The sequence below is a fragment of the Sorex fumeus genome, unplaced genomic scaffold (genome assembly GCF_029834395.1).
Source record: "Sorex fumeus unplaced genomic scaffold, SorFum_2.1 ptg000003l, whole genome shotgun sequence".
Lineage (NCBI taxonomy): Eukaryota > Metazoa > Chordata > Mammalia > Eulipotyphla > Soricidae > Sorex > Sorex fumeus.
In genome coordinates this window covers 7432125-7720482 of record NW_026606060.1, presented here as the reverse complement: position 1 = coordinate 7720482, position 288358 = coordinate 7432125, and the positions used below count along the sequence as shown (strand labels likewise).

Genomic DNA, 288358 nt, shown 5'->3' with positions numbered 1-288358 from the left:
ATTGCTTACTAGAAAGAGTTCCATAATTCCCTTCGCAAGACTTAAGAGGCTAGATATATCTGAGTAAACAAAAAAGTAAATAGCATATTTTTCACAGGGTTTCATGCTTTAAGAATAGAATCTAATGTACAAATTGTGGAAGTCTATTATGGTCACTTAAATGTATTTAATGAAGTATAAAATCAAAATAAATTACTCAATGTTGTATAGTTTTATAAAAGAAAAGCTTCTGCAAAATTCATTGTTTTCTATTCTTAGAGCAATTATTTCATTACAAACCTTTACAGAATACCAGGACACATCCTTGTTTAATTTGTGTCTGATGATTCTGTTTCTGGGAAAGCCTTTAGAAGCTATGTGAAATGGCCAAATAGAGGGGCAAGCAAATCAAAATGGGTAGGTGACTTCACTAGCAGAAAAGTAAAGAGATTAAAGACAAGAATGTGAAATCTAGATTATATTAATACATACCTTTAAAAAAAGGTCAAAAATACTTTTTAGAGTAAAATTTCAAGCAATCTACTATGATTGACTCTACTCCCATGCAGTCTTCACCATAATCAACATCAAACACTAGAAAGGCTTACCTATTACTCAGAATGAATTTACATTAATACACTGTTACATATTAGAATTCATTCTCAGTGACATACATTACATATTACATATAAGGTTTCAGTATCAGGGTTGGACAGTTTATGGGCTTTTAAAAATTGTGCAAAGGTACCTCTCCACCAGTTTTGTATCATGCACATCAGTTTCACGGCCCTAAAAGTCTTTGCTGCTCTCTTTACTTACTCCCCACTGCCCTACTCCTAGTAAACACTGATCTTTATAGTCACTATAGCTTTGCATTGCACAGAATGTAATTTAGATTTTTAATTCAGGGGTCCTGCAATATGTAACTTTTTCAGATTAGACTACTTGGTTATAAAGAAAGACAATTATTAAAAAATGAAATCAGTTGTGACAACAGGAAATGGATCAATTTTATATATGCTTTTGTTTGCAAGTATGATATATTTCTTAAAATAAATGTAAAAGAGAAAATCTAATTTTTTGATATTTCTAAGCTTCCATTTTCATTATACGGCATAACGATCTCAACTCATGGTCATTTTAACCTCAAATTTTATCTTAAAGTTCATTTAAAAATAATTCTCTGGGACCTGAGCGATAGCACCGCAAGGAGGACATTTGCCTTGCATGCGCTGACTTGGGTTCAATCCCCGGCATCCCATATGGTCCCCCAAGCACTGCCAGGAATAATTCCTGAGTGCAGAACCAGGAGGAACACCTGAGCATTGCAAGGTGTGGCCCAAAAAGCAATAATAATAATAATAATAATAATAATAATAATAATAAATTTTCAAACAGTTACTGAGAACATGTACTGGTTTCCTAAGGTATTGCTAAGCCTTGGCAATGCATCAACAAAACTTTTATAGCCAAGCTCCTGGACTTAGAATCAACCAACTCTGTTCTTGTGCTGTAGCCACTATTAATTTGTTTGCTTCCTCAAATCTTATTTGAAAAGAGAAAAAATAAATGAAAAGAAAATCCACATGGCACAGTTCCTTCAGCAATAAAGAAACAAAGGCTCTAAGGATCACTGATTCAAGATACATCGCATTCATTCTAATTCCATTTTGATGAAGAAGTGATATTTTTGTCACAATCAATTACTAATGAGCTTTAATTCTCCAAGAAATTAGTTCAGAAATGAACTGTTCACCCTCTTTGTATTCTTCTTCTGCCCCAAACACAAAATCATGAGATTTTAAGAGAATCCTTATGATCCAGGGGAAATATTTCATCAGTGACACAGTCTTCTTTCTCTTGTTCTGCATAGTAATTCAGGATTACATAGATTCGGTCAGAATCATTTTAGAGTACAAAGTTAGATGAAAAGTTTAGTTTTATAAGACTTATCGATAACTATATAAGGAATATATCATATTGTTGGTGAATATGGTCAGGAAAGAGACTACTTTCAGGAGTAAAATGCCACTGAAATCAAGTTTTAAACTATTCTCATGAAGGGATTATTTTGGAAAGACTGTGTAAAATTTAAGAATTAATCAGTTCATGAGTACTTAGGACTAAATAAGATCCCTTCATTGTGTTCTCTTGATCAATCTAAATTCTTTCTTCATTGTTATCAAGATTCATACTTATGAATCGATTTATGGAATCTTCTCTCAAATCACACATTTCCTCTAGCTATCATGAATGAAAATATCATTGGCATATTTCTCAGTATAACGTTTCAGTTTCCTAGCTGGTTAATAACATTGTAGACTCTCAATAAATATTTGTTGAATAAGTAAGAAGATTTTGCAAACAGGAAGATCTGACAATGATTTTATTTTATTCCAACTGGTAGTTATAGGCTGCTGTTTCTCTTGAGTCAAAGAACTTCTGAGATTTATGGTGATGGTGAGGTGGGGGAAATCTTAGCAAAAAGCTTCTCTGGATCTTAACAATCATGGGAAGGACATTTTCAGGAGAAGGAATAACAACATCAGAATCAGAAAGCAGGGATCCAATATATCAAGTATCCTCTATTGGATGAGTACCAATGGCAGATTCTTCAGGTGTTCGGGTCTGACCTTGTTTGGGCCTGGTGCTGTTCACTCCTTTACCGAAGAAATGGCATGCCACATTTCAGAAGGGAGAACATTGGGAACGACATACTCATCCTGCGGAATTTGGTATGTGGGCAGGTGGACGTGGCTATCAAAGAGATCCGAGTAGAAGTCATGAATAATCTTCTCCATTGCCCTTCTGGAAGATGTGATTGAACCATCAGGATGTTGGAGGACAGTAGTTGGCAAAGGATAGGCGGGCGTTGTGAATACTTTTCCGGGCTTCTGCTGCATCTGCCGGTACTGCTGCTCTTCTCTCTTTGAGGTCATCCTTTAATCACTTCTCTGCACTGTTTTGAGAGCTCGGACGTTCGCTTGCGGTTGTCCATGGCTTCTGCCAAGCCATGTTGGCGAATAAGCTCAAGAGTTTTCAAAGACAGACATCTTTTTGTGGCTATTTCTCTCTTGGCCTTCTTCGCACAATCATGGAGGTGCTGAACCAGTCAATCGTATTCCTTGTCAATGTTGTCAATGACGGCCTCTTCCCACTATGTTGCTACAATAGTGCCAAAGAGCTCCCAGTTGGTGGTCGTTCTGGGAGTTCTCTTAAACTTTGTAGCCCTTTCTCCCCACTCCGTGAAATAGAATTTTGCACAAAGGAGACGGTGGTCCTATCTCGTTTGGAATTTTGGGACAACAGCCACATCAGTCAGGCAACATCCTCGGTTGAATATGATGTGGTCAATTTTGTTGTGAAACCGTCCACTGGGAGACTCCCAAGTCCAACGTTTAGATTCAGCCTTCTGGAACTGGAGGGTGTTCAAAATCAATACATCAGATCTTCCATGAGCTGTATTATGGATTCACTACCAGCATCTCACCATTCTATAGGGAAATGATCATTGATGTCAAGAGAGGGGTTCGGCAGGGTGGTATCATTTCACCAAAACTCTTCAGTGCCACCCTCGAGAATGTCATGTGACGACTGGTTTGGGAAGGAGTGGGAGTGAAGATAGATGGTCGGCAACTACACCACCTCCGCTTTGTTGATGACATCGTTTTAATGGCACCAAACATCTAATGACACCAAACATTAGCCAAGTGGCACAAATGCTGGCTGACTTTGACTGTGAGTGGAAAGGTCGGACTACAGCTGAATCTCACGAAGACAATATTTATGAGAGACAGTTTCGTTCCTGATGTTCCATTCGCTCTCAACGGAACAACATCTCTGAATGCAACGGTTATGTGAACCTAGGTCAAGAAGTCAACATGGCACCTGAGTTGTGCAGGAGGAAGAGAGCGGCTTGGAATGTCTTCAAGAGCATTGAAGAAATAGCTAAGAGGATGACGAAGCTCCGGCTCCGGGCACATCTGTTCGTTTCCACTGTTCTTCCTGCATTAACATATGCCTCAGAGACCTGGGCCCTATGAAAACAGGATGAGAATGCTATTTGGGTATCCCAAAGAGGAATTGAAAGAGCTATACTTGGAGTAACACACTTCACTCAAATGAAAGAAAGAATCCAGAGTTTCGACCTCCATTGACGGTCAAGAATCAGGGATGCTGTCTCATTTGCCAAGGCATCGAAAATCAGATGGGTTGGACACGTAATGAGATTTGGAGATGACCTCTGGACTAGAGCCATTATGGACTGGATTCCATGGGATATCAAAAGATCCCATGGCTACCCACCTACGAGATGGTCAGACTTTTTCGTCAAGATCCTGAAGGATCGGTTTGAAGCTCTTCATGTTCCTAGTAAGAGCAGATACCATTGGGCTACACTGGAACGTGACAGGGATGAATGGAGATGTTACTGGTACCCGCTTGAGATAATTGATAAGTAACGGAATGTCAGGTGATCAAGTGACCTCTATTGGAGTCTGTTTTTATACAAGTTTGGAAAATATTTTATCACTTTACCTTCATGTATATTTTTTCTTCCCCTTTGTTATTATCTTTCTGGAATTCAAGTTTTAATTATGCTATTTAAGATATAGGAGTCAGGTTGAGCTTCATGCAAGAATGAAGTCCCATGGAACCCAGATAATGAGGAACTTTGTGACCTTGGACTCTGGACTCAATGGGACCTGAAACAAAGATCCTCTGTCTTCCTCCCCCAGTCTTGGTGACTCAGGGATCACACTCAGAAGCCACACTCTGCTGGCAACAGATAATCTCCTCCTCGGCCACCATCCAGAACTCACGGATGCTCCTCCCAGACTGGAGTATAAAAGGAGGCTCCCAGAACCATGCCACCAGACTCCGCACCAGGCTATGGGGTGGGTGAGAGCCCTCCCTACCCCAAGGGACCCAGCCTCGGCAGCCGACCTCCACTTCCCAACCACCGCCACACTCCAGACCACTTTCTGGACTGCATGGACACTTTGTAGCCTCACAACACATCATTAGTCACTCCCTAGCCATTTATGCCTCTCGAAGAGCCAGGCATGCAATCAAGAGTATCCCACGCACATGGGCAGAGCCTGGAAAGCTCCCTGTGGCGTATTTGATATGCCAAATACAGTAACAACAATATGTATCCTTCCCCTAACCCTGAAAGAGCCTCCAATTCTTGGGGGAAAAAAGAGTAAGAAGAAGCTGCTAAAATATCAGTTCTGGGAGGAATAGAGACATTACTGGCACCCGCTTGAATAATTCGATGACCAGTGGGATGACAGTGATACAGTGACATAGGCTGGAGCGATAGCACAGCAGATAGGGCATTTGCCGTGCACGCAGCTGACCAGGCTGACCCGGGTTCAATTCCTCCACCCCTCTCGGAGAGCCAGGCAAGTTACTGAGAGTATCTCGCCCGCACAGCAAAGCCTGGCAAGCTACCCGTGACATATTCGATATGCCAAACACAGTAACAACAAGTGTCACAGTGGAGATGTTACTGGGCCCACTAGAGCAAATCAGTGAATAAAGGGAGGACAGTGCTACAGTGCTACTATTTTGTTTCAGAATTTTGGTGCTTACATTTATAGATTATCCTTAGCAACAAAAGTCCATGTTCAGTTGTTAAGATTGAATTTTACTTTTGTTATAAAAAAAGAAACATTTTCTGTTTTTAAGACCTAAGTTATTTTTTATTAAAGTACCATGAATTCACAATACTGTTAATAATAGTTTTATGCAACATTGTCTCAACTCCACACCCACCACCACTGTGTCTGCTCCCTTTACTAGTGTCCTCAAAGATGCTCCCATCTTCCCCATCCTGCCAACAGATGAGCCCAATACTCTAGACCAACTCTTGATTTCTATTGCCTATTCTTTTTTTTTTTTGAAGAAGAAGAGGAGTGTAGTGTCATACTTGGCTATGCTCAGGGGTCATTCCTGTTGGTGCTTGGTAACCATATGTGGTACCAGAGATCAAACCAAAGTTTGCCAATTGCAAAGCAAGTGCCTTAATTATCTCTGGCACAGTTTTGTTATCTTCAGCCATTTTATTCCTCCCTTACTATGTATTTCTATATCTCACACACTAAAGAGCATTCTGTGTCTTCCCACTCTTCCTCTGACTGACTTTATTCAACACAATTTTCTTTACTTCCAACCACATGGCCATGGATTATATGAACTCTTCTTTTCTCACAGTTGCATAGTATTCCACTGGGTATATATACCAAACTTCTTGATTCATTCATTCATACTTGAGTATTTGGGTCATTCCCATATCCCAGCTATTGTATTAGAGCTATAATGAACATAGGTGTATATATGTATGTATGTATATATACATATGGGTTGGAGCAATAGCACAACAGGTAGGGAGTTTGCCTTGCATGCGGCTGACCTGGGTTCGGTTCCTCCACCTCTTTTGGAGAGCCTGTCAAGCTACCGAGAGTATCTCTCCCCCATGTCAAAGCCTGGCAAGCTACCTGTGATGTATTCAATATGCCAAAAACAGTAACAACAAGTCTTACAATTTTTTGTGAGGTGTTACTAGTGCCCACTCAAGCAAATCGATGAATAGTGGTAGGACAGTGCTACAGTGCTACATACACTGTATCATTGTCATCACATTGTTCATAGATTTACTAGAGCGGGCACCAGTAACGTCTCCATTCATCCCAGCCCTGAGATTTTAGCAGCCTCTCCTTACTCATCTTTTCCATTGCTGCCGTATTGGAGGCTCTTTCAGGGTCAGGGGAATGAGACCCGGTATTGTAACTGTTTTGGGCATATCGAATAAGCCACGGGTAGCTTGCCAGGCTCTGCTATATATATGTATATGTTTATGTATATGTATATATGTATTTAAATTAATATTTTTGTGTTTTGGAGATAGATGCCAAGAAGTGGTGTTGCTAGATTGTATGGAAACTCTATTCTTGTAATTTTGAGAAATTTCCACATCACTTTCCATAGAGGTTGAGCCAGATCACATTTCAACTAGTAGAAATGTGGTTTTTTCCTCATCACTTCCTGGCAAGAATTACACTGGTTCATACCTGGCTCTCCACAAGGCCCCCATGCGGCTGCCATCTTTCTTTCCAGAGGGGGGAGGGTGGAAGGGAGCAACACCCTTTCCCCTCTGGGCAGACATGATGGCGTGGATTAACGCATAGTCTGTTCACTTTTCTGCTCCAAGCTGCTGGTTCTGCATTAAGTCTTTGTGCTTCTGGGGCCGTGGCCATGCCGGAGAGCCGCTCGTGGGGGGCAACTGTTGGGGTGACTAAAACCTCATGGGAAGGGGGGCGTTCCAGCCTGTCCTTCACGCCCTGCCGAGGTCACCAGTTGCCCCCCACGAGCAGCTCTCTGGCACGACCACGGCCCCAGAAGCACAAGGACTTAATGCAGAACCAGCAGCTTGGAGCAAAAAAGTGAACGGACTATGCATTAATCCACACCATCATGTCTGCCCAGAGGGGAAAGGGTGTTGCTCCCTTCCGCCCTCCCGGCTCTGGAAAGAAAGATGGCAGCTGCATGGGAGCCTTGTGGAGAGCCAGGTATGAGACAGGGGTGTTGGGGCGACTAAAACCTCATGGGAAGAGGGGCGTTCTGGCCTGTCCTTCACACCCTACCAAGGTCACCAATTGCCCCCCACGAGCAGCTCTCCGGCATGGCCATGACTCCAGAGCACAGAAACCAATCTCTTAATTATCTGACTTTCAGTAGAAATACCTCCAGGGTTAATAAGTAAAATAGCAGAAATCCAAAACCGCGCGGCCTCAATAGAGACATCATTTAATTCTTGAACCCAGCTGTAGAAAGCAAATCATTTCACAATGCTTTTTCAGCATGTCTGATTTGGGGGGAGGGGGTAAACTCTAAATAATAATGGTGCATCTTTTATCGAAACAATGAATCTAGTCAAAGTAGATAGAGTGTTAACTAGAATTCATCTGCCTCACAGGCATTGGGAGGGGTGGGGGGGTGGGGGTTTATTGGGGTTCTTCGTGGTGAAAAATAAGTATTGGTAAAGGGAAATGTGTTTGATATTTGCATGACCGAGACCTAAACCTGAAAGCTTTGTAACTTTTCCCACAGTGATTCAATAAAATAAATAAATTATTAAAAAAATACATTTTAAGTCTTCCAAGGAATGTCACTGTGTTCAAAATGGTTCGGCCATGGGGAGGGATTGTACTCCATGAGCCTAGGCACCTGCTCACCTTCACTCCTCTGTCTCCTACTAAACCCCAACACATAGTCTGTTCCATTTATCTTCCCTTAAGTGCTCCCTTACCCTCATAAAATGATACTTTGGTTTTAATTTTTGTTTTCTGAAATTTTCTTTGGTCAGGGATAGTCTAGCCTAACCAACATGGGTTTTTATGTATAAAACTCAAAGAAATTGTGTGGGAAATGTTACATCTAATTCCAAGTTACTTTACTGAGTATGCCCCTAAGCTAAAATATCCTAATACCTAATTCTCAATTTCTAAATGATTTGTCAATTATTAAAAAACTATATCTTCAGAAAACTGAAAAAAAAAAGAATTACACTGGTTGTTTTGTCTTTTCGATACATGCCAATCTTCCTAGTATGAGATGATATTTTGTTGTTTTGATTTTCATTCCCTAATAAGTGACAATGAGGACTTCTTTCATATGCTTATTAGCCATCAATATCTTTTCTTCAAGGTATGTTAAAAAAAAATTCCACACTCTCGAGAAGCTGTGAAATTCTCCATACATAGGGCTGTGTAAGCCCCTCAGGAGCACACGTGCGGGGATTACACGTGAAAGGATGTTCTCGGGCTTTCGGGGGGACTCTCTCTCACCGTCCGCATTCGGTGCTCTCAAGCCGCTTCTCCACCCAGCCAGGACGGCTGTTGCCTTGGACAGAGAAAGGAAGAACGAGGGCCAACCTGGTTGCTGATTAGTTGCCATTTATTCAATCTCTCATCTCTCCCAGCTCTCTCCAACCCCCCCCCCCCCCCCCCCCCCGTCTATTTCTCTCTAACCGTAGGATTCTTTCTTCCCACTGTATCCATCTACTCGATCTCTCTCTCTCTCTCTCTCTCTGCTGTCTCTGTAACCGTCTCTCCTTCAATCCCCCTGCTGGAATCCTTAATCAATTCTTTCCACAATCCAACAGCCAATTCATTTCTCCAATCATCAATCCCCCTCTCCAACCACAGCTGCTTTTTTTATCCTCTCACCATGCCTTTTCAACCACCTCCCCATGGGAAGTGTGATCAAAAATGTTTTTCCAGACTTCCTGACCACCATTAGCCCATGAGGGCAAAACAGCCCTTAGGTGTGTTTTTAGACCTGCAACTTAATTAGCATCTTTAATTATCTTCCTAATATTCACCATTCTGTATGGATGCAGAATGTAGGCTTATCAGGTGACTCTCCTGTGGACATCTGACTACAGACTCAGACTACAGTGCTCAGGCTGGACCAATCATTCCTTATCCAAGCAGGGTCCAAATCTAGTTATTACTTTTGGATCATGACAGAATTTGTCCATGACCAAGTTCTTAACTTATAATTAAGCATTAGGGTCCATTTCGATGCCAGGGTAGCTCATGGCTCACTACTTGCCCTGGGTCCATCCAGTCCCTCATCAGGGATGGTTTTGGGGATCTAGGAAGTAAGGGCAACTGAGGCTTAAGTTGAGGGAGCAGATGTCTAAGAGTTATATTTTCTGGAGTCAATCAACTCCCATGCCACAGGCTTGTCTTTTTAATTGTTTTCCTGAGTCCTTACAAAAAGCAACAGCTCTGAAATAATAGCCCTGCAAAGGACATTAAGGAGAAGAGAAAGACAATATTACAAGTCAGAATATGATCAGGAGACAAAGGTAATTGACAGGTTGGGGGACAATCAACAAACACAACCTTCCAGAGGCCAGGGAAGAAGGGCAAATCAATCATTACCTTACAAGGGTAGAGTCTTGATCACTTCCTCTTCCCATTTTTGGATGGAAGCATTTAATTTTTTTTTTGATGTTGAGTTTTGTAAATGCTTTATAAATCATGGGTGTTTGATCATTGTGTGATTGTAACCCAAACACGAAAGCTTGTAACTATCTCATGTTGATTCAATAAAATTTAAAAATAAATAAAAAAAATAAATCGTGAATATTAGACCTCTATCCTTTATTTTGTGCAAAAAGTTTTCTCCCATTCATTAGGGTATTTTTAAATTTTAGTTTAGTTTCTTACATTAGGAAAAAGTTTTTCTTTTGTTGTATTTCCATTTGTTTGTTTTTTATTCTCTTTCCTCTGGAGTCAGATCATTGAAGCAACTTCTGAGGTCCATTTCCTGGAGAGTTTTATGTTTTTCCTCAATATATTTTATGGATTCTGGTTTAATCTTGAGATAGTTAATCTGTTTTGAGTTAATTTTTGTGAATGGTGTGAGATACAGCTTCAGTTTTATTTTTTCACATATGGCTATCCAGTTTTCCCACCACTTTTTGTTGAAGAGACTTTCCTAGCTCCACTTGTTGAATTTAGCTCCTTTGTTGTAAATTGACCATCAAGTAATCTGAGAGTTTACTTTAGGACTCTCAATTCTGTTCCAAAGGTCTGTAAGTCTATCTTTATTCTAGCACTACAAAACTTGAAATCCATGATCATCATAGATTTATAGTATAACTTTTCAAAGTAAGGAAATACAATACCCCTCAGTATTTTTTTTCCTTTTTCTTAGAATTATTTTAGTTATTCAGGAGGTTTTCTGGTTCCATACAAATTTTAAGAGACTGTAATTTTCTATATGTTCTTAATGATACTTAAAAAGAATGCCTTATCTGATAAATCCAATATCCAGGACATGTTGAAATCATTCCTATTAACTTTTCCCCCCTTAAAGATAGCGAATGTTTATTTGCTTATTTATATACATAGTAAAATTTTTAAGTAACGCATTGGATATTGCAGATAATATATGTAGAAACAAGAGGTTTTGTTATTTTGCTATGATGAGTACTCCTATATTCTAATTTTATCCAATTGATTATAATCTATAGGCATGTTTTTGTACTTTGTTAGGGCAGATCTATAGAATGTCTAAGGTATTTCAATTTCTCTTATTGGACAAGTTAGAAAGGTATGTTCATGCAAAAATATGCTCATTCATAAGTAATTACAAAAATTTGGATTTTTGAAGGTGTCCCATTACTATATCTAACAAAAGTGTCTCACTGTTCTTAACTCTACAGCACAATGTATCTGATTCATACTGATTAATTGTTTTATTTTAAAAACCTGAAATTCTGGTATGTGGTAGTAGAGGCAGCTACAGTTACCAATAAAAACCATGGGTGTTGCTGAGTCTGAGCGCCCCCTGAGCAGACAGTATTTAAAGTGTGTTGTCACAACTTGTTTGGAAGGATTAAGTACATATTGTGTGGTACATATTGTGTGGCTACTGGGAGAGGGTTCTGGAAGCTTCAGCCTTGCACTCATAATATCACTCCACATTATCTCTTGCACTTTCTGATTTTGCATTGAATCCTTATACTGAAATAGATTATAGCCACATCTAAAACCATATACTGAATATAACAGTTTTCTTAGCAAACTGTTAAATTCTCATATAACTGAGGGACTTTTGAGCCAGTTGTGTCTTTTTACTATTTACTATTCTATACTATATAAAAAGGTTTAAAGGATCGGTGATATAATACACAGGCAAAGAAGCTTACCTGCGTATGGTCAGCCCTGGTTTGATCCCCAGCACCATATATGTGATCTCCCTAGTGTCACCAGGAATGATCCCTTAGCACAGAGCCCAGAGTGAGCCCTTAGCACTTCCAGTTGTGGTCCAAAACACCAAAAAATATTGGATTTCATGTTAAGATGCCAAAATGTTTAAAAAAATTAACCTAACTTTAAAATAGTACCAAAAATAAAAACCACTAGAGACCATTGTAAATTAAATGAAGAGTTCAAAAGTAATGAATTTACTATCCTTTACAGAGGATAATTTTTCCTTTCAGTCTTAAACAAAACCAGGAGCAATGGACTATTAACAAGATTGCTGACATTATTACATTTTTACATTACAGAACAATAACTGTTCATGAAAAAAAGTTCTAGAGTACAGGAATAGATAAGAGAGCAAACAAATAATCACTCATAATCTGTCACTTAAAAGTAAGCAATACTATTAAATTTTCATGTCTTATTACTGTTTTTATGCACTCATGAAATTACAGAATATATTATACTTAATAGATTTATACTATTTTTCAACATCCTACAAGACAATTTTCCACATCATTAAAAAGTTCCTATCAATAAAGTCCATTGACTATATAGTATGCAATGGTAGTGATATAGCAAACACAATGGGTAAGATGAGTAGAACCCACTAAATTCAATGAAAAAAAAGAGAGAGAGAAGACTCTACTAGTGTATAATCTCCGGAACAGCCAGGGGAGTCCCCAGTGGCTCTTCCCTAGTCGTCCTGGTTGGGTTGTCTTGGGTGGCTCGCCCAGCTGGGATGTCCCCTGCCATGGGGCCGAAGGAGGAGGAAACAAGGACCAAGCCAGTTGATTGATCAGTTGCCATTTATTGCATTCTCCCTATTGTCTGTTCCAGTCTTTCTGAGCCCCCCATTCTAGTCTCACACTGCTCTTCATTTCCCATCTCCTCCTGTCCCTCCCGCTCATCTCTGCGCTCCATCTTGCAGCCCTTCTCTTTCCTCTCCTCCAACCCTCTCATCTCTCTTTAACTCCCCAACACTGGGGGTAGACTCTACACCCAGTCTGGTAGCAAAATCAACATAAGAAAGCCCTTCCTGACTGCGCATCAGGCCAAAGGGTGGAAACACCACTTAGGGATGTTCCTCTTCTCCCTAGTCTAATAACTTAATTAACATCTTAATTAAAATCTTAATTCTACTTCTTAATATTAGTTATTTTGTATAGACACCAGTAGGAGATACATTGAGCCTTATAGGGCGCCTTTCCTGGAAACAACTTGCCACAGACGTAGACTACAGTGCTCAGGCTGGATTAATCTTTCCTAACCCTACCAGGGTCTGAATCTAGTCATTACTTTTTGTATCATGACAGAATTTGTCTATGACCATGCTCTTAACTTATAGTTAAGCATTATGGCACTTTGGCCAGGCCCATCTTGATGCCAGGGTAGCACATAGCTCACTGCTTGCCCTTGGTTCATACAGTCTCTTGTCGGGACCCTGCTTTGGAGGTGCTAGGAAGTAAGGGCAACCAAAGCTTAAGTCAAGAGAACAGATGTCCAGGAGGTAAATATCATTCAGAGTCAACTAACTCTCACATTACAAAAGCATAGCATTAACTGTCTTCTTGTGTCCATACAAAAAGGACAGTCCTTTGAATTAACTATGCAAAGGACACAAGGAGAAGGGAAAAACAATATTTACAAGTCAACAGAGCACAAAGAAAGAAGTTACAAATAAACACAGAGGAATGGAATCACTGTGATGGGAGTAACCCAATAAACCTAAACTCCCTATGGCAAGAGGGAAAGGACAAACCAATGCTATCTTACATACTGGTACCAACCAATTCTGTAAACTCTTAGAGAATGACTTTGGTGACACCATGTTTAGTATGTTTATGAGATAAAAGAGATGGTACAGCTAGTCAGCAAAGCACTAGAAAGCATGAGAGCAGAAATGAGAAAACTACAATCAAAAAAGAAAAGTCTAGTAGGTTATATTAAAACCACAATGCAAGGCAGGTTTTTACTCAGAAAAACAGTAGTTGAAGAAAAAAAACTAACTTGTTTCTCATCTTCAAGATGAGAAACAAGATACCCGTAAAAAACAATAGACGGTAGAAAAAGTTTGGAAAGAAATGAACAGCATACCAAAGACATAAGTGTAACAATATAAGAATCACACAAATGGGGTCAGAGCAATAGCACAGTGAATAGGGCACCTGCCTTCCATGTGGCCGACCGGGGTTCAATTCCCAGCACCCCATATGGTGCCCCAAGTATCGGCACGTGTGACCCAAAAATTAAAAAAATCCCTAAAGATCTTATAAATAAGGCTCTACGAGTCAGAAGAGAATGGCAATGTATAGTTGGGGTTTGTGTGTGTGTGTTTTTTTTTTAATGTAGGAGTACTGCTATTCATTCAAGAATGGCAATATATAGTTTTGAAAAGCTTAATCAAATGAACTCCTGACCAAGAACACTTTATCTAGTTAGATAATCATTCAGATATGAAGAAAATATGCAAAGCTTCATGGTCAGGCAACTTTCCAGGGCATTCACAGCCTTAAACCAGTTTTGCAAAGAGTGTAAAAGGAGTTTCTTTAAAAGATAAGAAAAATGTCTCTGCACTTTGCCATTAAGTATGGCACTTACTCAGAGCACTTACGGTTGTCCTCTACTAGATTAAGAAAAATGTGGTTAGTCCCAGCTTAATAAAGGATTTATGCATTTTCAGTAATGAATTAATTTTTCATTTATATTGAGTGTTCTATGTCTATTCAGGTGGTTTTTTATATCTATAAAACTTTTATTATAATATTTTGCTTATTAGTATAGATACTTAAGAATTATCTATAATATAATATTTTCTAACATAATCTCAATACTCCCAATTTAGTACAAAACATGCTTTTATACTTATATAAACTATATTTCTCTTAAATTTTTCTTAATTATCCTCTCCTCCTTCACTCTTACTAAATTGTATACTTACAGTTGTGTACTTTAAGGATGCATCTATTTCATGTTAATTTTAAAGTACATTTTATCATATTTTTAAATTCATATTACCAATTTTTTGAATTTATAGACATATAAAAAGGAAAAGATACGTAGGGGTTTGTTTTTCTGCCGTGCCCTGCAGTGCTCAGAGCTGGCAATGTGCTCAGTGATCATTCCTACTGGAATTCGGGGAACCGTACAGAGGCGAGGGTGGCAAGTGACCTGCCTCCTGCACTCTCTCTGGGTCCAAGTCATATGGTTTAAATTTTTTAAAAAATAAACCTATCATTGATTTACCATCTTGTGAAATTTCTGGAGTTTAGCTTCATTCATCTATATGTATATAGTCATCATATCTACAATTTTTTTTTAAAAGGCCTCTCTCACTAGTGGAACATAAAAAAGCAGTAAGGAGCCAACAAATGGTCAAAGTCATCAAAACTGAAGATTTTGTCTATAAAACTTCACTTACTGGGAGGAGGAGGATTGGTAAGAACCCTTGGGACACGGGTAGAGGGAAGAGGCCTCTACAGGGTGGGTGTGGTGTTGGAATGAGATGTGCTTGAAAAGTTTAATTTTTACTGTTTTGTTTTGTTTGGGGAGCCACACCCTGTAGTGATCAGGGTCTACTCTCTGCTCTGCAATCAGGGTTCACTCAGGGCAGACTCAGAGGACCATATGAGTTACCAAGGATCGAATCCCAGTCAGCTGCACGCAAGGTAAGTGCCCTGCTCACTGTACTTCACTGTGGTCTCATGAAAAAAGAAAAACTAACAGCATTATAAATTCTAGTGCTTCAATAAAAATGCTTAAAAATCACTTATATTTTGCAAAATGTAAATTTAAAAATAATAATAGCAATAATATGTTCTTTTTCTAAAATTAATAACAAAATGGGCTAATTTCCAGATAACATAAATCATTACTATGTAAGTGGAAAAAGAAAATATGGAGACAAATTTTAATTTTTCTTTATTTCAAAAGAAAAAACTAGATTTTTATCTATTTTTTAACATTGAAAATAAGTTAAGTTCTGTGATGTTTTTAACTTCAAGGTTTTAATTCATAAAATAATAAGAGATAAATATATTTTAAACTATAAAAAGACAAAAAATCATAAATAAATAAAATATTCTATGTAAAAAAGATCAAGACAGAATAATTTTAAAACATGAAGACAGCAGAGATTGTAGTAATGTTAACCACTAGCTTTATTTATTATATTCAGGAACCAGTCTGAATATATATTAATTCAACATTCAGAATAATTCTTGGAGTTAAGTTCCTTAAGTACATAGGTGGAAATAGTATTAAATACCTTATTTATATAAGTGGCTATAGTAAAGCATAAATGTTACTGATAAATAGTTTAAGTCATCAACTTACTACTAGAATAAACAATGATAATAACTGGCTGGGTAAGGAAGTGAACACTAAACTAAGAAACATGGAGGCATTAATAATATATTTTTGTTTATGGGGAGAGAATGAACAAACAGAATGAACATGTACAAATGCAGCAGTTATGTGTAGCTAGGTCGAGAACACAACATGATGAACGACCTGGCACCTAAGCTGCGCAGGAGGAAGAGAGCAGGGTGGAACGCCTTCAAGAGCATTGAAGAAGTGGTTAAGAGGACGAAGAACCTTCGGCTCTGGGCATATCTTTTCAACTCCACCATTCTTCCTGCGTTAACATAAGCCTCGTAACCTGGGCCCTATGAAAACAGGATGAGAATGCTATCTGGGTCACCCAAAGAGGAGTCGAAAGAGCTATGATTAGAGTATCACGCTTCACTCAAGTGAGAGAAGAAATCCGGAGTTCTGACCTCCATCAACGATCGAGATCAGGGATGCGGCTTCATTTGCCAAGGAGCCAAAAATCAGATGGGCTGGACACGTAATGTAATTTGGAGACGACCACTGAACTATAGCCATTACAGACTAGATTCCATGGGACGTCAAAAGAACACTGGCCGCCCACCTACGAGATAGTTGGACTTCTTCATCAAGACCTGAACAAATGGTTTGATGGTCTTCATGTTCCTGGAGTGAGCAGACACCATTGGGCTACACTAGCATGAGACAGGGATGAATGGAGACATTTTTGGTGCCCACTCGAGCAAATTGATGAACAACAGGATGACAAGTGATTACAAGAGATGGAAAGAGAAGCTCCCCAGATGGTGCTCAGGGACCCTGGGAGTCCCTTTAGTATTATTTGCCTAGGTCCATGGTTCAGTGCAAGAGTTCAAGGATGTGATGCTATTCACCCTACTGTAAGATTAGGGCCTGGACTGGTTCAGCCCTTTTGGAAAACAGTATGGACGATTCTGAAAAAATTAGAAATTGAGCTCCCATTTGACCCAGCAATACCACTCCTAGGAATATATCCCAGAGAGGCAAAAAAGTATAGTCGAAGTGACATCTGCACTTGTTTGTTCATTGCAAAACTCTTTACAATAGCCAGAAACTGGAAAAAACCTGAGTGCCCAAGAACAGATGACTAGTTAAAGAAACTTTGGTACATCTACACAATGGAGTACTATGTAGCTTTTAGAAAAGATGAAGTCATAAAATTTACATACAAGTGATACTACATGGAAAGTATGCTAAGCGAAATGAGTCAGAAAGAGAGGGATTGACAAAAAGATCGCATTCATCTGGGGGGCATAAAGTAACAAAATAGGAGATTAATACCCAAGAATAGCCAAGATCAGTACCAGGAGGATTACTCCATGGCCAGCCGGGCATTCTAGGGGAAAGGGCAGCTCAGATAGAGAAGGGAGTACCAAATAAAGGGTGTTTGGAGAATCCTCCCAGGATGGGAGATGCATGTTGAAAGTAGACTATGGACCGAACATGATTGCCACTTAATGTGTCTTTTGCAAACCACAGCTCCCAAAAGGAGAGAGAGAACAAAAGGGAATGCTCTGCCATAGAGGCAAGGTGGGATGGGGAGGACAGGGGGTGGGAGGGATACTGGGATCCGTGGTGGTGGAAAATGGGTACTGGTGGAGGGATGGGTATTTGATCGTTGTATAATCGAAATCCAAGCACAAAAATTTTTAAGTCTACAACTGTACCTCATGGTGCTTCACTAATAAAAATTTTTTAAAAAAAGAACAAACACTGAGCATCAAGGCAGGAATTTCCTGTGAGCAAATGCCGTGTAGGACTCCAAAAGAAAATAAAAATAAATATACCAAAAAGTGGAAAAAAAAAGATTAGGGCCTGGAGATTCTGGAGGACCTACTGGGTTGATCTAAAGGTGCTTAGAGGAGCACATGGTGGCGGAAGTTCAACCTGATCCTAACCACTCTGCTCTCCCCTTAATAATGTATTTTTAAACTGTCAGAGAATTGGCTCTCTAAATACTACCAAAAAAATAGCCTTTAAAATTTTTTAATTAATTTTTTTTCAAAAGAATTTTGGGGGGCTAGGGAGTTTGCCTTGCACGCAGCTGACCCAGGTTCGATTACCAGCATTCCATATGGTACCTTGAGCACCACCAGGAGTAATTCCTGAATGCAACAGCCAAGAGTAATCCCTGTGCATTGCTGGATGTGAGCCAAAAAGCAAAAAAAAAAAAAACAAAAAAAAAAAAACAATTTTTTTCCCCCAAGGATGAATTTATCTTAGACACTAAAAAGGGTGGTGGTTACTAGATGGGAAGAAGGAGGCAGATAGAGGGGTCATTCTGATAGTGAAAACCCACAGGAAGGCTGACTGTGGGTCAAAGAGGCAGAGGCAGGGAACTATACATTCTCAAATTTTTAAAATATTGTAAATTAATGGCAAGTCAATAAACTTTGAATTTAAAAAGATGAATGCAAAAGTTCAAGAATCAAAAGAAAATAACTGTTGTTAGAAAAACTATTCCAAGAATGTAGAAAAAAATATTGCCAGATTTCCAATTACTTGTACATTTTCCCAAGGACCTTGACATAAAATGATGACTACAAAAAATTGATGTAATTCTGAACATAATTTAAAAATAAAAAAAATATTAAATCAGATTACTTGATCACTTGATCACTTGACATCCCATTACTCATCGATTTGCTTGAGCGGGCACAAGTAACTTCTCCATTTGTCCCTGTCACGCGCTAGTGTAGCCCAATGGCATCTGGTCACTTCAGGAACAAGAAGAGACTCAAACCAATAGTTCAGGGTCTTGATGAGAAGTCTGACCATCTCATAGGTGGGCAGCCACAAGACCTTTTGATATCCCGTGCAATCGGGTTGGTAATGGCTCTAGTCCAGCGGTTGTCTCCAAATCGCATTGTGTGTCCAGTCCATCTGATTTTCTATACATTGGCAAATGAGACAGCATCCCTGATTCTTAATCAACAGAGGTCAGAACTCCAGATTCTTTCTCTTATTTGAGTGAAGCGAGACACTACAAGCATAGCTCTTTCAATTCCTCTTTGGGAGACACAAATAGCGTTCTCATTCTGTTTTTATAGGGCACAGGTCTCTGAGGCATATGTTAAAGCAGGAAGAACAATGGAATCAAAAAGATGTGCCCAGAACCAGAGGTTCTTCATCCTCTTCACTATTTCTTTGATGCTCTTGAAGGTATTCCAAGCCATTCTCTTCCTCCTGTGCAACTCTGGTGCCAGGTCATTCTGGTGCCAGAATAGTGAGATCCTAGTGGTGAATCCATAATAAAGCTCACAGAGGATCCTTGTGTATTGACATGTTGACTTCTCAACTTAGATACACATAACAGTTGTATTTGGAGATGTTCGTTCCATTAAGAGCAAATGGAATAAGACCATTTCTCAAAAACATTGTCTTCGTGAGATTCAGCTGTAGTTCGACCTTTCCACACTCACAGTTGAAATCGGCCAGCATTTCTGCTACTTGGCTAATGTTTGGTGTTATTAGAAGGATGTCATCAGCAAAACGGAGGTGGTATAGTTGCCAACCATCTATCTACACTTCAATTCCTTCCCATGCCAGTCATCGCATGACGTTCTCGAGGGTGGCACTGAAGAGTTTCAGTGAAATGATATCACCCTGCCGAACTCCTGTCTTGACGTCAATGATCACTTCCCTGTAGAATAGTGAGATCCTAGTGGTGAATCCATAATAAAGCTCACAGAGGATCCTTGTGTATTGAGTTTGAATGCCTAGTTTGGCTAGGGCTTTGATGACCGCTTCCATCTCAACAGAATCAAAGGCCTTCTTTAAATCAATGAATGTTAGACAGAGTGGCATCTTGAACTCCCGAGAAACTTCAATGGGTTTGGTTATTGTGTGGATATGACAATGATGCTGAATCCTTTTCAGAAACTGACTTGCTTACATGGTTGTCCTTCATCTAGTGTTCTGCCAATCCTATTCAGGATGACTTGAGTGAACAGCTTGAGGACGACAGAAAACATGCAGATTGGGCAATAGTTGCCAATGTCGTGGATGTCTCCCTTCTTGTACAGTAGTATAGTCCTGCTGATTTTCCATTGGGATGGAAACTTGCATTCAGACAAGTAGAATATGAAGAGTTGAGCCATTGTATTGATGAGTACTGATGGCAGGTTCTTCAGGTGTTCAGGTCTGACCAGGTCTGGGCCGGATGCTGTTTGCTTCTTTACCGACAAAATGGAGTGTCAGATTTTGAAAGCGAGAACATTGGGAAAGACATATCCCTCCTGCGTAATTTGATATGTGGGCAGGTAGACGTAGCTATCGAAGAGATCCAAGTAAGAGTCATGGATAATCTTCTCCATTGCCCTTCTGGAAGATGTGATAGATCCCTAGACGTCAGAGAGCTGTCGTCTTAGTCTGGTAGTTGGCAAACAGCAGGTGGGTATTGCGAAAGCTTTTCCAGGCTTCTTCCACATCTGCTGCTCTTCTCTCTTTGAGGTATTCCTTTATTGCTTCTCTGCACTGCTTTGCAAGCTCGGATGTTCAGTTGTGATTGCCTGAGGCTTGTGCCAAGTCATGTTGGTGAATGAGCTCGAGAGTTTTCGAAGACAGGCATCTTTTTGTGGCTATCTCTCAGCGTTCCTCACACAGTCATGGAGGTGCTGAACCAGTCGATGATATTCTTTGTTGATATTGTCAAGGACAGCATCTTCCCATATTGCTGCAATAATGCCAAAGAACTCCCAGTTGGTGGTCGTTCTGGGAGTTCTCTACTTAAACTTTGGAGCCTTTTCTCCACACTCCGTGAAGTAGAATTTTGCACAAAGGAGATGGTGGTTCAATCCCGTTTGGAATTTTGGGACAACAGCGACAACAATCAGGCAAAACCGTTGATTGAATATGATGTGATCAATTTCATTGTGGAACCTTCCACCAGGAGACTCCCATGTCCAACATTTATAATTGGTCTTCTGAAAATGTGAGTTAGCATGGATGGTCTTAGTCTACATGATGAACTCAGACAGTCTCTCACCCTGTTCATTCCATTCTATGCCATGGGTCTCGATGTGAAGTTCTTCGGCCGATCTTCTTGGTCCTATCTTGTCATTAAAATCACTGACAATGATCTTGTAGAAGGTGTGGTCTTCTTTATAGAACTTCTCCAGCTCCATGTAGAACTTCTCAATTTCTTCTTCATCATAATTGGATGTTGGTGCGTAGACAACAAAGATAGAAACTGCCAGCAGTGAGCCACATCTATTCAAGTGTAATTGTCCGATTCGGATTGTTAGGCATTCTAATGAATCAATGCTCATGGCCAAGTTCGTGTTGACAAGGGCACAGACACCACCGATGCCTCTTTTGTTGCATGTTTCGAGGAACAGTTCTTCCCCAGTGTCGAAAACGGCATGATGTGATTGATGCCTTCTCGTCTCAGTCAGACCAATGATGTCGTACTTGATCTTTCGCACTTGCACCATCAGGTCCTCTATGAATGCATCTGATGCCAGTGTACATGCATTGAAAGTACAGTCATTTTTTTCCTTCTTGTTTTGGCTGCCTGTTCAGCCTTGAGATTGTATCAGCCTCTCCTTCCTCATCCTTCTTAACACTGCAATATTGGTGGCTTTTTCAGGATCAGGGGAATGAGACCCACTGTATTACTGGTTTTGCCATATCAAATACGCCACGGATAGCTTTCCAGGCTCTGCCATGTGGGTGGGATACTCTTGGCAGCTTGCCAGGATCTCCAAGAGGGATAAAGGCTTTTACAGTAAATATAGTACATATTTATATATGAGACCCATTCTAATTACTGGGTCTCAGATATAAATATAAAGAATACCACACCTACAAGATCATTGTTGGTGATTTTAATGCCAAGATAGGACCGAGAAGATCAGCCGAAGAACTTCACATTGGGACCCATGGCCTAGAATGGAACGAACAGGGTGAGAGACTGTCTGAGTTCATCATGTCGACCAAGACCATCCAGGGTAACTCAGTTACGGAGGCTGAATCTAAATATTGGACTTGGGAGTCTTTGGGTGGATGGTTCCACAATGAAATTGACCACATCATATTCAATCAACGGTTTTGCCTGACCAATGTCGCTGTTGTCCCAAAATTTCAAATGGGATCGGACCACTGTCTCCTTCGTGCAAAATTCTACTTCACAGAGCAGGGAGAAAGGACTGCAAAGTTTAAGAAGAGAACTCCCAGAACGATCACCAGTAGGGAGCTTTTCGGCAGTATTGTGGCAAAATGGGAAGATGCCATCTTTGATAACATTGACAATTGTGTAAAGAATGCTAAGAGGGAGAGAGCCACAAAAAGACGCCTGTCTTTGAAAACTCTTGAGCTGATTTGTCAACGTGGTTTGGCCAAGATGACTGCCCTACAATGTCCTGATGGATCTATCACATCTATCACATCTTCCAAAAAGGCAATCTAGAAGATTATCCATGACTTCTACTTGGATCTCTTTGATAGCCACGTCCACCTGCCCACATATCAAATTCTGCAGGATGAATATGTCGTTCCCAACATTCTCGTTTCCAAAATCTGACACTCCATTTCGTCAGAGTGTCAAACAGAAGCAAACAGCACTGGGCCCAGACAAGGTCAGACCCGAACACCTGAAGAACCTGCCGTCAGTACTCATCAATACAATGGCTCAGCTCTTCACATTCTACTTGTCTGAATGCAATGTTCCATCCCAATGGAAAACCAGCAATACTGTACTACTGTACAGAAGGGAGACATCCACGACATTGGCAACTATCACCCGATCTGCCTGTTGTCTGTCGTCCTCAAACTGTTCACTCGAGTCATCCTGAATAGGATTGGCAGAACACTTGATGAAGGACAACCATGCAAGCAAGCCGGGTTCCGCAAAGGATTCAGCACCATCGACCATATTCATACTATAACCAAGTTCATTGAGGTTTCTCGGGAGTTCAAGATGCTGCTCTGTCTAACGTTCATTGATTTAAAAAAGGCCTTTGATTCTGTTGAGATGGAAGCGGTCATCGAAGCCCTAGCCAAACAAGGCATTCAAACTCAATACACAAGGATCCTCTGTGAGCTGTATTATGAATTCACTACCAGGATCTCACTATTCTACAGGGAAGTTATCATTGACATCAAGACAGGGGTTCGGCATGGTGATACCATTTCACGGAAACTTTTCAGTGCCACCCTCGAGAACGTCATGCGATGACTGAAATGGGAAGGAATGGCAGTGAATATAGATGGTCGGCAACTATACTACCTCCACTTTGCTGATGACATCCTTCTAATAACACCAAACATTAGCCAAGCAGCAGAAATGCTGGCCGATTTCGACTGTGAGTGTGGAAATGTCAGACTACAGCTGAATCTCACAAAGACAATGTTTATGAGAAATGGTCTTGTTCCTGACGTTCCATTCACTCTCAATGGGATGAACATCTTCGAATGCAACAGTTTTGTGTACCTAGGTTGAGAGGTCAACATGACGAATGACCTGTCACCTGACTTGCACAGAAGGAAGAGAGCGACTAGGAATGTCGTCAAGAGCGTCAAAAAAATATCAGAAGAGGACAAATAACCTCCGGTTCTTGGCATATCTCTTCGATTGCACTGTTCTTCCTGCATTAACATATGCCTCAGAGATCTGTGCCCTGTGAAAACAGGATGAGAATGCTATTCGGGTCTCCAAAAGAGGAACAGAAAGAGCCATGCTTGGAGTAACCCGCTTCACTCAAATGAGAGAAGGAATCTGGAATTCCGACTTCCATCAATGGTCAAGAATCAGGGACACACTCTCGTTTGCCAAGGTGTCAACAATCAGATGGGCTGGACAAATGAGATTTGGAGACGACCACTGGACTAGAGCCCTTACTGACTGGATTCCACAGGATGTCAAAAGATCACGTGGCTGCCCACTTATGAGATGGTCAGACTTCTTCCTCAAGAACCTGAATGATCGGTTTGAGGCTCTTCATGTTCCTAGAATGAAGAGACGCCATTGGGCTACACTAACATGCAACAGGTACAAATGGAGACGTTCCTGGCACCTGCTCGAGCAAATCGATGAGTAATGGGAAGTCAAGTGATCAAGTGACATTTATATATATACTTTTATATAGTAAATCAGATATAGCAGAAACTTAAGCATATAACCTTTATAATAAAAGTTTACTAAAGCAGGAATCTTTCCCTTAGCATGTTAAACATTCTCTATGTGGAGACTAGAGAGCTAGTACAGAGATTAGCAATTTTGTCTTACACACGAATAACTGGATTTCAATCCCCAGTACTCCATATGTTTCCTTAGTACCTCAGGAGTGATTTGTGAGTTTAAAAGTAGGAATATAGGTTGCCCCCTACAGGCAGCTCCCCGGCACAGCCATGGCTCCAAAAGCACAAGGACTTAATGCAGAGCCCGGCAGCTTGTGGCAGAAAAGTGAATGGACTATGCGTTAATCCACGGCTCCATGTCTGCCCAGGAGGGAAAGGGTGTTGCTCACTTCCACCTTTTTCCCCCTGGACAGCAGGATGGCGGCCACCTCGGAGCTCTTTGGAAATCTAGGTATGAGCCGGTGGTGATGGGGCAACTGAAACCTCATGGGAAGGGGGCATTCCCGGCTCATCCTTCACACCCTACTGAGGTCACGGGTTCCCCCCCACGAGCGGCTCTCCAGCACGGCCATGCATGACTCCAGAGGCACGGCCATGCATGGCTCCAGAGGCACAAGGACTTAATGCAGAGCCCAGCAGTTTACAGCAGAAAAGTGAATGGACTATGCATTAATCCACGGCACCATGCCTCCAGAGCCACAGAAACCAATCTCATAATTATCTTGCTCTCAGCAGAAATACTTCCAGGCTTAATTAGTAAAATATCAGAAATCCAAAAATATCGTGGCTGCGCAACATCAGTTGGTTCTTGTAACCAGCTGTAGAAAACAAATTATTTCGCAATGCCTTTTCAGCAGGTCTGATTTGGGGGTGCAAACTCTAAACAATAATGGTGCATATTTTGTTGAAACAATCTAATCAAAGTAGATAGAGTGCTAATTAGAATTCATCTGCCTCACAGGCATTGAGAGGAGTGGGAGGGAGGTATATTGGGGTTCTTGGTGGTGAAAAATAAGTACTGGTGAAGGGAAATGTGTTTGATCATTGCATGACTGAGACTTAAACCTGAAAGCATTGTAACTTTTCCCACAGTGATTCAATAAAAAAATTTAAAAAACTTAAAAAAAAAAGTAGGGATATAAGCTCTGAGCACTTCTGGGTGTGGGCCCAAAACAAATAAATAAAAATCTACATGAATGTATGATTATTCCTTATTATAAATCTATATTCATAAACTATATGAATATTATAAGTCATAATGTATTAAAACTCTGGAGTGTTTTCTTCCTATCTATATTTGATGAAAGGAAAGCACACCAACTTATTTTTTAGTTTGTAACAAAAACAACCTTGAGTTATTTAAGAGAACTGCAGTGTTTAGATGAATGTACTAATATATGACAGAATTACATGAAATAACTAGGAAGAAACAAAATGTGTCACTATATAGTATATAAATATGTCTAGAAAGCACAAGAACATCAACTGTGAAAAACCCTTAGTGTTTATTAGCATTCAAGAAGTCTTTTATACTCCATAGCAGAGGTCAACAAACTTGTTCTGTAAAAGCTAGGCAGTAAATACCATGAACTTGCCAGTCAAAACATGACTGCTGCCACTTCTAACTCTTACAGTAGCACAAAGTCAGTCGCAGATAATATATAAACAAAAGGTCATGTCTGTGTACCAATACATTTTATTTACCGAAAGTAGTCCCATTTGTCACTAGGCTATACTTTGCCATTCCCTGATTTATGGTACATAATATTAATTTTTCTTAATCATCTAAAACCAGGAGAAAAATGGATAGAAAATGATGTAATTCAAGCAATAACTACATATAAATAATTCTCAGTAGTAACTTCAATAAGCATTGTAGGAGAACAACATGAAGAGAATCATACACCAAAAAAAATGACTAAGATTACATATCAAATAATTTGAACAGAGATTAAGAGAGTAGTTTCAGTCTTCAAGATAAAGAAATATAAAAATATAATTCTTCCCCAATGGGTTCTGTAATGAACATAATTCTATTCAAACCTCCTTAGAGTGAAAGTAGCAACTAACTTCTTAAAAATAAATGTTTGATATGTTGAGTTAAGTAAGCCAGAAGAAAGATAAGCACAGGATGTTCTCACTTATCTCGGTATGTAGAATATTGGATGAGGAAATGTATTTTAGTAAAAGGGGGATGCCTGGATCACCCTTGACCCCAATGTTCAGAGAGGAGAAGGATAGGAAATGAAAGAAATCAAAGGGGGTGGGGAGAACAAAGCCAGAAGTAATGGGTGAACAGGTATCGGAGCTTCAGTTGTACTTGTGATACGGATGGTTATATACTGTGTTATATCCCTATCACAGACTGCAACACTGAAAACATGAAATCTAAGCTACAGCCATTAAAACTTTGAAATAGGCCTGTCAAGTTGATAGGTGGAGATCGAGGGGTTGGGGTGGGGAAGAAATATGGGTATCAGGTGAAGGAGAGTTGGTGGGATTGCTGTTGAGATATTATATGCTCAAACATCAACTATCAATTACTTTGTAAGTCACAGTTCTTTAATTGGAAAAAATAAAACACTATGAGAATCAGAAAAAAAAATCAGAGGTATAACTTGTATCTGCACTATGTTAAAACAGAGTCCAAATATTGTGATAGTTGAATTAGTATACTATTTTGGCAACACTACAAAAAAATTCAGTCGGATCTATGAATTAAGTCAAATTGAAACTGAAAATGCTCACACCCACTGAAACCATGGGAAACAATCCTAACAATGGGGAGAAATTACAATTATTCCACTGGCTTTAAATATTTTTGTCAAAACACTAAGATCTTACTGTCAGTGATAAGTGCATAGGGAATCAGAAAGAAAAGTCACATTTCTATTTATTTAGCATATCAAAATTTAGGAACACTGAGAATGAAAGTGCTTGATGACTCAAAAAGACTTCAGCATTACTTAATACTGCTTGATCTCTTCTGATACTATTATCTTATAATATAATGCAAGTATGTTGACTTATGAACTTTTCATATTCTAAGTTTAATTACCTCTTATTTTATCATTTGCACTACCAGAGTTGTGATTTCTTGGATCAGTTAATTCACAATGTTTGCTGATATCATGTTCTTGGGGTATTTTCACTTTATTTTTGCCACAGTCACTTTCCTTAATGTTGGAAGTTGATCTTCAACTAAAGTCCTCTCATGCACATCTAGAGTCTGTATGATAGCAACATCAACATTCTTGCTATTTTTTTTAGATTTTCATTTATGTTCAATTCAAATTCTATGTTCAATGTTATCACTTTTTATTTTTTTGCTGCATTTAAATTCTGTTAACCCACTTCCAGAGAGTTTTGATATTGGGAGGTTTTGTTGTCTGTTTGCTTGCTTATTTTGGTACCTGCTATCAAACACAGGGACCCACCCATCCAGTTCCTCTTTTAAGGCTCTGGTTTTATAAATTTCAGGAGATAGATATAACTAGACACATATTTATGTGTATGAACTGAATGACATAGATTTTTGAAGGACTATGATTGGTAGTCCTTCATAAATTTTGAAGGACTATGTTTAGTCACTGACATTGATGTACTTCTTTTACTTAGAAGTTGGTCCTTGAATAATGTTTTCTTGTTGAAACGTTAGCAAGGGGGAAAAAAGAACAATCCAGGGCTGGAACAATAATACAGAGGGTAGGGCGTTTGCCTTGCATGAGGTAAACCCGGGTTTGATTCCCAACATCCCATGTGATCCCCCGAGTACCACCAGGAGTAATTCCTGAGTGCAAAGCCAGGAATAAGCCCTGTGCATCACCGGGTGTGACCCACAAATAAAGAAAAAAAGGCAATCCTCACCAATGTTGAATGAAATGGCATTGGAGACCTGCTTCTGCTTTTAATTATACTTCAGTCACCATATGTTGCAGTTTTGAAAAACTATCAATGACTTACTTACTGCAATTTAAAGATTGAAGAATTAGCATAGTATGCTTATCGAATACTCTGACTTACTTTTCAGATATCATGGTGATTGGAATTTGAATTGAGTTGTTAAGGAGACTAATACCACTTAGCCAAACCATAGTATCCCTAAATTCATCTTCAGCTGAACCATGCTAAGTAAAGACTTCCTTGGTGTCTTTGATTATAAATCAAAGTGATAAGACAAAAACTTTTATACTCATGGGGTTATATAAAAATTTCTTGGACAAAAAGGTTATTGTGTGAAAAAGTTTTAAAAGTCATGTAATGAACATTACCTCAATTTTTTTTTTTATTAGTGAAACACCATGAGGTACAGTTGTAGATTTACAAATTTTTGTGCTTAGATCTCGGTCATACCACGATCAAATACCCATCCCTCCACCAGTGTCCACTTTCCACCACCAGGACAACATCCCTCCCCCCCCCCCATCCCCCCATCCCCCCCTGCCACTGTGGCAGGGCACTCCCCCTTGTTCTCTCTCTCCTTTTGGGTGTTGTGATCAGCAAAAGAGGCATTGAGTGGTGAACATGTTCAGTCCAGTCTACTTTCAACCTGCATCTCCCCTCCTGGGAGGATCCTCCAAACACCCTCCACTTGGTGTTGCCCTTTCTATCTGAATTGTCCTTTCCCCTAGAATACCCGGCTGGCCTCTAAGTTATGGAGTAATTCTCCTGGTGCTGATCTCAGCTATTCTTGGGTATTAATCCCATATTTTGTTACTTTATATCCCCCAGATGAATGCAATCTTTCTATGTCTATCCCTCTCTTTCTGACTCATTTCACTTAGCATGATACTTTCCATATTGTACCACTTGTATGTAAAGTTCATGACTTCATCTTTTCTAAGAGCTACATAGTACTCCATTGTGTAGATGTACCAAAGTTTCTTTAACCAGTCATCTGTTCTTGGGCACTCAGGTCTCTTCCAGTTTCTTGCTACTGTAAAGAGTGCTGCAATGAACAAACAAGTGCAGATGTCACTTCGGCTACACATTTTTGCCTCTCTGGGACATTACCTCAATTTTTAAAATTTACTGTTTAATTGAATCACAATGAGATATACAGTTACAAAGTTATTCATGATTGGGTATCAGTCATATATAATATTACCATCACCCTTCACTTCACCAATGTACATTTCCCACCTTTCCCTCCTGACCCCGCCTGCCTCTATGGTGGTCACTTTTCTTCTCTCTCTCTCTCTCTCTCTCTCTCTCTCTCTCTCTCTCTCTCTCTTTCCTTTTGGATCCTATGGCTTGCAGTACAGATACCAAAAGGTTATGAGGTATAGTCTATTTTCAAAACTCAGTTTCTGTCCAAAAAAACATCATTTCCACCTATTATTGTCATACCAGAGTTACCTCAGTATTCAAAAAGGGGAGAAAATTGTATAAGCAATTCAGGGACATGTAATGGCCTATTTTGACTAGTGCAACATGTATGTCAGTAAATAAATAAATAAATAAATAAAATTTCATAATGTTAACAATAAAGCTATTGAGCTATAAGAAAATTATAAGTAAAATTATAAGTGAAATTAAATATAGTTGGAGATAAAGTAATCCTTTATCTGTAAAGAGCTAAAAAGTTCCAAACAATGTGGTTCATGATTATTGAACTACTCACCAATAAACTATTAATTGCTTCATTAAAATAGAAGTTATTTCACTTTATCCCATCAACAAATACAGTTAGTAAAAACAGCATGAGTATGTCTTTGTTTTTATAAAAAAAAAGACAAGTTGAAGTGTGTAGGTATGAAATATCAACATTTTCAGACAACTTTTAAGCATTTAGCAAAAAATCAACACATATATTTGTTAATAGAACTTGAGGGGAGAAGGGATTGGGGAGACACTAAGACAATGGTGGGGAAAAGTTGACACCCTCATGGAGAATGTGGTACTGGAATTTTAATGTATGAAATCATACCAATAACAGTTGGTAAACCGTGGTGCTTAAAATAAAATATAAAAATGTATAAATATATCAAATGATGAAATATTAACATGGAAATACAGCTAAAAAGATGGATATGATATAGCACTTTTTATAAAATAATGACTTCTATACAATCATAAACAATGATACCTCAACCAAAAAAATGTGTGCACTATTCTTTTCATATTTCTATAGGTTTAAGCCTAATTAAAATGTGAAATTCACATTTCACTAAAGTAAAATATCTACAGTGCATTTTCACAATGGATAATTAACCAAAATTTTACTTGTGAATTCTGGGTTTTTATTGTCTCTGTAATGAGTTCCAGGGGGAGGCATATCCATTTGAACAGTTACCTATTTTGTGGTTTTAGCATTAAATATTTATTGTAGTCCAGCTGTCTTTTAAGAGGCACAATACTTTTAGGGTTTATATTGTAGCTCTTTCTCTCAGTGGAAAGTTAATGAAAATAGCTCTGATCATGAGGATGAAGGTGCTGAGTGATACAGTTTTAGTAGCTGGGTGAAAGGTAAAACATCACTTCCATTTATAGTCTCTTACAAACAAGAAAGTTTAATTATATCCCAATTAATTTACAAGATCTTTCCAAACTAGATGTTCAGCTACTTTGTGATAGGCCATCACTGCCAGCTGGATTCCTGTCACCACTTTAGACACGGCATACAGATGTGACAGACGACTGACTGACTCTGCAGAGCCTTCCAGGAGTTGAAAGTGTAGGCCAGTGCAAGTGACACATTTCTAGCAAGACGAGGTAGGAGGCCAAGAACAAATCAACACTATTGCTTTTCAGCAGCAACTCTGTACAGAATTCCCATTCTATCCACTTACCAGAGGAGATTATTGATCTAGCATTTTTTAAGTGTGAAAAATTGCACAGGCCATTGTTGTCCTCCTAAAAATTTTTTTGATGTCTGGAGGTTATTGCTACTTCTCCTGCTAGCCAAGGACCCTGGGAATAACTAATAACTGCATCTATACACGTGGGTAAGGATATGTGAATCTAAGCAGGGCAGACAACCTATAGATACATCGGCCGCTGTGCCATTTGAGGTTCCATCTTAGGCTTGCATCAAAATGACTTGCACAAAAATTCTATTTAGAATATTTAGATCAGTTCTTCTACCACTTCACTATCCTGTTTGATTAATATTTGTTATTCTCTGTAAATTCTCTCTACTTTTTTCTGTCCTGCTCTGTTTGCAAAGTAGGCCAAGAGCTATGTCAATTAGTGTCTTTTGTCAACTGGTATCCTACTGGATTTAGCTGATGGATATGCTTAAAAGATACTAAAGAAGCGGGAAAAGACATCAAGACACTTATTTAATCCTAAATCCTTACTTTAAATTGCATTTTTAGTATATCTGTCACAACTATAGTTCCTTTCAAGGCACCCCTTACTCTACCTCCCTAGTACCAACTTCCACTACATCCTTCCCAATCCTTCATGCCCAGGTGGTGTAATGACAGTGTATATTCCTGGTTTCTGGGTACCTTGACATTTTTTGTTTGTCCGATTAAATCTCCTCATCTTAGAAAGTGTTGTCTTTAATTGAATAATCTGGATCACATTCTGCTTCTGACAGTATTCTGACTGATATGTTGATCATTTCTTTATCTTTCAACTATACCTTCCAACTTTACCTTCCAACTCAGTTTCCCATATCAGATATTTTGCACCATTTATTTCGTTCTTAACACTTTTAACTGTCTACTCTAGAAAACCATAAATTGGTTAACAAATTGTCCTTTATCTTCACAGAATACACCTTCCCACCCCTACCCCTGCCCCTTAACTGAGAATAACATTTCCCCTGATAGTACTTCTTTACCAAGAGCTTCATTATGAGAAGTAGCTCATTGTCCACACATTATAGGTACAAGAACAGGATTTACAATTATCTCTGCTTTCTATATCTATTTATAAACCATATCCTAACACTCTCAGACAAAAATCAGTTCTACTTTGAGACTATGGAATAGTACATAGTAGCCCAGTCTCTCTCTCTCTCCTCTTTCTTTCCCTCTCTCTCTTTCTCTCTCCCATAATTTACCTATCAAATATTTGACACTGTTATCATTTATGTTATCCATTCTCTCCTATCATAACCTTAAATGATTACAAACTTTATTGTTCTAATCAATGTCATTCAAGTTCATCCTCACTGTACGGCAGTCAGTGATGAGTGAAAATATCATTTCAGCAACAGATCAACAGTACCCATCAACAGATAAGTAATTATGTGATTATGTGTTTGCAACAATATAGATGGGCGTACAACCATATTGTATGTGGTAGATAGAAACTAGACTTTTTTGGCTAAGTCTAAAATGTAATTATATAGAGACACTGAATTACAGTTTTGTGCATCTAAAATATAGATAGATAGATAGATAGATAGATAGATAGATAGATAGATAGTTGCAAACCAATGTACTTCACAATAAAATATTTTGGTATGTATTATACACATTAACTTATCCAATTCCTCTCCTCTAGGTAGATTCTATTATGGCATTATGGTCTACTTTTTATAGATAAAATCAGACATTAGGAGTGAAGTGGTTTAATGGCTTGTCTCAGGCTGCAATCTTTTTTTTTTTAAATAATGTAGGAGTACTGCTATTTGTTCAGCCATTGATTAAGCTGATTGAATTCAGCATAGACTCCACATTAAATTTTTATTTTATTTTATCACCATGAGATAGAGTTACAAAGCTTTCGTGTTTGAGATTCAGCCATAAAGTGACGGAACACCCATCCCTCCAGCAGTGCACATTTTCCACCACCGATGTTCCAAGTTTCCCGCCACACACACATCCATTCCTAACCCTGCCTCTATGGCAGACAATTTCCCCAATACTCTCTTTCTAATTTTGGGCATTATGTTTTGCTTAAATTTTCCCACCACCATTCAAGCCTACCTGCCAGGGGCAGACACTTCAAGCTGCAATCTTTTTTTTTTCATAGATTTATTTATTTATTTTTCTTTTTGTGTCACACCCAGCGATACTCAGGAGATACTCCTGGCTCATACACTCAGGAATTACTCCTGGTGGTGCTTGGGGGCGGGGGGGGACCATATTGGATGCCAGGGATCGAACCCAGGTCAGCCGCGTGCAAGGCAAATGCCCTACCTGCTGTACTATCCCTCTGGCCCCTCCAACCTGCCATCTTAATGGAACAGGCTCCCAACTCAGATCATTCAAGGTTCATGCTCTTCACAATGACACTAATGAGACTAGCAAGCATATCCTTAGAAAAGTCCTACTGAATGGCAGGACTTTTCCAGAATTATTCTCAGGCCAAGACTTAGGAGGATTTTTGGAACCATAGCTTTCAGGTGGAGGACAAATGTTCTTGTTCTTGACACATGCTTCGCCCCATACTAGGAACTTCATATATCATCTAGTTCTTTCTCCTCAATTCCTTCAATAAGGACACAATACTGGTGCTGCCATTGGGGGGAAAGAACTCTCATCCATTGCTTCTGGGAATGCCAAATGGTCCAATCTTTTGGGAAAACAATATGGACCCTTCTCAAAAAAACTAGGAATTGAATTTTTATATGACCCAGAAATTCTACTTCTTAGCACGTACACCCAGGGCCAAAAAAACCCTATTCAGAAAAGATATTTGCACTCCTATGTTCATTTCAGCACTATTCAAAATAACCAAACTATGTTAAAAAGAAAGTAACCCAAGAATTCAAGGACAGGTGACAGGATAAAGAAAGTGTGGTAAGGCAATGAAGAGATATTACAATGGTGAAGCACTGGTCTTCCAGTACAGCCAACCTGGATTTAATTCCTAGAATTATATCTAGTCCCTCAAGTCCAGCCAGGAAGCAAGCTCCGAGCACCACTGGATGTGCCCCAAAACAAAACAAATGAAACAACCCCAAACAGAAAATGATACACATAATGAAATACATTTTGCTACAAGAAGAGATAAAATTGCTCAATTTGCTGCAGTATAGATAGATCTGAAGAGTATCATCCTGTGTGAATCAGAGGGACAGATAAAGAGTGACTTCTGAGATATAAAAAATATCACGATCACGATCACGACCACCCTGTTGTTCGCCGATTGCCTCGAGCAGGTGCCAGTAACGTCTTCTTCGTCCTAGCCCTGAGATTTTTTTTTTTAAAGTGCCATATTCAAGGCTTTTTCAGGGTTAGGAGAATGAGACCCATCTTTGTTACTGGAATTTGGCATATTGGGTATACCACGGGGAGTTTGCCAGACTCTGCCGTGTGGGCATGTTACATTTGGTAGCCTGCCAGTTTGACCAAATTAGGAATGAGATGATAAGATGTCATGCTTCCGGGAGCTGAGTGTGATAATCTCTGGATCCTGGCCGTTGTTGGAGTTATATAGTAAGAAAATAAGGAAATAACAAATGTGGAAACACATTGGCTATTAAGATGGTGAATGGAATAAAACTTAACATGTTGACTCTGGAGCTGCAATTTATGTTCATTAAACTACATTCTAGTGTGAACCACTAGAGCACATTCTAGTGCTACTCTGGAGAACCAAGAAGGGAGCTGGTGAGAAATACTCAAAAATGTCATGACATCAATCCTGTCAGTCCTGGTATTTTGTTTAGAAAAGACAATGTAGGAATCTGAACTCATTTGAATTTTTTAAAGGAAAATGTCGTTGTACAGGAAATAAAAGGCAAAAGAGAACGGTTTCATTCAGTCTCAGTTGATCACAGGGTTTGAAAACTCCATATAGTAGGAACGGAATCTGTGGGTTCCTCATCTTAACTTTGCACAAAAATGTTGAATCTAGAAAGCACATTGTGGAGAAGTAACTGTTGGAGAAACAAGATTAAATAATTCATAGTGGATAGGTATGAATGATTACAATGTCAAGGATATGATATGTGGCAAGAACTGCTTGTACTTAGCTTAGTAAACCTTTCTTCGTAGAAATAGAATTTTTAGTTAGATTTATGGGCACTCCTAAGTTAAGGAAAGAGAAAAGTACTTCCAGTTTCCCCTCCAGCTTCATGGGGCTATACAACAAAGTCAAACCTGTCAATGCTTGAGCTTTGTACTGCCTTTTTTTAACCATTAGTGCCAGCTGAAACACAGATATACCAGTGGACCATGAAGGTCCATGCAGACAGGACCAGTGACCTGTGGCAAAGCAATGTGCTAAGAGTCTGAACCCTTAAAGATTTCTCAGGGCATGGCCAGCCACCATTGTGGAAACGTGCATTTTATAAATATGCTTCATGTAAATAAATCCAGCTCTTTTACTTAATACACTGATGCCAGAATGTATTACCACTTAGACTTCGAGGAAAAATGGGTTCAGAGGCATAATACTCAAAAATTCAGTAGTAATATTTTTTTTTCAAACACAGAAATAGGTCAGTTGTATATACATCAAACAGTTAAGAAATATAGAGCAGTGGTGGAGAGAGCTCAAATGACAGAACATATGCTTAGCACTCGGGGTCATGGCTACAGTCCCAGGCAGAACTCCATGCCCCCATGCCCAGTTCCTTCCCAGCATGGCCTGATGCAGCTATGTCATAGGCACAATGTCTGGAACCCAACTGTCAGTTCCACACTACTGGGTGAGTTCTACCCCTAAGATCCACTAAGGTGCCCCCTATTAAATAAATATATAGTCCCACCCCCTATAGCTGCCAGCATGTTGACCCACCCACAGGCCCTGCTCTTCAGATTTTCATGTAAATCTCTAAGGAGATGCAAGTCAAGCAGCTGAAATTCACAGCTGCATATGTCCCCTGGGCTGAAAACTCTGGGGCGCCCTCTGGAGCGGGTTGGGCCATGTTTCCACCCAGCCAAAGCTCTGGCAGCCACACCCACACACCACTGCTGCTGCCCCTGCCAAACAGTCCATGGTCTAATTCCATTGCTTCACGAAAAATCTCTGCAGACTCATCCCAATTCTACAGATCCTGAAGTTCCTGTAGAACTTCATCACTGCATGACACCTCCAAATTTCACAGTACTGAAGTTCCAATAGGAGCACATCAAATTGGATGAGAAGTAACATAGGAGCCACTTTAATTCAACAACAACAAAAAAATAATAACACAGAAGACACAACTAGCAAGGATTAGTTTAGTAAATCCTCAGACAAAAACTTAACAACTCCATGGTGAGATAAAACAATTCCCACAATTTTTCTTTTACTGCCGTATTTTTGATGATTCCCTTAGCCATTTGGTTGTAACAAGTCGTTATTATTGAATTTTGCTAAAAGGGCAAACTTGGGGTGATTGGGAAAATTGGGGCAATGGTGGAGGGTAGGTCACTCAGGTGGTGAGATTGGTGTTGGAACATCAAAAGCCCGTCACTATATCACTGTCATCCCATTGATTGTTGAATTACTCGAGCGGGCACCAGTAACGTCTCTATTCCTCCCAGCCCTGAGATTTTAGCAGCCTATTCTTACTCATCTTTTCCCAACAATTAGAGGCTCTTTCAGCGTCAGGGTAATGAGACCTGTTGTCTTTACTGTATTTGGCATATCAAATACAACATGGAGAACTTGCCAGGCTCTGCCCGTATGGGCGGGATACTCTTGGTAGCTTGCCGGGCACTCTGAGAGGCATATATTTATGTATTTTTCTTTATGATTTGTTGCCTACTGTCTGAGCCCTATCAGATATGGTGTAGTAATTGTGGGAAATGGGTAGGAAGTGTCATAATGTGTCCTGTGGCTGCTTTGCAGCTTAGCCATTTGCACTTTGCAGCCACACGGTTTGGAAAGCAGCCTGGAGAGTGGTGGTCGGATAGTGGAGGTTGGCTGCTGGGGCTGGGTCCTTTAGGGTGGGGCGGGCTCTCACCCACCCCACAGCCTGGCTCGGAGTCCCGTGGCAAGGTTCTGGGAGCCTCATTTTATACTCCCTTCTGGGAGGAGCATCCTGAGTTCTGGAGGGTGGCGGATGAGGAAATTATCTTGTGTTTTAAGAACAACTTTGCAAACCATGGTGTTTAAATACAGTTAAAATAAATAATATACAGAAATTTTGCCAGAGTGTCGGCCTTTTTTACCTGGAGAATATCTTCAGTTTGCTAATGGATGTGGCTGTAGACAGTTGTAGCTTATCAATTATCAATGAGGTTGCAGAAGGGTGAGGTGGAAGCAGAGGAAAGCTGTATTAGCATAGGTGGAAGGATGTTACACCTTTGGTTCACAGGGGTGAACCAAAGCCAGGGGATGTGTGAATGTGTGAATTTTGTGTATCCCTCCACATTGGAGTCCAGCCAGGCGAAATCATCTGCATTCTCATACTTCTCATGGACAAAATCATTCACAACAGAAACAAGTGTAAAGTTTGTGTTATGCTCCTAATGTTCCCTAAAATACCCATTGTGTTGGAATAAATTTTTATTTCTAAAATAAGCGCTATAACAAAAACTGACTATACATTCTGGAAAACTACTTTAGCAGGCAAGTTTAAGCGTACATTATAATTACTGACACGTTTCAGCTTACTTCTAATAGTTTATTTCTATTTAAGTTTATTTCTAACAGCTTGTATCTTCAATAATATATTTTTCCATTTTCCTCCTCCCTGTCACCTGCTAAATGTATTGAATTCCTTTATGTGCCTGCATTTTCTTTCCTGTTTCTGTGATTTTTGGGGTGCCATCCTTAAGTGTTAATATGCATACTTTACTCACAGTTAAGGGCTGGAGCGATAGTACAGCGGTAGGGTGTTTGCCTTGCACGCAGCCAACATGGCCCACCCGAGTTCTATTCCTCCGCCCCTCTCGGAGAGCCCGGCAAGCTACCGAGAGTATCTCGCCCGCACGGCAGAGCCTAGCAAGCTACCCATGATGTATTCGATATGCCAAACACAGTAACAACAAAGTCTCCAATGGAGACATTACTGGGCCCGCTCGAGCAAATCGATGAACAACGGGAGTATAGTGACAGTGACTCACAGTTATTCAATATTGCTATAGCCCACTGGTAAGTTAGAAAATTTCAATACCTCTCAGAAAAGTTATGTCTTCAATATTATCATTAAACATATAATCTTGCCATGTTTTTAAGCATTCAACATTTTGACTACAATTTCTAGTCAATAATAATCAGATTTACCAGTGTATTTTATAAACATATTTGTCCAACTATTACCTCATGGCTCTCACTTTTTTTTTCTGAGTTCAATTTCCTTCAGCCTCAAGTGCCGCTTCCAGCAATTACTTCAGAATGGGTCTGTGGGAAATGAACTTCATTATGAAAATAATTCTATTTAGCCTTTCTTCTGGAGTAAAGCCTTTCACTTGACAGAATTCTGGACCTCATTTTTCCTCTCAGCACTTAAAACACATTATTTATTTGTCTCTGACATCTGTTATTGATGCGAAATTGGATATCAATCTGTCATTTCTTTACAGTCTATGTTCTCTGGTGGCTTTAAAGGTATTCTAAATCTCCATGATGCCTGAAATTTTATTACTCATTGTCTAAGTAAAGATCTCCTAATTTTACTTGTTTGTGAATTGGTGTATTTCTCCCTAAAGGTTCACAATCAGATTTTAATACTATTGTTCGCCACTCTTCCTCAGTACTGTCTCTCCCTCATTCTCACTGGTATCCCCCTTAACTTATCCTTTCAGATATATATGGAAGCTTTTCATTTAATTCTTCACATCTTAACTTCTCTTTCATATTTATCTCATCTTTCTGTGATGCATCTTGTATGTTTGGGTAATTTTTTTCAGACATTTTCATTTAGGTCACATAATTTTGCTGTCTAGTCTTATATTCATACATATGTAGTCTTATATTCATACCTACTTATATACATACATTTTTAATTTCAACAAAGCTTTCTTATCCTCTTTGGGGAATTTTGGGTCACATATGGTGGTTCTCAGGGATTGCTCCTGGCTCTGCCCTCAGGGATTACCCTGGAGGGTTCCAGGTAACATATGAAGTTCTGGGGATTGAATCTGGGTCAATCACATGCAAAGCAAGTTCCTTACCCACTCTACTATTTTTCTGGCGCTCTTTTATTATTCTTAATATTTGTTCCTTATTCATAATGTTCTACCCTGGTCTTAAGCTAGTTTCATCCCTTCATTTTTTAGAATTTCTCGACAAATTTAAAATGTCAGAATGCTTTGTTATCTTTGTCTGTTTTTGTTTCTTCTGCTCTCTGACTAGACTGTTTAACCCTCATATGGCTGCCGCACATGCTGTGATTTTTCAGGATTTTCAGTAAGAACACTTGTCTCAGCCACTGGGGAACCTAGACAGTGCTAGTCTGAGATGCTGACTTCTTGCATTGCATGTGACTGGCCCAGATTCAATCCCCTGAACTTCATATGGTACCATATGGTACTCATTTCCTAGCATGGTTCAAAGGTGAGTGGGCTCCTTTGTACTCATTCAGAGATATGGAAAGCTCTTCCTGAGGTCTATCTTCCTACTGGGGTCTGTTTCACCCTAAAATCTTGATTATAGACCTTATATAAAAAATTGGACTCCAATGATTTCTGATTTCTCTCTTCACCTTTTAGCTTCATTCCTAGGTGAGCACAGTGGTATTTAACTTTTTCTTCATTTCTGATGACTGAAGATTTACTGTTCTTGTTTAAAACTTAATTATATGTTTTAATGAGCTTGTTGCTTGTTACCTAACTACAAATATGTAATATACATTTATATAAAATATAATATATAAAGACAGATTCCTATGTCTGATCTATCTGATAATAGGTAGTATCTCTGAATAGCTCCCAAGTCTCTATTTCCATCCCATCTGATAATCAAGCTCTAGAAAATTAGCCCATTATTTATATATCTTTCCCTGGATATACATAAATTCAGAACCTCCAAAATATTGTTTTTATTTTCTATATCCCAATTCTGCAACTTTACTTTCACCTGTATTAATAAAGGGGGCCACCACTGATCAAGGTGTCAAATCTAAAACCAGATGTCATTCCTGATTTCTCCTACATCTCCTTTTCCCTGATGTAATACTTACATCAAGGATTACCAATAATCTCAGTTTTTCCTGGAATTGAGGTCTTCCAAGAATTTTAGCTTCTCACTGCTAAATATCAACAATGTTCTAAGCAAGCTGGAACATGCAGGTTGCACAATTCTATCCCTAAGTATTTCTCCTCAAAACCCTCTTTATCCAAATCTTTTATAAAACTTATTTTAGTATACACAAAATCCACAACTGTTGATACAATTCTAGAATTAAAATTAGTTACATAACAATGCTTTAATATTAAAATATGTAAGTTAAAAAATAAGTTTTTATGTGAAAATTGTCATATCTGATCACAGAGTCGTTTTGTTAAGTTGTTCTTGTCCAAGAATATATTTGGCTGTTTGTTGCTATGTAGACCTTCTATGTTATTGTTTTTGTTTGTTGAGTTTAGCTGGCTTATATAATACTTTCCCATCAAATTTGGTGTGTTCTCACTGGAATCTAAGTATTGAGGAACTAAAAGGTAACAGAGCCAAGTGTCCCAGAGACTTCAGGATCTATGGTCTGGGGCACTGAGTTGACATGGCAGCAACTGTGGGTAGTGAGTGTGTCTGCGAGGGCTTCCTAAAGTACAAGGATGAAGACTGGGAGAAGGCTGCTCACCCTGACTTTGAGAAGACCCCAGATTTCTAGCCTGGGCACCAGGGTACCTGAAATTGTTCACAGTCTGGTGTCTCTGCAGAGAATATTCCTGAAGCAGTAGAGTTGAGCCCTTGGCATGACTACAGTGATGGGGTGTGGGTACGGTTGTTGGGACTTTGGCAGGTGGGTAGTCAGCCTGCCCAGCCCCTGGAGTTTTCAAGCAGGAAAAGGTGTTTCCATGAATTTTAGTTGCTTGGAATGCATCATCTGGGAGAGTTAGCAGGGAATCAGCAGAGCAGGCCTGGTGGATGAGTCAACACAGAGATGACTTAAAGATCAAATCTTTAAGTTGAGTAACCCATCAGCAATATCAGGATGTAATTAATGACTCCTTTAGTCTTCTTGCCTTCAAGCATGTCTTTTCTACATAATTTCCATATTATTGATGAAGTTGATAATGGATATAAATCTTTTCAGTCTCAAATTAAGTCATTCACTGTCTCCAACTGTCTGTCTCAAAGATAATTTTAAAGAGAATCTACTGCAAATGCCTTCAAAATGTGGTTCCTTCCTGTTACTCCAGTTCCATTTGATTTCCTTCCCTGTTCCTAAGTACGCTCCAGTTGTATTGAATGACTCAAACTTTCTCAGTAGAGCATGGGCTCAGGTGCTCTCAGACCTTCCAAACAAGCTGTATCTACCTAAATGCTCTTCTCCAACCTTTTGTCCAGTAACAACCTCATTTTCATTCAATTTTTCATTCAAGATTTACATCTTCAGTAAAACTTGGATTTCCATTCCTTTCCCTCCTCTACCAGAGTGAATTGCCATTGTTTGCATCATAGATTCCCTGTACTTCCAGCAATCACACTACTTATAATTAGTTTTGTGGGTATAGACTAAATTATAGAATAGCATCAAAGGTAAAAATGCAATTTCTTCTCTGTATTGTTACTGATTAGGATATACCCAGTAGGTGTTCTGTGAACAAACAAGAAACTGGGGGTATGCGGATTTATGTAATATCCCTGACTTTGCCTTAATGTCTCTTGTTCTAGCCCCAGTTTTCTTATCTCAGTTTTCTTGGCTGCTTTTTCTCTCCTACAAGGATCAGTTCTAAGAAACTGCCCCTAAGCCTCTATGGCAAGGTTAGCGGTTGCACTGATTGAATCCAACATTTTCTTATGCTGTCCTCTCGGTGTATAAATCTCATTAGTGGAAGGGTAACTGTTTTGTTCATCTCTGTCTGTATGCTCAGTATTCCGCATACTGTCTGGTGTATAATGAATGATCAATAAATAGCTTTAGGACTGAGAAGCATAAACTCCAAGGAAACAAACAGAATATGATCTCTAAATATATTCAGGATCTAACCTTCTGTTCTGCAAAGATAAAGGTCTACAGTAACTGAGAGACATTAAGTGACAACACTGCCTTTGGAACTGCTCTAAATGTCAGGGCATCAACTTCTACTGAGGTAAATGCACCTCCTGACTGCCTCTGACCCAAAGCGGGGACACTATGGAGCAGAAACATTGCTAAAGAGAAATAAGCTCATGGTGGGGGAAGGGTAAAAGATGTTTTGGCGGAACACTGGGGGAGGGGGAAGTGTTGGAATATCGTATTGTGTATTATAAATCACAGTGCCTAAAATTTAAAAATAAATAAAATAAAAAATGGGATTCTGTGAGTTTGAGAGAGAAAGAAAAAAAGAGAAGCTATTCTAATAATTAAAGCTAGAACAAGGATTCCAGAAGTCAAACTATACCCTACTCATGAATATGGCAAATCCTACTTCTAATGCACAGCACCAAGTGGAAACTTCTAGCCCTTAGGTCTATGGAATCCCAGAATACTCTAGTCTCACATGATTTTATTCATCTACTTTGCCACAAGTGAGAGAGTCCAAGCAAGCCCTCAGTTCTCAGCTTCTGCTCCAGTCTTGCTCAGATAGAACAGGAAACTTCCCCCACTCCTTTTCACCCAAGAAATGTAATTTGGACAAGCACTGCCAGAATTACCTTGGATTCATTGTGTGGTTGACTTTGAATTAATTTTTGGTTTTGCATTTTCAGAAACTTTATACTACTGCTTTTTTTTAAATTCCCTATGTTCAATTACATAACCCCATGTGGGTTATGGCTCAGTTTAAGAAGCTAGGATTGGAGTGGGAGAGACAGTGAAATGCTAAGTGCATGTCTTGCTTGCAGCTGATTGCTTGATCCTCAGCCTCACATTGTCCCTCAAGCACTGTCAAGGGACCCAGCTAATTCCTAGCACTCCAGGGCTGGACCAGTACCACATCCTCGGGTCCTTACCTTTAGCTGCTCGTCTAGTGTGCCAAGAATTGCTGGGAGGGGTCCTAAAGATCCTGAACAGTGCTTGGGGTCAACCCCTCATCAAATCCTCTCCAAAGAAAGACAAAGGAACAATTAAGATCAAGAGAATCAAAACCTTTCATAGCATGGTTGCTCACACTATCAACCCAAACAGAGACTCTTTGAATGTCTAGGTGCAAATCTCATCACTATTTTCTAGAGATCTCTTTATCTTGTGCCTGACTTGTCTCCTTTCCCTCTGACAGCACTTCATTCAATATTGGCATAGAGTGAGAATTCTGGTGTAAATGCTGGCAGGATCATCTTGGGTTTTTTACCTCCCCTATTCCCAATTAAATTTATCTTTCTCCAGAAAGTCACATTTCAGTCTACACATTTTCACCATGGCTACTTTATCCTCCAGAATCTAGCATTTGAGTTAGAGTAATTTTACATCTAAAAAGAATGTGGTTGATAAAGCCTTTGTCAACTCATTTTCTTAAATTATTCATCAAGAATCACTCTCAAGCCAGAACTCAGACTATCAAATGGCCAGACAAGATTAAGCACATTTCTCTGGGGGAGGATTAGTTGGATCCTAGGGATTTATTTCTATGCTTCTTACTGTGATTGCCATAGTTTTTCAATTTTTCTCTGCTTATGAAGAAGCATTTTATGTAGAAAAAATTTAAAGGAAAATATAAGTCTTGTGTCCAGTGACTGATTTTCGAATACCTCGGGGTTCATGAAATTACTTTTGTGAAGATTCAAGCATGAGTCTTAATGAAAGGGTGACCATAAACAAATAGAAAGAACTATTGTCACTGGAGTGCCATGAGAAACTGTGTCCGACAAAAGAGGGTATGGATAAGGTCCTAGTTTCTGCTTAGACTTGTGGTCAGTATGACATGTTGGAGATAGAGGCCGTGGAGACTGGCTGCTCATTGATGGGAAACTGAGCTGGAAGGCAAAGCCTCTGTAAAGAGGATGAAGACTTGGTCCAGTCCAAACCCTGGTCCCTCAAGAACCTCCAGGAGTGTCATCTCCCATCCCAGCCCACCCTCAACCATGCACAGATGTGAGAAGAGAGGCAACACACTAACAGGCACTTCTCCCCAACCCAAGAAAGAAACAATAAGATTTTAAAAGTATATGAAGAATATTTGGAGTCAAATAACAGTACTATCTGGACTCAGATATCTTTCCTGTAAGAACTCAGGCAGGACTCTTCAAAAGTCTTCTTGAAACAATGCCTCTGGTAGTTGCCTGCCGCTGACTCTAAGTTCCAAGTTCTCAGTCACTTGCTTCCCAGTTTAGTAGATATGAGAACAAAGGTAGGTAGATGGGAAGCCTTGGTGTGTGCATACCAAAGCCTGTGTCTTGGTAGCTTAGAATATTGCAACTGAGGGGGTTGGAGCGACAGCACAGAGGGTAGGACATTTCCTTGCATGTGGCCGACTCAGGTTTGATTCTCAGCATCCCAAATATGGTCCCCTGAGTTGTCCTGTGAGCACCACCAGGAGTAATCCACCAGGATCAATTCCTGAGTGCATGAGCCAGGAGTAACCGCTGTGCATCACCAGGTGTGACCCAAAAAGCAAAAAAAAAAAAAAAAAAAAAAAAGAAGAAGAAGAAGAAGAAGATTGCAACTGAAATCTGCTTCATTGAGGTTCCCACAGACATGCTGCCAAGTGCTCTCCCAATTCTGCATCTCTGGTGAGGTTAGTTGGCTACACTTCCATAGTAGGGTTCCTCTTCTTAGGGAGCTATCTGGACTCAGCTATCTTTTCTGTAAGAACTCAGTCAGGACTCTTCAAAAGTCTTCTTGAAACAATGCCTTTTTATGAAATTTGATGCAGAAAATAATCATGAATGTTTTCTCTCAGCCCTGTCATGGTTTTGCACCACACCTATATCTGTATGTAACATCTGTACTGTAGTTCGCATCTTATTCGAATGTTGTTGCTTCCCTTGGACTGAAGCTAACTACTTGAAGATACACTATTTAGGCTTAATATGCTAATGTAGAGTGGGATAATCACAAATTTATATGATGGTTAGGTGGACGAAATATCAAATGAAGAGAGGCCCTAGAAGTTATGTATAAAACAAGCACCGAAATAAACCTATTTTACTAAATTATTTCTCTTGAGTGGGAGGTTCCCAAGCAGTGTTCAGGTGACCTCGCCCAGTGAAACTTAGTTACATTATCATTTGGAGGGGGTTGTGGTGATGAGGATTGAACTCAGATCTCCTGTATAAAAAAATCATGTACTTCAGCTCAATGGCCATATCACCACTGCTAAATCGTTTTTTAAGCATAGCCTTCCCTGGAACTAAAAAAGAAACCTGTGATAACAAATTAGTATTGATTGATCCAAATCCTTGGTCTCCCCTTCATCTCTCTAGGCAGAACCTCTAGGAATGATTCTCTGTGATGGACAAAAGGAGAAAGCAGTAAAACCTTGAGGAGAATTAAACGTGCATCAAATGTGCAGGTATTGGAACTGTAATGCACAATTCATGCCAAAGGTTGCTTTGGAACTGCTGTTACAATAAACTACTGAGATGACACCCTGGTGAGAGGTCCCTAAGGCAGGGAAGAGAAAAAAAATCACAAGCCAGTATTTCTGCACTAGAGATCATATGTAACCTCAAGATTACTGGAGGCTTTCTTGTAACTATTTGAAGGAAATAACAACAACAAAAAAGCATATTGTTATTTAACACTGAACCCAAACAAACAAACAAACAACAACAACAACAAAAAACAACCAAGCAAAACCATCTCCCAATTGAATTGATAGCGAGTGTGTAAAACAGAAAAAAAAATGTGAAGAGCTGATAATGGGTAACTGACCAAAGCAGGCCAGGGACAAAGAGATTATAAACTGTGACTTCGCTGTTGCAGACATTCAGATTGCATTAAAGTCTTGAGGACTCTTTAGATCTTCACTGTCAGAGTTAATCAGGAGGAGCAAATAAACAGGAGAAGCACAGTAACACAGAAACTCTCTTTGATCTTTAGTAGCAGAATTTCAGTGACTATAGGCCAGCAATCTCAAGTCATGTTGTGATCATTAATCCTCTTAGGGAACAAGAATAGCTCCACTTCTGCCAGCAGGGACCCCCCCACCCCAAGGCACACACTCCACCCTGACACCCTACAGCTGGACCAAGAAAGAGCAAGACACGCTTTACAGCTCCAATCATTAATATAGAGCCTCATTTAATCAAAATTGGAGGCACTTTAGCATAAATGTTTCTTTTTAAAGCCTTTTTTACACTGTGGAAGAAAATACAAAAACACTCTAGACATTAATTAATAAAGGCTGGAAAGAGCACAGCAGGTAGAGCACTTGCTTTGTACACAGTCAACCAAGGTTCAATCCCTGGAACCACAGATTATCTCCTGAGCCCTGACAGGAATGATCCCTAATCACAGAGCCAGAAATAAGCCCTGAGTTTAGCGGGATGTGGCCTAATATCCCTCATTCCTCCTCAAAAACCAATAAAAATCAATTAATGACATATTGAACACCTATAAGACTTATATAACCACCATAGATATCAAGGAATAGAGAATTCCTGGCACCCAGAAACCTTTTGCATATTCCTCTATATATCCCTAATTTTTAAAAAACTACAGTCCAGAAGTTTTGGGCCGTTGTTTTCTTTTTATTCTGTTTTTATGACCTTACTTCATTTTTTTGTTTTTTATCCAAAACCTAGTTGTGTTCAGGGCATGTTCCTGGCTCTGGGCTCAAGAATCACTCCTGGCAGAGTTCAGGATATCATATGCAGTGCCAGAATTGAACTGGGTTGGCAGTTAACAAAGCAAGCAAGCGCCTTACCTGCTGTACTGTTGCTCCAGCCCATGGTCTTATTTTAAGTAATTATTCTTAATTTTTTGCTTTTGTTCTTTTATCTCAATAGAATCCATCGTATCTTTTTTTCTTTAGTGATATTCATAGATTCATTCATGTTTTTCTGTGTGTGAATCTAACTCATTCATTCTCTTTGCTGTATATATTATTCTATTACATTATCACAGAACAATCTATCAATATCTATCAATATAGTCTACTGTAGATAATAGTTTGTGTGGTTTTATTTAGGAGTGGCTACAAACTATGCTGTTTTTAATATTCTTGTGCGTATAAGAATGGTACGTATCTGCTCAAATTTCCCTGTGGTATATAGTCAGGGATGTAATCAATACATTGTACAATTAACATTTGTATCAGTCAGGGTCTTCTATAAACTCTAAATAGCATAGATATGTATGTGTGTGATAGTATACAGAGTGGATATGTATATATTATATATACTCAAATACACGTATATAGAGAACACACATGACTATATAAACATATCAGGAGAAAGGGAAGAAAGAAAGGTTGACACTAGAGAATGACTCAGATGAGCATGAACACTGACAAGTCCAAAGTCTTCAGGGTGTGAGAGATGGTGTTGTAGTTATATCCAAGGATCATCACCACAGAATTTCCTCTTGCTTAGGAGATAGATATCAGCCTTTTATTTTATTCAGGATATCAGCTGGTTAGATGAGGCCCACCCATCTAATTATAAAGAGCAATCTGCTTTACCCAATGTTCACTGATTTATGGGACAAGCACAATATCTCAAATGGTAGAGTATATGCCCAACATATGTGAGGGTCCAAGTTTGACTCCTAGTACCATAAAACCACATGAGCACTCTCAGCTGTGGTTTCTATAAAAAAAAACATTAATTATATAGCGGAAGCAGATTCTCATTAAGAAATCTACACTAACCTCAGTCATGGTTTCTCAGTTCAACACCACTGATCTGGTAATTTTTTTTTATTGTGGGAGCTCAGCATACATTGTGAAATGTTTAGCATCATCCCTGTCATTGACCCAACCATATGCCAGCAATATCTCTACCCTAGTTGTGGTGATTGGAAATGTATTTGGATATTACTAAATATCTCAGAGAAATAACATTACTCCCAATTAAACAACACTACCTAAGATGAAGGGAAGCCCATAGATCTTCCCAGCAGAACTTCAGAGTTTCCATAAACATGTGACTGCTGTTTCCTAGTCTCCTGCTTTCCAAAGGCAAATGCTGTCATTAAGGCTTCTCCATCTTATTTTACGATGGGATTTGGGGCATAAGGTGGAAGAAACAGACATTTTCTTTCTATTTTTTGTTTGCATGGATGAGACCGAAGCAATCTCTGCTGTCTGGGATGAGATACTGAATGGAATAGTGAATTAACTCCTTCACGAAGTGTATGGGAGGAAGAATGAAAAGCATCGCTGGTGAACAGAGAGTGAACTTGGCAAACTGTTTTAAAATTTTCTTTCATGTTCTTCCTTTCTGGGCATTTTGTAGTTCCTCACCCCAACTTCTTGTAGCTCAGTGCAACTATATGGCTAGTTTGAATAGAAAACAATGATGAATCTTTTTCTTCTCAGAAATAATTTTTTTTGTTTAGCCACTGAGATATAAGGGGTGCTTGTTTCAGCAGAGGGGCTTACAGAGCTCTGATGTCACTCCATGTGAAGGCTGCTTTCAGCTCCATATTCCATCTCCATAGCCCCATTTCTTTTCTCATTGTTTCCTCTTGTATGTGACCCTTACGCTATATTGTATTTGTCTGTTTCTCTCTCTCTTCTCCTCCTTCTGCTCCTTCTCCTCCTCCTTCTTTTTTATGGTTGTACCAGGGATCAAGGCTGGAGCGATAGCACAGCCTTGCACTCAGCTGACCCAGGTTCAATTCCTCCGTCCCTCTTGGAGAGCCTGGCAAGCTACTGATAGTATCCCATCTGCACGGCAGAGCCTGGCAAGCTCCCCATGGCATATTCGATATGCCAAACACAGTAACAACAAGTCTCAAATGGAGACATTACTGCTGCCCACTTGAGCAAATCAATGAACAATGGGAGGACAATGCTATAGTGCTACCAGGGATCAAACTCAGCTCTCAGCCTTGCAAGGCATTCTCTTTAACTATGTGCCACATACCACATTCTTGATCGTGGGGACCGTATTTATTTGCCATTGGATAGACTGTGGCCCTGAAATGTTTGCTGTATAAACATAGAACTACTAATCCTAAATTGATGAAGCTGAAGTTCATAGAACAGTAACTGTCTATTGGTAGCCCATGGACATAGCAGAAATAACAGGGGAAAAGCTTTCATTAGCTTTTTCAAACACTAGCTCCACTAAATATAGTCACTAAAGGTTGTGGCAGATGACAGATATTACATTATATTCTCCATTAATCACAGTAGGAGACAAAACAGAAAGATAAGTAGAAAATAAAAGAATTCCCAAGCCACTGTCATCCCAAGCATTGTTCTAGAAAATTCTATGCGCTGAGATTTAGACAGTTGTGCCATTGACCTTTCTTCAATTTCTGAGCCATGAAGGAGAAATTGAAACAAAGTGCTTGGGGCTAACACAAGACAATTTTTTCCACAAGAACGTGTTATGGAATGTGTTCAGGTCAACCTGAACACCATAATGCTAAATGAATCAAGAGCATTAAAGGAATGATGTGTTGGCAACTAACAATCTGAGAAATCATTCTAAGGAGCTGATGGTTAATTGGATCATTCCCAAAACCCACAGACCATATGCTGTCCCAATTGTTGCTGTGGAAAGAAATCTGGAAACCTTTGAAAATGTTTAGAGTAACATACTCTTAATTATCTGAGTAATATTGATGATTTTATAACACCCTGAATGCAAGATGTATATTCTGTTATTCGACAGGAAGCAAGCACTTCACTGTGTTACTATTTCAGAACAGATATATTAGATACACATGGCTCTTGACAAGATAAAAAAAAAAGTAGCCTTTATTTGCCCGGAAAGCTTTTATCCATTTAGGAAGATGTCTCAAGATTTCCAGAGGCTCCTTTAATTTAATGCTTAATGTAAAAGCTTTATGCTTAATGAAAAAAAATTACTTGAAGACACTTACACAGAGAAAGCAGAGAAAGACATTAGCAGGTCAAAAGTCCTAAATCACATGGCTGAACCCTCTTCAAAATCATCACGGGCCAATGCCAGTTTCATCTAGACTTCAAAATATGTATTAGGTACACAGTATTCTAGCTGAGATTGGGTCAGAAAAGATTTTGGCATGCCCTCTATTACAACCCTTCTGAGAATTAAAAGCCTCTGTAAAGTTCTATGGGAGAATTAAAGGTTTCTGTAGAAGTTCAAAGCTAAGGACATTAGTAAATCAGTAATTCAATATCACCAATTTCTTTGGAATATGACACAGGAGAATCAGATCCGTGTTGGCTCAATTACTACTAAATGAAGTCAGACATGGTTTGCATCCCTGGGGGTTGGAAGGTAGGAGAATCAGAGAAGGCTTGCAGGTCATTACTAGTCTCCTTGGCTCAAGCTCCAGTGAAAGGACACTAGCTCATCTTCACCAGCCTCTCCTGGGTGTTTCTTACTACTGTCTTTGTTCCTTTTACTAATGCCAATAAAATTATATTAGGAAAATAAAAGATTTTAAATGATTTTCCATCAGATGGCTGTTCATTAGCATGGTACGGTGCTTTGTCTATAGAATAATTTTGTTTCATTCTATAAGGTGTGAAATCAACTTCCTTCATCAAATCCTTTCCTTTGGCTGGAAAAATACCCTTATGCTACGTGCTCTCTGAAATCAATTTGTCACCTCAGAAGGTCAGCTAGAAGCAAAAAGTCATCTGGGTGGGGACAGAACCAGTATCATAAATTTTGAAGTTTCTCTGGGTTCATCTCCTACATGGACCTAGACTAGCTGCTCAGTCCCTCAGTAAGTACGCACTGTTCAGGTTAATAGGCATAAGGAAAACTGGTGGTGGGAGGCAGTATTTAAATACTTTTAGTATGTGGTCTCATCTTTTTTCTATAAATATATAAAGATATAGTCTTTTTAAAAATTCCATTAGTGTATTTTAAAAAATAATAAAGTGATTATTCTGATCTGTTCTAACTAAGCAATACCACTGCCTAATAGCTGCCACTCATTTTGGCCAAGCCCCTTAATTTTTCTCACCTCAAGGCTTTCGCTTTTTATTATGCAGTGGCTAAAAGACAGAAACTCAGCCGAAGTTTCAGTAGTTTTGATGGAGTTGAAAATGGAGTTTGGCATTTGTGGAATATAAAGTAACAAAATGGGAGACTAACACCCAAGGACACTAGAGACAAGGCCAGGAGGATCACTCCACAGCTTGGATGCCAGCCTCATATGCTAGGAGAAAAGGAAGCTGGGATAGAGAAGGGACCACTAAGTGAATGATGCTTGAAGGGCTCACTTGGGATGGGAGATGCATGCTGAAAGTAGACTATAGACCAAACATGATGGCCACTTAGTACCTGTATTGCAAATCATAGCACCCAAAAGGAGAAAGAGAATGGGAATGTGCCTACCACAGAGGTGTATGTGTGTGTGTGTGTGGGGGGGGGGGGGGAGGGACACTGAGAACATTGGTGGTGGAGAATGGGCACTGGTGGAGGGATGGGTATTCGATCATTGTATGTCTGAAACATAATCACAAAAGTTTGTAAGTCAGTAACTATCTCACGGTGATTCATTAAAAATTTTTTTTAATATTAAAATACTGAAAATGGAGTTTGGTGCCCACAAAGTGGAAAGGGTGCTTACAAATGCCCAAGATGTCAAGTGGGACTCCCAGAGCGCATTACTCTAGAAGTCACAGTGAAGCGAAATAGGTGAGACTAAACCACATGCCAGGAGCAGAAATAACTCTTTGCTAGAACTTGATAACACCCAAAGCTTCAGGTTAGCTCTACAATGTTTCAGGCCTTTTATATCAAACAGTGAGAATAATGAAGTATGAAAAGTATTGAATAAAAAAATCAAGAGAGAAATAAATAGTAGAAACCAAGTTATGGGATTTCTGGATAATGAAATTACCAAATATTGGCATTAAAGCAACTAAGTTAATATTCTTAAGAAATTAACAAGATGAAAAACCTCTGTGGAAATTTGAAAACTCACTAAAAAAGCAAATGAGAATTATATGAAATTTACAAAGTATGCAGTCTGAGAAAAGAGTTCAGAGACATGTGCCTTGTGTACACACATAGTCCCCTACTCAGATCTCTAGTACCAACACTGCATGACCCCCAGAGTAATTATGTAAATTATCTGAATTATATCACATTCTTTTGTTCAATGAAACACAAACACAAACTATAATGAGATCCATACCATATAGGTCTTTTCCACCAGAATGCAAGGAAGAATGACAATACCACTCATTAGTAAGGACACAGAGGATCTAGAAAACATGAGCATTATGACTGTTGTTATTGACACTACCAATTACATGTTTGAAAATATCTACTAAGGTGGAGCTTATGCAAACCCTCCTATTCAGTAATTTTATGTTAAAACAAATATCAAATATCAAACAAAAACATATACCACATCCTAATAGGAAAAGCAACTTTATTCTCATCTCCATTATTCTTATTGCCCAAGCAAGTGTTTATTAATGCTTTCAAAACAATAGAATGTTCCAGATTTATGACAATGAATGAAGTATTGTAAAAACATAAATAAATATCACAAATGCAATGTGGGGTGAGAAAAGCTAGAAATACTCCCAGAATGGAAGGTGATGGATGGGAAGGGTCTCTGAGCTTCTGAACCTTTAGTCCCGACACCCATACGTAAACTCACTAAAAAGTACACACACACACACACACACACACACACACACACACACGGAGAGAGAGAGAGAGAGAGAGAGAGAGAGAGAGAGAAGTGTGTGAGAGAGAGAGAGAGAGAGGAAAAGCTACCTAGAAAATTTTTAGAGAAATTCTATTAAAATTCAAAAATATGCAAATTGATTCTATGGTTTTAGAAGTTAAGTTAGTGATTAGATTGGAGATGATGGAGAGAGCACAGGGGTCTCAGGTATTCTGGCAATGCTTTATTTCTTCCCTCTATTGTGTTTACAGATATGTTTATTTTGATTTATTGAGTTTCTTATGGTATGTGATTTTTCTTTACATATAAATGGTATACTTGGTGTTTTGTTTGTGGGCAATGCCAGGTAGTACTCAGGGCTTATTCCTGGCTCTGCACTCAGGAATCACTCCTGGCAGTGCTCAGGGGACCCTATGGGAACTTAGGGGTCTAACCTGATCAGTCACGTGCAAGCAAGGACACTCTACCTGGTGTACTATCTCTCTGGCCCCTAAATGTTATACTTCTGTGAAATTTTTATCTAAAGATAAAATTAAGCACAAGTTTTCACTTCAGACATACCAATTCAAGATGGTATTTGATTTTTCTTCTAAAATATTCTCCAATAATAGAAGAGAAATACTTAAATAATTAGGGGGGCAAAATCTGAAATATTCTCCAGTTTGTTAGAATTTATTTTTGAAGTAACATACAAAAAAGTTTTAGCTAATCTTCTGAGTTGAAGGATCTTAAAAATACAAAACCCATCTTGCTCTTCAAGCCCATTTTCTCCATTGAACACATATCTCGCTTGCCTCTACTTAACTTTGCTTGCCTAGTTCCACTCTGCAAAATCATGTGTTTTCTCTTGAACACACACTTCTCTTCTTCTCTCACCTCATATCTTTCTAAATAAGTTTTAATAAAACTATTTTGCTTCAAACACACACATGCATGCAAATATAAAACTTGACTCATTTTCTAATGAATCTTATAGAGAATTTGTATCTTTAAACTGAAAGATCAACGCAGACCTTCAGCAAAAGAGCTGTTGGTAAATACCCAATATAGCTGATTATAGATGTCAGAAGAAACAATGATGAAGATAAGTGTGAATGAAAAAATATTTAACACATATTCATTCTTCTAAGTAAAACTAACAAGACTTTAAGAATGGGAGACATTCACTAATCATCAGGGAAATGTAAATCAAAAGCAACAATAAGATATCATCCGATAGCACAGCGGTAGGGCATTTGCCTTGCATGCAGCCAACATGGCCGACCCGAGTTCGATTCCTCCGCCCCTCTTGGAGAGCCCGGCAAGCTACCGAGAGTATCTCGCCCGCACAGTAGAGCCTGGCAAGCTCCCCGTGACGTATTCGATATGCCAAACACAGTAACAACAAAAGTCTCCAATGGAGATGTTACTGGGCCCGCTCGAGCAAATCAATGAACAATGAGAGGACAGTGACAGGTGACTTAAACCACATCTTTTTTTTTTTTCCCTTTATTTTATTTTATTTTTTTTAAAGTTGTAGATTTACAATTTTTTGTGCTTTGGTTTCAATTATACAATGATCAGATACCCATCCCTCCACCAGTGCCCATTTTCCACCACCATGGAAAATATCCCTCCCACCCCCATCCCCCCATCCCCCCTGTCTCTGTGGCAGGGCAATCCCCTGTGTTCTCTCTCTCCTTTTGGGTGTTGTGGTCTGCAAAAGAGGCATTGAGTGGCAAACATGTTCAGTCCATAGTCTACTTTCGACATGCATCTCCCCTCCTGGGAGGATCCTCCAAACATCCTTTATTTGGTGCTCCCTTCTCTATCTGAACTGCCCTTTCCTCTAGGATACCCGGCTGGCCTCTAAGTTATGGAGTAATCCTCCTGGTGCTGATCTCAGCTATTCTTGGGTATTAATCTCATACTTTGTTACTTTATATCCACCAGATGAATGCAATCTTTCTATGTCTATCCCTCTCTTTCTGACTCATTTCGCTTAGCATGATACTTTCCATATTGTACCACTTGTATGTAAATTTCATGACTTCATCTTTTCTAAGAGCTACATAGTACTCCATTGTGTAGATGTACCAAAGTTTCTTTAACCAGTCATCTGTTCTTGGGCATTCAGGTTTCTTCCAGTTTCTGGCTGTTGTAAAGAGTGCTGCAATGAACAAACAAGTGCAGATGTCACTTCGACTATACATTTTTGCCTCTCTGGGATATATTCCCAGGAGCGGTATTGCTGGGTCAAATGGGAGCTCAATTTCTAATTTTTTGAGAATCGTCCATACTGTTTTCCAGAAGGGCTGAACCAGTGGACATTCCCACCAACAGTGAAGGAGTGTCCCTTTCTCGCCACATCCACGCCAGCATCGGTTGCTTTTGTTCTTTTGAATGTGGGCCAGTCTCTGAGGTGTGAGATGGTATCTCATTGTGGTTTTGATCTGCATCTCCCTGATGATTAATGATGTAGAGCATTTTCTCATGTACTTTTTTGCCATTCGGATTTCTTCTTTGAGAAAGTTTCTGTTCATTTCATTGCCCCATTTTTGGATGGGGTTGGATGTTTTCTTCTTGTGGAGTTTAACCAGTATTTTGTATATCCTGGATATCAACCCCTTGTCAGATGATTACACCACATCTTACACTAATACACATCACTAAGATCAAGAACAACTAGTACTGGCATGAATGTGGAGAGAAGGGACTCTCATTCATTGTAGGTGGGAATTCTGACTGGTCCAGCCTTTATAGACATTTATCAAAACACTAGAAATTGAGCTTCCATATGACCCAGAAACCCTGAGAGCCCAAAAACACACTGCAGGAAAACCATCTGCACTTCTATGTTCATTGTGGCACTATTCACAATAGCCAGAATCTGTAAACAACCACAGTGACCGAAAACAGACAACTGAATAAAGTATGGTACATCTACACAATGTAATACTACACAGCTGTTAGGAAAAATAGCACTGTAGCACTGTTCTGTCATCCCGTTGTTCATGGATTTTGCTCGAGCAGGCACCAATAACGTTTCCATTGTGAGACTTTTGTTACTGTTTCTGGCATATCGAATACGCCACAGGTAGCTTGCCAGGCTTTGCTGTGTGGGCGGAATACTCTCGATAGGTTGCTGGGCTCTCCATGAGGGATGAAGAAATCGAACCTGGGTCAGCCTCATGCAAGGCAAATGCCCTACCTGCTGTGCTATCACTCCAGCTGTTAGGGAAAAATGAGGTCATGAAATTTGCTTATAAATGGACAGACATGGAGAGTATCGTGCTGAATGAAATTAATCAGAAGAAGAGGGACAGATATAGAATAACTGTACTTATTTGTGTGATATTTTAAAAAAGCATAGTATTAGACTAATATCCAAGGACAGTAGAAACGAGGGCCAGGAGGACTGGTCCATGGTTGGAAGTTTGCTGCATCGGGGAATATGGGGCTAGGGGAGAGCAGTAAGGATAGAGAAGATACCACTATAACAACAATAGTTGTAAATGATCACTCTGGATAAGAACTGAGTGCTAAAAGTAGGTAAAGGAATATACATGATAATCTTTCAGTATCTCTACTGCAAACCATAATGCCCAAAAGGAAAGGGCAGGAGGAGAGAAAGAAGAAAAGTGCCTGCCATTGGAGGCAGGCTGGGGGTGGGTGGTGGTGGCAGGAGGGAAACTGGGGAAATTAGTGGTGTGGTGGGAAATGTGCACTGCTGAAGGGATGGATGTTGGAACATTATATGACTAAAACCTAATCATGGACAACTTTGTAACTGTATATCTCATAGTGATTTGTTTGAAAAAAAAAAAAGGATGGGAGATGTTGGGATCAGGAAGACGGTACAGGGGTTATGGCCTGAATTTGATCCTAGGCACCACACGACCTTCAGAGAACTATTAGAGATACCCGGGAGGAGCTGAGCACGAGGACACAGGTGGTCCCCCAGGCCCTGAGCAGCTCTGAATCTGCAGGTCTGACCCTGAGCAGCCAGCCTCATTGTTAGAAAACAGCCTGGAGTGGCACCAGGCCCCCCTGAGAACCACTAGGAAACTCCAAGAATAATTTTATTATCTAAATATAATGGAGAACAGAGAGAGACTATATGGGATAAAGTGCTTGCCTTGGACGTGGTCATGTGACCAAACCAGGTGAGTTCCTGACACTCCATATGAACCCCCACCACCAGAGGTCACCCTTGAGCACAGAGTCAGGATTAGTCCTTCAGCACAGTCAGTTGTGGCCCCTAAATGCAAATAAATAAATAAACAGTATTTAACAAAATATTTTAACAATGGGAGGAGCCAAGAAAAAAAGGGACAGTATTAGGTCATACCACATGAAATTACAATCATTTTCTTTAAACCTACAAAGGCAACATTTTAGTATGGTTCAATTTAATTAGAAAAGCTCATATCACTATCTGAGAAGTAAGTGAAAGACACAGGGTATTATTTAAAGTTGACAAGTGAACAGAAACATGTGAATAAAGAGAGTCGAAGCATTATAAAAAGTACTAAGACATAAGTAAATACTATAAAATGCGCAAATATTTCAAAATAAATTAATTTTAAAGCAAACAGATCATAAAAGCAACTTGTACATTTGTTCATGGGTGTAAACATTACAGTCAGGAATATCACAGAAAAATAACATTCCAAAAACTAATCACATCAGTAATACCAATAAATATGAAAAGGTTTGACTCACTTTAAAAAATGATTTCACTCAGGGCGATAGCACGGCGGGTAGGGCATTTGCCTTGCACTCGGCCGACCCGGGTTCAACTCCCAGCATCCCATGTGGTCCCCTGAGCACCACCAAGAGTGATTCCTGAGCGCAGAGCCAGGAGTAACCCCTGAGCATCCCAGGTGTGACCCCCCAAAAAAAGAAGTCCTGAGCAACAAATGGGTGTGTTCTCCCCTCAAAAGAGTAAATTAAAAAATAAATATATATAAAAAAAAGATTTCACTCTAGGTCATAAAAAAAACCCACAAATTCAGTACTATTTACCCAAGGTCTGCATGAAACAAAGTATTTAAAAAGCCAAAGGTATAAGCAAATGCAAAGAAAAGAAAAGAAACACAGGAATGAGATATCAAAAAATCATGAAATGAAAGGAAGATGCTTAATAGTGTCAAAGGCCATGATTCACTCTGAGGATATAAAAAGTTATAAATGTCTGTTCCAAAATAATTCAGTCACCATCTCAAAGGCAGCACACACAAGGGGAGATATAAGAATCATTCTAAGGTATTTATACACAACTCTTACTCAAGGCAGGAAAGTGAAAACAAAATAAGATGTAAAATAATAAGGCACATAATCAATTGTTTATATATTTGTACTGAAATACCTATCTCAGTAGTTAAAATCAGTTTTCTTTTTTTTCTTAACTTTAAACAATTTTTATTACACAAAGATTGTCACATAATTGGATAGTTTTCTACTTTGTACGCAATTATTCTTACTCTCCACTGAAAGGCTGCTTCTTAACTTCTCCTCTGGTGATGGCAAGCACTAAAATCCTGAGTTTAACAGAATAGTAGTAAAAATGCCTCATGATTTAAGTTGAAAGCAGTACATTGGTACATGGCTCTTGCACTCAGTCATCAGGAATGTACAAATGTCTTTTTATTCAAAAATACAAAATAAATTATCTGTAGGCATGGACAATGACAGCAGTAAACCATTATATGCTGTCAACTGAAACCAGTAACTGATGATTATAGCAATTTTCTTAAAACATCAGCCAGCCTTTTCTTCAGTTTTTTTTTCCTTCAACTGACTTCCCTGAAGTTATAGATGAGGAGCACCTGTCTTGAGCTTCCTCTCACAGTTCATTAATAATGGTAAAGCACTATTCTATGAATTAGAACAAGCCACCTCCCATACCTCCTCCCATTACACCCATTCTGACCAGCCCAAGGTCCTTTTCTTCTTTAGGAATTTCACTAACTACAACTTCTGCTGTCGTTAACAGAGAGGCTACTCCAGCAGCATCCAGTAAAGCAGTTCTTACAGCCTTTGTTGGATCAATGATTCCTTTTTCCACCATATTCACAAAACCTCCAACCATAGCATCATAATCAACTTCTGAGAAACTCTGTAAAATCTTCTCAATAATCAATGATCCTTCAACACCTGCATTCTTAGCAATGGTCATTGCAGGAATCTTGAGTGTTCTTTTAATCATGTCTATGCCAATTTTCTGATCTTCATTAGCGGATGTTAATGAGTCCAAGGCTGGAATGCACAGAAGCAGAGCACAATCCCCTCCCAGAACAATGCCTTTTCAACAGCAGTTTGTGTAGCCTTGAGGGCATCTGTAACTCTGTCTTTCTTTTCGTTCACTCCAACATCACTTGTGCCACCAACTTTTAGCACAGCCACACCATCTGAAAGTTTTACCAAGCGTTCATTAAGTTTTTCCTTTCCTTATTCACTGGTTGTGATATCCAACTGCTCAATGATTTCTTAAATATGTTTTTCAATTTGAGTCTTGTCACATTTTCCTTTCAATAGCATGGCATCATCTTTGGTTACAATGACCTCTCCAACTTTTCCTAAGTCATGTAGCTGAACGTCCACAAGATTCAGAGTTAATCCTTCTTCTCCAAATACGCATCACCAGTAGCAATAGCCATGCCTTTAAGCTAGTTCTTCCCATTGTCACCAAAACCTGGAGCTTTGACTGCTACAACTTGAAGACCCACTGTCAGCCTATTTAAAACAAGTGTACTCAAAGCTTCTCCATCAACATCTTCAGCAATTATGACCAGGGGCTTCCGGTGAGCATTGGCAATTTCAAGAGCAGGTACAATGGACTGGACACTAGAAATTTTCTTTTCACTCAGCAGAACGTTGGCATCTTGGAATTCACATTTCTGACCTCTTTTTATGTAGGAGTACTGCTGTTCAGCCACTGATTAGCTGATTGAATTGGGCATGAACTCCACCTTACTTTTTTTTCATAATTTTGTTTATTTATTTATTTTTCTTTTTATATTTATTTATTGAATCGCTGTGGGAAAAGTTACAAAGCTTTCAGGTTTGTTTTTTGTATTTATTTCTTTATTAAATCACTGTGGGAAAAGTTACAGAGCTTTCGGATTTAGGTCTCAGTCATGTAAATATCAAACACATTTCCCTTTACCAATACTTATTTTTAACTGGGAACCCCAATAGACCCCCACCTCCCACCCCTCCCAATTCCTGTGAGGCAGATGAGTTCTAGTTAATACTCTATCTACTTTGACTAGATACATTGTTTCGATAAAAGATGCACCATTATTGTTTAGAGTTTACGACCCCCCCTCCCAATCAGACATGCTGAAACAGCGTTGTGAAATGATTTGCTTTCTACAGCTGGGTTTAAGAATAAAATGATGTCGGTTTTGGATTTCTGCTATTTTACTTATTAACCCTGGAAGTATTTCTATTAAAAGTTAGATAGTTAAGAGATTGGTTTCTGTGCTCTGGAGTCGTGGCCGTGCCCCCCTTCCCATGAGGTCCCTGCCGCCCCCACCCCCGGCTCAAACCTGCTGTCCACAAGGCTCTGGTGTAGCCGCCATCTTTCTTTCCAGAGAGGATTGGGCGAATGGGGCAACACCCTTTCCCCTCCGGGCAGGCATGCTGGCGCGGTTTAACACATAGTCCATTTGCTTTTCTTCTCCAAGCGGGTGGCCTTCTGTGCTAAGTCCTTGTGCTTCCGGGGCCATGGCCGTGCCGGAGAGCCGCTCGTGGGGGGCAGCTGGTGACCTTGGTCGGGTGTGAAGGACGGCCCAGAACGCCCCCCTTCCCATGAGGTCCCTGCCGCCCCCACCCCCGGCTCAAACCTGCTGTACACAAGGCTCCCGTGCGACCGCCATCTTTCTTTCCAGAGAGCGCTTTCAGGTTTAAGTCTCAGTCATACAATGATCAAACACCTTTCCCTTCACCAGTACTCATTTTTCACCACCAAGAACCCCAATATACCCCCCCACCCCTCCCAATGCCTGTGAGGCAGATGATTTCTACTTAACTTTTCTCTACATTGATTATTCATTATTTTGACAAAAGATGCACCATTATTGTTTAGAATCCCCCCCACACCCCAACAATCAGAATTTCTGAAAAGGCATTGTGAAATACTTTGTTTTCTATAACTGGTTATGAGAATCATATAATGATTTTGAATTTCTGCAAAGAGCCAGATAATTACGAGATTGGTTTCCGTGCATCTGGTGTTATGGCTGTGCCAGAGAGCCACTTCTGGGGGCAACTCGTGACCTCGGTAGGACATGAAGGATGAGCTGGTACCGCCCCCCTTCCCATGAGACTGCAATTGTCCCGTCACCGCCGGCTCATACCTGGATTTCCTATAAGTTCTGAGGTGGCGGCCACCTTGCTGCCGGGGGGCGGAAAAAGGTGGAAGGGAGCAACACCCTTTCCCTCCTGGGGAGGCATGGCACCGTAGTTTAACGCCTGGTCCATTTACTTTTCAGTCACAAGCTGCTGGGCTCAGGATTAAGTCCTTTTGCCTCTGGAGCCATGGCCGTGCCAGAGAGCCGCTTGTGGGGGGCAACTCATGACCGTGGTAGGATGTAAACGACGAGCTGGTACTGCCCCCTTCCCATGAAGCTGCAGTTGCCCCGTCACCACCGGCTTATACCTGGTTTTCCTATAAGCTCTGAGGTGACAGCCACCTTGTATGTGGTCCAGATGTATTTCTACCAAAAGTCACTGGGTTTTGAGATTTGTTTCTGAGTCTCTGGGAGCATGGCCATTAATCAGCTTGATTAGGAGCCAGAGAAGCTGTTTGAGGTGGCAACTTGGGGTCTCGTTGGAATGGGGAGGAAAGGGCTGGTTCCACCCCCATCTGGTGAGGCCCCGCGTGTCTCCTCACTGCAGGCCCAAACCTGACTGTCCAGTGGCCTCTGGAGGATGGTGACCACCGAGCCACCAAGGGGGAACAGGCCAAGGCACAAAACCTATTCCCACCTAGAGTGGCCCAGTGCCAGTAACCTACTGCAGGAACAGGATGCATTTCTGCCAAAAGCCTTTGGGTTCTGAGATTCGTTTCTGAGTCTCTGGGATCATGGCCATTAAGCAGTTTAATCAGGAACCAGAGAGGCCATGCCTCCAATTATATAGCTGAGCCGGAGGTGGTTTGTGGGTGTGTCTCCCACATACCTAACTTTTGGCCCTTTACTTTCTTGATAAACTTTGCCCCAAGTTTTTGGGGTCTGGCCAAAGGCACAGCAGCAATTTTGGGGTATCTGAAAGTCTGACGGTGCCATCAGGCTGCTGATGCACTCGCCTCACAGGTACAGATTGACCTGCTGGCGGCACCATACCCCCCACATTTCTGACCTTTTGAAATATTAATAAAATATGGAGAAATATAACCTTAATCAAACTTCATCCCTTCAATAATTTCTAATTCATCATTCAGCGTTTTTCCATCCTTTACTGTGATGGCACCCTTCCTTCCAACCTTCTTCATTGCATCAGAAATGATGGTGCCAATTTCTTTGTCTCCATTAGCAGAAATAGTAGCAACCTGAGCAATTTCTTCAGAAGTTGTCACTGGTTTAGACTGCTTTTTAAGTTCAGCAATTACTGCATCTACAGCTAGCATCACACCTCTTCTGATTTCCACTGGATTAGCACCTTTGCTAATCTTTCTGAAGCCCTCCTTGGCAATTGATCGTGCCAATACAGTCGCAGTTAGTGGTACCATCCCCAGTCTCTTCATTTGTGTTATTGGCAACATCTTGAACATATTTGGCGCCAATATTTTTATATTTATCTTTTAAGTCAATGAACTTAGCAACAGTCACACCATCTTTGGTTACTTTGGGACATCCCCAGCTCTGTTCAATAATCACCATTCTTCCCTTTGGCCCCATAGTAACGGCTACAGCATTGGCTGAAAGGGCGATTGAACTGAAGCATTAAGGCCCAGGCATCTGCACCGAATTTGACATCTTTGGTGTAAGCCTGAGTGAGATGAAGTCCTAGTGCCCTGGACACTGGTCTGATCTGGCGAAGGACTGCTGGTTATCGAAGCATTTCTGCGGGGCAGTGGCGAGGCAGGCAGTAGGCAGCGAGTGAGGGACAGAGTGCCAAAATCAGTTTTCTTAAGTACTCATAGAACATTTATTCAAAGGATGATGTACATTAGATGACATAAAATTTTATTAAGATAAAATAATTCAAAAATATAAAATATGAGTAAAATTTAAGAATTCATTCCATATAAAAACTATTGCTAAAACTTTCTTTTGACCACATTCTAGATAAAGGAAAAAAGTAAATCAAGTAAGAAAAAATGTTAAATATAGTGATAAATTAAACACTTATAGTCTACTGAATACAATTTAAGTAGTGATCAGAGGGAATTTAATAATATTAAATACCTAAATCAATTCTTTAAAGATGAACGAATAAAATAAATTACTTCAATTCTCTAGTCAAAAACTGGAAGAAAATAGCATGGACTTTGGCCTCCAAAACTATGACCAAAATTTTATGCTCAAGTTATACAATTGTTTAGTATTTTGTGATAGCAGCCCAATAACTTAGAATAATAGATCTAGGGTGGGGCTGAAGAATTTATGTGAACGGAATCAGACACCAAGTAACAATGCTTCGGTTAACAATGGGTCACAGTATGTGATGGCAATAATTATGTATTACCTGTGTTATAGACTTGGGTAACTCTATTTTATCATGCTGGGGGTGGAGAAATTATAAAGGTGCTTTCCTTGAATGCAACCGACCCTGGTTTGATCCCTGACACACTTCCAGAAGTGATCCCTGAGCACAGAACCAGGAGTAAATCCTGAGCACAGCCAGGTACAACCCCAAAACAAACATTTTATGATGCTTTCACAGTGACCAGATTGCCCAAGGATACATTACTCAGCCCATATCCGTGCAGTTAAACTATGTAAGAAGCATCCATAAGAAGCAGGGTGACCTGTTTATCCCTCAGTTCTTCTTTTCTATGTTTTCTCTACATTTTTTTTCTTTAAATCACTGTGAATGACTCTCATAAGACAGATAAGAATTTTAAGTTTTAAATTAAAGATCATTCCAGGTCATGTTATGAATCCTCCACTGAACCCAGATGACCTAATCGCCATTCTTCCTAATCAAGAAACAGTGCTCACCATGCCAAGGGCTCAACTCCACAGCTTCATGAATATTTTCTGCAGAGATGTTGATCTGCAAATAACTTCAGGTATACGGATGTCCAGGCTGAGAAGTCTGGTGTTTGGTTTCTTTCTCCAGAGTCATGGTGGGTACCTTCCCCTACCACCCTGTACTTTGAATGCCCCAGCAGCCACACCCACCTCCCACAGTGCAACACCATTTCGGCTCATTCACCCAGACCATGAATCCTGAAGTCTCTGGATCACACAGCTGTGTAAGTGGCTATGTGACACCTCCTAAAGCAACAAACATCTTAATAAATTCTTAGATGTGAACTTAATAACCCTGTGATCAGATCGAACAATTTTTCACGTGAATTAATTTTCTTATACCTATTGATTTTAATATTGCAGCTTTGTTATTTAATCAATTTCAATTCTAGAATTGTATCAACAGTTGTGATACAGAAAATAATATCAGAAAATAATAAGTTTTCTTTTTATTTATTTTTAAGAAGTTTTATTGGATCTTTGTGAGATTCAATTACAAATTTGCTTGATTATGTTTCAGTCATACAATTCTCAAGCACCCATCCCTCCACCAGTGCACATTTTTCCACCAGCATTGTTCCCAATGTCCCACTCATCACCCCCACCCCACTTCCTGCCTCTGTGGCAGGTACAATCCTTCTTACTCTCTCTCTAATTTGGGGCATTATGATTTGCAATACAGTTACTAAGAGGCCTCTGTGTTTGGTCCTTGGTCTGCTTTCTCATCTCCCATTTCAGGCAATCCCTCCAACGATCATTTACTTAGTGGTTCCTTCTCCATCCTAACTGCCTATTCCCCCAGCACCTGGGGCCAACTTCCAAACCATGGTATGATTCTCCTGGCCCTTATCTCTACTCTCCTTAGATGTTAGTCTTATATTATGTTACTTTATATTCCAGTTGTGACGTTTTTCTACATTAAAATAAATAAAAATTTAAAAACAAAAGAAGTAGTGCCCAGAACAAGTACACCACTAAGCACAACAGTTTTCACAGCTGTTCCGTAGCAAGAACTAATGCTGCCTCCCCGGAAACCTCTAACAAGCAGATAGGATTGAATTTTACCCTATAAAGAACTACATTAACAAAGCTTGAGGAAGTAGCAAAAGCTTCAAACTACCAGTCCCTCTGAAGAGCCTTTGTAATGCCCAGGACTGAGAAATCATTGTAGCTGAGAAAGGTGGAGAGATGGCTTCATGTGACAGGCTTAACCACTCCCCTGAGTTTCTAGTTGTCTAAGTTAAGTCCCAGAGGAGGAAGGAACCATAATAACCTGGTTGGCATGCCTACAGGTACACCCAGGGGCCAGAACAGATGAATAGGAAGTGATCACTAAACAAATTTTTGACAAAAAGATAGTTGGTTCAAAACTTTGGTGGAGGGATGGGTACTCAATCATTGTATGACTGAAACATAATCATGGAAGTTTGTAAGTCTGTAACTGTATCTCATGGTGATTCATTAAAAATATAATATAGTACAGTGTGAGTTTCCAAAGGAAAAGTGGCGGGCACGTGGGGGACTAGAGCATTCGGTGGCTGAGAGCTGTTCCCCTGGTAGGCCCATAGCGATAGACGGATGCAGGACTGGAGAAATGGGAAATGCAGAACAGGAACAGGGACTGGGCCCCAGGCTGGCTGTAGTCCATTTATTTCTCTCTTCTCATAGTCCTATCTCTCCCCTTACAGCACAATCGTAGTCATAGTTTTGGTCGTAGTCCCAGTCATAGTCCCATCACCCTTGTCCCCTCATAGACCTCCAGTTCCTCTTAGTCCTCATCTAGTCCTTCTCTTTCTCATAGTCCTCTACCCTTCTTACCCCTTACAGCATAGTTACATAAAAATCATGAAGGGTGGGGCACACATAGGTGGCATTGAACATTGTCATAACAACAAACAGAGGTAAAGCCACTCCTTCAGGGGAAATTCTAGGAAATTCACTCAAGGATAAAATATCATCTGATGGTTCAGCACTCCAGATTACTATGAGATCTCCTCAATGGCGTGATTCCATCTAGGGTGTATTGCTTTCTCCTTTCCTCAGCTAGTAATCCATTTAAATCATCATAGTAAATTTACTTCTTACAATATTTCTAGTCATTTTGTATGAACACAGTAAGAGATATATTAAGCTTAAAGGTTGGCTCTTCGTGGGAACATCTCACTATACATTCCAGACTGTAGTCCTCAGGCAGGTTCGACTTTCCTAACCCCAGAAGGGTCCTTATTCAGTTACTTGTTTTTGGGACATGACAGAGTTTGTTCAATGAACATGCTCTTGATTTATTATACTTATGTGCTTGTATCCTTTCGATGTCAGGGTAGCTTACAACTTGCCCTGGGTCCATCCAGTCCCTTCATCAGGACCCTCCTTTTGGGGGTGTTAAGAAGTAAGGGCAACTGAGACTTAAGTCAGGTAAATATGATGGATGTCCAGGAGCAAACATTATTTCAGAGTCAGTTAACTCCCATGTTACAAAAGCATAGCATCAACTCTCTTTCTGTGTCTATACATAAAAGGCCGTTGCTATACCATGCATGTGACATAAAGGAAAGAGAAATGCAGTATAGGATTATTGATGCTTGGTGGAATTGGGTGTGCATCAGGGGCACTGTTGTGGGAGTAGCTTAATAAGCCTAAACTCCCTGCCAGAGGAGCAAGAACAACTCAATGTTATCCAACATTACAGTGGGTGAGGCATTTGTTTGTATTGCACATAGCTGACCCAGGTTCAATCCCCGGCACCCCAGATGGTCCCAGAACCCTGCCAGGAGTGATCCCTGAACACAGCCAGGAGTAACCCCTGAGCACAGCCGGGTGTGGCCCAAAAGCCCAAAACCAAAACATTAGGGTTCCTTGTGTAATTTGAAACTTGTACACAGAGGACAAGGAGATATCAAAGAACAGGGAACTAGTGCAAGACTGATAAGTGACAGTTTTACTAATTGAGCAACAGACATACAAGCTTGTCCTGGATGAGCATCAGTGAGCCTCCACATGAGACAGCAAGAATGGTTAACATTGATAGAAAGCTCCTAATTGGTGTCTGTGGAGTTCACAGCTCAGGTGATGGTTATTCACACATCATTCTCAAAGGACGCATTCTCAAATAAGCTTTTAGTGCAGGATTTAGGGCAGGAAAGGTGGGTAGATGTTACATTGCAATGTTAAAAGAGCCAATAAAATGCTGCCAAGTGGTGCAGAGAGATAGCACAGAGGTTCAGGTACTTGCAAGGGCCTAACCCTACTTTGATTTCTAGGACTGCTTATGCCCTCTTGAGTCCCTCCAGGAGTAATCCCTGACTAGAGTCCATAGGAAGTTCTGGGCACTGCTGGGGGTGGCCCCAAATTCCAAATCAAAATAATAAAAATAAATAAAAGCCTTTCAATTGCATCCTTCTAGCTCCCAGATCCAATGAAGGTCTGTGTCCTATTCTCTCAATGGCCTCTTTCAATAAAGGTTTTCAACATGATAGTTTTATCATTTCCCATAAGAAACTAATATTTTAGCATTGAGAAAGTCACTTAAGCTACAGTGATTTTAGAGTCCAGGTCTTTAGATCGTGTCACTGATTTTTCCAACTTCGAGAATTTTTCTTTTTTTAAAAAATAACTTTTTAGCAATAAAGGAAAATATACTCATTGTAGAAGATTTGGAAATGCTAAAAATGGAGAAAGGAAATATCAGTCTTTATGCATATACTGACGGGTCTCTTTCCAGTTTTCATATGTAATATGTGTAATAATTTTCGCAGAATTAGCATTAAATTACAGACAGTGTTTGGTATCTTGCTGCTTTCAAGAATATATTATAAGCTTTCCCCTGCATCATTAAAGTAAAATACTGTTTTAATGGTTGAATTCATTCAAATATGGAAATGCCATGAATTATTCAACCACAATTCTAACATTGAACATTTAATTTCTATTCCTTATATGGTATTATATGCAAAACTGCAATGTAATCCTAAGAAAAATATTTGTGCACATTTGTGTCGTTTTCTTTACCACAAAAGCTTAAAAGTAAAATCACTGGATCAAGCCAATAGGTATGACTTTAGGACTTTTAAACCTAATTCAAATTGTTCTCTAAGGAGATTACATCAAATTTATGTCTCTTACTCAAAAGAATTTTATATCAAAGTCCTAATAATAATAATATTTAATTGTCTATGGTATTTTACATATTATGTCATACAGTTATGCGGGACTAAATAGAGGACTGCTTCAGGATTTAAGGACCTTGAATTCCAGCCATCAAGTTTTTCATATCAGGAGACCAGATTATAAGGAGGTAAGATCAATGACATAGAGTTTAAAATCTATCTAGAAGATATAGGTTATGAGACAGGATTTTTTTTCTTTACTACATAAATCTATGTATTTTTACTATGTTTATTTTTACTTATTTTTGAAGATATAATCAGAAGTTTCATTTCATGTTTTAATTTTTATTTTTGATTGACTTGGGCTGGAGCAATAGCACAGTGGGTAAGGCGTTTGCCTTGCAAGCGACAACATGGCCTACCCAATGCCCTTCAATGCCCCTCTCGGAGCCCCGGCAAGCTACCCAGAGTATCTCGCCCACACGGCAAAGCCTGGCAAGCTCCCCGTAACATATTCGATATGCCAAACACAGTAACAGTTGTCACACTGGAGACATTTCTGGGCCCGCTCGAGCAAATCAATGAACAATGGGAGGACAGTGACAGTGACAATGATTGACTTATTCTTTATACAATTATGGAACTATAGGTCTATTTCATAAAGTACTAAAGTTTTATTCAGGTAGTTTCATACCTCTATATAAGTTCAACTGCTTATATGATAAATTATATTTTTGAAAGAACCATCTCTGAGGTAACTTTTAAAAATTATATTATTTTAGATGGAAAATTTAATTATTGCGTTAATAAGCAATTCACTTGATCACTTGACTTCCTGTTACTCATGAATTTGCTCGAGCGGGTGCCAGTAATGTCTCCATTCATCCCTGTCATGTGCTAGTGTAGCCCAATGGCGTCTGTTTGTTCTAGAAACACGAAAAGCCTCAAACCGATCATTCAGGGTCTTGAATGGCATGGTCTTGAACCGCACAGCAGAGCCTGGCAAGCTATCTATGGCGTATTCAATATGCCAAAACCAGTAAATACAATAAGCAATTATTTGGAAAATTAATTGAATATATTTTATGCCCTATACTTTAGAAAAAAGCAATAGCATACAAAAATTTTGCTTAAGACAGATCTTTTTATTAAATATAATCAGTGTAAAACATAGATGGCACATTTTAATATATTCTTAGTTCTCATCTGAAGAGAACATCACAGAGAAGCTAAAGCACTGAAAAATAAAAGTTAAAAAAAAAAGAACTGTAATTGACATGTTTGTTAAGTTAGCACCCACCTATATACAATAGCTATTCAAGTGTTTAGGAAGGAATGTCTATTTTTAAAAAAATTCCCTCTTTTATCTGCTTTTTTACAAAGAAATATTCAGACTCTTATGGTCACTATACCTTCTTCAGGTATTTCTTTTCTTTTTTTTTTTCAGATTTTTATTAGTGAAACACCATGAGGTACAGTTGTAGATTTACAAATTTTTGTGCTTGGGTTCAGTTATACAGTGATCGAATAGCCATCCCTCCACCAGTGCCCATTCTCCACTACCAATGATCCCAGTATCCCTCCCATTCCCTGTCCTTCCCATCCCACCCTGCCTCTGTGGCAGGACATTCCCCTTTGTTCTCTCTCTCCTTTTGGGTGCTGTGGTTTGCAAAAGAGTCATTGAGTGGCAGTCATGTTCTGTCTAAAGTAAATTAAAATAAAAAGATCTGTCTACTTTCAGCATGCATCTCCCATCCTGGGAGGATCCTCTCAACATCCTCTATTTGGTCCTTCCTTCTCTATCTGAGTTGCCTTTTCCCCTAGCATGTGCGGCTGGCCTCCAAGCCATGGAGGCAACCTCCTGGTACTTATCTCTGCTATTCTTGGGTGTTAGTCTCCTATTTTGTTACTTTATGTTCCCCAGATGAATGCAATCTTTCTATGTCTGTCCCTCTTTCTGACTCATTTCGCTTAGCATGATACTTTCCATGTAGTACCACTTGTATGTAAATTTCATGACTTCATCTTTTCTAACAGCTGCATAGTGCTCCATTGTATAGATGTACCAAAGTTTCTCGAACTAGTCATCTGTTCTTGGGCATTCAGGTTTTTTCCAGATTCTAGCTATTGTAAACAGTACTGCAATGAACAAACAAGTGCAGATGTCACTTTGACTATACTTTTTTGTTCAGGTCTTTCTTTAAAATGTACTTTTGAAATATTCTAGATGCGCACACTAAAATGGGCAGAGACTGAGAGTGATTATTGTTTTCCATCTGAAACACTTAGAAATTTGTAATAGTTTTTTGTGGGGGAAGGGTACACACCAAGTGATGTCAGATTCAGTCCCGTATACTGCTCAGGGACCAGGATGTACCACGGATCACACCTACACCTCCCACATGCAAAGCATATGCTCCAGCCTGTTGAATTAAAAACCACTGATCTAAATGACAATAGGCTCTGCAATTAATTTCAGGGTGGTTAGTTGTGTGTGTATGTGTGTGTAAGAGAGAAAGAGAGAAAAATAGAGAGAGAAAGACTAACATCTTCCTGTAAAATTATCTCTGACAGTTTCTGTCTCTTACTGCATAAAGATATGCTAATATCTCCCTTTATTTAAATTTTTTTCATTCTTGTTTGGTTTCTGTGCAAAACCCATCTGTGTTCTGGGTTTACTGCTGGCTCTGCACTCAGCGATCACCCATGGTAGGGCTCAGGGACCATATGGGATCCCAGGGATCGAACCCAGGTGGGCCTTATTCAAGGCACATGCCCTACCTGCTACAGAATGGCTCGAGGTTATCCACATCCCTTTAATAGTCTCTGCACCATGGCTCTTTAGGCAGACCTACTCATCTCCACTCTGGCTGAGCAGACCATACTGTCCATTTCTACTGTCTTCACTCAGTTCAACGAATCTCACAGTTTAGTAAATAAACCCCATTAGGAACAAATACCTACATGGAAGGCTTGGAGATCTCGGCCCCGGAACCCGTGTGACTTTGTCCCTCTGCCAGTACCTTCATGTGTGTGGAGAGTGGCCGCAGCATGGTGGTGGCTGGTCCTGGAGGTCTTTGGCTGCCGGAGCCCTGGTCAGGGCGGAGAGGAAAGCTCAACCCGCTACCCTCCAAGGGATCCCAGTGAGGACAGCCAGGCACGGGGGCAGGAGACTGCACTGTTCTCTTCCGGGAGCTGGTTTTTATAGTCTCTGAGTCTTGGCCGCTGATAGGATTACACGACGCCAGGGGGCCAGTTGGTGGGTGTGACCCCCGCCTACTGGAATTTGGAGGATCTGGGTAGAGGATGCTCGGCCCCAATCCAAGTAGGCTTGGAGATCTCGGCCCCGGAACCCGCGTGACTTTGTCCCTCTGCCAGTACCTTCATGTGTGCGGAGAGTGGTCTCAGCATGGTGGTGGCTAGTCCTGGAGGTCTTCGGCTGCCGGAGCTCTGGTCGGGGCGGGGAGGAAAGCTCAACATCTTATTAAGATATTTTATTATCTCATTCCTACTTTGGACAAACTGGCAGGCTACCGAATGTAGCCTGCCCACATGGCAGAGTCTGGCAAACTCCCCGTGGTGTACCCAATATGCCAAATACCAGTAACAATGATGGGTCTCATTCTCCTAAAGAGCCTTGAATATAATCTCAGGGCTAGGATGAAGGAGACGTTACTGGGGCCTGCTCGAGGCAATCGATGAATAACAGGATGATTTGTGATTTTTGTGACCTACATGGAAAAAGCAGTTTGACTAAGAAAAATGCTTGTGTGCCACAAGAAGTGAGAGGAAAAAACAAGCACATGCAGTTATCGTTGTAGTTTTCAAGTTTTCATGAGATAGAAGTGCTGGCAAAAGGTCAAATCAAATGACTCTAAAGCACATAGAACAGTTTCTGGCATATAATAAGCACCGAGTAAGTGTCTCATACCCTCTACATCCCCTCTTTGCTTCTTGTTGTTGTTATTAATATTTATAATTTTGGTTGGAAAGACTTCTAGTTAGATGATTTATGATCTGTTGCTGTTCTACTCAGCTCACACCACCTTTCTAAATTCCAGCATGTTAATGCAGTTCAATTCAATTTAATACAATTATATCGATCGTCTACTCTGGGCAAAACACCACATGGAAAGGAATGCTTGCCAATGAATAGTCAAATCACATGGTTCCAGCACTCATAGAACCAACAATCAATCTGGAGAGAGATTAAGTACACCAGTTATTGCTTTGTTAGAGAAGAGTTGAAGAAGGGCTAGTAGAAACAAACACCAGTAGTTATGGTAACACACCAACGGCATGGGACAGCGACCAAATGCTTCTACATCAGTGGCTTGAAAGAATCAGTTAATGGAGACCTGAATTTAGCTGTCTTCCTTTTTCCAGCTAAGTCCAGTGTTTTCTCCTATTACTCAAGTAATTTCTGGTCTTTACAGCAGTTCCACCTAAAGTGAGTCTTTTTTTTAATTTGTTATTGAGTCACTATGAGATACAGTTACAAAGCATTCATGTTTGACATTCAGCTATACAATGATTGATCACCCATCCCTCCACCAGTGCAAACTTTCCACCATCAATGTTCCTATTACCCCCCGCCCCCACTTCCATCCCAGTATTTACCCTGCCTCTATGGCAGACAATTGCTCAGATTCTCTCTACTTTTGGGCATTATGTTTTGCACGGATTTTCCTACTACCATTAAGTGAGTCTTAAGTCTCTTTAGGGGTGAATCTAATAGAACAGACCGTGACATGCTTCCTCTGGCCAGCAGAGGGCCAAGGCAGAGGCACCTAGGTGCTTAGAGATTGAATTGGATCATACTTGCATACATCTACCCTGGGTTAGAAGAGTATCAGAGGGTTTCTGTAATGTCCCCAAACCCTAGAAGAGACAAAATGCATATGCTAGTTCTCACTGACCCCGACGTGGGAAAGGAGCAAGAGAATGGAAGGTGGAGAGGCTTTTTTGGAGGTATCTTTGCAGAATGCAGAGTGCTAGAGTGAGTCGTGGATAGAGGAGAAAGTGACCCCTACTCCTGATCACGCTTCCTTCATGATCTAGGCAGTCCCTGAAGACCACTGATTAAGATATTCTAACTACTACATATGAACCTTGAGAATCCAATAAACAAAATATCAACCTTGGGAAGAGGTCCTGGTAGCCTGAAAAGATGAAATTGAGCAATCAGAAAACAGGAATAGGTAAAAACCATGAAAAACCATGACGGTAACTGTTGTGTTCAAGTGCAGAAAATGGTCTCAAAAGCTAAACAAAAGCAAAACAATGTTTTGGCTATGCTATTTGGTAGCTAAAGCCGGTGAGGCTTAGGCTCTTGCCTTGCATGCAGCAGCCCTCCGTTTGATCCCTGGCACTTCATGGCCCTTGAATACCACCAGGAACAAATCTAAGCATTGACTTGGGAGTAGCCCCCGAGCACCTCCGGTGTGGCCCAATCCCCCTCCCCAATAATTCAGTAACTAGATTAAAAGAGTCAAAGAAATAATGTAGAAAATCAAGTGCAAGAATATCTCTGAGCACAAAGCACGAATATAAAAGAGATTGAAACCATTAGAAAATGATAAAACTGCTCTCAAGCATTTTTAGTATCAATATAATTAACATGTAATTACACTTTAGTTTTGTTACACTGAGCTTAAGAACTCAGCCTTATATTTATTTATTTTTTTATCATTTTTTTATTAGTGAAACACCATGAAGTACACTTATAAATTTTTGTGCTTGGGTTTCAGTTATACAATGATCAAGTACCCATCCCTCCACCAGTGCCCATCCTCCCCCACCACGGGTCCTAGCATCCCTCCCCCCCATCTCCCCCCGCCCCCCCGTCCCACCCTGGCATTCCCCCCTGTTCTCTCTCTCTTCTTTTGGGTACTGTGTTTTGCCAGAGAGGCATTGAGTGTCAGCCTTATATTTAAATATCAGTATTTACTACACTACGCTGACTGCCAAGATCTGATTTTTATGCAACTGGCGCCTCTATGGGCCATTCCTGTCCCATTCTCCATTGCCACCGGTAACCACCACTTTGTTGTCAGAATCTAAGGGTTTTGTTTTCCTTTTGCTTGTTTGCTCTTTTTTTGTTTCCTTATCCTCCACATATGAGTGAAATCGTATGGTATTTGTTTTTCTCCCATCTTGGTTCATTTACTATAATCTCCTTCAAGGTGCGTTCTCAAACATTCTTTAACAGCAACCTGTGATTTTGAAAATGAACTTTACATGGACGGTCTTTACGAGAGTAGTAAAGGCAATAAAAGCTTCACAAAGCAATATTTACCTTAATGTGTATTATGCAAGCTAGCATTTTATACTGTTTTGTTTTGTTTTTACAGTAGTCACCACCTAGGGAACAGAAATAATTTTGAAAGCATTCAGAGAATGGTTATAAAGGAACTAACATCCCAACAAGGAGCCTCAAAAGAAAGAAAAATAAGATACATATCACTTAATCACTTAATCCCCGTTATTCATCGATTTATTCGAGCGGGTGCCAGTAACATCTCCATTCATCCCGGTTGCGTGCTAGCGTAGCCCAATGGTATCTGTTCGTTCTAGGAACATGCAGAGCTTCAAACCGATCATTTAGGGTCTTGACGAAGAAGTCTGACCATCTTATAGGTGGGCATCCACGTGATCTTTTGATGTCCCGTGGAATCCAATCAGTAATGGCTCTAGTCCAGCGGTTGTCTGTAAACCACATTACATGTCCAGCCCATCTGATTTTTGATGTCTTGGCAAATTGGACAGCGTCCCTGATTCTTGAGCGTTGACGAAGATCAGAACTCTGGATTCTATCTCTCATTTGAGTGAATCGTGATATTCCAAGCATAGTTCTTTCAATTCCTCTTTGGGAGACCTGAATAGCGTTCTCATCCTGTTTTCGTAGGGTCCAGGTCTCTGAGGCATATGTTAATGCAGGAAGAATAGTGGAATCAAAGAGATGTGCTCTAGCTGGAGGTTCTTTGTCCTTTTAGTTATTTCTTCAATGCTCTTGAAGGCATTCCAAGCCGCTCTCTTCCTCCTGCGCAACTCAGGTGCCAGATCATTCATCATGTTGATTTCTCGACCTAGGTATATATAACTGTTGCATTCGGAGATGGTGGTTCCGTTGAGAGCGAATGGAGCGTCAGGAACAAGGCTGTTTCTCATAAACATTGTCTTCATAAGATTCAGCTGTAGTCCGACCTTTCCACATTCACGGTCAAAGTCGTTCAGCATTTGTGCCACTTGGCTGATGTTTGGTGTTATTAGAACGATGTCATCAGCAAAGCGGAGGTGGTGTAGTTGCCGACCATCTATCTTCACTCCCATGTTTTCCCATTCCAGTCGTCGCATGATGTTCTCGAGGGTGGCACTGAAGAGTTTTGGTGAAATATATATATATATATATATATATATATATATATATTGCTTTTTGGGTCACACTCGGCGATGCACAGGGGTTGCTCCTGGCTCTTCACTCAGGAATTACTCCTGGCGGTGCTTGGGGGACCTATGGGATGCTGGGAATCGAACCCGGGTCAGACGCGTGCAAGGCAAATGCCCTACCTATTGTGCTCCAACTCCAAAGAGTGTATATATAATTTTTAATACTAAAAGAAAATTTTCTTAAGATGAAAAGGGGGCTATCTAGTTTCATGCTGGATGTAAAATAAAAGACACACATTTCCAAAACTTAATTTGAAGATATGAAGATATAGCCAAGTTGATTAAAAACACAGATCACTGAGCCCTAATCCAGAATTACCAGGTCAGGATTTGTGGGAGAACATAACGTGTTTATTTAATAAGCAAATCAATAGAGTCTTAGTCATATGAGAAGTTTAGAAAACACTAGTTTTAGAAAGTATTTTAAACCCTTTAAACCTAGGGTGTTATGCTGGCAACACCCTAAGGGTTTAATTAAAATTCAGATTCTAGTTTACTAGTTCTTTATTGGTAAAAGAATTTGCATTTCCAACTAGCTCCTGGATGATGCCAGTGCTTCTGCTTCAGGAACAAAGCCTCACATACATAGCTATAGTTAAAGCTTGGATGCTTCCTTTTTTATTTGTCTATTTATTATTTTCCTTTATTGTATGTTAATGGTTTTCAGGCCACACCCAGCAGAATGAGAAGATTACTTACAGTTCAATGCTCTGTACCGCTCCTGGTAGGATTGGAAACCATGCCATTCCAGGGATGAACTCTGGGCCTCCTGCATGCAAAATATATGCTCCAGCTTTTGGAGTTACTTATCTCCCATTTAAATATTTCTATGAAAAAAATGCTAATACTAAAATTTAGTCAATATAGCAAAAGACTAAAATAAAGGAACGAAATATGTACAGCAGAGGCCAGAGAGATAGATAGTACATGGGTTGTCACTTGCCTTGCAATGTGGTCAACTTCTGACTTGGTTCCCCCAACACAAGGTAGTCCCAAGCACTACCAAGAGAAATCCTTGAGCACAGAGTAAGGAGTAGCACCCGAGTAAAACATTGGTTTGGCCCAAACTTTCACCACAAAAAAAAAAAAGTAACTGTACTTCAATCACACAAAGGAAAGCAGATGCAAAAATGCAAATATTAATAAGGAGTCTGGGAGGGTAATTAAAGATAAATCAAGATTAAGAACACTTGTTTTGGCAACTGTGAGACCCTGGATTTGATCCCTTGCACCAGAAAGGGAAAAATGGTAAATAAAACATTAGCAAATAGCTTAAGCATTATATGAAAGAAACAACAGAACCTCTTACCAAGAAGAATGCATGCCAGGAATGCTAAATTGGTCAATGTTTGGGTCAGTATTGGGAAGTCTACCTGCTTAATCCATTATGTCTACAAATCAGTGAAAAAAATTTCACAATCATATTAAAGGATTTTGAAAATAGACAAAATTACAGGACATTCTTATTCAAACTTCAAAGTAAAATGAAGTAGAAAGACACTAGACCTGGTAGATAGCTAAGCAAAGTTAACAACAAATATTATGCTAAATAGTAAAAATTCAAATATATCTTCATTTAAATTCAGAAACTAAAGGAAGTTAGTTGCTGTTACCGTTTAAAATTTAACACTGTCAGGAAAGGTAAAAGAAATCCATTAAACCAAGAAAATAATAATGGTGTGATTGAAAATTAAGAAAACGCAAGTTTAAAAAAATGAAAAATTAAGAGCAAATTGAGTACAATAGCTAGGATATACAGAGAAAAACATACTCGCACAGAAATATCCAACAGAAACCTTACTGGCGCCCGCTCAAGTAAACTGACGAATAGGATGACAGTGATACAGTGATACATGTATGTTTCTCCAGGAAATACAAGTAGATGTGTAGGGAAAACTGGAGAATATAAATATTAAATCACATATATTTGAACATTTAACCTATCAAAAGAATTATGGTTTAATTCACAGGGGAAATGACTAGAGCTCCCAAAACTAGCCATGCGAAAAAATCAATTATTTTACATAATATAAAAAATTTAATAAAAGTCCAGTGTAAAAACAGAAAACAGGAAATTTCTAGAAAAATCCAAAGTCAGGATTTTGGAGAACTTTTTAAATCCAAGACTAGTAAATATGGCTATGGTATATATAAAGAAACAAAACAAGGGCATAGACAGTATCGAATAATGACAAACCCTTGGCTTTCGAAAATAAAATTGAAATTATCAAAGATATAATATAAAGGAGAAAGGAAGACAGAGGTGAACCAGAAATAACACAGGGTCAGTGGTGGAGGGTCTTAGGCACTCCATGGTGCTGAGATGCAGTAACTATTACAACAAAACCACAAGTGTTAACGCTATTATAATCATGTTACCTAAACTGTAATGCTGTTCTTGAAGCAAGAGAGTTTTTATTGAATGAAACTTACTTATAAAGACATGGGTGGGGGGGGGGGGGGTTGAATGGAAATACATGCTCTAGAGAGGACAGGAGCTTCTCCTGCATGGAAGCAAGTAAAGATACCAGTTCAAGGAGGAACAGAGGTTTAAAGAGAAAGTCTAGACTATAACAATTTTAAATTTTCTTTTATTTTTTGATTTTTGGGTCACGTCCAGCGATGCTCAGGGATTACTCCTGGTTCTGCACTCAAGAATCACTCCTGGCAGTGCTCAGGAGACCATATGGAATGCTGGGATTCGAACCCGGGTTGGCCGAGGGCAAGGCAAACTCCTTACCTGCTGTGCTATCTCTCCAGTCCCAACTATAACAATTTTTAAAAGAAATAGAAAACAAATGCTGTCAAAAGAGAATAGACTATATAAAATATCATGTCATATAAGTAGATTTAAGAGATAATGGTCTTAGAAAAGCATTTGAAACACTCGTGACTAGCAAAATGTTTACACCTAAAATTTACTAAGCGCACTTATAACAAATGGCTGCAAAACATTCCAACAGAAAAGGACACAAGAAGTGTGAATAGACAGTTGATAGTAAGGAAACACCACCTAACCAAAACAATATTTTACAAATTCAAATTCTCTAGCAGTCAGGAAAATAAACTGTAAGTGTTAACGATGTTGTAATATTTTCCATATTCTTAGACTTTGAGTAAACCTTTAACACCTGCTATTGGAGTAGAGTACAGGAAAAGGGGTCATTCAGTTGCTAGTGAAATACAGCAGCATTATCTTCTTTTGGAAGGCAGTCTGGCAACATTGAACAGAAACAGAAATATATAATACATATATAATTCATTGCCTAGCAATTCTATTTGGAATGTATCCCATGAAAATAGAGCATCAGATTATAAAAATAAAACATGGGATGCAAAAAAAATAAAGACTTTATTGTAGCAAAATCTGGAAGCGAAGTGAATTTTCATGAATAGAGAAAAGATTGTATGAATTATGGTACACTCACAGCACATGAATAATTTTGGCCTATAAATAAATCAATGCCTGTTGATTCTAAAGCACTCAGACAATGTTTTAAGTGAGAACATTCAAGCAGTGAAAAGTCCTATATTTGTCTACTCTCACATGTATGCGTATTGTGTTTGTACTTAGAGTCTAGACAAATAAGGAAGGATTTATATGAGATTGTTAACAGGATTTACTTTAAAACTGATGGGCCTGTGTAGCGTGTCAGGGAGAGAATAAGTAAAAGGGGAACCAAGGAAAAGGTATATGGAAAAAACTATCAACCCTGTGAAAACAGGCATATAGAGGATCTTATATCATATTTGTACCAAGTTTTCCCCAAAGGGAATGAAAGTTACTGCATCAGAGGCAGATGGTGGGAGAAGAAGTTTTCAGCTCAGAGTGTAGATGCCAACAATGTCACCTGCTACTGTGTGGCTGAGTTGGTACACATTTGGCTATTGTTGTGATTGTTTGTGTAGGGCGAAAAGATGCACGTTAGTAAGCCAGGCATGCTCCTAGGTTGTATCTACCCACCATGAGGAACCAGGAGCGGGTCAAAGGCCAACCTCATGGGCACAGGGTCTGGGAAGGCAGGCCTGGGAGTGGAAGGGGAGGACATGAGTCCTAGAAACTGTGTGGTCCTTTGGGGACTTGACTTAGAATGACATGGCTCAACATTAAAAATGTTCAGCTGCTTTGTTTCTCCTCTCCTCGATCTCATTGTCTCCTCATCCCTAAGTCTTCAGACTTTTCCATTGATAAGATTCATTTTCTTTTTGTTTGGTTTTTGGACCACACCTGACTGTTCAGAGCTTATTCCTGACTCTGTGCTCAGGGATCATTCCTGGTGGGGCTCAGGAAGTCAGTCATATGCTGTGCTGGAATGGAACTGGATTGACTGCATGCAATCAGGTGACCAGCTGTACCGTCTCGCAGGCCCCATAGATAACGGCTTTCTACTCTCTTTCTTTTCGCTCTCATTTTCAAAGTGAGTCTCCTACCCACACCCCACACCCATTCCAAAATCATTCAGAACCTTCTACATTTTCTTATCAAAATGCTCCTTTTTTTTTTTTACCCCGAGTGGATTTCCTCCTTCTACTTCACTGGACTATATAAGTCCTGCCTAACCTGTACTCTTATCCTAGTCCCAGTTGTCAACTTAGTTTTACTAATGGAGGATAAACGAATAAATACAAACATTGAATAAGCATCCTTTTGTAATATCAATCTGTCTCACTGGACAGGAGTAAAGAAGAGATAAAAGCTTTATACATTTGGGAGGACATTTTAAAGCCTGTGTATGTGTGTGTGTGTGTGTGTGTGTGTGTCTGCCTGTCTGTCTGTCTGTGTCACTCTGTGTGTGTGCCTGTCTGTCTCTCTGTGTGTATGTATCTCTCTGTGTGTCTCTGTGTCTCTTTGACTCTGTCTGTCTCTGTCCCTGTGTCAGTCTGTCTGTCTCTCTGTGTGTCTCTCTGACTCTCTCTATCTCTGTGTCTCTCTGTCTCCCTGTCTTTCTCTCTGTGTGTCTGTCTGTCTGTGTCTCTGTGTCTCTCTCTGTCCCTGTGTGTCTGTCTCTCTGTGCGTCTTTCTGTTTCTCTTTGTCTCTCTATCTCTGTGTGTGCCTGTCTCTCTGTCTCTCTCTGTCTCTGTGTTTGTCTGTCACTCTCTCTTTCAGTTTTGAGGGGTGGTGGAAGGGAGATAACAAGGCTATCCTTATCTGCCACACAGGCAGGGGGCGGGTATACTGGGGTTCTTGGTGGTGGAAAATGTGCACTGGTGAAGGGGCGGGTGTTTGATCTTTTGTATGACCAACCCACACTTGAACTGAAAGGCTTTGTGACTGTTCTCACGGTGACACTACTTCCACTACCCAGCCGTCGCCACACTCCAGGACGCTTTCCGGACCCGCGCGGCAGCTCCGGCCGAGACCCACGCACAACTGAAGACCCACAGAACAAGATAAGCGGAACTCTCTGAGACCTTGGACTCCAGGCTCGGCGGACCCAGGGACAGAGCTTCTCTGCTTGCTCCCACCACCACAGGTGACAAAGGGATTCTAATCAGAAGCCCCACCCTACCCTGCCCTGTCTGCTTCCATCAACCACCCAGGGATCGAATTGTGCACAGGAGACCCACCCTACCCAGATAAATACCCCACTGGCAGACTTCCACTCTCGACACTACTTCCACTACCCAGCCGTCGCCACACTCCAGGACGCTTTCTGGACCCGCGCGGTAGCAAGCGGCCGCACGATACCTCATAAGACACTAAATACCCATCTTCTGGAATTGTCGTACCATATTTGATAGGATTCAAATATGGTAACACCTACAAGGGTGATTAGAGGTCACCCCAAAAGCCTCTATCCCTCTCGGAAAGACTGGCAAGCTACCAAGAGTATTCCGCCCGCACGGAAGAGCCTGGCAAGCTATCCGCTGTGTATTCGATATGCCACGGTGATTCAATAAATAAATAAATAAATAAAAAGAAGGCTATCCTTTGCAACCCCCCTAAATAAAAAGGGAGGTGTGTTCTCCTGGTGGTATATCACTGAAGCAGTCTCTTTAGGAGTTATGCGTGTGAGGAAACTCGGGTATTTAGAGGTGCGGTTCGCAAGGAAGCTGAAATCCTGGCGTGGACAAACCAGAATGAATGAGCAGATTTCCCCGCCCCCGCCAGGGTCAGACTTCAAAGCCCTAAAGCGCTCTGGGCGAATCCTGCCGCCGGGCAGGTGCGTAGAGTGAAGGCTGGGGGTGAAGGCAGCGCGCGCCCGGCCGGGAACCTGAGTGCCCCTCGGCTTCCCACGTGCGGGCGGGTCCTAGGGCTCTGAGTCCCCGCAGTGCAAGGGGTGGGGGGCAGGCCGAGGGGCAGCCTGACCTTGGAAAGACTCTTGGAAAGACTCGGTTCCCCCTGGAATCTCCCTAGCAGCAGTGTGGTTGAAACTGAACCTCAGTCTGTCTTCCCCGAAACATTTCACCCCAACTGCACCCACTGGCAGAACCTTCCCACCTGCTCTCGGGACACCCTCCCCCCCCCAACCCCGCGCGCCAGCCAGACGCTGGGACTTCAGGGAGTGAGAGGGTGTAGGCAGGCAAGGTGGATGTTTCTGCCATCCTGGCCCCAAACAAACCTGAGACAGGAGTCCCCCGATGCCACCCCGGACCCGCTCTGACCCGCAGGTCGAAGGGCCCCGAGACGGATGTGGTCAGGTCCGGGCTAGCGAACCCGCAGTGGGTGCTGGCAGAGAGCCCCGGGCTGGGCAGGTCCAGTCATTGCTCAGAGCGGCTGCGGGGCCCGCCGGGCTTCTCGGGGTCTGGCGCAGTCCCTGACTGCCGCCGTGGATGAGGACGCGGTTGCAGAGTGCATGAGGCGTTTCCTAAAGGGGTGTGCCAAGGCGCTAAGGAGGCTGGGGAGGGGTCCCGAAATCTCCCCAGTGCTCCCCCAGCTCCGAGGGGATTCGGTATTATTGGGGGAGTAGATCCTTAAACGTGACCCCAAGAAAGTTGATGCTCAGGATACCGGGAACCGCAGCTGCTTCTCCGCCGCAGCTCTGGAGAGCACTCAGGCTGGAGCAGGGCCGGGGCGCAGCGCTGGCTCGTCGCCGCCACGCTGCCGAGTCCCCGCGGCCTCGGGGATGCGCCTCTGCAGAACTGTCGCAGCTCTCGGGGCCGCTCTCGGCCGAAAGTTGGGGTGCAGCCCTCTGGCTCTTCGGCCGCTCCTTGCTTGGGCCGGGGTGCCTCCGTGGTCCCATCTGCAGACCCCATCTGGGCGGTTACTCCAAGGACGCCCAGCGCCCCCTCGCGGAATGCCAGGGGGCGCCCGGCTGGCAGACTCGACCCGCAGGTAGCGGGGAAAGGCGTGGTGGCTGCGCGGGTGGCGGAGAGACACTTTCCCACAGCTGGTGCAGCTGCCGAGCCGCGCACGGGGACTGGCGAGAGCGCGGCGCGGGTACTGCCCCTTCCCGGTGACGTCGCGGCCGCCGCTGATAAAAGCTTCCAGCCCAGCCGGCCGAGCTTCTGCCAACTCCCGAGCCCGGCGGGACCCGAGCCCAGGGGCGCCCGCCGAGCTGCAGGCGGCGGCGGCGGCGGCGGCAGGGGCAGAGCAGGGGCGGCGACGGCGAGGGCTCGGCAGAGCTCCCCAACGGGACGCGGGAGCCCGAATCCCGGCCCGAGACTCTGAACTTTCACAGGTGGCGTGGGCGCGAACCCCCCCGGGCGGCGTTTGCCGTTCCCAGCTGCAGGCTGGAAAGAGTTGCACGCTGCAGCAGGTGCCGAGCGCCCCGGGGTCTCCGTTCCCGAAAGCGTCACCCGTGGAATTTTCCTCCTTCCCCGGCCTCGACGCAGAAGACTCGCTGGCTCCGGGTTTCTGAAGTCAGATGCTCCTTAGAAGCTTGGCAGTGGAGGAATTCAGAGGCACGAGGGGGGCACGACAGGGCGTCTGGACGTGTCTGTCCTGAGCGCCGGTTTGAGAGGGAGGACTGGGGTGCAGAAAGAGCCGGCTGCGCTTCGCTCTCCGTTAAGCAGGAAAGCCCCACGCCCCCCCTCACCCCACGCCCCAGGCCCCTGCCTCAGGACCTTGCCGCAAAGGGGGTGCACGAACGCAGAGAAACGCTTCCCCGCCCGGCAGAGAAATGGATGACGTGCTCCCCGTGGACTCGGACCTTTTTCCGAACGTGTCCACCAACACCTCGGAGTCCAACCAGTTTGTCCAGCCAGCCTGGCAAATTGTCCTCTGGGCGGCTGCCTATACGGTCATCGTGGTGACCTCCGTGGTGGGCAACGTGGTGGTGATGTGGATCATCTTGGCCCACAAGAGAATGAGGACAGTGACCAACTATTTCCTGGTCAACCTGGCCTTCGCAGAGGCCTCCATGGCAGCGTTCAACACGGTGGTGAACTTCACCTACGCCGTCCACAACGAGTGGTACTACGGCCTGTTCTACTGCAAGTTCCACAACTTCTTCCCCATCGCCGCTGTCTTCGCGAGCATCTACTCCATGACAGCCGTGGCCTTTGATAGGTAAGCTCACCTGATGCCCAGGGGGCCGTCTCTGGAGGGGCTATAATCGCATTGTCCTTGGGGAATGGCCTGGCAGAGCAGAGTTCATGGTGAAGGCTGATCCTCTTGCCTTGTGGGTTTTACTAACTGTTGGCTGGGGCACTAGACCAACTTTATCCAATCTCACCATTGTCTGTCCCCCACCTCTTTCCTTTGTCCTCCTTTCCATTCATCATCATTTCCCTGGCCTTTTCTTTCTTTGATTCTCTTTTTGTCAATTCTTGCTCTATTCATCCCCCTGTTACTTCCCCTGCAACTCTGGCTTTGCCACATTCTATATCTACCCTTTCTTCAACAGCGTGAAAAAGATACCCAGGACTTGGCTATGAGGATACCCCTTGGCTGGGCTTTGTTAATCCCTGCAGGTATGCTGTTCTTTGGGCATTGCCTCCTGATGCCTTCTGATCTGAATCTGTCTAGACACATTTTCTCATTTTCCACTTTTTTCTGACAACGACTCTAGGACTTTTTGCTTCCACTTCAATCCTCCAATATAATTTAGGCAGAAAGAGCATTTCATTAGAGTTGTAAAATATTTGGGATATGATGTGAGTTCCCTCTATGCTGCTAGAAATCCTCACTCAGGAATGAGAGAGCTACGATGCTCATCAAGAACTCTCCAGACAGGAATCCAGGGAGCTCACCCAGGGGTTTTTCAAATTTCTCTGTAGTATAAGATTGATGTGTTTTAACCCACACAGACCCACATAGACACGTGCATGGCAAAAAGCAGTTTAGAGCTCTTCCTTCCCTGCAATCAACAGGTTAGGATTTGAGAAGCTGATTGAGAGTGAAGGCTGGCATTTTCCAGTATGGGAGCTAGTGTGCTTGGAATGCATGGCTCGTGTGGCACCATGGAAAAGTGATTATTAGAGCATAGTTTTGTTTGTATTTACTATTGTGCAGGTGTCTTAAGTCTCAGAGATACATATCTACAAGTATTAAATATTTATTTGCATCTGAAACTGTGCCAGAGACATCTGTCCTCGTGATTGCAAAAATTATTCTTTTGATGGCCTTATAAAGAGATACAAAAATGAGAAATCCAAAGAAGAGACCAGGGAATGAATTTTTTAAGAGCTGAAATTGCTAGCCTTTTTGCTCAGAAACTCTTTATAATTTGCAATTGAGTTGAGGTTTTTGTCAGTTCACAGGGTCCAAGAGTACTGTTTAATCTGAGGGTGCCATTTTTCATCCTTTGCGGTGATACCTCAATGTTGATTTCCAAGTTCTGTGCCTTTATTCACTTCTCTGAAATTATGATGTGCTCAGTACATTGTGTGTAAAACAAACTACAGGCAGTCTGTGACGTTTAAAGTGTAGAAGCTAAACCAATACTCAAAGTGGAAATGAAACAAATTCTCATTTAAACTCATCTGTTATGCTACTATGGGTATCAGGTGTTTCATTTGCTGAATGTGGTGTGTACCTGTAACTCTTTCTGTGCTGACTTGCTATTTTATTCTCCCACAGCGACCCCCATACCCCTACTCTTAGATAATCCTTGGCAGGGCGTCGAACAGAACAGAAGCTCAATGACCTGGTGCCTGGTAGTCTTCCTCAAGCTGTCTTGATGATCTCAAAATTAGAGGGAAAGTGGGTGTTTTTACTGCACCGGGACCCAGTGAGCTTCGGGGAAACATGCCCATCAGTGTGAGCCCTCACAGACAGTTTGTTTGTTTGGCTACCACAGAAACACCTTCCACAGTCCTGTGTCTTTCTTTTGAAGTCAAGGGTTAGGGGCAGGAGATGGGGCAAAACCTTCACTGGGGATTGGGAAGGAGCCAATTTGGGCTGGCTTGACTCTGGTGCCCTAGGCTCCACAGTTGTTTCTCCCTTGGCAAACCAGAGACAGGATGTGGCCTTTTGGACACCAGCTCAGTGAGATCAGAGGGTCTTCGGTGCCAGGGCCCAGTGAGTGACAGCAGTGGGAAATGTCCCCCAGGGTTCCGAGGTGTGGCTTTCCAGAGAGCTTCACAATGGCAGATTCAATGTTAGTGTTCAGGGGAGAGTTAGGAACGAGGCTTTTACACTATCTCTAAGGGTTCCTTTGATTTTCCTTGCTCAGCCTCAGGAACGAACCCATGGTGAGTGAATCCCTCAGGTTCTCAAGTGATTGCAGTTTCCCTGTTTGCTTGCTCATCCATTCTCTCCTAAGAATGTTCCAGAAAGGAAGGGGGCTGCAAGTTCTCTTGTAGAATATGCATTCTCTTCCCCCTCTTTCCATCCTTCACCGTGGCAATATAGATTTGAAGGAAATGTTTCATTATATTTTTGTATGCTTCTTGAATTTCCAACAGGTAATTTTGGATCAATCTTAAAATAATAAAAGGAACACAATTTTCCTCATCAAATTAAACCTTGTTCATTGTAGAAAGCCTAGGAAATAAAATGAGTATAGACACAAAAATACAAATAAGTCATAATGATTTTAACTCCTGTTAATATTGTAGTTTTTTTTTTTTTTTGGTGACTGTTACAATCCATAACTGTACTGCTAGTGGAAAACAGTATTTTGCTATAGTTAATAAAAGCATTTTTTTGTGTTAGCAAGAAATCTACTGGGCTGGAACAAATGCTTTGATGTGGAACCCCAGGTTTGATCCTGTGCATTACATGGTCCCCCAAGTACCTCCTGAGAGACCCCCCTAGCTCAAAGCCAACAATAATCCCTGAGCACTGCCAGGTGTGGTCCCAAAACAAATACTAATAATTTAAAAAAATTAAATTAAAAAACCTTCACTAGCATAATCTGGCTTCCTATGTGCTGTATATAAATACGCTATTTTACTATAACCATTCCCCAATATTAAGGTTGTATAGGTGATTTCTAGATAGATTTTGTGTTTTTTTAATTAATGTGCTAATAAATACTTCCTACTGATAGTTTTGCTGAGTTTTATTCATCATTTCCTTAGGATTGGTTGACTTGGAATTACTGGATAAAATGAAACAAAAATTTGAAAACCATTTCCTCCTAATTTTCAGGAATTAGGAGTGGGCAGGACAAGGAACACAACAAATCTGCTTGTTTGCTTGATCTCTTCAGCTCAAGGCAGCACATTTGACACTTATGATTACTGCATGCTCGTTGAATAAGTGAATAAATGAATACACATTACTTAATACATATTTCTTGGAAATATGAGCACTTGGAAAACACACAAAGTTGTAAATAAATTAGATTTTATTATCTAAAATTCCACCAATGACAGGTAACCAGTTACAATTCTGAAATTCTAACATACACTCACTTTTCTGTCTATCAATTTTGGATCTTAATTTAAAGATATTTCAATGACTTTTTTAGGGGGGTAGATTTTTAGCATCATTTTGTGGGCATTTTCATGTCTTGAAATAATGTTTATAAATACTACATTGCATAACTATAATTATTTATAATACTATATTTATAATACTATATTGCACAACTATAATTATTTAACCATTCCCCTATTTTAGACATACTTTATTCCTATTTTCAATGGTTACAAGTAATTTTGAAATGAATAGTCTGCACATAAGTGTTTGAGCAGATTCATCTTCTCTCCCTATAATGAACTCTTTGAAGTAGAATTACTGGAAAAAATCTGTCTTGGCTAACTTTGCTAAATTTTATTCTAAAGCCATAATATGTACATCAGAATAAACTTCTGTGGTACTAATTAATTATTTTTGGGTAATCTTTTCATGGACTTGTGAATGAGAGAGAGAGAAATTGAGAAGAAAAGGATTCAAAGGAAAGGAGAGTGGAAGGAACAAAGGAACAGAGGAACAGCAATCTTACGGGGGAGGCAGGGGGAGTGACAGTACCGTGAGTAAGGCAGTTGCCTTGCACACAGCTGACCCAGGTTTGATCCCCAATACCCATATGGTCCATTAAATCTTCCAGGAGTGATCCCTGAGAACAAAGCCAGGAAGAAGCCCTGAGTACAGCCAGGAATGTCACCCCCCAAAAAAAAATAAAAAAGAAAAAGAAAAGAAGAGGGGGGAAGAAAGAGGGAGGAGGGAAGAAAGAGGGAGGGAGGGAAGAAGGAAAGAGAGACTGGAGACAGAGAGACAGCAGACAGACACACACACACAGAAAGAGAGAGAGAGACAGAAAGAGACAGAGACAGACAGACAGACACAGAAAGAGACAGAGAGACTAAGAGAAGAGACAGAAAGTGACAGACACACACACAGAAAGAGAGAGACAGAGAGAGAGAAGAGACAGAGACAGAGAGACAGACAGAAAGAGAGAGACAGAGATACAGAGAGACAGACAGAAAGAGAGAGACAGAGATACAGAGAGACAGACAGACGCATACACAGTGAGAGAAGAGACAGACAGACAGACACACACACACACACACACACACACAGATATCTCATTCAGAAAGACTACTTGTTGAAAGCAATGGTGACCTAGAATAAGAAAAGTTGCAAAGATCAGATCTCTCTCTTATTCAATTCCAAAAAATTTCGGAAGTTTCAATTTTTAGAACTCCTTAGTTTCTTCCTTTTGAAATCACTGTCATTGTCACTGTCCTCCTGTTGTTCATTAATTTGCTCAAGCGGGTCCAGTAACATTGTGAGACTTGTTACTGTGTTTGGCATATCCAATACGTCAGAGGTAGCTTGCCAGGCTTTGCCATGGGGGTGAGACACTCTCGGTAGCTTGCCGGGCTCTCTGAGAGAGGCAGAGGAATCGAACTCAGGTTGGCCATGTTGGCTGCATGGAAGGCAAATGCCCTACCCACTGTGTTTAAATACCTTCCATGCAGGAGGCCTGGGGTTCAGCCCCAGCATTGCAAAGTCATTCACCTGGGAGTGGACCCTGAGGTAGCAGCTGAGAATCTGCTTCTGATTTGCAAGTGCTCCTACTGATGTAATTCCTCTTATATGTGCCAGCATTTCTGCCACTTCCCTCATTTCCCAGTTAATGGTCCCCATTCTTTCATCTTTCCATCCTTATGGTCTACACTGGCTTTCTGCATTTCTGATTCTTGTCATTGAAAGGCTAACTTTGCTTATAACTGGTACCCAGTGTTCACTGCATCAGGCCCTTGATTAGCCTACTTTGTTTAGTGCTGTTTTGTTAAAGCATTGATGAAAGAAAACAACAACAACAACAACAACAAAACCCACATCAGTGCTTGAGGGCAAGGTGGAGGGTGCTGCTAAACATGTGGAGTTTGCACATTTTTCAAATCTATATGGCTTTCCTCTGAGACTGATGCTTTCCTTCCATATCCCAGAAGAGTACATTCTATCCTTGATTCTGAACTTGAAGGTGAGTAGAAACTAAATGAAACTAAATGAACCAGGGAATTTATTGTTTAATATTAGAAGTGTTTTTCCTGCTGGTACCGAAGGGCCCATGCGGGGCCGGGGATCGGAGCCCCCATAGAAGGCCCCGAGTTGGTCACCACAGAAAGGTCACCACCTCGTAGGGAATGAGCAGATCTAGCCCCAAGCGGCTCCTCGGAGCAGGGCTGCGACAAGGAGAAGTGTCCACGTGACCCCCGCCGGCTCCCTGCCTGGGCCATCAGTTTGGCGCCTGCACACAAACCAGCCACAACCATGCTGAGACCACTCTCCACAGGCATGTAGGTACCAGCAGAGGAACAAAGGCATGCGGGTCCCGGGGCTGAGATCTCCAAACCTGCTCGGATTAGGGCTGAGCATCCTCCACCCAGATCCTCCATCCTCCAGTAGGCAGGGGTCACACCCACCAACTGACCCCCTGGCGCCGTGTAATCCCATCAAGGGCCAAGACCCAGAGACTATAAAACCCAGCTCCCGGAAGTGTGCAGCTGCATTTGCAGCTGCGCAACATCTTATTATCTCATTCTTGCTTTGGACAACCTGGCAGGCTACGGAATATAACCTGCCTGCATGGCAGAGTCTGGCAAACTCCCCATGGCATACCCAATATGCCAAATACCAGTAACAATGATGGGTCTCATTCTCCTAACCCTGAAAGAGCCTTGAATGTGGCACTTTTTAAAATCTCAGAGCTAGGACGAAGGAGACATTACTGGGGCCTGCTCGAGGCAATCAACGAACAACAGGATGATCGTGATCATGATCGTGATTAGAAGTGTTTTAGATATTTAGTTAGCAGTTTGGTGATGTTTTATGACATCACCATCATCTATGGTATGTAGAAATAGGCTATAGAAAGTTATTGTTATTATTATTATTGTTTTTATCAGTATGCCAGTGGATAAAGATATATATATATTATATATATACATATATACCTTTACATCTAAAGGTTTCTCCCTTTTGAAATGACTGTCACTGTCACTGTCCTCCTGTTGTTCATCAAGTCACTGTCTTCCTGTGGTTCATCAATTTGCTCAAGCAGGAATATATATATAAATCTTTCATTATCTGTATTACAAACCATAATACCCAAAAGGATAAGGAGAGAGAGAGAGAGAGAGAGAGAGAGAGAGAGAGAGAGAGAGAGAGAGAGAGAAGGAGAAGAGGGGAGGAGAGGGGAAAGGGGAAGGGAGGGGGGAGGGGAAAGGAAGGGAGGTGTGTGTGTCATAGATGCAGGCTGGGGGGGAAACTGGGAATCGTGGAAGGGAAACTGGGGACACTGATGTTAAGAAATACACACTGATATAAGGGATGGGAACATCATATGACTGAAACCCAATCATGGATGGTTTTGTAATACTCTATCTCACAGTGATTCAATCCCTGTTACTGTCTGTCCTCCCATTGTTCATCGATTTGCTCGAGCGGGCACCAGTAACATCTCCATTGTGAGACTTGTTGGTACTGTTTTTGGCACCTCAAATACGCCACAGGGAGCTTGCCAGGCTCTGTCGTGTGGGCGGGATACTCTCCTTAGCTTGCCAGGCTCTCCAAGAGGGGGCAGAGGAATCAAACCTGTGTTGGCCGTGTGCAAGGCAAACGCCCTACCCGCTATGCTATCACTCCAGCCCAGTGATTCAATAAAAGTAAATAAATAAAAAGATAAAGGGAAAAATAAGCATATGGTAACAGCAAATGTTGTTACACTTCATTTTACTTAGAATAAGAATAGAATCTACAGACATATTACATGAGGACTTACTGTATCTATGTCCCATTAGCTGTGCTGGCGTCCTACCTGGTAGCATTGTTGTCCTCTTAGGTTTAGCTCAGGTGGACCTCCATCAGGAAGCCATTCTTAACCTGTGCTCTTTCTAAAATGCGACTCTTGTCAATCCACAGATTACCTACCCTATGAGATTGTAACTGCCAGTAACTGCCCGGTGTCTCCCACCCCCTCCTGCATATTGGCTGTGAGCATCATGAAAATAGGGGTGCTTGATCCAGTTTCCTCTTAGTTGCATCTCTTTAGTTGCCTGACACACAGTAGGAATTCATGAAAATGTGTGTAGGCTTTGAATGGACTGTAAACTCTCCTAAGTGCATCAACCCAAATCTAAAAGACAGATTTCAAAGCACACCAACAATGCTATGGCTTGGGAAAAAGAATGGGCCACATTCACACTTATCCTAGAGTTTTGCTAAAAAAAAATAGCACATTTTTGGTTCTGAATCCCTGGTTATAGAAATACACTATGTCTAATTCACACTTTTGTCTCTTTTATGTGCCACTTGACAGGGACCCACTGTTGCACATCCTATTCCACAGGTACTGAATGCCAGGAGAGCACCTCTAATGGGGAGACTTGTTAGCACTTCTACCCTGCCTTCTGTCCATCTTGACAAATTGAAAACTCTGGGACCCTTCATCTACCTTCTGGCTTTTACCATGTCAACACCTGTTTTTTTTCTCCAGAAACTTGACTGCCATCAAGAAATGTACTCTGCTTTGCCTATTTTTACTTAGGCAAGGCCAGCAGAAGTTTAGTCTCCACCTAGCTCTCCTAGTTTGGCATCCACGGTAGTTGTCTGAACACCTCGTTCATGATATATTAAAATTCCACCAGCACAGAAAGGTAGTTATAATACAGTGGTCTAAGATGGTGAGGAATCCAAGGATGGATTGGGGAACTGCCTTATTTTCCCCCAACTTCCCATTTTGCTGCCTTGCAAAATTGTGGTTCCACCTCCTTGCAAGGTGAAAACGGGAAATTTTATGGGAGAGAAGCCCCAAGGTTTTAAAGGGATACTTAAATGATATCCTTGCGACAGACTTCAGTGACAATATTGATGTACCATTTCAATTAATTGCTCCAAGGAATTTTTTTTCAAACAGTCCTGAGTCTTCTCTTTTGTGATTCTTGATCTGCTTTTCAAATTTGCCATATAATTATGTCTAATATCTGGGACTCTTGGTGGAGAACCTTTCATGTATTTTGCAGAAGTGTGTTTGTTAGGCTGGAGAGACGGCTGCAGAGGGCTGGAGCTTTGTATGCTAGAGCCATAGGTATGATGTCCAGGATCACATCGTCCTCCAATCACCAGGAGAGACCCTAGCATGGAGCTGGGAGTATTCCCTGAGCACCACCAGATGTGCTCCCCCCAAACAAAAGCCATACAAGTAATAAGAGTGTTATTTAATGACCTATATCTAGTCTTTGCTGATGGATTTTAATGCAGGAAAGAGCAGGGGCATTGGGCTCCAACAGAGGATCTTCCACTTACTAGCTGTGTAAAGAGAGAGAATGATTTAACTTCTAAGGGCTTCACTTTCCTTATCTGAGAAAAGGGACAGAATAAAAGTTCACTTGTATTGTTGCAAGAGGAGAAGGAAGAAATATGAAATTTCCTTTGCATTGCCTGACATCCTATATATTCTCAATTAATCATAAAAAATTTTCTAACCCTGGCACACTCATATCTATTATACACACCCCTTTCTGTCTCAGCCTCTTCTTGGATGCCTGATGTGTCATGTATAATGGCAAGAGGGTGAGACATTTATAGCCTACTCCACTAAAATTATTGTTTAAAATCCTCAACTCAGATTTGGCTCAGCAAACATTTTGTCGGATGTTACCCAGCACTCTTCCTACCTGTAGTGATTGACCAGATGGCCACTAGTTGGATGGTATATATCACAGTCCGAGGAATCCAAATCCAATTTCTTTTCTACCATCTCCAAACACATTCACATTCCTAAAGTGAATGTCTCACTGAGAGTATTGCATGTCTGTTTAATGTGTGAGGGGAAACATGGTCATCACAAACATACACAACCCACAACACACACACAACTGCATATGTTTCCATTTATACCTGACTTTTTAAAGTCACATTTCTTTCATCTTTAAACAAATGTTACAGGTCTTGGAATTTTCCGGATAAATATAGTCTATATTTAAGTTTTGAACACTAATTTCCCTTGTCGTTTGACTAATGTTCAATTAGGTCTTAAACATTAGATGAAATTCTTCCATCTTTCCCTCAATATTTTAACACCATCCTTAAACTTAAATCAAAAGAACAGTCCAAATTATATTTAATTAGTCAGAAATTTGTATACACTAAACAAATAAATCTTAAAATTGTAAGCAGAACTAATACTTGAGAATTTTTTCAAACTATAATTAAAAATTTAATATATCTGACTTTCTTGAAACTTTAACTCTACACCAAGATGATGTAAATAAGAGAAACAAAGGACTTTCCCAGGATTTACATAGCTCTCATCACGGTCACGGGGTTCCCGTTGTTCATCGATTTGCTCGAGCGGGCCCAGTAATGTTTCTATCATGAGACTTGTTGTTACTGTGTTTGGCATATCGAATACGTCACGGGTAGCTTGCCAGGCTCTGTCGTGCGGGCGAGATACTCTCGGTAGCTTGCCAGGCTCTCTGAGAGGGGTGGAGGAATTGAACTCGGGTCGGCCATGTTGGCTGCTTGTAAGGCAAACGCCCTACCGCTGTGCTATTGCTCCAGCCCCATAGCTCTCATAAATCTGATAAATAAAAATTTCTAAATTTAACTGTTAAAAATCAATTTTAGTAGCTTTTCACCCTCATATAAATGAAACTTTTAAGTTCAGTAAGTGAGTCTGTGAGTATCTACACATTGACTACAAAGAAAATTAGTCAAGTGCTTCTAGTTCAATTAAAATTACAAATCTATTATGTCAAAATCTCTAATACAGGATTCCTATTTCTAACATCTTAAAAATAAAATAACATGAATTAGCATCTACCAATCATAAAATACTCTATCACACACTTCTTTGCTTTTTTAAAAATGCCTTCCTAGAGTTTCAAAGAGACATAAGCAGATGTGGCAGAATTGCCTTCTGGTAAGGGGCTGCTGAGGTGGTTCTGGAATCAGGTTGGTCCAAGATAGAATCTGGGAGTTCCTTGCAGGAGCCTTGCCCAGAGCTGTTGTCCAGTGACTTTCACCCTCTCATGGCACAGCTCTATCTGATCAGTGTCCACAGGAGCCACCTCTACATTTACACTGGAATCAAGCTTTGTAATCTCAAGGCACTCTGTATCTTCTTTTTTTTTCATTTTCTTAATTTTATTTTTTATAAAATTGTTCACAATAATTTTTTGCATTCAGTATTCCTACACCAATCCCACCACCATTACACCTTCCCACCACCATTATTTCAAATTCTAACACCACCATCCAACCCTGCCCCAAAAGCAGGTTCTAAATAATTTATTTTGTATTGCTCGTTATGAATAATACACTAAAAATGATCCAAAAAAGTATTCTTAGAGGAAAGTCTGTGAAGATTGTTGTTTCTCACCCTGGAGCCATTAAACCCTTGTATAAGAGATTACTAACGTGCTGTTACAGGTTGAGCCTTATGTGCTAGTTTTTTGGTTGTTGTTGAGATAGATTGCCTTCTTCTTTGCATCCCATCAAATGTGGTGTGCTACTCTTGGTACATCAGTGGGTAGAGTTTGAGATGTTGCATGGCTGCAAATGCAGCCACTCACTTTGGGAATTCTAAAATTTTAAATAGGATGATACAGCTAGAGTTAGATTTTTAACTGAATGGTGACTTTGGGGACCAGAGACATCTCTGCCGTGTATTTCTCTTTTCCAAGATTTATTTGTGAGTCTCCAGACCATGGCCGTTAATGAGCTTATATCTTGACTTCAGTTTTCCCTCTTTCTAACTTCCAGCTAACATTTTATCATCTGATTTACTCACATAGAATCCTATAGTGCTTTACTTCACACCCCCAGTTTGCATTCAACTGTTTTTCTATGTCAGTAGAATAAAGTGCCCCTGCCCTCCTGTGTGTTACATGATCAGTTTCCTTTTTCAGACTGGCACATCGAGATGGAAGAAGTGACCCATAATATTACTCCCAGTCTTGGGTTCTTGGCTTTCTTTTCTCAAAGAGCTTAAAATTATGAAAATGGGTGCTGGAATCTTCATGGGTATATCCAATTTCTTCACACAAATCATCAAAAATGGAGGCGTAATGCTTATTTGGTTTTATCAAATGCAGACTTTCAACTTGTGACAGTTGTGATGTGTCTTTTGTGCAAAAGGTCTATACAGAACTTCCATTCTTCTTGGCACAGGGTTCTTATTAGCAGGGCCTTTGTTCTGAAGCTTGGAACCCCACTGCAACCACTGGATTCCCCAACTGAATCATGAAATATCCTTACTTCCAATCAATTAGGTTTTCCCCAGGAGGATGGTCTTGTGATATTTTCACAGCTCTAAACATGCCGAGTTCCTTTACCTTCCCTTCTCTTAAATTTAGTGCCCTACGCTATTGGGCAGCCACCTTCTCAAATCACACAGATGCTCAAGCTGTAAGGGGAGGGTAGTTAACAGGCATGCTAACTATCTACCCTTTGCTTTTTGTCACTGAGTCTCATGTGTACATTTTGTGGTTTGTGGAAAAATTAGAAGCAGAAGCTTAAATAGCCACGTTGTACAATTAATTCATTTATTTTGCTTTACTGTGGAGAAATGCCCTCTTGAATAATTGATATGGTTTCATAAGAGATTTGGTCTGACTTTGAAAATGTTTAAACAAAAGAAAATCCCACAAACAGCTGCAATACTTTCCTAAATAGTCCCAGGGAACCCCCGGGGCTTAAAAATGCTCTAGAATTTATGAATGGAATGAAAATGGCTATAGCCTTTAGGAGGGTGGAAAACAAGTAGTTAACTCAATAACATAACTACCTGGTCACTTCAAAAAAGGAGTTAGAAGATAACTTAGGTTTACTAGGTTTAGAAAATCTGTGGCTGAATTCTTCCTGAGGGTCCCTTTTAAATGTGTTCCCCCAAGCAAATCAATTACTTTCTTTCCCACAGGCATGATGGAAATTCTGGAAGTTAATGTGCTAAAGGCTCAGCTAGACTATGAACCAGACCACAGCTATCAACGATCATGAGTCGCCCAGTTAGGGCACCACAAGCCTAAAACATTAAGTAGAATGCCAAGAAGGCAGAGACACAATTTTCTCTTTTGGACAGCTTCCGTCCAATGATTTTTTAACCCATTCAAATCCGCTTTGAAATTCTCTCCAATCCTACCTCACAAAAACATGATCCCAAACTACTGCTCTGTTCTCAGTCTCACACAATCCAATTTAGTAAATTGAGTTGAACCAAGAGAAAAGCAGCTGATTAAAATCACATTAAGGTGGAAATGATAGACTTCCAAAACCCCACTTGCAATTTCAAGTGGGATCGTGCTCCTTGTAGATATGCACTCCTTGAGTAGGATATAGTATCAAGACAAATTTTATCCTAGGAACTGAACAATACCAGATTACCAGATGTCAGGAGTTCTGGAAGGAGCTGTCAACATGAGTCCCAGTTAACCCTGATAGACCTAATTCCACTATTAGATTATCTGAGCACCCAAGTACCAGTGAACTCTGCCATTGTGATTGGATAGAGAAAGAGGGTTGGATTTTCTGCTGTTCTGCATAGATCTTACTGTGTCATTAGTATCTCATACTTTTGTACTTTGCATGATGCTGCCAGCAGAAGCCTCTTCAGGTCACTAGCTCCAACCAGTCCTGAGAGTCTACTAGGTCACAGTTCAGGGTATCAGTGCAGTGCAGTGCTGCTTAGATGGTCAAGGCTGAATCTCTTCTTCCCCAGCATCTTCATCAATGGCTTTGTGCTGTTTACACACTCCTGGGTAAAGACCTTATTTCCAAGTGCTGGGCTTTCTGCCAGGCTCTGTCAGGAACCACCCTTCATGCAGCTTTTTCCCTCTTTTTCTGTTTCTTCCATTTCTCTCTGACTCCCCAACAATAATAGCTTTTCTTTTACATTATTTAAATAATTTTAATTCATTTAAATTATTATCTGTTTCTCTCGACTGACTATGTTCTTTACCCCATTCTTAACTAGAACTTTCACAACAATGTTAATTAAAATGGTTGATAGCAAGCATATTTTCTGTCACAAAATTTAAAAGAATGATTCTCTTAATAGCACTGTGAAATATGTTGACCATTCTATTGACTTAAGACAGATCTTTTAACATTGTGTTGTTCAATTCTTAGTTTTCTAGGGGAGTTCATTTGATCTAAATAATTAACTTACTAATTGCCTTTTTAGTATTCATCAATACTCTTTTCCCCATTGTCTAATTTCTGAGTTTTTAGCTGTTCTAGAACTCCTAGAATTTTATACCACTAGGTCTTATGCACTGGTCTTTTAGCATGATGCCAGATTGGCTTGTTAATATCTAACATCTTTGCATCTTTATTGTAAATTACAACTGTAATATGCTTTCACTTTTTGTGCCATCTTTTTGAATTTGATTTCAGGAATCTAAGTGGATAAGTATTTTAAAAAATTCATTCTATGGGCTGAAATAAATGAGCTTCAGTGAGAAGCTCTCTTTCTAAGTCAATTATCCTAAAAGAAAGCTGCCTCCCTATTTTAATCTCTTTTGTCATCACATAGCAGTAAGAGGCTGTTTCCCAGGTCCTTTCAGTGAAGCACAGAAGTAACACAGTAGGTAACTGATTCAGCAAACTAGTGGAAGAGAGGCTGTGTATGGTGATTTGCAGATTTCATACTCAGAGCTCGGCTAGGAGATATGCCAACCAGTGCTATACACCATACAGACACAGGAATAGAAAGTTTTTCAAACTTCCAATTTCAACCACACACTGGTGAAGCGGGTTGGTGCAAAAGCTGGCTAAGGGTAGTGCGAGCAAAAGCCCTGGTGGTTCTCAGGGCATGGAAGGCCCTTAGTGAGGGGAAAGACTCGGTGTTTGCTTTTGTTTTGGTCTCAGTACAGAGTGTCCCAGGAGAAACACATGTTCATGGGCAAAGGCAGATTTTGACAAAATCCAGAAAAAAATGTAACAAGTAAAACCTAGCAGCACAGATTTTTTCAACTGGGGTGTACATTTTGTAAGACTTTTAACGAGGCTGTGATTAATAAAGCTGCCTATTTAAAGATCTTAAGAGCTAACATTTTAGATGGGAAATAAACATTGCAATTTTATAAAATCCAACTTTACTTTTTAAATGCTGAGGTGTTTTTTTCCAGACTCCCTCCTTATAAACAATATGAATAAGACAATCTTTTCTTTTTTAAAAAAAAAATTAGGCACTATGATTTACAAAGCTTTTAATAACAGTTTCAGGCATTCAATTTTCTAATTCTAAACCCACCCCGAGTGTCAGGGTCCCTACACTAATGGCCCAGAGTTCCTTCTCTCCCCCTGCCCCCAATGCTGCCTCCTAAGCAAACTAATATATCACTTAATCACTTAATCCCCGTTATTCATCGATTTATTCGAGTGGGTGCCAGTAACACCTCCATTCATCCCGGTTGCGTGCTAGCGTAGCCCAATGGTATCTGTTCGTTCTAGGAACATGCAGAGCCTCAAACCGATCATTTAGGGTCTTGACGAAGAAGTCTGACCATCTTATAGGTGGGCGTCCACATGATCTTTTGATGTCCCGTGGAATCCAATCAGTAATGGCTCTAGTCCAGCGGTTGTCTGTAAACCTCATTACATGTCCAGCCCATCTGATTTTTGATGTCTTGGCAAATAAGACAGCGTCCCTGATTCTTGAGCGTTGATGAAGATCAGAACTCCGGATTCTATCTCTCATTTGAGTGAATCGTGATATTCCAAGCATAGTTCTTTTGATTCCTCTTTGAGAGACCCGAATAGCGTTCTCATCCTGTTTTCGTAGGGTCCAGGTCTCTGAGGCATATGTTAATGCAGGAAGAATAGTGGAATCAAAGAGATGTGCTCATAGCTGGAGGTTCTTTGTCCTTTTAGTTATTTCTTCAATGCTCTTGAAGGCATTCCAAGCCGCTCTCTTCCTCCTGCGCAACTCAGGTGCCAGGTCATTCATCATGTTGATTTCTCGACCTAGGTATATATAACTGTTGCATTCGGAGATGGTGGTTCCGTTGAGAGCGAATGGAGCGTCAGGAACGAGGCTGTTTCTCATAAACATTGTCTTCGTAAGATTCAACTGTAGTCCGACCTTTCCACATTCACGGTCAAAGTCGTTCAGCATTTGTGCCGCTTGGCTGATGTTTGGTGTTATTAGAACGATGTCAACAGCAAAGCGGAGGTGGTGTAGTTGCCGACCATCTGTCTTCACTCCCATGTTTTCCCATTCCAGTCGTCGCATGATGTTCTCGAGGGTGGCACTGAAGAGTTTTGGTGAAATGGTATCACCCTGCCGAACCCCTCTCTTGATATGGATGATTACTTCTTTGTAGAATGGTGAGATCTTGGTAGTGAATCCGCAATAGAGCTCACGAAGGATCCTGATGTATTGAGTTTGTACGCCCTGATTGGCTAGGGCTTCCATGACCGCTTCCGTCTCAACAGAATCAAAGGCCTTCTTTAAATCAATGAACGTTAGACAGAGTGGCATCTTGAACTCCTGAGATACCTCAATGAGCTTGGTTATTGTGTGGATATGGTCGATGGTACTGAATCCTTTTCGGAATCCAGCTTGTTCACATGGTTTTGGATAAGCCTCAAACTAATATATATCTAAATTTATTTATTATAGTTTGGTCAAATGCTTACAATATTGTTGACTCACAGTTTTGATGTAGTCACCTCACCTCTAAACCATTCCAATATTCAGGACCCTTCATGAATACCCTTTTGCTATCCCCAGTCCGTTCCTTCATTCCACCTAGCCCCTACCACTTCTTTTCCCTTAGCATTCTCATTTCTACAGTCCATGGCTAAGGGGGTGCCATTGTATGATACCTCCCATCCTCTTGTCTTCTTACTCAATATACCACAGATAAGTGAGAACATGAAGAATTTGTCCCAGTGTAATATACTTTGCTCAACATGATACCTTACAGTTCTTCCAGGGTTGTAGAAAACTGCCTTGTTTCATCTTTTCCATAAAACTGCATAGTATTCCATGATGTATATGGAATTATTTATCTATCATTCTGTTGTTGGACATTCGGGTTATTTCCATATTGGCCATTGTGCTAAGTACTATAATGAATATACATTAGTATATGTATTTTTAATTACTATTTATAGTAATGTAATCAAATAGTAATTTAATTACTATTCTTTTGTGTTTAGAGGACAGGTACCATAAAAGTGAAGTTCCTGGGTCAAATGGAGCTCTACTCTTATATTATTGAGGAATCTCCATACCTTTTGCCTTGGGGGCTGAACCATACCAGACCCACCAGCAGTGAATGGGAGTACCTTTTCCAACACATCTTCACTAGCACCAGTTGGTTCCCACATCTCATTGCTATTAAAGTGATAATTTTTATGTTCTAGTACATGGAGCTCATTCATGCCATATGGATTAGAATTCATATTTATAGGGAACCAAAACTATGCATACCTTCAGGGATAAAATAGCCAGCAAGAGTCAATCTGATTTCTGCCCTCAAATCAATATTAAGGACACATTAATCCAAAATTATTCAAATCAATGTATCATTTTAAAGTGTATTAAAAGCTAGAGAAGACTATTAGTACTGGAGAGTACATAAAATTCTCTTTTGAAACGGTTTTGGGCTAAAGGCCAGAGAGATAGTACAGTGGGCAAAGTACTTGTCTTGCATGTGGTCAACTCGGGTTCAATCTCTGACATACTATATTGTCCCCTGAGCACTGCCAGGAGTGATTCCTGAGTGCAGAGCCAGGAGCAACCCCTGAGCATTGCCAGGTGTTGTCCAAAGAACAAAAACAAATGGTTGTTGGCTAAGATCTAAAGGAATAGTAGGAATTAAGGTAATCAATGTAACAGACAGGGATTGGGTCCCCCCGTACCCCTTTTCATTTTGCCATCTTCCCCTAGATGCACTATGCATGTCCTGGCTTCTGACAGGGCATTAGCCATCTGTTAAAGTTTTCACCAATGGGATACAGCAGGAGCAAGTCTCTAGGTGAATTCTAAGAGAATTCTCTTACTGAATAAAAAGCATTGACTGAAAGGAGAAATTCCTCTTTATTCTTTCCCCCTTCCCACTTCCTCCTTTCTAGAACAAGTGTAAAGGAATGAAAGACAGCAGCACATTATCTGAGAATAACTCCTACCCATGTAAGATTGGGTAAAATTTAGAAAGAGCCTATAACTGTGAGTGCATCATGGACTCCATTCCATACCAAGCCTCAACTCATTCCATACCAAGCTCCATTTCCTTAAGCCCCTCCCCCTTCTCAAACAGATATCCTGTTGTTTACAACCAAACCTATTCCTAACTAATTAAGAGTGAAGTTGGGAGATTCGGGAAGAGTTTTACATAAGTTAACGGCATTAATTTTAAGAAATTAATTTTTTAAAAAAATTCCCTGGGTATGAGAACATTTGATGTATTGGAGGCACCATCATTTTTCTATCTTTCATATTAAAAATTTATCTATGGATAAAATGAAAAGAAAATGGAAGAAACAAAACCACAATACATACACTTATTACTATCCCAAAAATTAGTGGAACATTGGTAACAGTTCATTGCAGATCAGGAAGTAGACAAAATAGGTTGAGAGTTACTGAAAATGTTCACTATGACCACATCATTTATTTTTTAATTCAAGGAAGCAAGTGAGTAAGTGGTACGACCACAGGGAACACGCTGAATTAATTTTCATTTACTTTTAATAGTTGGACATTATTACTTAAAGACTAAGTAACTATTCAAGACATTTTTAAAAAACCAATGTTTGTTTTGGTGTTTTGAAAGCTTTTCCCTTATGGACTGAGTTAGTTTTTATTTATTTCTCTTTAATGTTAATTCATTAAATTAATTAATTAACATGAATTAAATGTTAATTCATTAAAATTTTTTTGCGGTGATAGAGATCAAACCCAGGGCTTTAACACATGCAGGACATGTGCCACATTGGTACCATGGAGCCACATTCTGGTACCCTATTTTGAAAAATTCATCTTTAGATTTTTTTTCAAAAGAATTTGGGAAAGAAGTTTTTGACAGGACCCTTCAACCTTTTATCTAACTATAAACCTATTTTTTTCTTAAAGATAATAAAATTAATGAAAGGAGAATGTCCAAAAGTAGGAAAGGAGTCATGCCAAGGAGATTAAACATTAAATTAGTTTACTATTAAAATAAAATATTAGAACTAAGGGACCAGAGTAACCAGATCCCAAAGACTGTTAATTATAAGATGGAGGTGGTCATTTGATGTTTGGAAGGGAACTGGAAATGACTGATAGGAAGGGGTTGAAGCTTCTCCCAGATTACTGACTTGGAAGATTGGCTGGCTGGCTGGCTAGATGCACAGATGGATGGATGACATAATTACAACAAAGTAGGCAAACAGGTGAGAAAAGATCAACTAATACCCAACTACAGACATTCCACAGCTATTTATTGAGCCCTGCTGTATTATCTATAGCTATAATAGTGCTAACAAGACAGACAAGATCGCACTAGAATACAGTATACAATTATTAATTTGCAGCAGTCAGTTGATTTGGATTAGACTTGTTTAAATCTTGACTGGGTGTCTTCACAAGTTTGAAGCCAATCAGTTGCCAATGGATCAAACTGACCTCATCAAAGATGATAGCTGTAATTCTTCTCTGTATTGTATCTTATCTACTAATATTACACTAGACAAAACAGTTCTCAGAATAAAATAGACTCGAGGTTGGAGAATCAAATTCCAGCTCTATAGCAATAACAACTACAAAGACTCCAGGCAGATAGCAAGTATATAGGGAGGAATAAGTAATTGGGACCATTAATGCAATTAATTATATGTAAACTTTGTGCCAGACACTGTTCTAAATCTTGAGGGTATGAAGGGAACAAAAACAAAGTCCTTTCTTTATTCCATTTGGAGATAAATGCAATAAATTAAACAAACTTAAAAGTATACCATGTTGAGGACTCTTAGGTACCACAAAGCAAAGGTTAAGGGGCTAGAAATTGGTGGGAAGTCGAAACACATTCAAATAGCGAAGTCACAGAATGCCTTTCAGAGATTATTTTGGGTCTGACTGTTCGCAGGAGTCTAACTGTTTATATGTTTTAGAGGTGCAATGCTACCACCCTGGGCATGCAGAGTGCCAATACTCCTCCACCACTGCCCACAGCAATCTTTCGTCACTTCCCCTGCCCTTTCCAACTAAAGAGACTGCTTATGAACAGAGACCTGAATATTGTGATGGCATTTGCCATGCATTGATTTTGCAGAGGACTTTCTAGGTAAATGGTGTATTTATATATAATAAAGGGCAATCAGGCAGAAGTGGGTTTTGCAGTAAAATTTGTGCGTGGTTGGATTATAATGAGCCTGGAGATAGCAGCAAATAAGTTTAGAAGAGAAAGCCATATAAACCATGTTTGATTCAGGGTAGGACATGATACGCTACGGTATCAAATAGTCCCTTGAACCTAATGGTTTACACAGAAGCTGGTTCATCATTCACTCTAGGTCTACAACAGAGTAATCCATTCTGTGTAAACCATTTATTTTCCATAGATCCAATTCATTTCCTCAAGAACTCCCCAGAGGGGCTGGAGAGATAGCACAGCCGGTAGGGAATTTGCCTTGCATTCTGCAGACCCAGGTTCAATTCCCAGCATCCCATACAGTCCCCTGAGCACCACTAGGGGTAATTCCTGAGTGCAGAGCCAGGAGTAACCCCTGTGCATCACCGGGTGTGACACCCCCTCCAAAAAATAGCAAAAGTAAAAAACAACACCTCCCCAGAAGCCTTACCTTGTTGCTAGTTGTTTCCATTTTGTAGCTATCTTACCTTGAACTCCTCAGTTGCTACAGTAAAGGAATAAAGAGCCTGTGGGAGCTTTCACCTGTCTCACAGGGGATCCGAAACCCTCTCTTACAATCTGCTAATAATAACTAGTTGGTCTAGTCTAACTGCAAGAATTCTTAAAAATGTAGAAGAGCAAACAGATATGCAGCAAGCATTAAAAATTTTCTACTTCAGCAGAGTAAGTTTAGATTCATCCATTCCCCTCCCCCCGCCCATCCCTTTAACTTATTAGTACCATAACCATGAAACCATACGGTTTGTGCAGTTTATCTGCAAACATTATTCTCTCAATTACCCTTTACTTATTTATTTTGTCAGCCTTGCTGAGAAGGTGAGTTGAAATTTACCCAAGCGGAGGTTCAACAGTTCAACTTCAATGATCTAAAGCTGACATTTCTCCTACAGTTCCGCTTTACAAATCTATTTTCATTCAGTTCATATTTGTTGGCTATCAGTTGTACCAGGTACTGTCCTTATTTTCTCAAAGAACATGAGGAACAGACTAGATTTCTGAGATAAGCAAGTACGTTCCACTCATCAAAGCCCAGCCCAAAACCAGGTAAGCCAAAGGGCCGCTGCAGTCAAGCTTGGGGACTCACCAACCATGTCTCAAGTGGTTAGCCCTCAGAAGTTTGTGCACAATAAAAACTGTCCCCAAATATTTTCTTTAATCACCTATTTTTTACTGATATAGCTACTATAATTATCATTTCATTTTTATTTTATCATATCCTCCTCCCACTTTATATCTGTGTTTTTATGTCACGCCTCCTTTGTTTTTATGTCACTCCTCCTTCTCCTCAGTAACATTGTTATAAATTTCCACTAATTTGTTTTTTTATTTTGTTTTGACTGTTCATCAATTTTATATTCACATATCATATACATAGGTGAACTCATCTAATACCTGTCGTGTTTCTTTCTGACTGATTTTGCTTTTCACATAATTCCCTTGAATTCCTTTCATTTTGTTACCAGATTTCATTCTGTGTGTCATGTCATTAGAAGCCATGGAAGATTTTGGGCACGGAAGAGAGATGATCATATCTATGCCATGAAAAGATCTTCTAGTCATTATGTGAGGGGACGCAGAGAATTATAAGAGACTGACCAGTTAGCAACTCTCAGGAGAAAGATAATATGAAGGTGTAAACCAGGATATAATGGTAGGGGTGGGAAGTAATCAGATTGGGAATATATTGGACTATCCTTTTATTTTTTATTTTTGGTAGTTTGGGAGACATACCTGGCAGTACTCAGTGCTTACTTCTGGCTTTGTGCTCATGAGTACTCCTTGCAGGGTTCTAGGGGACCATATGGAATGCCAGGGATTGAACCCAGGCTGGTAATATACCCCTTGGGATATATTTTTAAAGTAATTGTCAAATGATAAATGGGTGTAGGATAAAATAAATAAAGTTATTTCTTCCCAACAATGGACACAGACTGAGGGAATAGGAGACTGTTTTTGACAAAGGAAATGCCCTAGTGGCTGGGGTGGTCACTGTGAACTGGAGAAGCTGAGAATTCTTATGGTAGTGGAATACACAAAGAAGTAAGGCACAGTCACCTTGGTCCTGGTGACCAGTAAAAGGATGACTCTTAATTCCCTGTTAGAGTTTCCACTTTATACTGGACACTGAGACATCTTATAATGATAATGTGTACACAAGATAGTGGTCTCCTCAAGAAGCACATGGGGTTTTGTGTGATTCTCCGAAACCCTGCTTTGGAAAGAACTTGCCAAAGTCTCTGGAGGTCTAAACTTTTCCTCCAAGGGTATGGTGCCATCAGCAGGTCAATCTGTACCTGTGAGGGGAGTACATCAGCAGCCTAATGGCACCTTCAAACTTCCAGATACCCCAAAATTGCTGATGTGCCTTTGGCAAGACCCCAAAAACTTAGGGCAAAGTTTACCAAGAAAGTAAACAGCCAAAAGTTAGGTATGTGGGAGACACACCCACAAGCCACCTCTGGCTCAGCTATATAATTGGAGGCATGGCCTCTCTGGTTCCTGATGGAACTGCTTAATGGCCATGATCCCAAGACTCAGAAACAAATCTCGAAACCCAGTGGCTTTTGGCAGAAATGTGTCCGGACTGCACAGTAGGTTACTGTCACCAGGGCATCCCAGGGGGGAAAGGGTGCTGGCCCTCTGCCTGCTCCCCCTAGGCAGCTTGGTGGCCACTATCCTCCAGAGGCCATTGGACAGTCAGGTTTGGGCCCTCATTGGTGAGACACATAGAGCCTCACCGGATGGGGGTGGAGCCGGGCCTTTCCTCCCCATCCCAACAAGACCCCGAGTCGCCGCCTACTAACAGCCTCTCTGACGCCTGATTAAGCTGCTTAATGGCTATGATCCAAGAGACTCAGGAACAAATCTCGGAACCCAGCAGGTTTTGGCAGAAATCTCTCCAGATTTAAGTGTTAAAATTTCAGAATCAAAATCGCAGCCACTACTGCAGCCTTGAATATGGCACTTTTGAAAATCTCAGGGCTAGGATGAAGGAGATGTTACTGGTGCCTGCTCAAAGCAATCAATGAACAACAGGATGATCATGATCGTGATATATATATATACATATATATATATTATACCTCTACATCTCTACATTACAGATATGTTGGAGACCCCAACACCTACCCTTGTCTCCTTCCATACATCTCTTCCTACTCCCTGGCCCCTTAATTTCTTTCCTCCCCTATGTTGTTAAGAGCATCTTCTCTTACTACATAGTAAGAGTCCTAGAAAATTCAATATGCATTTTTTTCAGGGTTGGCAGGAGGTGCGTGATATCCATCAGTGAGCACTCCTTGCTATGTGATCATGCTTGGGGAACTATATGCAGTGTCAGGATTTGAGCTGGATTTGCTGCATGCAAAATTCCCTAACCCCTGCAATTTCTCTCTGGCCCTCCAAGATGAGTTGTGTTTTGGTTGGTTGTTGGTTTGGTTGGTTTGGTTTGGCGCCATACCTGATAGAATTACTCCTAGCTCTGCACTCAGGAATTACTGTTGCTGGTGCTTGGGGACCATATGGGATGCTAGGAATTGAACCTGGGTTGGCCACAAGCAAAGCAAGCACCCTACCCATTGTACTACCTCTCCAGCCTCACAAGATACATTTTTTTTAAGTTCGAAATTCTTTTGGGTGGACCAAGTAATAATTTCCCCCAAATGACCAGGTCATAATTCCTGTACTTGTCAATATGCTCCATAGCACAAAGGATGGGCAGCTATGATTAACTTAAAGATCATGAGTTGAGAAGACTATCCCAGCTATCTGTGTGGACCCAATATAACATAGTTCTCTATAAGTGAAAGAAAACAGAAAGAAGGAAGGCCAAAGAGAGAAGTCTGAAGATGCTCCTCTAATGACTCTGAAAACTAACCAAAAGGCAATGAATCCAGCCTCTCAGAAGTAAAAAAAATAAGGCAACTAATTGTCCCTCAGTGGGTCCAGAAGCAAGGGATGCCTGCCAATAACTTGGTTTTAGAAGAGGAAACCTATTTTGAACTTTTCACTTCTTGAACAACAAAATAATTTGTATTATGTTATTTTTGGGTGATGGGGCAACACCTGACTGTACCCAGGGCTTACAGTTGTCCCTGCACTCTGGGGTTACTCTTCACAGTACTCAGTGAACCATTTGTGGTGCCAGGGATAGAACCTTGGTCAGCTGAGTGCAAGGCAAGTGCCTAACTCCTGTACTTTATCTCCAGCTCTTGTGCAAAAGTGGATTTCATTTCAGGATCTTGACATTTCAAAGCCCCCAAGTTATTATGACAACCTTAACATTCCTCTATAGATAGTCAACATACAAATCAAAGTACCCATATCCTCTAGACGCAAGGGGACATGTGCATCTGAGAATTTCTTTTAGCTAAAATCCCAGTTTCAAAGATAACCACATAATCCTTTAGTTACTTTGCACTCAGTAGCCTCAAATCAGAAACTGTTTGGGAATAAAGATCAATAAACTGAAAGAATTTTGATCAATCAATAAAGACTCCTGAACTCACTCCTTTAAAAAGCCTGTGCTCAGCCTCTCCTTATCTCCTGCCCATGAAATAGATCCTGAGAGTAGAATTGCCACTTGATCATAGAAATGGTTGCAATCCACCGTGCCCACCCTGGGCAGAAAGAAAGAAAGAAAGAAAGAAAGAAAGAAAGAAAGAAAGAAAGAAAGAAAGAAAGAAAGAAAGAAAGAAAGAAAGGAAGGAAGGAAGAGAGAGGAGGAGGAAGGGAGGGAGGGCGGGAAGGGAGGGAGGGAGGAAGGAAGGAAGGAAGGAAGGAAGGAAGGAAGGAAGGAAGGAAGGAAGGAAGGAAGGAAGACTATCCCAGCTATCTGTGTGGACCCAATATAACACAGTGTCTCTATAAGTGAAAGAAAACAGGAAGAAGGCAGGTCAAACAGAGATGTCTGAAGATGCTCCTCTAATGACTGAAAACTAACTAAAGGGCAATGAATCCAGCCTCTCAGGAGTACTGAGAAGAAAGAAAGAAAGAAAGAAAGAAAGAAAGAAAGAAAGAAAGAAAGAAAGAAAGAAAGAAGGGAGGGAGGGAGGGAGGGAGGGAGGGAGGGAGGGAAGAAGTGCTACAATCCATAGCCTCTCTATTTTCCCAGAAAGGCATCTTCAGTGAAATCCCTAACCATTCTAAATATTTACAAGTAGGAAGGATTAATGTGAATAAAATGAAAAAAAAAATGGCTTTCTCCTTCCTCCATTACTACGGATTATGAGAAAAGCAAACGCTAAAAGGATCTTCTTTTCTTTAGGACCTCTCCTCCCTCAGGAGCCATTTGTTATTATCAATAAAGTTGGTGCATACTTATTAACTATGTCCAGAAGAAAAATGCCCAAAAACAGTGGCAGAACTCAAAGTTACAGAGGATGCAATAACACCTATGTCTCTCAAGGGTCCAAGGCGGGTATCCACGGTCCAACAAGAGCAGAAGTGATCTCTGAGAGGGATAGACACACACTGGTAGTCAAGACAGAAGTCCCAACGAAAGTGCAGCACCGGAGGGGGTGAGAAGTCAAAGCAGGAGAATGATTGTTTCCTTCCTGAGTTTCTGAGTCCCACTGCTGTAATTAGCTCTCACCAGGGAGACCAGGCACCAGCATACTGTTTAGTACATCAGGCCGTCTGTCTTCTGTCTGAGAAGGCTGTGTGACTTAGAAAAATGAAGCAGGGCAAGACAGCTCATTACAAACCTGCTCTTTGCACATAAACGGGGGGCTCTAATTTCTGTCTTCTTCACTGCTTAAGAATAGAGTTTGATCATTACCAAGTCAGAGGATGTTCTTTCTGGTAAAGGAAAAATATAATGAATATTCTTGCAAGTTAAAAGAGTAGATAATTATTGTATGATTAGACAGAACTTCACCTGAGAATTTTCTTGCTCACTGCTCACTACTATGTAAAGGTCAAGGAAAGAAGTTGTTTTTCTTCATTTTTGTCAGTTAATTGGTAGATATCAGCAGCTAAATTCCTCTGGCTATTCCTTTTCCTCCTTTATTTTCTTATATACTTTCTGTTTGACTGGATTTACTTGTCAATGAGATCAGAAGTCAACTAGTTATTATAATTTAATAAGTAACCCAAAGGGGTCATTAAAACAATTTGTAATAATAAAGTATGATAAAGGTACAGCAGAACAGACTCTGGAATCAACTTCTTATCAACAATTCAATGAAGGCTGGAACTTCTCAGTTACTCAGTTACTCAAAACTCTTTAAGAGTTTTGCTTACAATACAACACTCAGAAAAGTAGGTAAAATTATGTACATCAATAGCATCATTGGGTACTAAGGGTGACAGTTGAACATGTGCCAGTATGAGGGAAGAATGGCAATTTTCACTGGGTTTCAAGAATATCTTGCCCGCATGGCAAAGCCTGGCAAGCTACCCATGACGTATTCGATATGCCAAACACAGTAACAAGTCTCACAATGGAGACGTTACTGGGCCCGCTCGAGCAAATCGATGAACAAAGGGAGGACAGTGCTATCAGTGCTATACTAAGACCTATTCAATCCCTGGCCCCTTAGCTGGAGTTTTACAATTTCCAGCAAAGAAAGTGGATAATTAATTAACTTGCTAGCACTGCTATGAAAGAAAGTATCCTTCCAAATTCATAAATCCAAGTTCATAAATTTGTAAGTCCCAGTCCATAATAACTCTGATTGTTATTGTGTATCCTATTAAAATTCTCTGCAGATGTAACTGCATTAAGATGAAGTTCTAATTCAGTATGACTGGTGTCCTAGAAACTGGAGACTTTGGACAAAGACTTACACACTGAAAGAAGAAAATGTAAGGAAATGTAGGGTCAAGACTTTGTGGCCAGGCTAAGCCAAGGAGAAAGACCTGGATCCTTCTTCACTGTCCTCAAAAAGAAGCAATACTACTGATTGTTTCACTTTAGACTTCTAGCTTCCAGAACTGTGAGACAATGTTTTATTATAGCAGCTCTAGAAAACTAATACAAGCTTCCTGCTGCTAACATCGAAAAAACACACATGATATCCTCTTGTTTCCCCTAGGGAAAGAGGAACAAGTGGGACAGGCTTGAGCCCTGGAAGAAAAATACTCAAGGAGCTGGTGATTTTATTCCTTCCAGATCTAAGGATTGTGTCACTATATTTTTTCGTTTTTATCACACAGGCAGTGCACAAAGCTTACTCCTGGCTCTGTGCTCAGGGATCCTCTTGGCAGTGCTCAGGGAACTCTATGTGGTGCTGGGGATCAAACTCTATTGGTCTTGTGCAAGGCAGGAACCCTAACCCCTACACAATTTTTCCAGTCTGTGTATCATTATTATTGCTCACAGAGAAATGGGCATCTGGGACAAGAGAAAGTTCCATATCAGTTCAACAAAACTTCACTAGATTCATTCTTGCAAGGTCAGAAAAATTCAACTGGTCTACTCAACCTAGTTTCCAGATTGAGATCTGAAGAGATTTCTACCATTTCTCAAATACCCAAAGAATTCTGTCAAAATCCAGAAGTGGTTGGCTCTCTATTCTAATAACTTATGTAAAGGTTACTTTGTAAAGAACTCTATAGCACAAAATGCAGAGAGAATTCTTCTACAGAAAGTAAGTTCCTTAAATCATTTTGATAAGAAAAAGAAAATATAAGAAATAGCATACACATTAGATTCTCTGAATATACAGATGAGAAGAGAATTAAAAGGGTCAGGATAAAAAACAATCTGACAAAAGCTAAAAACCACAAGGCAAAGGAAAACAGTTTTAGAATTAAAATTTAAGAGAACAAAAAGCTGAACTGACACAAAAATCTAAATTAGGCACTTAAAAGAAAAACACTATTTGACCTAAGATAAAAAAAAAAGAGAATGAAGTAAAATTTGGTATAGAAGTCATAACTTATGAAAAATACAAGCCAGAATCCAATTTTACATACAAGATTTTCTTGCAGAAGAAGCCAGTCTAGGACAAGACTTTCAAGAGCACAATTGACTTTCTAGAATTGATATAAAATGGACGCCGATAATCAAATTGGTATGAGGGAGAAAAAAAAAACCTGCATCAATTAACATGCCATTTATTTCCTGCTAAGTTTATAAATACTAAGTTAAAAAATTTTTATTTTTGCTTTTTGGGTCACACCTAGCAATGTTCAAAGGTTATTCCTGGCTCTGCACTCAGGAATTACTTCTGGCGGTGCTTGGAGGACCATATGGGGTGCCGGGGATCGAACCTGGGTCGGCCACATGCAACATAAATGCCCTACCTGCTGTGCTATCGCTTCAGCCCCTACGTTAAAAATTTTAAAGTCATTCATCTCTCCAAGTAGGCAAAATTAAATATACCATAATCAAACAAAAATTACTCTGCCTCAGTCTTCTGGTTGACAATTAACATCATAGGGCAATTGATCCAAGACAATATAAAATTCCAATCAATAAACAAGCATTGTGACAAAATGATTAAATGCTTAGCTACTTTTGTGTGGAAAATATATTTTCAAATACGTAAGGACTTTGAAAAGAGAACACATTCTTTGAAAAAAGTCACGTCTTTTTTACTGGGTAAAATTTAAATTGATGCAAAGACATTACAACCAGTGAAGAAATTAATCCAAATTAAAAACTCAAAGAGAAATAACTGGGACAAAAGAAGTGATAATGAGAATTATCTGCCAAATATGATTCCATCTAGCTGTTTTATAGTAATGAAGTAAAGTAAAGTAAGTAAAGGCCCTCCCGTTGATCATCGATTTTCTCGAGCGGGCCCAGTAACGTCTCCATTGGAGACTTTGTTGTTACTGTGTCTGGCATATCGAATACATCACGGGGAGCTTGCCAGGCTCTGCCGTGCGGGCGAGATACTCTCGGTAGCTTGCCGGGCTCTCTGAGAGGGGCGGAGGAATCGAACTCGGGTCGGCCATGGTGGCTGCGTGCAAGGCAAACGCCCTACCGCTGTGCTATCGCTCCAGCCCATAGTAATGAAATTGGAAACAAATGCTAAAATTGAAAAAAGATAAATCTTAAAAGAGATTTGTATTTCATTTAATACCATCATACAATCTTTTTCAGAAGGCTAACTTTTAGATAGGGTTAGGCAGTAGAAGTAGATGTTTCCATAAGAAGTAAAGTTTTTAAAAAAATAAAGCAAGGGGCTGGAGCACAACGGGTGGGGCGTTTGCTTGTACACGGCTAACCCCGGTTCAATTCCCAGCATCTTATATGGTCCTCGAGCACCACCAGGAGTAATTCCTGAGTACATGAGCCAGGAGTAACCCCTGTGCATCGCCAGGTGTGATCCCCCCCCAAAAAAAAGAAAAAGTAAAGCAAATATGAACTAGAGTCTTAATGTTGTTTCAATAATTAGGAAAACATAGAACATAAAAATACAATTAGAAAAAAATGTATTTTAGCTAGCATATTTTGTTTTTTTCTAGCACCGCGGGTAGGACGTTTGCCTTGCACGCGGTCAACTCGGCTGACCCAGGTTCGATTCCTCCGCCCCTCTTGGAGAGTCCACAAGCTACCGAGAGTATTTTGCCTGCACAGCAAAACCTGGAAAGCTACTTGTGATGTATTCAATATGCCAAACACGGTAACAAATGTCACAATGGAGATGTTATTGGGACCACTCAAGCAAATCCTTGAACAACAGGAGAGCAGTGACAGTGACACTGACAAAGGAGAAATATGGAAAATCCCGCTGTGCTAGAAACTATGGAAAATATAAATTCTAAAATTAACAAATAGTCTCTTGGACAGAGAGATAGCACAGCAGGTGAGGCACTTGCCATGCAGACAGCTGACCCAACTCTGATCCAGAACTTCATACGGTTATGTGAGCCAGAAAAGGAGTGATCCCTGAGCCCAAAGCCAGGAGTAATGTGTGAGTACTGCTGGGTGTGACCCAATACCAAATAAGAAAAAGAAAATTTTAAATCTCTTCAAGTCTCTTTGTAATTACTGCATCCAGAAATAATTATTACCACTCTAGTTTACTTTTAATCATTGGGACTAGATAGCTGTGGTTTTTCGCAACCGATAGCAAAAGGAACCCCTTTCTATTAATTTTCTCTTACTGGTAGCACTGGTAGCACTGTCCTGTCCTCCCATTGTTCATCGGTTTGCTCAAGTGAGCGCAGTAACATCACCATTGTGAGACTTGTTGTTACTGTGTTTGGCATATCGAATACATCACGGGTAGCTTGCCAGGTTTGCCATGTGGGTGGGATACTCTCAGTAGCTTGCCGCACTCTCTGAGAGGGGCAGAGGAATCGCACCCAGGTCGACTGGGCCAGCCACATGCAAGGCAAATGCCCTAGCCGCTGTGCTATTGCTCCAGCCCAATTTTCTCTTACTATAGAAACAAATTACCACAAACTTAATGATATGAACTTGTAATTTTAAAAATATCTGTAGGTTAGAATTGCCACAATAGGAAAAAGTCAAAGGGTAAAAGTATATGCTCTGCATGTGGAAGCCTGGTTTCAATCCTTGGCATGGAAAGTCCTCAGACCATTGGGAGTGCTCCCTGAGCATTGCTGGGTGTGTAAGTCCCCAAGCATAAATCAAAACTCAGCAGGGTTGTTGTTCTTTGCTAGCACTCTAAAGAGATTATTTTTAGTCAGCTTTTGCCTTCATTTTTCTTTGGGTGCCTTTTTTTTAAATATTTATTTCTTTCATTGAATCTCTGTGAGATAGTTACATCTTTGGGTTACAATCACACAATGATCAAACACCCATCCCTCCACCAGTGCACATTCCCCACCATCAATATCCCCAGGATGCCCCCCCCCCTTTTCCACCCTCCCCCTGCCTCCATGGCAGACAATATTGCCAATACTCTCTCTCTACTTTTGGGCATTATGGTTTGCAATACAGACACTGAGAGGTTATCATGTTTGATATCATTATCTACTTTCAGCACATATCTCCCATCCTGACCGATTCCTCCAGCCAACATTTTCTTAGTGATCCTTTCTCTACTTCAACTGCCTTGGATGCCCTTTCAAACATCTAGATGCCAAGGACTCTTTCTGATATGAGGGCTCTTTGGTTCATTCTCCATATTTATAATTTGGGACGGAGTGAGGCATTGCACCTGGCAGTGCTCAGCTCCATCAGGCTCTGTGCTCAGAGGTTGCTCACAGTGGGCAGGGCTCAGGGATACCATGCAGTGCCAGGGATTGAACCAGGCCTCCTACTCAGAAAACATGAGCTCGGCCCACTGAGCTAAATCTACAGTCCTTTTTTTCCCTCTTCAACAACTTTTCAGACTATTCTCTTGGGATTGACCCCACCCCCACCCTGATAGCAGGTGAAAAAGATTGTTCACTTTTTAAAAGACACCTGATTAGATTAGGACCAGTCTAACTCATACAACTAGCTTGATCTCAATTATGATTATGATTATATTTATAATGTAGAATGATTATCCTTCTTAAGCTTTTTTAATTAATCCTGATCTATAAAATCTCCTGGCCATGTAAAATGTAATACATTTCTAGACTTCTGGGATTTGTACTTGAAAATTTCTGGTGTGGGAGAAGCATTATTTGCTTTCTACATTTTTTGTGGCTATCATCCATTTGACCATCTCCCTTTGTTGGACAGCTATTTTAATAGTTTTCAAATATAAATGGAAAATATTCTTTTGTATAGTTCTACACAAACTACTTCCATAGGGCAAATTTCTGAAATTGAAATTCAAAGTCAAAGGTTGTTTTTCAAATGTCAAATCTCTCAACTTATCACTGACTTTACTTTCTAAAAAGTCCAAATACGTCTTCCTCCTGGTAGTTCCTAACTTTGCACCTTGAAACTAGGGACAATATATCTATCATTCAGTTTTGACAAATTGTTGAATGAAAATGGTATCATATTATTCTAACAATTTCCTTGTTTAATTACTAAAGAGTAAACGTTTTCATATTTCTGTTGGCCATTTGTATATTTATATTGGGATTTATTTGCTTATTTAATCCAATTTGTTTCCAACAAATTTTCACTAAGTTTATAATAATGACTGTAAAAATGAGGTAAAAATATATTTTAAGTTTGTTATCTCATGAGATTTATCTCATTTTTTTTACTGGGAGCCTTTTTAACATTCAGAACTTTAGTTTCTCTTACTCTGTCCTTATTTATTTACATATTTTTAATTAAAAAATTTAATTGAATTTCACGAGATACACAGTTACACAGTTGTTCATGATTGAATTTTAGTCACACTGTTCCAACACTCGTCCCTTCACCAGTATATGTTTTCCACCACCAATGTCCCCAGTTTCCCTCCAGACATCTTAACCCCCACCCCCGCAGCATACCTTTATGACAGACACCTCTACAGCAGACACTTGTCTTCTCTTTCTCTCTCTGACTCTGTCTCTGTCTCTGTCTCCCTCCCTCTCTCTTTCTCCCTGTCTCTTTCCTCCTCCCTCCTCTCCCTCTCTCTCTTTCTCCCTCTTTCTCTCCTCCTCCCTCTCTTCCCCTCTCTCTGTCCCAATCTCTCTCTCTCTCTCTATGTCTTATTTTTTCTTTTTTCTCTTTAGGCATAGGGCTGGAGCGATAGCACAGCGGGTAGGGCGTTCGCCTTACACGCGGCCAACATGGCCGACCCGAGTTTGATTCCTCCGCCCCTCTCGGAGAGCCCGGCAAGCTACCGAGAGTATTCGATATGCCAAACACAGTAACAACAAAGTCTCCAATGGAGACGTTACTGGGCCCGCTCGAGCAAATCGACAATCAACGGGAGGGCCTTTACCTTTACCTTACCTTTAGGCACTGGGATTTACAATACCATTACTGAAAGGGTATCATGCATATCACTTTACCTTTTTTACCTTCTTTCTGCATTCAGTTCTTGTCCAGAGTGACCATTTCCTCTATCACTATTTTAGTGGTCCCTTCTCTGTCCTAACTGTACTCCCCCGTCCCCATTGTGGCAAGCTTCCTATCATAGACCAGTTCTGCTGGCCCTCATTTTTATTGTCTTTGGATATTATTCTCACACTTTGTTGCTGTTTTTCATATCCCACAAATAAGTGCAATCATTCTGTTTGTCCCTCTCCCTCTGAATCATTTCAGTCTGCATGGTACTCTCCAGGTCCATCCACATATTAGCATATTTCATGACTTCATTTTCCCTAGCAGCTGTGTAGTATTCCATTGTGTAGCTGAACCATAGTTTCTTTATCTAGTCATCTGTCTTTGAACACTTGGGTTTTTTCCAGATCCTGGTTATTATGAATAGTGCAGCAACGGACATAGGAGTGAGTGCAGATGGCTTTTCTGCATTGTGTTTTGGACCCCTAGGATATATTCCCAGAAGTAGTATCACTGGATCATATGGAAATAAAATTTTTAGTTTTTTGAGGAATGACCATATTGTTTTCCAGAAAGGCTGGATCGATAGGCATTCTCAGCAGTGAATAATACTCTCTTTATCTCTGCATCCATGCCAGCTCTGGTTGTTCTTTTTGATATGTGTCAGTCTCTGTGGCATGAGATAATATCTCATTGTTGTTTTGATTTGTATATACTTGACAATTAGTGTTGCAGAGCACTTTTCATTTGTCTTTTGGCTATTTGTATTTCTTCTTTGAGGAGGTTTCTGGTCATATCTTCTCTCCATTGCCATTCAGAATATTTGCATAATTAGCCTCTACATGAAATTAAATTAAATTAAAACCTTTAATTTAAAAAGCTTTGTAGCCTTTTAAATTATTTTTGCTAATAGTCTTAAGTTTTAAAAGTTCTCTGTCACACCAAGAGTAGGTATTTATTTATATTTTCTCTCATTTTTAAGTGGAGTAAAACAACAAAATTTCTCCAGATAGCTTGCTAATTATATAAAATTTTTCTTTTTCAATCAATTGATTATATGAGAATTTTGTAGTAAATTCTTGTACATAGTAGTCTGTTTTAACACTTTATTAATTATTTGATCTGTCATTCTATTCTTGTGTTACATAATGTTAAGTTATTAGAAATTCAATATTTGAGCAGACTTTTCAGCACCAATGACATATATATGGTATACTTTCATCAGCTTATGACTAGTTGGATTCTTGCCAGGTTATTCTCACAGGTGAACTTTATTTTTATTGATTTATTTAGCTTTTTGGATCACACCTGGTGATGCACAGGGATTACTCCTGGTTCTGCACTCAGGAAATTACTCCTGGTGGTGCTCAAGGGACCATACGGGATGCTGGGAATCGAACCCGGGTTGCCCGTGTGCAAGGCAAACACCCTACTCACTGTGCTATTGCTCCAGCCCCTCACAGGTGAACTTTAGAACCCCTTGGTTCTGGTCCAAGAAAAATCTCACTGTGATTTTATTTTCAGAGAGATGCCACATCCAGCAGTGCTCAGGGATAACTCCTGGCAGGGAAAGGGGGATCATATGGGATGCCAGAGCTCAAGCCCAGGTTGACAGCATGCAAAGCAAGTGCTCTCTACCCACCGTACTATCACTCTGGCCCCTTTCACTGTAATTTTTATTGGAATTGTATCAAAATATAAAATGATTAGATCACTTATTCCCTTAGCGTTTTAAGCCTCCACTTTCATGTTGTCCATTTCCCCTCTGTAAAGTATTAAGATATATTTATCATACAAATATCCTGCACTTTAAAAATTATTTATTTTTGTTGAAGTCACATTGCATTGCAATATATTTCAGGAATATATCATTGCACACCAACATGTGTATATACATTAAGTACATTTAATCAGATTGTTCTGTAGTTTATCTTTTATTATTATGGAAAATATTTTCATTATTGTAATCATAGTTTTAAAATTTGATTATTTCATATGTATTTTATAACTAGCTAGTTTCCTGCATAAGCTCAGCCCAAACTGCCACAAGCCAAAAGTACATTTGTAAAAAATACATTTGTAAAATAAGAATCCTAAGACATTTCACATAGGTCTAAAGGCAGGATCTCAGATATATCTTAGAGTGCACTAAAGCTGGTATTTCTTGTCTCTTGGCTCTTGACCTCCCTTTATATCTTTTCCATTCTTCTTTCTCCCTGAAAATAGCCTGCCTCTAACATGGACCAAATAGGAGAGGTTATAGCCTCTGATAGCATCCCAGTTTTATGTGTCCACTCTAGCTACCCTTGCCTTTGCTGTGTTCTTCTGATCTCTTACCAACATGCCTAAGGAAGAGACTATTGGCAAGATTGATTGCAGCTTCCACTTCTGGAAGAGTCAGTGATGGTTCAGAGGCTAAAGGCCAATGAAAATATAGCTGTGGTTTGTGGGATGAGGATGGGGTAAGAATGAGAATATTGTTTGCTTGAGAATATTGTTTGTAATGTAAAGAAAGGATCTAGTCTAATTTATAATACCATGTCAAAAATAGCTATTACATTTTTAAAAATCAATTTCTGGTATCCATCCAGATGGCCACATGTTTTTCTCTGATTATCTAATAATTTGACTTTCTTATTGTTAATGAATGTCCTAACATTAAATCATTCTTATCTGAATAGAGCAGTGTGATTATGAGTTCATGTTTGGATTGTTCCTGAGTCTCTTTCTTCTCTAGTTAACTTTGGGGAAAATATCCCTATGGGGAAGATTCATTTATAAGACTTTAATTAAGGGGTAAGCATAAAAAGGATTTTATGTGCTTCTTAATAGATATTAATTGTTTTCATTGACTCATTAAAATAGGGAGTTTTCTCCTTAAAATGTTGTTCTGTATGGTGTGAGCTTAGTGTTAGAGTTTATATCAAAGACTGTAGAAACAAGGGCCATGATAGGAAGTGGGAGGAAGCACGCCACCAAATGGGAGGGGGAACACAGACAGGACAGAGAAGAGACCACTATGATAATGATAGTTGGAAATAATCACTCTGGACAAGAACTGAGTGCTGAAAGGAGGTAAAGGGATATGCATACCCTTTCAGTAACAGTATTGCAAACCACGGTACCTAAAAGGAAAATGAGAGAGAGAGAGAGAGAGAGAGAGAGAGAGAGAGAGAGAGAGAGAGAGAAGCGTGTGCTATAGAGGAAGGCTATGGAAGCAGGGAGTAAAAGTTGGGAGGCAGGAGGGAGGGAAACTTGAGACACTGGTAGTGAAAAATGTGCACTGGTGAAGGGACAGGTGTTGGAACATTATATGACTGAAACTCACTCATGAACAACTTTGTAACTGTGTGTCCCACAGTAATCCAATTTAAAAAAGAGAAAAAATCTAAAGACTGAGTCAGCCTTGGTAGATTGTGGACTCCACAGAAGCAGCTGTGAGGATGACAAGTTTTAGTCTGTGTCGATCCTGTGTCCCAAGAACTCCCATCCTCAGGCAGAGACGTGAAAGACCCCCTTAAGCCAACTGAGCAGCTCGGTGTTCTGGCCCAGAGAATGGAAGGTAAACCACCAGCCTTTGCCTTACTGAGAAATCAATATAGAATTGCATTTAATTACACATGAATGTATGAAATACCAAATTGCTTAGCAGAACTTCCATAGCTGCCATTCTTTTAGAATTTGTATGTTTTTTTTAATTTTTTTACAGTTGTAGATTTACAATTTTTTTTGTGCTTGGGTTTCAATTATACAATGATCAGATACCCATCCCTCCACCAGTGCCCGTTTTTCACCACCATGGATAATATCCCTCCCACCCCCATCCCCCCATCCCCCCCTGCCTCTGTGGCAGGACAATCCCATGTGTTCTCTCTCTCCGTTTGGGTGTTGTGGTCTGCAAAAGAGGCGTTGAGTGGCAAACATGTTCAGTCCATAGTCTACTTTCGACATGCATCTCCCCTCCTGGGAGGATCCTCCAAACATCCTTTATTTGGTGCTCCCTTCTCTATCTGAACTGCCCTTTCCTCTAGGATACCCGGCTGGCCTCTAAGTTATGGAGTAATCCTCCTGGTGCTGATCTCAGCTATAGAATTTGTATGTTTTTAACTGCTGTACACTGATTCACATATTCATTCAAAGGAATTATTTATAGAGCTTAAGAAATTTTAGTCCATAGAAATGCACAAAACATTCTAGGTCAGGGTAATCACTAGTAGCTATGGTACAGTGAGATCTCGTAGTTTTGCAGAGCTTTATTACTTGCGTGCACACAATCTGTGATTCAGTGGAGACTGTCTTCCTTATGGAGCTTGGGAATTAAATCTTTCTCCAGCTTAGGACAGTCATTTCAAGATTTAACTTTTTTTTTCCCTTTTTGGGTCACACCCAGTGTTGTGCAGGGGTTACTCCTGGCGGTGTTCAGGAGACCATGTGGGATGCTGGGAATCGAACCCGGGTCATCTGCGTGCAAGGCAAACGCCCTACCCGCTGTGTTATCATTCCAGCCCCAAGGTTTAACTTTTGAGGATGACTTGATGGGATAAAAGGGCAAGGAGAGGTGGCATATTAGCCTTAACTGTCTTTGTTCAGTTTTATTTGGGGGTCACACCAAGTAATGTTCGGGGCTTACTCCTGGTTCTGCATCAGGGAACCATCTGGAGTGCCAGGGATCAAACTCAGGTCAGCTGCTTCAAGGCAAACACCCTTTCTGCTGTACTATCTTTCTGGCATGACTCTTAACAGTTTTAACCTGGGAGTAGCATCTATTGCTCCTATCTTTACTTTCTTATTTATTTGTACTTCCTCACACAACCTTACCTTATTGCACAGAGAACTGTAATCTCCCTCAGGATCCTGACAGAGAAATAACTAGATATAGGAGATCATCAGTAGTTTCCAATATATCTAGTGCTTTATACCTATTATAGCAGATTATAAATATAAGCTAAGCCTAGAATTTTAATAAGCTTGAAACCAACAAAATTCTCTGTCATTTGTTTCTAAAGAAAATGTTAATTAATTCACAAAAACTAATTAAGTAAAAAAAAGTCATCATCTTGAGTGTTGCCTAATATAATGTATAACCTCCCCCCGTTCTCCCCAGTAAAAAGCAAAACTAAAAATATCATCATATTGGCCTTCAATTCCAGAGAACTGTTTCTCTAACCAAGAAAGTTATAAAACACAATTAATCGTGTCTGAGACAAAAACAGAACACAAATAAAACGATTCCTTTGGATATAGTTTTCACTTCTAGATGAAGACTCTCAATTATTACTAGAGCATGGAATGTTCTTCTAATCCGAAGATTTTCTTTCCTAAAATAAAATAATGGAATATTGTAGACTTCCATACGCAAGCACTGACGTGTTCCAGGAATATGGAGTGCAAAACTGTTGGACTTTGTTTAGAATTAGTTAAGGTCTTTCATACTGCATTCCTCTACATTAAGAAAAACATCTGTCATTTTCTTACATATTTACATAGGGTCAAGAAAATACGCAATGCTTTGAGATACCCTTGATCTTCATTAATCTGTTTATGCAAACCCTAGGCATCACAAAGGAATAATACTTTATTCTAAAATGCAACTTCAGAATGTTCTCTGGCTTATATTCTGTAAATAGGATCCCAATGTGCTCCTGAGACTATTAATGGGAAGAGTTTCAGCCTTTCAAAAAATTTTTTTTTCTTTTTCAGATTTCTGTTCTTGTTAGAGTCTCAGCTGGACTTCTCTACCTCTGTCTTGATAGATTCATCCAATATTCACTCTGGATGTGAAATTGCCTGATTCACCCACTTGCTCTTGACCCAACCCTTTCTGTGTGTTTCACAGTAGCTAATGAGATGTGGTTTGGCTTTATTAACTGGCTGTATACAAAGGGTGTTCATACTTTGTTCTTTGTAACATTTCCTAGGTAATAGCTTTGTAGAAATACTGTGTAGTAGTTATATGCTGCTTATCTTTTGGAGTCATTGTTCCATGGGTAAAGATATTTTGTCTATTAACCTTTCTTGTCATAAGAAATATGCCTGGACTGCTTATGTCTTTCATGATGTGTCATTGTTGTCTCCTTAGGTTTTTTTTATATGCCTTTGACTACAAAAAAAAATTTTCTTCACCTTTCTTCCGTCTGGTGAATGCAAAACTATATGACCTGTTGTTCTTTTTCTAGTTGCTAATTGTATATTAAAAGACTTACCTGAGGGCCTAGAATGATAGTACAGTGGATAAGGCACTTGCCTTGCACTCAGATGACTTAGGCTTCATCCCTGGTACCCCCATATGGTCTCCTGAGCCCTGCCAAGCATGATCCCAGAGTTCAGAGCCAGAAGTAAGCTCAAAGCACAACCCAATGTGGAGCCCCCCCAAAAAATAGGAAATCATTTAACTACAACTTTTCTTTTCTCTTCTTAACAATATCAAGAATATCAAAAATAAAACTGATGTATCAGAGGTACTAACATGATAACCTCTCAGCACCTGTATGGGCAAACCATAATGCCCAAAAGGGGGGCGGGGAGAGAGAGAGAGAGAGAGAGAGAGAGAGAGAGAGAGAGAGAGAGAGAGAGAGAGAGAGAGAGAGGAGAGAGGACAGAGAAGAAAAGTGCCTGCATAGAGGCAGACTAGAGATGAGGAGTGGGGGGAGGGAAATAGGTTATTGGTGGTGGGAATGTACACTGATGGAGGAATGGGTGGTTATTGGAACATTGTATGACTGAAACTCCAGCATGAACAGCTTTGTAACTGTGTAGCTCATGGTGAATCAGTTACAACAAAGAAATAAAATACAACTGATGTATCAACTACCTTTATGAAAACTTAACATTTTTGCATATATTCTTAATTCCTCTATCTTTCTCTCACTCTTCCATTTCTAAAAATAATTCTATATAGAATTTTTTTCTGGAGTCAAACATTCTGTTGAGGGCTTGGGAGGCAGAGCAGAGGGCTGGGAGGACAATGAAATCCCACGCCCTCAACCTAGCTGGGATCTTCCTAGTTGGTGGTTGCCAATAATAGTGGCTCTCAAGCCTAGCCTGCCTCAAAATCACTGCAGAGCTCTGTAAACTTAGATTTCTCCAGAGTATCAGAATCGAGTGAATTAGCCAAAGTTCTCTAGAAAAACAAAAATAAAAAGATATATTTGTAATATAAAGGGGATTTTAAATTCTATTTTTATCCCATGTTTTATGCTCTATTTTCCCTTGGATCCATTTATGATATATATTAATCTATGACAACATCACAATTATTATTAAGCCTTGGTGCTCTATTTCAGCCATTTAAGTAGTATTGGCCGTAATCCCTTTAATCAGCAATTTTCCTTTTCTTGTATCTGACTGAGGTGTTTCTCTTGAGCTGGATGTCTTCAGCAGTGTTTTATATTGTTTCAAGGAAGGTATTACTAGTAGACTTTTTCAGCTTATGTTCCCAAGAAATGTTTTAGCCTTGCTACAAGAAAAACAACTTAGGTAACCAATTTTTAGACAATAAGATTTCTCTTCCCACAATTTTATAAATGTAGCTCCTTTATTTTCTGGCAGAAAAAAATAAGGAGGCCAGCCTCATGGTTTTCCCCATAAAGTAATGTGTATCTTCTTAGGTGGCTGATAGAATAATTTATTTAATCTTGTAATAAGAAAATGTAGCTTAAATAATATTTCTGGGAATGTATACTCATCGTGCATTGATTTTTTTACTACCATTAGCAACCTTAGATTTTTGTCAAATTCTGGATATTTTCTCTGTTTTGTCTTAAATAAACCACTTCTGCCCAAATTGGTTAGTTATTCCTGTCCAGGAGTAACAATTTCCTCATTATTTTAATTTTGCCCATGTTCTTTTCTTTCTGGAACACCTTCTGAAACCAGTTTACTCATTGCTAGTTTAATTTCTGCATTTTACTTTTCTCAGTGCTGAAATTAATTCTATTGTTGCATTTTTTAATATATTAAAAAATGTTACTCCTCTCAACTCATTTTTCATTCATACCTTTTCCCCAGCTATATACAATTTTTTCATTTCTATTTTTTATTCTTGTATCTCATCTATAAGCTGTGTCATGTTATTCTGGATGGGTTTTTAAATCCAAAGAAGTGTCACTATAAAATTTATCTCTGAACTTGTAGTAAATTTTTTAAGACTATATTGTTTCTCTGCTTTTTAAATATTATGTTTGCTATACACTCTTAATGGTCTGGAGCAATAGCACAGCGGGTAGGGTGCTTGCCTTGTGCGTGGCCGACCTGGGTTCGATTCCTCTGCCTCTCTCGGAGAGCCCTGCAAGCTACTGAGAGTATCCCGCCCGCACAGCAAAGCGTGGCAAGCTCCCGGTGGCATATTCGATATGCCAAAAACAGTAACAAGTCTCACAATGGAGACGTTACTGGTGCCCGCTTGGGCAAATTAATGAACACGGGAGACAATGCTATAGTACTACACTCTTAATAAGTTGGCACTAGTTCATTTTTTCCCATTTATTCATCCTTTAATATGGAAAGCTCTTCTCATGGTAGGTTTTACTGTAAATAGTATATATACTTTTAACTTGCTGTCTACATAATTGCTAATAGAATTTTCATTTGAAATCTGAAGATCAAGTGTTTGATAGTGATTTGTTATAGTACCCCCCCCCCCCAAGCACACCAATACTTTGGGCTATTTTTTAAAAAATTTTAGCATCTTTGTACGGTCAGGAGAAGACATCTAGTCCCACTGCCTGTTTATCCTTTCATGATTGACAACAATTTCTCCATAGTCATTCTTCCTGTTGTTGCTTTTTTTTTTAACATACGAAGTCACATGCATGACAGATTTGCTTCCTGATAAACACTAGAAAAACGGTTCCTCCAGTATTCGCTAGAACTCCCAGAATACACCACCTCTGTGCCAGAGGTTCCTTCCGGATAACAACCTGACCTTCTAGATGCACAATCTCCCAGTCACACTGCAATATGGGAATTTTAGTCCAAGAAATGATGTAAGAAAACAGTAATTAATGCCAGGGAAGAGGTCGTGAAAATGGTTCCAATTATTCTTGAAGTCAGATCTAGGCTGGCTTCCGTTTCTCTGGGCAACATCCCTCTGCAGCAGCGCTGATTAGAAGCCCAGTACCCTTTGCCTTTCTCCTGCCAGTGTACTCGTAACGAGCTTTGCTGGTGACATGCTTTGTTTCCTTGGCATATCGTGGGATAAGCCATACTCAGAGTTTCCCGTTTTATAAAAATTAGCCTTTTTCCCTCCATTTCACAGTACGTTATGAAAGAAACATCGTGGTTTAATGGACTAAATAATAAGATAATACAAAAATTGGCAATTATTTAGACCTTATTGGGTTCAGGACTAACAGTTGCCTTTTATAATATGCCTTTGCCTTTAGAATATTTTTCCGGGGGTGTGAGGGTAACTCCTTGGCACTGTTAACCAGTCTTACTGCTGTTTCAACGCAAGAGCCTGAGGGGGCAGAACTGATTCAATCTATGGGACTAGAGACCACCAGAACACCACAGTGACATACAGGGGTCACCAGGGTCACCAGGATCACATCCAGCTTTGACTGGGGGGCCGTGTGGTGCCAGGTTTTTAACTAGGGTCCTGGCCATTAAGTTCTCTCACTGGCCCCTGATTTGAACTTTTTATTTTGAATTGTGTCTCCATTGATCCACGCATTCGATACTTGAAGCGCTTTCAGTAAGGAATCCAAGCATCTGTTTTCTGAACTCTTAAAGATGTAGCCAAACAGAACTCCAAAGCAGGTCTCCTACTCATTGGTCATTGCTTATCTACTTAGCCCTTAAAAAAAAAAAAACTGCTGAAGGTTGTTTTTATTATCTAGCAGTTGCTGAGGGAATTAAGTGACAAAATACATTTAAAGCACTGCAATGCCCTTTGGAGGGTGGTGAAATTACTCAGTTTTACAAACGAGATGGCAGATGCTCTGAGTCTGAGACAAGTTGTAAGCACTCATCGGATCTAAAGCTGCCACACCAGATCATCTCAAGTTGAGAGCAGAGGTTCCATTCTAAATAGTTACACAGCACGCACGCATGTGCACAGGCACGCGCACCCCATACACACATACACGCATGCTCGCGCTCGGCTCATTGACCAGATTCCTTTCTTTTCTGCTTCCTCCGCTACCCTGGGTATGTTAATTTGAGAGTAGCACAGCTTCCAGGGCCCGTCTGCCAAATTAGATTATGTTGCAAGCAGTCAGCTGCCTCCCAGTGCTCCATCACACACTTAACAAGCCTTTCAACAAAAATTAATTGATGAAAATATATGTCAATCAGCCCCAAACTGACAAAAACAACTTCTAACCCTGTGGTTAAACACAAACAGATTCTGAAGATAGAGCTCTGCTGGTGGTTTAAGCAAATAGTCCCCTCTTAGGTCCATTTATTGTTTGTTTGTTTTGCTATTTAACAAATTAAGTATGTATTTTATCTTACCTTGAAAAGTAGATGTCTAGTTGCTGTCACTTACTATAATCCCTCACAAAAAGTCAGATCCTCAGAATACAAAATAGGCATGTTCTGTCCAGGAAAATGGCAGTGAGCATAGAGTTAGTAAGCCGAGTCAAAATCAAAATAATTAGGTGCTTACCTGTAATAATTCCTTTCATGTAAATGCCAAGGCATTTGCATGCTTGAAGATTCAGTGACATTAACCTAAATTGAATCAGCTTCAAAACTAGTGATGAGTTTTGGAGAATCAATTTGGGTCCTAGTGAGAGCCTTGTATTCTGCCTGTCATCAGCTCCCTCTACACTCTTAGGTAAAGTCTTGGCACAGTGAGGTCTCCATTTTCTTAGACATTTAATTCAGACCTAACAACCAAGATGTTGTGATAAAGACTGCAATGATCAAGTTCTTTGAGGTACAAACTCTGAAATAGAGCTCATTTCACTGGGGATTTGACCTATGTTATCTTCTGGTCTTCTTTTGTCTCTTAAAACACTTGTCCCAATACTCCAAGATGATCTCATCTCAAGATATTTATTTCATCTATAAAGACTATTTTTCCAAGTAAGATAACATTATGGAGCAGGCTATCAGGACATATGCATGTCTTGGGACTCAGAGACAGGAAAGCATACTCAACTTACTACAGTTAAGGGCCAACACGATAGTACAGCACGTAAGGTGCTTAGCCTGCATGCTGATGAGCCAGGTTCCATCCCTATGGTCCCTGGGTCACCAATAGTAAATCCTGATCTCAGAGCCACTAGTAGCCCCTGAGCATCAACCAGTATGACCCCAAAACCTAAAAAATGAATTTTAAGAGAACCCATTACAAAAGAAAATAGGTATTTCAGGCCTTTTGGACCTTAATATTAGAACTGTATTATGTGCTAATCGCTTGACTGCCTTTACAGCATACAAGAAGCTAGACAATACATAAGTAAATGAGTGTGACTATATCTTGGAAATATTTAATTTATGGACAATTACATTGGAATTTCATAAAATTTTCACGTTATAACATATTCTTTTTTTAAATTTTTATCAAACATTTTAAAAGCACAAAAAGTGTTCTTCACCTACAGACGATGTATATTTAAAAAACAGGTAGCAGGTCAAATTTGACCTCTGGACCATAAATTTCTGTTCCTTGGCTTAGAGTAAAATATTTTAAATCATTTTCATTTCTTTTCAAAGATCTTCAATAACCTTATCATATAAGACCAACTCGCTTTTCTCTGCCATTATTATTATAAATGTTATAAGCATTCTTGTTTTCAAAATTCTCTCTTCAATCATGTGGAGACAGTTGATAGGACAGTAATGTAGCTTCACAAGAAATAAGAACGGCAGGGTAATGAAGTTGACTTTCCAAGACAGAAGGGTGATGGTCTTGACCTTGCTATATATATCTGAGATATATCACCTCCGAGGAAAGGTTGGCCTTCGTAAAAGGAATAGAATCTTATACAAATGAATTTAGCAAATGAACTGCTGATATACATTGGGGGTTTGAGGAGATATGAATGGGTGGTTGTAAGGAGTTAATGAACATTAGTGAAGGAGAGAGACAGGGAGAGGAGAGAAAGGTAGAAGGACATGCAAACACAGGGAAGGGGAACAGGTACTAGTAAGGGTAAGATGAATAGAGACAAAAGATGAAATGAGAGGCCGGAGAGATAGTACAGCGGGTAGGGTGTTTGCCTTGCACACAGCCAACCGGGTTCAATTCTCGGCATCCCATATGGTCCCCTGAGCAATGCCAGGAGTGATTCTTGAGTGTAGATCCAGGGGTAACCCTTGAACATTGCCAGGTGTGACTCAAAAAGCAAAAAAAAATTATATGAAATGAGGTTGCTTATGGCATGACAGGAAATTTAAACCAGCTCTGCAAGGAGAGCTTGAGGCTTATTCAGCCATCCCGAGAGAGGAGACACTTAGAGACATCTCAAAACTGAGGACAATTGAGATGTGTTAGGAGTAGAATTCTCTGGAATGGAGAGAATCCCCGAGTGCTGGAGGGTGGACTTAGCAAGGATGCTGAGATGTGGGAGAGTTTGCGAGTCTTTATTTTTGTTTCGTTACTGTTACTGTTTTTGGCATTTCGAATACACCATGGGGAGATTGCCAGGCTCTGCTGTGTGGGCAGGATGCTCTTGGTAGCTTGCCGGGCAATCCGAGAGGAATGGAGGTTTTTAGGGTGGCTTCTAATTGTCCTTACAGGTGCTCCCAGTCTACCGAATGCAAGCTTTTGTCGGCTGGCATGTTGTAACGATCTGCACCTGTTGGTTCACTCTTCGCCAATTGACACCATTACCAACCCCCGCCACGATGAGGCGGTGAACCATCTAGGGGATAGTTCAAGGGGACGGTACAAGAATCATCAAGGGGATGGCACCTGCTCAAGCAAATTAATGAGCAATGGGATGACAAGTGATACAAGTGATATACTTTATGTGAAAGACAAGGCATACCAACCTTCCAAATTAAAGTTCAGTGTTTTTACTCTGCTTTTTCTTTGGCATAAAGAGTTGGAATCGTAGAGGACTGTGTCCCCTACAGAGTGGGACAGCAACGTCTGTAAAGCACATGGTGCCAGAGAGAAGGGAGCTTCCCCAGGCCAAGACTGAAGTGGGAAGTGAGCTGGACACAACCTCTGAGTGGCAAAGGGTGGGCCTAAAAGAGAGGCGGGATGGACCAGGAGCTGGGCAGAGTTTCAGAGAGTACTTTGGGGGATTCTTCCAATAGTGAGGGTACAGGCTGGGTGGACAGGAAGTGAAATGTCCAGACACAGGACAATTAGGATCTTTGGCCACCACCCAGACAGCAGGTATATGGTCAGTTCTGCACGAGTCATGGAAGGGAGAGAAACCCTGTCAAGAGAGGCAGGTTGGGGTGATAACAGCTGGTGTCTCCCACCCCACTGTGTTGGGCTGGGTCCCATACCCCTGATGTTCTTGCCTCTCTTTCTGCGGCCTGTAGTTCCAATTAGAAATCTCCTCAAGCAAGCAGCTTCAGCAATGTAGTTCTCCCTTATGACTCGCGACACCTGGAGAATCTGACAACTCCCCCAAAGGCCCCTCTGGACTGCTTCATTTGGAGCTTTTACAAGAATGGAACATTCTTGAGCAATAATGAGAAACCAAACTCTGGGATTCAAGGGGGAAAGCGGGAGCCTAAAAGGCAGCCTCCAGCTCAGTTTTTTCTGCTGGTCAAACGCTGCCTCGGGCATGAGGAGTGGGCACTGAGTGGGCACAGCAAGTCTCCCACATCTGCTTTCCAATTAATCAGGAACCAGCAGGATCAGCTGTTATTAATACCCTGCAGCAAGGCAATTCCCTTACCACAATGGAGCATGCCCTTCTACCGCTTGGACCACCCCAATCATTTCCTTCGAGCAATATCTTGAGTCAAGCTGAGGAATCAAACTGAGGAGTGCTGTCCACAGCGCATTCCAGGAAGATGTTAATGAGTCCAAATGAAGTACTTATGGTAAAATGTTAATGAGTCCAAATAGAGTACTTATGTGACACTGATGACTTGGAATTAGCAAGAGTGCGAAGAAAGGATGTATGAGTCCAAATTCTTGCACATAGGACTGAAAACCATCTCTTTCCTTTTGTTTCCTACTTTGTCCTCTGTGGATCTTCTGCTCTGACAACTTGAAGGTGTTACATGCCATATGGGGAAAACATAGGGAATGTGTTGAGGGAATTTCAGAAATTTTACTGGTGCTTCTACATCCATGGTACACTAAGTATTAAGAGATGTGCTGGCTTTTTTTTCCCCCTTCTGATCCTAAGAATAAATTCTAGTCTTTTGCACCTGAGAATAAAATGACTCCACTGAGGCTAGTGACTTGAATGATTTGCTCTGATTGTGGTGCCCCATTCTTGGACTCTCTTCCTGGTAGCAATCTTCCTGATGCTGCATTCAAGAAAGAACGTCCAGAAGATTCCTGTTCTGCATCATGAAGCCTTCTTAGACTCAATCAAGGCTCATGTTTGAATTATGTTTAAATTGATCCTGACCCTGGTGACATTCCCAGCTTGCTCTCCTGCTAAATTTTTGCCTAATGACTCTTACAAGAGGTAACCCCACCTTTTTGGGGATTAACAGAGCTTGGACCACCTCTGGAGACTGGTAGAGCATCAGCTAGAACCTGTGTTCCAGTGAACACCACCATCCACTCTGTTACATGTGAGTTATCATGAGAAGAGTCAGGGAGTGATATTTAGAGATCAGTAATTTATAGGACTGTTTGGTGGTGCATATCAATCATTAGCAAGCATTCATTGGGCATTTACTCTGTACTAAATGCTAAGCTGTTTTCAGAGTCAGGGTCAGACCACTACTCCTTCAGATCTCGACCTCTTGGCTAAACTAAAAGGGCCTGGATGCCCTTTCTAGGATTCCTATAGTGCCTTAGACATATGCTTATTAGCATCCTTACCTCGCTGTATTCCTTCTGTTTTCCACAGAACCTCTAGTTCTCCAAAGAAACTCATTGTCATTTGTCTTTGTGATCCTTATCGCAAAAGTGCCTTAACAAATATAATTTTTAGGTCCAGATAAAGGAAGAAAGAAATGGGGCTAAGCTCATTACATTATGATTATTTAATAATTGTCACTGAAATGTTCCCACCAAGAGCCTGGAGAAATGTCAACTGTGCAGCCAATGGAGATCCCAACAATAGGGAGGAAAGACAATGGAAATGTCTACTTCTCTGGGTCACGTGCCAAGCATCTCGGGGTTATGTTTGGTGGCAGTGTTTTCCAACCAAGTTCTGGGAAGGAACATGGTATTTATTTAAGTGCTGGCTGGCATCTACTTACACAAACAGGAAAACATTCTGCCACCTCATTTGATCGGAACTGGAGTTGTGCTCTCCATTCGACAGTTGAAACAATGCATGGCATTGCAAAATATTTCAGACCACTTGGCTTCCCTGGCAGCTTAGTTTGCGTCAGTGCAGAAGCACAGAGCAGATTATGTTTCTGTGTTAAGAAGCCTGCAGAACCTGCCTTAGGATGAAAAATGAAGACCGCAGAGGAGGCAATGGGAAAATTGTTCAGGACAATTATCTCAGTGCCATGTCTTTAGCATGTTTCATGGAAGAGGGCCAGCACTAAAAATAGTACCATCTGTTTGTATACTGCTTTCTAGTTTATCGAATATTTAATGATAGTTAGTACACTTATTTGCTGCATCTGCAACTCCACATTATAGAATAGGAAACTGAGACTCCTTTGGGACTGGTGACTTCACACAGTCGCTGGCAGATGATTATTAGCTTCAAAAGAAATTCAGTAATACTCAACAAAGCTTTGGCATTCCCTAGTTTCTCTGAGACACTCCTGCTGTTGTGACCAGAAATATTCCATGGACTCTTCCATTTTTAACTTGACCCACCCTCAGTAGTAAGTGGCCATGTGGACTACTACTCCCTATGTCATAATGAGTAGGGAATAATCTTTTTTTTGCCAATGATGCCACTTCCCCTGGATTTCCTCCTGCCTTAGACAGAAACTCTCAGTCTCATTTGCTGGCACTTTTGTCCCTCTGCATCAAGCAATGCCAGTGTGCTCAAGGATTTGACCACTGGCCCCTTTCTCTTTGTGATCCATATTCCTCTAGGGGATTTCATCGATGTTCATGACAAAAACCGTTCATTCTACATGGTAACTCTTAAATCTCAATTTCCAGCCCAGATATGTTTGTTTTCAGCATGTCTCCTCCTTAAGGTACAATAAGAGTCTCAAGGGGGCTGGAGCAATAGGACAGCGGGTGGGACATTTGTCCTGGACGCGGCCAACGCGAGTTCGATTCCCAACATTCCCTGTGGTCCCCAGAGCACCTCCAGGAGTAATTCCTGAGTGCAGAGCCAGGAGTAACCCCTGTGCATTGCCGGGTGTGACCCATAAATAAATAAATAAATAAATAAATAAATAAGTAAATCAATCAATAAATAAGAGTCTCAAATTCCACTCACTTTTCCCCCCCAACATTGCATTATTGGATTCCCATTCAGCAAAATATAATGCATCTTCATTTTCATTATTTCAGTAAAGGAACATTTAGAAGACTTCTTTTTTTAAATATAGTCCCTACAAATTTCATTAAACATTTACTTCTAAGTGTATATTCTCATGGCCATCTTGTTTCTCTGTGTTTTATAATTGGATATAATGGATATGAAAGTTAATGAATTTTACACTTTTAAAATATCTTCTGGAATATCTACTTTTACTTGATTTTTCACTTGACTTTCTTCACGTTATTTTGGCTTGATCCTCTTTATTTTTTCCTCTTAATTGCATTGGCTAACCCTCCTAAAACAATATTACCACTGGTAATAATGATCATTTATGTAGTTCTGAATTTAATAAGAATAGGTCACTTCTATTTTTCATCATTAACTATAAAATCCTTTGACCATTAATTTAAGAATATACTTTATTAATGCCATAAATTTTAGATGTATTTTACATTCCAAATAAAATGAACATAAATTTTTCTCCTTTAATCTAGTCATATGATAAATGATATTAATAGAGTTCCTAAGATTAAACTGTTTTGTAGAAATTTTTTCCAAAGAGGCCCTTTTAATATAAGAACTAAAAATTTCATTAGCTCAATGATAGTTATCTAAATTTTTATTAATTATTGTTTTTCTAGAATTTCTGTTATCTTTAATCTTCAAAATCTTTCCCCTAATATTTCTTACATTTTTATTATATCATATGTATCTTTAATGGGCTGGAACGATAGCACAGCAGGTAGGGAGTTTGCCTTTCACGCGGCGAACCCAAGTTCGATTCGTCCGCCCCTCTCAGAGAGCCCAGCAAGCTACCGAGAGTATCCCTCCCACAAGGCAAAGCTTGGTGAGCTACCCGTGATGTATTTGACATGCCAAAAAATGTAACAACAAGTCTCACAATGGAGACATTATGGGCCTGCTCGAGCAAATCGATGAACAATGGGAGGACAGTGCTCAAGTGCTATGTATCTTTGAACCATAACCAGCAGTGGTGCTGACTTGCAGCTGGCTCTATGTATGTTCAGGCATCATTCCAGGAATGTCTATATGAAAAGCAAATGCCTTAATCCCTGTACTACATCTCTTCCCTATTCTTTTATCCTTTTCTTCTGGGTTTTTGAAAAACTTCTCAAACTTTACTTATTAATATGAGTTGTATCTGTCACCACTTGAAAATTAAAAACTTAAAACTTAAAATTTGAGTGTGCAGATGTAAAAGATAATTTACATTATGAAAATAAGCAATATTTACGGATATCAAATTGAATAGGGAAGAGGTCAAATCGAGGTCACATCTGAATGAACTTTTTTTAAATATCAAGCTTTATTTCACTTTGGAAAGTAAGCTTGTCTTGGGAGAATACTTACTCTTGATTTTTCAGATACCTTTCCTTCTTTCAAAGTACTGAATCATTTTATATATCTCAGCATTTATCTCTTGGTCCACCTTTACTGAGAAAGTACTCTTCAGGCTTGTGAGTTATACTGATTTCTACCAGTGATCCTGTGAATGCTTAGTCAATCTTAAAAGCTAAAAAAAAGATGTCTGTAGCTTTAGTTTGTAGGAATGTAGTTGTCTGTGTGTTTTTAAAAATGGCTACAGCTAGAGATGTTTGCACAAAACAGAATCTTAAATGTTGCTGAATATTTTTCCCAGTTCCTGGTGAAATCCATGGTTATCTCAGAAGCCCACATGCTGTGTCCAAACTCTATCACACCATGCATCATCTGGAGAGGGCCTTCTATCAGCTCCCGTGGCATTTCTTAATCATTTATGAAAGATTATGTGGGGTGTTTTTGTTCCAGTAGCAACCCTACAGGGTCCTCTCTGTCCCTGATGCTAAAAGCTAGAAACATTTGTGCCAAATTAGAATCCCACTTGATTGTGGAAACTAAGTAAATAATTACAATAGAAGACAGCCAAAGCAGGGAACTTCACTGCTAGGCAGACAGAGAATCACTCCTCTTCTGTAGCTGCTAAGGGTACCTATCTTAGAGTTTTCTCTTACCACTCTGCCTATGGTTATCCCTATTTTAAAGACCCTCCAGGGGTCTAGTAGATGTACCCCACTGATCCATTGACTGATCAACTTAAGGGTGCTCTCTTGGGGGAAATTGGTCCACCAGCCCATGGAGACAACGAACTTGATATTTTTACAGTCTAATGCTGTGTTTGATCTCTAGTGCAAAATTCCTTGGGTTCAAATACTAGCTCTTCCAGTGTCTGTGGGGCTGATGGATTTAGTGATCTTCCATGGGCCCTGGGTTTTGTCTGTAATCAGTGAGTAGCAAAAGTCCCTCACACTGGCTGGTGAGAATCCTTCTTCATGGAATCCTCAACCTAAGCATTCCAGTCAATGCCCGCATGCAATAATTCGGTAGAGTACATATGCAAAAGCAGTCTACACCTTTAGTTCCAGATGTACACAATTCTACACTTTGTTCCAGCTCAGCCCTTTGTAACCTACATATTTTTGGCTAATCCCATGGAAATGTTGGAACAAAATGAGTAGAATGTGGGGCTGGAGCAATAGCACAGTGGAGAAGGCATTTGCTTTGCATGCTCCCAACCTGGGTTCAAACACCGGCATCCCATATGGTCCTCTGAGCACTGCCAGTAGTCATTCCTGAGTGCAGAGCCAGGATTAACACCTGAGCATAGCCAGATATGACCTCAAAAGCAAAAAAAAAAAAATATGAGTAGAATGCATAGAAACCAATTTTCCATCCTTGTTCCTGCAGTTATAAGCTAGTCTTTTGGAAATAAAGTTAACCATTTCACTCTTTAACTTAAATCTTTGAATAGTCATCCTTATCGAAGAGGGGAAAATTCACACAAAGCCTAGGGATCTTCTAACCTTTCTCAAAGTGAGGCTTCTTCGCACCCCATCTGTAGCCCAACCAGACCTCTTCAGCTCTTCTTGGGAGCTCACTTGGCGGCTCAGCACATATGAAGTATCCCAACAGGAAGCCCTCATTCCTTCCCCTTCTCAGCACCCCGACACACATCAATTGTTCTACTCCAGTTCTGAGGACTCACTTCACACATCACCTCCTCTCAGAAGATGCATGAATGAGTTCATCTTGGTCCATGCATGGTTCGAAGTGTAATTTTCTCTAGGTACCTGGAGACTTTCCTCCCAATTTTGAAGATGATTGTGATAAACAAGGATGATTGTCTGAAACTACAAATTATGGCTTTGGAATACTCCAAATCGTTATCTTGGGAGTAGGGACATGTATCTATGCTTATAAAACAACTTAGGCGATTAAGGTTTGCTCTTGCTTACCTCGTCTCATTCCGGGCTTAGCTTGTTTGCTCTAGTTAGCTCTCTCTCCTCTTGTTAGTGTCCCTTCCTCTCCATAATAGTCCAAGAGTATCTTTAGAGTATTCCCCACATTTTCCTTTTAAGTAGAGGCTACACCTGGAAGAGCTCAGGCTGTATAGCCAGCAGGTGGTCCTTGGAGCGGGGTCCACCCATGAAAGTGTTCTGGGGGAACTAGGGATCTACCCTGAGGTGCTCCAGGGGCCAAGCAATGCCAGGAATTGAACTCAAGGTATCAAAAGTGTCAGGCATTACCCTCTATCAATGTCCACAATCTCCCCCTCCTCACCCCACCCCCAGCCTGAAGAGTAATTGGCACTTGTGAAGAGTATTGGAACAATATAAAACTGAAACTCAGTCATAAAATCTTTGTAACTTTGTTAAAAAAAAAAAGCAAAAACAATAATAGACAAGATTCCATTCACACCAACCAATCCAGTAAATGCTCAGTAAATTACTTCAGTAGCACCATTGTGAGATATAACAATGATCACAAATTGACTTTTATTGATCTAAATTTTGGTCATTCCATTTGCCTTTATGTTATCATAATATGAAATAAATTCATTTTTACCTGCTGAAGGGGCAGGCTGGGTGGCGGGTGGGAAACTGGCAACCCTGGTGGAGGGAAGGACACCTGGTAGTTGAATAGGTGTTGAAACATTTAATGACTGAACATTTAATGACTGAAACAAATATATCATAAAAAATTGGTAAATCAAGGGAATTTTTATTTTAAAAAAGAGAGTTGACTGACTCTTTTTAGCAAGGAAAAAAGTGTTAAGCATGTGCTCTACTGCGTGAGCTATGTCTCTGATTCACTATATCTCATGGGACTTATGTCCCTAGAATCTTATACAGTTCTAGGCACTCAAAACCACAGGGTTTTTGTAGGGCCACAGGGATGCGGTTAAGTGGTACAGCGCCTGCCTTGTAGACATGAATTTGTAACTCCAATCCCAGGGCAAGTGCCACATGTGATCCTTTGTGCCAAATGTGATTCCCGGCATTGCTACTGTGATTTTCGGCACTATGATAAATATGAGAATCCAACCATACCACGACCAAGTGTGTGTGAATGCTGCAACAAAGTGTGTCATCCTCACACTGTCAAAAACACTGTCCTCCCGTTGTTCATCGGTTTGCTCGAGTGGTCCCAGTAACGTCTCCATTATGAGACTTCTTGTTACTGTGTTTGGCATATTGAATACTCTCGGTAGCTTGCCAGGCTCTCTGAGAGGGGTAGAGGAATCGAACCCGGCTCGGCTGGGCTGGCTGCATGCAAGGCAAACACCCCACCGCTATGCTATGTCATCCTCACACATCATGAAAACAGGAAGAAAAAATTGTTTCTAAATAAAGACCTGACTTGAAAGGGGAGGAAATAATACTTAAGAAAATGTATTACTGAATTTATTACCATAACTGAATGAATGCCTACTCCTTAACTATCTCAATCTCTAGCCTGTTAAATGTTTCTGCCCTTTCCTGCTGCTTTTGCCCACCTCTATTTGACTTTCAGGGACTTCGGTGAGGAGCTTATAAATGATGCAGGACCCATTATTTCTAGTCTGGCAGCATATACCAAACCTGTTTGCCAGACTTACTGTGAAACCTGTCTTCTTGAGAAAGAGGCCCAAGTGATCAGAGGAGTTATTGTGCTATAGTCTTCCCCAGAGATTAAAATATGTGGCAACTTCAAGCTTGGCATGAGGACCAAAAAAAGAAAACCTAAAAAGCTTGTGCCAAGAACTTTAAAGGACTTAATGGTATGCTAGACCAGATATGGAACAAAACTGGGAACTTTAGGATGGAGCCACCCTTCCCTCCACTGGCTTCCTCCACTGGCTAAGTTACTTTAAACAAATCACTCAGCACCCTGTGTCCTCATGTATTCAAGTACAATTAAAATTCATTATCTCAGGGTTGTTAAGAGAATCTATGGAAAGCTGTATTTGAAAGCACCAAGTACAGTGCAAGAAATGTTTCTTTATTCCTTTTTACCATATTTTGAGCTGTAACTTGAAACACTGCAGCAGAACAGCAGGGAACAGTCAACGGTCCATCCCAAACTCTGGATGATGGAGCAGTGGGCAATACAATTGTGGGGAAGCACAGGGATATTCCAGCCCAGCAAACAGACCACAGTCCCAGGAGGAATGAAGAAAGACCAATGAATCTGACCAAGCAAATTGCCTTCTTGCAATTCTAGGAATCCTCATGGGGTTGTTCTTATAGGAGATGAGGAGTCGTCACTAGAATCTCTGACAGAGAAATTCAAATGGCAATAAATATTTGTCATTGAAACAGTGGAAGAATAAAAGCCAAGCTTGATGGCATCCTTCTCTTGTTTAATGTTTCTAGTTCCTCTGTCATTCAGGCTGTTTGTGGGAATGAGTAGATATTGACGAAGTGGAATTTACATAACCACTAGTATTCTGTTTGTATGTGTGTATGTGTACACACATATATACATTTGCATAAATGTATTATATACATTTCTTTCTTCACTCATCTCTTCTTGAGCACTTGAGTTGTTTCTAGATCTTGTCTATAATGACCAGCACTGCAAATATTTTTTAAGAGTACTAATATTTCTTATAACACTGTTTTTAGGTTCTTGAGGTAGATGCTGAGAAGTGAAATTACTTTTTCATACAGGTGCTCTATTCATACCTTGTATTGAGAAATTTCCATACTGTTTTCCATAGAGGCTGAACCAGATAACAGTTTCACCAATAACCAGATAACAATCCACCAATGAGGATTCTTTTTTCCCCCAACATCTCTGCCAGTATTGACTTTTTCTACTCTTCCTGGATGTGTGCCATCTCACTGATGAAGTCATAGCTCATTATTGTTTTGATTTGTATTACTTTGATTGTAAGGGATAATGGATACTTTTTAAAAATACATGTATATATACTCACTATTTATATATCTTCTTTGAGGAAGTGTCTTCAGATATTCTCCCAGATTTTAATGAGGTTCCTTGACATTTTTGTTAAACGTTTTATGGGCGGAGGGCCACACCCAGCAGCACTAGGTTCACTCCTCTTGTACTTAGGGATCATATGTGATGCTGGGGATTGAACTGGAATTGGCTGCATGCAAGGCAAGCACTTTAATCTCTGTACACTTCTCTAGCCCTAGTTTTTGTTGTTAAGTTTTGCAAGTGTTTTCTAGATCTTGGATATTATCCCATTGTCAGATATATGGAGGCTTAATATATTCTTCAGTCTGTGGTCATCATTTCTAGCCCCATCTGCTTATTTTTGTTTGTTTGCTGAGCCAATGACATTGCATTGTTGAAGTGCCTCTAGAATCAATATCCTGTAGAGTTCGGCCTGTTTTCTTGACATAATTTATGGATTTTTGGTCTGAATAATACCAAGATCTTTAATTCATTTTAAATTAATTTTTATGTATGGTGTGAGATAGGAATTCAAGTTAATTTTTTGCATGTGTCTGTCTAGTTTTCCCTGTAACATTTATTAAAGACTTTCCTTGCTCCAAGTTTATACTTAAATATTTTGTCAAAAATTGTCCATATGCCTGAGGGTATATATATCTGTATAGCACAGCAGGTAGGGGGGTATGGCGTTCGCCTTACACGCGGCCAACATGGCCGACCCGAGTTCGATTCCTCCGCCCCTCTCGGAGAGCCCGGCAAGCTACCGAGAGTATTCGATATGCCAGACACAGTAACAACAAAGTCTCCAATGGAGACATTACTGGGCCCGCTCGAGCAAATCGACGATAAACGGGAGGGCCATACTTCAGGGTCTATCTCTGGGCTCTTGTTTCTATTTCATTGATCTGAAAGTCTGCCTTTATCTCAAGACCACACAATCTTGATTACTGTAATTTTATTGGAAAATTTAAGTTGCTGGGAAAAAAGCCTCTCAAATGAGTCTTAAAAAGTTGATAGGATTTAATTTGGCAGAATACAGGCACTGTGTTTTCATGAGCTCCCTACAGAACCACCTTAAACAGACCAGTCAGGAAGTTCCCAAGAAGACAAAAGCATTTCTATCCAACACACATTTAAAGCGAATACCTCACATAATCCGCTTGTGTAAACTTCACAAGCAAATTTACCTTCCTGTCCCTCATGACATTTTTTTGTCATCTCTTTTAATGGACATATACTTGCCTTTGCTCTTTCTTCCAACCAAAAAAAAAAAACAAAAAACAAAACAAAAAAAAAAACAAGGAACAACAAAACAAAACACAAAGGCAGCAAAATGAAACAAAAGGTACTTTGGGAATCTCACCCTCATTTTTTCACTTTCCCATGATCTCTGAATTAACTGGGACTGCAGATTCTTGTATACACACAGAATATCTATCACAATACTAAGGAAAGTTGGCCTCTTTAAGATATTCAGAGCTGTCCCTGCCCACCCAGAAGACTGGCTGTCATCTCCACAATTGGGGCCCAGAGGCTCCCAATTGAATCCCAAAATGGATTAGTGCCATACAGAGATGTCTCTGGAACCCAACCACTTAGCCTCTGGGCACCATCTTAGCACACTAGCAGCCCTGGCCCAGAGACACAGCTGCAAGTCCCAGATGACACCACAGCACCAGAGATCTCTCTGGGCCCCACACCAAGCGAATATCACTGGGACACCCCAAATGAAGCAAGTGCAGTCTCCCTGCCTACTCCAGATGGAATCCCGATGACCAAGAACCTCCACAAGCAAAGCCCAGGTATGCGGGTTCCAGGACTACATCTCCAGGCTGCAATGCGACAAAGTACCTGGGCTTTCCCTCCCCAGGTCCTCGCCCACCCAGAAGACTGGCTGTTATCTCCATAATTAGCCTCCGGGCACCATCTTAGCACAACAACAGCCCTGGCCCAGAGAGACAGCAGCAAGTCCCAGATGACCCAACAGCACCACAGATCTCTCCAGGCCCCATACCTAGCCAATATCACTGGGGCACCCCAGATGGAGCAGGTGCAGTTTTCCCACCAACTCCAGATGGAATCCCAGTGACCAAGAGCTTTCAAAGCAAGGCCTAGGTATTCGGGTTCAGAACTAAATCTCCAGGCCGTATGGTGGCAGAGGACCTGGGCTGTCTGTCCCCAGGTCACCACCTGCCCAGAAGACTGACTGTCATGCCCACAATTTGCCTTCAGATGCCATCTTAGCACACCAACAGCCCTGGCCCAGAGGCTCCCAATTGAATCCCAAAATGGATTAGTGCCATACAGAGATGTCTCTGGAACCCAACCACTTATAATCTAGAAATTTACATTTATAATCACGTCTGCGTGAAATCTCATGCTATTCAAAATGAGCTATGGAAAATATATTATCTAGTGTCTGCCCCTGACTGGTAGGCTTGAATGGTGGTGGGAAAATTTGAGCAAAATTAATGCCCCAAATTAGAGAGAATTAGGGAAATTGTCTGTTATAGAGGCAGGGTGAGGACTGCGATGTGTATGTATGTGGGGGAGGAGGTGATACTTGGGACAATGATAGTGGAAAATGTGCATTGGTGGAGGGGTGGGTGTTTCATCATTGTATGCCTGAATCTCAAACATGAAAGCTTTCTAACTCTATTGCACAGTGATACAATAAAATAAAAAAAGTAATGTGGAGTTCATGCCCAATTCAATCAGCTTAATCAATGGTTGAACAAATAGCAGTCCTCCTACATTATTTTTAAAAAATTAGAAAAATTCAGAGCTATAGTTTCCAAAGGCTAAGGGGTGAGACCCGAGTCTTATCTCCACAGACGTGAAAATCATTCAGTATCCAGAAAAATGACTGCTTTGTGCCATGGGACTCTAATTTCCATCTGAATGGGAACATGTTGATTTAAAAGAAACTAAAGGAGAATTCTGAATTATCTAACTTCTCTCCCCATTAACAATCTGGATATGCATCTAGAATTTATGCACGGCGGTTTTTTTTTTCCTGTTTTACAGCGGGATTTGGCCAGGGCCCTTGTGTTACCTGATGTTTGATCTTCCCTTTATGCCTCATTGTTTCTCCCTTCTGAATTAGATGTTAGTATCTTGGCTGTGTCTCAAATAAGCTTACAATTCAGGTTTTTATTTCTCCCCCAGTGGAGCCTCTCAAATCCCTTATCTTCGGCTCAACAGGAAGGAGATTACTTTGTTAACAGAATATTGAATGCTGATGATTTACTTGTTTATATATGGAGAAAAGAAAGCTCTGAAATATTCTATTTCATATACAATAGTTCCTGGTTCCTGATTCTTAGGGCAAAGGGGTGGGTGGAATGGGGTTGGGGGGTGGGGATTGCAGGGTCTGTGCTGGAGACCCTATGTAACTCAAGTGTGTAGAAAGATGTTGCTAATTTATTTCACTTCACTGGGCAGGGAGGGAGGATTAGATAGTGCAAGTGCAGCTCCGTGGGTCGTGTGCAGAATCTGACACATAGTTTTGCCTTTGCGACCATAGTGGGGAATTCAGCACCATAAAGCCTCCTTTTCAACCCTCATTTTAGAAGAAAAACCTGCAGACCCCAAGGGAGACACCCCATCTTGAATCTTTCCCAAACCCTAATTACAGCCTAAAAGACCTATTCACCCTTCCTGCCACCTCCTCACTAGTTATTATTCCTTGAGGCCCAAGAAACTTAATTGCTTTGTAACCCACACCCTTATTTTATGGGTACAAAGGTGGCAGAGAAGTTTATAGGAATGTAAAAGCCATAAAGAGTCCAACATAATGTTTGGATAGACTCATTATTAAACTTAAACAAACTGAATGCCCAGACAGATGTTAATTTTATATACATTCCTTTGGAAGGCTAAATTAATGCTTCAACTATTTAGTTTAGGGGTGAGCAAACTATGGGCTATAGGTTGAACTCACCCTGTTGATTATACTTTTATGTTGCCTGTGGCTGCTTCCACTCAGATGGCAGAGTTGAGTAGCTATAATAAAGATGACATAGTCCACCACAGAATCACAAGGACTTGCCAATTGACCTTAACAGGAAAAGTCTGCCCACCCTTGGCTCATCAGGACCTGGGCTTAGCAGCAGGTTCAGTGTCTGACTCCAGAGTTTAAGTGAAAGGCACCGAGTGGGGAAGAAGCTTCCTAAGCCCTTTTCTTAATCTGCCCAAGAGAATACTATTACTGATGTAAAAGGCTAGGGCCAAGCATTAGGGCACAAAATAGAAGGAATACATTTTCTGCATTTGGCTGATCCTTCTCTTTCTTAATAGATCAATGGAAAGAAAGACAAAAATCATCATTTTTGAGCATGAAGGGACCTTAGATGAGATATGCTTTGGTATGGAAACACTACAAAAATTCTGATTTCTGGGTCTCCATGGAAATAAAAAATTCTGATTTGTTAGTACTAGAAAGAGAGGATAGCATCTCACATTTTCTACCATTCTTGGATAACGGGCAACCCATCCATGGTGTAAACACAGCTAGTCCACCACCAACCGTTGGCAGTGGGAAGCCAGGTAAGTGAGTGCATTTCCATCAATGCCTTCTGGGTCCGAGGTAGAGACATCACAGACTGCTCATCTCTTGCTCTTCCCAAAGGATATGTAGAAGACAGATTTAATGAGAGTAAACACTTAGCAGCCCATCCTTCCAGTAATTCCTGAAACAGCTTCAGATCCCGAAGGATTCAGGGTGCTGGGGACTGCAGGTTTCTTATGAAGCATCACGCTAGAGAATCTTCTCATTCTTATCTAACCTTATGATAACAAAGGGCAGGTAAGAATGTCCTGGATACTGGCAAAGACTAGAGGATAGAGTCTAAGATGAGCCCTAAGCTGCCATGCATGCAGCAGTTGAATGAGCCTTAGCAAACTCTTCAGAGAGACTCCCCACTCCTCATCGCAAGAACATGCAATGGCTTCCTGTTTCCATCTGGTTAAGGACTCTTTCCCAGCTCTGCTCACTGCTCTGGAATTAGCCCACCTGGAGTTCAAACTCTTTAGTAGCTATATGACTATGGGTAGCACTATAGCACTGAAGCACTGTCATCCCATTTTTCATCGATTTGCTTGAGCGAGCACCAGTAACATCTCCATTCGTCCCTGTCACATGTTAGTGTAGCCCAATGGCATCTGCTTGCTCCAGGAAAATGAAGTGAGACTTATTGTTACTGTTTTTGGCATATCAAATACGTCACGGGTAGCTTGCCAAGCTCTGCCGTGTGGTCAGGATACTCTCGGTAGCTTGTTGGGCTCTCCGAGAGGGATGGAGGAATCGAATCTAGATTGGCCACGTGCAAGGCAAACGCCCTACCTGCTGTCTATCGCTCCAGCCCATATGGAAGCACATATAAAACTGGAACAATATAGAAAAGGTTAGCACGGTCCCTGCACAAGGATGACATGCAAATGACTATGGGCACGCTGCTTAATATCTCTGTGGCTCGGGTTCCTAAAATGTGAAATATGGGTCATGATAATAGCTACTTGTCAGGTTGTTATAAAAATTATGAGTTCCTTGTAAAGCCCCTTTAAATAACACCTGGTAAGAATAAGCATAGATGGTATTTCTATCATTATTCTCTACCACACCATTCTCTCCTATGCCCAGTGCCTTAAATATGCAGACCTCTTGAGTCTTTTAATGTGCTGATTTCTCTCCATTTCTGGAATGGATTCACCCCATGCTACACTGTACCAAAACTGACTTACTCATTTTTTTTGCCTTTTGTTTTTATTTTTTTTACTTTTTATTTTTATTTATTTTATTTTATTTATTATTTTATAAGGTAGTTCACAATATTTGACTACATTTATTATCCAAACACCAATCCCACCACATTACACTTTCCCACCACCATATTTTGGGTGTTTCTTTTTTTTTTTTAATTTTTAGTAGTGAAACACCATGAGGTACAGTTGTAGACTTACAATTTTTTGTGCTTGGGTTTCAGTTATACACTGATCGAGTACCCATCACTCCACTAGAGCCCATTCTCCACCACCACTAATCCCAGTATCCCTCCAACCCCCACCCTCCATACCACCCTGCCTCTGTGGCAGGGCACTCCTTTTTGTTCTCTGTCTCCTTCTGGGCGCTGTGGTTTGCAAAAGAGGAGTTGCGTGGCAATCAGCTCAAGTATCACGTCCTCAGTGAATCTTTCCCTGGTCCTCAGTACTATTCACCCAGATCTCCTTATTACATAATCTTATGTAAACTGAATTTCTATTTGTAGTTATGTTGATTACTACCTTCAGTAATTTCAGCTCCATAAGATTAGGAGTAGTATTTATAATATCCATCTCTGTATCCCCAATCCCAGTCATTGAACCTAACTCTCCTAAGCTCTCAATGAGTAATAATTGAAGTAAAAAATAGAGAATGGATGAGTCTCCAGGATATCATAGGGTGTTGGGTCAAAATCAAAAAGTGATCAGAGATAAAAGTCCAGGAGAGAGATTTTTTTTAAGATACAATCAATCGATTCTATTTCTTTTTTTTTAATTTACCTTTTATTTATTTATTTATTTATTTATTTAATGAATCACCGTGAGGTACAGACTTGCAAACTTCCATGCTTAAGTTTCAGTCATACAATAATCAAGTACCCATCCCTCCACCGGTGCCCATTCTCCACCACCAATGATCACAGTATCCCTCCCACCAACCCCATCCCATACCCCCAGACCCACCCTGCGTCTGTGGCAGGGCATTTCCTTTTGCTCTCTCTCCTTTTAGGTGTTGTGGTTTGCAAATATAGGTTTTGAGTGGCCATTATTTGGTCTATAGTTCACTTTCAGCTTGCATCAAGGAGAAACAGATTACTCCACACTTTGATACGACTCTCCTTGATTTTTATTATGGCAAGCCTCCATCAGAACGCAACTGCATAAACTGGGTGGATTTTCCCACCTACTAGGGATGAACCTGTTCAAGAAAACCCTCAATTTTGAGTCAACAAAATGAAATGTCATTTCTTGATAAATATACCAAACTCGCCATTCATTTCTACCTGAACGGCAGTGCCACATTCCTTGGGAGAAAATGAGTTCAGTTACGAACAGAAAGCAGAGTTCACTGAGTTTTTTTACTATTACGCAATACCACCCATCTCGTGGCACACAACATATAGTGGATTGGTAGTTAAATAATCGCTGGTACTGATATCTGCTGGGCTGGAGCGATAGCACAGCGGGTAGGGCATTTGCCTTGCAGGTGGCCAACCTGGGTTTGATTCCTCCACCCCTCTTGGAGAGCCTGGCAAGCTACTGAGAGTATCTCACCCATACAGCAAAGCCTGGTAAGCTACCCATGACGTATTCAATATGCCAAAAACATTAACAACAAGTCTCACAATTTGTTGTGAGATGTGACTGGTGCCTACGCAAGCAGATCTGTGAACAATGGGAGGACAGGAATACTGATATCTGCTATCAGATCTTTCCCAGTCTTGTTTATCCAGAGGACCTCAGAACTGAAGAGGACTCTACATAGCTCAACCAAATCTTGGGTGTTGAGTGTGACAGAGCTGATGGGTTCCAGCTATCCTGTATTGATACATATCCGTGAGCACTGGATTTGACAATTTGACACCTATTGTCAAAAGGTAATGTTGTAAATACAATTCCTCTCTCCTGCTCTTCCTAGTCAGTGTCACTGTACTTGTAGATTTTAAGTTTTCTGAGACGTACATATATTTCAAAATCCAGTTTTATATATTATATACTCACTACTCTACAATTTTTGATGTCAAATATCCATCACATACAAACAGATAAAATATCTAGGGATCTGAATTCAGTGAATGCATAAAGGAAGGAAGGAAAAAGAGATATTATTAGTGTCTGAACATTTGAAGTTTCTATGGGTCGAAGATTTTCCATTGACCATAGATTCTCTTGGGAATATTTTTCTTGTGAGCCTAAAAGGCAAAGGGAAATAGAAGAGGAACACATATGACCTTGCTACCTAAATCCCAGGGATTTTGTTTATAGAAACTAATTTTATAAATGCTAACTTTAAATAAATTGGAGTGGATTAAAATAAGCTGTTCTTTCTATTAGAAAATTTGACTTTGCTATTAAGTGCTGTAAAGGCATGGGATGAGTTGCTTGGCATTCTAAAGATGTTGGAGATACGCAAATACTGGAAAAGCCAGAAGTCAAAGGAAGAACCAATGTTTCCCCAAACACTAAAGTGGTTCATGGGAATTGGTTTTCATCTAAGATTTGACTTCACAACCTAAATAAGTGAGGAAAACCATTTAACGTCTCTTAGAGTGCAGTTTTACAGTCACCATTTATAATTACTTCACTTGGATGGAAGAGTTGTTGGCTCTTTCAACCCGTCAGTAATACAAATTATAAACCTCCATAGCAAAGCTGTAGTCACTCATATTCCTGTATGTAGTTCCTGGCTCTGGCCTGTATCAGTCTCACAGGATTTTTTAATATAGTAAGAGAGAAACCCTAAAATAATGAAGCTGCCAGGCAGGTAGATAGGGCAGGGAGACTGCATGGCAATGAGTTCTTGAGAAGTAATAAAACCAATTAGCCCAAAGGCTGTCAGGATCCACCTGTGGACTTATCAGACCTTATCAGAACTAAGGTCTGATAAGATCTTTACCTGAAACCAGCACAGACCCAGAGAAGCTTCAGCAGGAATAGAATATCAAAGATGACCAGCAACTTCTCCCAACTCTTCCCCTTGGTAATCACCCTAGCAGTAAACTTTTACCTAGATAGAAGTCCCATGAGGGGCAGGTTGAAAGAAACACTATAAAAGCCAACCTAGGAACAAAGAAAGCAAGTACAGGTGTTGCCTGAGCACATGTGTTGCTGCCAAATGCATCTGATGCACAAACACGTATGTTGCCTTGCCCACATTTCCTCTCTAGACATGTGATATTTGTTCTTTCATATCTAATGCCAGAATGTGCACTGGGATTCTAGTTCCACTCTGGAGAAGCCCAGGTTCTCTCTTAAACACATTTCTCTATCTCTCTGTGTGTGTGTGTGTGTGTGTGTGTGTGTGTGTGTGTGTGTCTGTCTGTCTGTCTGTCTCTATCTCTCTGTCTCTCCTCCCCACATTCCTCAAAGATTCCAAACAATACCTGTTATACTTCACTGCTCACCTCCTCCTGAAATTCTTTTCTGAGAAGCGAAGGTGATGGACCCAAAAGGCCCAGCTAAGGTCTAGGACTGACTTTCCTTTCTTGCTAGGAGCAAGGCTCACAGCTTTATCAGTCCTAGATTTCCCAAGTCATTTTCCAGGTGGCAGAGGTGGATAGAGGACAAGTGGCAAATTCCCTTTTGGAGGCTGTCACCTCTTTCCTCCCCACTTCACATAAGTCACCCAGGGAACCCACCAGCATCAGGACCATGGGGGATAATGCTTCATGCTTGAAAATCTTGAGATCATCATAGATAGACTGACCACTTCTTAATGAAGATCGCCATGTTTCCACCTGCAATAGAGAAGTAATTCCTTTTCTGCAATAATCTAATGTTGTGTTTTAGGTCTTTATTTACAGTATCTAGGTACCCATACTAATTTGTTATCTGTTCCAATTCATATAAATTAAGAGTAACTGAAACCTGACTGCTATTGCTTCATTTTGTTTGGTTTGGGGGCCACACCTGTCAGTGTCCAGGGCATACTCCTGACTCTGGGCTCAGGGATCACTCCTGGTGGAGCTCCAGAGTGTAGAGGATCAAACCCAGACAGGTCTTGTACAAGGCAAGCACCCTCCTGCTGTACTATTTATACAGATCCTTGACTGCTAGTGTTAAGTTATTCTGTTTTTAAATAAAACTCCCACGGGCCAGAGTGATAATAGGGCACTGGCCTTGCACGCAGCCAATCCAGGTTAGATCCCAGGCATCCCACCCCACTGTCCCTCCAGCCCATCAGGGGTAATTCCTAAGTGCTAAGCCATGTATATTCTCTGAGCACTACCAGATGTGTCCAAAAAAAAAAGGAATAAATAAAAAATAATAATTCCAAAGGGAGGCAGGTTGGCACACTGAGGATGTTTAAAAACAAAAAAGCCATATTAAAATTTTTGAAGAAAAAAAAAACCTGTCCTGCTTCTTTCTGATGGAATAAACCTGGTTTGGTGACAGGGCAGTCGAGAGATTCCAGGACCCACTTAGAATGCAAATCATCTGGCTCACTTGAATACAATAGCTCCTAAAGATGTCTACAGCTATTTGTCAGTTGGCCAGCCACCCAGGGGACTTGAAACCTCCCAGAGTAGTCAAAAGGAAAAAGAAAAAAAGAAAAGGAAGAAAACCTTGGGAGGAGAGGCCTCAAAGCTGGCTAAATGAACACAAAGCCACTGAAGCTGCTCAAACAAACATCTTTAATCTGTTTGTGACACCTGTCACCTAGGCACAGAAAAGACACCGGACTATTAGACTTCAACACAGAGTCCTTTCCTGCCCTGCTCCAGAGTGGAGAGGGAAGCTGGGCATAAATCATTGTTTATTTTTTTGCAGTTATTATTATTAATAAAACACCATTTCAAAATTTATTTGGGGGGGCACAGCCAGCAATGCTCAGGAGCTCTTCCTGGGTCCGCTTAAGGGAACTTAAGCAGTGCCAGAGATCAAAGCAAGTCTGCAGGGTACAAAGCAAGTGCTTTAACTCCTATATTATCTCTCCAGCACCAGTAAAATACCTTTTTTAATCATTGCTGTCTGCATTTCAATTTTTTTTTGCCTGGCAAGCTACCTGTGATGTATTTGATATGCCAAAAACAATAACAAGTCTCACAATTTGTTGTGAGACGTTACTGGTCCCCGTTCGAGCAAATCCGTGACAAAAGGGAGGACAGTGCTACAGTGCTACAGTGCTTTGTAATAGCAGTTAGTTTAGAGTTTGTTAATGAAATCTACATCCCTGATCTCCGAATCTCACCTAAGATGGAGGAGGTTAGTCCTTGCTCTATTGTGAATACCCATTGCCCATGTTGTTCCCAACTCTTCATCAGTTTCCTGTGCTCCCAATAAGGGGCAGGGCATAACTTTCCAGCACAGAGGATCCGATCATTTCTGTCAGGACAAGGAGGATCTGTCCTTCTCTTTACTTAGACACATTCTAAACAATCACATCTAGTAGAGAAGAGACAAGAGAGAAGAGCAGAAAAGACAAATTCTTGGTTGTGACATCATGCTGGTCCCAAAGGGCCCCTCTATTTCTCTCCCCACTGCGTCAGTTCACCCCTCCGGTTTGCTAATATGAACCATAAATCTTTTCCATCTTTATATAAAAGCTTGCACAAAAGCAACTTTCACAAAACCCCTCTCCTTCCCTTCAATCTGATTTCTTCTCTAGCCTTTCCGGTATAGATATTCCAAAGCTACACCTGGCTTTAAGCACAATTTCACTTGGTTATTCATGCCACCACTTGAAGCCTTACTGTCCTCATCTGTCTAATGAAAGGACTCAAAATAAACAATTTCTAGTCCCCTTCCCCATCCTAACCACCTACATAGCCACATAGATCTCCGGTGTTATCAGTATACCAGGAACAAAGAGATATTCACCCTGATCCCTGGCCCAAGCTGTTTCTGGTTTGGTGAGTTATTGTTCATCTAACCATCCTCTGAAGGATCATAATGATAGACCTTTATCTTTTGAGGATTCTACCTAATTTGGTTGCAAACACACGGATTCTTTAGATAGTTTACTAATCATTCTGCTCTGCAATCATGAATACCCAGTTGCCTAAGATCTCTCTAAAGCTCTCCATGAGTGTAACACACCTTGATGAGCTGCCTTCCAGTCTTTCCCGGATTTATAGGATGATGCAGGACTCTTGTTAAGCCTCTATGAAAAACATTTACTCAAAGAATAGAGCTTCCAAATGACCCAATGATTGTACTTCTCAACATTTACCCCCCAAACTCAAAAACATTAATTTGTGAAGATGTAAGTAAAGTAAGTAAAGGCCCTCCCGTTGATCATCGATTTGCTTGAGCGGGCCCAGTAACGTCTCCATTGGAGACTTTGTTGTTACTGTGTCTGGCACGTCATGGGGAGCTTGCCAGGCTCTGTTGAGCGAGCGAGATACTCTCGGTAGCTTGCTGGGCTCTCTGAGAGGGGCGGAGGAATCAAACTCAGGTCGGCCATGTTGGCTGCGTGCAAGGCAAACGCCCTACCGCTGTGCTATCGCTCCAAGCGAAGATGAATGCACACTTATGTTCTCTGTGATACTTGTGTAGGAATGAGTACTTGTATAGAAAAGAGTCACATATTCAACAGAAGATGAATGGATGAAGAAGTTGCAGTATATAAGCACAAATGAAATAATTATGCAGCTACAATGAAAGGTAAATCTGAGGCTAGAGAGATGGTACAGCCAACCTGAGATCAATTCTTGTCACAAAATACGATCTCCTGAACCCCTCCAGTAGTTATCCCTGAGTGCAGAGCCAGGAGTAAGCTCTGAGAACAACTTGACATGGCTAAAAATCTCAAAAAAAAATTAAATGAATCTTGCAGTTTGAGGCAACTTGGATGAAATTGAAGGGCATCATGTTAAGTGAAATAAGTCAGAAATAGAGTGACAAAAAAAAGGAATAGACCATACTGAACAATGGCAAACCCTTGATCTGGGATTATAAAATTGATATTACCAAACAGGGATGGGGAAAAGAGAGAATTGAAGACATGGACTATAAATAACATAAGGACAATGGAGGGGGGTGCATTGGGCACTCTGGTGATGGTGAGATGCTGTAATTGTATATCAGAACCATAAGTAGTCACTCCATTGTAAATATGGGACCTAACTCTAATAATAAATTTCATTTTAACTTTTTAAGATAACACAAGTATGATGACAGGACAAACTTCACTGAAGCAGGAAGAAGTAGCCAATTTCATCTTCAGGGTTGAAAGTCCCAGCTAAATTTATACACATAAACTAAACTTATAAGATGATTTCTAAATCAAGCAATGAGAAATCATTGCTTCAAGGGAGATTAAGTAACTGAAAATCATCAGAGAGATGATTTGCCAAAATAAATAATTAGAACTAGGTTCTTTCTGATTCATTGTCAGGGGTCATTTTGGTTTTTGCTGTGGCACTATACATACCTTAAGTACAATTCACCATACCTCTTCCATGGGCTGTGTATGAAAGAGGGGATTACTGAGACCAGCCCCTTGGAGCTCAAACACCCATCTCCTGCAGGAGCAACCAATGCACAGAAAAAGAAGGAAGGCTAAAGAGTGGGATGTCCAAGGACTGGAGCGATAGCACAGCGGGTAGGGCATTTGCCTTGCACGTGGCCGACCCAGGTTCAATTCCCAGCATCCCGTATGGTCCCCCAAGCACCTCCAGGAGTAATTTCTGAGTGCATGAGCCGGGAGTAATCCTTGTGTATCGCCAGGTGTGACCCAAAAAGCAAGCAACTAAATAAATAAAGAGTGGGATGTCCAGAGGACTCTGGGTCAGATCACATCAGACACAGTGCCTGGGTCCCTCCAGACTATGTTAGGTTCAGTCAACCCCCGTCCTTTCTCTGAGCCTCCTTTTTTCTTAGAGAAGGATGTCCCTGGGCAGCCACCACATTCACAGTCTCTGTGCTCTGAAAAAGCCCTGCATATGTCTGGCATCAAAAGACTCCCAACGCAAGCTTTTAACAACACTGGCATTTATAAATAAGATCCTTTTAATTTTATTTATTTATTTATTTACTTATTTATTTTGCTTTTTGGGCCATACCCGGCGATGCACAGGGGTTATTCCTGGCTCTGCATTCAGGAATTACTTTTGGCAGTGCTCAGGGGACCATATGGGATACTGGGAATTGAACCCGGGTCGGTCACGTGCAAGGCAAAAACACCCTACCTGCTGTGCTTTCGTTCCAGCCCCATAAAATCCTTTTTAAAGATAGTGAAACAGAATGCTGAATGAACAATAAGGACAGGGTCGGTTAAAGAAGGTGAATCAGGCTTTTCCTCCACACACTAGCTGAGACTCATCGCAAGGAAATTCATTCCAGCAAATCCTAGAAGAGATTTTGCCTGTTTCTGACCAATGCATCTTTTCCCTTGTAAGCCCAAGATACCACATTTCAGCAATTGCCATCCTTAAATAGCTCCATGGAATTAGCGCGAGGGCTTGGAGGATGAAAAATACTGCTCCATTTTATTTTTCCCCATGAAATACGATTAAAGTTGTAAATTGAGTATTCCCATCCTTGACAACAGCTATTAAGCGGACGCCACTGACACATCTGCTTCTTGCTATTTGAGTATGACTGGGCGTCTAGCACTGGACCCCACCAGCCACACAGATGGGCATAAGTAGTGCCTGGTGCCCTGGGCACCCGGTTTTAGTGAGGTGCAGGCGAAACTCAAAAGAAACCCCATGGCCCCTGGACATACACCCTGCACACAGTCTGTTCCCTTGTCACATGCTGTCACTTAGCCATCACTACCCAGCAAACTGTCTCTCCTTCACCAGGGGCAAATGGAGGCTCCGAGACATCATTGCTTTGAGGGAGATTAAGTAACCAAAAAAGCAGGAAGTCTGAGGCAGGAGTGAGGGAAAGATGTGTGTTCTGTGCTGGAATGCCATAGGTAGAGGGAGCAAGGCTGCAGGGCCTGGAAACGCCACCAGGGAAGCCCTCCATGTCCTGCGGGCTGGGTCACAGCATGGTCTATGAACACAGGCCTGACGCGTGTTCCCTTTCCATAAAGAGTGTTTCCCTCTCGGGTTCTTGCTCTGGTGCTTGGCAGCCAAAGTCTCGGTGTCCCTCACATGTCCCCTTAGAGCCTGGCACTCTTTCTCCATGCTGTTCCCAGTAGAGGCCCACAAAACCATGTCTTTTTCCCTTTACCTCTCTCCAGGGGGTAAACTAGTAGGCCCACATATGCTTGCTTTATAGAGGCTTTAAAAACTTGCAAAATTAATTATTGGACTGGAGTGATAGCACTGCGGGTAGGGTATTTGCCTTGCACGCGACCGACCTGGGTTTGATTCCTAGCATCCCATATGGTCCCGGAGCACTGCCAGGAGTAATTCCTGAGTGCAGAGCCAGAAGTAACCCCTATGCATCACCAGGTGTGACCCAAAAAGCAATTAATCAATCAATCAATCAAATAATAAAAATAAATTATCAGGACACGTTTACATTGATGTTGACATTGACAGTCTTGGGTATAGTTACCTCATTTCATCATCACCAAGTGCACAAGACCCTCCCACCCATGCACTGTGTCACCTCCAGCTCATTCTATGCACCCCCCTAATCTGGTATCCTTGGCTTATACTCTAGTACCCAGAATTGATATAACTATACCCTCATTTTTTCACTATACTCCACAGATGAGTGAGATCATCTTGTATGTGACTTTTTCCCTCTAGTTTGTTCCGCTGTGTATATATACTAATACTTCTTTATCAATTCCCATATTCTGACTACAATACTAAGTGTTACAGTGAGCATATTTATATTTCTGTCTGTGGGCTGGCAGTAGATGCCAAAAAATGTAATCACTGAGTCGTAAAGAAGCTCTATGATAGAGATGATAGTTTGCATTTCCTTGTTAATAAGTGATGATGAACACTATTTCATATGCATTTGCCATCTACCTGGCCTCTTTAGGGAAGTGTCAGTTTTTTATCTCCCCCCCATGTTCATGGGTGAACTGGTTCCTATATTGCTGAACTTTGTTAGAGAGGGGTCTTTAAAATCAATGATTGGAGAGGCTGGAGAGATAGCACAGCAGGTAGGGCGTTTGCCTTGCATGCGGCCGACCCAGGTTCGATTCCCAGCATCCCATATGGTCCCCTGAGCACCGCCAGGAGTAACTAGAGTGCAGAGCCAGGAGTTACTGTGCATCGCCAGGTATGACCCAAAAAGCAAAAAAAAAAAAAACCTAAAAAATAAAATAAAAAAAATCAATGATTGGACAAGCAAGCACTAATGGGCTATATTATGCCTGGTAAGGTACCAAGGGGTTCAAAATAATAGAGGCCACAATGCTTGTTTCTTCCTGATAAACATCAAATCACATGTTAGGAATTGTTATAAACAAGAGCACAGGCCTCGTCCTAGATGTGCTTCCCTATAAATCCCATTTCATGCTATCTCATCCTTTAAGGTAATTCCATATCACCCCCACTGAAACTCCCCTAACCAACCCATCCATGCTGAAACAGCCTCCAGTTACCTTTCCTCTTACACAGTGCGACTCTCCTACAGCACATAGAGCTCTGTATCTTTAGTAGCATGTGTGTGTCCTTCCCACTAGTCAGATAATGCCTTTGAATTGTGAACATAGTGAAATCTCACCTGACATATTAGGTGATCAAATTTTGCTTCTTGAATGAATAAATGAAAAAAATCAATACAGAGTAAATGTAGGTTTGTAGGTACCCAGAAGGCAGGTTGCATCTATTATATATATAGTTGATATAACTATACCCTCCTGAATACCTGCATACTCAGGGATTACTGAATACCCTCCTGAATACCTCTCAGTCCTGAATACCTCCTGATAAAGAATAAAGCAAATCATGGCAAAGGTGATAATAATTTTAAAAAGCAATGTACACCACACAGTTCCTGAACCCAGAGTACCAAGTTCAAACCAATCCCACCACTTGCTGGGTGAAGTACTTAACTTCTCTAAGTCTCGATTGCCTCGTGTGGAAAATGGGAGAAATAACATTGCTTGCCTCAAAGATTTGGTCAAAGGATTAATGTACCAAAAGTCCCTGCAATGGATCTTAGCACTAAGCAAGTGCTCAGTCTCTTCACTAGGTGTTTTCCATTGAAAGGGAGGTATGAGAGAGGCTTTCCTTTTATTTCTTCTTGTATTGCTTGAATTGTTATGCCAAATAGACATTGGATGGTGGGATAGATAGAAGACAGCTAACAACTTTTTTTTTTTAGTCTTTATTTTGGCCACTCCTGGCAATGCTCAGGGCTTACTCCTGACTCTGCACTCAGCAATTACTCCTATCTGTGCAAAGAGGGACCATAAGGTATGTCAGGAATCTAATCTGGGTCTGCTACGTAAAACATCCTACGTGCTGTGCTATCACTGCGGTCCCCAGCTCAGAACTTTTCTTCCAGAAAAAATAAATCATCAGGACTTCTGCTTCTGGAAAAATAAGACAGCAGAACTTCTACTTAATACATATTAAATATCCTAACTGATGCTTCTGAAATTGACTTTTAAAATACAGATTAGCTATATATTTTTTAAAAAAAGATCCTTAAGTGTATTATCTTACAAGAAAATAAGGTATTAGTACTCAGATCAAAATTTAAATAAAGGCAGAAATTCTAAGTATGGGGTAGAGCTATGAAGCTAACTTTTGTGTTAAAGACATTTACCTTTGACTCTCAATGTAAAAGGGCATTGTACAAATCCTAAAACCAGCCCAATGTGTGTTGTCTAAGACAGGACCTCCTCTCAACACCAAGAAGCTCTGGGCCAGAGCTGGTCTGGTGGATAAGGCGCTTGCCTTGCGTGCAATTGACTAGGGCTTGATTCCTGGTGGGCTGGAGTGATAGCACAGTTGGTAGGGCGTTTGCCTTGCATGCAGCCAACATGGCCAACCCGAGTTTGCTTCCTCTGCCCCTCTCGGAGAGCCCGGCAAGCTACCGAGAGTATCTCGCCCTCACAGCAAAGCCTGGCAAGCTACCCGTGATGTATTAGATATGCCAAACACCTGGCAAGCTACTCATGATGTATTCGATATGCCAAACACAGTAACAGCAAAATCTCACGATGGAGACGTTACTGGGCCCACTCTATTCCTGGTATTCCCTCATGGGCCCCTGAGCACATAAGAGTGATTCCTCAGTGCAGAGCCAGGAGTAATCACTGAGTATCATCAGGTGTGGCCCCCAAACAAAACAAAGTAACAATAACAACAAAAATCAACATCAAGAAACAAGTCTTTAAAAAAAGAAAGAAAATAAAGAAAAAAAAGTCTTAAAGATTTTATAAACAAAAACCTCTGTTAGCGGGGATTATAAAGAAAGTTGCCTTTCCCATCTTGAATCAAAAGAAATTCCTCTGAAAGTTTTCATTAGAAATGGAGCACAAATATGGATTTATAGACCAGATTCCTATCAGTCAGATCATCAACAAATAATTAAATCTCATTCTGAAATCTATTTCACAATTGTCCTAGCTAAAAGAGCTGCCAGGTTCTTGGCAGAAACTACCTTTATCCAAGGCGTCAATAAGTTCTCACAAATAAAGTTCCAAAGAAGATAAATATGCTGCATACAAAATGAAGCAGAGTTAAATAAATGGTTATGAGTGAGAATATGCAGTCCACAGAAGCAGACTCACAGAGACTTTGACCCAGGAGTTAATACAGACACAGAATGTACACCATATTTATTAATTTATTATGTATGAAATTGGTTTTAATCTTGAAAATATGAAGAGTATTAAAAAATATAAAGAATCACAAAGCATGTTGAAAATAAGCAAGCCCAAATAATAAAAATAAAAATTAGTTGATATAAATCAATGCCTAAGAGTAAATTAAAAATGCTTAGATAATTAAAGATTTATATATGAGGAACCCCAAATACATAGAAGAAAACATAGGCTACACTTCACAGACATCAATCACAGATGTCTTTGGAGACTGAACTCCCACTGATGTGGAAGCAAAAGTGAAATAAGCAAATAGGATTGCATCAAACTAAAAAGCACAGCGGCAGGGAGTTTGCCTTGCACGCAGCCAACATGGCCGACCCGAGTTCGATTCCTCCGCCCCTCTCGGAGAGCCCGGCAAGCTACCGAGAGTATCTCACCCGCACGGCAGAGCCTGGCAAGCTCCCTGTGACGTATTCGATATGCCAGACACAGTAACAACAAAGTCTCCAGTGGAGACGTTACTGGGCCCGCTCGAGCAAATCGACGAACAACGGGAGGGCCTTTACTTTACTTTACTTATGCTCTTAAAGAAACAACACAAAAACAAAATGGTAATCTACTATCTGGGAGAAGATATTTGTACACCCATTGTCTGACAAGTGATTAATATCTGAAACATAGAGAACTCTTACAACTCAACAACAGTAGCAACTGAAATACACACACACACACACACACACACACACACACACACACACACACTAAATTTTAGGCCCTGCAAAACATATGTCCTTCTCTCATCAGAAGGGAGAGAGATGTGGAGCGGAGCAAGAGGAAAGAACAGAGAGAAAATTCTATCAAGAATTTTGATGTGAGGAATGGTGAGGCAAATACAAATACCAACGTATAAAATTATGCTTTCAAATTTTATGAAGCATTGCAAGCCATTGGCAAATCAATAAAAATATGTTTCAAAAAGAGAATCAGTCAAACACAAGATTTGTCATAGAAAAATTATGCAGAATTTAGGATGAAGACACAAAAGAATTTAAGAGACAAAATGAAGGTTTTGTTGATAAATAAGCTGTGTATCTTTTTAATGCTTTACTTTAGATATTGTTCAATTGTAGTCCTTCACAATTTACTTGTCCTCTTCTTTCTCCTTTTTTGTTTTTGTTTTTGGGTCACACCCAGCAGCGCTCAGGTCTTACTCCTGGCTCTGTACTCAGGACAACCACAAGCAGGGCTCAGAGGACCATATGGGTTCCACTGACTGAATGTGGATTGGTCACTTGCAAGGCAGTCCCAGTCCTTTCCAATTTCTTATCAGTATACTCTGATACAGAAGATAATCACTAAAGTTATGTTTAGAAAAATTGAACACAAATTTTACTGACGGATAGAAGCAACAAAAGAGAAATTTGATTTACACAATTAAGTCATACAAATCATTGAGCTTTTATTGATTAGGTTGCACACTCCCTCTCATGTTTTTATAGGAGTATATTTCAATGTCTTCATGTTTGCCAGATTTGTATTCAAAAATTACAATATTCTGGGCCAGAGCAATAGTATAGCAGGTAATGTGCTTTTCTACAGGGCCAACATGGGCCCGGAATGCTTATTTGCACCCTTGGGATATATTCCCAGAAGTACAGAATCATATGGAAGCTCAATTACTAGGTTTTTGAGGAATGCCCATAGTGTTTTCCAAAAAGGCTAGACCAGTAGGTTGCCTTCTCCTTCTAGCAAATGTTGTGTGTACTCTTGGTACATCAGTGGAGTAGAGTATGAAATCTAGAGTATGACACATTTGTGGTTACTCAATCCAGGAATTCTAAAATTTTAAATAGGGTAATACAACTGGAGATGACTTTGGGATCCAGAAACATCTCTGCAGCCTGTTGCTCTCTTCCAAGATTTATTTGTCTGTGGATGGATCATGGCCATTAATAAACTTGTATGGCACCAGAGACAATTCGTGGGCATGACCACCAGCCTCTGGGAAGTTATCATTGACGTCAAGAGAAGGATTCGACAGGGTGATACCATTTCACTGAAACTCTTCAGTGCCACCCTCGAGAACGTCATGCGATGACTGGAATGGGATGGAATGGGAGTGAAGATAGACGGTTGGCAACTACACCACCTCCGCTTTGCTGATGACATCGTTCTAATAACACCAAACATTAGCCAAGCAGCACAAATACTGGCTAACTTCGACCATGAATGTGGAAAGGTCGGTCTACAGCTGAATCTCACGAAGACAATGTTTATGAGAAACAGTTTCATTCCTGATGTTCCATTCACTCTCAATGGAATGATCATCTCCAAATGCAACAGTTATGTGTACCTAGGTCGAGAAGTCAACATGACAAATGACCTGGCACCTGAGTTGCACAGGAGAAAGAGAGCCGCTTGGAATGCCTTCAGGAGAGTCAAAGAATTAGCTAAGAGGATGAAGAACCTCCGGCTCCAGGCACATCTCTTTGATTCCACGGTTCTCCTGCATTAACATATTACTCAGAGATCTGGACCCTACGAAAGCAGGATGAGAACGCTATTCAGGTCTCCCAAAGAGGAACTGAAAGAGCTATGCTTGGTATATCACGCTTCACTCACGTGAGAGAAAGAATCCGGAGTTCCAACCTCCATCAACGGCCAAGAGTCAGGGATGCTGTCTCGTTTGCCAAGGCATTGAAAATCAGATGGGCTGGACATGTAGTGAGATTTGGAAATGGACTAGAGCCATTACCGACTGGATTCCATGGGACATCAAAAGATCGCGTTGCCGGCCACCTATGAGATGGTCAGACTTCTTCATCAAGACCCTGAACGATTGGTTTGAGGCTCTTCATGTTCCTAGAATGAGCAGACACCATTGGGCTACATTAGCACGTGACAGAGATGATTCGAGATGTTACTGGTGCCTGCTCAAGCAAATCGATGAGTAAGGGGATGTCAAGTGATCAAGCTGGAGGAATCGGTCGGGATGGGAGATGTGTGCAGAAAGTAGATAAAGGACCAAACAAGATAACCTCTCAGGGTCTGTATTGCAAACCATAATGCCCAAAAGTAAAGAGAGATTATGGGGAATCATGTCTGACATGGAGGCAGAGGGAGGGTGGGGAAGGGGGGGGGGGGTATACCGAGGATGTTGGTGGTGGGAATGTACACTGTTTGGAGGGATTGGTGTCTTGATCACTTGGCAAGCTCCCCATGGCATATTTGATATGCCAAAAACAGTAACGAGTCTCACAATGAAGACATTACTGGTGCCCACTCAAGCAAATCAATGAACAATGAGAGGACAGTGCTACAGTGCTATAATACTTGCAGTTATATGGATAAACACAGTAAGAGATATAGATTCCAACACTTAGTTCTCTGGGGTCTAAGGGAAAGCCCACTGGACTTTACCATAAATCTCAGACTAGATCCTCAGGCCCCATGGAAGGACAAGTTCTTAAGTCATAATGGCTTGCATCAAGACCGTGCTTTTATGCTTTCTAGGCTGTCCCATTTCAATGCCAGGGTAGCTTAGCCACTTGCCCCAGGTCCATCCAAGTCAGACAGCAAAGGTTTCCCTTTTTGGAGTGTGAGGAACTATGGAAACCTAAGTTCAAGTAATTATGACTGATGCGCGAGAGTAGAAATATTTGTGTTAATCAACTCCAAAATATTAGAAACATAGCATTAAGGTCTTTCTGTGTTTACATAAAGAACATTGCTCTATAGTCTATAGTAAGATATGAAAAGTTACAGGGGAAATAGGAAAGCAAGTAATTCACTTCAAAAACAAAACCCAGAATCACCTAAGTAACCCGAGTTGGGAGATAGTGACAATGAGAGATAAAACACAATGAGAGTTAAAGATAAAGTCAGGGGATTAGAGGTGCTTGCAAGACCTCTGTAAGTTTGTTTGGGGTAGGAAAAGAGGGTAATTCACTGATGACGCCTAAAGCACTAAGGGTTAATGTTCAACAGTAAATGTCTAAAACTAGTTGTGCAAGTAACATATTCATGATTGACTTTCATGAAAAGCAGAAATCTAGCCCTCGTTTTTTTTTTAATTAAAAGTACTTTTTCCTATTAGGCACTGTGGTTTATGATACTGTTATTGATAGGGGATCATGCATTTCACTTTACCACCTTTCAGTGAGTGAGTTACTTACCTTGCATGCGGCTGACCTGGCACCACATATAGTCCTCCAAGAATCGCCAGGAGTGATCCCTGAGCACAGAGCCAGAAGCAAGCCCTGCATACTGCCAGGTGTGGTCCAAAAACAAACAAAAATTCAGTCATCCATTCTTCAAAGAAATGGAGCAAACACTCCTGAAATTTATATGGAACAATAAACCCCCACGAATAGCTAAAGCAATTCTTGGGAAAAAGAAAATGGGAGGAATCAACCTCCCTAACTTCAAACTTTACTACAAAGCGGTAATAATCAAAACAGCATGGTACTGGAACAAAGGCAGAACTGCAGACCAATGGAACAGAGTTGAATACACTGACATCTCCCCTCAATCATATAATCATCTAATATTTGATAAGGGTGCAAGAAATGTGAAGTGGAGTAAGGAAAGCCTCTTTAACAAACTGTGCTGGCATCACTGGACGGCTACATGCAAAAAAATGGGCTCAGAACTCTGCCTAACACCATGTACAAAGGTAAGATCAAAATGGATTAAAGACCTCAACATCAGACCAGAAACCATAAGATACATTGAAGACAAAGTTGGTAAAACCCTCCATGACATTGAGGCTAATGGTATGTTCAAAGATGACACGCCACTGGCTGAGCAAGTGAAAACAGAGATAGATAAATGGGACTATCTTAAACTAAGAAGCTTCTGTACCGCCAAAGAAACAGTGACCAAAATACAAAGACAGTCTACAGAATGGGAAAGAATATTCGCCGAATACACATCTGACAAGGGGTTGATATCAAGGATATACAAAATACTGGTTGAGCTCCACAAGAAGAAAACATCCAACCCCATCCAAAAATGGGGCAATGAAATGAACAGAAACTTTCTCAAAGAAGAAATCCGAATGGCAAAAAAGCACATGAGAAAATGCTCTACATCATTAATCATCAGGGAGATGCAGATCAAAACCACAATGAGATACCATCTCACACCTCAGAGACTGGCCCACATTCAAAAGAACAAAAGCAACCGTTGCTGGCGCGGATGTGGTGAGAAAGGGACACTCCTTCACTGTTGGTGGGAATGTCCACTGGTTCAGCCCTTTTGGAAAACAGTATGGACGTTCCTCAAAAAACTAGAAATTGAGCTCCCATTTGACCCAGCGATACCACTCCTGGGAATATATCCCAGAGAGGCAAAAATGTGTAGCCGAAGTGACATCTGCACTTGTTTGTTCATTGCAGCACTCTTTACAGTAGCCAGAAACTGGAAGAGACCTGAGTGCCCAAGAACAGATGACTGGTTAAAGAAACTTTGGTACATCTACACAATGGAGTACTATGTAGCTCTTAGAAAAGATGAAGTCATGAACTTTACATACAAGTGGTACAATATGGAAAGTATCATGCTAAGTGAAATGAGTCAGAAAGAGAGGGATAGACATAGAAAGATTGCATTCATCTGGGGGATATAAAGTAACAAAAAATGAGATTAATACCCAAGAATAGCTGAGATCAGCACCAGGAGAATTACTCCATAACTTAGAGGCCAGCCGGGTATTCTAGGGGAAAGGACAATTCAGATAGAAAGGGCAACACCAAGTGGAGGGTGTTTGTAGGATCCTCCCAGGAGGGGAGATGCAGGTTGAAAGTAGACTGGACTGAACATGTTCACCACTCAATGCCTCTTTTGCTGATCACAACACCCAAAAGGAGAGAGAGAACAAGGGGGAGTGCCCTGCCACAGTGGCAGGGGGGGATGGGGGGATGGGGGGGGAGGGATGTTGTCCTGGTGGTGGAAAGTGGACACTGGTGGAGGGATGGGTATTTGATCGTGGTATGACCGAGATCCAAGCACAAAAATTTGTAAATCTACAACTGTACCTCATGGTGTTTCACTAATAAAAAAAAAAAAATAAAATAAAAAAAATAAAATAAAAATTCAGTCATCAAGACAAAGAATGCTTTAGCACATTGATACCAGGACACGTGTGTGACTGATGACTGACACTTGGATGTCACAACAGGCATACAGTACCAACAGAAATGGTGATTGTTGCCAAAATTTCAGATGACACTTTAGTTTGGCACCATCTCACTGAGCAGAACACTATAAACGAGGCTGCCAGATGGTAAGGAACACAAATTGCAACATCAGTGTCAACATGTTAATACAATATTTTTTAAATGTCAAAATGAATGCCAAAACCCTGCAACATGTGGATGTTAAGATCTGAAAGGCGGTGGTGACAGGAACCAATGCTGGGGGCCAGAGCAATGGTACAGTGGGGAGGGTGCTTGTCTTGCACACAGCCAACCGGGGTTTAATTCTTGGCATCCCATATGGTCCCCCAATTTCCCATCAGGAGCAATTCCTGATGCATCCCATATGGTCCCCCAATTCCCATCAGGAGCAATTCCAGGACTGAGCTCGGAGCACCTCTGGGTGTGACCCAGAAACAAGACAGGAACCAATGCTGCACTTGCCCAACCCCCCAACAGGAGGGTCCCACTCACATCACCCAAATCCCAGCTCACGATCCCGTCTTCCTGGGGAAAATAAGGCAGATTTGTGGGAGAAGAAGGTGGAAAACCCTCTCCCATTCTACCTGTCCGCTGCAGGTGTGCCCTGCTTTGAGTTTTCCTTCTAACAAGATGAAAAGACAGCCTCTAGTTCTCTAAAAACATAGCTGTCACATGGGGGTGGGGGGTGGCAGAGAATCTGGAAACCCCTAAGCACACCACTCTGTGACTGTGGCGGTCTCTGCTTAGCCTGTTAGACTAATAAATGGGTGTTCAGTCCCCTGAGTAACTAGTCTTTAATACTGCTCACACAAAAACTCAAGATTGGTTAGAAGGTAGCATTAATTTACTTTATCAAGGCCATGATGTATACAAAGTTGAACAGACTATGGTCAACTACAATTCTTACCTACTTGACCAGAGAGGGGAATAGATGATAACTACCCAACCGAGCCCGGCAAGCTACCGAGAGTATTCGATATGCCAGACACAGTAACAACAAAGTCTCCAATGGAGACGTTACTGGGCCCGCTCGAGCAAATCGACGATCAACGGGAGGGCCTTTACCTTTACCTTTACCTTACCCAACCAGCAAAGTACAAAAAACAGCACAGAGCTGGTAATCCTGAAATGCAGATTTTCTCCCATAAGGGAGTTTCTACTAGAAACTAGAACCACCACTGATTTCAGTCAAGGCAACTATTTTTCCCTCTTGCAGTAATTAATACTCCTCTGCAGCATTTATTTTTACCCAATAGCCTCTCACAGAGTCCCTATGTGCCAAATGCGTTTACATATCCCCTTAAGGTTTCATTTAGTCTTTACTATATCCACTGCTCCCAGGAAGAACAAGACTACTATCAATGTGAATCAGTCACAGCAATTTCCATCAAAGAATCTGTGCTGTGTTAGATGAAGAGAGAAGAGATAAATCAGTCCAAATAAAGTATGGTCAGCACAAGATTAGAGACTCTCTCAGCAGAAAAAAAAAGGCAGCACCTTACCCAGCCTAATGGAGGGAGCCAATAGCTGGCCAAGTCATGAAAGTAAGACACAGTCGGGAGGAGATGGAAAAAGCTGAGAAATTACCTCAGAGAAGAGGTGACATTCCTGGACACCATGGCAGCTAACCTGCTTGATGACTATCGTGGGCCATCAGATACAGCCACCCCATGAGCTTCCACTTCAGTCATCACTCTGAAATTTAGGATGTGTTCATAAAAAGACTATGCCATATTGTCCTGTTTCTGATTTCTCTTGAAATTCACTTCCCACAAATGAGACTAAAGGTCACCTAGCCAGGCTGTTTCATAAAGAAAATTTTATCAGCACACAGTCCAATAAATGAGTCAGAGACTGCTTTCATGACACAGAGGCAGAAATGCATCATTATCACAGGTACTGTATCGGCCACAGAATGTAAAATATTGAATAACCATGTGCCATTATATAGAAAGAGATGATAACTCTTGAAGTGGACTATGTAACTCCACAGTTTTCCTGGTCATTTGGATGTAAGAAGTCTCGGTCTCTTCAAGAAAAACATGTCATTCCAAAGAAATGAGAAGGAGAGGGGGTGGGGACCGGAATTGGAGGAAAGAGACTGAAAGAGGGATGTGGCAGGACTGTTCTCCTGGCTGAGGAAAGATCTTCTACCAGATGATTCAGAGCTGGTGTGGGAGGAAGTTATAAGGATACTTGTCAGATGACTAGAATTCATTTTCACAATAAGGTTGTTTCCCTCTGTCTTATTAAAGAAATACGCAGCCTTCTATTTTGCCAGATTTAAAGAACTGTCTGGAGAGTTTTTCTTCTAAGTTATAATCATGCAAGAGGAAGATGAAGCCTCAGGTGCTTGAGCTGGGAGACAGCACACTATTGAAATCAAAGCTGAGGGCCCTTCCTGCTACTGAACCAACCTGAAGTGGTGAATCTGACTCCCACCCCACACAGCCTCAGGACCCCTGTCACTGGCAGGACCCTGCTGATTAATGCGTAAACTGGAAAGATGTTTCATTGACTGCCTTCTAGTCCCGTGAGCACAAAGCAGTCGATAAATATTTATTAAATATATTTTTCTAGGGCTTATGGCACTTACTCAGCGATGACTTGTAATCAAATAAGCAAGGATTATTCAGGGTGTACCAATAAATATAGAAATGTATGTTAATGGAATTCAAGCTAGAAATGCACCTCAGGAAAGAAACAACACACATTGGAGGATCAATTGTCCAGGGGCACTAGCTTTGAGGTAGTATATAAGAAAGAAGCCCCAGAAGTGAGGATTGTAAGAGGGAGAGAAAGAAAGGAAAAGGAATAGAGGGGACAAAGGAAAAAAGGGGTGATTTCTAAATGGCTCTGTTTTGAACAAATAAAAATACATATATTTTTAAAAGCCAATCTTTTTTATTCTCTCTGGCTTTATGTGTATAACTTTCATCTGTCACGGAAATGGTTTCTACACTCAAGTAACAGCAGAGAGTTAACGGAAACTGATTCCCAAATTGCAATTTTTGCAGTAAAAATAAAAAATGGCTTTTCACCACTCATTTGGAGCTGTAGCACCAATATGTTGATGCAATCCCCCTTAAGCCCCAGTCGCATTAGATTCTGAACGCTGTATCACCAATTTGGGCATGCGAATGAGTGTTATGTTAGGATATGTTTATTTAAGACTGAGCATTTTTCCTGAGTTAAACAAAAATTAAAACATTGCATCTGAGGTCATATAAAAAGGGGGCAATGGAATTATCACTTTCTCTCCTGTGCATCCAAAGCTCTTGGGAAGCCTGAGAAGCTACAGGCAGAGCACAGGTGTCTGGGCAGAGCTGAACTAAGTATTGTGTCTTAGAAACTGGGTATCCAGCTTTGTAGAGGAACGATATTGCCTCTGAGAAATGGTCCAATAAGTGATCCTACTAATTTAAAGTAAATACTCAAAAATGTTCTAGCACTGACCATCCAGGTTCATGCTTCCATTGAATTGGAAAGAAGACAAAGACAGTGGGTACCCAAATCGACCTCTGTTAGCTCTGATGTTGCTCGCCACCCTTCCCCCAACAGCCTTCACCACCTTATGACCAACACAGGATGCTGATTTATCCTAGAGGAAATTAAGATTTCAAAGACAGAGTTGTTTTCAGGATACCACCCAGGAATAGAAAGTCCTCATGTCTGTGGTATCCTGGGTTTCTTTTAGAAGTGGTCAGTGGTGATATATAACCTAAAGAAGACAGACAATGATTAACAGCATCTTGATAGCTTTCTTTGTCCTCCTGATGCTCTGTGGATGGTGTCTGAGGGCTGGCCTTATAGCCGTTAACTCAGTCAGGGAAACTTAACCAGAGTTTTGAAGATTACTCCTCCACCCACCCACCCACCCCTTCACCTCACTGTGTGAAGGTCTCCTGAGCCACATATACACACACCCACACTGTGTCTTTTTCAAGTCTTTTTTAAATTCCACGCCTTTCTCACTTCAGAACCATCTACATACTTTCCAAGATGGAGAAGAAAGAGATGTTGGGTGTTTCCTTCCTGGGGACTACCATGACTTCTGATTGTTTATGATCTGAGTCATTCTAACACAACGACTACCTCAAGGGTGCTGCTTTTAGACAGCACAGAGCCTTCAAATAATTTGTCTATGGGGAGCTGGAGTGATAGCACAGTGGGTAGGGCGTTTGCCTTGCACAGGGCCAAACCTGGTTCAATTCTCAGCATCCCATATATTCCCTCGAGCACCACCAGGAGTAATTCCTGAGTGCATAAGCCAGGAGTAACCCCTGTGCATCGCCGGGTGTGACCCAAAAAAGAAAAAAAAACAGTTTGCCTGGAGGAACACAGCCACAAAGCAATGAGCTGGTACCTGCTCAAGGATGCCCGAATTTGCCCTCTGGACCAAACCTATAGGTTCTAATATCTTCATGCTATTGGCCATATTGGCTGTAGAAGTGCCAGCACGGGTCTCACTGTGTGAAGGTCTCCTGAGCCCTATGAGAGCCACAAGAGAGTAGGATTCCCTGTGCCAAGGCTGAGGAACCTCAGGGGTTCCTGAGGAACCTCTGAGGATGGAGGTCCAAGGCACTTAGTCCCAGAACTCAGCTAGAACCTACCAGAGCCATAACTGGACCCCACTGCACTCTGGACACATCATCCCCTCAGCCTCCCAAATTATCAGCCAGAATCTGGGCTTAGTCCCTGGTGTTGGAGCCAATTTTCCACTCTTAGTGTGGGGAAGCTCAGCACACCTGCCTAGTGGCCCCTGAAAAGTAAGGAAGAAGACTCTGGAACCAACAGGACATTTCTCTTGTTGGGGGGTGTCCTCTCATAGGAAATGTGGAGAAAGATATTCTAAAGTTTAGAATGATGAAGTGATGTTCAAGAAATCCTTAGTTAAAGCTAAATCATCAAGCTGACAGGATAGGGAACAAGTCATAAGGAGGAGAAGGAAGAAAGGCTGATTCCGAATACTCAGCAGGCTCACCCCAAATCCAGTTAAGCAGACCTCATTAAGTTCACCCAACACACTACCAACTGCCCATAAGACTTGAATATCCTGTGTCCTCCTCGAGGCACTTCTCAGAGACCACTTGAGGTCACACATTCTCTTGTCGTGTTTTGGAGCAGCTTATTTATGCACCATTTCTCCCTGGAGAAATTAAAAGCTCATTGCTCTGAAGGAAATGCTCTGTTCTGAGTTCAGCAGGTACCCAGTGAAAATTTGTCGAGTGCATATGAAATGAAATTGCTTTACTTGTAACCCTGGCCTCAGTTCTGGTCCAGAGATCCTAGGAGTCCAGAAAATGTAGAGAAAGAATTATGTGGAGCCCGCTGACAGCTGTAAGGCTACTTGTCTGTTCATTTCTGAATTTTCCACTGACTATTCTGTCCCAGGGAAGCCGGCTACCTGCATGTCAAAGAATTTGGTGCATGATCCTGAGGTTTTTGTCAGAAAATATATGAGTAATATGAGCATAATATCTCCTCTGGAAAAAAGACATGCATATTTCAATGGATGGGTCCATAAATTTTGCCAGAAAAATACACAAATGGAGATGAATGTATTTTTCAGTGAAGGTGTCAGAATTTATGTGCTTATAATTGATATGGAATGCTGATTAGAAGGTTTATTATTCGTCAAATGTGCTGCACCTGAAAAGCTTCATAGCAGCCTGTAGACACGAATATTCAGATGACTCCATTCAATGCCTCATCCCAGGCATAAGGAGGCAGAGGAAGGGCCCTCTTCTTTTAAATGTCTCATCCACCCTGATCTTTGAGATGCTGGAATGCATCTGGGCAGGCGGAGACCATCTTTGTCTCATGCAGCATGTGATTAACCCCCCACTGACTCCTAGAGATCCAAAGAAATGGAATTTTCTCCAGGAGTTCTTGGGGGATATTTTTTTTTGGGGGGGAGGGTGGTTCATGGATATTTTCCTGTTGTTGGCCCATACTACCTCACATAACACACATCAACTGCCTTTTACGTTGTATGGACCCATGTAAGATTGCTTGTCTTTTAAATTGTCGCTCAACAAGGATTTTAAAAACTTGTATCACTATTATTCCTTAATCAATAAAGGATTGAGCCCTTATATTGAATTAATTCACAACACGGCTCTTATGTATGTCACTGTTAGCCACTGACATACATACCCATTATGTTCATCAAGATCTTCCCAGCTCAGATGTTTTATTTTTCTTATGTAGGAGTACTGCTATTCAATTAGAAACTGATCAGCTGATTGAATTGGTCATGAACTCCACCTTACTTTTTTTTCATTTTTTTATAATTTTATTTATTGAATCACTGTGAGAGCAGTTACAAAGCTTTTAGGTTTAAGTCTAGGTCATAAAATGAAACACCCGTACTTTCACCAGCGTCCATTCTCCACCCCCAAAACCCCCAGTATACCCCCATTCCATACTCTCCCCCTACCTGTGGGGCAGATGATTTTCACATTGCACTATCTCTACTTTGATCTCATTCAATATTTTGACATCAGATCCACCATTATTATTTGGGGTTTTACCCCAACACTCAGATCTGCTTAAAAGGCAACAGTAGACAATTTTTTTTCTATTGCTGGTTAAGAATAACATATGATGTTGCGTGGCTGCAGAAGTGGCTGCATGATTTTGAAATTCTGAAACTTTAACACTTAAATCTGGAGGGATTTCTGCCAAAACCTTCTGGGTTCTGAAATTTGTTCCTAAGTCTCTGGGATCATGGCCGTTAAGCAGCTTGATCAGGAGCCAGAAAGGCCGTTCATGGGAGGCAACTCGGGGTCTTGTTGGGGTGGGGAGGAAAGGGCCAGCTCCACCCCCACCCCGTGAGGCCCTGCATGTCTCGTCACTGCGGGCCCAAACCTGATTGTCCAGAGGCCTCTGGATGATGGCAGCCACCGGGCTGTCAGGGGGAACAGGCCAAGGCATGAGACCTATTCCCAGCTTGGGAGGCCCAGCGCTGGTAACCAACTGCAGGGACTGGACGCATTTCTGCCAAAAGCCACTGGGATTTGAGATTTGTTTCTGAGTCTCTGGGATCGTGGCCATTAAGCCAGCTCAGATGTTTTAATAATGAAATGCTGGAAGACTCCTGAAATGCTGCTGGAATTCCTAAATATCTAGTGAAGTTTTCTTATAGATTTTAGCACTTTATGACATACAACTTAAGAATAGACTATTTTTAAAAAGCATTTATTTTTAAGTTGGGAGCTAGAGAGAAAGTACGAGGTCAAGGCACTTGCTTGCACATGGCTGACCCACGTTCAATTCCTAGCACCTCATATAGTTTCTTGAGCACCACCAGAAGTCATTCCTGCACACAAAAACAGAAGTAAGCCCTGATGGCCTAAACCATCCCCACAACCACCACCACCAACATCCCTAAAAGTTGTAAAAGCTGGTGATAATCAAGACATCCAGGAATTATTCATTCACAGGAATGACAAGCAGTTGCTAATACAGGTTTGAATGACCAAATTGAAACTTTGTTCCTCTCTGTTCCAGATACATGGCCATCATCCATCCCCTCCAGCCCCGACTGTCAGCCACAGCCACCAAGGTGGTCATCTGTGTCATCTGGGTCCTGGCTCTCCTGCTGGCCTTCCCACAGGGCTACTACTCAACCACAGAGACCCTGCCCAACAGAGTGGTGTGCAGGATCGAGTGGCCAGAACATCCCGATAAGATTTATGAGAAAGTGTGAGTAGAGATGACTCTTGGTGCTGTTTATACATATTTGTGTGTCGTGTTTACTTGTTCTTTTGTCTATTAAAATTTAAAGTTTACAGTCATGCTTTTCTAAAGGCAAAATAGGGCTAAGTTTTAAGGAATGTTCGGACAGTGATTTTTTTTTGTAAAATATCAGAGTATGTTTTTATACAAATCTTAATGATAGAGCCAACTTCATATCCAGTGATAGAGTATGACCTACTGATTGGAAAAGGTGTTGAATATGCCATGAGTGGTCAATAAAATGTCAATAAAGCTGCATTTGACTTCCTCTATAAACATTCCTCACAACCACACTGCTATCAGTGTCCATATTTCCTTTATTTCTCAAATACTATTCTGGACTTTGAAAGGGATCTCTTTTTTCCAAACCTAAAACCTGAATGTTGTTATAGAGTTTCTGCATTTTTTGACTAGGAAGAGTGCCAGTCTACCCTATCACATGGGCATCCAAGATGAGAACAACCCGATTGCTCTCTCTCTCTTCAATTTTCACACTGCCAGGAGTTGATAGATGAGTCCCCAGGTTCCCGTCACACCTCAGGTGGGATTTTACACTGTGTTCAGATTTCCTCTTGGGGCTGTGCTCCCAGTGGCAGCTGGGTCAATGATGTTGTGTTTGGCCATCATCTTTTCCCCACACTGCCCCTTCCATTCTTCACCCAACCCTGGAGTTTCACTCTCCTAAGTAATTTGTGTACACTTGAATGTTCAGTTCATCTGCTTCTGGGGAAAATCAAATTAAAACACCTGCCTTCTAGGATTTTGTGGTTGGAGAAAGCTCACCTATACATGTAAACCGAATTAGAAGGTGGGACAAATGCATTGAGCTCACTAGGCATATGTAACTTACCTTCCTGGTGTGTGACTGATCCCTTCTAGGGCTTCTCAAAGCTATCCTGACAATTTTCTCCTAAACTTCTTATCCTAGAGAAAACATTGAAATGGCTTATGCTTTGTTTTTTTCTGTTCAAGTGAGCCATGATGTGACATTTATATCACCATTCATTTTCTGGATTTAGAACACATTGGTAATACAGGTCCTTTTGGAAATTATCTATGATTTTTCAACCTTGAGTATATTATGTGAATTGTGGAAGAAAATTGGTATAAGCATCTAGGTTTGAATTACAATATTGAAATATTGGGCAATGGTTGCAGTCTCATGGTTAACGTGGGTGGTGATAAGGCACTGTCTTCCAAAAATGATGCTGTAAAGAATAAATAAGACAATGTAGATAAAAACATATATAAATAAATGAGCAGGGTAATTTTTTTCACCTTGTAAGTTGTGAAATGCAATGCAAGAGGTCAGATACTGTTACTGAACCAAATTCATCAGACAGCAGCGTAATCATTATAGGCATCTAAACTCATTAAACAGTAAAATGAAACACTCTACCTGTCAGCTCCGAGATTTACGGATCTGAAAGCTTGTTGTACACAGTTATAAGGCTGCATCTGTTCTGCAAAGCATAAAAATGTGACTTTCCAGAAAGCAGTATATAACAGCTCAGACTTCTCCTTCTAGACACAGACTTGATTTAATCAATCAAGTAGGATGAGAGGAAAGTAGAGGATTAAAGCTCAGCCTAGAAGAAGGAAGGCCTTCAAAATTATTCTTTCAATGAAACCATAAACCTGAATAACGTCTCAGTGGGTGAAAGAGGACAATTTTAGAAGCCAAATGTGACCCGCAAGCACGTGCAAGCCAGAAGGTTCCCTAAAAACCAGGGATAAAATGTTTCCTGGGAAGATGGTGGGTGCCTTTCTGAATTAAAGCTCACGACATCAATTATCTCAGAATCCACCACTGACATCATGAATTGTTGCTCAGTTCTGAATTCTTGTTACCTTTTCAAAGTCTGGGTCACATTTTTGCAAATTTTGCTTTAAATATTCACAATTCTTTTTCTCTTCCAACAGTTTTAATATTTAGCTTGAAAATCAAAGCTTACCTTCCCATAGACCTCTGGGATCTAGTCCGAGAATCGGCGTATTTAAAATTTTATTTTTGAACATTTTTAGTTGCATTTTCTTATGAATGACTAGAGAGCTCTTTTAAGGTCCAAATTCAATAATTTGGATAGTCTATTTTCTTTGGTTTGATCATTTAGGGTCACGATCACGATCACGACCACCCTGTTGTTTGTCGATTGCCTCGAGCAGGTGCCAGTAACGTCTTCTTCGTCCTAGCCCTGACATTTTTTTTTTAAAGTGCCATATTCAAGGCTTTTTCAGGGTTAGGAGAATGAGACCCATCATTGTTACTGGTATTTGGCATATTGGGTATACCATGGGGAGTTTGCCAGACTCTGCCGTGTGGGCATGTTACATTTGGTAGCCTGCCAGTTTGACCGAATTAGGAATGAGATGATAAGATGTCACGCGGCCGCGAATGCGGCCACGCGCTTCCGGGAGCTGAGTGTGATGATCTCTGGATCCTGGCCGTTGTTGGAGTTACACGGCAGTTGGTGGGTGTAACTGTCTAGTTACTGGCAGGTCCAGTCCCAAACTGTACAGGCTTGGAGATCTCAGCCCCGGGTCCCACACACCTGGGTTCCTCTGTCAGCTCTTTTATGCATGAGGCTCATCCAAGTGTGTGGAGAGTGCTCTCAGCATGGCCTTGGCTGGGCCTCGGTGGTCTTCAGCTGTTGGGCCCTGGTGGAGACAGTCAGGCATAGGGTAGGAGACTCTGTCTTGTTCTCTCCCAGGAGCTGAGTGTGATATCATTTAGGGTAAAAGCTTTTTAATACTGGGTTAGAATTGCCATCATTTATTTCATGATTTTTAACCTAAAAATGAGTCTGAATCAGAACATCTGATTTTATTCATTCAAGATGTATAAAATGTTTATTGACATATATGGCAATAATAAGCTAAAGTGTCTATATTTACCCATTCCTATATTTACTGTGATAGAAACATAAGTGCACATAGAAAGCTCTGTTCAAGTCTGTTTCCTCTTTCTCAGCATTCTTTGTAATGCATTATATTTTTAGGGAAATAGAAATTTTACCAGTTCTAAATTGAATACTTGATTATATTCTCTTTCAAATGGAACTACTGATGACTACTTCCGTTTGAGAAAGAATAGTAATTAAGATCAGAGCATAGGCTCTGAAGTCAGATTAATTGATCAACTCCCAGCCACATCATTTGCTAGTTGAGTCATAATGAAAGGTATTTAAAACTCTAAGTCTTATAATACATTCTATATAAAGCTACTAAGATAAGTTGATAATCTATATGCTAGATGCTTGACCCAATGTCATGCACATGGTAATAGTATGATGAATTTTAGCTACTGCTATTAGTATTATTAATTGATCTGGGCACTTGAGCATATAACTAGCAGCAGTTATGGGCATATGCTTAGGTCCAATTTGTCTGATGAATAATTTGTGCCAGCTAATTACATTAAAGGTTTATGAAAAAACCTTCAGTTGCTGCATTCCCTTCTGGTTGCTGGTGTGTCTCAAACCCTGACCATTCATCCTTCAGAATCTTTATTAATATATAAATTAAATTACACACTATTAAAGAAAGGCATTCCAATAAAAGAACAGACAAAAATTTTGAACATGAATTTCACAAAAGGAAGTTTCCAAATGGCAAATTAATATATGAGGAGACACACAATTTCATTCATCACCAATAAAGTGTAAATTAAAATTATAATGAGTTCTTACCCTATTTCGATCAGACTAGCAAATGTTAATAAATCTGACAAAACCAAATGTTTAGAAATCTTTGGTGAACATATAAAACAATGAGAAGTTTTGTGCAATGCAAAAGCCACATTGTAAAGTATTTTATCATACCTAGAAAAGAAACAATTTCCTATATAATGAAGAAATTCCCATTCATGTGTAACTACCCCAGAAATATTCACTTAAGTATGGAGCCAAATGCATTTATCATAACACTCTTGTCAGCATTGGTCTTAATGACTCCAATTAGAGATATTCCAATTGTCCACAATAGGTAAGGTAGGTAAAAAAAATGGCAAATCAAATGGGAAATGGAAGATCACATATCTAATAGAATGAATAAAATATAGTTCTGTCCAACCTAGATGGCACTTATAAAAAAGGTTTTAAAACAAGGAAAACAAAAGTTTATTTTCAGGAGTATGAAAGCAGATGAAAGAAGATAAAGTCAAGTAAGGAATTAGTCATCAGGAAAGTGAATATCATAGTTATCTCTCATGGGAAGAAAAGTATGCAATCATCAGAGCATCACAAAGGAATTTCAAAGATTCCTTCATCACACAGGGACACTTAGTCACTCCTCAGCTTTTGGACTAAGAACCAGTGAATTGATGAGAGACAATTAGAGCTACTTCTGAAGGGAAAGCCTGATTCTATTCCTTGAGTTCTGTGATAGCAACATAAAAGTTTGCTGAAATTACTCATAATATTCAGTAATTTGATTTATGCGTTTTTCCTGGAATGTTTCCATTTTTTTCAGGGTATGATTAAATGCTGCTCCTAGTTTGCTTTTATAAACGGTCTAGAAACTGCTTCCATTGATATAACGCCCTAAGTTCCTCCTTGGAAGTGGTCCTTCTGAGGTGTGTGGCTTGCCTGGGATGATATTATTCACAAATGTCTGAAAAACTGAGGTCTAGATAGATGCACCTCGCCCCATTTCCGCGTTTCCTTTTACCCACTGCAGTTTGTCAGCTGACTCCCATGCTTCAACTCACTTGAAATTTCTACATTGTTCCAATAAGACACAGGACAAATATCTGCTTCTGGAGGGATGTAGAAATGTTAACTAGACTGTTTGTCCACCTAGCACTCACCCCTTGCTGCTGTCTGCTGGCAATCTCTAACTACAAAAATGCAGTGGATGGACAGTGCATGTTTCTGAATAGAGTGAAAACTGTGTGATATCTTTAGCTATCCATGCTCTGATAATTTATGAAAGGGTCTAACACTGATGATACTCTTTTCAGTCTTTGATATGTCCGTCTTTGATATCTCCAGGTAAATAGTTTCCTTTGAAGTGTCATCTAGACATACAAAATATATACACAAATAGAGACTAGTTTCCTCTTTGTACACAAAACATAGCTTACTATGTTTAGCACACTGTTCTATTATCTCTTGTTTCCTTTTTAATAAGATATCTTGGACATCTGTTCTTACCAGTGCAGAATGAACTGCTTCTGTTTCTCAGCTGCAAAGTATTCTATGTTATGAATGTACAACATTATTTAACCGATCACTCTTGGTGGACTTTGGGTTGTTGTTCCCTGCTAGAGAGTACTGCCATGAATGATCTCTGCATATGCCATGCAAGGTTATCTATAGACTTACCATCTCAAAAGGAAAAATTTTGAGAAAAAGGCATATGTCATTTTAATTTTGATACTTTCCTTTCATAGGGGACCATCCTATTTTCCAGTCCCAACAGTAAAATATGAAAGGCATTGTTCTCTGTAGCCCACAGACTATATTTAGGCATTTTGATTTTTGTCCAGCTGATGGAGCAAAGTTATATCTCATTATGGTTAAAATTGCATTCCTCTTACTGGGTTGTCACTGAACATCTTCTCATAACTTAAGAACCACTTACATATATACATATGTAATTTGACGCTTATTTTATTTTTTATATCATAAACAGACTTTGATGTCACTAAACACATTTCCACAGGACCAGAGAGAAAGTTCAGGAGTGAAGATGCTTGCCTTGCATCCCACTGACCCTGATTAGAATCCTTGGAACCACAAAGGTCCTCTGAGGCACCACGAGGGCCACTCCTGAGCACAGAGTCGTGTTTCTACAACTTAATGTGAAAACACACATAAAGTAACATATTTTAAATTAACCCACCTATGTAAATTGATGATATTAGTGATTTTCATTAACTAATAGTTCAAACAAGCAGCTGAAAATGATCGCTTCTTCTTCCAGCTCTAGCCTCCTGGGGAGGTTGGCTCAGTCGCCGCTGCTAGTCCATGGTTGAATTTACAATCTGCAGTTACAGAAAATAATGCAAATGCCATGGCATTCATGAAGTTTTGACTCATTATAGATAGAATATTTTCATCATTTTTAGTTGAGTCCTGCTATCATTAACCATCTGGAATGCTTACCAGCAGCTACTCTAAGGTAACCATGATACTTACTCCAACAGTCTTTTATGAAAGTAGAGATCAAACCCGAGTGTCCTAGAACAGACGACTGGATAAAGAAACTATGGCACATCTACACGACGAATACTATGCAGCCATCAGGAAAAAATGGGATTCGTGTATAAATGGGTGAACATGGAGCATATCATGCTGAGTGAAGTGAGTCAGAGGGAAAGGGACAGACATAGAATGATTGAATTCATTTGGGGGCTTAAGAAAAAAAAACATAGTATGAGACCAATACCCAAGGACAGTAGAAATAAGGGCCAAGAGGACTGGTCTATCGTAGTGGGAAATGTACACTGGTGAAGGGATGGATGTTAGTATATTGTATGGCCAAAACCCAATAATGGGCAACATCGTTACTCTATATCTCCTGATGATTCAATTTAAAAAATTAAGTTTAAAAACCTATAAAATTTCCCAATAAAAGTAGAGTTCATTGAAGATAAAGATTTCATGGGAAACCAAACTGACTCTTCCTGGTAGAAAGGAAGCACAGTGAAGAGAAGCGGAAAATATGAAGAAGCAGCATTTGGCTTTGCAGAATGCATCAACTTCCCTATTCCAACTAGTACTCCCTCTGTTCAAACTAGAGCATATACTAGTAGCTTGCAAAGTTCTTCAGAGTCAAGCCTACTGAGACGGCTGAGGCCAGCAGGTTGCATTGGTCACAGAAAGTTCTAGGGCAATATCCCTGAGGACAAGGAAGATTAACGAGCCTACATTTCTTTAGTAGAGGGCCACTACAAAAGCCAAGAAAAAGTCCATTAGGAGAATGAAAAATGAGAAAAGGATCTGAAAGAATGAGATTTAGACAGCCTGAGGAATTTTAGCCTCTCTGAATCATTTATTAATATTGGTCATATGTCATTTTCTGTTAATTAAACTTGTATATACACAACTTTGTGGTAGAATTGTAGCACGACGTTAAGCCATACCTATTCTGAATCCCAAAGACTAACACTAGTAGTGGACAAGAAGCTGTTGTCAGAAAACTGCGTCATTCATGAATGTTTATCTTAAGATTTTATAGGTGTGGGCAGGAATATGAATATATTAGCTCCAGCACTCTTGTAGGTACTAAAAACAGAGACTTTAAAAATATACTATCATCATTATTTGAGTATTTCTTATTTTGTACACTGGAATACAGAATTAGAAATTAGATGAGGTTGTTACATTTATACATATGCTTTACTTATGTCTATAATAATGAAAACTCAAAATCTCCCCATTGACAGAGAGTGAGAGAGCAAAGGAGAAAAGGTACCTGAAGTTTTACATCTCAAATTTTCCACAAGTGTAAAAAAGAAAAAGAAGTGTGGCAGGCTCCTCTGCCAAGTTGTTCCTGGCCTTGGCCAAAGGGGTGTCAGCATATTTTTTTCCAGGATTAATTGTTTATGCTAGCTGGTGAATAATCTCTTCCCTTGACACACAGGACCACTATAGATACTGCCCAGGGCTCCTCGTCTTGTCATCACTGTTGATGAAAAGCAGTTAAACCAAAAATGAAAAGCACATTGATACTTCAGGACAAAATGGTAGTATAATAACAAGCCCGTAAACCTGACATCTAGAAAGTGATAGAGGAGGAAGCAGAGGCAGGAGAGGGGGAGGAAGAGGATGGAGAGTAATCTAGGAAGTAGTTTGATGCAGAAAGTGAAATGGCTGCCATGTAAATGCCAGAAATTTTAGTACATTTCTGATAGATATTGTGCAGATAAATTCTAGTAGGAGACAGCCAGCAAAGGCAGTGACGGGCAGTGTGTACTGGCAATTTCTAATTAGGAGTTTGAGAATAATGGGACCACCCAATTTCAGATTTTGGGGGGCTTCCAAGGTCAACTTCCAGAGGCAGCTCCTGTAAAATGAAAGAGAGAAATTTTAAACAGCCAGCAACTGACAGTAAGATAAAAAGATGGCCTTCTCCAAAACTAGTTTTCAAGTTGATATAAAGAGGAAGGATTGGAAATACTATTAAATAATTAAAAATTATAAAAATGTGCTGATACAGAAAAGTTTTTTTCAACTATCACATAAGCTCTTTTACAGTTCAGAAGCATGTGGAAGTCTAGCTGCTACATTGCATGTATTTGGCATGACTTAAAACAGGGGACAAAAAAAAAAGCTTCAGAAACAAACTTCAGGGCTAATTCCATTCACAACTTGAGGTTTAAATTGGGTACCATTTTGTGCCAGAAATCAAACCCAAGACCTTGTACATGCAAATCTCAGCCTATTGCGCTATCTCTGTGGCCCCAAAGCTGTACTTACTTTCTCTCACAAATTGAAATCACTATATATCACCTTTATCAGTTAGAGAGGCTTTTGAAGTATAACACTCAAGGCAAATATAACTAAATGCTGCTTTAAATACAGGTATCAACAGGCAGCCAACTATAGATATGTTGTTAAAATTCCATATTTTAAGAACGCTTCATAAAAAGTTCTGCAATTCAGAGAGAGATCCAGTATATGAGACAAGTTATTACTACAACTAACAAAGAGGAAGTTTTATGAATAAGAATAAGAAAAGACTTAAATACTTATTCATAAATGAATATGAAAAACTATTACAATGGTGAATATATTTTTTCTTTCTTTAACTGGCCCAGACGAAATGTAATGAATATGTTAAGCATGACGCAGGTTATGGGGACACTGGGTGCAGTTATCAGGAGGAGAGTTTAATAACATCTATGAAGTTCTTTTAATGAAAACTTAATTTGCATCAGAATTACACTCTTAGAAAATCACAAGGGCAAGAATGTATTTGCCAATAGCTTGATTTATAAGGCTGTCAAATTAAAACCAAATGCCCAATCATAAAAGAATCAATTACATCAACGACAGATCACCCACAGAAAGAAAAACTATGTGATCATTTAAACTAGTGCTGCACAGTTGGGTTAATTAATATGAAAATATAGTCATGCTACTCTGATCAGTAAATAAAATAGGGATTCAAAGTAATAGGTATAGTATAGTACCATTTGTATGATTCATAAAATATATGCTCACTTTAATAGATTATAAAAAAATTTTTTGGAAGATATACAATGAAATAGTGCTCAATGTTTTTGCTATCTTGGCAGTAAATTGCAGGTCAAAAATTAAAAACTGTATTTTGGTTAATCTGCAATTTTAGTTTCTTCAAGATGAATATAAATTATTATCAGCAATAAATTTTTAAAATTAGCATTGCAAAATGTTTAAGGCATTCAGTGCTGGAAGAAAAATATTGTCACTTTAAGAATCTCATTGGGGCATGAAAAATGAAGTAAATTAATATTTTAGGAACTAAAATATAGTGTGATTAATTTTAAAAGTATGAGACCACAATTTAATGACATCTGATTTTTTTCATTGCATAGTTAGTGATTTCTGTCTGCATGTATTTAACATTTTTATTACTCTTTACTTTTTTAAATATACCAGAATAAAAAATAAAAAATACACCAGGATACATGCATTTTGGAGGTTTGTATCATGTTTCTCTACCATTGTGAAGCCTTCCAGTCTATAGCCAGTCTCTACTCTAAATACTCTTCAATTTTTTTAAGAGTTTTAAATCACCTTCCTTCTGTTCTTCTCTCCTTTTCAGAGTTGATTCTGTGCATAAATTGTTTTTTTCACATCCTGCTCTCCATACACCTTCCTATTTTACTTAGTCACTTCTTTTATTGTTTTACTTGTTCTGGGTATATTCTGAAGCATTTCTGATAAAATTGTAAAGTCAAAGATTATCTGCTCTTCACTGCTTCCCTTGAAATTTTAGTTCCATAATCATGTTTTCATTTAGTTCTATAATCAGTCTCTGCCCTTGTCATGATGCAACAGACTCTGGAATCTTGTTTTAAAAACAAATAAGAGATTACCTGGAATCCCCACCTGTCTCTTGAAATAACAAAGAGACATTTCTTTCTTCCCCACATTAATTCCATTGTCAGTTGTGTTAAAAATCCAATCACTTTCTCTCTTTGCTCATTTTCACAAAGGATGTTAATGGGTGTTAATAAGGGATGTTAAGGTGGTTTCAGTATTGTAGAGGTTCCCCCTCAAATATTTCAATCTCTCAGATGAAAGGGAGCAGAAATGGGTTTGGGATGTTTTTCCTCTTCGCAGCTACTTCCCAGTTGTAGGGGGTGAGCAACCCAGAATCAAAACTTTTCCATTCTCCTTTTTTGTTGTTAATTTTTACTTTAGTCACCGCAATTTACAGTGATAGGGTTTCATGCATACAACATTCCGAAAACACAACTCACCACCAGAGTAAGGATTTCCCTTGAGTCTCCCCCTTACCCTAATTCACCTTATCTCAATACTCCCAAACTAATGTCTCCCTGGCATGGTAAGTTCCATTCTATAGACCAGTTCTTAGATTCTGTTCTTTTGGCCATTTGTTATTGCTTTACTCTGCTTCTTTATATCCCACATATTAGAGAGATCATTCTGTATATGTCTCTCTCCTGGCTGATTTCACTCAGCACGATATACTCTCGTTCCACCCATACAATGTTAAATTGCATGATTTTATATCTTTTTATAGATGAGTAGTATTCCATTGTGTACGAAATAATTCCTTCTGTTTTCCAACTAGTAGTAGAGCCAAATAATTCGTTTTTATGAGCATATCTTTCACTTAGTCACTTTATTGATTCTCTAGGGTTTAATCTATTTTTTTCTAGGCAAACAACCATAAAATCTATAAGTAATAATTTTGCCATCCTCTTTTGAGGGGTTATACTACTTAATTTCATTTCTATTTTATTAAGGGAAGAAGTACTTTATAAGACTGCAATTTTTATGTTTTAATAGTACAATACTACCAAACCACACCCTCTACCAACATGCAATATCCCTCCATTAATCTCAGTTCTATTTTCAGAGTCTAAGAATATGTTTTCATCATTTTCTATTCCTTTGTTTTGCTTCTTTATTTTCTTCCTATGAGTCAGATCACACAGCATTTGTCTCTTCTTTATTTATGTCACTTAATATGATCCCCAAACAGTTCCATCCAAGTAATATCAAAAAGCAAGTTTTCATCTTTGCAGATTGCTGAGTCATATTCCATTGCATCACTGTATCACTGTCATCCTGTTGTTCATCGATTGCCTCGAACAGGCCCCAGTAACATCTCCTTCGTCCTAGCACTGAGATTTTAAAAAGTGCCACATTTGAGGCTCTATCAGGGTCAGGAGAATGAGACCCATCATTGTCACTGGTTTTTGGCATATTGAATATGCCACGGGGAGTTTGCCAGACTCTGCCAAGTGGGCAGGATACTTTTGGTAGCCTGCCAGGTTCTCCAGAGTAAGAACTAGATAAGATGCTTCCGGGAGCAGGGTTTTATAGTCTCTGGGTCTTGGCTGTTGATGAGATTACACGGCCGGGGGGGGGCAGTTGGTGGGTGTAACACCTACATAGTGGAAGATGGGGGATCTGGGTGGATGAGGCCCCAGTCCCAATCCGAGCAGACTTGGAGATCTACAACCCGGATCCCACACATCTGGGTTCCTCTGCTGGTTCCTTCATGCTGGTCCCTCCAAGCCTGCTCGGATTGGGACTGGGACTTCCTCCTCCCAGATCCCCCATCTTCCAGTATGTAGATGTTACTCCCACCAACTGCCTGCCCCCCTCCCCAGTGCCATGTAATCCCATCAACGGCCAAGATCCAGAGTCTATAAAACTCTGCTCCCGGAAGAGAATAGCGCAGAGTTGGTCTCCGCACCTGGCTGTCCTCACTGGCGTCCCTTGAAGGAGGTGAGTTGAGTTTCCCTCCCCACCCTGAGCAGAGCCCCAGCAGCTGAAGACCTCCAGTTCCAGCCACAGCCATGCTTAAGACCACTCTCCACACATTTGGACAATTCCATTGCATGCAATTTATTTTTATTTCCTGTTGTATTCCAATGATCAGAACATTCACATAATTAAATAAGACTACGTTAGCTTTCTTACTTTTCTGGAACTGCCTACTGAAACTTACCATGAAGAAGGTTCGGGGTCCAAGGGCCCCAAAACACTATTTTGAAAAGACATGTGTGCTCCTATGTTCATTGCAGCTCACAAAAGCCAAGATCTGGAAATAACCCAAGTGCCCAAGATCAGATGACCAGATAAAGAAATTGTAGTATATACGCATAATTAATCTCCTTCCCCCGTGCCAGGCTATCTTCACTGGGGCTCCTTGTAGGTGGATGGGTTGAGTTTCTCTCCCCACCCGAAGCAGAACCCCAGCAGCCGAAAACCTCCAGAACCCAGCCACAGCCATGCTCAAGGCCACTCTCCACATGCTTGGATGAGCCTCACGCATGAAGGAACCAGTAGAGGAACCCAGGTATGCGAACTGGAGTCTGAGATCTCCAAGACTTCTCAGATTGGGACTGGGCCTCCTCCACCCAGATCCCCCATTTTCTAGTAGCTTGACAGCCACACCCACAAACTACCCCCCCGTGCCATGGAATCTCATCAATGGCCGAGATCCAGAGACTACAAAACAAAGCTTCCGGAAAAGAGCAATGCAGAAACTCAACCACATGGCAGAGCCTGGCAAGCTACCTGTGGCATATTCCATATGCCAAAAACAGTAACAATAACAGGACTCATACCTCTGACCCTGAAAGAACCTCCAATACGGCAGTATTGAGAAGGACGAGTAAGGAGAGGCTGCTAAAATCTCAGGGCTGGGATGAATGGAGAGGTTACTGGAGCCCCCTCGAGCAAATCGATGAGCAATGGGACAACATTGATACACATAATAAAAAAAACTACTCAACTATAAGAAAAAATAATCATATAGTTACCATTGTGTGTATGGAACTAGAGAGCATCATGCTGAGTGAAGTCATTCAGAAGAAGAGAGACATAAGATCTCTCACGTGTGGGATATAAAGAGCCAGAATAAGAGAGCAACAAATGCCAAAGACAACAGAACTGGAAGAATAGTCTACAGAAGTCAGCTTGCCTGATTGGGGTGGAGGGTGAGGGGAATGATGGATAGGGAGAGTTCTTGGGACATAGGTGGAGGGAATTAGATTCTAGTGGTACATGCGGTATAGGCACAACTTATGCATGAAATTATCATCAACAGTATTGTAAATCATGGCACCTCAATAAAATGGAGGGAAAACAAAATTGGATCAAGAGAAGGCTTGGATTACTGGTTTCACAATCAAGTTTAATATCAGGAACTTTGTTGAGAAGATTAATATTCATTGTATCATTGAAGCTTCTTCCAATGATGGAGAAGCTTCTTCCAGTTATCACTTTCGACAGGAACTTAGTGTTGAAAGTAGGTAAAGGGATATACCTGATCACCTTTCGATATCTATATTTCAAACCATAACACCCAAAAGGAGAGAGAGAGAAGGAAAGTACCTACCATAGAGGTGTAGGGGGATGGGGCGGAGGGATACGGGACGGGGACATTGGTGGTGGGAAATGTGCACTGGTGAAGGGACATGTGTTGGAACATTATATGACTGAAACCAAATCATGAACAATTTTGTAGCTATGTATCTCACTGTGATTCAATTAAAAAAATAAACTTAAAAATAAAAAAAACTTCCTTCTATTACTAGTGAGTTTTATCAAAATGCATCAGTATCTGTTGGAACTATTTTTAATGTCTATTATGGATACAAATCACTATTTGGTATCTTGTGAATACATCTAGTTGGTCATGGTGTATCTAGTTGGTCATGGTGTATCGTGTGACATTTTCACATCAAAGTTGAAAAAGTAATACTTATCTTTTTTTGACCATGTGATGCCAGGGATTGAACCCAAGTCCCCACATGTAAAGTACATGCTCAGCCCATTGAGCTATCTCTGGAGTCATGAAATTAACGAAAGAACTCACCCATAAGATCTACTAGCTCCTTATGAGAAGACCTGACTTTTTTCTCTCTCTCTTCCTTTTCTTATTAAAAAAATAGTTATATATTTATATGGGTTGAAGTGATAGCACAGCCTGTAGGGCATTTGCCTTGCACGTGGCCAACCCAGGTTTGATTCCTCTGTCTCTCTCAGAAAACCTGGCAAGCTACCAAGAGCATCCCGCCTGCACTGCAGAGCCTGGAAAGTTCCCTTTACATATTAGATATGCCAAAAACAGTAACAACAAGTCTCACAATTGAGACATTACAGGTGCCCACTAGAGCAAATCGATGAACAACAGGAGGACAGTGCTACAGTGCTACAGTGCTATATATATTTATATACCTATCTGTTCTAAAAATTGCGTTTTTATAGTTTTATAATGTAGACCATTAGAAGGAAGGGTAATACTTTACATGCAAGATCCAAAATTTGATAGTGACTCCTCTTATTGTTCTGTTCAAATATTATTTACTTTTGATACTTTATCCTGTCAGAGTCAAAATACTTTAATATATTTCATTTAACTGTTGTTGTGCTAAGAAAAAAATACTTATAGTTTTAGAAGTTTTTTTCCTCACATGTGTTAAAATATTTGTACTCACTAAGAAATATACTTTGAATCACGTAAAATATTCTTTATTTAGAGCTTTTTCCATAAACTCTCCTTTCTGCTGTATTTATAGTGTCATTTGGTTTTATTTAATTCATGCAGAGCTAGCATTTTAAATTTTAGTTTTTCAGTTTCATTTCCTTTTTCTTCATCAGCTTTCTATAGGAATACTTCTTAAACAGAACACACTATTTGATACTCTTTTGTAACTACTTCTGGAAGTATTTTTCCTCCTCCAACATTTCTAAACTCATTGTCATTTATTGACATTTATGGTTAGAGCTGATCATATTTTGTCATTTGGTGTCACACTTTCTGGTTTTTATTGTTCCCTTTTCATTTTGCTTGTGCTTTATAAAGGCTTCATTGACTATTATCCTTGGTATTTTCAAAGATAATTGTATTTTATTTTATTCTCTAAATAGAAATATTAAGGTTCTTTGCCGTGCTTCAGGGCCCAGGGGCTAATCCTGGTGATATACCCAGCAGCACAATATTAGGGCCCAAGGATGTGGACCCTCTTGGGTAGTGCAGTGCTAAGGACCCTGAGGTACTGCCGAGGGAGACCACCAGGACACCCCCTCAGCAGTGCCAGAGCAGAAAATTCAAACTCAATCCTAGCATTTGCATTTCTGGCCTCCCAAAGTTTTGTCACTTTCATTTATAAGAAACTTGATACTGTCTATATTCATTTTTTTCTTACTATTTTTTATGTTGATAATCCTGGGTTTATATTTTTGTCACTTCCATTTATAAGAAACTTGGTATTTTCTGCATTCATTTTTTTCATACCATTTTTGTGTTAATAATCTGGGGTTTATAACCTGTGCTTTTTAATAGAGGTTGTAAATCTTTATAGATCAGTCACTACCAAAGTGTGGCCTGTGAAAGTCCAGAAGGTCTGAAGGGTCAAGTCTATTTCTATAAATAGACGAGGATGTCCTTTGCCTTTTCCACTCAGGCTCTCATTTCTACACAGTAGAGCTTTTCAGAGGTTTCAATAAGAGTTGATATTACAACAAACTGAAAATGCAAAAGCATATATAAGAATACTCCTACCTTCAATTAAATGTGGGACTTGATGTTAAATTTGTGAAAATGTATAAACAAAGCCATGCCTTTCACTAAATACGTTAAATAGAAATAATGTATTTGTGATCAACCTACTATTTATATTCATTTGAAATGGGTTTCTTATTGCTATTTATTGTTTCTGAAGGGGAGAGGGGCCCCACCTCCAGCACTCAGGGTTTACTCCTGACTCAGGGCTCAGGGACCATATGTGGTGCCAGGGATTGAACCAATTGGCTGAATGTAAGGCAAGTGTCTTGCCTGCTGCACTCTCTTTCTGGTCCTTCTTACGCGATTTTAAATAAAATTTAATTTAAAATGTTTTAGCTTTATAGAAAAGTTGCAAAAATAGCAAAGTTCCCGAATACTCCACCCTGTTTCCTTTGTTAACAGCACATTTGTCTCTGTTTGTTATCGTTGTCTAAATCCATTCTTCATTCAGTTTCCTCCTTTGTCCCCACCCCACAGCCCCGCCCTGCCCCATGGGCCTTTTCCATTCCCAGATCTCCTCCAGGAGATCACTTACTCCTCAAGTCTTCTTTGGCTCCTTGGTTCTGTCAGTTTCTCATTATTTCCCTTGTTTTTTCATGACCTCAATAGTGTAGCAGTAAACTGGGTAAGTACTGGAGGTTCTCTCAATTGAGAAATTTACTTTATCCTTTTCTCATGAATCACAGTTTTATGGGGGAGAAGCCTCTGCGATAAGGTCTCCTCGCATCAGATTAAGAGTACGAGCTCTGTCCGCTGAATCACTGTTGGCATTAGTCATGATCAGCTGGCTCTGGGTGTTATTGCAGGCCAGTTTTCTCTACTGTCACTGTCACTGTCACTGTCTCAGGTAGGCCATGCCTGCAGCATGCACGGCAAACGCCCGACCCACAGTACTATCACGGCAGCCCTTCTCTTTACTGTAATGCTATACATTTCCCCCGTCCAGTACTGAATTCTTTGGAAGGAATTTACTGTGCCTCTCACACTTAAGGACTGGAAAGTTATGTTCTCCTCCTAGAAAGCAGAATGCCCTGCTTACACTATTTGGAATTCTTATAAAGATTTGTCTCTTCGCCTTCATCATTTATACTGTGTGTACTCTTGGATATTTATTTTGTATTTAGATTCAAAATCCTTTTGGCTTATTTTATTTTTGTTGCTCCAATAGCACAGCGGTAGGGTGTTTGCCTTGCACACAGCCAACATGGCCCACCCGAGTTCGATTCCTCCGCCCCTTCTTGGAGAGCCCTGCAAGCTACCAAGAGTGTCTCGCCCGCCTGGCAGAGCCTGGCAAGCTCCCCGTGACGTATTCGATATGCCAGACACAGTAACAACAAAGTCTCATGATGCAGACGTTGCTGGGCCCGTTCGAGCAAATCGATGAACAATGAGAGGACAGTGACAAAGTGACAATTGTTTCAGCTCTGATCACCAGAAGCTCTTTCATTTGATCCCATATCTCTATGACGTATATATCGCATTGTAACAAATCTGTACATTACTAGGATTTGTGGCTTTATTTGCTTTTTTTTCTTGTTTTGAGCATTTTTATATTTTGTGAAACTATTGGCTCCCCAGGCTGATCTTACTTCTTTCTCCAGTTCCCAAACTAGCCATTTCTCTAAGGAGTCCTAGTTTTTTTGTTGTTGTTGTTGTTTTTGTTTTTGTTTTTTGCTGTTTGGGTCACACCCAGTGATGCATAGGGGTTACTTATGGTTTTGCACTCAGGAATTATGGTGCTCAGAGGACCATATGGGATGCTGGGAATCAAAGTCAGGTCGGCCGCATGCAAGGCAAACGCCCTACCCGCTGTGCTATTGCTCCAGCCCCAGGAGTCCTAGAGTTTTTACTGGAGAATCACGATCAGGATCACAACCATCCTGTTGTTTGTTGATTGCCTCGAGCAGGCCCCAGTAACGTCTCCTTCGTCCTAGCCCTGAGATTTTTTTAAATCTGGAGAATTATTTTAAATAAAGATTAAGACTCTAGATGTATGATTATTTATAAATAATACTATCATTTCCTTAGACTTTTGTCCTAATGTTGCAATATTAATGGGCCCACATGAACAGAAGTTCATTGAGGTCCATTGTAACTTTTGAGTATAAAATGGTCCTAAAATGAGAGAGACAGAGAAATAATACAAATTTTCTTCCTTAACAGTGATTTCTATGCAATTTCAAACTATGTTTACTACAACTTACTTCCATCTAAGGGTACTTTTGTTTTACTAATCATCATCATAGCCAATTTATTGGCTATAGGGCTTCTTGATTTTAATTCTCATTTTTGATTCATCCCTTATTGTCCTGCAGCATGTCTTCTGGAAGTTTCTTCACCGAAGAATGTGTTCTTGCATATTTATGATGGCTTTTCTTTTGCATATACATAAAGATGGAGACTTATTAAGGCATAAGTTATGGAAATATCTTTTTACACTTAAACACTTCAGAAGCTACTTCTTAGTTGCCTACTGTTAAAATTGTTTTTTCTTTTGAGACTAGCCTGAAATGTACTCCAAAATTCTGATAGGTTTATATGTTAATCTAGAAAATCTAAACAAGATAGAAATGTTCACGGTCACGGTCCTCCCGTTGTTCATCGATTTGCTCGAGCGGGCTCAGTAATGTCTCCTTCATGAGACTTGTTGTTACTGTGTTTGGCATATCGAATACGTCACAGGTAGCTTGCAAGATACTCTCGGTAGCTTGTCGGGCTCTCCGACAGGGGCAGAGGAATCGAACTCAGGTTGGCCATATTGGCTGGGTGCAAGGCAAATGCCCTACCGCTGTGCTATCGCTCCAGCTGGAGTGATAGCACAGTGGTAGTGCGTTTGCCAGGCGCACAGCCAGCCCGGCCGAGTCGGGTTTCCTCCGCCCCTCTCGTAGAGCCTGGTAAACTACTGAGAGTATTCAATATGCCAAACACAGTAACAAGAAGTCTCACAATAGAAATGTTACGACCTTAAAATCAAAAGGCTTAATATACTATCATTTGTTGGTCAAAATGTATTTTGGATATGCTTTTATTTTTATTCTATTATAGTTGGTGCTATTTGTTTTTTGCATCACACCCAGAGATGCACAGGGGTTACTCAGGATCACTCTCTGTGGTGCTCAGGGGACCATATGGGATGCTGGGAATCGAACCAGGGTCAGCCGTGTGCAAGGAAAATGCCCTCCTTGTGTGTGGATAGGGTGTTTGCCTTGCACAAGGCCGACCCAGGTTTGATTCCACTATCCCTCCCAGAGAGCCCGGCAAGCTACCAAGAGTATCTCGCCCACAGGGCAGAGCCTGGCAAGCACCCCATGGCGTATTTGATATGCCAAAAACAGTAACAACAAGTCTCACAATGGAAACGTTACTGGTGCCCGCTCGAGCAAATCAACGAACAACGGGAGATCAGTGCTACAGTGCTATTATAGTTGGTGTTCTTCCGGTTGCAAAGGAGAGAAAGTGACTTTGGAAAGTCTACTCATTAGCTTCTGTTGAATAACAAGCCACTTCTAAATGTAGTGGTTTAAAGTAATTACTGTTAATTAGGTCACAGTTTTGTCAGTTGGTTGGCTGGTTTGGTTTGTATCACTTAATAGCTGTTAGACTTTCTGTATTGCAATCAGCTGTGGGTCAACTGCTTGCAGGATAAATCCAGCAACCCGTGTTCTTTTACTTGGCACTAGAGGACCCAGGGGCCAGGGGTGGCTGAGCCCTGTGCTCCAGTCTGCTTCAGGATCTCTCAGGCTTCTCCACCTGGTGGCGGGATTCCAGAAGCAGCATGAGAGAAGCAGGCCTGTAGTACGAGTGCTTCTCACAGATGCACGCTTTGTTTTGTTTTGTTTTTTGTTTTTGTTTTTGTTTTGTTTTGTTTTGTTTTTTGCTCTTTGGGTCACACCTGGCGATGCATAGGGGTTACTCCTGGCTCTGCACTCAGGAATTACTCCTGGCGGTGGCTCAGGGGACCATATGGGATGCTGGGAATCAAACCCCGGTCGGCTGTGTGCAAGACAAACACCCTACCCGCTGTGCTTAAGTGGCTGAAGAGAGTCTGGCATGTGTTTCTCAGATACAGGTTCCAGAATTACCATGATGATGTGTGCAACATGGTTCAAGAGTTCATGCCAAAGGAATTGTGCCTTGGTTCATCAGCTACGCCATCTAGGTTACTGCTCTTAGGGGCCTGAGTTTTTTGAAAATGACAGATAATAAGAACACTTACATTTTTAAGTATGATTATGATTATGATTTATAATGAGAATTAAATGTAAGAGTATATATCCTAGAGGCCTCTAATACATGGTATTATCCAGCAGAGGTAACAGTCTTTCATCTGGGTGGCTAAAAACATTTAGCTGCCAGAAAGCCTTCTCCTATTTCGTTTTGTTTTCAGGCCACAATAGTATTTGGAGATGATTCCCAGTTTTTATGGCTTGTTGGTTACAGATGATGGCACTTGGGGACTTTTATGGATCAGAGATAGGACCTGGGTCTCCTGCACGCCAAGCAGGCACTCCCACCCATTGAGTCATCTCTCCAGTCTGAAAAATCTTACTTCCATTGTCTCATCTTCACATTGTCTTGTTTTTCTTTCTAAATATTCCCAGGGAATAATCAAGTTGTCCTCTGACTGATTCTATTTTCAGCCTTGTCCAACATGTCATTGTCTACTGTTTTATTTTTTCTTCTGATTCTCCAACTATGAGATTCATGGTCATGCTTGTCTGAATTTAAGTGTTGGAACTCATGTACTTGTATCTTAAAGGCAAAATACTGAATTTTTCTAAATACATAAACTAGTCATTTCAATATTCTGTCTTTTAGTTATTGATTTGGGGTAACTTTATTTATCTCATGAATGATAAGTGAGTTGGGATGTTGCATTTCTCTGAACCATAATATCACTTGGTAGTTCCCATGAACTTTCCTTTTTTTTTTTTTTTTACTTCTTCTAAGGGGAACTCTGTGGTTGCTCTGAGTGATTAAGCATTTCACTGATCCACACAGCAAACATTTATGGACATTTACTTTATGATAACTACTGTGCTGAAAATACAATAATGACCCAACTCTCAATACCCGTCTGGGCAATCAGAGAGTTAAAGAAGCATGTTTACAGTGATGGGTGTTACAAGGATGCAAAAATCTGTATTTGCGGGACAGCACAAAAAAGTGTGTCATTCGTCTGCCATCGTCAAATGTTCATCAAGCCTATTAAATAATCCACTGAGATCTGGAGTTAAAATCTGAGTCAGAGAATGTGGGTAAAGGAAGCAAAACAATATTTTTGGCTGAGTAGAATAAAGGATTCTAGGTTGAGGCAGTAGCAGATTCTAAAAGACAAATAGTATTTATACTGAGGAAACTGAATTCTAGAGCAGGACATAGTTGAGTGGATAAGATGCAAGCCTAGCATGCTCCCAGCCCAGATTCAGTTCCAAGCATTACATGGTGGGAAGGGGAGGGAGGGAGGGAGGCAGGGAGGGAGGGAGGGAGGGAGAGAAAGGAAGGGGAGGGCAGGGGAGGGAAGGGGGGAACAAAGGTAAAGAAGGAAGGAAGGAAGGAAGGAAGGAAGGAAGGAAGGAAGGAAGGAAGGAAGGAGGAGGGAGGGAGGGAGAGGGGGAGGGAGGGAGGGGGGAGAAAAAAAGGAAGGAGGGAGGGAGGAAGGGGAATGTAATAACTAGCATTCATTGAAAACCTATGATGTTCCAGACACTCTGCCAAGAACTTTACATCCCTCAGTTTATTTTATCCTCACAAAAGTTCAGAGAAGTAAATAAATGATCTAAGGTGGTTCCCCAGCTGGCAAATGGCATAACCAAAACCTGAACCAAAGAAGTCTGTTCTTGACTCCCACTTATTAGACTCTGTATTATCTTACCTCTCGAGAAATTCAATGTGGTTGACTGGAGTTTGTATGTATGAGAATGGGGTTGTTATATGTGGGTCAGATTGACAATATTGTGTGTGTGTGTATGTGTGTGTGTGTGCGCACGCACGCATATGTTTGTTTATGTGTGTGGTATGGCGTATGTGTTTGTGATGTGTGTGTAGTATAGCACGGTGTGTTTGTTATGTGCATGTGTGACACCATGTACATGTGGTATAGATGGCATGTGTGTGATACAGTGAAGTTCCAGACCAGAGATGATGGGTAGGCCCAGTGAGCAGCTTAGACTTTACCATGACAACAATGGGGAGGAAAAGTCTAGAACAGGAAATTCTGATCATAGCACAAGTGTGAGATGCATCCCAGTGGACATACAAATCCACATCAAGAGTGAAGTCTGAGATGAAGTATAAAAAATATGAGCCTTAATTTTACAGATAAATCTATAAACTGGTAATGGATGAGTCACCTGGGAGATTTAATCAGCTCTGGACAATGAACTCAGAAAATCAGCAGAAAAAGATTCTTGGAAAGGGGTCTATGACTCAATAGCCAACAGAGTAGGCAGAAACCAGGGTCACGGTGTCATGGGAAGAAAGGGATGCCAGAGTCTAAAATCAAGTGCATCCGTCTATGTGAGCTGCCCCCAGTATTAGCACTTGGGGCAGAAACAAGCAAGCAAGTGGGTTGAATCATGTTCACTGTGATGCTCTGTTGGATATAGAAAATGAAAAAGAAAGGAAGGGAACTGGAGGCAGATGCATAGGAGTGATGGGCTCAAGAAGAGTATCACCTGCAGAGACAGAAGGATAGGAAGAAAATGCAGGTTTAATAGAGTCCCCACTGAGACAAAATTGTGACAAGTGGAGAAACTTGAGCATGTGAGTCAGAAGAATGCACTTGGTGTCACGGGGGGTTTTGAAATCAGCATCTTAAATGATGTGCACAGCTCAGGGGTGGCCAAGGAACTGAGGCTCCCTGATCTAGCGGATGGAAAGGCAAGGAAACCCAGAACAGAGGCACTGGGACTGGCCTGTTTTCCACAAAAGATGAAGTTCCTGTTCTAAGGCAGAAGTAGGCTGCAGAGCAAACCTTCAAGCAGAGCTAAAGTTCTTAGTGATTATGTGAGGCCAGGAGACTGATTGATGGGCAGTAAAGAGAAAGAGATGCAGGATCCTTCATGGGAATGGTTGGACAGGATGACGGGGGATGTGATCAGTAGTGACAGTGAGAAATAGGGCAGCCCTCCCCTCCCGTCCTAATTCTGAGGGGATTAAATATGAGGGCCAAAAAGGGGAAAGATGGCCTTCATTTATAAAGGGGTACATAAATCATATGTTCTTGGGGCTAGAGCAACAGTACAGCAGGTAGCGTGTTTGTCTTGCACATGGCCAACCAGGACTCAATCCCTAGTACCCTACATCATCCCTAGAGAACCACCAGGAGTGATTCCTGAGTAGAGAGCCAGGAGAAACTCCTAAGCACAGAGAGGTATTTTCCTGCCCATAAAAAAGAAAGAAAATATATGTTTTTGAAACCATCCAGGGTTCTGGGAAGACTAGCAAGAGAAGGGACACTCCTCATAATATTTTGAGGAGAAGCTGGAGAGTAGTAGTAGTAATAGTAGTGGAGAGTACAGCAGATTAGATACACACAACCAACCTGAACTCATTCCTTGGCATCACACATATTCCCTGGGCCCTGTCAGGAGTGATCTTTGAGCACAGAGCCTGGAGTAATCCCCAAGTACTGCCAGATGTAGACCAAAGCTAACAACAATACTGAAGGTATACAAAAGCTTACTTGCCACAAAGTAGAAGCTCAAAGGTTGAACAGAGGAATTTGGGGGGAAAATGAGCTGAATCCAGAGGAGATGAAGAATAAGTCGAACGCGGGATGAGTGGAGTTTGTGGAGATGTGGGTTTCAAGGACAGAGGAATGGACGACTCTCAGTAGGTGAGAGGCACTTGGCTTAGGTCCCATACTCCCTGAGACTTGTCTGATATTCAAGCATCTGCTGCCAGATGTTTTGCTTCATCTTACTCATAGAACATCTGCACCCTCAACTTCTTGAAAGATATTTCTGGGAGATTTGAGTTTATGACGGTAAATAAGATCAATTTTTTTCAAAACTCAGAAACAACCTCAATGCCTCATGACATAAGAGAAGCTGGTTTGCTCATACACTAAAGTATTAAGTGATTGCTGAAATATTTAGGTAAAATTTATAAGAACAGGGGAACAAACCTTTGTTGTGTTAGAGTACAGAAAAATGGGGAGGAAACACCTGCTATATGATAGACAATTATGTAAAACTAAACCCTCAAAGCAATCTGTGCATTGAGTTTTCTTTTTATTTTGGGAATAGAATATAGCAAAAGATTGCCCTTTCTTAAACATTGAAGCACTTGGTATTTTTCCGCACTGCATTCTGCCCAGCATTTTGCTGATTTTCACATTTTCTACAGAATGTGCATGCTACTCAGGTAACAGAAATGAGGTGTATTCAGTGGAGTGCCAGGGCTAGTTTGCAAGAGACAATTTTACATCTCGTCCCAATCCTGTGTTCAGTGACAGCATGGTATAGCTTAGAAATGGCATGGCACGAAGTACTTAGACTAGATGATATTGTCAATTAGATATTTTTCTCTTGAGAGAGTCCAGTGTAGTCACGAACACACCCTGGTTATACACTACTATCAGGAACCTCTGATGGAAATCAGAGTACACCTAAGGAGTCGGGAGACCAAATGCCCAACTTTGTGTTTCCTATGAGTAGATCTTTAAAGAGGAAACAACTTGCTTATGGCTTCACAGAACAGCTCAAAGAAAAAATATATTTTTGTGACTTAGTTGCTTCATTTTGGGTGCCCCCCACCCCCCCCCCCCACTCATAGCATGAATAGTGGACAGAAGTTCATTCTAAGCAAGTGTACTCATGACTGCCTTAGCAGTCCCAGAGTCCTGCCCCTGTGTGATGATCGTCACTTTTACTGCTGTCCATACCTTTAGTTGGTTGTTGTCATTTATTGTCAAAGATCTAAGTTGGCTTAGATCTGGAGTGTGCTATTTAGTAGATGAGATTATGTTTGGATCAAGTACCCAAATACATACTTCACAAAACAATAATACCTAGAACAAAAAAACCAAAGCATCACTTCTATGTTCATCACACCTATGACATGAAACATATTGTTTCCATGAACATGGGTGTGATGAACATAGAAAGGTGTACTGTACATAGAAAGGCTTACTGTTATGTGGTTATGGTTAAAGGCATCAATTTCCATTCTTGAACTATTCTTTCAGAAATATATGTGGTTAAAGAGAGAGAAATGAAGTTTCATCCTTATGAGGTAATATGTAAGGGATTTTTTTCCAGGATCTTAAAGACAGAGTCCTAAAGACATGCCCTGACTGAGAGAACAGAAGTACCAGAAGATACAAGAGTGATATGGCTAACAGCTAGAGCATGAATTTGAGGTGTGAAAGGTTGAGTCCAATGTACATAGAACGTTTGGCCTGGAACTGAGAGGAGAGCAATCATCCTCTGAAACTGAGTAGGAATAGGAGATGTCAATGGTAAAGAGAGAAGCTGAAAGATCCATGTTGAGAGTTCTTAGTACTCTTAGTGAAGAGAAAGGGATGGTCACCTACAGAAGTGGGAAGCCTCTAAATACCTAGCCAGTGTGTGAGAAGATTTGAGGTCCTGCCTGAAACAGCTGTGCAGACATATATGCATCCATATTTTAGAACAACACATATTTTTGAATCCTGTTTATTCATTAAATATTTCTCACACGTTTTTTTTTACTCTCTTCATTTGAGAAGAATTTTTGTACTGTAGGAAGTGCAATTACTAGGTCCAATTTTGCATGAAAATCACAGCCCAGGGAGATTAAGAAATTTGCCTACAGTCACACAATTCATAAGTGGTAAAGCCAGGATGCAAATCTGTGTCTTCCAAATCCAGTCTGGTGCACTTCAAAATACATTTTTTATTTGTCCTCCTTCTGACTAACTTTGCTCGGCATGATACTCTCTAGATCTATCCACATAGCATCAAATGGCACGATTTTGCATTTTCTTATAGCTGAGTAGTATTTCATTGTGTATATGAACCACAGCTTCTTTATTTAGTCATCTGTTCTTGGACACTTGAGTTGTTTCCAAATTTGGGCTCCTGTGAATAATACTGCAAAGAACATAGTAATGCAAATTTTTTTTCTGAATAGAATAGAATTTTGGGACCCTTGGGGTAGATGCACTTTAAAGCTTTCAAGATATTTTCAAATTGAATTCTGAGTTGCATTGAGAGTTCTGAAGAGCCTCCATGGAACCAGCACTAACTTTTTTTTTTTTGGTCACACCCAGAAATGCCATTGCTGGGGTTACTCCTGGCTCATGCACTCAGGAATTACTCCTGGTGGTGCTCGAGGGACCATATGGGATGCTTGGGAATCAAATCTGGGTCGGCCGCGTGCAAGGCAGCCAACCTGCCATGCGATCATTCCAGCCCCACTACCTTTTAATGTAGAGTGAGGACATGTGAATCTTACTTTCCTTTGAACACTAAGAGGCCATTTAGGATTACAAATTGCTCTGATATTAGGATTTTTGTTTCTTAGGGAGACTATGGAGGTCTCAGATCAGAGAGAGAGACAGAGAAGGGCCTGTTAGCAGAGCAGTTAAAACATTCAGAGTATTTATTGATTAGATTCACTATGGACATAGATCTTGGTTTCCCCAAACTATTACAATCACTGTGTCACTGTATCACTGCCATCCCGTTGATCATCAATTTACTCGAGCAGGTACCAGTAACATCTCCATTCATCCCAGCCCTGAGATTTTTTTTTATTAGTGAAACACCATGAGGTACAGTTGTAGACTTACAAATTTTTGTGCTTGGGTTTCCGTTGTACAATGATCGAGTGCCCATCCCTCCACCAGTGCTCATTCTCCACCTCCACTAATCCCAGTATCCCTCCCACCCCCCTCATCCCCCACATCCCACCCTGCCTCTGTGGCAGGGCATTCCCTTTTGTTCTCTCTCTCCTTTTGGGTGCTGTGACCTGCAAAAGAGGCATCGAGTGGCAATCATGTTTGGTCTAGAGTCTACTTTCAGCATGCTTCTCCCATCCTGGGGGGATCCTCCCAATACCCCCCATTTGGTGCTCCCTTCTATATCTGGGCTGTCTTTACCCCTAGAGTGTGAAGCTGGCCTCCAAACCATGGAGTAAACCTCCTGGTATTTATCTCGGCTATTCTTGGGTGATAGGGTGTTGGTCTCTTATTTTGTTACTTTATGTTCCCCAGATGAATGCGATCTTTCTATGTCTATCCCTCTCTTTCTGACTCATTTTGCTTAGAATGATACTTTCCATGTAGTACCACTTGTATGTAAATTTTATGACTTCATCTTTTCTGACAGCTATATAGTATTCCATTGTGTAGATGTACCAAAGTTTCTTTAATCAGTCATCTGTTCTTGGGCACTCAAGTTTTTTCCAGATTCTAGCTATTATAAACAGTGCTGCAATGAACAGACAACTGCACATGTTGCTTCGACTATACTTTTTTGCCTCTCCGGGATATATTCCGAGGAGTGGTATTGCTGGGTCAAATGGGAGCTCAATTTCTAATTTTTTGAGAATCGTCCATACTGTTTTCCAGAAGGGCTGAACCAGTCGGCATTCCCACCAGCAGTGAAGGAGGGTCCCTTTCTGGCCACATCCACACCAACACCTGTTGCTTTTGTTCTTTTGGATGTGACAGCCCTGAGATTTTAGCAGCCTCTCCTTATTTGTCTTTCCCAATGCTGCCATACTGGAGGCTCTTTCAGGGTCAGGGGAATGAGACCCCGTTATTGTTACTGTTTTTGGCATATCGAATACGCCACGGGTAGCTTGCCAGGCTACTATAATGTCACATAAAATATTACAGGTAACAAATCATCATAATAAATATAATAATGCACATATTTAAATATTGATATTGAGAACACAGAGACATGAAGCAAGTACAAGTCATTGTAAAATGGTTCCACAGTCTTGCTTCATGCAGAATTACCACTGGCCTTCAGTTTACAAAGAAAAAATGTAGCTTCTGCAAAGTATGATAAAATGAAGTATGCTTTTCCTTCCTCCTTGCTATGCATAATCACTAACTTGATTCTCCAAACTCATTTACAACTTAATGTGGTATTCATAAAACAAAATAACATGTTACAGATAACAGGTTCACTCTCTTGGGCAGTTACTTGGTTTTAAATAATGATTTTTTTTTTTATTCATTTCGATAGCACAGCGGTAGGGCGTTTGCCTTGCATGCAGCCAACATGGCCGACCCGAGTTCGATTCCTCAGCCCCTCTCGGAGAGCCTGGCAAGCTACCGAGAGTATCTCGCCCGCAAGGCAGAGCCTGGCAAGCTCCCCATGACGTATTCAATATGCCAAACACAGTAACAACAAAGTCTCCAATGGAGACGTTACTGGGCCCGCTCGAGCAAATCGATGAACAATGGAAGGACAGTGACAGATTCCATCTTCAACGTGCATTCGGTGACCATGAGAGGCTTCCCCACCCCAGCCTGCTGCTGCACCAACAGACGCATGAGGGAGGAAACAGGGCCACCAAGCTGGTTGGTGATCAATCGCCATTTATTCCGATTTCCACCGCGCTGTTTATTCCATTCTCTCAGTGCTCTTTTTCCAATCTCACTGAGTGCCCCATTCCAGTCTCACACTGCCTCTCGATCCCGTCTCCCACTTTCCCCCATGCTCATCTCACCATGCCCAGACTCACAGCCTTCGTCAAGAGCCCAATCTCCCAGGTTGGGGGTAGTAACTACACATAGGTCAGACAGCACAGTCAACATATATCAAGCCCTTCCTTCTGGGGAAGCCCTTCTAAGACAAAGATCTCATTCTGCAAGGAGATCCACTTAAGGGCAAAATACCATCTAAGGTTGTATCTCTCCTTTCCTTAGTCCATAAACATTTAAAGCACTGTAGCACTGTCCTCCCATTGTTGATCAATTTGCTCAAGCAGGCACCAGTAATGTCTCCATTGTGAGACTTGTTGTTACTGTTTTTGGTATATCAAATACACCACAGGGGGCTTTCCAGGCTCTGCTGTGCAGGCAGGATACTCTCGGTAGCTTGCCGGACTCTCTGAGAGGGACGGAGGAATTGAACCCAGCTCGGTCGCATGCAAGGCAAACACCCTACCCACTGTGCTATTGCTCCAGCCAAACATTTAAAGGGTCATCTTAAATTTACTTCTTAATAATATTAGTATGGACACAGTAAGAGATATATTAAGCTAAAGGGTGACTCTCCTGGGGACATGTTGCTATAGATTCCAGACTACCATCCTCAGACCAGATTAGTCACTCCTAACCCCAGCAGGGTCCTTGTCCAGACACCTCTCTTTGGGTCATTTGGAATTTGTCCATGACCATATTCTTTTTTTTTAATTCATGAATTGTATATTATATTTTATTATTTACAATAATTAATGGATACCATGGCATGGAATGTCAGAATGTCTTAGAATTCAAATAAATAACATTGAGGAAGATTTTCTTATTCAATTGTTTATTTTGAATTAAAAATCTTTTTTTTTGACCTCCCTCTTTTTTTTTTCCTTAAATTTTTATTAGTGAAACACCATGAGGTACAGTTATAGATTTACAAATTTTTGTGCTTGGGTTTCAGTTATACAATGATTGAATACCCATCCCTCCACCAGTGCCCATTCTCCACCACCACCAGTACCAGTATCCCTCCCACCCTCAATCCCCCCATCCCATCCTACCTCTGTGGCAGGGCATTCCCTTTTGTTATCTCTCTCCTTTTGAGTGCTGTGGTTTGCAAAACAGACATTGAGTGGCAATCTTGTTCGGCATGACCGTATTCTTAACTTACTATGTTTTATGGTGCTAGGCCTGTCCCTTTTCGGTGCCAGGGTAGCTTACAGCTTGCTCTGGGTCCATCCAAGTCCTTCATGGGGACCCTTGCATTTGGCGTGCTAGGAACTAAGGGAAACTGATACGTAAGTCAAGTAAGTATGACAGATGCCCAGGAGTAAATATTATTCAGAGCCAATTAACTCTCAAGTTATAAAAGCATAGCATTGTCTTCCTATGTCTATACAAAAAGGATATTGCTCTAAATTAAACTATGCAAAAGACATAAAGGGAAAGAGAAAAGCAGTATTTCACTTACAAATACAAAATCCAGAGTCCTTAGAAGTATCTGACCTTACAAGTCACAGGGTCTGATTTGGGATATAAGTAATTAACAGATAAGGGAAGCAGAGCACAAAGGAGAGGTTAAAGATAAACACAGAAGAATGGGAGTGCCTCGGGAGCACTGTGATGGATGTAACCCAATAAACCTAAGCTTCCTGCAGCAAGGGAGAAAGGACAAACCAATGTTATCCTACAATCACCTAAAATTTCTGCTGGTAACTGGAAAGAATGATGCCAAAAGAAAAGGCTGATGTTTGAGGAGAACTAAGAGGTCGCTCCTCCTACTCAGTCCTGCTTTTAATATTTCACTGTATATGTCAGCCTAGACATTCCAAAGTGATCAAAGAACAGCACAGGGAAATTATGGGGCCCGGGACCAGTGAGATAGTGCATGACAGTGCAAGATGAGGGAGAAAGTGCTGATATAGAAGTGTGGCCGCAAGTTACCCAGAAGAGCTGAAACCATGCAAGAAGAGAGATGCACTGAAAAATGTATTTTCCAGGTTCTAAAATAGTCTTCTACTATGCTTGGTCCTAGTCGGCTAGGATTTCTATGTCTAAAATAGGGTAAGTCAATCAAAACTCAAAGGATGTGCTACCTCTATTGTTAGGGGCAAATGGAGTTGATAAGTCAAACTTTAAGTTAGTGTTTTAAATTTTAATTTTTTATTAAATGTTTATTTTTCATTTATAAAATCCTAGGTGAGGCTGGAGTTATAGTACTGCCTTGCATGTGACCAACCTGAATTCACTCTCCAGCACTCTATATTGTCCCCAAGCCCACCAGGAGTGATTCTTGAGCTCAGAGCCAGAAATAAGCCTGAAGACAGTAGGGTGTACCACTCCAACTCAACCCCCACCCCACCACCAGAAAAAAAAGCCAGAAAATCATAGAATATACTAAATTTATTCTACCTGTGCTCTGTAACAAAGCAAGTCGGAATGAATGACAGCACAGCTATTTGCAACAAGTCTGTTTGGTAATTCAGTACCAGTAGATTCAGACCTACCACATAGAAATAGAGATTCCTTTCAAAATATTACTGCTCATTGAATCTGTGCTCCAGTCCTCCAGTAATTATTGTTTCCACGTCTCCTAATACAACATCCATTTTGTAACTTATGGGTCAAAATGTCATTTCAACTTTCGAGTCTTATGATAAGAAATGCATTTTGTAAAGTTATGGCTGCCACTGACAGTGATTCCTCTAACAGATCTAGGTCAAATCAACCGAAAATCTTCTGGTTAGGATTTAGCATTCTAGATGCCATTGAAGGGCTGGAGCGATAGCACAGCAGGTAGGGCATTTGCCTTACATGTGGCTGACCAGGCCTACCAGAGTTCTATTCCTCCACCTTCGATTCCTTTGCCCCTCTCCGAGAGCCCGGCAAGTACTGAGAGTATCTTGCCCACACAGCAAAGCCTGGCAAGCTCCCCGTGATGTATTTGATATGCCAAACACAGTAACAACAAGTCTCACAATGTTGCTGGGCCCGCTTGAGCAAGTCAACGAACAACAAGAGGACAGTGACAGTGACAGATGCCATTGAAAGGATTTATGATTTATGGGAGGTCAGATGTTATCAACATTAGCAGAAGTTTGAAAGAATTTGATTCCAGCTATCACATGGAGAACTTCGAAGAGTTCAAGATTTCAGGGGAAGATGTAACTGTGGATGTTAATAGCAAAGAAACTAAAATTAGAAACAGAACTGAAGGTACAGCTAGATTGCTGTAAATTTCATGATATACTTGAAGGAGTAAGTTGGTTCTTATTAATAAACAAAGAAAGTTGTTTCTTGAGATGGAACTGAACTTTTGAATTGCACAAATTTAGTAAAATACAATAGTGGCAGGGTTTGAGAATTGATTTGGACAGCCTGAGTCCCGCATACCTTTTCTATCTTTTAGGTTGTTGTGGTAGTGGTGGTGGCTCCACAGAAATCAAATACCTTGTTGTGGTATTTGCACATTTGGTCATTTTGCTCAGGCACACATTTGGTTATAGTGTGTTAAAGATTGTACACATTGCTGTGGCATTAAGTTTCACACATGGCAGTGCCATAGGGATTGTATTCAAGTCACATGTGGAAAATGGCACTCTGCCTGTGAGCTAAAATGCCAGATGCAACCCTAATTTTGAAGCAAGTTCTATGTGACTGAATAATTCCAAACAGCAGCATAAGCAAAAAGAAATTTTTCATGAAAGGGAGAGTCTACCAATGCTACAAACATCAGAGTTTTCCTATGTTCAGGAGCTGCCAGTCACCTTCCCCCTCAGCAGCTACCACCATCATCTCTCAGTCATCACCACAGAGGCAGGAGCCTTCCACCAGCAAAAAGAAAAGATACAACTCACTGAATATTCAGATGATAGTTTGCAATTTTTAGCAATAAAACATTTTTAATTAAGTTATGTATATTTTATACATCATCTAATTGCACACTTAATACACTACAGCTTAATGTAAACAATTTTTACTGAAAAATCAGAAATTTCTTGTAAGTCATTTTATAGCAATCTTTGGTTTATTGCAGTAGTCTGGAGCTCAACCTGCAGTCATTCTGAGGTGTGCTTGTATTTGAAGTTGAGGGAAGAATGGGTTAGGTACCAGTGAGGTTTGACATCATGTGGGGAAATGGAACTCAGAATGTAGAGACTGAGTTGTTAGCTACAAGTCGGGTGATATAAGATCATCAAAGCTTCTAAGATCATCAGGGTGCATGTGCGTGTGCGTGTGTGTGTGCGTGCATGCGTGCGTGTGTGTGTGTGTATGTGTTCTTTGGATAGAACAATAGTGTGTGCTGACTTCTGCAGCAAGGCTGAATTAAAGCAAAATTATACCTCACATATATAGTTTCAGTTTTACAAGGTGAGTACAAGTTCTACAAGAGTTCTAGAGATAAATGTTAGTGATTGTTGCATAACAAATTGAATGTATTTAATACCACTGAACTGTACAAGTTAGAATAGTAAAAATGGAGAATATTATATGCAATTAAAATTTTTACATCATGACATACTAATAGTATACTCATTTCCACGATTAAATTTCTTCAAACAAACCTAGGACCTAGATGTTGTTTGAGGAAAAAAAACATAAAAACTAAGGCTTAGAAAAATTGTATTACTTGTCCAGTCATCAGTGAGGAAGTCACTTCTCCCCCGTAAGGGATGTCAGTAACAAGACCCCCAGTCCACAGCACTCAGATGTCAGATCCAACAAGAAAATGTGATAGGTTTCTCTTCTTGTGTTTTGAAATAGCACTAATCAGTTTGCTTGAGGAGACACCAGTAACGTCTCCATTGTGAGACTTGTTGTTACTGTTTTTGGCATATCAGATATACCACAGGGAGCTTGTCAGGCTCTACTGTGTGGGCAGGATACTCTCAGTAGCTTGCGCAGCTCTCCAAGAGGGACGAAAAAATCAAATCCAGGTCAGCCGCATGCAAGGCAAATGCTCTACCCTGCTGTGCTATCGCTCCAGCCCATGTTTTGAAATGCAATTCTAAATTCACCAATTTATTAAATCCACCATTTATCCAAATCCACAATTCTAGATTAGACTATTTATTGTGCCAGATCTGTTAGACATGGTCAAGAGTAAAGTCAGAAGACAGAACAGTTTAGGAGGGGGAAAGAGACACAGATTTAATTCCAACTCATCTCACTCAAGAGTCACTTAAATAGGTTGTGTTTCCTATTTTTGTTTTGTTTCCATTTTTGTCCTGGGACCATCTGCAGTGCTCAGGGCTTATTCCTAGCTCTGCACCCAGGGATCACTCTTGGTGATTTTCTAGAGATCATATATGGTGTCAGGGATCAAACCTGGATTAGCCAGGTGCAAGCGCTTTACCCACGGTACTATCACTGTGGCCCCTGCAAGTTGTATTTTTAAGCAGTTTAGAGTATTCATTTCCTCATCTATAAAATAAGTAGAACACGAGGTCATGAGTTGCCCCCCACCCCCGCCCCCATGAGCGGCTCTCCAGCAGGGCCATGGCTCCAGAGGCAAAAGGACTTAATCCAAAGCCTGGCAGTTTGCGGCAGACAAGTGAATGGACTATGCGTTAAACTATGGCACCATGCCTCCCCAGGAGGGAAAGGGTATTGCTCCCTTCCGCCTTCTCCCCCCACCCTTCTCCACCCACCAACACCCCCCCACCCCCCAGCAGCAAGGTGGCCGCTGCCTCAGAGCTTATTGGAAAGCCAGGTATGAGCCTGTGGTGACGGGGCGTTCCTGGCTCGTCCTTCACGCCCTACCAAGGTCACAAGTTGCCCCCCACGAGCAGCTCTCCGACACAGCCATAACACCAGACACACAGAAACCAATCTCATAATTATCTGGCTCTTTGCAGAAATCCCTCCAGACTTACTAGTAAAATATAATTCCAAAATCATATGGTTTTCATAACCAGCTATAGAAAATAAATTATTTCACAATGCTTTTTCAGCAATTCTGATTGTTGGGGGGAAATTCTAAATAATAATGGTGCATCTTTTGTCGAAATAATGAATGTAATCAAAGTAGAGAGAGAGTTCAGTAGAAATCATCTCCCTCACAGGCATTGGGTGGGGTGGGAGGGGGGGTATATTGGTGGTGAAAAATAAGTACTGGTGAAGGGAAAGGTGTTTGATCATTGTATGACCAAGACTTAATCTTGAAAGCTTTGTAACTTTTCCCACAGTGATTCAATAAATAAATATAAGGAAAAAATTAAATTAAATTAAATTAAAAAAATAGAACAGTCCCCATCTCATAGCATTTGGGAGGATTGGAAATGATACAACTGAAAGGTTCAACAGGCAACTATGAGTGGGAACTCTCATAAGTATAACAGTGAAGCTGCTTATGACTGATAAGAATGCAAATTCTGGGGAGGGCTTGAAGATCACATAATTGAGCTCCTTCCTGTATACCTGAAAGAGTGAGGTCCAGACTATCTGCATAATTTCTGAAGATCACCACTGACTTATGGTAGAGTTAGGAGTGGAAAACCCAGTGAGCAAAAAATTATTTCTCTACCTCCAAGACTAAAATAAAGAAGTGACTACAAAAAGGAATTCTATAAAGCACCAAATGTGTGGGAGAAAACAACTAATTCCATGGGTTCTCAGGAGGAGGCAGACCATAGTGAAGGTTAGGATTTAATTGAAACTTTAAAGACCAAAATGCTAATCAGAGCAGAGGCCCATACTGTGCTCACATCCTCACAGAGGAAGGAAAAAATGACTAAACAAGACATTCAGAAAATATATTGCATGGTAGGAGATGGAAAATGGTGTTGTGTGTGTGTGTGTGTGTGTGTGTGTGTGTGTGTGTGTGTGTGCGCGCGCGCGCGCGCGCACGTTTTGGGGGGATGATCATATCTGATTGGGGGGATGGGAAATGACAGGCAGCAATAGGGGTGGAGTTGCACTTTAGTCTAGGATGAGTTTGTCACAAAGAAGCCTTGAGTAGACCTGAATGAGTAGATTTGTTCTAGCAAGAGAATGGGAGAGATAAAGTCATGAAGTTTGCTTATAAGTGGATGGACATGGAGATTATCATGCTAAGTGAAATGAGTCAGAAAGAAAGGGATATACATAGAATGACTACACTCATTTGTGGAATATAAAATAACTTGAGAATGATACCCACGGACAGTAGACAAAAGGGCCAGGAATATTGCCCTCGAGTTGGAAGTCTGTCTCATGAGCTAGGGTATGAAAAAGCAGCTGGAGTAGAGAAGGGATCACTAAGACAATGACGGTTGGAGGAATCGTTCGAGATGGGAGATGTTTGCTGAAAGTAGACAAAAGACCAAATGTGATAACCTCTCAGTATCTGTATTGCAGACCACAAGGTCCCAAAGTAGAGAGAGAGTATGGTGGAAATTGTCTGCCATAGAGGCAGGGAGCGATAGCACAGTGGTATTTGCCTTGGACATGGCCAACCTGGCCGATCCAGGTTTCATTCCCTCACTCCTCTAGGAGAGCCCGGCAAGCTACCAAAAGTATCTCGTCCCCACGGCAAAGCCTGGCAAGCAACTCATGTTGTATTCGATATGCCAAACATAGTAACAACAAGTCTCACAATGGACACCTTACTGGGCCCACAAATCAATGAACAATGGGAGAACAGTGCTACAGTGCTACAGAGTCAGGGGGAGGGTTGGAAAGGGGGGGTATACTGGGGACATTGGTGGTGGAGAATGTGCACTGGTGGAGGGATGGGTGTTTGATCATTGCATGATTGAAACTCAAACATGAAAGCTTTGTAACTGTATCTCACAGTGATTCAATTTTAAAAGATCATTTTTTTTAAAAAGAGAGGGAATGTAATAAATTCTCCTACTCCCCTTCGGACAAAGTGATACAAACAAGTCAATGAATGGTGGTCATGATTTTGATGAAGACAGCGATGGAGATATATGATACATTCACTTTAGCAGGAAGCATGCTCTGCTCTGCAGAATTTTACTAAATAGCCATTATTTGGTAGGAGGCATAGAACAGAGTGTGGTGAGGTGGCAGTGCCAAGGTCTCCACCCCCAGGTCTCTCATCACTGCTTCCAGCTTCTACATTAAAAATTTACCCTCTCTTGGCTTTACTTTTCTAACTGCTCAGCTGAGGCAAAGGCAGCAACAGTCCCTGGTAATATGTTTAATTTTACTATGTTTACATTTCATTTTGCTAGCATTTGACTCAACAAAGCCTCCTCTATATAATTTCATCCAATGAGAATAATCTTTTTTCTTTTTTCTTTCTTTTATGTTTCTTTTTTTTTTTTTGGCAGTGCTCAGGGCTTACTCCTGGCTTAGTGCTCAGGAACCACTCCTGGCAGTGCTAGGGAATGGAACCAGGGTCTACTACATGTAAAGCAAGCACCTTGTCTATTGTACTAGCTCTCTGGCTTAAGGTCTTTTTCTTTTCTATTTCTTTCTTTTTTTTTTCTTGATTTCTTTTAAGTCATCAACAGCTGTAACAGGATTCCTGAGTGTGTAAAAGAAGCTCTTAACACATCAAAATTTACTGTGTTTTGATCTAAACGGTGTTATAGATGGCAGCGGGATTCTGGAATGGTATGGAAGGGGCCTGTATGAAGACAAAGACATATGAATGCAGTCAGTGGAGAATAGAGTCCTGGAAGAGATGAAGACAAACATGGGCATGTGAAGCGAAAGCATTCCAGGGGAGACAGCGAGGGCCAAGCGCAGAGACAGGAACATTCTTGGCACAGTCAAGGAGGTAAAGGACAGAAGTAATTCAGCCTGCCAGAGTGGCATGAGCGAAGGGAGAGCAGTGAGCCACGAGGCTGATGAGAGGACACTGCACTCCGAGGCACCAAGCGGAGGATCTAAAGCAGAGAAGGGGCCATGACTCAGTTCCTTATCCAAAAAGTCTCTCAGAATGCGATGTGGAACTGGAGAGTGGGTGAACACAAGGAGTTTATGGCAATCACTCTGGTGAAAGAGGGCAGTGGCGTGGGTCAAAATGGCGTGGGTCAAAATGCCAGTAGAGTCGGTGACAAGCAAGAGAGCTGAATCTTCCTCTGTGGCTGAAGGGAGAGCTGTTAGGTTTTGTTTTGTTTTTTGATTTTATTATTATCCCATCCCCCCCTTTTTTTTGATTCACCGTGAGATACAGTTAAAAAGCTTTCATATTTGAGCTTCGGTCATACAATCATCAAACACCCATCCCTTCACCAGTGCACACTTTCCACCACCAAAATTCCCAGTATTCCCCCTCCCCCATCCCCATTCCAACCCTTCCCCTGCCTGTGTGGCAGACAATTTCCCCCATACTCTTTCTTTACTTTGGTTATATTCGATATTTTGACACCAGTCCCACCACTACTCAAACCTGCTGAAAAAGAAACGCTAGACGATTTGTTTTGTTTTGCTTATTATAGATATAATATAATGTCCAGGAAATTACGTGTCATTCTCTTCCAGGAGCTTTAGTTTATAGTCTCTGGGTCTTGGCCATGGTTGGAGTGGAGCGATAGCACAGCAGGTAGGACGTTTGCCTAGTACATGGCCAACCTGGCCGACCCAAGTTCGATTCCTCTGCCCCTCTCGGAGAGCCTGGCAAGCTACCGAGAGTATCTCACCCATACAGCAAAGCCTGGCAAGCTACCCGTGACGTATTTGATATGCCAAACACAGTAACAACAAGTCTCAGCATGGAGATGCTAGTAGGCCCACTCGAGCAAATCAGTGAACAATGAGAGGACAGTGACAGTAACAGTGACAAGGTCTTGGTCATTGATGAGCTGTTAGGTTTTACAGTGAAAACTTCTGCATTTGTGCCAAAGTTGAGTCATGTTGCACCTGTCAATGAAAATCACAGTAACTGCAATCTTGAAGGACTCTCTATTTGGTGGTCTCATCTGAAATTGTCCGTGGCACTCAGCCCAGGGCAGCATGTTAAAAACAAAATTAAACATGGTTTGAGCACCCCTGAGAGGTCACTGAGCCTGGGCTTTCCTGCATATGGATGTAAAAATAGAAATCTCTCTAGAAATCACCATCATCAGAAAGAGTCTCTCCAGTGCTCTCCACAGAGGAGAGGAGCTCCCTGCAGGCCAGCAGGGAGATGAAGGAAAAATACTGTATTTGGTAAAATACTGATCTAAAGCATGGGGGATTTCCAGCTGGCAGAGACAGTCTCTGGGGGGACAGAGCAAACATAGATATAAACTCTTTCCGCAATTGTTTATTGAAGCTCTATTCCTGGAGATTCCGGCAATGAACAAAACAAACATCCTTCAAATCAAGCAGCAAAGATAAAGCTCCAATAATCACACCACCAATGCGGATGATATAACCCATGATATATGCTATTCACCGAGATGGGAACTTTGAGAGATGAGTACAGGGCACCATGAGAAAAAAGCTAGAGGTTTGCAAGGAGAGACCTGGAGGGGCTGGGCTTTGGGAACAAATCCCTGTGTGGGGGCGGAAGGGGACACTTCTTCCCAGTACAGAGCTGTGATGGGAAGGGCACGATGAAAGAGAAGAACAAAAGCCAGGGGGCAGAGCAATAGGACAGTGGGTAGAGCCCTGCCCTGCCCATGCAGACCCAGGTTCCATCCCGGCATTCCAGATGATAACTGAGCACTGCCTGGAATAATGCCTGCATGCATAGCCAGGAATAAACCCTGAGCATTGCTGGTGTGGTCCAAAAAAAAAAAAAAGCAAATAAATATCAAAAGGAACGGTGAGATGAGGCAGCCAGAGCACAGTTGCATCCTGATTCACTTAAGTGTCAGAGGGGCACTTGTGTTGTGAATGACATCAGAAATATTTCCATTCCTCCATCTGCAGAACCACACCACAGAGCTGAGGTCAATGCAAAAAAAGCAAGGACCCAAGCCAACTGCATGTGAGGGTGTTCATTCCATTGCAAGAGCGAGTGGCCCGTACAAGAATGTCACATGCCAGCCCTGCATGCCTGCCATCCAGGGTCAAGTCTTCACCAGGGAGCAGCTCTCTGTGTTATGCCAGGCAGAACTCTGCCGGCTACCACAAACAATAGTAGCCTGGCAACTGGGATTCCAACCTGCTGAAGCTTTGACAGATATTTAAATGACGACATCAGAAATATTTCCATTCCTCCAGGCTGAGAGTTGAGTTAGTTGAAAAGCCCAGGTCTCAGCGGCTGGGTGTGTGTGTGGGGGGGGGGGGGAGGGGGGGGAGAGAAGACGGAGGAATGGAAAAGGGATGGATGGAGTCCAATTATTTACTGTTTCAAATGGCAAGGGGTGGGGTAGCCGGTGACAACCTCCTCATCCGGAGAAGAACTAGCTGGCACAAAAGAGAGGTTAAACACAGATCACTGCTTGAAGATGTTTGGGACTGTGGGGCTTCTTTAGGCAAAGGTTTTAATTAGTTTCTGTTTGAATTTACACTTCCACAGTTTTCCCCAACAGTAAACCCTGTCAGATGTGTGTTGTGAATGATAATCATGCTTTGGAACTACCTATTAACAGTGTCTTCCAAACACCCCAGAGAGATAAACGTCGTTTTGCAGGAGCTTTGCAGAGGCTTGTCTTGGTGGTCTTTAGGGAAGAACCATGGGGAGTTATTTTCCTGAATCCGGGACCAAGCCATCTTCCTTCATCGATCTGCACCAGCACTGCTCAAGAGATTAAAATATAAACAAATATGCAAGACTTGTGTCATTTGAAATGTTGGAGTGGCTAAATTTTAAATAAAAGTTAAAGAAATGTGTGAAATAAGATTGGGGATGGGGATCCCCAAGTAGAGGGACCCAAGGACCTAGGAGGCCCAGGGACCTCTCCCAGCAATTCTGGATCTAACCCATTAGAGTTTCAATGCATGGGCCCAGTGCTGCAGAGATGCTCAGACGTATGGTGCTGGTGACTCCCCAGTCACCCTGACTCGGGGGCCTTCAAAACCTTCACCACCGGTGCTCAGGGGATCAGGTGGTGCTGGGGACTGAACTAGGTAGACCACCTGCAAGGTCAGTGTCTTAACCCCTGAACTATCTCTCTAGTTCCAAAATGAATTCTAGAGAATATATATTATTAAATTGATTACAGTAAAATCATACCAAAAGGAAATTCTATACTGACATATTTAACAGTATAAAAATCATCAATATTTTATAGCCTTTGGTTGTGGATGTGGATGTGAACTGTCCTCTAAATCCAGTGTCTATTGCCCATTGCAGCACAGTTCCATTCCAGTGGGCCACATTTCCAAGCTCATGAGCCACAAGTGGCTAGGGACTGTTCTATTGAACAGGATGTGATGGTTTCTTCCCCTGGATCACATTTTGCACATTACATTGATTTGTGACATGTGACTATGTCAGTTGCATGTTTAATTGACTATTTCCTCTGCTGAGAAAGATGTCCCCAAGGTGTTTGCATTTGCCACTGTCTTCACAAACATAGATGTCAACATTGAGTGACATCTTCCCTCCATCCTGAAACATCCTATTTCTGATTATCTTTCTTCTCTATAGCTCCCACTGCATTCAGTCTGTCATCTCATATATTCTTCCATGAAGGCATCTCTCATATATGTGCTTCTGTATTTCAACACTCGGGCCTGACCCTGTCTCTTGCCTATGGACCATTGATATAGTCATCTAATTCCCAAATCCTCAAAGACACACACACAACACACACACACACACACACACACACACACACTTCCCCCTGAGAATATATTATAATGGATTGGGCCTAAGAAAACTCCCATGTGGCCCCTTCATTTGCTCAAATGTTCATTGAGTGTCCACATGGGCCAAGTCCTGTGCTTTATAAAACTGACATGATGGCTGTTCCAAGAAAGTTGATTTTACTCTGTGATAAATAATTTAAGACTTAATTTTAACAGCTACCAAAAAATGTACTGTGGAGTAGAATAGAAAATCTGCATGAAATGTTAAGATAAAACAAGAGGCTTTATATAAATGTCTATCCTTGACATGAGTAGCTTGAGGCTATGCCCTCAGATTCCCTGAAGAATTACCAGTTTCCAATTCCTCTGCTGTGAGAAACAACTTTGATCAAAAGCCTAAGAAGGCCAATCACTGATCCTCTTCCCTCTCTGCTTTTTCTCTCCTCAACCCAAACAACACAGGGATAAGAATGACCGTGCAACAACTAAATGCATAGTCACTGTGTTTATTGGAAAGTCGGATGTCCTGGAGGTTCTAGGGGAATAAAACTAACATTGTGCAACTATTCATTCACAATTAAATTTTGTTAAACCTATTCTTGGACTGGAGTGATAGCACAGCAGGTAAGGCATTTGCCTTGCATGCACCCGACCCGGGTTCGATTCCTCTGTCCCTCTTGTATAGCCCGGCAAACTACCGAGAGTACCCCACCCACACGGCAGAGTCTGGCAAGCTCCCTGTGTCTTATTCGTATGCCAAAAACAGTAACAACAAGTCTCACAACAGAGACATTACTGGTGCCCGCTTGAGCAGATTGATGAACAACGGGAGGACAGTGCTACAGTGCTATTCTTCAGGGCATGGTAACACTCATGTATAGTAGTTTCTTCAAAACATGCTTGTGTGGGTTGCTAGGAGATGGCTCAGTGGCCAAAGAAGCTTCCTGGAGAGCAGGAAGTCATGAGTTCAAGCCCCAGTGCCTGGCTGTGGTCCCTGGCACTGCAAACACCATCTGACTATAGGTGTGTGTGAGCATCTAGCTCCTGGAGGGAGTTAGGGGAACTGTTTCTCAGAAGGCACTGCAACTAAATAGATGAGTCAGGCCACGTGTGTGAGTCTCCCTCCAGGATTTGGAACATGCAAAGCACCACTAAAGTGTGCCCCCCTAGCCAGCACCCTAACCTGATGTGGAATTCCCAGCAAGCACCACAACCAAGCATGTGTGTGACTCCCTGTCATGGCTAGAACAGCCAATGGAGGATAAGGAAGTAAACTGTGTGGACGCAGGGTTGTACATGGTGAAGAGATCAGTAAGGAATTCCAGAGGTGGTTGGAAGGATAGTACAGTAGGTAGAACGCTTGCCTTGCATGCAGCCAAGGCCAAATTCCATCCTCAGTACCACATTCAGTCCCTTGAGCACCGCCAGAACTGATTCCTGAGCATCACCAGGTGTGGTCCAAAACCAAAACAAAGAAAAAGAATTCCAGAAGTGCTCATAAAAGGGTGATAATGTCACAAAATGAAGGAATTCAGGAAGGCTCCAAGGAAGAGGCAGGCTTTGGTACGATGTGCAGAAAAGATTAGGAATTCAGCCACATCTGGGTAGTGGCTGGGGCTAGCCAGAATCAACAATGACTACTTTACCCACACTACCATCCTTTGCGCCATCCTTCATATGTACGCTTTGCATTCATTTGCCATCCTTGACAGATACTTCAAGCAAAAATTCAAACCCTTCCTCCTAGGGGTAGGTGCCCCTGATGCTCGCCATAGGAACTTCATCTTATCTTCTGAAGTGTTTGTAATAGACAGATAAGAAAATGCTTTTTGTAAGATTGAGAAAAAAAAAAAGACTTCCCCCAGGTGCTGGTTTGTCTGTGCAGATCTGCCTAATAATTACTTCCACCCCAGCTTCCAGCGCTGTGTCTTGCATCTCAGGCCTCAGGGACCTGCAGCACCGAAGCTGAGGGAGAATCACTCTCTCCCTTCTCCAGACTTCAGCCACCCTCCATGGCTACTATTTGCAGCTCTGAGATAAGAGCCAGCCCATGTATCAGCTTCTAGATATGTCAAAGTTTCCCATCTAGTTAAGCCCTAAGTTAGAATCTCTGCCCACTGGGGCTGGGTGATGGGGTTCAGGGGCTGAGCATATCAAAGTGATTCCTTTACACCAGAATCTCCTCGTTACTGATGAAGGGGCTGAGGGGAGTCCAGGGCATTTGTGGGCACACCGTATGGCAGGACAGTGCAGCCCTGGCTCTCGGGCTGGTCCGTACTCCTTACACCCCTGCCCATGCCCCCAACACATGGCGTGATCTCATACAAGTGACACCTACATCTCTGCATCCAAGGGTCTTCCACATCCGGTCCTCAGAAGCTGCTGTCCCTTGGCCATCCCGCTGGCAAATAGGCAGCATTGTCTCATCTGGGGTACTGACCGAAAGGGACTGTTAGCACACGTCCAACAAGCTGGTTCTAGGGAACGTCGGGGTCCTGACAAGAGAGGTGATCTGTGGGCATGGTACCCCATGAAAAGCATAGCCTCTTTGATGTGCTGATGGGATGGGCCCAATCATGGAAGGGCCTAATGGGACCACTAGAGCACAGGACACTTGGTGGAGCCCCCTCTGGCCTGGTCTGAATGAGACTGGCCCGCAAATGTGCTTTTCTGCACCCATTTTCTTACCATTTGTGATACTGTCTCATTCTGTGTCCGGAGCTGGCATCTTGTTTCTTCTAGGAACAGTTTGTTCCTCCAGCGCTGCCTTGCTCTGCTGCATTCTTGCCAGCCAAGGGGGCACTGGGAACTCACAGAGCCTCATAGCCTCCAGCAGTGCCCCATGGCCTGGATGGAGGGCAGTTCCTTGGCTGGCTGGGTGAAAATGATTCTCCCCCGACTACTTCACGCTGATTCACCCATTCCAGTGCCATTTCCTTTATGTTTTTCTTCTGTTCTCTGCCCATCCCTTCCATAATCCTGACTTTCCCCATTCTGGATTTATGGTCCAGAAAGTATTTCTTCTGTGTATGCTAGCCCACTGGCTAAGTTAGAAATTCAGGTAACAGTCATACCTGGGTGCCTCATTCTTTTACTTTTCCAGCTACACGTGTTGCTTCTCTTTATCCTCACACGCATTTTAATAGTTGTGAGTACTCCTGTGAGATATGTGTAGAATGAAGAAAGGAATCACAGGTACTCTCTAGACACATGAACAGAAGAGCCAGACTTGAAGTCCTGGTCTCTTCTCCACAAGAATTAAATATTTTCTTCCCTGAAAAGTAAATGCAGGGAATGAAGAGATAGTACAGGTGTTAAGCCTGCATGCAGCTGACCCTGGTTGCATATCTGGTACCACCAAGTCTCCTGAATACCACCGACTGTGGCTCAGGAGACCCCTAGAATCACTTGGGTGGCCTGGGGTCTTGCCCTGGACTGCCAGCGGGGTTGCCTGAGAATTGTTCGGAGGGCCCTTCTCTGGCCCCAGAGTTTCCTGAGTTCAGCTTGGGAACCCTCCCCCCAAAAAATGAGTAAGTGAAGGTAGGCTATAGACATCATATAAGTTACCTAAGTCAATAAGTAATGTTTTCCTGCATGATAGGCAATTCAGCACATTTCCAAATATCTGCATTACGAAGGCTATAAAATGTAGTAGGTTAATGGACTAGCAATTGTGTGAATATTGAAAGTTGAGATGAACAGCTATTTCGAAGCCTATCAACCATGATATAGGAGCACAAAGAGACGATGATTGTGTGTGTTGTGTTTTCATGTACATTCTCTGTGTATGGGCAGTCTCTTTCCACCCAGCCTCCCAGGATGAAATGTCAGGACACTACTGTTTTCTTCCTCAGCACATTCAAAGAGACATTCAATATTCTAGCCCCTTGAAATGTGTAGGGCAGTCTCATAAATATTTATAAAAACTTAATTAGAAAGTTCTAATTGCATTTCGATTTCTAATTTCAACAAGAATTGGTTTTTCCCAATCTTCATATCCTGAAGAGTAAGTAATAGACATGTAACACTCTTTTGCAAGATTGGAAAGTAACTACTTCCTTCAGCGCTGTGATCTGCAGGCAGATCAGCTTAATTACTCCACACCAGCTTCTAGTGACTTTTTCTGAGCCTTGTGATGCATTTGCTGCCCGAGGGGCCTCTATTGCTTTCGGTCTTATTTCCTCCAGATACCCCCAGAGACCACTATGGATCAAGGGTTTGGAAGGATGCGACCAGGGCACCATCTTCCTCAATAGTAATCATTCAGAGGGAACGGGGGAGATTACTCTGGAGTTAGAAAAAAAAAATGTATTAGGCCTAGAAATACAGTCTGGACTTTTCCTAAAATATAAATGAATTGCATATGAATAAAAAGGATTAGGAAGAATAATAAGTGAAAAACAAAGAGTCAGAAAAATCACAAGATCAATTTTTTTTCTTAAATTTTTATTAGTGAAACACCATGAGGTACACTTGTAGACTTACAAATTTTTGTGCTTGGGTTTCAATTATACAATGACAAGATCAATTTTTGATGGAAATTGACCACTTTGGTAGAGACAAGGGGGACATGCAGGGCATGATTATGGATTTGGCTCTGACAAAAAGGAAATGCTTGGTATGCAAGAGTTCAGGGAAGTTTGGGTGGTGTCTGATGACCTGGACAAGTCAGGGTCAGGACACCAGAAGAGAATCCTCTCAGCATCCTCTCCCCCGTGTAAGAGCCCACATTCTTAGAGCATAATAAAGAAATGGCAGTGTGTGTGTGTGTGTGTGTGTGTGTGTGTGTGTGTGTGTGCCTTAGAGCACTCTTCTTTTTTCCTGAAGAGCCTAGCCTCTCCGAGAGCTCGGCAAGCTACCAAGAATATACCACCTGCATTATAGAGCCTGGCAAGCCACCCGTGGTGTATTTGATATGCCAAAAACAGTAACAATAATGGGTCTCATTCCCCTGACCCTGAAAGAGCCTCCAATATGGCACCGTTGGGAAAGATATGTAAGGAGAGGCTGCTAAAATCTCAGGGCTGGGACAAATGGAGACGTTACTGGCACCTGCACAAGCAAATCGATGATCAACAGAATGACAGTGATACAGTAAATAAAGAAATGCTCACCTATCACCTTTGTGGAAAAAGTATAAAAGTGGAAAGGCTCCAGCCTTTCTCTGGAATCTTGCTTTAGGAGACTCCTCCCATAACCTGGGAGTTTCCCTGCCTCACTCCCTGCTTCCTTTCTGTTTCCCTACAGAAGATCTTACTGAATTCAGCTCTTCCTCTCCGGCCCCTTTGCTTTCCATTTTGACCGCTTGAGATCAAGGACCTGAACATCTGTGCCTGCTACAACACTGTGACCAGAGATAGGACCCGTACTGGTAGCCTAGAGGTGTAGGAAGATATGAGGCAGGAAAGCACGGGTGGCCGGGGCAGGGCCAGCAGTGGAGAGCAGGCAGAATGGGGAGCAGCATCACAGGCCAACATTAGCATCCAAGCTGTAAGGAGAGAGAAAAGCAAGGAAAGGAAAGAGAAAAGCGAGGAGAGGAGAGGAGAGGGGAGGGGAGGGGAGGGGAGGAGAGGAGAGGGGAGGAGAGGAAAAATAATAATTTTGTGGCTCTTTCTAATTCTGAGACTTTTGAGGATTTGTGACTAAATCAACAAGTTTTAGGGTGCTTGAAGACACACACACACACACACACACACACACACACACACACATACACTCTGAAGGATTGGTAGTTCACACTTCTTTCAGAGGCCCAAGACTCCATGCTGAGAATGACACCCAGGTCTTCCATAAAGAGTACCCCCGGGATAGATATGTGTAAGCACTCTGTCAGCAAGTTCCCTCTGACTCCTGAGTGAGTAAAAAAAAATCATAGACAACAAGAGAACATATTTTCACTGTGGATGAAACACCAGATTAAACAGGATGAGACTTTCATGACATTGACACAGCCAAGGTCAACCCCCTGATCAGACCTGATGGAGATAAGAAGAAGATGTGTGATTGGCTGCTGCTGAGGCTTCGATGAAATCAGGATCATTTAAATGGAGTCTAGCTGGCTAATTCTAAGGGCTGGAGCGATAGCACAGCAGGTAGGGCGTCTGCCTTACAAGCGGCCAACATGGCCGACCCGAGTTCGATTCCTCCGCCCCTCTCGGAGAGCCCGGCAAGCTACCGAGAGTATTCGATATGCCAGTCACAGTAACAACAAAGTCTCCAATGGAGACGTTACTGGGCCCGCTCGAGCAAATTCTAAGTAAGATTGTAAAATAAAATCAGATGATAGGTAGTGGAAGGAGAACGAAGGATGATAAAAGTTAATTTACCCAAAGCCTGCAAGAGGCAAGTTATAAGCATTTTTGCACACATCGTACTTACTAGAAAAAAGAACAAATGCAACCAAGAATATTCATGGTTTGAAAACCACTTATTATAACTACTTGTTTTGCTGGTGTTCAGAGACCTTTGTTCCCCTATCACACCCCAACCAGGCCTTGGGTGACATCTTTGTATCACTTTCTTGACCATGGCAGTCACATGGATAATGTAAGTAGAACTAATTGGGATGGAACATGAAAAGACAAACGTATCATTGGACAGTTTGCTTAGAAGAACATTTTCTAATTTTTTTAAATTAAATCACCATGTGATACACAATTAAAAAGTTATTTGTGATTGGACTTTACATTATTTTAACATGAAGAAGAAATAATAAAATGAAAGCAAGGAGGAACAGAAACAAAAATCCTAATATCTTTGAATAATATTTAAGTTTTCATCAAGCTCTTGTATGAGCCATTTTATTTTTTTCCTTTATTTTACTTTTTGGGTCACACCCAGCGATGCTCAGGGGATACTCCTGGCTCTTCACTCAGGAATTACTCCTGGCAGTGCTGGGGGACCATATGATATGCCGGCAATTGAACCTTGGTCAACTGCGTGCAAGGCAGACACTGTACTCTCTGTGCTATTGCTCTGGCCCATATGAGACATTGTAAATGACTATTATCCTTTGCTCTTCATGATGTCCTGTGAGGATGGCTATAATACAATCTTCACATTAAAGTGGAGCTGGAGCGATAGCACAGTGGTAGGGCGTTTGCCTTGCACACAGCCAACATGGCCGACTCGAGTTCTATTCCTCCGCCCCCCCCCCCCCCTTGGAGAGCCCGGCAAGCTACCGAGAGTATCTCACCCGCACGGCAGAGCCTGGCAATCTACCCCTGACGTACTCGATATGCCAAACACAGTAACAAGTCTCATGATGGAGACGTTACTGGGCCCGCTGGAGAAAATCGAGAGGACCGTGACCATGACATTAAAGTGACATCAATGAGACCTCAAAAAGTAACTCAACATCATGCAACTTGCCAAGTAATGCACAAATCTATTTTCCCCAACTCAAACAGGGCACTAACCAAGAACCCAAATGAAATCTGGATAGGAACTCTGAAATTAGCACTGAATTCCTCATGCATGGATTATTCTGCTTTACTCAAGAAACTGTTCTAGTTCTCTACTGGGAGTAGAGAAATAATTTTCTTGACATCAGGACTCCTAAGTTAGAATGCAGGTTCTTCAGAAGGGATAATGTAGTAAAAGTAAAGGAACTTTTCAACATTGGTTAGCTGATCTGTGTGTGGTTATTGGAAAAGAGAAAAATGAGCACAGACTTGGGACTAAGTAACAGGGGGAGATTGAAGGAAGGAGAAGGGAGGAGGAGAAATCATGTATGCATTCTATTCCTGGGAGCTCTCCTGTCTGGGAGATGCTGTGCCTTTATGGCGACAAGTATTCCCATCACTTTATACTGGTGTTTATCCACTGACTTCTCTGAACTGTCCACAGACTGCAGCTACTGAGATGTAGACACAGGATCTGGGGCTATGGGAATTATTGTGCTCAGCACTGCAGGTTCCCTGTCAACACTCAAAAGCATTTGACATGCAAGGATTTCAAAGACTTGGGTACAATGATGAGTAGTATAGATGCTGGACTTTTGGCTATTGGGGTCAACCTCAGGACAGCCTCCTGAGTATCTACAGCTGGGAATTTTCTATATTTGTGTTGTTTTCATGTTAATCATCAGATATTTGTGTATATTGTAAGGTCTGTGCAACTATTTATCACCAACCTCTCCCTCACTCTAGCCCACTTTAAATAAAGAAAAATTCATAGCAGAACCATCTGATCTCTTTGTGGAAAATGTCCTAATCACTCTAGGTTAGTTTAGCAGGCAAAAGCAGCCTCTAGCATCAGAGACAAGATTTGGATTCTGCTGGTACCACAACTCATAGTTGTCCCTTTTCTGAGGCCCTGTTCTCATTGGTAAACTGAAAACAGTGAGCATGTGTAGTGAGAACTGTAGGACGTTACTTTTGTAAAGCATCTGGCACCTCGACGGCACTGGTAAATGCTAGTTTCCCTGCCTCTTCCTAATCAATAAACCACATCGATAACAAGGGCATTCTCTTGCCCAATCCTTAGACTTCTCAGTTATGATCAGAATGGGGCAGGTTTCAGAGCTAAAAACCCAGTTCCATCATGTGAGAGATAAAGAAGAAAGGCAACCACCAGAGACGTTAGCCCAATGGTGCACCCACACCAGTAGCCACATGACCAGCTCGGCTGAACTAGTCCCTGTCCACTGCTCTGGGAATGGCCACTTTGGAAAGCTGCACACCCAGATTTCACAGAGGACAGATTCCACATTTCCAGGGGCATCTGCCCCCATCTGAATGCCAGTGTCCAGGGGAGTCAGCCTGGTTTGCCTTCCTCTCTGTCAGCAACCAATGGAGAGGCCGAGTGGGAAAGCAGCTCCAGAAATTGAGTCAATCAGGCCTTACTGGGGCTCTCTCCACTTGAGCTGACAGAGAGATTTCTAAGTGTCTGCTCTTGTAAAGCTGCCCAGGATGAGAAGGAAGAGGGTGGGCAAGGGAGGAGTATTGTCAGAAGGAACAGCAGGGGATCGACCCTCCCAGCCGTGAGAGTATAAAGCACCAGCTGCCACTGAATTCGAAGCATCTAGCATGTGACAGGGTCTTTGCCCAGGTCTTTGCCTTATGGGCATGCCAGCATATTCCAATGGGTGCTTGTCCATACGGTCCAGCCCCTTCATTTCAGACATGAGAAAGTAAGACCTAGGAAGGAGAGACTCAGATTTTCGCTGTGAATGAAGAGCAGAAAGCAGGGGCACATCTGAGCACAGGCCTGCATTCTGGTATTGAAATACCACTTCTGGTATTGAAACCTCGAATACCACAGTCAGGAATTTATTTTTCCTTGTAATTATTTTATGATGATTTTGTAAAATCTCTCTGAAAATGAATGGTGGTGGAGGGCTGGGGGCTCTCACTGGTAGTGCTCAGGGGACCACTTGGTGCTGGATATCAGGGATCCAAGTACAAAATCTCATGTACAAATCCAGCCCCTCTGAGTTATCTTGTAAAGACATTGGGAATTTGCTCCCATTGTCAAATAAATTCCTAACTCTGTGTGTGTGTGTGTGTGTGTGTGTGTGTGTGTGTATGTGTGTGTGTGTGTTTTAGTAAACTGTTTTGGTTTTTAGTTTGGGGTTCACAGGAATAACCCTTGATGTTCCTTAACCGTGTGTAGTGCCAGGGTTTGAAAGAGGGTCACCTGCCTTACTTGCTATATTTCTCTCTGGCTCCAATAGTCCTAATTTTTGCCTTGATAGCTGTTTGTCCAATATTAATATGTTATCTCTTGCTTAGAATAACTTCTTCAACCATTTTCTGTCTCTTTTTCCCCTCATGTTTTATGTGTGATTTCCTAAGACCATTATTAACTGTGCTATCGCTCCAGCCCTAGGGCTGGAGCGATAGCACAGCGGTAGGGCGTTTGCCTTGCACGCAGCCAACATGCCCGACCCGAGTTCGATTCCTCCGCCCCTCTCGGAGAGCCCGGCAAGCTACCGAGAGTATCTTGCCCGCACAGCAGAGCCTGGTAAGCTCCCCATGACGTATTCGATATGCCAAACACAGCAGAGCCTGGTAAGCTCCCCATGACGTATTCGATATGCCAAACACAGTAACAACAAAGTCTCCAATGGAGACGTTACTGGGCCCGCTCGAGCAAATCGACGAACAACGGGAGGGCCTATTATTAACTAGACCATTACTGGTGTTACCATACTTACCTTCTAAGCAGTGAACTTAAACTCTTTATATTAATTGGGGTCATTGACATATTTTGATTTATTTCTACCCTCTCATTTTTGTATTATTTCTAAAATGTTCTATTTAATTTTTACAAATAAATGTATATAAAATATAGGGTGATGCCCAAAAGTAGAGAGAGATTATGGGGAATCATGTCTGCCAGGGAGGCAGGGGGAGGATGGGAAAGGGGGGGGTTATACCAGGGATATTGATGGTGGGGAATGTGCACTGGTGGAGGGATGGGTGTTTGATCATTGTGTGATTGTAACCCAAACAGGAAAGCTTGTAACTATTTCATAGTGATTTAATAAAATTAAAAAATAAATAAATAAGTAAATAAAATATAGGGTGTTAAAATGCAAGTGTTAAGACCGGAGAGATCGTACAGCAGATAAGGCACTTGTCTTGCATGCAACGGTCCATGGTTGGATTGCCAGCACCCCACATGGTTTCCCCAATTCATCAGGGAACCCTGAGCGCAGAGCCAGGAGTAGACTCTGAGCTCCGCTAGGTGTGGTCCCAAAACAAAACAAAACAAAACAAAAAAAGGATAAAATGCAAGCAGTTTTCACTTAAGAGTTTACTAGACATTTTGTTTCTCAGATCCATCCATTATTGTACGTAGCTATGGCCACTAGTTGTAACTGCTATGTATAATTGCATATGTAAGAACTTCTAATTTATTCTTCTATTCTATTTCTTATTCCCTCCCCCCCAACTCTTGGTGATTTTCAATTTTATGCTGCCATGAGCTTATTTCTGTATGATCCCTAAGGTCAATGTAGGAGAGGTACTCTAGGGCATATATCTTAAAGTAAAATTAACTCGCCTTGCATATGTTCAACGTTCTAAGAACGTGTTCATGGTAATTGTTTTTCCAAGGTGAATATACTGATTTGCATAGCTTCCGGCAGTAAGAGTTCCTTCCTTGCTGTTCTACCTTTCTTGCCAATGCTGAGTGTTGTCAGAACTTTTTGTTTTTTCGCGTTCTTAATAAATGTAAACTGCTGTCTGATTGTGGTCTTAATTTGCATTTCCTTGAACAAGACACTTGGTTGGGGCAGGAGGTGGTACTCAGCTGTGCAGAAAGCTGCTCCCAGCAGTAATGGATTAATTGGCACCACCCCTAAAGGTGCCTCCATTTCAGTGTGGAAAGTGTAGTGAACCAAATAAGTGGAATTATAAATGGAGTATGATCAGCTCCGACATAGCTGCTGAAAGAGACCAGAAAGAGGAGCAAGCTGAGACACAATCCCCTCAACACCCCCACCTCATATAGGGTGAGCAGGCATCCTCACTGACCTGGACTTGCTCACTTTTTTTATTTTCTTTTTTGTTTTTTTTCCTCTCGACCTTTTCTTCCCTCCTTCCTTTCTTCCTTCCTTCTTTCCTTTCTTTCTTCCTTTCTTTTTAATTGAATCACCTTGAGCTACACTTACAAAGCTTTCATGATTGAGTTTCAGCCATTGGTCAAACACCCATCCCTCCACCAGTGCACATTCTCCACCACCAATGTCCCCAGTATACCCGCCTCATTCCAACCCTTCCCCTGCCTCCATGGCAGACAATTTTCCCCATACTCTCTCTCTACTTTTGGGCATCCAGGAATATTGCCCTACAGTTGGAAGCCTGTCTCATTTTTCTCTTCAAACCCAGGAAAATCCCAGACAAAGGACACCCACCGCACTGCACAAAGAGATGTTTCCTGAAGTTATTAGTCCAAAATGTTTTGTTCCATGCAAGGAGCCTAATGTCATACACACATGCGCTGGCCCAGTTAGGCCTGGCCTCTCCAGGAGCTAATGACACCTCCCTGAACACACCGCCCTAAGGGATTGCAGCTATCCTGATGGCCTGTACATGAGAGAATGGGTTTGTTTCTTTAACAGAAAAATCCGAACCACACTGCATGTTCTGTTGATGTATCCCTGAGGAACTGTTTTATCAAACATTCCCTAAGTCCCCAAGCTGGGAAGATAGGATGTCTGGAGAAGACAGCTCAGAGGCAGGGTCTTCCGGGCAGGCTGCTGGGAGAACCAGCGCTTGAACTGCAGACACAGGACTCTGGAGGCAGGGAAGGTGATTTCTGCCATGGACACAAGGCTGGACCAAGCTGACCAAGCACCCCAAGCTGTGGCTCCCTGTGTCGAAGGAGCATTAAGGCAGCTCTCCCAGGAGGCAGGGGCTTCAGGGAATGGAGACAACAGAAATCCACTCTACTGTCAATCTCATTTAGTAAATAAGCATGATAGGAGGCTTAAAAACAAAAGTATCCGCCATGCCTCGTCTAGTCTGTGTGGTGGAGCTCAGACACACACAGAAGTGAAAATTATAGCTCTGGTTTTGACTGAGCACATCATGAGAAAGGGGAGGGTCAGGGACAATGTCCCTTGTTCAAGTCAGGACTTGTCCTGTTTCCTTCAGGTCCAAAGCCCTGGCAAATCTTTGGACCTCACAGCGGCGCCACGGAGAATCTTTCTGTAAATGTGTCGCCCTTGCAGACAGCTGTGGTCTTTGGCGTGACCCAGGCAGCTTTGCTTTATGAGCCTCTGTGTCTGGGATAGGAGGGAGCTGCTCCTCTGGGAGCTGCAGGAAGGGAATCCACCCGGAGTCCTACAAATGGCCAGAAAAGCCAAGGTCTTCAGAAGCCCACCTTCCTCTTCCTTTCAGGATTGTCCCTCAGACAACCTTGTGTCAGAAACCCCCCCATCCAACCTCGGGCCCCACCCCTGAGACCAGGTCTTGGTCAATCCCCACCTCAGTGCAGGCCTGGGAAGGCCCACAACACACCCCCACGCAGGGTCCCCCATGCTCTCCTCCATCATTTCCCCGCTGCCCATTACCACGCCTCATCAGTGCTCATTGTCTGGACAGTGCTTACCAGTCCAGCCAACACGGGGGCAGGGTTCCACTTCAGTTGTGGGATCAAACTATTTTCTGCCTCACTGGTCAGTGGCAGCATGAGGAACGGGTGGGTTCCTTGTCATATAATCCTTCAGAGATGGAGTCACACCAGTCCCTTCTCCTCCTCATTCTGCTAGAAATAAAACCACCCAGTCTACTCGCCCCACCCCTTCACTGCCCCACCACACACACAGACACACACACACACACACACACACACACACACACACACACACGCTGTCCTTCCACTGGGAGTTTGTCCAAGGGAGATCGCGAAATTGGGGAACACCAAACCCCCCCATCTGATGGTCTCAGGGCTGGGGCTGTACTGTGACTGGATGAATAGAGGAAAATGAAGTCAATTGAACAGCAGAGCAGCAACAGAGTGAAAACAAAGAAAAAAGAGAAATTTGCCTCTAACAGTGGCCCAGATTCTCAGAATTTCCAAGTATCTGGTCCACATCACATACCTACGCTAAAGACATTTTCTTTTACTCTCATGGGATTTTTAAAATCTAAAATCTGCCTTTAATACTGAAAGTGTGCCATTGCTTCTTTTCTGCAATTAAAATGTATTTTACTGAATGAAGTAGTGGGACAGAAGTCAGGAGCGTAGCTTAGTTCTGCTTAGCTGAGCCCAGTTTAGCTGAGGATCATTGTTTAAGATCCTGCCTTTGCTCAACAAGAGACTAAAAACCCTTAGACATCAGCTCCTATGATTTTGTCAAAAATAATTCTATGGGGGCTGGAACTATAGCACAATAGGTAGGGCATTTGCCTTGCATGCGGCCGACCCGGTTGGATTCCCAGCATTCCATATGGTCCCCCCACGCACCGCCAGGAGTAATTCCTGAGTGCATGAGCCAGAAGTGCACCGCCGGGTGTGACCCCAAAAGCAATATATATATTTCCATGATATGCCAAAAGTCTGGGCATCAGAGATTGTGAGGATCTCTCTCCCTCGCCCTCTCCCTCCCCCTGTCCCCTCCCCCTCTTCTCCACCTAACACTCCCTCCCCCCCCCACCACACCCCAGCCCACCCCCTCACTGGTACTGTTTGCCTGCACAATGCTGACCAGTCCAGGCTCCATCCCACCTTTCCTGCCCAGATGGAAGTGTAGTCTCTGCTGGGGCCACGATCCTGCTCAACCCTTCTGTGTCTGACTCAACTCCCCAGCGTGAGACCCTCGGGACCCCAGGGGCTGCAACCCCCCACCCCCATCCCCACATCGGGTCCTAATTCCGTCCCCTCCAGCACAGGAGCCTTCTCATTGCTTCTGCGGGGTGTCCAGCAACCTCGGACCCAGAGCCTCGCGTCTGCACTTGTCTCTGCATGGGGTGGCCGTCCCCACCCTTTCTATGGCTGCCTCACCCTCGGGTCCCCTCATCATCCCCTTCTCTGAGTCACTCTCTTCCCCACCACTCTGGTTTATTCAGGCATTTAACACCTCTGTGACTTCCTCCCTCCAGGCACCCCTGGGAGTTACTGTAGGTTTGGTTCCCGACCAGGACAGGAAAGCTAATGTCGCAGTAAAGTGAGTCACACACTTCCCGGTACATATAAAAGTGGCGCTGCCTCGGTGCCGAAGTCTGTCAGGTGCCCGCTGGCACCCACAATAGCGCTCTCTGCACCTTAATGAAGCCAGACACAGAGGCACCAGGGGCACATGCTGCAGGAGTGGCGCTGAGAGGTGAAGAAATGCGGAAGCTGTGAGACCACCAAGAAAGGTCAACAAAAATGAGGCGTGCCTGCGTTTGCTGGGGTCATGGCTTATAGTCAGTCTTCCCCATCTACCTTTAGCTCCATTTACCTTTAGCCAGGGTCCACTGTGTCCTCGGGTAGGGGAGTTGGTGGCTGAATGACTCGAAACTCTGCAGCTCCTTCTTTCACAGATTTCGCTCCCAAGAATTAAAGTCAAACCGGGGCCGGCTCCATCCTATGTAGAGCACAGACCTAGCAGCACACATGCATCCCTTAACAGGTAGAAATCATCATGGTGTGAGCAGTTAAGTGCAGGACACGACGTTAGTAGACAAAACTCGGGGGTTTATAAGCTAGGAGGGAACAAAGAGATCGTACAGTGGATGAGGTGCTTGCCTTGCACACAGCTGACCCAGGTTCGATCCCTGCTACCCCATATGATCTCCTATGATTTATAACACTGTTAGTGCAGTTCATGCATGTGTCATCCAAAGCAGAGTCAGGAGAAAGTTCTGAGCATAGCCAGGTGTGGCCCTGAAACAAATAAAAATACCTTATTAAATAGGAACTCCAATGCTAGAGTGATAGTACGATGAGTAGGGCATTTGCCTTGCACGTGACTGACCCGGGTTCAGTCCTCAGCATTCCATATGGTTCCTGCCAGGAGTGATTCCTGAGTGCAGAACTAGGTATAACCTCTGAGCATCGTCAGGTATGGCCCAAACCCACCCATCCCCTCCAAAATACAAACTCCATTGAAAAAAGCCCAAAGCTATGATCCATGTGACTAACTCCAAAAACTTTAAACTTGGCTCATTCTCTATTTTCCTGCACCACCACTGCCCACTTCACACTCTCCCAAACCAAACTCTTCCACTCCTTGCCTGCCAGGAGTTTCTGTGCCTATGATATGAACCAGCTCAGCTTTTCTTCCAGCAACAAGAAGCCCTCCTGTGTTATGTGTAAAAGGAGAAGACTATGTGAAAGATGGGATCCAGAAAATCCTAGATCCTCTTTGGCCAGATTGGGAAAGGGATAAAAAGAACAATCTGTCTGTACTCCCACACTGAAAATGTTTATCCTGTCACATACAATTCACTGCAGACTTCAAAGCAATTAATACCATCTCCTTAACACTTTCTGTTAGACACATCACTGGCATTGCTCAATTTGTTAGTGGAACTGTAGCCGGGCAGCTTGTGTGGCCCACCACACGATGGTCTACTGTGGATACCGAGAAGCTTCTGGCTGAGGAGCACAAAGTGGGATATTTGTCTTTCCCACATATCTCAGTCAACTGAGAGTCTTCACACTTAGGGTTCAAGGCAGGATAAGGCTACAGAAATAGAAGAAATCCAGATGCAAATTGGACACCAATACTTGGCCACGCTCCAAGCTACCCGTGCAGCCAGAATTAAATTCTGGGTCTGATATTTTAAGTGATGCTATTTCTCAATAAATGATCTAACATTATTAAATGCTGTAGATAATTTCTGTGCTGGATATATCTGTTCATTCTTAAAAAAAAAAACTGGTTCTTCTACTCTGAGTGACATTTATACATTCTTTTCCTGAGCTCATCTGAGCAGAAAGAAAAAAGTGTAAAGGGTTGAAATGAGAAAAGGACAGATTTGTTTTCTGTTCCCATTTCAACCCTGAGTGACTTGAACAAGGCAATTACCTTCCCTGTACCTTAATTTTTCCAATTTAGAACAGGGTGAGCAATATCTGTCTGTTTTTCTAAGTCTCAGGGGTAAAACATGAAGTGGAATCCACTTTGTTGAAACACCTTTACAATGAAACTACTGCACATAGAAAATATGAGATTCCTACATCTCCTGAAAGCAACCAGCTAAGTTTACCTTGAGCCCCACTTGCTTCTGCATTTCATCAAAAGAAAAGATACCAGAATTCAGCTGAAGAAAAATGGCAGCTCACTGGCTGTTTGTTCCTGGGCATTATGAGAAAAGTACCTAGAGGAGAGGAACTATTTGCAAGCACAACAGGGATAGTGAGCCATCAGAGTGAGGACCAAGAGTCTAGGCACTCTGTCCGGACTCGGGGACAGGCTATGATGATGAGACTTGCTTGATTCTTTAAAGCACTTCTCAGACCTCAGGAAGGTGTAATATGCAAGTGCCCTTCAATGTTTGGAGTAACATATATTTCAAGAACTGTTTGCTCAGTTGGCACGGAGAAAACCAACTTTTAAACAGTGCCCCACCAAACTGTGTTTTAAATGCATGGCAGGATGATGGCGTGTAAACTTCAGTTCTGCTGCATGTGTTTGAGCCGTCCTATGGTCAATGTTCATCACAGCAGCCAACGCAGAAGCACAGCCCTGCCCTGCCTCGAGTTGCTGATCCAGCAAGTAGTCCTCTGTAGTAAGGGTCAGTAACCCAGATTCAAGCAGAGCAGACACAGTAGACGTAAGAACAGCCTAGGGAGAAAGATCTGTCTGCTATGTGGGATATAAAGAAGCAAAGTAAGGTGGCCAGGAACTGGAGTCATAGTGCTTCAGGAGGGCACCTGCCATGCACATTGCCAACCACAGTTCAACTCCCGGCATCCCACATAGTCCCTCGAGCACCACAAGAACTAATCCTGAGCATCACCAGGTGTGGCCTTCAAACAAGACAATGAAACATAGTCAGGGAACAACAAATGGCCAGAAGCAAAGGAGCTGATGCCTTGTCTACAGACCTGAGCTTCCCTGGGGCTGGGGAGGTGGGAGAGCTCCTGGAGTATTGGTGGGGGGAGTTGGAACGACGCATGCATGACCTGTACTAATAGTATTATAAATCATAGCACCTCAATAAACAGGCTGACACACAGGGTTTGCCGGTTGCAGCTCTGGGCTCAATTCCCAGTACCACAGTGTTTCCTGGAAGCAGCACCTCAGCACTGGGCCTTAAAGAGACCCAGAGCACCACAGTGTGTGGACCCAAAACATGTATATGTTAAATGATATCAGCAGAGTATTTATTATCCCCCCACTGATAAGCAGGGGAAAAAAATGTCAGGGATAAAATGAAGTCTTGCTTTCAATGGGATAATAATGCAAGGTTTGCAGCGGCCATGCTACCTTGGTAAAGACAGGGCCAACGTACATATTAGAAAATGCCATCGTGACAAGGTAAGAGACTGAGCGGCTTGGTCTGCAATGCACTGAAAATTCAAGCCCCTAACAGGTGTCCAACTTGATGGCTGGGAAAAGCCCCCCACCTAAGCGAGACTTTGGTCCAGGCGTCGCTGCGGTTTGGCGCCACCTGGTGGCGCTCCTCTATTAGGACTTCGAGATCTGTGAACCTGGAACAAGGCACTTGGGTGTGTCCTCCACACTCTCTGAGCACTGCGAAGGGTGACCAGCGACAATGCACAGGATCAGGGACCTCCTGAGACAAGATCTCCCTTCTTATCCATCCACTCTCCCGCGCAAGCGAAGGCTTCTAGCCCTCCTGAAGAACTCTGCAGCGCCCCCCACCTCCCCCACCCCCACTCCCTGCCTCCGCCAGCCCCCACCCACACCCCTGGGCTTCACTGTGGAAACCAGCCCCTCTCTCATCACTTCTGACTCCCGCTGGCATGGAGCTTGGGGCGAGGGATATCTTACTGAAAAGGTTGGTCGTGAGTACGGAATCAGAGTCACGGCCTCCACTAGGGTAACCCTGCCTTGAATTTACTGCAGCATATGGAGCAGTTTTCACCCCAGGGAATTTCCTGCCGGTGTTTTACAAGTTCCCACTTCTTACAAGCAGGAGGAACAAATGCTCCCCAGCTCTCTCTCCAGCTCTCCTCCTCTCTCTACCTCTCTCTCCCCACCTCTGTCCATCTCTCTCCCTCTCTCCCCCTCCTCATCTCTCCATCTCTCTCCTCTATCCCTTCTCCCTCCATCTCTCTCTCCTCTATCTCCATCTCTCCATCATTTCCGCCCATCTCTTTCTCGCTCTCTCTCTCCACATTCAGCTCTTCTTGATCTCTCTTCTTTATTATTATTGTATTTCTGGACTTCTTTTTTCTTATCCCACTGCACAATAAAGTCTTCAATCAACTAAAGGTCATCTAATTTGTTCTCCTCTCGCAGAAATATGAAGCCAACAGAATCTTTGTAATTTAGATCTTTCTTCATTCTTTAACATGCCCATCACAAAAAAAAAAAATTCTAGTCGGAATTTGCCACAGGCTTCACTTCCATCTCAGCCCTGGCCCTTAGCAGCCTAGGAGGGCCCGGGAAGGGGGACTTGGCATCTTTCTGCCAGAGCCTAGTATTTTTCTCTCTTCCCCGAGCATTCCTGGCTACATACCATCTTTGGGACTTTTCTCTTTGCTTGAGAAAGTTGACCAAAAAAGAAGCTGCAATAAGGTCAGCAGGCACCAGGTCAGTCAACAGCATCTACGCTGAAGTTCATTGTGAGCTGACACAGATGGAACCGACAGTTTCCTCCCTGATATTCTTGGGAACTGCTTCCTGGCCTTCTACAGAGAGCTCACTTGGGGGGACCAAGGTGAAAAAAGATTTGTACAGTTGTTCAAAAAAAAATCCCTATTTTATCAGATGGCATTCCATTAGGTTGTTGATGAAAATAAGATCCCAGCACCTGTCAAATGAAGGGACATTGTGGGGAAGACGCTTCCTGGGCCGTCACTCTCGATGTCTTCTCTTAGTGAGGTTTTACAGGTCCACCTTACATAAAAGCTTCAGGAGACCCACATGTGGAGGTGGAGCTGACCTCGGAAGAGACAGAGAAAAGGTTCAGAACAGGTGCGGCGATGGCGTTTGCAACCTGGGTTCAATCCCCGGCATCCCATATGGTCCCCCAAGCACCACCAGGAGTAATTCCTGAGTGCAGGAGTAACTCTAAGCATCGCTGGGTGTGACCCAAAAAGAAAAAGATTAAGAACAAAGCCCCATTTGTGTGAGTAACAGGGCAACCCTTGAAGTTCAAATCAGAGAGCAAAGGATCCAATTTTCAAAGGAGGTGCTTAGGAAAACTAAACAATTTGGAAAGAAAACTAGGAGATTCTAGACTCCTAGTGCTCCCCAAAATAATCTCCTGCTAGACTAAAATGTAAAGAGTAAAGTGCCACGATCAAAGGAACAGAAGGAAATAGCGACCAAAGTCGTCCTACTTTGGGCATGGAAAAGACTAACGGGCAAAATAGGAGAATAAGAATATTCCAGTGTTATAAGAAGCAATGTAAAATGAATTATTGAGGACCTGCTATGGGTGCAGGTTCAAGGGACGGTTGGTAAAATTGGAAATATTGGTGGTGGGAAGGTACAATGGCAGTGGGATTAGTGTTGGAATATTGAATGTCTGTAACTAAACCAATGGCTTAATAAAGTTATTTTTTAAAAAAAGAATACTCCAGTGTAAAACTGAGTGCGTTAGGCCAGCAATGACTAAAAAGCATAAACTTGAATTTCCAATTGGTAAGGGATAAAGAACAGTGAAACTGAAGAGGGGAATCACGTTCAAATTGTCATGCTGTCCAAGAAAGTCTCTGGTGTGCCAGGCAGGAGAAAGGCCTCTGTCATACACAGCTGAGATAGAGACAGGTAACACTGTGTTGCTATTAAAAACTATTAAAAGCACATTAACTATGGGATGGATCAATAGTATAGCAGGGAGGGGGTTTGCCTTCATGCTGCCAACCCAGGTTCAATCCCTGGCACCCCGTATGGTCTCTTGGGTCCACCAAGAGTGATCTCTGTGCACGGAACCAGGAGTAAGTTTGAGCATAACTGGGTATGACACCCCCCACAAAAGAAAAAACCCTCAAGACTTCATTCTCAAAAATAAGATGGAAAGAAATACACTTGAAAGTGCTCATAACAGTCTAAGACGTTGGGACAATCTCAACTGTCCACAGTAGAAGAGCAGTCAAACAAACAACGGCACCTCCATCATGCACTATTGCTGGGGCTGGCATCATTAGGAACTTTGCTATAGAAAAGTGGTTAGTGACATAAAGAGATTTCTGTGGGCCAGGGGTCAAGTCTACGAGTCAAGTGCACAACTTTGCCTATAGAAGCTTCTGAGTTTAGTCCCTGGTACCCCCTGCCCAAAATGATAGTGATAGAGTGTTCATTTCTTAAAGTAATCCAACATATTTGATGTATATGTATAAAAAGAGATTGAACAAATTAGATTAAAACTCCCCCCCCCCCCCCCCGCCCAGGGATGGGGAACATTTGAAAGTGTTATTTTAATGCTTCTCCGTCTTTTGAAACCTACGGGAAATACAGAGGAATTAGAGTGAGAAAACAAGGAACTAGAAAGTGTAGGGCTGAGAAATGTCAGGGCCTCCCGGCTCTGCCTGCAGGAAGTGCCCTGAACAGATGCTGCACAGACCCCAGGGCAGAGACCCTCAGGGCAGATGCCTGCAAAGACTTCCTGCCGGGGGACAGTGGGTGACCTGGAGGGAATTCTAGAATTCTGGTTTCTTCTGAGCCTGAGATGGCATCTTTCAATGAAGTGTTTCCTGGTGCCAGCAATATGAAGGGGACAATGGGACCACCACGGAGCATGACATCAACTCATGCTGTAGATAAACAGGGGAAGAGAGCTAAGGACCCAGCACTATCCCCCTGACTGCAGCCAGAAGGACTTTATGTCTCCTGTGCTCAGGACTTACTCCTGACTCTGCGTCAGAGATCACTCCTGGCTGGTCTTGGGGAAATATATGGGGTTCTGGGGATCAAGACCCAGTCAGCTGCATATGAGGCAAGCATCCTAACTACTCTATTATCTCTCTGGCCCCTTGAGCCCCATTTTTCCTGGACTGAAATGAACGTGCCCAAGAATCTGCTGTGATGAGTTCTGTCATCCCGAGAGAAGCTGCCTCTGAGGGCTTCTCCTCCCAGATGTCATGTCTGGGTCCAGTTGCAGGAGGTTTGATCCTGACTTTGCCCCAAAGAGCAGAGAGAAGGAGATAGACTTGAATGGTTAGAACCAAGGTCAGGTTGGGTGACAAGCAGGAAAGAGCCGAAGGGCTTCATTGGCCCCTATCACACAGATACCTGTCCCTCTTCACCTCTTGCCTACTGCACTCTCCCTTCTCTCAATCTATTGAGAATGGAGCTGGGGCGGGGGGACACAGAATCAGGCACTTTCCTTGTCTGACGCTGACTTCCATTCTGTCCTCAACATCCTATATGGTCCCCAGAGCACCACTAGGCATGCTCCCTGAGCATGGAGCTAGGAGTTAGTCCTGGGCACATCCTGATTCTTGCTCGCACACCCATGCCCCATGTGAATCACACCTGGGAGCTTCCTCATGCCTCTCACTTGCTATTTCCCTCCCTACAGGCCCACTTCACTTTTCACAGGCCCACCCACCTCCTGCTCCGGATAAGAGCCTGACTGGGCAGCACCTCAAACTTCGGAAGCTTCCTGGGTCGACCTGGTCGAGCAACCCACTTTTGTACCCCCAGCACTCTCCACACACTCTTACTGTTTTTAGGACAATTTTTAATATATTTTACATTTGCACTGTATTGTATTGTATTAATAAAGATCCTTGGCATCCCTTCCTTTACCCACCTTACAGAGGTCATCACAGTCAATCACTCCCAATGTCGCTCATGGTGTTTCTCTGCCTCCAACAGACCTAGGTTCCAGAGAAAAGACCAAAGGCAGGGACCTCCTCAGTCTCCCCCCACCAACCACAGTGCCAGCTGGAAAGCAGATGCTGAGGAAACACTTCCTGGACTTCCTGATTCATAGCTTGCAGCCTCTGCCCTTTTCTAAAACCACTGCAAGCGTTTGGGGGATTTTATCTGATGTCTGGAACAGAGCGAACCAAGAAACGATGATTTTTTTTTTATACAACGAAGCCATACTTACCTGCAAAAGGCCAGATTGTTACAGAAAATGAAAATTTAGGCAGATGTCTAGCACCATGGTCTCAGATGTGGCCGTCTGGGGGTCCTAGAAGAACCAGAGGAGGCCGCAGCCCAGAGCAGGTCACATGAAGGGCGTCCACAAAACTCAAGATGCAGAGGGGTCTGGGGAAGGTCTTAGACACCTCTCAGTGTCTGGAGAGCAGAGAAGGCTGTTGCTCTTCTAGGATGAAGCAATGAAAACTCCCGCAGATGTCCCCAGTTTCCCTCCACCTGAGGACACTTCATTCTTAGCTTGAGCTGCCAAGGAAGACCCCATAGGAAGCATTTAAAACTCTGATGCCATGCATCAGAAGTTCCAAAGCTCTCATTTGCAATAGGCTGGGAATCCATACCTTGAGAGTTCTCAACATTCCCAGTTCTATTCCAGTACGCCTAGTAAGATGCATCCTTTGTTTGGGTGCATCTGGAGATGTGCTGGTTTGAGGGCTGGGAATTGACATCACTCACGAGCTTAAAGGTACTGCTGATGGATCTTCAGTTTACAAAGAAATGAACAGTCTATCACAGGAGATACTCAAGTATATACCTGATGATTCTGGAATAGGGAGGGCTAGAACTGGAGTTAGGATTCCACTAGGTCTCCTAAGACTTTCTGTTCCCCTAAAATCATCCATTGACTCCACCAAATAAAAACACCCTCAGAGCGAAAATTAACCCCTCCTCAACAACAACAACAACAACAAACAGAGCTCTTCCCTCATCAGGAAGATGGAGAACCCAGGATCCTGTTCTCTTAGCCTCCTTCCCTGCCCCAAGGCACCTGGGTTCTCTGTACAGTTTATTAGTAGATACCTTAAATGCTATTTAATAAAACTCTCTTGATTTCACATGCTGAAAACTATTTCAGAAACTGGAATGGTTGCTGCTTTAGCCATGAGGTATCTCTAGCTAATGAGACAGAGGTAAACCCAGATTAGTGAGAATTAGAGTATTAAGGCATTAAGGACAGGGAATTTGCCGGATTTGGAGCTACACGGTTCGTCTTCAGTAGGTTTATCCTGTAAAGTGTGTCAAGCCCCATTGACTGCTTAGAAGAGTAAACTGGAGGGAACAAAGGCATGAAGTTGCTGCAAGTGCCCTTTGGGGTAAAGCACTGAGCTGCCTACTGCCAGGATTTAATGATCAAAATCAGCAGCCCTTGCTCATCAACCTGGAAGCCAGTTATCCCTATGGTGATTATCTATCACAGACACTCCTGGTTCTTTCTCCAATTCACTTCTGGTGAATTCCTGGCCCTTGATTTCTTCTCCTAAGGCAGTTATAAATTCTGAGAGCTGATAAAATCCTGCCTGGCAGGTACCTGGAAAATAGCCAATTCAGAAGCAAAACAGCAGGAACCAGACAAAATAAGATTATACTAGGTTAAGTGACCAGCTCTCTAAAAATAATGATTTGTTGAGGAGGGGATACATTTATTACCATTTTTTGTTTATTTCTTTGTTTTGTTTTGGGCCACACCTGGCAATGCTCAGGGCATATTCCTGGCTCAATGATCAAAGATTACTCCTCATAAAGCTAGGGGGACCATATAAGGTGCCTGAGTCAGCCACATGCAAGGCAAGTGCCCTTCCCTCTATAGTCCCCAGTCATTACCAATAAACTACAAAGACATAGTAAGCTTTCTCCGAAAAAGTGTCGAGGTGTGCGAAATGTTCATTTTTAGATTTTTGAATGACGGGACTTCATTCATTTAACCAACATTCATTTAGAATCTGGGTGTCTTTTGATAATGTGGGTGTTATTTAGATCCAGCATTTATAATTTGAATGTAAGAGAAATCTATCTGAGCAAAACTAAAGAGGAGCTATTTAATTAATCTCTTCTCCAACCAAGGATTAACCCTACAGGATGCCTTAGTCGAAAGAGAGGTGGTTAAGGTGGACCCTTAGGGAACAGACACCCATGAGTTTTGACCACAGTTCAGCTCAGCCAAAATGTTGATTTAAAAAAATGAAATGTGTCTCATCATGGTACACTATATATCACTTTCAAGTCTGCACTATGAAGCAATAACTCTCCCTCCTCACCTCCCATTACCCTGGAACCTCTCCACTCTCTGTCCCAAACAATTTACCTCTCTGAGATATTTCATAGGATATTTGGCCTCCTGTGTGAGACTTACTCACTTAACCCAGTTTTTGCAAAGGCCATCCTTGTGGTGGTGGGTAATATCCCACCATGCATCTCTACCAGGTTTGGTTTCTCCACCTGCTATGGGACTTGAGTGTGCTTCCTTCTTTATAGCTGTGGTGAACGTTGCTGCTCTGAGCATCGATGTGCAAGTATCTGTTTTGACCACTTGCATTGTTTCTGGGTATGTGTCTAGAAGTAGAATGTCTCTAAATGGTAACTGCTTCAATTCCTGAGTTAGTCCCCATCAGGGCTGGAGCGATAGCACAGCGGGTAGGGCGTTTGCCTTGCATGCAGCCAACATGGCCGATCTGAGTTCGATTCCTCCTCGCCCACGCGGCAGAGCCAGGCAAGCTACCCGTGATGTATCCGATATGCCAAACACAGTAACAACAAAGTCTCCAATGGAGACGTTACTGGGCCCGCTCGAGCAAATCAATGAACAACGGGGAGGACCGTGACCAGTCCCCATCAGACTACAGACAAGCTAATGCTCTACCTATTATTACAGGTTTCAGCAGAATTAAGTCCTCCTTCTTCTTTTCAAATAAATAGCAAAATTACTTTTTCATCTTCAAAAGGGCTGATAAATGATGTTTACTGATTCACTTTCATATTTTCCTAATGCGATTTTTCCAAAGTGTTCTTGGTTTCAAAGTAAAAGTTCTGTTTTTTTCTTTGGTTCTGGGAAAAGAACAGATCAAGGCTCAATTGTCATTGAAAAAGTGAGTCTGTTACTGTCACCACAAAAGTGGATTTATTCCTGAACTCGTAGGTCCTTGAGTGCTGAATGAAAGATTTGCATACGAAACTTAGTTGCTTAAGTTGAAGTTTAGTCGTGATAGCCTCTCAGTATCTATATTGCAAATCATAATGCACAAAAGTAGAGATAAAGTATAGGGGAAATTTTTTGCCATAGAGGCAGGGGGAGGAATAGGAAGGTGGAGGGGTTACTGGGGACAATGGTGGTGGAAAATGTGCACTGGTGAAGGGATGGGTGCTCGATCATCGTATGACTGAAACTCAAACATGACAGCTTTGTAACTGTGTCTCACAGTGATTAAATTTTAAAAAAGGTTGAAGAGTTTAATGTATGATTTAAGTAGACAGATCTGGGTCCCTCCCCAATACCCAGGCCTTCCTTTTTACCCATTTATGATTTCACTCATTCTGCCCCTCGATACCAGTCCTGATTATGATGTCCTGGTCCTATCCCTGTCCTACCTGCCCATATCTAGTGTACAATGACCCATCTCTAGTGTACAATGACCTACAATAAACCATTCTCAGTCCACTGTACCTGGTCCGGGATCTGTGACTGGGATCTTGTAACCTGTTTCCCCTTACTGGGACTTGATGCTTTGTAATCGGTCACAGGCACTCTGATGGGTGCTCTAACTAATGGACCCCTGACCCCTTGACTTTCCTTGGTCTCCAGTAATGGCCAGATGTCCGTGGGAAAGAACCTCTGCTGTCCTGCTGTTTGTGTAGGTGTAGGGGAGAGGGGAGAGAATATTGCCAGGCTGAGGACTTCCTTTATCTCAATCTATCACCCACTCCCAGTCATCCTATTTCCTTCTTAGAAAGTATGCCTTTTCTTTGCCGTGTCCCTCCCTTCCAATCTGACTATAACAGTTACCAGGAGTTCCTAAGAGGAAGGGAGATAAGGAACTACTAGAAGGCTTTGGTGTGTACTTTCAAGGGAAGGAACAGGAGACCAGGTGAGGCAAGTAAGAACAAGGACAGCTAGTCGGAACCATTTCCATGAGCTGCAGGGCTGATTCCTCATGGTTGGAGATGGTCGTGGGGGAGCTGATGGACAGGGAGAGCAGCCTGTCATGCAAGGGCCCAGGACTGCAGACTGGGGGAGAATGGTGATGGCTAGTTTGTATATGAAAGGCATAATCTCAGGAGTTAGTTCCAGGAATTATAAAAAGTCCCTACCCCGTGTCAAATCATCACCATCAGGAGGGATGAGTGTTGGAACACCGTACGACTGAAACCTAATCAAGAACACTGTCTATCTCACAGTGATTCAATAAAAATAATCATCACCATCAGGAGCTCAACAACTTGATCAACAATGTGCTTTCATGAACTCTTATGTTCTCAAGCAATAATGGGGTCCTCCAAGTTCACAAACCGTGAATCCAAGACAGTGGTCTGGTACCCAATACTGGCTATCTACCAATGGAACTCAGGAAATTGTCTCACTGAAGTTTTCTACTCCTATACTCAAGTCAATAAAATAAGTTTCTCTGGACTTTCAGTATTTTGAAAACTCCTTGGTGATTCTGAGCTTTGAGAATCTTGGTTCCAGGGCATTGTTTCTCAAAGTCTAAGCATCATCAACGTGTCAATACAGAGACTGGGACCCTCTGAGACCAGTGAGGTTGGAAACAAGACAAATCCTTCCAGGAGATTTTGCAGCTGGTTCAAGTGTAAGAATGGTGGGTCAGGGGAGGGAGCATTGGTAACTTGGCTGCGGTTGCTTCCCACCCCACCCCTTCTCCAACAAGGACGCTCAGTGCTTCAGGTCAATACCCCACAGAGCTCAAATACAGGGTTTGGATGCCCGAGCAAGTATCCATCTCTGTAAAGAAGGAGCTGCTCTGGGGGCACTAGGGGGGAGAGGAAGAGGAGAAGGAGGAGGAGGAGGAGGAAGAGGAGAAGGAGAAGGAGAAGGAGAAGAAGAAGAAGAAGAAGAAGAAGAAGAAGAAGAAGAAGAAGAAGAAGAAGAGGAGGAGGAGGAGGAGGAGGAGGAGGAGGAGGAGGAGGAGGAGGAGGAGAGGAGGAGGAGAAGAAGAAGAAGAAGAAGAAGAAGAAGAAGAAGAAGAAGAAGAAGAAGAAGAAGAAGAAGAAGAAGAAGAAGAAGAAGAAGAAGAAGAAGAAGAAGAGGAGGAGGAGGAGGAGGAGGAGGAGGAGGAGGAGGAAGAGTAGAAGAGGATGGGAGGGGAGGAGCAGCAGTTCTTTAAAGGTAGAAGTAGCTATGAGTTTTTCCCTCAGGCTCTTCTTGCCCTGGCTGTCCCCATCTGATCTGATTGCAAGCACAGCCTGTGCCTCAGCTGAACAGACAGTCAGGGCCCAAGGAGAAGACACCATGGGTGACTGGAGAACAAGAGGCTCCATTTGAGGGAGACCCGGAAATCCTGGAAAGACCAGAGCAGCCTCTCAGCACAGAATATAAGCACTCAGCAGCCTGCTTTGCTACACCTGTGTGTTCTTACTTAAGAGCTCCTCAAGAGTCTTCAAGTTGTACATATTAATATTCAAAGGAAATAGGAAAAATGGTAGAATTGCAAGGGGGGAGGGGTACAGGGTTTTGCAAAGAAATGATTGACAACAAACAGTACTCTAAAGGAGCGACGGGTTTTCCTTGTTGGAAAATGCCTAATTGGGGTTTTCTTCAATTCACTGTGGAAAATAAGGACAGAGAGAAGAAAATATTGTGAAGTTGGTCCCTGGTACCACTGTCCTGCATTCTAATCCCAGCTCCTCTTCTACCAGCTGTGAATCAAAGAAGTTAATTAAATTCTAAGTATCTCTTTCCTCATGTACAAAATGGATTTATGACAGCACAGGATTTAATCATGTTTTGTGAATTAAATGTGATCATGCCAATGAAGTGCTTGGCATTGGGCTCTTCACTCAATAAACCTCACATTCTGCTTTTATATATCTTTAGGGTGATTTTTGTAAACTGAATTTGAGCTAATGTGGTTTCGCTGGTGTTAGCATCATTTGTGATGTACAGTTACTGCACTCCTCCCCAAAGTGCCTAAGAGCCTCCACCACTGACCTTATGCTATGTCTAGTTCAGCTCTTCCTCTCCTAATCCTCAGCCCCATCACCCCCACCGAATGGTAACCTGAATCCTATATAAGAACACTAAACTATGAGTTCTTCCCATTATTGTTGCTAGAAACGCTATTAGGTTAGTGTTCTCTATTTTTTTTTTCTCTTTGGGTCACACCCTGCATTGCACAGAGGTTACTCCTGGTTCATGCACTCAGGAGTTACTCCTGTCGGTGCTTGGGGACCATATGGGATGCTGGGAATCAAACCTGGGTCGGCCGGGTGCAAGGCAAACTCCCTACTCACTGTGCTATTGCTTCAGTTCCCAGTTAGTATTCTCTATTAACCTTTCACCCAGAAAAAGAAAATGACTATAATCAAGCAGGCATACAGAGGAACTCTGAGAAAAAAAAATTACCCTTTCTCAAAATTCAAAATAAAAACTATTTAAATGTCTTATGTAGGAGGCTCTTTGCCCTCCACAGAGTAAGGTCAGTTACGCTGCCAGAGAAAACCTCAGAATCTCGGTGGTTTAGCACAGCAAAAGTCTGTCTTGTTCATTTCCCTGCCACATTCAGTCAGTTGGTATTTGTCCTCCAAGTGGTGACTTGGAGGCCCAGGCAGCTTCCATCTGGAGCTACGTTTTGAAGAGAGGAAGTGATATCTACTTTGTGGATGTCACCCTGATCCTAATTTTAGGGTAAGACATCTGTCTCCTCCAAGCTAAATTATTCTTATGAATAGGAATTCATTGGTCTTTTAACATGGATTAGGACTCAAAACCATCTCAGTGGTTTACATCTGAATATGCTCTAACTGATCTTCATCCTTGCACCAAAACTGAACCAAAGGATAATGCGGAAGGTATGAACTGACTCGTGTAATGATCTCCTTCTTTCTAGTGAATATGTCACTGTCACTGTCCTCCCATTGTTCAATTTGCTCCAGCAGGCACCAGTAATGTCTCACAACAAATTGTGGACTTGTTGTTGCTGTTTTTGGCATATCGAATATGTCACAGGTAGCTTGCCAGGCTTTGCCATGCGGGCAAGATAATCTCAGTGGCTTGCTGGGCTCTCCAAGAGGGGCAGAGGAATCAAACCCCGGTGGGCGATGTGCAAGGCAAACACTCTACCGGCTGTGCTATTGCTCCAGCCTTCCAGTGAATATACTATTATTAATGTAGCCCTGACCAAGAATGTGGATCAGCAGCAAGTGCATGCCTTGCGAAGTATAATACTTGGGTAGGAACTCTGATATATGTATATATATATATATATATATATATGTGTGTGTGTGTGTGTATACACATATATAGATATGTGTGTAAAGGTTACATTCTTTATTTGAGAGAAAGATTATGTGATATTAAATTTAGTATCACTGTATTATCACTGTATGACTGTATCACTGTTATCCCATTGATCATCGCATTACTTGAGCAGGCTCCAGTAACATCTCTATTCCTCCCAGTTCTGAGATATTAGCAGCCTCTTCTTACTCATCTTTTCCCAATGATTGGAGGCTCTTTCAGGGTCAGGGGAATGAGACCTATTGTCGTTACTGTACTTGTCATATCGAATACGCCACAGGGAGCTTGCTGGGCTCTGCCCATGCAGGCAGGATACTCTCCGTAGCTTGCCGGGCTCTCTGTGAGGCACAAATGGGTAGGAAGTGTCTTATAATGTGTCTTATAATTTCCGGACACTCATTAAATTTAGTAATAACTAAAATTGACTTCGAAGAGAGATTTGAGTAGAAGTCATGGATAATCTTCTCCATTGCCGTTCTGGAGGATGTGATGGATCCATCAGGACGTCGGAGGGCAGTCATCTTGGTCTTATAGTTGGCGAAGGACAGGCGGGCGTTACGAATACTTTTCCCGGCTTCTGCCGCATCTACCAGTACTTCTGCTCTTCTCTCTTTGAGGTCTTCCTTGATCGCATCTCTGCACTGCTTTGCAAGCTCGGACGTTAGCTTGCGGTTGCCTGAGGCATGCGCCAAACCACGCTGGCGAATTAGCTCAAGAGTTTTCGAAGATAGGCGACTTTTTGTGGCTATCTCTCTCTTGGCGTTCCTCGCACATTCATGGAGGTGCTGAACCAGTCGATCGTATTCCTCGTCAATGTTGTCAACAATGGCATCTTCCCATGTTGCCGCAATAGTACCAAAGAGTTCCCAGTTGGTGGTCGTTCTGGGAGTTCTCTTTTTGAACTTTGCAGCCCTTTCTCCCCGCTCTGTGAAGTAGAATTTTGCACGAAGGAGACGGTGGTCCGATCCCGTTCGAAATTTTGGGACAACAGCGACATCAGTCAGGCAAAACCGTCGATTGAATATGATGTGGTCTATTTCGTTGTGGAATCGTCCACCGGGAGACTCCCATGTCCATCGTTTAGATTCTGCCTTCTGGAACTGTGAGTTACCATGAATGGTCTTGGTCGACATGATGAACTCAGACAGTCTCTCACCCTGTTCGTTCCATTCTAGGCCATGGGTTCCGATGTGAAGTTCTTCAGCTGATCTTCTCGGTCCTATCTTGGCATTAAAATCACCCACAATGATCTTGTAGAAGGTGTGGTCTTCTTTATAGAATTTCTCTAGCTCCATGTAGAACTTCTCGATTTCTCTTTCATCATAATGAGATGTTGGTGCGTAGACAACGAAGATAGAAACTGCAGGCAGTGAGCCACATCTATTCAAATGTAAACGTCCGATTCGGGTTGTTAGGCATTCGAATGAATCAATGCTCTTGGCCAAGTTTGTGTTGATAAGGACACCGACGCCTCCAACACCTCTTTTATCGCATGTTCCGAGGAACAATTCTTCTCCAGTGTCGAAATCTCTTCGATAGCCATGTCCACTTGCCGACATACCAAATTCCACAGGATGGGTATGTCGTTCCCAACGTTCTCCCCTCCGAAATCCGACACGCCATTTCGTCGGTAAAGAAACAAACAGCACCCGGCCCAGACAAGGTCAGACCTGAACACCTGAAGAACCTGCCGTCAGTACTAATCAATACACTGGCTCGGCTCTTCACTCGCTACCTGTCTGAATGCAAGGTTCCATCTCAATGGAAAACCAGCAGGACCGTACTACTGTTCAAGAAGGGAGACATCCATGACATTGGCAACTATCGCCCGATCTGCCTATTGTCTGTCATCTACAAGTTGTTCACTCGAGTCATCCTGAATAGGATTGGCAGAACACTAGATGAAGGACAACCATGTGAGCAAGCAGGGTTCCGCAAAGGATTCAGCACCATCGACCATATCCACACGATAACCAAACTCATTGAGGTTTCTCGGGAGTTCAAGATGCCGCTCTGCTTAACGTTCATTGATTTAAAGAAGGCCTTTGATTCTGTTGAGACGGAAGCGGTCATTGAAGCCCTAGCCAATCAGGGCATACAAGCCCAATACATCAGGATCCTCCGTGAGCTGTATTGCGGATTCACTACCAGGATCTCACCATTCTACAAAGAAGTGATCGTTGATGTCAAGAGAGGGGTGCGGCAGGGTGATACCATTTCACCAAAACTCTTCAGTGCCACCCTCGAGAACATCATGCGACGACTGGAATGGGAAGGAATGGGAGTGAAGATAGATGGTCGGCAACTACACCACCTCCGCTTTGCTGATGACATTGTTTTAATAACACCAAACATCAGCCAAGCGGCACAAATGCTGGCCGACTTTGACCGTGAGTGTGGAAAGGTAGGACTACAGCTGAATCTTACGAAGACAATGTTTATGAGAAATAGCCTTGTTCCTGACTCCCCATTCGCTCTCAATGGAACGACCATCTCCGAATGCAACAGCTATGTGTACCTAGGTCGAGAGGTCAACATGACAAATGACCTGGCACCCGAGCTGCGCAGGAGGAAGAGAGCGGCTTGGAACGCCTTCAAGAACGTCGAAGAAATAGCTAAGAGGACGAAGAACCTCCGGCTCCGGGCACATCTCTTTGATTCCACTGTTCTTCCTGCATTAACATATGCCTCAGAGACCTGGGCCCTACGCAAACAAGATGAGAACGCCATTCAGGTCTCCCAAAGAAGAATAGAAAGAGCTATGCTTGGAATATCACGTTTCACTCAAATGAGAGAACGAATCCGGAGTTCTGACATCCGTCGACGATCAAGGATCAGGGACGCTGTCTCATTTGCCAAGGTGTCGAAAATCAGATGGGCTGGTCACGTAATGAGATTTAAAGACGACCGTTGGACTAGAGCTGTTACTGATTGGATTCCACGGGATGTCAAGAGACCGCGTGGCCGCCCACCTACCAGATGGTCAGACTTCTTTGTCAAGGTCATGAACGATCGGTTTGAGGCCCTCCATGTTCCTGGAGCGAAGAGATGCCATTGGGCTACACTAGCACGCGACAGGGACAAATGGAGACGTTACTGGCGCCCGCTCGAGCAAATCGACGACTAACGGGAAGTTAAGTGATTAAGTGATTAAGTGAAAATTGACTTGGGTACACAATGAGTCCAGCTCCTCAGAGCTGGACTCTCTTCAACCTCACTCCTGCTCTGTGATCCAGGATCACTCCTGGTGATCAGGTGACCATAAGCGGTGCCAGGATCAAACCCAGGTCAACATGCAGAGCCAGAGCCCTACCCACTGTACTATCTCTCTGTCCCCATATCTTTTCCATCTTAACAGCAAGTTCCATTGTGGGAAAAGCCTAGAAGAAAAATACCCTTTGAAGTGACTTGCTTTTTCCAAGGCTACCCTTTAGTTGTACCCACGGCTGTGACAAGCCTCCTGAGAGCTGCCTCCTCCCTGCTCACTCACAGCAAGTGCTGGAGGTCGCTGTCAGGTTCCACCACCCCTGCGATTTCTTCCCCTGAGCCCCATCCTTCTAAATCCGTGTTGCAGGTACCACATCTGTGTGACCGTGCTGGTCTACTTCCTCCCCCTGCTGGTCATCGGCTACGCATACACCGTTGTGGGAATCACTCTGTGGGCCAGCGAGATCCCTGGGGATTCCTCTGACCGCTACCACGAGCAAGTCTCTGCCAAGCGAAAGGTGAGCAAAGGGTGTCCGCGCGCACACACACTCCAAGAGCTCAGAGCCCCGCTGAGCCCCAGCAGAGCTAGTCTGCGCCGCCCCAGAAACCCAGGAGGGGAGGAGGCAGCAGCGCAGGGGGGAGAGGGGGGGTCCGGGAGATGCAAAGGGGAGGGGGAGGGGAGGGAGAGGAGGGAAGAGAAGAGCTTTCTCTTTGCTCTGCAGGCAGGAGTCACCTCCTGGTGCCTTCAAGAGTTATCTCCAAGAACCAGGGAAGCCAGGAAAGCACAGTAACCTCCTCTTTGTTCCAGACACTGCCATGCATTTATATGCAAATATAAATCCCTTTCTTTTCTGCAACAAGCACTGACCTCAATTTTTCAATTAGCAAATATCTGCAATATTCGGATAACAAATACTGCGCCATGGTTACATATAGGAGCCAGAAAGGTAGTACAGAAGGCAAATTACATGCTCTCCTGGTTTCCAGAGTTATTACATCTGGTCCCACAAGCACCTCCAGGAGTGACCCCTGAGCACACTCATACCACAGTCAGGAAAATCTCCTAAGCACCGCCAGAAGTGGCCCACTCCACCCCAAAACTTCACAAATAAGCACAAAAAAATTTTTTTTGAAAAACGAAGAGCTTTCTTATTATATTTTAAAATTTCTTTTGGTGCCTCTTAGCATAGTGTTTCACTGAATGGATAGTAGATGTGTCTTTATTGAAGGTTTCTCTGGGGGTTAAATGGAAGTGGTTACACCAGCCAGTGTTCATCAAACCTGTTTTGGGGTCAGGCTCTTCTTTTTCCCTTTCAGTGTTTTTAATCAGACTGATGTACAATTCTGTCAACAGTAAAAACCCTCCTTGGAGGTCTGGGGTGGTGTCTCCCAACCTGTGTTCAGGAGGCCAAGGATGGTCCAAATATTCCCAGCAACCTACTCAGTGAAGACACACTGCTGATTAGGTCTTGTAGTGCCGGGAATTGTCCAGGTCACCCAGGGCTGCTGGCACCCCAGGGCCACACCCAGAGGTGCTTGGGGATTTCCAGGGCTATACCTGGAGAAGTTCAGAAGACCATATGGTGGGGGACCGAATCAGAGTTGGCCACATGTCAGGAATGAACTTCACCCCCTGTCTCCGGTCCCTGTGACACTTTCTTCTTGTTTTTTGTTTGGGGGTGACTCCAATAGTTCCCAGGACTTACTCCTGACTCTGAGCTCAGGGACTACTCATATGGTGGAGATGAAATATGGGTGCTGGAGATGGAATATGGGCTGGCATGCAAGACAAGGGCCCTACTTTCGGTTCTGTCACCCCAGCCCCCATGAAAGCTTTTACTTTTTTTTTAACTGAATGCACAGTTACAACACTGTTCATGATCAGGTTTCAACCATACAATGTTCTAGCATCCATCCCTCCTGCAGTGAACATTTCCCACCACCAATGTCCTCAGTTTCCTTCCCACCACCCCCCTCCCCAAGCCTGTCTCTATGGGAGGCATTTTTCTTCTTCTTCCTCTCTCTCTCTCTCTCTCTCGCTCGCTCGCTCCTTTTCGGTATTATGGTTTGCAATACAGATACTAAGAGGTTATCATGTTTGTTCCTTTGCCAACTTTCAGCATGCAGTTCTTATCCAGAGTGATCATTCCTAACAATCTTTGTCTTAGTTGTCCCTTCTCTTTCCCAACTGCCTTGTCCCCAGCTCTTGAGGCAGGCTTCCAACCATGGACTAATCCTCCTGGTCCTTGTTTCTACCATCCTTAAGTATTCATCTCATATTATATTTTATTATATCCCACAAATGAGTGCAATGATTCTATGTCTGTCCCTCTCCTGACTCATTTCACTCAGCATGATACTCTCCATGTTTATTCATTTATAAACTAATTTCATGACTATTTTTCCCCCTAACAACAGCTCCTTTTAAATTCCCTTTAAATATCCCACACCCGGGCGCTGAGCTATCCAAATCCTTCCCACCCATCAGGTGCTGTCTCTTCCACTTTCTGTGTCTCCCCAACACCCACTCCCCTTTGCTTGGTCATCAGCCCTTCCTTGACTTCATGAGTCATTGTCCAGCAGGATGACACAGCAATGGTCTCAAGTGCAACTCAGAAGGAGAATCACTGGAAGGACTTATCAAATCCAGAACTCCCGGCCACACTCCCAGAGTTTCTAAATCTATGTGAGCCCAAGAACTTGCATTTCTGACAAGCTCCCAAGGGAGAGAGCTGTTATCGCTCCTTTCAAAAGTCACTGATGCGATCAAAGTCCTTAATCCCTTCCTTTCCTCAAGAGGGTTTATAAAGCCCTTCCCAGCACACACTACTCGGTATAGAGCAATGGTGGGAGGGAGAAAGAGCAAGTCTTGCCTGAGATTTCAAAAAAAAAGATGAGAAGAAAATGTGCTGGTGGTCTCATCTGCCTCACTCTCTTGCCAGGTGGTCAAGATGATGATCGTTGTGGTGTGCACTTTTGCCATCTGCTGGCTGCCCTTCCACATCTTCTTCCTCTTGCCCTACATCAAACCGGACCTCACCTCGGAGAAGTTTATTCAGCAGGTTTACCTGGCCATCATGTGGCTGGCCATGAGTTCCACCATGTACAACCCCATCATCTACTGCTGCCTGAATGACAGGTAAGGACCCCAGGCCCCTTGGAACTGCAAGACCACCGGTCTATTTAGCTGCCAGGAAGCCAACATAAGTGAGCAAAGCTGACTGTGACACGAGAGGGGGAGGTGAGGACAAACCAGGACCTGCTCAGACCCCTGCCTGCTGGCTATCACTGAGCAGGAGTGCAAACCCAGAGTGCATGTAGTTTTTTAATTTCCCGAACAAAGCCACAAATCCGTATTTTGTGTGAATTCATCCAGTGAACTCTCCAACTAAGTTGGGGCTGGGGGAAGTTTTTAAACCTAGGTTAATCATATAAAGATCTGCACACTACACCTGACTCAGTCTTTGCGTGAGTCTACCCTGCTCTAGGAGGGGATCTGCATGCAAGTGAAGGAGAGACAGACAGACAGTCAGCCAGGCAGATGACAACCCTAGAATGCTATCCTCCCAGGGCATTTTCCCCTTTTTCCAAAGTTTCCCTTCTATCTTCTCATCGCACTAGCCGGGCCTCTTCCCTGCCTCGCTTTCAGAGTTTCTGGGAAGACCAGGTAAGGCAAAGAAGTCAGGGACTCCAAGACCTGGGTATGCCTTTACTCAGTTACAGCTGGTAGGAGGATCAGGTGCTCAGAACAAACCAATTGCAGACCTGTAAGAAGAGGGAGAGGCCTAGGAGGTGAGGGTCACCAAGGGGAGTCCACAACAAGCACAGAGTTCCCGAGAGAGAGCAACTCAGCCTAGCATCCAGAACAGTACCCCAACCTTGATGTAGGAAAGGATATGAAAAGCTTGTCATGCTCTCCCCACCTGCAAGGGCCAATGTGAAGGTGACCCCGGGGGATGTGCTGCTGGGGACAAACAAGCTCTTGGATGTGTTTGAGATCTCTCCTGGTCTGCCTCACACAGTCATCCTTCCAGAGAAACTGACTACCTGCCCTGGCGTGTTTACATAAAGGCCAGCTCTTTCAGCTTAACAAACAGGGAAACTGAGGCACACTGAAAGGACATGGTTGGCAAAAAAAAATATTTTTTAATTTTATTTTTGGCCACACCTGGCATTCCTCAGGGGCTATTCCTGCATGTGTGCTTGGGGTTACTCCTGGTGGTGCTCAGTGGACCATATGGGATGCCAGGGATCTAACCTGGGTCAGCCCCATGCAAGGCAAATTCCTTACCAAATGTGTTACCACTCCAGTCCCAGAAGTACCCTTTAGGCACTAAGTTAATCTTAGGGAAAAGACTGAGTCCTGAATTGACCCAAAGTCTCAGAATCCACATGCATTTTCGGTGCCCATAGGTTCTCCTGAATCTAACCTGGTTAATTGACCTTTAAGCTTTCTGGATCTCAGCTTCTTCTGCTATCAGTTAATTCCAAAAATAATAACAATGAATCATGTGCAAGTGTGCTGATTAGCAGTGGGGGTGGGGGGGTCACTCTCTGAACATGGTCTGTTCCATACCTCATATCTGTGTCTCTCCCTCCAGGTTCCGGGTGGGCTTCAAGCATGCCTTCCGCTGCTGCCCCTTCATCAGTGCCGGGGACTATGAGGGGCTGGAAATGAAATCGACCAGATACCTCCAGACCCAGGGCAGTGTGTATAAGGTCAGCCGCCTGGAGACCACCGTCTCTACCGTGGTAGGGGCCCAGGAGGAGGAGCAAGAGGATGGCCCCAAGGCTGCACCCTCTTCCCTGGACCTGACCTCCAATGGATCCTCTCGCAGCGACTCCAAGACCATGACAGAGAGCTTGAGTTTCTACTCCAACATGCTCTCCTAGACAGTGGCACTGTCATCAGGACCAGCCACTCATCTTTGCCTTGTCTCATTTCATGCATGGGTAGTTCCTTCCTCTGAAGCCATCAGAAACACCTTAACATCAGGGCTTGTGGAAAGAGACAGGGTGGTTTAGGGCAAACATTTCATCCTGATCAGAGTTAAATTTCTGGATGCTTCCAGGTCTTTACCACTCCCAATCCGTGCAACTCAAGACAAATCACAAAACCTCTCTGAGCCTATGAAGTAAGAAGGTTGAGCTAGGGTTTTTCAACAATACATTCTGTGATTCAAGAATTATCTCTGAATACAGATGCTCCCTTCAGAATAAATCATGCAGTGCAGTAATGGATCCAGTTGTTCTGTTTTGGATCTTGTCTAAACTCAGTTTCAGCCCTGCTCGGTTTATCTCCTTTCAACTGCTGGTCCACATGACATCACCCTTCACTTCATGAGAGAACAACCAAAGGAATCAATTGAAATTTGAATGATTTAACCCAGTCTTTGAAGCATACATGGAAAAGAGATATAATTCTGCCTTCTTTAACATCTCATTACTTCAGTGTGTTTAATTATGAGACTAAAAGTCTTGGGATTCATTTGTGTTAATATCCCCAGGACTATTCTAAGTAAAAAAGTGAAAGCAGGATATATCCACCCACTGCTACCAGCTAGTGGCTGCATAGACAAAAATTCAGGAGACCTGATTCATACTTAACCTGTCTGAGCCTCTTTCCTTATTTAGAAACAGCATGGGGTTGAACCATATCGTGTAGGTGTGTTCCATCTGATTTTAATGTTCAATGGTTCAGTGATTGTATGAGTTTCTTGTTGTTACACACACACACACACACACACACACACACACAGGTGATCTCAGGGCTTGAGAGATAGCTAAAATAAACTGGTGGTCTCTGGGCTAAAGAGATAGCCCAAAGGGCTAGTTTATATGCTTCGTATGTGAGAGGCCAAAGTTCACTCCCTGGCAACATATGGTCCCCCAAGCACTGCCAGGAGCTGGCCAGAGCACCAATATGGAATTATTCCTTGAGAACCACCAAGTGTGACCCCCGACCACCCCTCAAAAAATTTTTGTTTCAGAAAGAATAGGAGCACAAGAATAGTGACTTCTTATCCAGCTCCTGAGATCATGTGTTAATATCCATATTAACCATTCTCTAATCGATACTAAAACTGTGAGAACTTTCTTTCTCCTGGAGACTCTGGACTTTTTACAGAGGGCTTTGGGACTTTGTATCAAAATCTGCACCTGTGCATCAGGCATCTCAGCTGGTGCCCACAGCTGAGATGCCAGCAAGACTGGCAAGCAAATGCAATCTTGAGGTTTCTTAGAGTGGACACCCGCCAGTCTTAGCTTTGTACAAGCAGAAGGCATGTGCTCTGGTGCCTGGGAAGAGAGAAACACTTGTGGGAGGCAGTTGCCCTGGCTTCTTCCTTTTGGCTCTCCAGCTCTCCTCTTCCCCAGCTCTGCTGATCCCCTGGCTGTAAGAGGGGCGATGACCCACCAACATTGCAGGATCTTCTACCAAGTGTCATGGACTTAAAGCTTTCTGTCCCAACACCACCTCGGGATTTCCAGCCGCTGAGCATGCCACCTACTTCTGTCTCCTAAGTCAACAGGCAAGCACAAGACTCTATAATATACATGAATGTCCTTCTTGTGCTTTGAAGAATGAATGTGCATGTTCTGCATCTTTACTGTGGAGCAAGAAAAATGCTTCCGATAAATGGTACAGTCTCTACCACTCTTGCTTCCTCCAACCTGATTGGGATTTTGAGAAGCCTTGCAAAGTTATATGGCAATAGTGTAAACCCAAAAGATCTAAGAGTCAGAGGCCAGGGAATTTTAGTACAGTGGGTAAGGTACTTGCCTTGCACATGGCCAACCCAGATTTGATTCTTGGCACCCCTGTGGTTCCCAGACCCCCAAAAGGGGTGATCCCTGAGCCCTGAACACTACCAGGTACAGCCAAAAACAAAAAAAATCAAGAATCATATTCTGCAAAATAGTATGGGAAGACATTAGTAAGTTAAGTGAAGTCAGCTTGTTGCAGATATATTAATGAGAGGTATAAACTTGGGTTGACACAATTCAGGGCCTAAAGTATAATCATGGTTCCAGCAAAGAACTGAGCCATGTAGAGATGATTCACTTTAGAGGAATAGAAAGAAGTAGCATGATGATGAGAAATACCTAAGAAGAAAGCGTCAAGACATTGAAGATATGCTCTCTGTGGAAGGGGTAAGAGCTGGATTCAACACCCACTCTGCACTTGGCCCTGAGTTCCCTCACTAAGGGATATGTCATTTCTCCCACTCTTGAGGAGCCTGCCAGACTGGCCACTGATAATTCATTTGTACTTCCCTGGGTAGCGAAGTAGCTGAAAGGAAGATTCACCACGGGATTCTAAAGACTTACATTCTACATGGCAATTAAGCCAAAGACTGAAACTTTATAGAGTGACTCTAAGGTCACTCCATCAGTCCGAGCAGGAAAACAGAAAGGATGCGCTTTGACAGTACCATCACTGCATCCGAAAAATAGACATGGGGCCACCTATGAGGTTTAAAATATGGCAGAACATCCCCTCTGAGAGAACCCAGCAAGCCGTCCTTTGACCTGCCCCCTAAGACCTACTTAACTTATAAAAATACTGTCAGATCCTATATGTGAGAAATGCTGTGATTTGCACTGTGCATGGGTCTCATTTTATAGAGCCTGTCGCCCTGTGTTAATCTCCTGGATGCTTTTCTTTCAGTAGTAATAGAATGTAAGACATCATGGAGCCATCTGTTATGTTCCTCCAAAATGTGGGTCCAGTTGCTGGCCCCCTGCATTGTGCCAATCTCCTCTTCCTCGTGCTCCCAGAAGTGAGTGGATGTATATCATGAATTCACATCAGATCATAGTAAGGGGGAGGGTGGGTAGGGGGGTATTTATGGGAAACTCTGAAGGGCAGGAGTCCTTGTCCTCCTCGCGCCCAGCAGAATGCTGATGGGTTGGAATGCTCCTTCTCCTGGAAGGAACTCCTGAGAAAGGGAGATCCACAAGCTGACCTCGTTGGCCTGGCTTTCGGGAAGACTCACATAAGTGGAGAGGGGTCATTCCTGAGGCTTTTGTGTTTTCCAGCCTGGGATTCTGGAATGAATCTCTGTACAAAAATAAAATATGTGTTTGACTATCTCATGCCTCTGTCTCATCTCCAGGGACTCTAAGCGCCTTCCAGGAAGCTAGATTGGTGATGTCATGATCCCTAATAATTTCTATAGGTAGAATAGAAAGATGGAACAACATGCAGTGAATGCCTAGCTCTGTAATGAAATGGGTTGGCAAGCCGTGGGAACCGTTTCCAGGTGGGAACCCAGGGTTTTGTATTTTTTATGCTATATTAATGAAAATATTGTCTAAAATGACCAGTAATGGCACCTCTAAGGAGAGCTGGGTTGGTTCACGTCCCCCCAAGACAGACACTGCAGGGGAGTGACTGACAGAAAATCTGGGAAAGAGAAAGGGGCAATGCAGCAGTAGTCAGTAGGGTAAGCTAAGGCCAAAATGCAAATATGGCCCCTGTGAAGAAAGGAGGAGCCTCAGGATGCAGAGATTCTGGGCAAGTCTCCACCCAGCGCAGCTCACCACTGCTCCGTGTGCTGTGTACCGGCTGTTTTGCCTGTCCTAGGTCTCTGGGATGAGGGGTCTCCGGGAGGGTCCTGAGCACTGAAACTAAAATCAGCAGCTGACTGGATCCTTGTACCAGTTCTGGGTGCTGGGACTCCACAGCTGCCGCCAGACCTGGAGTTCTGCCCCACTGTGCTCAAAACATGTGCTTGGAAACCCTGGCAGGACATGAAACTTCTCCAGGCATCTCTGGCACTTCCTGAAGCCACCCTAGAACAACTTCACAGACAGCCCAGCAAAGGAGTCGTGAGCACCTGTTCACAGGTGGGTAGTCAGAGACCCCACGGGCACTGAAAGAGGCAGGTGGGAGGAGAACAGAGCTACTGCACATCTCAATAAGGGTAGCTCTCATTGAGTGTTGGAGGTGAATTATGGTTTTGTTGCACAGCTGTTTCGTATCCCGTGGCCACTCTGGTTTTCTGCGACCTCATCTCCCTCTCCCTGTGCTCTGAAGGCATTAGGACTCCTTGCCCCTTTTCTAGAAATGATTTGATGTCTCCCTTTCTCTGGAGAGCAGAGGGTGAATGATTTTTTTGACAAAGTTTTGTTTTCTTCTCTCTCTCTCTCTCTCTCGTTTGAAGGGGATTTCTGAATTCCTTGGAGCCTATGAACCCTGTTTTATGACTTAAATAGAAACGTATTTATTTGTTTCTGGCATGAAATATGTCTGATGCTTGAAGAAATGCAAACATAGTCTCAGTTCAGCTTCCCAGGCACACCGCTGACAGAATTACCACAGGCATATGTCTGGCTTTGGTCACACTCCCACTGAGACTGTTCAGTTCCCATTCCCAGAGCACCTGTATGGAAACAGATCTCAGCTCTTCCTCCAAGGGGAACTTCAGACAAAACAAGACCCCAAGCAGAGTTGGGCACGGAGGTTAGGAGGCCACACCAAGGATATCCTCTTTCATACTCAAAGGTCTGGTACAGAATCTGCTTTCCTCAGCCCCACAATCAGGCTGTTAAATCACTGTCACTTCCTTTTCTTCAGTTCAGAGAAACAGGAAAGAGAATGAGCTATGGAAATCTTCTGATTCACTCTCATCAATAGAGGATTTGGCATATGTGAGAGTCCCCTGCACCTGAATAAAGCTTTTTCCCAATCTCTATCCCTTTCCCACCTCATCTTCCTGCCCACCCACACTTCTCCCCCATCCCCCTTCCCCACCTCTTGCTCATCTGCTTTCCTCAATTGACATGGCTTTCAGGGTAGGGCTCCTGCCTTAGTCATCACTTAAAAGAAGCCGCTGAAGTCACAGATCCAGTTTCTACCCTGTGCAGGAAAACAACAAACTCCATAGAAAATGACAGATTCCAGTGTTGTCATCACTAACCATGCCAATACATAGACTTGAAGAACATTCCTACAGAAGAAAACAATAGACAGAGTAGAAAGAGTGGAAGAAGTGGACAAGGCAGGGCACAGCCACTCTCCAGGAATTCTCTAGGCTTGGCTGCTCCTCTGTCCTTTGCTGATTCACTGATCATCCATACTAATCACTCTCTTAATCCATAACCACAATGGCTTGGCAATAGTATAGTAAGCAGGACATTTGCTTTATTCGCAACCGATCTAGGCTCTATCCCCAGCACCCCATATGGTCAGTGGCCCGAGGACCTCCAAGAGTGATTCCTGAGTGCAGAGCCAGGAGTAAGCCCTGAGCACCCCTGAGTGTAGTCCAAACAATAATAATAATAATGACAACAATAGTGGAATAATAAGATAACCACAATCTATGGGAAGTAGGTCCTATTTTGGTAGAAGTTTCCTGTGGGCAAAACTGTTGCTGGTACCTCATGGTGTTTCACTAATAAAAATTTTTTTTTAAAAAACTGTTGCTGGAAGATGGCACTTCCAGGAATTCTCCTGGAATTGTGAATAGCCATGTGCGCTATTCCAGAAAGTCCAAGAGAGCTGCTGTGAATATGTTACTTCACTGGTTCAGAAATCTGGGGACAACCCAAACACTTTCTCATGGATTTTTTAGCTTATGTCTGTCAATAAAGATTAAGCAACTGATAATTTGACTTTATCCATTGAATACTTGCCTGGCCTTCATGATAGGGCCGGCACCCTGCTGAAGATTTGTAAATTTGAATGTTAAGAGAACCTCAAGAAGTGCCGGGAGAGAGGGGTAGATAAGTACTCACCACTCCTACTGGGAAGAATGTCAAAGCAGAGGTGTCATAAAGGTTTCCCAGTGTTTTATCTCATCAAACATTAGTGAAAGGCAATGAAGTCTTCAGTTCAATGTTTTCCTCAGTGGTAACGAACACGTACATTGTCAGAGAAAATACTTGACCTTTGCTTTGATCCCCAAAACTCCCCAATATGTCTCATATATGATGGATACTTCCTTTATGGGTCATGAAGTTCCAAATTCTTTGATCTGTGCTTCCCCTCCTCTATTTTTATTTTTAAATTGAGTAAAATGTTTCTTTTAAATTCTCTCAAATCAAAAGCCAGTTCCTCCTCAATTCTATTAGAATATGGTTACAACCTCATCCCCATCTCTCTCTCTAGATTATACTCTGGCCACAGGACCGTTCAGTAATGTACCAGTTAAGCGTCAAATTATGAGGTACCTAACACTAAGGTCATCAACAGCCTGCCAGCAGGAGGATAACTCACTGTAAAGTAATTCAGGGGGAAAAATAACTCACTCACTTTTTTCGAGTTAGTAAAGTAACTCACTTTAAAGCAGCATTCCAGTAACATGATTTTCTCATACACAGGCATTGGATTATGGATTTGAAGAAAGGAAGAAGTATATTGGATATGCAGGATCTGCAAATCTGGGATTTATCATTTTGTACATAGAATCACTTCTGCTTCTGTTCCCATCTGAAGAAATCCCATGTGATCATAACTACATCTGACCATGAGGTTCCATGATCCCTCACAGACTTGTCTCTCTTCTCTCCTGTAACAGTCCATATCACTAACCACAGTAGGCACTTTACAACTCCTAGATGCCCTATGTGCTGAATCTGATATTCCATGGCAGAGTGAAAAGTAATAGATATTTAATCCCACTGTGCAGGATATACAAAGTTGGAGGCCCAGGCTCCAAGCAGCCACCCATAGACTCTATTCAAAGTCCTCTGTTTAAGAAACAACTTCTGTGGGCTGGAGAAATAGTATAGTGGGTAGGGTGCTTGCCTTGCATGTGCTGGATCCGTGGCATCCTATATGGTCTCAAAATACTGCCACGGGTAATTTCTGAGTGCATAGCCAGGAATAAGCCTCCCTGAGTGTCAACCCCCAAAAACCAAATAAAAAACTCCAACCTCTGTATGGACTTGCTAAATACTCCAAAACAGCCAAAATAATTCTGAGAGGGAAATAAAAGATATGGGAGGCACCATGTTCCATAAATTTAGACTATACTATAAAACTGTAATAATTAAAAAAACTGGCATTGGAATTAAGGTAAACACATAGATCAATTTTAATAGATAATTAAAATTTTAATTGATAATTAAAATTTTAATTGATAATTATGGTAAACACATAATTCAATTTTAACTGAGAGCCATTAACTAATTTTCCATATATAGTAGCTGTTAATAAGGAGCCTAGAACATAAAATGAAGGAATATTCCTCCAATATGTTGCACTGAAAAAATTGGATAGTCACAAGCAAGAGAATAAAATTGGATTGCTATTTCATACTATATACAAAAGTTAACTCAAAATGGGCTACAGGCTTATATGTTAGACTCAAATCCATAAAATATATTGAAGGCAAACACAACATGGTACTGGCTTCTTTGAGATTCAACTGCATCAGCAAGGAAAACAAAAGCAAAACTTAACAAACAGGATTAAACTGATTTAAAATACACTATTATTACGACTGAAAAACATCCTACTGTTTGGAAGGTATTTTCACACCATTAATTGACAAAGGGTGGATATCTAAGACAGACAAAAAATCACAAAGACCAGGGGCTGGAGCAATAGCACAGCGGGTAGGGTGTTTGCATTGCACGCAGCCAACATGGCCGATACAGGTTTGATTCCCAGCATCCCATATGGTCCCCTGAGCACCGCCAGGAGTGATTCCTGAGTGCATGAGCCAGGAGTAACCCCTGAACATCGCCGGGTGTGACCCAAAAAGCAAAAAAAAAAAAAAAACAGACAACCCCATCAAAAAGGTGGGAGATGAATTGACCTAGGAAGACATATAGACAGCCAACAAACACATAAAAATGTGTTCATCATTACTTATGATCAGGAAAAAAAATGTAACTCAAAAATCACAACATCTCACACCTGTGAGAATGGTGTATATCAAAAAGGTCCAGTCAGTGCTGGTGAGGGTGGGAATATAAATTGATGGGAATGTAAATTGGTTCAGCCCCCAATGGAAAATACTATAGAAAATGCCCCCCCAAATTAATAAAATATCTACTATATGATTCAGAAATTTCACTCATAGGTACCAAAGTATACAAAACCACAAATACAAAAATGTACACAAAATTTCTATATTCATTGCAGTGTTATTTACAATAGCCAAGGTAAGAAAACAACACAAGTGCCCAATGACAGATAAGTGGATAAAAAAAATGTGGACTATAAACACAGTGGAACATCACTCCACTCTTGGAAAAGAAAAAAAATCTTGCCCTTTTGCTGCCATTCGAATGAAACTGGAGGGGGTCGTGCTAAGTGAAATAAGTCAGAATGAGTAAGACAATATCGGATGATATTACTCATATCTGATATAATAAGAAACAAAGAAAGGAATAAAGTCCAATGAAAACAAACCCTCAAATTCCAATGGAAGAACTGAGGTTACCAAAGGCAGAGGAGATTTGGGACAGAGAGCAGGGAAGAAAGGGGTGGAGGGAGATGTGGTAACAATGCACCCCCAGAACACATAAACATCTGTAGTCTTAAGAACAATTAGCTCAATAAAATTAAAAGAATGAAAGTTGTTTTCTAACAACAAATTTCTGCTTCATGTGTTGCCTTTGCTGCCCAGCAGTGAGGAAAGGTTAAGACTAAGAAGCCCTGACAACCACTGGTGTTGCCCCCAAACAAAAAAATAAATGAAACAAAAAATAAAATCCAGGATGGTCATTTGGTAAGGGTAAGAAGCTTGTGAAACGTGATGCTTCTAAATCAGGGCATCAACTTCTAAAGCCAATGTAGATTGGAGCCAGAAGTAACTCTCAGTGACCTCAGCCTCAGTAACTTCCTCTTGCATCCCATGTGCTGTCCAAGGTCAAAAGTAAGACTCGTTTACGTTCCATCTAGTTTGTATTAATGTATTTTTTGCTATTCTGATTCCTTTAAAAAAAGGGGGGGGGGTCTTTCCAGACTCCGTAAACTACCAAATACCCATTAAATCCTAAGAAAATAATTTCAAAAGCTAAATTGCTATCATATTATCTGCAGTTTCCAGGCTCTGAAGCCAGGTCATGGCCATCACTTGGAGTGCTTATCAAGGATTTACAGCTATAATTAATCTTTCCAGATTTAGTCTTGGATGCATGGAATTCCCTAGAAATGAATTTCTTTGGAAGATAATGACTTCTTTTAGGAAATAAATGTCACTGGGAAGGATTATGTTGACAGCTCACAAATGTCTATGTCCTATTCATCAGGCCAGATTGATGAAGTATCAGAGAGTAGGCTGGGTTGTGGAGTGTGGGTAACTCTCAGGCAACCCATGAAAATGGTATCCAAGGCTGACATCCTGGAGCCAGGCTGAATCAGATCATTGCAAAGTTAGAAATGAAAGGTGAGTGCAATCCCTCAGCAAAGAACTAAAATGAGAATGAGAGGGACCAGTTGATGGTTTCAAACAATAATAAGTGATATTACAGTGGGTTGGAACTTGCCTTGCAGACAGCTGACCTGAACTGGATTCCTGGAACCCCATATGGTCTCCAAACCTGCCTAAATGCAGAGCGAGGGGTAAGTCCTGAGCACAGCTGTGTGTGCCCCCACCACCACTGTAGCACTGTAGCACTGTCCTCCCCATTGTTCATCGATTTGCTTGAGCAGGCCCAGTAACATCTCACAACAAATTGTGAGACTTATTGTTACTGTTTTTGGCATATTGAATACGTCATGGGTAGCTTGCCAGGCTTTGCCGCAAGGGTAAGATTCTCTCGGTAGTTTGCCGGGCTCTCTGAGAGGGGCAGATGAATTGAACCCAGGTTGGCCAGGTGCAAGGCAAATGCCCTACCCTCTTTACTATCACTCCAACTCACCACCACAAAAAAAAATGATATAAAGAATTTTTTAGGACCTGAATTTCTTTTTTTTTATTTTTTGGGTCACACCCGGAGATGCACAGGGGTTACTCCTGACTCTGCACTCAGGAATTACTCCTGGAAGTGCTCAGAAGACCATTTGGGATGCTGGGAATCAAACCCAGGTCAGCCGCATGCATGGCAAACGCCCTCCCTGCTGCGGACTTGCATTTCTAACCTCAGCTCCAGGGACCCTGACTTAGTGAGTTTACATTTTAACACATACATACCCATGACCCATGCAATGACTAGACTAAATATCAAAGCAGAAAGTACTTTGGAAGGTCAATGAGGAGAGGCTTTGACAGAAAATCATGAATTAGAAACAGGTGAATTTTGGGTTTCCTAATACATGGACTTGTCTTACTTCATCAAGGTGGACTTTCAAAAAACTGGGCCCAAATTTAGTAAAGCTACAACAAATGATGGATATCATTAGAACTGAGGATTTTTGTCATAGAACTGAGCTTTCATGGGAAGGGAGAAGAGGAGCTAAAAGGAGATATTTGGGCATTAGTGGAGAGAGCAGGCTCTCGGGTGATGTGTGGGCTGGAATTAGGCATGCATAAGGAGTACATCTAACAGCATTATAAGTCCTGGTACCTCAATTTAAAATGATTTTTAAAAAACTAACAAAGAACTGGGCCTCATAATCTGGACAGAAGTATGGCCCCAGGATGAGTGTCACGGAGGAGAGAATGAAGTGATAGGAAGCAAGGAAATTACCACCATCTTTCTCTATAAAGTCCTTTCTCTGACCCCACTATCAGTTTTTCTTCCAACATTCCAGTACTATCCTTACAATGTAAAGATTTTCCCAGTGCTCACCCATTCTCTTCCCTGTTTTAATCTTCCTTCATACAAGTATTCAAATCAGAATTAAAGTACAAAATTTTCACTATCCAGATTTGTAGACATGTACCCAAACTGCCAGCCCCTGGAAGGCCCCACTGTTGAAATGTGTCCAATTCAGGGTGGAATTGTTTCCTTTCCCTGAATTCTAAAACAAATTAATAAATTACTCTATGGGAAAGTATTTTATCTTTATGCAATCCTAACACTCAATCCAATTCATAACTTTTTCAGTTATTTACAACTTTTCTCTTGTGTTCAACTCAGATTTATATCCAAGCAAGGAAAAGTCTCCACCCTGGAGAAATTTTGTTTATGTGCAGTGAGAGAGAAAAGAAGGTTGAAATATAAATACAAAGAGCAGAAGTTATGGATACAACTTTTAGTGGTGGGGGTTGGGATGGGCCACACTCCTGATTTTGTACTTATGAATGACTCCCAACAATGCCCAGGGACCATATGGAATGCCGGTGATAAAACTCAGGTTGGTGCCATTCAAGACAATCACCCACCTGCTGTACCATCCCTCCAGACCCTGGATATAACTTTTTATAAAAGTGTCTTTTTTTAAGTAAACAGTGGAGACTATCGGTCATAACTCTCCCTAATTTTAGCCTTTTTAGCTAACAGTGATGGCATTACTAGAAATTGTGTTGATAGAATCCCTGGTCAGGGTGGGGAGGGACATTAGAGCAGGAGTGTAGGATATTCAGATGGATTTTTTGGTTATATAATCAAGTCAAGACTAATTGTAGGATTCCCTGAAGTCACTCTTTGGTAAACAATTGATTTGCTTAATTTCTAGAAATGCTCCATAACAAATGAGTAATTTCCACAGAAACAACTATGTTGGTATTCTAAAACTAATCTCTGTGGTCTGTTCTTCAAGAACATAAGGTTTACTTCATGTCAGAGAGTGCCCAGTTCTTCTTTCATTTTGCCTTTAGTCTCCTGAAATACATCATACCCTGTGTTGGGCATCAGGGATGCAATAAGAAAATAACAAGAATAATTTCTTCCCCCAATCACCTTTCAAACTAATAAATGATGATGTCCAGACCCTGCACCAGGCTATCTTCACTGGGGTAACTCAAAGGGGGACAGGGAGTTTCCCTCCCTGCCCCAACAGAGCCCCGGCAGCCAAAAACCTCCAGAACTCAATCACCGCCAAGCTCACGGGTGCTCTCCACAGGCTCAGACAAGCCTCCCTCATGAGTGAATCTGTAGAAAAATCCAGGTATTTGGGACTCGTGACTGAAAACTCCAAGCTCACTCAGAGTGGAAATGGGCCTCCTCCCCCCATCTCCAAAGTTTACCAGTAGCTTGGCAGTCACACCCACAAACTGCCCCTGGCACCATGTAATCTCATCAATGGCCATGATCCCGAGACTCAGAAATAAAGACCCCTGAAGAGAGCAACATAGGCCTCACGCATGAGTGAATCTTCTGTGTAATCATATTCTAAATTTTAGAATTCCTCTCATATTCTACACCACTGATGTACCAAGAGTAACACACAACATTTGATGAGGTCTAACAAATATGTTAGTAATCTCTTATACAAGGGCTTAATGGCTCCAGGATGAAATACAACAATCTTCACACACTATCCTCTGAGAAAACTTTACTGGACCATTTTCAGCGGATTACTCATAATAAGCAATACCAAATAAATTGTTTCAGTTCTGCTTTGGGGGCACGTTTTGGGATTTTGGGTGGAAACATTCAAAATTTGTTGGTAGGAAGGTGCAATGGTGGTGGATTAGCGTTTGAATATTAAATGTAATAAATTATTGTGAACAACTTTATAAAAATAAAATGCAATTTAAAAAACTAATAAATGATATATGAACCAAATAAATCCACAGAGGAAGTTATAATGAAAATAAAATAAGAACTCTTGAGACCAGGAAGATAGTATGGGAAGTCAGGCACTTGCCTACAGTCCAGCTGGCTCTGGTTCAATCCCCAGCACCACAGATGGTCACTTGAGCACTACCAGGGGCCTCTCCTGAGCACAGAGCCGGGAATATCTCTAGAGAATTACTGAATATGAGTCCCCCAAAACTCAGACTTTAAAAATTCTATGTTTTAAAGATCCAAAGGAAGAAAGCCTGTTATAAGGGAACTGAACTTAGCATTTGAAGTTAGGTAAGCTTTCTCTGAGGAAGTGAAACTCTGAGGCAGGACAGTTAACCAGATACAAAGAAGAGAAAGAACATTAGGAGTGTCAAGTATGGCCTAGGGAAAGGTCTGTAATGAGAACATCTAAAATAAATGAGACTGTGTCTGAATGGAAGAGGAGAATGGAGTTGTAGAGGATGAGGCTGGAAAAGATGGTGGTAGAGAACCTTGGAGATCCTTAATATGAATTTTGGTCTTTAACCTTAGAGTAAAAGCAAGTTGCCAAAGTATTTAGTAAGTGGTAGGTCCAACCTACTTTTACAGAAGACCACTCCTGCCATATAGAAACCAATTCAGAACTAAACGTCATATTTCAAGTAAGAAAAGTTGGGCGTGTAGACAGGTAGATAGATTTGGGAAACCTTTAGAAACATGACAGGTTCATCCAGGGCAACCCAGGGAGGGGTGAGGGCATTCTTCAACCCACCCCAATAGAGCCCCAGCAGTTGAAAACCTCCAGTACTTAATTGCGGACATGCTCATGGCTGATCTCCACAACTCAGACAAACCTCATCCATGAGTGAATCTGCTGAAAAACCCAGGTACGCGGGTTTTGTGACCAAAATCTCCAAGCTAGCACAAAGTCGGAAATGGGTAACCTCCCCCCATCTCCTTCTTCTTCCAGGAGCCTGAAAATCATGCCCCAAAAATGCCTCTTGGTGCCATATAAGCTCATTAACAACCATGATCCAGAGACTCACAAATGTCTCAGAAGAGAGCAACACGAGAGCATCATACTGATGTTCTGGACCCCAAAGTCACCATCCAGTTAAAAAAATTAAATTAACCTCAGCTTTATCATCCTATTTAAAATTTTAGAATTCCTGGAGCATGCATCATCAAATGCAGCCATGCAACATCTCATATTCTACGCCATGGTGTACCAAAAGTAGCACACCACATTTGAAGGGGTGTAAAAAAGTAGAAGGCAACCAATCTCAGGAGATATATATATGTATATATATACACACACATATATATATCCATATATCCATACACACACAAACACACACAAGCACACAAGTCTCAATATCTTCAATCATTTTCCTCTAAGGAAATTTTTTCAAATCATTTTTAGCAGATTATTCATAATAATCAATACTAAATAAATTATTTAGGTCCTGCTTTGGAAGCAGGCTTTGGGGGCTCACAAAATCACAAAATCACAAATCATCCTGTTAATTCGTCGATTGCCTTGAGCAGGCCCCAGTAACATCTCTTTCATCCTAGCCCTGAGATTATATTCAAGGCTCTTTAGGAGAATGAGACCCATCATTGCTACTGGTATTTGGCATATTGGGTACGCCACGGGGAGTTTGCCAGACTCTGTCCAAAGTAGGAGTGAGATAATAAGATGTTATAATAAAATGTCGCGCGGCTCCAAATGCAGCCACGCGGTTTTGGGAGCTGGTTTTTATAGTCTCTGAGTCTTGGCCGTTGATGGGATTACACGGCGCCAGGGGGTCAGTTGGTGGGTGTGATCCCCCGCCTACTGGAATTTGGAGGATCTGGGTGGAGGATGCTCGACCCCAAGCCTAGTAGGCTTGAAGATCTCGGCCCTGGAACCCGCGTGGCTTTGTCCCTCTGCCAGTACCTTCATGTGTGCGGAGAGTGGTCTCAGCATGGTGGTGGCTAGTCCTGGAGGTCTTTGGCTGCCAGAGCCCTGGTCGGGGCGGGGAGGAAAGCTCAACCTGCTCCCCTCCAAGGGGCCCCAGTGAGGACAGCCAGGCGCGGGGGCAGGAGACTGCACTGTTCTTTTCCGGGAGCTGGTTTTTATAGTCTCTGAGTCTTGACTGTTGATGGGATTACACGGCGCCAGGGGGCCAGTTGGTGGGTGTGACCCCCGCCTACTGGAATTTGGAGGATCTGGGGGGAGGATGCTCGACCCCAATCCGAGTAGGCTTGGAAATCTCGGCCCCGGTTTTGGATTTCTGCTATTTTATTTATTAACCCTGGAAGTATTTCTACTGAGAGTCAGATAATTAAGAGATTGGTTTCTGTGTTTCTGGGGCCATGGCCGTGCCAGAGAGCCGCTCATGGGGGGCAACTGGTGACCTCGGTAGGGCGTGAAGGACGGGCTGGAACGCCCCCCGTCCCATGAGGTATCCATCGCGCCCCCACCCCCGGCTCAGACCTGCTCTCCACAAGGCTCCCATGTGGCCACCATCTTTCTTTCCAGAGAGGAGAGGGCAAATGGGGCAACACCCTTTCCCCTCTGGGCAGGCAAGATGGCGTGGATTAATGCATGGTCCGTTCACTTTTCTGCTCCAAGCTGCTGGTTTTCTGTATTAAGTCCTTGTGCTTCTGGGGCCGTGGCCGTGCTGGAGAGCCACTCGTGGGGGGCAACTGTTGACCTCGGTAGGGCATGAAGGACAGGCCGGAATGCCCCCCCATCCCATGAGGTATCCATCGCGCCCCCACCCCCGGCTCAGACCTGCTTTGGGGGCTGGGGTGGAAAAATTTAAAAATATGGTGGTGGGAAATTATGATGGTGGTGGGATTGGTGTTGGAACATTGAATGTAATAAATTGTTGGGGTCTCAGCAGCTAGTCTGAGACTTTGACCAAATCCTCTGTCCCTGGAAGCAAGAGCAGGCCCTGTTTACAAAGACCCAGGGGGGGCGCTCCAGCACCCCCCACAGGCAGGCACTCTGGTTAAGAATGAGGGAGATGATTGTGTCCACCTACCAATATTGTCAACCTGGCCCTCAAGAGTAGGATATGTAAATCATTAACTGAAGTCTATAGGAGCCCTACCTGAGAAAGCACTGGCCCCCTCCCAGCGGCAGAGGCTGGAAGCAAGAAATCCTCCATTGTGCAGAGGGCCAGGGCAGAGGCTTCTCCCCTACCCATTCCCTCCCCTTTAGGGAGTAAGTCCTGTGACTTCTGGTCGTACTCCAGTTTCCCGGGGTCGACTGGTCAGGACCCCGAAAATAAATTATTGTGAACAAATTTATAAAAATAAAATAAAATTTTAAAAAAAGAACTACAACAGATCCTCAGATAATGTCATCTCATTCAACAAGATAAACCATTTCCTTATAACATTGATTTTTAAAATCCCCACTGACATTGAACAGGAGAACGTTACTTGAGGAAATGGTTTCATTATACATCATGTCACTTAAAAGTGTCAGTTTTTAAGAATCTACCAAGGATAGCAAATGAGAGATTACTGCTTATGAGAAATATTTCCTTGATGAACTGTACTGGTTGGGGTGGAAAGGGGGGTGCAGTTCAAGAGGGAATTCAATGTTCCTTACTTGCCCAACGAGTTAAATGATGATGCTATTTACTGAAACAGGGAACACTAGGATATCAATTTCAGAGGCGGGAAGAAGCAGAGATATTTTGAGTTTGATCTTAAATACATTGAAAGTGAGACAACTCTAAGACATCAGGATTTGGAGCTGAGGGAGCAGTATGGGGTGAGGACATCAATTTGCAAGTCAATTATAGATGGCAGTTGATCCAAGGAGCATGAATAGGCTTGCCAAGTGTCACTGTATTAAGTAATCAACTGCCACACTTAATAGTTGGGTAGAAGAAGAGTCAGAAGGTGCCAAGAGAGTTCAGAGAGGAAAAAGGATGATTATGTGGGGTTGAAGAGTGCAAACAAATAGAGAAAGGATGTGGAAAATGCTCACTAGGTTTAGTGATTTAAAAAAAAAACGATAGTTGTCTTAGCATGAGCTATTTAAGTGGAGTTCTGAGTTAGATGCATAGCACAGTGAGATAAGGAAGGAAAAAATAGAGAACCAAAGCTATATAAGTCATTCAAAATGAGATAATTTAGAAAGTAGAGGCAATAGTTAAAGGGAATGTGGGTCTATGGAATGAGGGTTTTCTCATTTGTATTTCTTTTTAATACAAAAGACTTTAATATACTTTAATGAATATAGAAATGGTCCTTTTATACATAGGAGATATTGAATATATAGGAGAAATAAATGGATAGCCAGAACTCTCTGGGAAAGCAATAGGACAGACAAATGGAGGAGGAGGTGCAAAGCACACTCAATGATGCTCAGGGGTTATTTCTGACTCTACACTCAGAAATTACTCCTGGTGTTGCTTAGGGGTCTGGTAGAATCCTGGGGATCGAAGCCAGGTCAGCTGTGTGCAAGGCAAGCATCCACTCAACAATTGCTCCAGCCCCTCTAGCTGATGACTTTAACGTTTCACTAAGAGACTGTAAACATTTTTATATACTGGGAATGGGGCAGAAGATTGTGGGTAATGGGGGAGGGGAGCAGAAAAAAGATTTTCAGTTAGTCACTAGATTCTCCGGAAACTCTGATTCAGGAATTCTGAAGCAGTTACTCCAAATCCACATGCTTAACAAATATATAGCTAAGTCTGATATGGTAATTCAGGAACCAGACTGAGACTGATTTCAACATACATCAAAATGTGAAACTCATCATCAAGTTTGGATGAAAGGGTCAGAGAGATAGTATAGGGGTTAAGGTACTTGCCTTGCATGTAGCAGACCTTGGGTCACTCCTCAGTACCACATATGGTCCCCTGAGACTGCTAGGAATGATCCTTGGGCACAAAGCCAGGCGTAAGCACTGAGCATAGTCAGTGTGGTCCAAAAGTAAACTAGAAACACCAGATTATATGGGGCTAGAGAGATAGCCAAAATGGTAGAAGGCATTACTTGTATAAGCAAGTCCCCAAGTTAAATACTCAAGAGGACCTCAGGGCCACCAAGCATGATATTTGAAAATAATGAACAAAATTAATATTTCTGAGACGATTTTACTGGAGTACATAGAAGTCTGTGTAATTCTGTACTCCTGGGAGGGCTGTTCGAATGTGATCACTCTAAGCAATGTTGATGTTGTGTCAGACACAGTAAATCCAATTTACTAAATGTTCTGAGTCAACTCAATATTAATGTGAACAAGTTTTTATTTTGATTTTAGGCCTTATTAACCAGGAATTGTATTTTGTTCCTAGAACATACATTACTCTTCTTAACTTCCCTTTCCTAGAATTCCCTTGAGTTACAGCATTATCAACTTCAGCTACGGAAATTACAAAGTATGGCCCTAATCAAAGCATAATAATGCATCTGTATTGCAAACCATGATGCACAAAAGGATGGAATAAAAGTGCTTGCCATAGGGGCAGGCTGAGGGGTTGGTAATGGTGGCAAGAAGGAAACTGGGGACATTGGTGGTGGAAAAATGTACACTGGTGAAAGAATACGTGTTGGAATATTGTATGACTGACACCAAATCAAGAATAACTTTGTAACTATGTATCTCACGATTCAATTAAAAAGGGATGGGAAATAATTTTTAATCTAAATTTTCTTTTCATATACAAAAAAAAAACCATTACCGGGTATGAACACATATACAAAAACCCCTAACAATGCCTGAGCATGCAATCTAAAAACTGAATTGAATACTGCCCTGTAAAGTGAGGTCATTCAGAATCAATTTAATCTAGCTTAATTTTGGAAGAATAATTGCACAGCATTCATAGGTCATTATAACTTCATAGGTCATTATAACTTCAAGTTCACATGTTTTGACGCATAGTTTCTGTCCATGAATTTGAATACAGAGACTATAGAGAGTGAACCCTATAAAGGGTTTTCCTTGATTTTGAGTGATTTTCTTAATGATTAAACTTCATTCTATTTATCTTTTATCTTTCAAATCTCTGAACAAGGCTGGAGCAATAGTATATCAGGTATGGAACTTCCCACGATGCAGTGAACCCAGGTTCGATACCCAGCATCACATACAGTCCCCTGAGTCCTACCAAGAATCATCCCTGAGTGCTAAGCCAGGAGTAAGCCACAAGCACACCAGGTGTGGGCCAAGGACAAAATAAAAACCAAACAAATTTGATCTTTGATCAAATCTACTTCCTCAGAAATGTTTCTCCTATCCCCAATATTAAAAGATTCCTCCAAATAGATATTCACTGTTATGCCTCATTTCACCCTGTTATTTTTCCTCATGACACTTTCACAGTTTGCAGAGATATTATTTGTATGATTTTGGGAGGCATGGGAGCAAACACACAAGCTCAGGCTACCATATTGGATGTTGGAGATAGAACCCAGGTCATTCTCATGCAAAAAAATGCCCTACCCACTGAGCTATAGCTCCAGTCCCCTATTTGTAGAACTTTAATGTTTAGTCCCTGTTTGACTAGAAATTCTATGAAAATTCCCATTGTATAAGAAAACCTATGATATGTACGTTTCCTAGCACAGTAAAAAGAGCTCATTTTAGAGTGATTATATTCTCAATAAATATCTATTGGATGTATAAATGAGTGAATAAGTAACTGAAATAGAATGGTGCTTATGAAGGGTTAATAATATTATGGCTATCTAAAAATCTATTAATTTCTCATACTAAATGTTAAATTAAGCTACTAGAATCTGAACTGTGTCTCTGGAGTGAAATTAACACAAGGATCTAATGTCACTAGCAAAGAAATGGCTCTATAATTAGGAGGAAACGACTGGTTACACTTTTTAAATATGGGTAAAATGCGTTTTTGAGTTTTCAAGGAACACCATATGAAATCGCCATATGATTTCAAGAAGACCAGATAATTTTCATTAGATGGCTCCCAACCAGTGGTATTTAAGTGTTTCATACAACAAATGTATATTAAATGTCTATAAAAGAAAATGCTTTATAACTAGCTATTGGGGAGGGGGCAGGGGCGGGGATTGAAGCACTTTCTGATTTCCCTGATGTTGGTACTACCATTATGGTCAATTTCAAGCTCCAGTAGTTTATAAACCAGCTCACTAAATTTCTATAAAAATTGATAATTAAATCTCACAAGCTGGTATGAGTTAATTCCCCAAAGAACCATCATCGACACATTATTGAAGTGCTAAGTATTTTCTCTAGGTATGATCTTCTCTGCCATATTTGATAAAATAAAAATTTGGATAACTGAATGAAGGACTTTGTCTAAGAGTTATAGATTATCAAACTTCTTTCTGACTGAAAAAAGTCTGGCTTTGCTTGTATTTCAATCTGACATGACCTCTATCTGGAGACTGACATTAGAAAATGACTTCCAACTGTAACAAAATAAAATAAACTACCTATAGTCTTTTGAAACATCACAGAATTTACACACACATACACACACACGCACACACACACACATACACGAGGAACCCCACCTCCCCCCATTATTTCAGGTTTGCATAGCAAACACAGTAACAGCCTTCTATGTAAGCCCAGCTCATAGGGTAAAATCCAGTCAAGAGACTCCAACTCAGTGGCTCTCAAACTTTCATGACTATTGCATTGTAGCACTGTCCTCCCATTGTTCATCAATTTGTTCGAGCGGGCCCAGTAACGTCTCCATTGTGATACTTGTTGTTACTGTATTTTGCCATATCAAATACGTCACGGGGAGCTTGCCAGGCTTTGCCAGGCATGCAAGATACTCTCAGTAGCTTGCCAGGCTCTCCGAGAGGGGCGGAGGAATCAAACCTGGGTTGGCAATGTTGGCCACATGCTAGGCAAACGCCCTACCACTGTGCTATCACTCCAGCCCTTGTGACTACTACTTTAAGAAATTGTCTCAGATAGTCCATGTATCATGGGATAATCCACTTCAACAAACACATTTTGAGAGAATTGGACAGACATTAACTTTAGTATTACTGTGGATGCAAATATAACTATAACCCACCATAGAGTTAACCAAACACTACCCTGGAAGATAAATTAATCCTTTCATTTCATTTTTCATTTCATCATCCTGTTATTCGTCGATTGCCTCAAGCAGGCCCCAGTAACGTCTCTTTCATCCTAGCCCTGAGATTATATTCAAGGCTCTTTAGGAGAAACAGACCCATCATTGTTACTGGTATTTGGCATATTTGGTACGCCACGGGGAGTTTGCCAGACTCTGCCCTGTGGGCAGGCTACATTTGATAGCCTGCAAGTTTGTCCAAAGTAGGAATGAGACAATAACATGTCATAAAAAAAAAAAAAGTTCTGATAAGATGCCGGGCGGCCGCGAATGCGGCTGCGCGGTTCCGAGATCTGGCTTTTATAGTCTCTGAGTCTTGGCCGCTGATGGGATTACACGGCGCCAGGGGGCCAGGTGGTGGGTGTGACCCCCATCTACTGGAATTTGGAGGATCTGGGTGGAAGATGCTCGACTCCAATCCGAGTAGGCTTGGAGGTCTCGGCCCCGGAACCCGCGTGGCTTTGTCCCTCTGCCAGTACCTTCATGTGTGCGGAGAGTGGTCTCAGCATGGTGGTGGCTGGTCCTGGAGGTCTTCGGCTGCCGGAGCCCTGGTCGGGGCGGGGAGGAAAGCTCAACCCGCTCCCCTCCAAGGGGCCCCGGGAAGGAACACCCAGGCGTGGGGGCAGAAGACTGCACTGTTCTCGTCCGGGATCTGGCTTTTATAGTCTCTGAGTCTTGGCCGCTGATGGGATTACACGGTGCCAGGGGGCCAGGTGGTGGGTGTGACCCCTATTAATCCTTTAACAATAAAGAATGGGCTGGACAGATAGCACAGCAGGTAGGGCATTTGCCTAGCATGCGGCCGACCCAGATTCGATTCCTCTGCCCCTCTCGGAGAGCCTGGCAAGCTGCCGAGAGTATCTCACCCTCACAGCAAATCCTGGCAAGCTACCCATGACGTATTTGATATGCCAAACACAGCAACAACAAGTCTCACAATGGAGACGTTACTGAGCCTGCTTGAGCAAATTGATGAACAGCGGGAAGACAGTGACAGTGATATTTTACAAGTTCAATAAGTTCAGAGTCTCTTGCCTCTGCGCCTGGCTGTCCTCACTGGGGCCCCTTGGAGGAGGGTGGGTTGAGTTTCCCTCCCCACCCCAAGCAGAACCCCAGCAGCTGAAGACCTCCGGTTCCAGCCACAGCCATGCTTAAGACCACTCTCCACACATTCGGACAAGCTTCATGCACGAAGGAACCGGTCGAGGAACCCAGGTGTGCGGGACTCGGGGCGTAGATCTCCAAGCCTGCTCGGATTGGGACTGGGGCCTCCTCCACCCAGATCCCCAATCTTCCAGTATGTAGGCGTTACACCCAACTGCCCCTGGCGTCGTGTAATCCCATCAATGGCTAAGACCCAAAGACTATAAAACCCTGCTCCCAGAAGGGACATCTTATCATCTAGTTCTTACTCTGGGGAACCTGGCAGGCTACCAAAAGTATTCTGCCCGCACGGCAGAGGCTGGCAAACTTCCCGTGGCGTATTCAGTATGCCAAAAACCAGTAACAATAATGGGTCTCATTCTCCTGACCCTGAAAGAGTCTCAAATGTGGCACTTTTTAAAATCTCAGGGCTAGGACGAAGGAGGCATTACTGGGGCCTGCTCAAGGCAATCAATAAACAACAGGATGACAGTGATACAGTGATACAATAAGTTCTGCTCATGATAAATTGACATTGCATTATTATTAAGTGTGGAACAATCAGACTTCTTAGTATAATACTGAATTTTGGATCCTCAGTGAATTACAGTTTATTGTTTGTGATTTTTTTGTGCAAGAAATCTACCAAATGTCCTGAAACTGCATGTCTTTTGCCTATCAGATCTTGAATTTCTTTTTCCTGAATCCTTCTTCATCAGATGGATCCTTATACTTTACTGGCTTACAAAAAAATGGCTGTCTAAGATATATAAGACACAACTGTTTCTTTTTTATTCTCCTGTTTGTTTTGGAGCCATACCCAGTGGTGCTCAGAGTTTACCCCTGGTTCTTCACTGAGGGGTAACTCCTGGCAGTACTCAAGGTGCCACCAGATGTACCAGGGTTGGAATCAGGATTACTACCAAAGCAGTTGCATGCAAGACAACTGCATTACCTCCTACTATCATCCAGCCTTGGAACTATTTCTATAGATCCCATCTGTTCTTTGATGCAAGGAGAATATCAGACCATCCCCCACTTGGATCAAAGCAGCTGCAACTCCTGTTGGCCACCTTCACGAAACTATTCATGTCATTCTCATGGTTGGAGCTATTTCAAAGACAACTAAATGAAACCCACCATTAATTTTCTATAAAGTCATTGTGAGTAGAATAAATGTTTGTTATATATTTTTGTATAATTATGATAATCATGATAATGTTTGTGTTTACTATGTCTCTAGAAATTCTAAAGGTCTAACATGTTTGCTTCATTTAATCTTTGCATATCTTTATGGAGAAAAGCACTGTTATTAATCCATTTAAGCAGAATGTCACACCACAGTATTTAAATCTCTACATAAGAATGTCTTTTTTGAGCTTCCTGCCAGGAACATTTGACTGTTGGGAAACTGGTCTACCTTCTCCTTCCAGATCAGTTATCCAGAGAAGTATAACATTTGTTATTTCCCTTTCATCCACATATTTCAGGAAACTTGCAGTAAAATTTGGGTCTCACACGCAAGCTAGTGCTGCATTATCATTAGTAAACAAATTTCCACTAATTTGCTACTGTACTGACTTACTATTTCTAATTCACTTGCTTTGTTGTGGATGTCATAGTTGCTAATTGTGTCTGAACTTTTGGGGAAAAGGAAAACAGAAAAAACTTTAAACAAAGAAAAACCAGATATTCTGAATTTATTCCAAGAACATTATCTGAGGAATTGGAAGGTAGAGCTAGAAAACAACTCTGCCACTTGGCATAAGTTTGAAACAATGCTAAAAACAAAATACCTTCCTGGATCCTGTAGGATATGGAGACTGCTCATAACATTTATGGAAAAAGGAGTTACTGGATTCCATCCAATAAGAATTCTGAAATCTGTGAAAAAATCTTTTGGCCAAAACATCAAAGATCCTTAAAGAGAATGGAAGCATCCTCTCTTTACAGAGATCACGCCAGAAGCAGCTATCTTTTTACCTAAGCCTCTATTATTCTCTTTTCTGTAACATGAAGACATTATAAAAAGGAAAAAATCCTATTTACAAAACCATTTGAACGTAAACATGCATGTGTTGCTCAGGATCGGGATAATTGCTGAAATCTATTTCTTCTGACACATGAGTATACTCATAAGTGTCAATATTTGAGAAAAGTATTTTAAGATATAATGCATTTAGAATAAGCAAGATGTAGCAAAAATCTTTTGTTTTATCTAAAAGGAACTCTGCTCTGTCTTGTCCATTTGTCTCAATGGATAGTTCTAGGCACACCAGAGGTAGCTATGGTGACCACAGAAATAAGCCCTTCTTCAGATTTTTCAAAAGTTCTTGCTAAAGATGGTTCAATGTTTAATAAAAAGTGACATTTGCTACTCAAATTTCACCAAAAAAAGTTAAACACAAACTAAGATAGAAGGAGAAAGTCTTTTACACGGGAACTCCCATTAAACTTAGTACATTCTGTGCTTTGGTGCAGCCTTTCTAGAGTTCTGGTTATGGCAACTCTGTGATCACTCAAATGACTGATTACTTCTCAATAATGGGGCATGAAGTCTGGGTTTAGATTCCTCCAAATATTAAGCTTTATTGAAGTTCCCTGAATTTCAATTCTTCCCCTTAACACTGCAACTTATTAGTCTCATTTGTCATAAATTTGTAATAATACATATAAACCTGATTCATTATATTTCTTTTCACTTTATATGCTCTTACTGCTTGATTAAGTTCTGAAAATGTGAATCTGGTTTAAAGAATTTATTTAGTGAGAAACATTAGCTTTTCTTTACAAATACATTTCTTCGGCATTGTGATTTACAAATGTGTCAGAATAACTTTTAAGCATACAATTTCCCAAATGCCAGTTCCATCATCAGAGTCAACTTCCTTCAACCAGTGTCCCTCGTTTCCTTCCAGTCCCCAGTCTATCTCTTTTAAAAAGTACATTTCCAAGCTTAATGATTGTGACTTAGATCCCCAGCTTTCAGTACTGATGGATCTGAGGTTTAGACTTATATATATGCCACATCTCTACCCCACCAATGTGTTCAAGACCTTTGCCCTGTTATCTTCTTTGAAGCCACAGGAATGATAAAATCATGTACTTGGATAGAGCTGGAGAACTCATTTTAAGTGAAGGAAGTCATAAAAAGGTTAAATACCAAATGATCTTACTTATCTGTGATATATAGAATAACATGACCAGGAAATGCAAGGTGCTGAAGTTGGACAAATCTTTAGCCCTCAATTATAGAAACAAAAAGGGTAAAGATGGAGGGAGGGAAAAGTAGTTTTCTTTGCTTTTTCTTTTTCCTCTTCTTTTGCCTTCTAAACAAAAAAAAAAGAAAAGAAAAAGCACTTTGAATAAAAAGATATGGTGAGTATCTACATCCAGGAAGAACTACCAAGACTGTACTAATCACCTCTCTTCCCTTTAGACCAGCCCTTCTCAACTTCAATGACTTTAGGAATTCCTGTTTCTTGTGACTGCAGCTCTGATAGTCTTCAGGTAGGACTGAGATTTTCATCCCCTCCAAACTCCAAAACTTAGAGCAGTGAGGAGCTACAAGGTCTAGAGCAACCAGATCATTTATGTAATGTAAAGTAGGGAAAAGGAACAGATAGAAACAATTTAGCATAATACTTTTTTTAGTCCACAGTAGTCAAATGTTATTACTTCAGAAGAGTTGATGCAAAAAATTACTGAGCAATTTCACATTCTTTTTTTCTTATCATCTTCTGACTCTGGTGTGTATTTTCCATTTAGAGCACATCTCAAAATCTACTAGTTCCATGTCCTGGTCTCATCAGATTGGGGAGGGCAGGGCCAGAGCTCTGGCTCTTCTCTCAGGAGAAAGTCTGTCAGGTAACTCCTACGCATGATAAAAGTCTGTATGACAGGTTTCAAACACCTCAGATAAATATCTTCAGGCTGAAGACATTATCTACTCGTGGGAGATGAGTTTACTCAAACCAATACAGCATCTCAGTGTGACAAGAGTCTTTTGTGCTTGGGCACAGAGAACCCTTCGCCTTTCCCCAGTGCAAGTTAAAAGTGCCTCTTGATGAAAGAAAACACAGAAGGTTTAAGAACTAAAAGGCTTTCAGGAGGCTGGCTCCAAGTGTGATACGTGGAGTGATAAGCTACCCTCACTTTGGAGTTTAAACTTTATTGGGTACACTGGGGAAACACTGAAAGAACTACTAACCTGAGAAACAGGGTATGATTGAGTTTTCATTTTATACAGACTTTTCAGCAACAAATGAAAAAAATAGAATTGGGAAGAAGACAAAATTAGAGGCAAGAATTACTTTACGAAGAGCAAAAGCTACCGGTATTGGCATGGATGTGGGGCAAAAGGGATTCTCCTTCACTGATGGTGGGAATGCTGACTGGTCCAGCCTTTTTAGAAAACAATATGGACGCTTCTCAAAACACTCAAAATTGAGTTCCCATTGGACACAGCAATACCACTTCTGGGAATATACCCTTGGGACCAAAAACACACAGAGAAACACCATCTGCACCCATATGTTCATTGCAACACTATCCACCATAGCCAGAAACTGGCAACAACCTGAGTGCCCAAGAAAAGATGAATGGATAAAGAAACTGTGGCACATCTACACAATGGAATACTATGCAGCTGTCAAGTAAAGTGAAGTAATGAAATTTTCCTATAAATGGATGGACATGGAGAGTATCATGCTAGGTGAAATGAGTCAGAAGGAAAGGGACAGATATGGAATGACTGCATTCATTTGTGGTATATAAAAAAAGTAAAAGTAAGTCGATTCCTCCACCCCTCTCGGAGATCCCGGCAAGCTACCGAGAGTATCTCTCCCGCAAGGCAGAGCCTGGCAAGCTCCCGTGACGTATTCGATATGCCAAACACAGTAACAACAAAGTCTCCAATGGAGACGTTACTGGGCCCGCTCGAGCAAATAAAGGTAAAAGGTAAAGGCCCTCCCGTTGATCGTCGATTTGCTCAAGCGGGCCCAGTAACGTCTCCATTGGAGACTTTGTTGTTACTGTGTCTGGCATATCGAGTACTCTCGGTAGCTTGCCAGGCTCTCCGAAAATATATATATAATAGAAAAAGAATATCTATAGACAGGGTAAACAGGGGTTAGGAGGACTGGTCAATGGTTAGAACTAACCACAAGTGTATGGGGAGCCAAGAGTAGGTAAGATAGGGAAAAGACCACTATACCAATAATAGCTGTGAATGATCATACTGGACAAGATCTCAGGTAAGAGATATTCTGGATAACCTTTCAGTATCAATATTTCAAACCACAATAGCCCAAGAGTAGAGAGATTGGGGGTATTGGGAGAAAAGCACCTGCCATAGAGGCAGGCAGGGGGTGGTGGGGTGGTGGGAAAGAACCTGGGGACACTGGTGCTGGAAAATGTACCCTGGTCGAGGGATGGGTGTCGGAATGCTGTGTGACTGAAATCCAATCATGAACAGCTTTGTAAGGGTCTATCTCACAGTGATTCAATAAAAAAGCTTAAAAGAAAAGTAAAAAAAGACCCAAATAAATAAAAGAAATGCTTTAAGGCCATAGATAGTGTAGAGGCTAAAGAATTTACCTTCCGTGCAACTGTGACCATAATAATGCAATTCAACTCCTGGCACCATATCTGGTCCCCCAAGCACTGTCAGGCCTGGCTTCTGGCCATAGAGACAGATATGTCGCTGAGCAGAGTCAGGTGCCTCCTGAGAACCTCAGAACGTGACCCAAAACGAAATGGAAAAATTGTTTTTCTCAAAAATCCAGGCTAAAGGTGATAATAGTCTGATAATAGTCTGAGTTAGGGTCAGAGTTCTGGTTTTTTTTTGGTGGGGGGACACAAAAATGTATTAATATGCTGAAATAGATTCTGGGTAGGAAAAAATCATGAGAAGAATTAAAGATGCTATTTTGTTTTATCAAACAGGGGTCCTCAAGGAAACAGACAACCAACTAATCACTGGGAACTGAAAAAGGCACTGTTGGGCCAGAAAGACAGGACAGTACATGGGTTGAGACACTTGTAAGTGGATAGACATGGAGAGTATCATGCTACGTGAAATGAGTCAGAAAGAGAGGGACAGATATAGAAGGACTGCACTCATTTGTGGAATATAAAATAACATAAGACTGACACCCAAGAACAGTAGTACAAGAGCCAGGAAGATTGCTCCATTGTTGGAAGCCTGCCTCATGAGCGGGTGGAGGTGGGGAGAAGAAGGCAGCTGGAATAGAGAAGGGATCACTAAGAAATTGTTGTTTCATTTGTTCAAAGGATGTTTTATCTCCTCCCCCAGGAAAAAATACAGAAATTGTTTCTAGTTATCTCACTTTTTATCAACAATGTTTATTATTAATCTTTTTCCTTTGGGGGTAATGATTTCCTTGGATGATTTTATATATTCATTTGGCTAGCCCACAGTATTCAGATATTTGGTCAAACAACAGTCTAGACACACTGTGCAGTTTTTTTGTTTGTTTTTCAAATATGAAACTGTTTTAAGACGACCCGGTCAGGATAAAAGCTACTACCCCTGCCTGCTTTGCCCCAAAGTCCAGATCAGTTCCCGCCTTCAGTTCAGGGTAGAATTCAAGAGTGAGAAGAGGTGAACTGGAGGTGACACTGGGATGGGGGTGGAGGGTCTGAGACACTTAGGTGGAGGTGAGGTGCAGTGACTGTGTACAACATAACCATAAACTTTAAGACTATTCCAACCATGTTACCTAAAGTATAATTTTAAAATTAATTATTAAAAAATAATTCAAGTGCAAATCAGATAAAGCACAATGCTTTCTTTTCATTTCTTTAGCTGTGGCTTTCTATTAACTGTTGTGCCTTTATTCTACTAGAAATTTTCACATTTTTTAACAGGTACTCTACGAATTTGCATGATGTTTCTTTTGTAAGCTGTAAATAATTCTATCATTAACATGATCACTGAAGTGTTCCAGAGTTCCCAGGAAGAATGATTCTTACCTCTTTAGCCATCAACATCCGAGCCTGCTTGGAGCTGCAGTGTTCTCTACATGTGTTCTCATTAATTATAGCTACTTGATATCATTTTATGTGACACTTCATGTGATCTCCTGGACCCACCAGGAGTGATCCCTGAGCAGACTCAGAAGTAAGTCCTGGGCACAGCCAGGTGTGAGGCTCAAAAGACAAAAACGAAACAGATTTTCCATTATACAGGGTTTTTTAAAATGTGTTTTTCCTTGTATGTTTTCCTGTCATTCTAATAAGATTTTGGGTGAGCACGGAGCTGAAAGTGGGTGCTCAGCTAATCATACTGAACCCCAATAGAAGGAATCACTGAACATGTAAATCAGGGTGAAAATTTTCAGTCTATAAGACCCAGCAGGTTATATTTTTAAAACTCACTCAACTGTACTAATAGAACCCAAAACCATACAATTATCCCTAACTGCCCATGAAGAAGGACTAGAACAGTAGAATGCTCTTTTAAAAGCACCAGTAAATGTTTAATAAGTAGGATGCTGTACAAAAGGAACTATGGGAATATGCTTTTGGAAATCTAAACATTTACCATGGGGAAATAGTGATGTAATCACCGGAGGAGTTAAAATTATATATTATTATGCATACAGTTAAGGTTATTTTTTTCATAGTGTTGTATTGTGGTTTTCATCCAACAGCTACATTTGATTGAGAAAATGCTACCTTTTACTTGGTATATAATTTACAAATAAGAATTTGACACACAAGAACTCAGATACATCCCTCTCAGAACAACAAAACTATTTACAGATATTGAAGGACAAACAGCAGGTTTCCAAATACAGCCTGGTGTGGGAAAACTTTGTGGGTGAGAGTGGACAAAGGTATGAGAGTTTTCTCCTGTTAGGAACAGCCACTTCACTTTCCTAACAAACCCTAACAAACCCAACATAGAGCAGATTTCCTATGTGCCAGCCCAGTCAGCTCCTCTTCATTATCCTTTGAACAGGGGAACTGTGAACATATTCCCTTTGTACTCCTTGGACCAAGGTATGCCCCAAGGATGGTAACACAGTTCAAAATTCAAAATGAAAAAAAAAAACACTGATAAAAGTTCATATTCTACAGGAGCTGAAGCAATAGCACAGCGGGTAAGGCATTTGCCTTGCACAAGGTCAACCCAGGTTCAATCCCCGGTATCCCATATGGTCCCCCAGCACCGCCAGGAGTAATTCCTGGGTGCAGAGTCAGGAGTAACCCCTGAGCATCGCTGGATGTGATCTAAATAAACAAATAAATAAAACACAATATTATTTACATTAGTATCCAAACAATAAAATCCTTGAGAAATGCAGCAGTGAATCCCAGAAGACAGCAGCTCGCCAGAGATCCCTCCAGCCCTGTGCCAATCTAATTCCGCCTGGAATCCTCAGATGGAGCAGGTGTCCCCTCTCCACCCAACTTCAGATGAAACCCTGGTGACCACAAACTTTCAGAAGAAAAACCCAGGTACACAGGAACAGGCTCTGAAAACACCAGCCCACATCGTGGCAAAGACAGTCTGTCCCTTCCCATCTCCCCACCTGCCACTTTGGAGTCCTAGCTGTTGCACCAACAAACTGCCTCCAGATCTTATTTAAGCAGCCACAGACCTTGATCCAGAAACTCATGTAAGGAAAAATGTAAAGGCCCTCCCGTTGATCGTCGATTTGCTCGAGCGGGCCCAGTAACGTCTCCATTGGAGACTTCGTTGTTACTGTGTCTGGCATATCAAATACTCTGGGTAGCTTGCCGGGCTCTCCGAGAGGGGCGGAGGAATCGAACTCGGGTCGGCCATGTTGGCCGCTTGTAAGGCGAACGCCCTACCACTGTGCTATCGCTCCTCAAAATGGATTAGCTCCCTACAGAGATGTCTCTGGACCCCAATCATTTACATATTTAGAATTTCAGGAGATATTCATAATGAGCAATGGAAAATAAATTATCTAGAATCTGCCTGTGTCAGGCAGGCTTGAAAGGTGGTGGGAAGATTCGAAATAATGGTGGTGGGAAAGTGTAATGGTGGTGGGATTGGTGTTGAGATATTAAACGTAATCAATGTGAACAACCTTATGAAAATAAAATTTAAAATAAAATCACAGTGCCTTCATATTAATAAAAATACATTTTTTTAAAAATAAAATTCTTAGTTATAAAGTTAACAAAGTACATGCAAGATCTATATGAGGAAAATTGTGAAGCAATGAAATAAAAGAATTATATGGGAAGCACCATGTTCATGGACAGGAAGATTCCATATTGTCAGGAAGTAATTTCTTCCCAAATTAATCCACATATTTGACAAAATCCCAATGAAAATTATTTTGCTAAGATCAAGAAATAGATCCTAAATATCATAGGAAGAGGTAAAAGGACCAGAAAAGCAGCAAGATATTCAAGAACAAAGGTGAAGGACTGACATGAGCTGACATTGAGACTTACAAGAGAACTCCAGTAATCTAAACAATATGATTTTGCTGAAAGAGCAGATAAATGGAACATAATAGACAGTCCAGATACAACCCCTCACCCCCCCTTCCCATGGATACAATCAACTGACCTTTGACATTATAAAGCAAAAGCTTTACAATGGAGCACAGATACTCTTTTCAACAAATGGTGCTGAAACTGGATGTAAACATACAAAACAATAATAGTAATCTAGACTCAGATCATACAATATTCACACACACACACACACACACACACAAAAAAAACATCAAAGTGGATCACAGTTCTAATGTAAAACACAAATCTATGAAAGTCAGTTACATACCCAAATCTATGGGATTTAGCCAAATGCAAAAGTGTTCCTGTTATTTGAGATCAGAAAGAAGAGATTAAGTCTTTCCATTCAGATTCATTGCATCTCATATTTATTGCAATTCATTAACTACACATCCCATCAAAAAGAACTAATTCAAATAGAGAACGAAGGGGCAGAAAGATACCACAGTGGGTGTGGTGCTGGCCTTGCATACAGCCAACCCAGGTTCATTTCAGTACCACATATAGCCCCTGAGCACAGAACCAGGAGTACGTCCTGGATATAGCCAGGGTGCCCAACAAAAATAGAAAGTAAAGGGGAAAAAAAGGCAAACTACTGGTTTCAAGAAAAACTTTTGAGAAATAGTGAGGTAATGGGGTACCCAAACACCCAGACCCCTGTGAGCTCTGGACAAATCAAAGTCACATGAGAGACAGAGGCAAGCAAAGCAGAAACAAATATACCATCATCTGGGCTCTTCTGGAAATAAAGCTGGTCTTACATTCTTCTCAAATCTGTCACATGATATTTGAAGCATTGTAGTTCCTTAGAATCCAAAGCAGAGACAAGAATTCCCTCGTGCTTAATTTGGGAGGCAATTACAGGAAACATCACAAGGAGAGTAAGGACAGAACCAAGCAGGAAAGTCCACATTATCAAAAAGTTTCCAGTCCTGGTCCCAGAGCCAATTCTGCTGTGGAATTCTACAGTGGAGGCCAAGACTCGGTATTCCTAAACCAGGGCTGAGAGAGTCGGGGTATTTACAGGTACATCAACTCCTATCAGTTAGTGGAAGGACGCAGAGCAAGGAGTATTTGACCCAGGAAGGGGCAGATAACCCATATTCCCACGGAAGGGAATATGGTACCTAGTTAGCCATAAGTAATAAAAGCAAAGGGCTGTGAAAGGGTAGAGAAAGGATGGGGAACATTCTGCAGGCTGCCAGAGGGACACTGGCTTTCTTCCCCTTCGACCACAAATGTTTTGCCCACGTTTAAGGAGCACCTGGAGTTATTTAGGGACTATTTTGCTTTCTGGGAAACACAAAACTTGAAAGGATTTGTTTCTAGTCTGGATGAGACTGTGAATTTCTATAGTCTCATTGTCAAAGAAGCATCCTGAGGAAAAGTAACAGAGAGGGAACAAAGGTTGAACTCCTGGAAGCTGTCCAGGTGTTGTAAAGTTGGATGGGAGTCTAGGGTGAGAAAGATTCCTGTTACAGAGGTATTGCTGAAAGGACTCCAATCTTCCAGGGTCAAAATGGACAGAGAAGTAAAAAAGGCAGAAGAGACAAGTTTCACATTTGTGACAATTTTATTGTTTTAATAATAGCTTTGCTCTCCTAGGGATTCTCTTCTTACAAACTCCTAAACCACAGTTAAGAAAAATTGTTCCCTCTCCTAGTTCAAGTTCATTTCAGATGACCTTGAGCCAACTTCTTCACTCGTGAACAGGGAGGGAAATTAAAACTCTTACACCTGGAGAGCAGTAGCAACAACTGATTAAATGTAGGGAAAGCCTTCTGATTAATAAGTGCTTGCTAATAAATGCAAAGAGATCTCACAAGAATTTCCTCTGCTTAATTGGGGAGGCAATCTGTTCGAAGAATAATGTAAATGCAATAAAAACAAAAGGGAATTGACCCTATTTTTCAGTGCCAATTTCCCGAGAGGGGAGGATAATAAAATGTAGGTTCCAGTCAGCTTTTATACACTGAGGAATCTACTCTCCAAAGTGATATGCTGAAAATGAAAATGTTCCCATCAATCCATGCCTTTTCACATAGGCAGTGATCCATTCATTCCTTGAATTTTATGCAAACTGCTACGGTCACAGCAGAATAGCCACCAATAGGAACTGGCCTTTTGTTGTTATTGTGTGCAAACCTGAGTCAATACGATTGAAACACTTTTCTGCAGAGGTAGAAAATATTTATCCTAGGTCACTGTCATCTGTTTGCTTCTTCCTTAACTTGCACACCGAATTCCCATTCTATTCTCCCCTCATACCTGGTAACAAACAATGTTGCTCCCATATAACTGCTTTCAACTTAAATTAAGGAGCGGTAAGAATATTATACTGAGCTCAGGTGCGGTACCCCGCACCTCTGCCCATGAGCCTTGTTCTCTGGCCTCTGGTGACAGCCTGTGATTCTGAAGCCGGTTCACCGCTATTGCCACGTGTTTCTAATGGGAAAAATCCCAAGCCCGGGGCTGTCCCTAAAAAACAGCCTCTTGCTTGAAGAAGCCAGGTAACACAAGCTAGATATGGGTGAAAATAGGTCCCATGGGGAGAGGGACCAGTGGAAGACAGAAATGTTTAGGAACTGGGAGATTATTTCTCTCTCCCCCATCACAGTCACTGTTTGGAGACCTGCGTGTGTCCAACACAACAAAGCAATTAGCTAAGTTTATTCGACTCTGAGACGAGGGAAGCAGCACACCTTGTAATTTTTTTCTCCTTTTCCTTAAATAACAGCTTTTAAAAATGCACAGAATCTGTGCAGTGAGATGAAGGACCAAACGTGGTAACCAACCCCTCAGTATCTGTATTGCAAACCATAATGCCCAAAAGGAGAGAGAGAGTACGGGGAAATTGTCAGCCATAGAAGGGGGGGGAAGGTTACAAAGGGGAGGAAATACTGGGGACACTGGTGGTGGAAAATGTGCACTGATGTGCACTGATGGAGGGATGGGTATTTGATCACTGTATGATTAAAACTCAAACATGAAAGCCTTGTAACTATCTCACAGTGCTTCAATTTAAAAAAAAAACAGAATAAAATTTAACAAATCATTCATTCATTCAGGTTAGGCTGGCCAGGGTCAGGGTTTGGGGTCATAGACCACATGTGCTATTATCCTTTTCACAGTCACATTTACTATATGCACAATGTTGCATGTAGTGTATCAAAAACTTACACTCCTAGAAGTTTCTTCATTGTGCATAAGGGAAGCCTATAGCCAGTGAACAATAATTCCCCTATCTCCTGTGCTTGACCACCAACATCCTATCTTCTGTTTCCAAGAACAATTTCCTTAGATACTTCATGTTAGAGGAAAAATAGAGTATTACACAATATTTGACTTTCCATGACTTACCTATTTCTTTTGACGTAATGTCCTCAGGATTCATTCATGTGTAGTATCACAGGACTTACTTCTTTTTAAAAACTGAATAATGATCTATATGATCTATATTTTAACTGAATAATGATCTGTATGCATATATAACCACTCAACCCAACTATTGATAAGACATTTAGGGTGATTCCACTTCTTTAATTTTATGAACAAGGCTGCAGTGAACATGGGTGTATAAAAACTCTTCAAGAGATTCAGGAGACACATCTGAACAGTCAGAGTAAACACAAGCTCAAAGTCAAAGGCTGGAAAACAATCTTACAGGCAAAAGCTGCCTTTTAAACATCCAGGCGGCCATACTTCTATCAGATAACATAGACTTCCAATTTATTTAATGATCCAGGGATCAGTGTATCAAAAACTTACACCTAAACATACTTGCACCTAAAGATTGATCATCAAAATATGTAAAAATAACTACTAATAGATGTGAAGGAAGATATTGACAGTGATACAATAGTAGTAGGAGAATCTAACACTCCTCTATCACTGCTGGATAGATCGATACTAGGCAAAAAAATTCAACCAGAAAACGCTGGCCTTGCAGAAAGAAATGGAAGAGGTGGATCTAGCAGACATATAATAGGGCCTTCCATGCTCCAAAAGTTGATACACATTCTTCTCCAGTGTATACAGGACATTCACCAGACAGTATTTTTTGTGGACCTCCTGACTTTGCATCTGAGCCTCCTCTCTCTCCAGCTCCCCTTGTTCTTCACACCTGGTTCTTTGGTTTACCCAGAGGTATGCTGGTAAATATGTAACAACTGATTCTCCCAATGTGTCTCAATAGTTAAAATACATGTAAAGGGATCAGAGCAATTAGTACAGCATGTAGTATGTTTGCCTTGCATGCGGCTGACCTAGGTTCAATCCCTGGCATCCCATATGGTCCCCTTACCAGGAGTAATTCCTGAGTGCATAGCCAGGAGTAACCCCTAAGCATCACTGGGTGTGGTACAAACCTCACACAAAAATAATAAAATATAATATGTATAAATAACAAAAATAACAAACACCTTTTAGTTGTTTTGGGGCTACATCTGGCGGAGTTCAGGGGATACTCCCTGCAGTGCTCAAATGTCCATGCAATGCTGGGGAATGACTTCGGGTTTCTCACATGCTTTGCATTAGCCCTGTGAGCTATTCCTTGCCCAATAGCTATGAACATTTCACTGTAAAAGAAAAATATGCTAACCATCATCAGAGCCTATAGCAAGTCATAATTTCTTGGTTGTTCTTGCCACAATGCTGATCGCTACTGATTGATCATGGTGATGACTGCTGAAGGCTGGGCTGGCTGACACAATTCCTTAGAATAACAAGGGAAGTGCCACACTGATTGACTATTCCATCCTTCCTTTCTCTGCAGCCTGTGACGCTGTTGAGGTAAATCATCCAGGTGATGATTTACACACAACTGGACTTCTTTCAAAGTCCTCCTTCTCAAGGGAATGACCCTCCCAAACCATGCAACTTCTCTGCCAGATAAGTTTATAAAATACTCTAAATACTTTGATTTCATTTCAATAATACTCATAGCATCTTAACCAGGAATAAATTTTATCTCAAGAAGTCACTTTCTCTGTTCATCTACAAGAAGCAAATCCTCATCCATTCAAGTTCTATCCTGAATTGTAGCGATTCAGTCACGTCTTCAAAGCTCACTCCCTCTCATTTCAGTTCCCTTGTTGGTTGCGCTCCATCTGCAGCTTTCTCCACTGATACCCCTCAGAATCAACTGTCAGTGATGGAATCAGCTTCTTCTAAACTTCTGCTAATGCTGATATTTATACCTCTTTATTTTAATAAATCATGAATCTTCTTAGTAGATTCTAGAGCGATGAGATCTTTCTGGAAGGGTTTTCATTTACTTCACCCACATTCATCTTAGGAAATTATCAAGGGCCATAAAGGACAGAGAATAAAACACTTATCTTGCACGGTGAACCCAGACTCAATCCCACACTCAGGAATAAGATCTGAGGACAGTCACATATGGCCCAAACCTAGAGAGAGAGAAAGATATGTTTCATATATCAAACATATATATTTCAAAGCACAAAATGTCTAGCACCCTTATGTGTAAGAAAATGCTCCAAGACCCCCAGCGGATGACTGAAACAGTAGATAATATTGAACCCTTTACTCTACATTTTACTATACAGGCATAGCTCTGGTAAAGTTTAATTTATAAATCAGATTTTAACAATAATAACATAATACAAACAAACACCGTCTTCCCATTGTTCATTGATTTGCTCGAGCGGGCCCAGTAACATCTCCATTTTGAGACTTGTTGTTACTGTGTTCGGCATATTCAATATATTCAATAGCTTGCCATGCTCTCCGAGAAGGATGGAGGAATCGAACCCAGCTCCGCCGGGCCGGCTGCGCATAAGGCAAATGCCCTTCGGCTAAAATACAACAATTATAACAATATGATTGCAATGCAGTTTTATGGAAGTGATCTCTGTGCCTCAAAATATCCTATTAAATGTAGCATTTTCAGTTCTCAGTAGCTGGTGGATAATTGAAACAGTGAAAATGAAAACATGAAAAAAGGAACTACTGTCCTACACAAGTGATACCAATCTTTACTAATACCTAGCTTGGCTGAGAGGACCAGTGGGTGTTCTTCACAGTACACGGTTATGCATGTAACATATGTATATAGATATGTATATGCCTACCAGGGCCAGAGCGATAGCACAGCGGTAGGGCATTTGCCTTCCACACAACCAGCCTGGCCGAGCCAGGTTCGATTCCTCCGCCCCTCTCAGAGAGCCCGGCAAGCTACTGAGAGTATCTCACCCATGCGACAAAGCCTGGCAAGCTTCTGGTGACATATTCGATATGACAAAAAAACAATAACAACAAGTCTCAGCGGAGACGTTACTGGGC

The 288358-nt window shown here is 41.6% G+C and overlaps 1 protein-coding gene, 1 non-coding gene and 1 pseudogene across 2 annotated transcripts; 2 read left to right on the top strand and 1 right to left on the bottom strand.

The window, feature by feature from the left end:
* Positions 1–58699: 58699 nt before the first annotated feature.
* On the bottom strand, positions 58700–62883 carry LOC130025725 (60 kDa heat shock protein, mitochondrial-like; annotated as a pseudogene).
* Positions 62884–83589: 20706 nt separating this feature from the next.
* On the top strand, positions 83590–250983 carry TACR1 (tachykinin receptor 1). The gene is made up of 5 exons (XM_056114787.1): positions 83590–84027; positions 171375–171569; positions 246097–246247; positions 248672–248868; positions 250331–250983. The coding sequence occupies exons 1-5, from the start codon at positions 83639–83641 to the stop codon at positions 250620–250622; spliced, it is 1224 nt and encodes a 407-aa protein (XP_055970762.1). The 5' UTR covers positions 83590–83638; the 3' UTR covers positions 250623–250983.
* Positions 144637–144744, top strand: LOC130029204 (U6 spliceosomal RNA). The gene has a single exon (XR_008793291.1). It is a non-coding gene; the product is annotated as a U6 spliceosomal RNA (small nuclear RNA).
* Positions 250984–288358: the final 37375 nt, after the last annotated feature.

Excerpts from the sequence above, each read along its gene's own strand:
- TACR1 (XM_056114787.1), top strand. The coding sequence starts at position 83,639 with ATGGATGACGTGCTCCCCGTGGACTCGGACCTTTTTCCGAACGTGTCC. Across the intron at positions 171,570-246,096 it reads GATAAGATTTATGAGAAAGT|GTACCACATCTGTGTGACCG; the intron begins GTGAGTAGAGAT and ends TCCGTGTTGCAG. Across the intron at positions 246,248-248,671 it reads AAGTCTCTGCCAAGCGAAAG|GTGGTCAAGATGATGATCGT; the intron begins GTGAGCAAAGGG and ends CTCTCTTGCCAG.